Source organism: Leopardus geoffroyi, chromosome X (genome assembly GCF_018350155.1).
Source record: "Leopardus geoffroyi isolate Oge1 chromosome X, O.geoffroyi_Oge1_pat1.0, whole genome shotgun sequence".
NCBI classification, from domain to species: Eukaryota; Metazoa; Chordata; class Mammalia; order Carnivora; family Felidae; genus Leopardus; species Leopardus geoffroyi.
In genome coordinates this window covers 58,942,186-59,185,978 of record NC_059343.1, presented here as the reverse complement: position 1 = coordinate 59,185,978, position 243,793 = coordinate 58,942,186, and the positions used below count along the sequence as shown (strand labels likewise).

The following is a 243,793-nucleotide window of genomic DNA, read 5'->3' as shown; positions in this document are numbered from 1 at the left end:
TTCCAGATGGCCGGTCACTTATGCCTTCACCCCACTTTGGGCTTTTTTTCTTTCTCATTTGATTTCTTTTCCTTGCCTTGTTTTCTTCCCAGGCCCTCACTCTCACGCTCTCTTGCTCTTTCCCTCGCTCTCATTCATTCTTTCCTTCTCCCTCCATTGAATACATTTCTTTCTCCTCAGCCTCTCTTTTCCCCAGATTCTAACCAGGTAACTATACAGTGCTAGCTCGCACCTCTGTAACAGTGAGAGGTTCGGATGTGATTTCCACCAGCTCTGACATTCAGTTTTGAGGAAAGGCAAGAAACTGGGCAGGATGGGGGAGGGGGAGTGGTTGGCTAGCGAGCAAGAAAGGGAGATAGAAACAGGTAGTAATGGATTCCAATCCCAGCATCCTCACTTGCTAGGTTGCCTCTCTGAGCCTCCTTCCTACATCTGTTAAATGGAATTGATAATAGCAACAACCTCACATGAGGGGTAGAGAGGTTTGAGAATCAACCTTGCTCATGCATGGGGAAGGCTTGGATGAACTAGAAGGGGGAGGTCCCAATGGGTGTTACTTAGGAGGCAGTGAGGCCCAGTGGTCAACAGCAGACTGTCTGGGGCCAGTCTGCCTTGTTTGAATCCTCAGCCCAAAACATACAGAGTGTGGAATGTTAGCAAGCTATGGGATATATCAGTACCTCAATTTCCCTATCAGTAAAATAGGAATGAGGTAATAATAGTACTCACCTAACACCTCAGCTTGTTGTGTGGATTCGTTGAGAGAAGTGTGGACCACTAAGAACTGTGAGGGTCTGTCACCTAATAAGCATTCAGAAAATATTACCATCAATGTTTTTTTTTTCCTTAATGTTTTGGGGCACCTGGGTGACCCAGTCAGTTGGGCGTCTGGCTCAGGTCATGATCTCCCGGTCCGTGAGTTCAAGCCCCATGTGGGGCTTTGTGCTGACAGCCCAGAGCCTGCTTCAGATTCTGTGTCTCCCGCTCTCTCTGCCCCTTCCCCGCTCACACACACACTCTCTCTCTGTAAAAATAAATAAACAATTTTTAACACTGTTTATTTATTTATTTCAGGGGGAGGGGCAGAGAAAGAGGGAGACAGAGAATCCCAAGCAGGCTCTGGGCTGTCAGCAAAGAGCCAGACGCGGGGTTCAGACCCACAAACCGTGAGGGTCATAACCTGAGCCGAAATCAGGAGTCAGACGCTTAACCGACTGAGCCACCCAGGCGCTTACCCTTGATGTTTTTCGTCAGAGCTAATAGGACTAAAGCTAAACGTCCCCTGAGGCGGTGTTCTTAGGAGAACTGAGCTGCAGGAACCCAAACCCCCTGGTGATGTACACTCATCTCTTTGTAGGGCCTCCAAGTATTCTCGTGCTGGGTTGTACCCTGAACAGGGACACCTGAAATTCAGCTTGCTTGCATTCCTCTTGCAAAGCCATGTGCCCTGGGGTGAGGGTTGTGTGAAGCCCAGAGGGAGTAGCACCTGTTTCTAATTAGTCCAACCAGAGGCGGTGTCTTTCTGTGATCAGCACGAGGAGACTGTGTGTGTTAGTTGACGGGCCCTGTCAGTGTGTCAAGTCAGGAGACAGATCTTGGGTAACTGGGCCTGTGGGCCTCTCTTCATGGCTGGCAGCAGAATCTGCACCCCAAGCCCCTGAGGTACTCTGATCCGCCATCCATCTCCAGCTCTGATCGATGCCCCCCGAAGGACAAGTGGCTGTGGCTGTGGGGACCTGAGGAAATATTTTCAGGCCCCCAGGTTATACATGCAAAATGAATCCTAACCACATTCACACGGTCATATTTGTTTGAGCTAACCCCAGACCCAGAGTTAAGGGCCAAGAGAGACAATAGGGCTAGTTGTTCAAGCTGGGAGATTTCTCCATGGCAGTGGGGGCTCTGGTTGGAGCAAAACTGAGGTCCATGGATGGATGATGAGTGGAAGTTTGAAGTCTCTGATGCAATGGGATTGGGAGGTTGGGAGGGGAGGGCCCAGAGCCCAAGAGAGGGGACTACAGGAAATCCTCCAGGCATAAAGATGAGATTGGGGGGCCGAGGGTCCACTACATCACCTCAGGGCTCAGGTAAAGGAAGCACTTTCAGTCTGATGATGCAGGCAGCAGGGCCAGACTAAAATGGCCTCACCTTTTTAAGGATGAAGTAAGCCAAGAGACCCCACTAGCCTGAGTGGTGGGCAGCAGAAAAGGGAGAGCAAACAAGACCCCAAAGGCTTGTGTTCTACAAGCTGAAGTGAGACTAGGGAAGGCCTGGCATGCTTAAGGCCTAGGCAAAATGTATTTAGCAAAGTGACATGAGGCCCCTGTCACTCCCTGGTGTGGGGGAATTTATGGACTGAGATCCCCTCACACTGCCCTTTAGGGATTTGAAGCATGTATCCATGATTGTGCTGGGCTGGAGGGGCCATGGAGGGGACAGGAAGGGAGAGCTGTGGTGAAAAACCAGTGTCCCAGGCCCCTGAGGAGAGAGCCCCTCTCTGTGCCAGTGGAGGGAGGCAGGGGCAAGTTCCCCACGGTTTGGCTGAAAGTCATTCTGCCGATTGCTCTTTTTGACACAACCTCACACCCTTTCCAGTCCTATATTCCTGGCTGTGTGCAAACTATTTCCACTTGGATGTTCTGCCAACAAGCTTAAACTAAACATGCTTAAAGCAGGGTTTCTTTTTCCCCACAAAGCTTCACACCTTCCCAAGGCCTCTAGCTTCACTGGTGACACCCAAATAGCCCAGGGCCTGGCAGGCCTGACTGCTTCTCTCTCTCCCCTTCACCAGCGCCTCTCTCCCTCCCTGCCTTTGAACCCTGTGCTCTTCCACAGGTACTGTTTTTCACAGTTGTCTTTGCTGTTCCCAGGCTGCAGCCCTCTAGCACCCTGAACCTCATCCCTGGAGATTTCCTGCCACAGCACCTAAACTGGGCTCCCTGCTCTGGGTCTCTCCGTCAACCTGATCCATGCATACATCCTGGCTACCCACATTGATCATTTATTGCAATGGGGGTGGCAGAGGATCCATTCTAGAGGAAAGAAAAGCATAGACACAGATAACAGTGGAGCAGGTAGCCTAATGGGAAGACTTTGGTCTTAAGAGTGAGCTGGACCTGGCTGTGAATCCCAGCTCTGTGATCCTGGGCTTTTATTTCATTTCTCTGTGCCTCGATGCCATTCTCTATAAAGTGGGGATGTTAGTGTCGATTTCCTAGGGTTCTTGTGAAGTTCAATACTAGGAGAGGTATAGACTAGAATGACATCCCCAGGAGCGCCTGGGTGGCTTAGTCAATTTAGCGTACGACTTCAGCTCAGGTCATGATCTGGGTTCAAGTCCCATATCAGGCTCTGTGCTGACAGCTCGGAGCCTGGAGCCTGCTTTGGATTCTGTGTCTCCCTCTCTCTCTACCCCTGTCCTGTTTGTGCTCTGTCTCTCTCTCTCAAAAACAAATATGCATTTAAAAAAAAAAAATGACATCCTCAAAGGCCAGAGTGGGTGCAGAACTGTGAAGACAGTCCCCAAGGATATGACAGGCTGGGTGGCCACACTTGTTTGTATATTTGCGGTTTTCCCATTATGTATAAATAACAGGAAATCAAGTAGGGAATCAATTCATCTGGACCCAATTCTTGGCCCTTTTCAAAATTCCACACCCCCCCCCCCATATAAACAGCTAACGAAGGCTACAACCTACAAAGCTGATTGGAGTGCCCAAGGACGTCCTGTTATCTCTCTGCTGTTCTCAGTTTTAGGTTTCTCAAAGCCGTTTCCCCATTACTAATTTTGTTCCTCTTCTTCTTCATCTTCTCTACTCTTCAGTCCTCCTCCTCTTCCTTTCTTGTAACACAGGAGCAGAAGTTAGTGCCTGTCCAAGCCCGCTGGCCTGGGGCAGAGGAATGTGGCCACTCCCTCCAAGGGGCGGCCAGGCCCAGGCACTCACTCAGGCTGGCAGCGGCAGGCAGGCAGGCATGCAGGCAGGAAGGCGAGCAGAGCTGGGGAGGCTCCCAGCACCTTGCTCTGAGGGGCTGGAAAGCGCTACAGACGTTAGCTCATCACTCCCTGGCAGAGACCGACCAGTCTGCTATTCTCACTAGCATCTTCCAGATGGGGAAATGGAGGCACAATGGCATGCAGTGTGGTTGCAGACTATCAGGGTCCTGTAGGAGCTCCTGGATAGGGGTTCCAGATGGAGTAAGGGGAGAAGAGCCACCCAGACTTCTCCAACTGGACTTCTACTTCTTGAGATCATATGGGGGAAGAAGGACATAGGAAAGAACTGCACCCAGACTGCAGAATCTGAAGGGGGCAGGAGAGAAGAATAGGAGGGGAGTGGCAAGGACTCAGCATTTCCTGAGACCCCACACCTGAAGGGCCCAGATTCACTCACTAGCCCATTGGAGTGAATAACTCACCACTCTTACTGTGAAGATGTTGGCCCCACTCATCACCTCTGGAGTAAGGAGGCAACAGAGATAGAGTCTGCATGGCCAGACACCAAAGGGTTAACTATGATGTGGTTAGGTTATTATGTTTTCCTCCTAGTGTTTTTCTGTTATTTCCAAATTCTGTGCAGGGAACAATTATGACATTTAGAGAACCAGACAAGATGTTAATTATTTTTCATTATGAAAAAGAAGAAGCAACTGGGATGCAGCAACAAGACCTAGGCTCGGAATGAGGGGACCCAGGTCAAGCCCACTCTCACTTCCCAGTTGTGTGACCCAGGGCAAGTGATTGCACAGAGCTGGCATAAGGTTCAAAGAGCTAATGTATGTGAAAATGCTTTTGTAAAAAATACCGATGGAGGGGCACCTCTTGATTTCCAGCTCAGGTCGTAATCTCACGGTTCATGAATTCAAGCCCTGCACTGCACTCTTTGCAAACAGTGCAGAGTCTGCCTGGAATTCTTTCTCTCTCTCTCTCTCTCTCTATCTCTGTCTCCCACTCACAGTCTCTCTCTCAAAATAAATAAATACATGTTTAAAAATATATTGATGGAACTTTTCAAACATACGCAAGTAAACATTGCAGGGAAGGCCCATGCACCATCTTCAACGATTATCATCTTATTTTATTTAGATCCCCACCCACCTTACTCCCAGCCCCACTGGAATATTTTTAAATAAATCCCAGACACGCCCTTCATTTCCATAAAGGATTCAGTACTGAACTGCCTTTTATGTTTTTCATAATTAAAAGATAATACGTGATGACTGTAACAAAATTGGAAAATGAAGACGTAATATACAAAGGAGAAAACAAAAATCACCCATAACCACACCACCCAGAGATAACATTTTAAAGTAGTCTATTATTTATTCTAAGCACATATATCTTCTAAGCACATGTATTTTTAACAAATGTGGGATCCTACTGTCTATACCATTTGTTAGGTATCACTTTATTGAAAATATAAAAGTAATAAAATTGTACTACAGAAAAATCAAGAAAAGATGGAAATTACCCATAATCCTTTACCACTAATATAAAAACTGTTAATATTTTAATATATTTCCTTCCCATTTCTTTCAACTAACATACATACTGTTAACATAGTGGGATTGTACTGATTATGCAATTTTCAAATTATGAATCTGTTTTAATTGTAAGAAAATAACATAATCATCACTGCAGAAAAATTTTAAAAAGGAAAAGAAACCTATCACCCATATTCCATTACTCAGTCATAATCTCCATTAACATTTTGGTGTATCTACTTCCAATTTTTTTATGCACATAAAATTTTTTAATGCTTATTTATTTTTGAAAGAGAGAGAACAAGCAGCGGAGAAGCAGAGAGAGAGGGAGACAGAGGATCCAAAGTGGACTCTGCACTAACAGCACAGAGCTCGGGGCTCGAACTCAACAGACTGCGAGATCATGACCTGAGCCGAAGTTGGATGCTTGACCACTTAACTGACTGAGTCACCTAGGCGCCCCTATGCACATATACTTTTAACAAAAGTGGGAGCATACCATTTATGCAGTTCATTAACTATAAATTCATATTTAATATAAAAAATCATCATATTGCATAACATGGAAAAAAGAGAAAAGACCAGCCATAATCCTACCACCCTACTGACCCTGTTGTTGGTTTGGTGTTTTCCTGACCATTGCTTCATTACCCATATTCATACATGGTTGGAAACATAGTATTTAATTTTCTACTCTTTGTGTTCTTTGCAGCTTGGCATCATATTTATGCAACTTTGTACCCAGCATTTTTTTATTTAATATTTTGTTATGAACATTTTCCCATGAATAAAATAGTTTCAGAAATCAGGATTTTTAATTTTTAATTTTTTGGTGTCAGGGTATTGAGGTATGTCCTTACCATGGACATTTAGATTACTTTTTATTTTTTCACTATTGTAAACAATTCTCCTCCAAACATTCATGAACAAAGATGTGCTTTTAAAATTTTCTACACACATATGCATCATGTTTCTGGAGACCACTGTATGGCCTCCAGCAGTCCTCTAAAAAGTGGTCACCTTTTATTGGTCCCTAATTTACTCCTGTCATATAGCTCAGACAGCCTTTGGTTCTGGGGGATGGGATTTTGAGAACAAATCTGTGTTTTCTTCTCCCTCCCCTTCCTGAGTTTATAGACCTCCTTTATCCCCTCTCAGCCTTGTTTTTAAATTAATCAGTCAGTTTTATTGAACCTGAAGTGTATGAGCTGAGACAGGGCTAAGAGGCAAAAGGAAAAGAATCAGAAGGCACAATGACAACATTTGTTGACCACTTAACTACACACCAGGCACCAACCAGGCTAAGCTTTTCCTTGCAACAAACCCACAGAGTTGCTACCATTAAGATCCCCATTTAACAGCCAGGAAAACGGAGGCCCAAAGAATGAAACCACTTGGCCTAAGATCATACAGCTAGTAAATGGCAGTGTGGGAATTTAAACCCAAGTGGACTGACCCCTGAACATGTACTCTCCACCACCAGTCTAGAAGGCCACCTTATCCTCGCAGGCAGTGAGGTGTTAAGGATGAGGGTAAGGACTCTGCAGTCAGCCTGACCCAGATTCAAACACCCGGCCCCCTGGCTGTGTTAACTTGGTCATATCTCTGGGTCCCGGTTTCACCTTTGGTAAACCCTACCTCACACAGGGCTGTCGTGGGAATTAAATGAGATGATGGATGGGAACATGCTAGGCCAATGCTGGCACACAGAAAGTTTTTGCTGGGTAACCATCCTTGTCCTCTCCTTGCTTCCCAGAGCTCGGGATCTAGTTGCCAAGTTGGAGATAAGAGTTCGGTGGAGAGCTCTGAGCTGGGCTGGAGCCGACTGGGAAGTCTGTGATCGGGGCAAATTTGCAGATAGATGCAAATGTCTCCTTTGCTCTCTCCCTGCCTCTGCAACTAACCTCCTTTCCTATCTCCCCCAAAAGGAAAGGGGTGGCTTTTGTGCTCCATCACTGAGTGCTTGAAGCCCCTCTCTTTTCTGCTCCCCAGGAGGTGGACGGACAGCGAAGATGACAGGAAGCCACCAGCTGGGAGACACTCTCCAGCAAGTGGGCACAGAGAATTGTGGCGGAGGGCGCTCCTTTTTCTGCCCTTCAATGGTCCGGATGGGGGAGGGGGCTGGCTGTTGAGCAACTGCTCCGGAGACACTCCTGAAGCCGAGATGAACATATGCCTCTTTCTAACAATTGGCCTGGGAGCCATCCAATAGATGGAGGGCGGATCCGACACCTCCCGGATCCGGAGCCTGCAGCGGCGCTGCTGCCGCTGTTTCCAGACCCGCTGCCCAGAGGGAGCGGAGGGGGAGGGTAGGTCGGAGGTCCAATCAGCAAAACACAATTCCAAACCCTGGGGTCGCTCACCTCAGGCAAACACCAAGATGGCTTGCGGATGTATTTCACAGGCAAACTCTGTAGGGTTTCTGGGTTCCAACAGATCCCGCCTTTTAGAGGAAGCAAAGTGGACATGACCCAACGATCTTTGGGCAAAGTGAGAAATGGTGTGTGGGTGTAACGTTCCTGGGGTTTATGTTGAGGCAGGGAGAGGGAAGGAACAGAGCTGCGCAAGGCAGCTTTTGGGGCTGGGGAAGGGGGTTAGCTGGAGTCCAGTGCACGCCCTTCGCTTCCTCCAGGTGTTAAGGAAGGGCCTTGATCCGTCCCTCTGTTTGCTCCCCATCCTTAAGTCAGTAAGCCGGCTAGTCCGTCAACAAACAGAACTTTGTTCAAAGAGCAAATGCAGGGCACTTAGGGAAAAGTGTGTGGAAGGTAAGGGAAGGAAGGAAGAAAGAAAAAAATGAAAAGAAAAAAGAAAAAGACCTTTAGGTCTTCAAATCCAATTAAGAAGATGGAACACATACGTGGTGAAAATGACTTCATGACATTCCCTCACCTCTTTTCTCTTAACATCAGGACTTTTTAAGAAAAGAGCATGTTTTATAAACAGTGTAAAATGAACAGCTGCTGAAAGGGGCCAAAAAAGAGAGTTTAGTAGAGGGAAAATCCGTGGCCTTCCCGTAAGAGGTGAGATGGGAGCTTGCTGGCCACAAGGAACATGAACATGAAGGAAACATGAATGTTTCCCTTAAACATTTGTAAGATAGTATCCCAACCTGAGAAATATGTGCTCTAAATGCAAAATGTTATTCCTGCTAGATGGAAATGATTATATAATCGTAATAAAATAACCTGGCATCATGGGAAGGCAGAAGGGATCCCCTCAAGCTCCGGGGCAAGCTCTTCGGACACGGCTGCCAGTTCTTGGCTTTTCTGCGGCGGGCTTCCTGAGGTGCACCTGGCCCCACGGTCCGGATAGGCAAGCATATAGCCGCATCGCATCCCGCCAGCCTCCTTCCGCCGGGGGCTAACCACAAGAGAGAATCCCTAGAACCCAACTCCCGCTCAGGCCTTCGAGGGAAGCCGCCGCTGCCGGATAGGCCCTCCATGAGGCTCTGTCCGGAATCCGGGGACTTTAAGGGGAAAGCGACTCCCAGCCTCAGCCCTTCAACAAGATGGTGCGGCCCAGAGGGGGCAAAGAGGCTCGGAGAAAGCCCTGCAGAAAACTCAAAATACTGCCCGGCCAGCACGAGCCCTGTCCCCCTCTCCCCGGCCATTCCCTAGGCCATACCGCTCTACCTCTCTTCCTGCCCCCCCCCCCCCCCCCCCCCCCCCGCCAACGTCCTGAAGCCCGCTCTGGCCACCCGCTAGATTTAGGTCAAAAAACAGACACTAACAGCTCTCCCTAGCCTCAGCGAAATTGCTAAGTGGAATTTATTGGGCAAGTCCATGCAGGGCGGTGGGGAGAGACCATGTCCCGGGCACGGGCCACCCCCAGCTTTACAGGCGCAGGCGTCGGCCTGGGGCTCAAAGCTGAGGGTGCCCATGGCCTGGGCCCGCCGGCTGCACCCCGGGAACCGCGGGTGGTCCCCGGCGCTGTCCGACCCGCGGGGCCGCTAGGACTCCGTTCCCCAGCCGGCCCTTCGCTTTCACACGATCCGCGGTGACTGCACCAGCTTGAGCGCCTTTAAAGGGCCACACACGCCAGCAGCCGCTATAAAATGTTCCCAGCGGCACAGCTGCAGAAGGGGCACCGCTGAGCTGCCAAGAGGAGGCTCGCTCCGCCTGGCTGCCCGCCCGCAGCCTGCCTGCGAGGGGTCGTTCCCGGCGAGGAGGAAGAGGGCCGAGGAAGGCACAGCACCCGCTCTGGCCCTCAGTGAGTATCCAGTTCAGATTTTGCCACCAACTCGCCCACGAGCCAGGACATGTGCTAATAATGCCCTAAGCCGGTTATAAAGACGTGGAAATTGGGGGGGGGGGGGAGAGAAAAAAGGGGGGGGGAAGGGTCTGTCCTTCCTGGGATTCCTAGCCGAGTCCAGCCTGCTGCCGTTTGCGTGTGCGTCAGGGCTATCCGGGCGGCAATGGGGGCTTGAGACCCGGGTCCCCGGCGCCGGGAAGGGACGGCGGAGGCCGCCACCGCCACCGCCCCGGAGTCAGGCGCCGAAGCTGCGGGCGGGCGGGCGGGCACGGGTGCGGGCCGGGGCTCCTTGGCGCGGCACTGTGCGGTGCGGCGGCGGCGCGGAGGCGCGGGCTTTACCCAGGCGCCCCGGGGTCGGGTGGCACTGAGCGCGACCGGCTCGCGGCGGCGGTGGCGGCGTGCGTGCCAGGGGCTGGGGGCTCCGCCGCTTCGCCCGCGGCTCACCGGGCTCCGCGCTTCCCTCTCTCCAGGGCAGGCGGCGTCGCAGAGGTAAGCCGGGCCGCCGGGCAGGGCGCTGGGCTGGTCGGTGGGGCCAGGGACTCCAGCGGAGCGGGTGTGGGGAGCGGGCGGCGGCCGGGCGGGCCGGGGTCCTCTGGGGGACTTGTTTTCTGTTTGAAAGCTGTTCTGCTGGGGGCGGAGGGGCCGCCGCCTGCCCACCAGCGAGCTTGTTCGCTCGCCAGCGCGCCCGCCTTCCGCCAGCCGGGCCGGGCGCCCGCTTCTCTCGGGGAGACCGCAGCACCTTTTCTCCCCGCGTCCGCGCTTTCTCCAGCTTGGCTTCCACCGACTTTGCTAATCGCCCAGACCGCATCTGGACGCTCCGGCTGTGGGGCTGCACAAAGCTCAGGTTTCCTTCGGGGACTGGAGACGAGAGGGGCTTTTTGGGGGACGAGTTCAGCGGAATTGCGGGATGGAAGTTAGCGAATTTGGGCAACTTGCCTCTTCTGCCCAGCCGACCTTTACTCTCCCCCACACGCACGCCCACACACCCACGCACACCCACGCACACACCCCTCTCCCTATAAACGAGGGCGGCTGGGCCGGGCCGCGCACTGAGTCCCTGCCTCACCGAGCGTCGGACTTGGAGTCAGACCGCCCTGGCTGCGAATCCCGGTTCCGCCACTTTCTAGAGCTGTGACCTTGGGCAAGTTACCGAATCTCTCCGAGCCTCTCTCACTCTTCTGGCAGCCGGCTTATAGCACTGATTACAGGCGGCTTGGCTAGGGGGTAGGCTCAGCCTGCGGCCGCGTCGGGTACTCAGCGGGCGCTCAGTAAGTGTTGATGAGGCGCGGGAGTGGCTGCCGGCGCCGAGTGCGCCCCCGCGCGCGGAAACACCGCGGGGACCCAAACTCGCTGCGGAGCCCAAGACCCCGCGCTTCTCCCCGCCCGCCCATCCAGTCTCTACAATCGGTTCGTGATAGCGCACTTGCAGGAGCCGACGCTCGGGGCCCTGGTGGCCTGGGTGCTCGCGCCCACCGCGCAGGGATGCTCCCAGCCGCCCCCAACTCCCGCAGCTCTACCTGGGATGCGGCGGGGAGGGCAGCCGAGCTGTCCGCAAACAACGGGCCTTTAGTTTTCAGGTGGCGAAACTGACTGGTCTGGTTAGAGCACGTCCAAGCCAAGCCGCAGTACTGTTTGGATTTTTAAATTTCTCCTGAGTGAGAAAATAGCATTCGAGATGGAGCCATCCGGTTGGTGCCATTTTAACTTTTGGTCCCCCAACAGGTCAAAGACTCGGCCCCCTACCTGCCTCTCCCTTCTCTCTACTTCCTTTACCTTCCCCACCCCCATCGAGGCGGGAGGGGGCTGGCGGCCCAAGGGAAGATCCGTAGAGAAGGGAGGGAGGCGGGACTGGGAACCAGTGGCTGGGGCCCGCGACACCGGCGGGCGAAGAGGCACTTGTTGCTTCGGGTTATCCAGCCGCCTCTTGGCAGAGGTTTCGCAGTGGTCAGCCCGCAGCTTGGAGAGCAGCCTGGGACGTTTCCGCGCTAACAAGTTTTGCCTTCGAATGGACTGGGTGGCAGAGTGGGGACAGAAGCTGGGGGAAGCAGGGGCCCGCATTCCGATCGAAATGGTATTGCCTCTTCAGACGGATTTAATAACACTTACTGAGCGCCTACTGAGCCCAGACCCAGGGCGGGTGGAGAGGTGGCGGTGATGGGAGGCCACAGATCCGAATGGAAACAGGGTCCCGCCTAGGGGAGCTCCCAGCCTGAAGGGGGAGACATGGTAAAATGGTCTTCCCAAGAACTGATACCAAAACAGATACTTTTTTTTTCTCGTTCTTCCCCCACCCCCTACTTTTTTCTCTCTCCTGTTTCTTCTTGTTGTTGTTAATGTTGTGTTTTCTTTTGGTGCGTTCCGGTGCCTAGCAGCATAAGGGAGGGAGGCTGGATAGGAACGGGGAAAGATGGTCAAGCCCCCCCCCCCCCGACATTTTTTCTTTGGATATGAAATTGCTTGATACCAAAGGTACTGGGCTCTTGAAGATGACATGGATTAGATTCTTTGTCTTGTGATCGCTGGCTTGAAATATTCTCGTGTTGCCTCAGAGAAGAAACAGGGCTCCAATCAAGCAGCAGTGGCAAACCCAGAAGCTGATTTTCTCATGTTTTCTCCCCACCCCCTTCTTCCTTTCTCTATTTTTCTTGCCTCCTTCCCTGATAAGTAAGTGGTGATGATAAAGACAGGCAGTAAGTGGTCACTTTCTAGAAGTATCTGAACAGATTTCTAATGACCACTGGAGAGAGGGAGGTATGGAGAATTCAAACCTTGTTGGAAAGATTAGAGATACTTTTTAAGGTCCTGAAGAATCTTTGAGCTATGAGGTATTTGTAAATAGGAAATTCTACATCTCTAAGTCATCATGAAGGCTAGAATATATAGGGATTAAAAAAACAAGCTTCTAGGAAGAAAACTTGAGATTTTCCAGAGATTTTTTTTATTTTCTGGTTTGGGGGCATTCTTTTCCCCCTCATCCCCTTAATCCTTTGGCACTTGAGCTAGGAAATCATTTCTTCAGGAGCCATTTGAGTCATTTCAGGTATGATGACTTGGCCAGTGGTCAGGTGAGGCATGTGGGTAGAGGAGTATTAGATCCTGCTCCCAGAACCACAGCTACCTAATGGGAAAGCCATTGCATCTCAGTGCCTCAGTTTCTCTCCAGGAAGAGTCATTCCCACCAGTCCCTGCAGATGGGTGTGGCTGGGCTCAGAGCAGATATCCTGGGAAAGTCCAGTGCTGCCAGGGTTGTCTTGGAGACATGGAGAAAATCGAGACATTTCTAGCTGCTCTCTGGCTGCCTTAGCGTCCCCGGACCACCCTGATCAGCCCAGGTTCTCTCAGACCCGTGCCCAAGGCAGGGCTTTGGAACCCCATGATCTTAGCTTTGGGGACATATTCCTTCCCTGGGCCAAAGCAGCCAGCTTTCCAGGTCTTCCTTGCCCTGACTCTTTCCCCTCTTTCCCAATCCCGGTGGAGGTCTCAGGTCTCCAGCCTTGGACACCAGTGGCCCACTGAGAAAGTATGCTACTTGCTCAGGGACATTCCTGTCCTCAGAATCAGAAGCTGTGCACCTCACACACATACTTGGGGCCCTGAAGTCACTTGTGTGAGGAAACAATAACGTGTGCCCCCCCCCCCCCTTGGTGATGTGGGTAGCTTGCTGCCTGGGCAGCATATGGCTAAATCAAGCACCTTTCCTGTCTCGGGCCAATGTTCTAGTTTGATCTCCTCCCTGTGCTCAGGTGGTTTCTGGTCTTGGGTCTAACCCCGGTGCCATCCTTGCCTTGTAGCTGTGTGGAGTTGCCCTGCTTAGGACTTTGCTAGTGCTTTCTTGGTCAACGAAGACTTTGTCCTTATCCTCTCTTTTCCCTCACATACAGCACAAAAGTTCCAGCTGGCAGCATCATCTCCCACCAGTTTATCCAACTTCTGCCAAGGCTCTGAAATGCCAACCATGTCGAGGCCTGCACTTGATGTCAAGGGTGGCACCTCACCTGCAAAGGAGGTAACTGGTGCCATTTTGCAGATGGAGACCCTGAAGCATGGAAAGACAAACTGATCTGGGCCTGGTGATAGGCCCTCCTATGCATGGTGTCTAGTGTCCTGTAGCAAGGAGGAAAGAAACGGCAGCAATTTCTTTGGGGAGGCTGAGAATAGCTGCTGCCTAAATGTGGTCAAATTGAACCCACCGAGGTGTTGGAAGATGGCAGATAAAGGGAACAGAGAAATAGAGGGTCATAAGACCACTCCATTGCAAAGATTGCTGTGAGGCTGAGAAGAGAGCCAATGAGATGCCCTTTTCAGAATGGTGAAGTGAAAAGAAAAATGGTGAAGTGAAGGAAGGGTCAGGGAGAGAAATGAAAGCCATGAACCCACTTAGGATGGTGGGTGCCCAGCACGGAGGACTTGGGTCTGAGCTCCGTGCTCAGAACCATGGTAGTAAAAGGATATTCAAGCTGGAAGCCTAACCTTCCATGGGGCCTCCTTCTTCCCTCCCCACCACTAGCCCCAAAGGAAGTACACATAGGGGATTTCTGAGCCTGATGAATGGCACTGGCAGAACCATTAACAGGGCTACCATGCTGTGCCTTTCTTTCTCTTCTAGGATGCCAACCAAGAGATGAGCTCTCTGACCTACTCTAACCTGGGAGTGAAAGACCGCAAAGCAGTGGCCATTCTGCACTACCCTGGGGTAGCCTCGAATGGAACCAAGGCCAGTGGGGCTCCCACTAGTTCCTCAGGATCTCCATCTCCAATAGGCTCTCCTACCGCCACCCCTCCCACTAAACCCCCACCCTTCAACCTGCACCCTGCCCCTCATCTGCTGGCCAGTATGCAGCTGCAGAAACTCAATAGCCAGTATCATGGGATGGCTGCCGCTACTCCGGGCCAACCTGGGGAGGCAGGGCCCTTACAAAACTGGGGCTTTGCAGCTCAGGCGGGAGGGGCGGGGTCACTCTCTCCTTCTACTGGTGCCCAGAGCCCTGCTATCATCGACTCGGACCCAGTGGATGAGGAGGTGCTGATGTCGCTGGTGGTGGAACTGGGACTGGACCGGGCCAATGAGCTGCCAGAGCTGTGGCTGGGGCAGAATGAGTTTGACTTCACGGCGGACTTTCCATCTGGCTGCTGATGCCAACTGTCCCTAAAGATGGAGGAACGAAGCCACCGATTCTGTTGTAAATAAAAATAAAAGTTACTTACAAAGAGATGGGCTGGCTGACAGTTTTTCTCATTGAGGTCTAAAGGCCTGTAGTGTGATCAGATGTTCCTTTTAGCAATTCATGGTGGGGTGGTGGGTGAATAGCTGGGAGGAAGGGGGAGGCTCAGAGGGGGCTGCTCACCAAATGCCTCCAGCCACTGCCACTGCCCTTATCCCTCCAGGAGCCCAAGGACCTAGCCTCATTGTCCTAAGACCTCAGGAAGGCTGTCCTATTCAAGGTTGAATACAGGGGGTGTGCCTGGGTGACACAGTTGGTTAAGCATCCGACTCTTGATCTTGACCCAGGTCATGATCTCAGGGTTTATGAGTTCGGGCCCTACATCGGGCTGTACACTGATGGCATGGAGCCTGCTTGAGATTCTGTCTCTCCTTCTCTCTGCCTCTCCCCAGATTTTATGCTCTCTCCCTCTCTCAAAATAAACTTAAAAAAAAAAAAGGTTGAATACAGGGGCTGGCTGGGGACGTTCTTAGATGTTAGACTAATTCAGACCCATCCACAGCCTCCTTACCACTTGCACATCCAAGTCAGAAGTGTTGTTCTGGCCACATGGTACCCACCTTACAACTCTAAAAGCCACCCTACCCACTCTCTAGGCCCCAATCTTGACCCATTAAGGCCACCCCTTTGCCCTCTTGCCTATGGGCAATAGATAGAGCCTAAGAAGCATTTTATGGCCTGGGAGCTAAGATTTCCCTGGAAAATTGTGAAAGTAGCAGACTCCCATGATTACAATCTGGGATTCTAGGTGCCTTCAAGTCTCCCTCCAAGTGTGGGACACTCACTGGTGTGCATGTCCTCCTAACTCCAGGCCTCCTGGCCTGTTTCTTTAGGCTGACCCATTCACCTTAGAGATACAGATTAGGGCTGGGCCTGAGAAGTTCAACGTTTGGGGATATAGCCCTTGCTCTTATATTAATTGCTGAAGAGGAAGTGGCTTCAGAAGCATGCCACGTGACAAGACTAGAACTGAATTGGATCCTGGCCTTGGGGATGCCAGCCCCATCCTCATGTTGATCCAGTCCAAGAGCCCAGAGACTCCTACCCATATTTCAGACTCCCGGAGACGTTCTTCCTTGGATATTTTAACAATCTTTCTCAGGACTAAGGTCAGACCTATCCCATGCAAGTGCTTTCAAAGCACTTCCCACTGACTGAGGCAATGCATTGGGTTCAGCACTTCCTGAGCACCTGCTGTGGGCCACACACTCTGCTGGGCACTGGGAGCATGAATTAAAGTTACCTTCAAGGATGTTCACCACCCAGAAGGAGAAAGGCACCAACAAAGTACAACACAGTTATTTCCTAGAACACAAGGAAAATGCTATTTGATCCCAGAAAAGGAAACAGCTCCATCTGCCTGGGAAGTCTAGGGAAGGCTTCCTGGTATTGAACTGCCTCATTTGTTTCTTTGTATATCTCACAAGCAATAAATACATAGTATAATCTCCCTGTGAAAAGTAGAAGCTTTACTTACCCATAAGGCTAAAGTACCCTTTGACCAACTCTCCCCCTCAATCCCGATCGCCTCCTGCTCTCCTTAGAGGTAGCAGCTGTTTATCTATTCATGGTATAATCTCACTGGCCTTGTTCGGTGCCTTTACACAAAGACATATCTACCCTTAGAAACCGTTGGGTTTTAAAATAAGACTAAGGTTGGGGCACCTGAGTGGTTCAGTTCGTTGAGCATCAGGCATCAGCTCAGGTCATGATCTCAGTTTATGAGTCGGAGCCCCACACCGGGCTCTCTGCTGTCAGCACAGAGCCCACTTCGGATACTCTGTCTCCCTCTCTCTGCCCCTCCCCTGCTCACGCTCTTTCAAAAATAAAGACTAAGGTGAGCCAAGGGAAGAATGAATGGGGGAAAGCTGTTGTGCAGGTATAGGTTCCTGAAAGGGGCTGCGATGGCTAAGAAGTTCAGCATGTAGGGGTGCCTGGGTGGCTCAGTCAGTTAGGCAGTTAGGCGTCCAACTTTGGTTCAGGTCATGATTTCACAGTTCGTGGGTTGGAACCCCGCATTGGGCTCTCTACTGACAGCTTGGAGCCTGTAGCCTGCTTTAGATTCTGTGTGTCCCTCTGCCCCTCCCCCGCTCATGCTCTGTCTCTCTCTCTCTCCCAAAAATAAACATTAAAATTTTTTTTAATTAAAAAAAAAAAAGTTCAGCATGTAGAGTCACAGGGCTGGTATGAGTTTGGGAGGAGACAATGCAGAGGAGGTTTGCAACAGGCAGAGCACACGGGGCCTTCTGAAAGGTCAGGTGAGGAGTGTGTCTTTATTCTTAGTACCACTAGCCCTGTGGCTGGTGAAGAATCTCAAAGTTTGTAGGAAAGCAAAGAATTAGCCAACTTTGTTTTTTTTTAATTTTTTTTTAACGTTTATTTATTTTTGAGACAGAGAGACAGAGCATGAATGGGGAGAGAGAGGGAGACACAGAATCGGAAGCAGGCTGCAGGCTCCAGGCTCCGAGCTGTCAGCACAGAGCCTGACGCGGGGCTTGAACTCGTGAACCACGAGATCATGACCTGAGCCGAAGTCGGACACTTAACCGACTGAGCCACCCAGGCGCCCCCCAACTTTGCTTTTTAGGATGATCCCACTGAAGATGGATGGCTAGATTCATCTAAGGCTTCCAACAGAAAGACGTGGGGTTCTGGGGGAACTGGTGAGGCAGGGGAAGGAAAACAAAGAGAGAACAGAAGCCTGGGAGAGCAGGGTGGGATTGAGGGCTGGAGGTCCATGTGCAGAGAAGAACAGAACAAGATTGGAGGAAGCAGGAAGCGAAGGGGAAGGAGGGAAGTTGTGGTCAGCAGGTGTATTTCAGAATCTGGACAGCTCTAGGGCAGGGGTGGGCTCAGGAATGAGCTCTAAAGCAGAACAGCAGAATGTGGAGGGAATCTAGCTCCTAAAAGTCTGGAGGATTTGAGGTCCTTCCCCAGCCGGGGCCTTTAAAAACATGATTCTGACCAAACAAAATAGGTTAGCCATCTGGATCCAGCACATGGTCCCCAGCTTACTACTGACCTCTGTGAGCTCTTGAGCCTCCAGGATGCCAGCAGCCCTTGGGGTGGGGAGAAGCCCAAGCCAGAGCGCCAGTGCCTCTGTGAGAGGAAGGGGCTGCCTTGGATCCTGGAGGTAACAGTGGTGCAGTTGGGAAGCACGCAGTGGCAGGGAATGGCCAGGGAGTCCCTAGAGCAGGCATGGTGGAGGAGGGACAATAGGAACTTGAACATGACAATCCTGTTTCCCAGTGGCAGGAGGCCAGAAGTGTGGCCAACTAAACAGCCTCCTCTCCAAAGGGCTTGCAGGGAAGAAGAGGCAGGGAGCATCCTTTAGGGAGGGCCAGTGCCCTCCTCAGGTGAGGAGGGGAAGGATGCGGTAGGGGGAGGGGCAGTAATTGTTTATTGCTGGAGAAGGGGGACCAGTGAGGGAATGTCAAGGGCACAGTACTGAAAGGCAGGGAAGCCTCTCCCCCTGCTCCACCATTTCATATTCAGGCCTTTCACAACACAACAAGACACATTTATTAGGTTACCAGAAGATTCCTGAAGCCAGCTCTAAGTCTTGCCCTGGAAGGCTAGGAAGCAAGGTTCCCAGATGCCCACAAATAAGGAGCAGTGTCCAGTCACAAGGAGCGGAAAGAGATGTGTGACCATGAACACCTCCTGGGACCAGCAGCTGTGTTGCTCCCTAAGGACAAATTAGGGGAACTTTGTCTCTGCTGTCAAGGAACTCACAGTCTAGTGGTAGAGACAGCCATAGTCTTGAAGGATGAATTGGATTTCCATAAGGTAGTAATGCTGGCAGGGGACGGGGTGGGGGGGTGGGGGGAGGGGGCAGGGGCATGGCCTTCAGGCACAGGGAGCAATTGGAGCACAAATAAAAAGATAAAATCAAAACTTGGTGTAAACCAGAACCAAGCATTAAAAAGCCTAAGGCTCTTTCAGGAAGAGCAAGAAGTCCAATTTGACTTCCTTAAAGGTCAGAGGGATGAGAGAAGGTAAGTTAGTATCAGATCTTGCAATTGTTTCTACCTTATCCAGAGGCAAGGGGAAAGCTATCATTCCACAAACTGGGACTGACTCCCTACTGGGGACCAGGAGCACCCTGAGCCCTGGGAATACATGGCCAGCACATTGCCCTTGCTCTCATGAAGCTTGAAGTTTAGCAAGGAGATAGACAACAGTCAAATAATCACACAGATAATTAAAATTACAAACCATGAGACATTACAGGAAGAAAAGGTACCGGCACTATAAAAGAGTGTAATGGGGGCTTAATTTCAATTGCAGTATCGGGAAGGGCTTGTGGAGGTTTTGAATAAAGGAGTGTTGTGGTCAGAGCTGGCATGAGGAAAATGAATTAGGCTGTAGTGTGCATGACAGATTGGGATTATGGTGATGCTAGAAGGCTGTTACAGTGGTTGAGGCAAGAAGTGACAAAGACAGGAAATTAGTCTATGATAAAAAGGTAGCATTTCAATGGGGAGTTGTTCAATGAGTTTCATTTTTGCACGGTAAGAAAGTTCTAGAAATCTATTGCACAACAATGTGAATAATTTAACACTACTGAACTATACATTTAAAAAGGGTTAATATGGGGGCACCTGGGTGACTCAGTCAGTTGAGCATCCAACTTAGCTCAGGTCATGGTCTCATAGTTTGTGAGTTCAAGTCCCACATCACGCTCACTGCTTGCTTTCAGGTCAGAGCCTGGAGCCTGCTTCAGATTTTGTGTCCCCCTCTCTTTCTCTGCCCCTCCTCCACACGTGTTCTCTCTCTCTCTCTCTCTCAAAAATAAATAAATAAACATTAAAAAATAAAGTTTAAAAAGGTTAATATGATGAATTTTATGCCGTATGCTTTTTACCACAATTTTTTTGAAGACAGCATTTCAAAGTAGACAGGAAGTGGTGGACTATTCAATAAATGCCTTGGGACAACTAGATACACTACCTCACACTTTACACCAAAGTGAATTCCAAATAGAGCAAAGATTTAAAAATTTAAAAAATGAAACTATAAAAGTACTAGAAGAAAATGAGAGGATTTCAAAAGAAAATATTGACATCAGGAGACCTTCCCAAGAATGACACAAAACCCAGAAACTATGGAAGAGACTGATACATTCATTCAATTACATTTTTAAACGTTTTTTAAAAATGTTTATTATTTTTGAGAGAGAGAGAGACAGAGTGCAAGTGGGGGAGGGGCAGAGAGAGAAGGAGACACAGAATTTGAAGCAGGCTCTACCCAGACGCCCCTCATCTACATTTTTTTAAAACTGTATGGCAAAAAATATCATTAAAAAAGCAAAATCATAGGGCATCTGGGTGACTCAGCCAATTAAGAGTCCAACTCTTGATTTCGGCTCAGGTCATGATCTCACGGTTCTGGAGATCCAGCTATGAGCGCAGAGCCTGCTTGGGATTCTCTCTCTCCCTCTCTCTCTCTGCCCCTCCCCCACTTATGCTCGCTCTCTTCAAAATAAATAAAAATAAACTTAAAAACAAGGAAAAATCAGAGGATAAACAATAAGCTGGGGAACATATCTGCAACTCCTAGTGAATATTGAAAACAACTCTTACAAATCAATACCTCAAACACAGCAACTATATGAATGGAGGAAATAGTATCAACAAATAATATCAAAATGAAATACATAAAAAAATTAAAATGGCTTTAAAACTTAGAAGATATGGGGTGCCTGGATGGCTCAGTTGGTTAAACATCTGACTTCAGCTCAGGTCATGATCTTTCATGAGTTCTAGCCCCACGTCAGGCTCTATGTTGACAGCTCAGAGCCTACAGCCTGCTTCGGGTTCTGTGTCTCCCTCTGTCTGCCCCTCACTTGTTCATGCTTTCTCCCTTTCTCTCAAAAATTAATAAAGATTTTTAAAAATATTTTTTAAAGAAAAACTTATCAGAAGATACTCAGAATCACTCATACTAAAAGAAATGTATTTCAAAACTACATTAGGGGACTTCTGGTTCCAGAATGGGATGATATTGACTCACTTTCCCCTGTTCCTCTCCTTCCATTACAACTACCCTAGAAATGATTCAACAGACAATGATGAAAGTCTTCTGAAAACAGGAAAGAGGTGGACTAGCTAGGAACTTCAGGACTTGAGGAACAATAATGTGGTGACTTTCTTCAGTTTTCTTTCTCCTTCTCCTTCTCTACCTCCTGCTCCTTCTCCTCTTTCTTTTGCTGGTATGAAAGAATATATATATATATATATATACACATATATATACACATATACACATATACACATATATATATATTATTTTGTTTATTTATGTAAGTAATTTGTACACCCAATATGGGGCTCAAACTCATGACCTCAACATCAAGAGTCTCATGCTCCTCTGACTAAGCCAGACATGTGCCCCGAGAACGTATTTTTTATTGAAGTATGGTTGACATACAAAATAATATTAGTTTCAGGTGTATAACATAGTGATTTGACATCTTATATACATTACAAAATGGTCACCATGATAAGTCTAGTTATCATGCCTCTTCAGTTTTCCTTTTATCTTCTGTACATCCCTAGACTGGATGCCAAAGAAGCCTGCAGCCCAAAACCACCAAACCAATGGTCACACACACACACAAACACACACACATATTCACACACATGGACTGGAGACCTACTGGGAGGACGTAAGCCTGGCTCCACAGCCAAAGTCCCAAAAGGTGGTCCAGTCTGCTTATAGCCACAGAGCCCTGGGCGATCTCAATCCCCATTCCAGAACTGGCACACCCACAGGCAGCTTGTTTGCCTGCAGCAGTAGCAGGAACAAAGCCCTGTATCTCCCTACCCTCCACCCAGGGGGCATAAGGAAACCCAGGCCCAGGGGCTTCAACAACCTTCCCCCCCCCAGAAGATCACCGAGCAAAAAGCTAGCAACTCAGGGAAGCACCTTCTGCCCCTGCAGACAGCCCCCGCGGGGATTAAGCAGAAGCCCCAGGGACAACAGAAAAATGAAGCAGACCAAAATAGGTGTTGGAAAACTAAACTGTCACTGGAACCACAACCCACAGAGGTATACCCAAACAAAAGTACTAAACCTAAACAAGGTACTGCCTGCTAAAGTAGAAGATGGAAACGGGATTAAGAGTCTTCTGGGGCGCCTGGGTAGCTCAGTCGGTTAAGTGACCAACTCTTGATTTCAGCTCAGGTCATGATCTTATGGTTTGTGAGATCAGGTCATGATCTCATGGTTTGTGAGTTCAAGCCCTGCATCGGGCTCTGTGCTGACAGCGCAGAGCCTGCTTGGGATTCTCTGTCTCCCTCTCTCTCGGCCCCTACCCTGCTCATTCACTTGAGCTCATACTCTCTGTCTCTCTCTGTCTCTCTCTCTCTCTCTCAAAAATAAATAAATAAACATTAAAAAAAAAAAAAGAATCTCCTAACATGGGTGCCTGGGGGACTCGGCCAGTTGAGCATCCATCTCTTGATTTCGGCTCAGGTCATGATCCCAAGGTCATGGGATCGAGCACCACATTATACTCTGTGCTGAGTGTGGAACCTGCTTAAGATTCTCTCTGTCTCTCTGTCTCTGTCTCTCTCTCTCTCCCCCTCTGCCCCTCTCCCCTGCTCGTGCACTCTCTCTGTTTTTAAAAAAAATTAAAAAATTAAAAAAGAAAGTAAAAGAATGAAAGAAAGATGCATCATGTAAACATTAATTTTTCAAAAAACAGAAGTGATTATATTCGTATCAGACAAAGGAGACTTCAGAGCAAAGAAAATTACTAAGGACAAGGAGGGACATCACATAATGGTAAAAGGATCAATTCACCAAGAAACATAGCAATCCTAAATGTGAATGCACCAACAACAAAGCTTCAAAATACAGGAAGCAAACACAGAGTGCTTCAATATATATATATTGAACTGAGTGAAAATGAGAATATGGTATATTGAAATGTGCAGGATGCAGCAAAAGCAGACAAGGAAATGTATAGCACCAAATACTTACATTAGAAAGAGAGGAGGGGCGCCTGGGTGGCGCAGTCGGTTAAGCGTCCGACTTCAGCCAGGTCACGATCTCGTGGTCTGTGAGTTCGAGCCCCGCGTCGGGCTCTGGGCTGATGGCTCAGAGCCTGGAGCCTGTTTCCGATTCTGTGTCTCCCTCTCTCTCTGCCCCTCCCCCGTTCATGCTCTGTCTCTCTCTGTCCCAAAAATAAATAAACGTTGAAAAAAAAAATTAAAAAAAAAAAAAAGAGAGGAAAAATCTCAAACCAGTAGTCTACATACCTACCTCAAGAAGCAAGAAAAAGAAGAGCAAAATAAACCCAAACCAAGAGGACAGAAGGAAATAAAGATGGAAGGAGCAATCAGTGGAATTGAAAACAGAAAAACAATGGGGGGAAAAAATCAATGAAATAAAAGCTGGTTCTTCAGAAAAAAAGTCAATAAAATTGGCAAAACTCTAGCAAGACTGACACAAATAAAAAGAGAAAACACAAATTACCGAAATCAGGAATGAAACAGGGAATGGCACTACTGATTCTGCAGCTATTAAAGGGCTAAGAGAATACTGCAAATAACTACATGCTCATAAATTCAGTGTACAAGAAATGGACCAACTCCTCAAAGTCCACAAGCCTACAAAACTCTACCAAGATGAAATAGGTAATGTGAATAGTCCTACAACCATTAAAGAGATTGAATTTGTGTAATTAAAGAGCTCCCAGGAATCTTTAGGCCCAGATTTTTTTCACTGGAGAATTATATGAAATGTTCAAAGAAGAATTAACACCAATTTTACACAACGTCTTCCCAAAAATAACAGGAAGAACCACCTCTCAAGTATTGCTCTGATATCAAAACCAGACAAAGACAACACACAAAAGAGGAAAATTACAGACCAATATCTCTCCTGGGCTTAGATGCAAAAATTCTAAACAGAAATTTAACCTCAATCAACACAATTTACCATATCCACAGACTAAAGAAGAAAAAAATATATGATCATATCAGTTAATGCAGAAAAAGCACTTGACAAGAGACAATACCAAATCATTAGAACAACAACAACAACAAACTCTTGGTACATAGGAGTAAAGGGGAATTTCCTCAATCTCATAAAGAGTATCTCCAAAAAACCCTACAGCTACCATCATGCTTACTGGAGAAAAACTAAATGCTTTCTCTCTAGGACTGGCAGTAAGACAAAGAAATACATTCATCATTCTTATTTAATGTGGCACTGGAAGTCCTGCTCCCTACAGTAAGGCAGAAAAAAAAAAAATACAGATCAGGAAGAAAGAAAGAAAACTTTTCCTCTTTGCAGATGGTATGATCATCCACATAGCAAATCCCAAGAAATCTATAAACCACTCCTGGAACTAATAAATGAGTTCAAGAAGTCCAAAGGAAATAAGACCAACACACAAAAAGCCATCACATTTTGGTATACTAGTAACGAACATATGGAAACCAAAATTTAAGACGTGATGCCATTTATCATCACTAAATATATATTTTATTTTTTTAAGATTTTACTTTTTTGAGTAGCAGGAAAAAGTTTATTAGAGTATAAGATCAGAAAGGAAGAATGGTATGAAAGATCTCTTCACAGAGAGGGGGCGTTCGAAAGTGAATGCCCCAAAGATTTTATTATTAAATAATTTCTATACCCAACTTGGGGCTCAAACTCACAACCCCGAGGTCAAGAGTTGCATGCTCTACTGACTGAGCCAGCCAGATGCCTCACTAAATATATATTTACATATATATATTTATATATATAATTAGTATAAACCCTGGTTAGGATCTTCATCTAAAAATTACAAAATACTGATGAAAGAAATCATAGAACACCTAATTGAATCTACAAATTTACTGCAATTTCTATCAAAATCTCAGCAAGTTTGTCATAGACATACCAAAGTCTATATGGAAGGGCAAAGGAACTAGACTGGCTAAAACAATTTTGTTAAAGAAGAATAAAGTGGGAAGAATCACTCCAATCAATGTTAAAGCTTACTCTGTAGCTACAGCAGTGAAGATAATACTGGTGGAAAGAGGTCAGTGGAACAGAATAGAGAAGCCAGAAATGGACTCATACAAATCTGACCAAATTATTATTATTATTATTTAAATGTTTATTTTTGAGAGAGCACAAGCAGAGGAGGGGCACATAGAAGGGGGACAGAGGATCCAAAGTGGGCTCTGCGCTGACAGCAACAGGCCCGATGTGGGGCTCAAACTCAGGAACTTCAAGATCATGACCTGAGCCGAAGTCAGATGCTCAACCAGGTGAGTCACCCAGGCGCCCCCGACCAAATTGTTTTTGACAAAATTTCAAAAGTAGTTTAAAGGAGGAGAGACAGCCTTCTCAAAGAATGCTGCTGGAGCAAATGGACATCCATAAGCAAAAAAAAAAAAAAAAAAAAAAAAAAACCCTAAACCTCACATCATATACAAAAAGTAACTCAAAATCAAAACTGATTTAATAACAAAACAAACTACAAAACTTTTAGAAAAACATATGGAAGAAAATCCTCAAAACCTGGGGCTGGGTGAAGAATTCTTAGACTTGACACCAAAAGGCATTATCTATAAAAGGAAAAATTGATACATTCAACTTTGTGAAATTACAAAACTTTTGCTCTATGAAAGCCTATGTAAAAGAGTATGAAAACACAAGCTACAGACTGGAAGAAAATACTTCCAAACTACAAATTTGGTAAAGGAATAGTATCTAGAATATATTAAGTGCTCTCAAAACTAGCATATGTAAAGAATACTCCAAACTCAACCGTAAAATTACAAATAATCCAATTAGAAAATAGACAAAAGACATGCACACACATTTCACTGAAAAGGATATTCAGGTGGCTAATAAGCATTATGAAACAATGTTCAACATCACTTAGCTATTCGGGAAAGGTAAATTCAAAATACAATGAGATACACACTCATATCAGAATGGCTAAAATAAAAAACAGTGACAACACCAGATGCTGACAAGGATGCAGAGAAACTAGATCACTCACATACTAATGGTGAGAATGTAAAATGATACAAGCACTGTGGCATGGAATAGGGCAGTTTATTTTTTTTTTTTATTTTTTAGTGTTTATTTATTTTTGAGACAGAGAGAGACAGAGCGTGAACGGGGGAGGGGCAGAGAGAGAGGGAGACAGAATCGGAAGCAGGCTCCACGCTCTGAGCCATCAGCCCAGAGCCCGACGCGGGGCTCGAACTCACAGACCGCGAGATCGTGACCTGAGCTGAAGTCAGACGCTTAACCGACTGAGCCACCCAGGCGCCCCAGGGCAGTTTAAATCAAAGTAAACATGCACTTACCATACAACCCAGCAAGTGCAGTCTTGGGCATTTGCCTCAGAGAAATGAAAACTTATGTTCACATAAAAACCTGCACACAAATGTTCCTAACAGCTTTATTCCTAAAAGTTCCAAACTGGAAACCACTGAGCAGTGCCTGGGTGGCTCAGTCGGTTAAGTGCCTGACTCTTGATTTCCTCAGGTCATGATGCCATAGTTCATTGAGTTTGAGCACCGAGTTGGGCTCTGCGCTGACAATTAGGAGCCTGCTTGGAGATTCAGTCCCTCCTCTCTCTCCCTCCCAAAATAAATAAACATTAAAATAAAAGTGAAATTAAAGATACCCATGTCCTGTGACCCTGCAAACTGAACTCTGGATCCAAATGATCTGAATTCAAATCCTGACCCTCCCTGCTACTGACTAGATGTGTGATCTTTGAGAAGTTGTTCGACCTCTCTGTGCCTTGGTTTCCTCACTTGTAGAACAAGGATGAAAACATGGGGCTGTTGTGAGGTTTGAGTCTACATATGCAAAGCATTTAGCACATAATAAGAGTGCTTAGCACATAATAAGTGTTATATAGATATTTGTTGAATAAATTCCACTTCTCAGTATCTACCTAGGGAAACACATGTGCAGCAAAAGCGTATTTAGGGATATTCATCTACAGCATTGTTTAGAGAAGTAGAAAAATGATAGAAACCACCTAAATAGCCATCAATAAAACAAGGGTGAAACAAAGTTATAGTGGCACTAAGGGATACTGCTATGAAGCAGCTAAAGAAAATGAAGTAGATCTCTATGTGCTAGCATGAAAAGATCTGTGAGAGGGCTGGTTATGTAAGAAAAAGCTAGATTCAGAATGATACGTATAGGATGAGCCTATCTAAACAAAACAAAACATACAATATTGTGTGTGTGTGTGTGTGTGTGTGTGTGTGTGTGTGTGAGTGTATGTAGAAAAAGATCTAGAAAGATACACTTCAAATAGATGTTGTTAGAGTTATCGGTGGGGAGTGTTGGGGAAAGCATGATTGGATTAAAAGTGGTCAAAATGATTTTATATTTTACAAGGCGAATGTATTTATCTGTGACTTAAGTGATTAGAAAGAATGTGTTTTTTTAAGTGTATTTATTTATTTATTGAGACAGAGCACACACATGTGAGCGGGGGAGGGACAGAGAGGTAGAGAAAGAATTCTAAGCAGGTTCCACGCTCTGCACTGAGCCCTACACAGGGCTCTATCTCACAATAGTGATTTTTGACCTGAGCCAACAAGCCACCCTGGTGTCCCAAGAATTTTTTTTTTTTAAGTTTGGTGAGGAAGTAGCCAGAAGTGACCAAAGGGAATTATCTTTTCAACAAGTTCTGAAACAGTTGGATATCCATAAGCAATTAACAAAATGGATCATAAACTGAAATGTAAAACCTAAAAATATTAAATTTCTAGAAGAAATCATAGGAGAAAATCTGATTTTTGGTTAGACAAAGATTTCTTAGATACAATACCAAAAGCACAATCTGTGCAAGAAAAAACAATTGATAGGGTGCCTGGGTGGCTCAGTTGGTCAGCATCTGACTCTTAGTTTCAGCTCAGGTCAGGATTTCACAGTTGGTGGGATCAAGCCCCTCTTTGGGATTCTCTCTCTCTCTCTCTCTCTCTCTCTCAAAATAAATAAACTGAGAAAAAAGAAAAGAAAAAACCATTGTTAAACTGGACTTCATTGTAATTAAGTTCTTGTGTTTTTTTAAAGACACTGTTTAAAAAATGAAAAGAGGGGCGCCTGGGTGGCGCAGTCGGTTAAGCGTCCGACTTCAGCCAGGTCACGATCTCGCGGTCCGTGAGTTCGAGCCCCGCGTCGGGCTCTGGGCTGATGGCTCAGAGCCTGGAGCCTGTTTCCGATTCTGTGTCTCCCTCTCTCTCTGCCCCTCCCCCGTTCATGCTCTGTCTCTCTCTGTCCCCAAAAAAAATAAATAAACGTTGAAAAAAAAAAATTTAAAAAAAAAATAAAAAATGAAAAGACAAATCAACCACAGACTTGAAGAAAATATTTGCAAATCACATATCTGATAAAGAATTTTTCATCCAGAATATATAAAGAACACTTAAATACAATAAGAAAATAAACAACTCGTGTGAAAAATAGGCAAGACATTTGACCAGATATTTCAGCAAAAAAGATAAATGGATGGCAAGATATTGAGCATCATTAGCTATCAGAGAAATGCAAAATAAAGCCACAATGATATACCAGTATACATATGTTAGGATGGAAAAATTAATAAGACTGACCTTGACAGACAACAAAAGAAAAAACAGATAAATTGTACTTCATCAAAATTAAAAATATTTGTGTATCAAAGGACTCAGGACAATAAAAATACAACCCACAGAATGGGGGAATATATTTGCAAATCATAGGCCTATAAGTATTCAGAATACATAAAGAACTTTTACAACTCAACAACAACAAAGCAAACAACCCAATTCCAAAAATAGGCAAAGCACTTGCATGGATATTTCTCCAAAGAATGTATACAAATGGGCAATAAGCACATGAAAAGATGCTCAACACCACTAATCATTAAGGAAATGCAAATCAAAACCCCCATGAGATACCTCTTCTCATCCATTAGGATGGCTGGATTTTTTTTTAATGGAAAATAATAGGTGTTGGTGAGGACATCGGGAGATTTGGAAACCCTTGCACATTGATGCTGGGAGTGTAAAATGGTGCAGCCACTGTGGAAAACAATTTGGCAATTCCCCAAAAGTTAAGCGGAGAATTACCATATGGCCCAGCAATTCCACTTCTACGTATAGACCCAAAAGAAATGAAAGAAAGGATTTCAGCAGATACTTGCACACCAATGTTCAGTGCAGCAGTATTCACAATAGCCAAAAGATGGAAAAAACACTAGTGTCCATCAACAGATGAATAGATAAACTAACTGTGGTATATGCATGCAATGGAATATTGTTCAGAGTTCAAAAAGAATGAAAATATGAGACATACTACAACATGGATGAAACTTGAAAATACTATGCTAAATAAAATAAGCCAGATAGAAAAGGACAAATGTCCTATGATGCCACTTACATAAGATACCTAGAGTAGGCAAACTCACAGAGACAGAAAGTTGGATAGAGGTTACCAGGCACTGGGGGCAGAAGGGAAAGAGGAACAATTGTTTAATGTATGGAGTTTCTCTCAGAAAGATGAAAAAATTCTGAAAATGATTAGTGGTGATGTTTGCACAACACTGTGAATGTACTTAATGCCACTTCATTGTACACTTAAAAATGGCCAAAATGGGGACACCTATGTGGTTCAGTCAGTTAAGAGTCTGCCTCTAGATTTCTGCTCAGGTCATGATCTCACATTTTGTGAGATTTAACCCCAATCGGGATTTGTGATTCCCTCTCTCTCTCTCCCTCTGCCTTTGACCCTCCCCCACTCATGCACGTGCACTCTCTCTCTCTCTCAAAATAAGTAAACTTTTAAAAAGTGACCAAAATGGTAAATTTTATGTTGTATATATTTTCCACAATAGGGAAATTAAATTAAAAAAAAAAAAAAGAATGACCTTAATATGTGGAGCAACTAGAACTCTCAAACACTGCTAATGGGAATGTAAAATAATACAACCATCTGGCAATTTTTTTAAGTTTATTTATTTTGAGGGAGATGGGGGGAGGGACAGAGAGAGAGGGAGAGAGAGAATTCCAAGCAGGCCCCCCACTGTCGGCACAGAGCCCAATATGGGTCTCAAACCCACAAACTGTGAGATCATGAACCAAGCATAAACCAAGAGCCAGATACTGAATCCACTGAGCCACCCATGCACACCTGGCAATTTTTTTTCAGTTATATATACATCGGGGCTCCTGGGTGACTCAGTCAGTTGAGCATCTGACTTCGGTTCAGGTCATGGGCTTGCTGCTGTCAGTGTGGAACCTGCTTTGGATCCTCTATCCCCTGCTCTCTGCCCCTCCCCCACTTGTGCTATCTCTCTCAAAATAAACATTAAAATATTAAGTTAAATATACATCTATCATATGACTTAGCCATTCCACTCACAGGTATTTGCCAAAAGAAATGAAAATATTTGTCCATAAAGACTTGTACAGAAATGCTTACAGCAGCTTTATTTGTAATCACCCCAAACTGGAAACAACCCAAAGGTCTATCCATAGATGAATGGATGAGCTTATTGTGGTATATCACACAACAAAGTACTACTAAACAATAAAAAGAATAAACTATTAATACATGTAACAACATGGATGAATCTCAAAATAATTATGCTGAATGAAAGATGCTAGACAAAAAGAGTACATACTTTAAGATTTCTGCTTCTTGAAAATTCTATAAAATGCAAATTAATCAATAGTGACTGAAAGCAGATCAGTAACTGCCTGGGAATGCAGGGGGAGGGGTTGGAGTGAGGTATTACAAAGGTACATGAGGGGGTGATGAACATGTTCCTTTATCTTAGTTGTGGTGATGGTTTCATTGGGTATACACATTGGTCAAAATTTGTCAAACTGTATACTTTAGAGATGTGTCCTTCATCATACGTCAATTATTCCTCAACAAAGATGCTTAAAAAATAAATTTAAGAAGGGAGTAGCCAGAAGTGGTCAGGAGAGAATTGAAGTACTAATTCACTGATTGAGTCACTACTGTGTTCTATGCACTTGATACACCATCTCTGACCCTTACAACAAACTGAAGAGTAAAGATTGTTATCCCTGTTTTCTGATAAGGAACCTGTGATTCAGAGAAGTGAATCCACTTGCTCTAGGGCACACAGAGACAGATTCAAATTGTGCCCTTTTCACTCTGCCTCACTATGTCCCATCAATGTGAGAAATGGCGTAGGCTGTGCTGTTGGTTGATTGCTGCAATTAGTTGATCAGGGAATATGAAGCATGAGAGCTACTCTTTAAGACAGGGAGTGAGGGGTTTGGACTGCTCTACTCAGAATGACTTATGACCATGAACCACTCATATGCGTCCCTTCACTCTGGCAGTCTGGGACAGGATACTGGGAATGCCTGTCTCTGTGCTCACCATAGACTCCATCTCCCATGCTCATACTTATAGAAATAGAACCACATACTATATATGACTTCATTTAATGCTAACACTGTTCTTACCACACAATAGAAAAGAGAAAGATCATTCAATATATTGTAGCGAGAAAATTGGCTAGCCATTTGGGGAAAAATAGAATTTTTTATTTATTCTATTTATCTTTGTAAACCCCAAATCAATAATCAAATATATGCTATTAAATAGAATTGAGTATTTAGCAGCTCTTTGAACTGTTAACCTTCTAAGCTTTGAACTGACAAGAAATTGCAAGAGAAAAGTTCAATAGATTTAGTTACATAAAATTATGAAAATTTGTACATAGAAAAATATAACCAAAAAGAAAATAACCATCTGGTAAAAATATCTGCCTCAAATATGACAAAAGATAAACTTCTGTGTTTTATAAAACACTCATGCAAACCCATCAGGAAAACATGTCCCCCAAAGATAAATGGGCAGATACTTCACATAAGAGGAAATGGAATGAGTAAGTAAGCATATGGCAAAACGTTCAACCTCACAAGTGATTTTTTTAAGTGCAAATTAAAACAATCACATCAGTAAATGTTAAAAATAAGTGATTACCAGGCTGAGTATTGCACGAGTATAATTGCAAGGATCTTCTGAGAAATGTTTTTGGCAATACACATACACTACTGCAGTGTTCAGACTCTTAGCATAGTTGCTCCCCCCTCCAACACTTACTGCCAAACCATTCCCATGGACAGATGCACAGATTCTCTCAAATGTGAGTCTCCAGGCCAGGTCATACACCTGAGCTCAGACCTGTGTCTATAAGACATCTCCAATCTGATGTCCCCCCTCCTCACCGTGCATCTCACACCAAAATGCCTCCTCCTTTTTCCCAGCAAATGTACCACTGAGTCACCAAGCCAGAAACCTGGGAGTCATCCTAATTACCTCTTTGTCCCTCACTCCTGCACATTCATCTTTTTCATCAGATTCTGCCAATACTCCCATTTGCATGCAGTGTCTTTTGAATCTATCCCCTTTTCCTCCGCCCCTCCCCCCAGTCACAGACATGGGTCTCACTCTTCTGTTTCTTGCTTATATCATTGAAAATAGCCCTTAGGGGCGCCTGGGTGGCACAGTCGGTTAAGCGTCCGACTTCAGCCAGGTCACGATCTCGCGGTCCGTGAGTTCGAGCCCCGCGTCGGGCTCTGGGCTGATGGCTCAGAGCCTGGAGCCTGTTTCCGATTCTGTGTCTCCCTCTCTCTCTGCCCCTCCCCCGTTCATGCTCTGTCTCTCTCTGTCCCCAAAATAAATAAACGCTGAAAAAAAAATTTAAAAAAAAAAAAAAAAAAAAGAAAATAGCCCTAACCCATCTCCTCCAAGCCACTCACACTTCCTTCAAGCCATTCTGTAGGGAGCAGAGTTATCTTTCTGAAATACAAAGTTGACTCTGTCCTTCAAATCTTTCAACGGTCCCCCATTGTACACCTACAGGCTAAAGTCCAAAATTTAGCAGCCCTCTGTGTTCCAGACTGTCTCACTACGATCTTTTCTCTGATGAGCTTCTCCAGGTTTTCTGTCCCCTCCTCCCAGTTTGCCTCTTTCATTGTAGTGTGAATTCCTTGAGAGCTGGAACTAGATCTTAATCATCCCTGCATCCCAGGTTGGTAATACTGAGCTTGACACAGAGTAGGCACTCAGTACATGTTGGGTGAAGAAATGGATTTATTCTGAGGATATCATTCGACTGAAGGAAAAAGCTTATGAAGGAAACAGTTCACTATACAGTGGTATTCACAATAAAGAAAAAGTGCAAGAAACTTAATGTTCAGCCATAGAGAACTTTTATTAATTATGGGACATCCATTTATTGGAATATGATGCAGCTGTTAAAATAATAATTATGAAGATTATGTAGCAACTCAGAAGGTATTTATTATATAATAAAAGCAGAATGCAAAGTGGTCTGTATGCTAGGACTAAAATTATGTAAAAGTATGCATGCACACAAACAGATCAGAATGAGAACAGGAAAAGGAGCAAATGAATACAGATGATGTGTTTAGGGGGTTTGGGGAGGTGCTATTTGTGATTTTCTTAAGCTCTTTCCAAATTCCCTTCATTGTTGTTAGAGTGTCTTTGTGCATAAATACAAACTGACAGAGGGAAAAATAACCCGTATACTGAAAAAGGCACTTTGATTCCCTCAAGTCCTTTGACAAGCTGTGGTACAAAAGCAAACAAACCTGCTGACCTGGGATGCAAGAGACCAGCTCCCCACCCCCACCCCCCACCCCTAACTGGCTGTGTGATCTTGATTAAGTAAAATCTGCAGATCTAGGCCTCCCCTTACACCCACCCCCCCCCCATCCTCTCTGGCTGCAATTCCTATGGTTATTCCTCACTCCCAAATCAACTCCCATCATTTCTGTTGGCTGCACCCTATCCCCCCAGTATCCTCGGACAGAAAACCTTCCATTTACTGTCTCATCACCTTCCCTCTCTCTAATCCCTACCTCTAATCAACTGCCCCTTCTTTCCAATAATACTTCATAGCATACTTTACTATGGGCCTAGTTTTAGACAGAAGAGTCCCTGCCTTCCTAGTTCACACTGTCTGGTTGAGAAGAGGCAACATTTTTTTTTTTCCCCTCTCGCACCTCTGCAGACTGCTGAGGGGTAGAGTGGAGGGTAGAGCAGAGACATGTAAAATGGGACCTCCTGAGCAATGAGCTTGACACCATGGCAGGAAGAGAACAGGCACAGGCTGGAGACTCTCAGGGATAGTATAGTAAGACTTGGCAAGGGGTGCCTGGGTGGCTCAGTCAGTTAAGCGTCTGACTCTTGATTACAGCTTAGGACATGATCTCACAGTTCATGAGTTCGAGCCCCAAATTGGACTCCGCACTGACTGTGCAGATCCAGCTTGGGATTCTCTCTCCCTCTCTGCCCCTCCACTGCTCAAGCATTCTCTCTCTCTTTCTCTCTCTCTCTCAAAATAAATAAACTAAAAAAAAAAAAAAAGACTCAGTACAATGGGTGGTATGTTGACTCAATTTATTCATTCAACAAGTATTTACCAAGTGCTAGACACAGCGCCAAGCTCTCCCTCAAGTGGCAAAGGGATTGCCCAGATGGATTAGGGCCATCTTTGTTATGGAGATTATGGAGATGCTCAGTCTAATGGAGGACAGACAAGGACACCAGTCATTACAACCCAATGTGTTAAGTGCTGCCTTTGAGTTTGAACAAAGGGCTCTGGGGTGGAAGAATGTGGGATTGACCCTGCCTGAGGGGGCTCGCAGGCTCTTGCAGCCAGAGAGACTTGAGCTGTATATATCCCCAAGGTTGAGGAGTGGGATTAGATGCCTAGAAAGGGGATTGGGCTGTTCCATGGCAGCTCCAAGCTGAGGAATCATCAGGTCCACAGGCAAGAGGCTTGAAAGAGGGAGCTTTCTGAGAGGAGTATGTTGTTTGGAGTGGCTTAAGCTTTGAGGTTTAGGATGGGGGAAGGGAGCAATGGGTGTCCAGGCGCAGTAGGTGGCAGGTAACAGGCAGAGGGACTTGAGAGACCAGGCAGGAGGGCCAAGGGCAGTTTCAAAGTAGGAAAGTAGTACGATAAAATCTAAGTTTTAGTTAGATAACCAGATGGTCTCCGATGTCTCCTCTCTTCCCTGGAGACTTTGTAAGTGCCAAACGTGTGGTACAGGAAGTTAGGAGCAAGGCGCCAAGGTTCAAGCAAGGATCCTACCCTCCTGTCCCCTTCACTCCACCCCTTTGGCCATCTGTGAGAAGCAAGAGGAAATAAAAATGTTGGTTCTTCCCAACTTACAGTATGGGCAGTTTGGCTGGCTCAAAGGTACTCGGGAAAGAGGACAGACAAAATATGCTTAAGAATTAATATTAGGGACGCCTGGGTGGCTCAGTCGGTTGAGAGTTGAACTTCTGCTCGGGTCATGATCTCACGGTTACTAAGTTAACTTAGTATGGGATGGGGCTGCTACAAAGTTGACTTTGTAACAACAGCCCTGGTTGTTACAAAGTTAACTTAGTAACAGCCTTGCATGGGGCTCCCTGCTGTCAGCTCAGGGCCGGCTTTGGATCCTCTGTTCCCCCCCCCCCCCTCCCTCGTCCCTCTCCCTCTCTCTCTCTCAAAAATAAATAAACATTTTAAAAAAGAATATTAAATCTCTATCAAAATATATTCTACTGATTATACAATTGTGTGTATGTGGGACTTCAAGTAGCCGTCCTCGAAGTCAAGGGAACACGTCGAGCGCATCTTGGAATCAGGCGACAGAAGAGGCGCTCAGCAAATACTGGTTGGGACCGCGGCAGGAAAAGAGAAAACTGCCCCAGCTTCGAGCTTCGGCCCTATGACCTCCCACCAGCAGGTGGCAAGATAGACTCCCGGGGCGCCCGGAAAGGACGGAACTGGGCGGAGCGTTTTGAGGCTCCGGCGCGCGCAGCCTCCGACCCTCTTTTCTCGCGTACCGGAAAGAGGCGGTCCTCTTTTCGTGCCTAGCGCAGCCATGGTAAGGTGGCTTCCTCGCGAGCTCTTGGGCCCATCAGCTTCCATCCTCCCGGGGCCTGGGCTACGTGGGGCTCCAGGGTTACTGCAGAGGGTGGCCGGATGGAGGGGAAGGGGCTGCAGCCAGCGGGTTGGCCCAGGCGAGCTCGAGGGCGAGGGCGAAGGTCGGCCCCGGAGGAAGCGGGGGGGGGGGGCGGGGGAGTCGGTGCCACTGGCGGGAAGGCCTCGGTCTCTGGCACGGCCAACGCCCGATCACGGATCCTACGGCCTCGGCTTTCTCAGGCCGGAGCCGCGGGTGGACAAGACGGGCAGAGATGATGGGCCCGGGGCAGGGCGGGTGGGCGCCAGGAGGAGAAGCGTTTTCTTCGTCCTTGTTTTTTTTGGCATGGCTTGACTTGGCGTAGTGTGGCCGGGTAAGCATCTGTACACAGCGTTGAGAAGCTTCCTCATTCTAAAGTGAAAGCGGCTCTCTGCTTTTGGCCTTAGAGTACGAGGGAGCAGCTGTTGGCACGTGGTTCTGCAGAGGGCAGGTTAATCTCGCATCAGACACACACCAGGCGGTTATGATGGAAAAACTTTTCTATTTGATTAGCAAGTAGAAGCACAGATTGGGTTCTTGTCCATTTCTGTTGCTGGCTGGCTCTGTGCCACAAGGTCCAACCCCTGACCATTTCGCCAGAAAGGTTTCTTAGAAGAAACAGCCTCAAGCAGCAGACACTTCTAAGCAGTAATATGAAAATACATAGAACAGTTCTCAAAGATAGTAATTAGTGTTCTCTATACAGTGAGAGGGGTGGGTGCAGTTTATGGAGCCTATAGTATTTGCTAGATAACTATGCATTTACTTCTTTGCCTTCTGGCACAGCCCTACGCTTAACACTGTCCACATTTTTCTGAAGGGGGAAACTTAGACTCCATTCTTCCAAGAAGTTATAGCTGTTCTTGAAAAAACCTGTAACCATTTTAACAGCATTGAAATCTAAAACCCTGAAATTCTCCTTCAGGCTCGTGGTCCCAAGAAACATCTGAAGCGGGTAGCAGCTCCAAAGCATTGGATGCTGGATAAGCTGACCGGTGTGTTTGTAAGTATCTTAAGGGAGACTTTCTTTTGTCCAGTGTTATGGATATATAGTTGACATGTCCAGAGGACCTATTTTATACTCCTTTATGTACCAGGCATTCCTGATTACTATATCCAGGAATTATTTGGGGACAGGACTACGGGAAGAGTATTCTTGTCTCCCCGTTTTTGAAGACCTTGTGCTACCTTAATTGCATCCTGCCTGACTCCTTAATAACTCTGCCGCCTCTGTTCCACGTAATGACATAGTACACTCACATGGACTCCTAATTCAAATGTTCTTAATGGGCCTGGTCCTGTAAAGAGGAAACATGCAATAAAGGTTTAAGTTCTGGAATAGTTTTACAAGTTTGGGACACCTCTCGTTTGCCCACACTGGGTGGGGGGGGGGCGGTGATGGATAGTCTGGTGTCTAGTTGATGGTCTCGGGACATAGGAAGTGAGTTTGAGTGAATCCCAACAATAGTTGAAGATCATTTTTTTTTTTATCATTTTACAGGCCCCTCGTCCATCTACTGGTCCCCATAAGTTGAGAGAGTGTCTCCCTCTCATCATTTTCCTAAGGAACAGACTTAAGTATGCCCTAACAGGAGATGAAGTAAAGAAGATCTGTATGCAGCGTTTTATTAAGATTGATGGCAAGGTCCGAACCGATATAACCTACCCTGCTGGTTTTATGGGTAAGTGATTAAGTGGTGGGCACTTGGTGGTGGCTCCTTTTGCTTGATCTTCCTCTCCAAAGTGGCAGTTGTATTTAATATTGGTGGGCTTTTATCAGTCACAGAAATAAAGCATGCCCTTCCCCTTCAGTTTTTACTAACATAGTGTGGGGCTGCAAAGAATCAGGAATCCTTTCTCAAAACCAAATTTTAGTTAACCTTAAATTTTATATGTCCTAAAGACAGGGTTTTAAAAGATTAGCTAGCCATCATCATTAACCTTAGGAGTTCTTGTTAGTATTTGAAATGGGAAGCATATGGGGAGTTTTTTCTTAGAGTGTTGTCGTTGTTACTCAGCATGGGGTAGTAGGGCTGTATAGTAACCTTAAACTGTTCCAATATCAGATGTCATCAGCATTGACAAGACTGGGGAGAATTTCCGCCTGATCTATGACACCAAGGGTCGCTTTGCTGTTCATCGGATTACACCTGAGGAGGCCAAGGTGAGTGTTCTAAGCAGGCTGGGTCTTCAGTACGAAGTTAGAGCCTGAATTAAGTATATGGTCTGGTCCATTGCAGTGAGGTAGGTGGATTAAGATTGCTTGCGGTCATATACCTGAAAACAGCCAGTTGACAGGTTGGTGGGGTTCTATTGTATGTGCAATCTTATGTCATGTTAGTAAAAGTCTTACTAATAGCTGTATCACAGTTCATTGCTGGGTACCTACTGATCCCCGTTTGAAGTTAACATTTTTAACAGATTGTCTTTTTTGTGGCAGAAATAAATTCCAGTTTAACTTTGGCTTTAGAGGCAAGGAAAGGGATTTCTAGGAACATTTATTAGTGCTTGAAGTATGGGTCCTTTAAGTATAAGGGACCAGAAAACCAATACTAGTCCAACCTGATTGGCCCTCTGTCATGTCTCCATTTGGTGGGTCTGGCTTTACCCTGCAGAGAGGAAAGGTGTTAATGGAGGAGACTGATAATCCTTGGGGCATTTGTTTGAGATCCAAAAAAAGATTACAGACATTGATTATTTAATCCAGTTTGTTGTAGTGGTTTTATGCAAAGTTTTAAGGCTCCTTAAATTATTGGCTATAAATGAAGGTTAATTCAATTGGGTGATTCAGCCCCTAATTTGCTTAGCTGCCTTGTTATCAGCAGGCTGGAAGGCATGTCCAGTGGCATCAAGGTGATTTGATTTACTTTGAGGAGGCCCTGGAGTGAAAATTCAACGTTGAAACCCTTCATGTGAAATATTTGTTGATTAGGTGAACTGGTAATACAATTGCAGTTTGTGAGACAAAACAATTGTGTTTTGGAAGGAGGCATTAAGAGGCACTTGTTAGGGAGCTGATGAGGGTGAGTTGCAAGAATTCAGGGGGCCTGTGAGGCTTAAGCAGCCTGGGGAAAGGAGGGTGATCAGTCCACTCAGTAGGGAGTCACCCTTGTTGTGGGGCCTTCAGTGCCTTGGACTGTAACCTGGGGTGGTACAAGGAAAACATAACAGGAAAACTGCCCTAGAGAGGGACAGTAAGGAAAATTTATGGTGGGTACGAAGTCAAGATCACCATTCTGCAGTTTGGCAAATGGCCATTCCTATGTAAGTCTGTTGCCTTCAGCTGTCAATTGCCATTTGAAGTTACTGTTTCATGTGGTGCATGTGAACTAGGAAGTTAGAAGTTACTGTTTCATATGTTACTGTTTAATACATTCGCAGAACAAGGTTACTGTTTCATACCTTCTGGGCAAAATAGAGGTTACTGTTTCATGTTCTGGGTTGGGTTAGCAACTATGAGTTTACTGTTTCATAGGTTCTAGAGCTTGGCGCATGTGAACTAAACTAAATGTGGCTAACTCCTGTGTGTTTCCAGTATAAGTTGTGCAAAGTGAGAAAGATCTTTGTGGGAACAAAAGGAATCCCTCATCTGGTGACCCATGATGCTCGCACCATTCGCTATCCTGATCCCCTCATCAAGGTGAATGACACCATTCAGATTGATTTGGAGACTGGAAAGATTACTGATTTCATCAAGTTTGATACTGGTAAGCAGCTTCTGTTATCTGGGCATTCTCTTTAAGCCCAGGTATGAGCACTGTTCTTTGCTTTTCTCTCCCTATAATGGAAGCTTAATAAAGCATTATGACTTGCACCGGGCCTGGGTACAGGGTTTTGTTTTGAACCCTCTTAGGTGATTCTGATAAGCAACCAAGGAGAAAGGTCTTCTGATGTAGTAAGGGATTGGGAAGGGGGCAACTCAAAAGTTGTAAGAAATGTGCGGGGGATGTGTAGAAAACCTTAACTGGAGAACTTCTCCAACACCCAGGTATATAGTATGTTTACTTCCAGAGGCCCAAATGCTCAGAATATTCTGGATGGCTGAGAGAGAGTCTGTTGTAAGGCACATTCTCAGATCTGTAAAGGTCTCAAAAAAGCTCCCCTATCTATGGAAATGGCTTGAGGGCTAGGCAGGAAGATGACTGAATAGCAGCCAGCCTAATTATGATACAGCCCTTAGTAATGCTGTCATCATCCTCAAAGTCTGTAACTCGCAGAGCATTGGGCTTTGGAGGAACAGTAGCAAGACATGGTGAGGACCTGGCGAGGTGGTTTTGGTGGGGCAAATCTTGGGAGAGCCCTGATAGTCCCTGCTTGGGTAACCTATCCATAGAATAGAAGTAAATTCAAATGGGAAAAAGGACTGATTTTGTTTAGGCCTATCTCTTGTCATCCATCACATTAGGTTATGAGTTTGCATGGTGCCTGGCTCTAAGCAGATTGTTTCTTCCACCTAGGTAATCTGTGTATGGTGACCGGAGGTGCTAATCTGGGAAGAATTGGTGTGATCACCAACAGAGAGAGACACCCTGGTTCTTTTGATGTGGTTCATGTGAAAGATGCCAATGGCAACAGCTTTGCCACCCGGCTTTCCAACATTTTTGTTATTGGCAAGGTAAGTTTGGGTCTCCCTTCCCTAGTCCAGGAAAACTAGTAAATGCAGGTACTGCTGGGACTGTAGCACCTGGCTCCTGGCTGGCTCTACTAATCCTGGTGTAAATCCTCTTCTGGGATGGGGATTGCACCAAGCAGGGCTGGGGCAAGCCTATGCTTTTTCAGTGTCACAAAATCATCAGGGGACCTGATCACCTTGGTTGAAAACTGGCCAGTAAGGGAATGAATATGCCTTATACTTACGTTCTTCAGTTTGTGCCTGTGGAGTTTTTTGGGGGGAAACAAGCAGTCGGCCTTGGTCACTACTTCAGTACTTCTAAGTGCTTAATTACGAAGGATATTATAGTTTGCATCTACATGTATGAGCAGTGAGTTTAATAAAGTGGCCTCTGCAGCCCAAGCACTGGGTGTTTCTGATAAAGCAGCATCTAAAAAGTGTCTGACTGTTGTTAAATGCTCTCAGGTTTCTGTTTTCTTTAAATGAGATGACAAAGGTAGTGGATGCCAAGCTGCTGATGGAGTTAGTGTGCGGTGGTTTCTGATTCTCCTTGTTTTCCCCTCCAGGGCAATAAACCATGGATTTCTCTTCCCCGTGGAAAGGGCATCCGCCTCACCATTGCTGAAGAGAGAGACAAGAGACTGGCAGCTAAACAGAGCAGTGGGTAAAATGGTCCCTAGGTGATGTGATTGGAAGTCTTTACACATAATTAAAGATTGATACAACATGATAAATTGTCTCTTTGGTGTATGTTGTGGTTTGGTTGTGGAGTTTCGTTTTAATTTACAGCTTCCCTATTTTACTTATAAAAAGCAGATTGACTCAGTCAGCCTTAGGCATTCTGTGATGTAGATCTTCATGTGTCTTTCCTTAGGCTGGGCTAGGGTGGTGGGAGGGAGAATATACCAGACTTGACAAAGAAGGAACAGTAGCTAGCCCAGGAGTGGAGAGAGCCAGGGGGGACGACCCCCACACACTGAGTGTTGGCCAGGAACTCATCTGTCCTATTGACTCTCCCTTAAAAAGGAGGGGGTGGGCTAAATGGGTAAGGGGCTTAAGGAATCTGCTCCTGAAATCATTGTTGCACCATATGCTAACTTGGATGTAAATTATAAAAAATAAGTTACAGAAGAAAACAACATGAGGCAGATGAGTAGCGGTTAAGCGGCTGACTTCAGCTCGGGTCATGATCTCATGCTCTTTGAGTTTGAGCCCCACATCTGTGGGCTCTGTGTGGACAGCCTGGAGCCTGCTTTGGATTCTGTGTCTCCCTCTCTGCTCCCCCCCCCCCCCCCCCCCCGCTCACACTCTGTCTCTCTCAAAGATTTTTTTAAAAAATTAAAAAATCTCTACCTCCTATTGCTGGGCTTCTCAATTTTAATACTACTAAACCAGGTAACTTGTAGGTGGCTGTCCTGTGTATTGTGGGATGTTGAACAGCATCCCTGGTGTCTGACCACAGCATGTTGGAGCCTGCCTCCCCCTTCTACCCGGTTGCGATTACAAAATGACTCCAGATATAGACAGTCCCTCTTACAGAGCAAAATTGCCTTGTGTTAAGAACCACCAACTATCCTACAGACAACTGCTGAATCTATCACTTTTAACCTCATGTCACATCATTCAAGCTTACCAAATCCCACTGTGACAGGTTTGGGGGAAAAAACAATTTGGACATTATCTGAAACCTCATGAGCCTGTGTAACATCACTGCATGTTTTGCTGGGCATGTGTAATGGCCCTCCCTGGTGCCCAGGTCTGTGGTCTGACAGAGAAGGAGGCTCACTGAAGATCTGTGGCTTGCAGTGCCTCCACCCCTGGCTGGGTCCTGGGCTTGGAGTCAGGAGCTGCAGAAAACTGATCTTGTTGAACTAAGCAAGGTCTGAATCAGCTAAAGGAGGGATGCCCCAGGAATCTACCACGCCAATTTGGCCCCACAGAGCTTGTCTACCGTTCACGTTGCAGACACCAAAGCCACTGACTGGGGCTTGAGAGCAGTCCAACACGGGGCCTCAAGATACCTGCTTAAGCAGGAGAAGGAATTTCTGCAAGAATGGGGTCCAAGCAAATCAAGTCGTCCAGATAGGCAGTTCTGATGAGCCAGGTCAAGCCAGGCCAGAAGTAATCTTTTTTTTTTTTTAATGTCTATTTGAGAGAGGGAAAGAGAGAGACCAAGCGAGCATGCACAAGTAGGGGAGGTGTGGAGAGAGGGGGACAGAGGATCCAAAGCAGGCTCCATGCTGACAGCACAGAGCCCTATGTGGAGCTCGAACCCCACGAACCATGAGATCATGACCTGAGCCCAAGCCGATGCTTAACCGACAGCCACTCAGGTGCCCCAGGCCAGAAGTAATCTTAAGGTGCCCCTTGAGAAACAGGCTGGTGAGACAGTGAAAGGCCAGAGAGCAGGAGTCCCTGAATACTGGTGGATTTTCTTGCTGCCACCCTGCTTGCTGCACCCGTGGTTGTTCTTTGTAGTTTTGCTGTAAGCCTCAGCTCAGCAGATGATGGAAATTATTTGGATTTTAGCTAAGGAACCAAGGCAAATGTGGGGAATGAGAGGCCTCCCAGTTGGTTCTTTCCACACGTGCAGTGGTTTCCCAGATGCTAATTGGGCAGCCATCTTGCACACTGGGGAATTAGTGTATTTGGCTGCAGTCTCCTCACACCACCAGAATTTTTTTTAACACTGTTTTTTAATGCTCCTCCACATAAGTTTATTTAAGTTTTTAATTCCAGTTAGTTAACATACAGAGTTTATTAATTTCAGGTGTACAATATAATGATTCAGCAATGTCATACAGCACATGGTGCTCATGTCATACAGCACATAAGTGCAGTCCTTAACTCCCATCACCTATTGAACCCAGCCCCCCACCCACCTCCCCTCTGGTAACCCTCAGTTTGTTCTCTATAGTTAAGAGTCTGTTTCTTGGTTTGTCTCTCTTAGTTTTTCCCTTTGCTCATTTGTTTTGTTTCTTAAATTCCACATATAAGTGAAATCATGGTACTTGTCTTTCTCTTATTTTGCTTAGTATTATACTCTCTGGCTCCATCCGTGTCATTGCAAATGGCAAGATTTCAGTCTTTTTATGACCAGTTGATATTCCCTTTTATATATATGCCACATCTTTACCCATTCATCAATTGGTAGACACTTGGGCTGCTTCCATATCTTGGCCATTGTAAATAATCCTGCTGTAAACATTGGAATGCATGTATCCCTTTGAATCAGTGTTTTTGTATCCTTTGGGTAAATACTTAGTAGTGCAATTGCTGGATCATAGGGCAGTCCTATTTTATTTTATTTTAATTTTTCTTGTATGTTTATTTATTTTTGAAGGAGAGACAGAAACAGAACGTGAGCAGGGGAGGAGCAGAAAGGGAGACACAGAATCCAAAGTGGGCTCCAGGTTCCGAGCTGTCAGCACAGAGCCCGACACGGGGCTCAAACCCACAAACTGAGATCATGACCTGAGCCGAAGTCGGACGCTTAACCAACTGAGCCACCCAGCCACCCCGTTGGCAGTTCTATTTTTAACTTCTTGAGGAACCTCCACACTGTTTTCCACAGTGGCTGCACCAGTTTGCATTCCCACCAACAGCGCACGAGTGTTCCTTTTTCTCTATATCCTCGCCAACACCTGCTGTTTCTCGTGTTGTTGATTTTAGACTTTCTGACAGGTGTGAGGTGATAGCTCATTGCAGTTTTTGATTTACATTTCCCTGACAGTAAGCAAGGATGAGCATCTTTTCAGGTGTCTGTTGGCCATCTGGAAAGATATGTCACTTGTAAATATCTTCCATTCCATAGGTTGCCTTTTAGTTTTGCTGGTTGTTTCTTTCACTGTGCAGAAGTGAATATTTTAAATGTGTTTTCTTTTTTTATATGTTAAACTATCACAGGAATTTTTTTTATTAGCAACTAGCCCTAATGTGGGGAATATTTCCATCCTAACAACCAAGTCATATGAGTGTACTTAGCCAAAGCAGCCTGTAGCCTCAGAATGAGCTATAGTTTTCCAAATAAAATGGCTTGTGTCTTCTTAGGGTTTTTGAAGCTTTCCAGTTTGATTCATAAAGTCTTATAGCTGGAGGGAACCTCAGAGATCATCTCAGCCAGGGAGGCAGACAAATGGTATAGAGATGAAACTGACTGAAGCAAGCTGAACTTTATTAGGTTTGGTTTACTTCCCTGTGCCTTCAGTGGGCTGGGCCTCATGCTCCAGTCAGAGAGCAGCACAGCACAGTTTTGAGAACAAGAAGAGTACAAACAGCTAGGATTTATGTAGGAATTTATAGTTTACAAGAGCCCTCTTGATTTTTTAAATTTATTTACTTATTTTGAGAGAGAGAGAGAGCAGGCAAGGGACAGAGAGAGAGAGAGAATCCCAAGCAGGCTCCTTGATATCACTGCAGAGCCCGACACGGGGCTCAATCTCACAAACCATGAGATCGTGACGTGAGCCAAAATCAAGAGTCAGATGTTTAACCGACTGAGCTATCCAGGCATCCCTAGCCATCTTGATTTGTTAATATCCAAATCCTGTGTTCTTGCTGCTAAACCAGATGTTACAGAAAGAATGATATCCTCCATACTGCCCCCTGACCCACATCAATCAGTTCTATACACAGTCTTCCCTATCTCAGGTCATGGCAAACTGTCTTACCAATTACACAAGCCAGACACTTTGGACATGTCCTTAATTCATCTCCTTTTCTCACACTCCACATGTAATTTTATGAGAAAACCCAGTTGCTTCTACCTTCAAAATATATCCAGATTGCATATATGGTGATATTTAGAAAGTATTGTTAATTTCTTGTGAGATAATTATGAAGTTTTTCAGAGGTACACACTGAAGTGTTTGCAGAAGAAATGACAAGCAACCTGGAATTTGCTTTAAAATAATCTAGTGAACGAGGAAGATCAACAAAACAAGATTGACTATATGCTAATAATGTTGAAGCTGGGTGATGGTTACATGGAGTTCATTACACTAGTTGCTCTACTTATGTGTATGTTTCACATTTTTCATAATAAATGTATAAAGGAACAAATAAATAGTATGGTATCTGCCCTCTCCCCCCCACCTCAAATAATATTAGACCATTTCTTTCTTTCTGTTTTTTTTTTTTTTTGAGAGAGAAAGAGGGTGCAAGTGAGTGAGTGGTAGAGAGAGGGACAGAATCCAACGAGGGGCAGAGAGAGAGAGACAGCAATAGAGAGAAGTGGGACTCATCTGAAGCAGGGCTCATGCTCATGAACCTTAAGATCATGACCTGAGCTGAAGTCATATGCTTAACCAACTGAGCCACCCAGGCACCCCAATGCTGGACCATTTCTTATCACCTGCATTGCTACCACCCTGGTCTGAGGCACCAACAACTCTTCTGTACATTACAGATTATAGCATTAGCCCCTGACTGGTCTCTCACTTCCATCTATCCCCCCTACAGTCTCAACCCAGCAGCCAGAGGGATTCTGTTTAAAGTGTGTAAGTAGGAGGCACCTGGCTGTCTTACTGGAGCACTAGACTCTGGGTCTCGGGGTTGTGAGTTTGAGTCCCACATTGGGTGTGGAAATTACTTAAAAATAAAATCTTTAGGGGCACCTGGATAGCTCAGTCAGTTAAGCGTCTGACTCTTGGTTTTGGCTCTGGTCATGATCTCATGGTTCGTGAGTTTGAGCCCCGCATCAGGCTCTGCACTGACAGCATGGAGCCTGGAGCCTGCTTGGGATTCTCTGTCTCTCTTTCTCTCTGTCCCTCCCCAGCTCCTGCTCACTCTCTCTCTCAAAATAAAGAAACATTAAAAAATAAAATCTTTAAATAGTAATAACAATTGGGGTGCCTGGGTGGCTCAGTTGGTTAAGCGTCCAACTTCAGCTCAGGTTGTGATCTCATGGTTCATGAGTTCGAGCCCCATGTTGGGCTCTGTGCTGACAGCTCCAAGCCTGGGGCCTGCTTTGGATTCTGTGTCTCCCTTTTTCTCTGTTTCTTTCTCTCTCTCTCTCTCAAAAATAAATAAAGATTAAAAATAAATAAATAAATAAATAAATAAATAAATAAATTTAAATAGTAATAATAATTTAAAAAAATAATAAAGTGTGTGAGTCAAGTCAGGTCACTCCTCCAAATGGCTCCCATCTCACTCAGACTAAAAGCCACAGTTACGAGGCCCTATGAAGCACCCACAATCTGGCCTCTCACCTCACCTCCTACTACTCTCCTGCTGGCTCAATCTGTTCTACCCACACTGGCCCCTTGCTGTTTCTAGAACATGAAAGTTAATTCTCCTCTCTTAGCATCTCTCATTGACTTCATTTTTTTTTTTTTTTTTGGTTACTTATTTTTGAGAGAGACAGTGAGCACAAGCCAGGTAGGGGCAGAGAGAGAGAGACACAGAATCTGAAGCAGGCTCCAGACTCTGAGCTGTCAGCACAGAGCTTGACGCAGGGCTCAAACTCATGAATGGTGACATCATGACCTGAGCTGAAGTCAGACGCTTAACTGACTGAGCCACCTAGGTGTCCCTCACTGACTCCATTTTTATGTATGTGGTTTATATTATGAACATTTTCGAATATACAGAAAAGCCAAAAGAGTAGTACTATGATCATCCATATAGATACCAGCTAGATTGAATAATTAACATTTTGTCATATTTACTTTATTTCTGTATGTAGGCATACACACAGACACACACATTACTCTGAACCCTTTGAAGGTAAGTTGCAGACATCATGACCTCAGGTTCCTAGTGCCAAGAGATGGCAGGGGCTGGCTCTCAGGGGGCTCCACCAAAGCAGTTAATTTCCATGTTGCCTTGGGTATAAACTAGATACTAAAGAGAGATGCTGTCTTTTCGGATAGAACTTTCCCACGCCAAATCAAGAGAATCCACTTATCTGCCTAGATTGTTGGGCTCAGAAAAGTCCCCAAACCCAAAGATCTAAAGTTCAAAGAGAATGAAAATTAAAAGGTTTGATGTGCTCAGGCTGGAGTTTTTGGGTTGATTTTTCTCTACCATTTTGGCTTTTGAAAATGTCATACTCTTTAAACAATAAATAATAACAAAGAATGTTCCCAAGAGGCAACAGACATCATTTAGTAATAACAGTAATAATAACAACAGAAAGAAGAAATTTTCCAAGAGCTAACAGCTTTTCAGTTTATCCCTGGGGCTTTCCTAGGGATATACTCATGTATTTTTCTTAGCTTTTCTAGCAATGGTGAACACGTGTAATCAGTGGTGTGTTGGTAACTGTTTAATAACCAACTCTCTAAAAAAATGTGTACCTACAGGCACCTGGATGTCTCAGTTAAGCGTCTGACTCTTGATCTCGACTAGGGTCTTGATCTCAGGGTTGTGGGTTCAGGCCCTGTGTTGGGTTCCACGCTGGGTGTGGAGCCTACTTTAAAAAAAAGTGTACCTATACATGTACATAGGTTTATTATGTTTTACTGATATAAAGGATGTATAACACAATTTACAAATAATAATGAAATAGGAAATAATCTTTATCGTGATTTCCATATATTGCTATAGCCAGTTGGATCTCACGGGATGCTGTCATTGACTTTTGCCAAATTCTCATATCCATAGCAATCTGTGGTTATGGGGGTGCCTGGCTGGCTCAGTCATGACAAAGAGTGTGTGACTGTTGCTCTCAGGGTTGTGAGTTCAAGCCCCATTTTGGGTGTAGAGATTACTTAAATAAATAAAACTTTTAAAAAATCTATGGTTCTGGTTGCAGTCAACAAAGAAATGTAGTTCTGACCAAAGTGTTGTTATTTGTTTTTTTTTTTCCAACGTTTATTTATTTTTGGGACAGAGAGAGACAGAGCATGAACGGGGCAGGGGCAGAGAGAGAGGGAGACACAGAATGGGAAGCAGGCTCCAGGCTCTGAGCCATCAGCCCAGAGCCCGACGCGGGGCTCGAACCCACGGACCGCGAGATCGTGACCTGAGCTGAAGTCGGACGCTCAACCGACTGAGCCACCCAGGCGCCCCTATTTCTTTATTTTAAGAGAGAGAGAAAGAGAGAGAATGCAAGCGTGCAAGGGGCAGAGAAAGGGAGAAACAGAATCCCAAGCAGGCTCTGCACTCTCAGCACAGAGCCCGATGCGGGGCTCGAACCCACAAACCATGAAATCATGACCTGAGCCAAGATCAAGAGTCAGACGCTTAACTGGCTAAGACACCTAGGTACTCCCATTACCTTTGCATTTAATATAATTTACTTCATTGTAAATTTGTATATTAACATTTAAATATAATTTTAATACTTATATATTTTTGCATTTCTAATAATAATGGCTGTTTTTAACAAGTGGCTCAGAAAATTCCTAAAAATTTAACAATTGGCTCTTGTGAGCTGGTATGAGCCAGCTCCAGCACACTATGTGGGCTATGCTGTGAGACTCAGCTGGCTGCCCTGGTCCTGTGGAGTGTACCTCCTCACTGTCTTTACATGTGCCCTCCTTCTCCATCCTCTTGGTCACTTGTGCCATGGGTGACTTCCTCTGTTCCCACCCAAATCTCTCTACCATACACCCAATTCCTAGAGCCCAGTTTGAATTGTGTCCCTTTGTCTTCAAAACTTCTTGTTCAGGGGCACCTAGGTGAATCAGTGGGTTAAGTGTCTGACTGTGGCTCAGGTCATGGTCTCACAGTTCATGGGTTTAAGCCGTGCGTTGGGCTCTATGCTGTCAACACAGAGCCTGCTCTGGATCCTCTGTCCCACTCTCTCTCTCTCTCTCTGCCTTTTCCTCACTCTCTCTCTTTCTCAAAAATAAATAAACATTTAAAAAAAAAAAAAAAACACCTCTTAGGGCACCTGGGTGGCTCAGTCAGTTAAGCATCAGACTTTGGCTCAGGTCATGATCTCACAGTTCTTTGGTTCAAGCCCTGGGGTCCGGCTCTGTGCTGACAGCTCAGAGCCTGGAGCCTGCTTCGAATTCTGTGTCTCCCTCTCTCCCTGCCCCTCCCCCACTCATGCTCTATCTCTCTCTGTCTTTCAAAAATAAATAAACATTAAAAAAATAACTCTTGGTCAAACACACTGTTTGTAGAATCAGGTCCAAATTCCTTGGGCTTTTTGCAAGCCCTCCTCACTGCGGTCTTAAGCTATTTTCTCAATAGAAGGACAACACAGTAGTTCCCAACTCCCGGGTCTCTAGTCACCACAACTTCTTTCTTGGACATCAGACCCTCATAGTCACCTGCCACCCAGACATCTCTTAGGTGGTCCCCAAACATCTCAAAATCAGCATGTCCCAAATAGACTCCCACCCTCACAGTGTTTCTATTTCTGTAGTCCCTGCTTTTCTCTCTTAGACCTTCAAATTTACATTGTTCCCATCTCTCTTCCTATTATTTTGGTGCTTTTTTCTTCCAGGAACATTTTTCCCCATACTCAGCCATTCTTCAGGTCTCAGCTGAGATATTGCTTTCTCTGGGAAACTTCTGGGAAGGTTAGGAGCCCACAGCACACCGTTTCCCTGTTCTTCCCATTCTAGAATCTACCATGCTGTATTAAAATGGTCTATTTAGGGGTGCCTGGCTGGCTCAGCCACTGGAGCATGCAACTCTTGATCTTGGGGTTGTGAGTTCAAGCCCCACATTGGGTGCATAGTTTACTTTTTCTTTAATTTAATTTTTTTTTAATTTACATCCTAATTAGTTAGTACATAGTGCAACAATAATTTCAGGAGTAGATTCCTTAATGCCCTTTACCTATTTAGCCCATTCCCCCCCCAACACCCCCTAGTAACCCTCTGTTTGTTCTCCATATTTATGAGTCTCTTATGTTTTATCCCCCTACTTGTTTCTATATTATTTTTGCTTCCTTTCCCTTATGTTCATCTGTTTTGTCTCTTAAAGTCTTCATATGAGTGAAGTCACATATGTCTTTCTCTGACTAATTTCACTTAGCATAATACCCTCCAGTTCCATCTATGTAGTTGCAAATGGCAAGATTTCATTCTTTTTGATTGCTGAGTAATACTCCAGTGTGTATATATATATATACATACACACACACACACACACACACCACATATTCTTTATCCATTCATCCGTCGATGGACATTTGGGCTCTTTCCATACATTGGCTATTGTTGATAGTGCTGCTATAAACATTGAGGTAGCATGTGTCCCTTCGAAACAGCATACCTGTATCCCTTGGATAAATGCCTAGTAGTGCAACTGCTTGGCCATAGGGTAGTTCTATGTTTAGTTTTTTGAGGAACCTCCATACTGTTTTCCAGAGTGGCTGCACCAGCTTGCATTCCCAGGGTGTATAGTTTACTTTTAAAAAATTGTCTATTTAATTGTCTCTCTCCCTTGGGAGTCTGTGAGGTCCATAAGGTTAATCTTGTTCACCACCATAATCCCCACCATCTAGCCCATTCACCGGCATGCTGTGGGTGCTGGATGAATGAATGGATGAATGAATGAATGAATAAGAGGTATATCCTGCAAGACCCCTACAAACCTTTCCCTGTCTTGTTTCCTCACTGTTTCCCCAAGTACACCTTGTCCTTTTTCATTTCCAAAAAAAAAGGAAGCGAAAGTTTTTGCTTATGCTTAAGGGGACAAGGTCAGAAAATGTCACCTTCTGAAATTGGAACTAATAGAATCAACATTGAATAGATGAGAGCAGCCATCTGCAAAATAATCCACTTTAAGGGTTGGTTTGTAAATGTGGTACCAATGAGACTAGAGGGGTTCTCAGGTCTCTATGGTGACGAGCATGTTGCCACAGGCCGGAGATCTGCCAAATATAAAGAAAGCGATAATGTCAATCAGTCGTAACCTGATTGTTAAAGATAATGCTGTATAAGCAGGAGGGCCCTTGTCTACATGGGGTCTTGAAAAGACTTGAGCTAAAGAGCAACACATTTTCTGTGCTCAATCATCATTAAGTGCTACCTGTAGCCCTTTAGAGTTTACAAAGCACCTCCATGTGTTATCTCAGTGAATCTCCATGATGACCCCGTCAAGTGGACCTTATTCGTCATTTTATAGATGATAAAAATGAAATGCAGGGAGGTGAATCTACTTGCCCTAAATCCACCCCCCCGCCGCCACCACCACACACACTAACACATCTTCACTAGACCCACAGAGCATGAGATGGTTATAAACCTAAGGAGAGAAATACCTCTCAGGCAGAGATAGAAAGTTCTTGTAGTGACCAGGTATTCAACCCACTACCTTCGGTTCATTCTGATTCTGTGCTCAGGTTGCAGCTTTTAACTATGAAGAGGTTTGGCTCAGGGCCTTGGACACCCTGAAGGGAGTGTGGGGAGGTGCTGGGAGAGAATTTCTGTCAGGCTGGTTTCTTGTTCATTCAACAAACATTTATTGGACAATGACTGTGTGTCCAGAAGTGTTAATAACATGGGATATAGTGGTGAATAAGACACAGAGCTCCTCACCAAACTGATGGCCTAATTACAGGAGTCTGACAAGTGAATACAATAGTCCCACCTTATTTGTGGGAGATATGTTCCAAGACCCCCCCCCACCAGTGGATGTCTGAAACCGCAGATAGTACTGAACCTTATACATACTGTTTCTTCCTATATGTACCTACGATAAAGTTAAATTCATAAATAGACACAGCAAGAGATTAACGACAATAATTAGTAAATAGAGCAATCATAACAATATTCTGTAATAAATGTTATGCCAGTGTGTTCTCTGTCTCCCATAATATCTTATTGTACTGCACTCACTCTTGTGATTATGTGAGATGATAAAATGCTTACGTGATGGGATGAAGAGAGGTGAATGATGCAAGCATTGTTACAGGTTACTTCTGACCTGTTGCTATGTCAGAAGGAGGGCCATCTGCTTTGGACCATGGTTGACCTTGGGTAACTGAAACCACAAAAAGCAAAACTACACATATACTTAAAAATACAGTATGATAGAAAAAGGAGCATGGGGTGCTCTGGGGGCCCATCAAAGAGCCATTTACAGTGGTCTCAGGGAGGGTCTGGAAAGGCTTCCTAGAAGAATCAGTGCCTGAGCTGATACTGGAAGGGATTTAGCAAAACAAAAAGAGGTTGGAGGAATCAAGATGGGGAGAGAAAAATTTAACAGGGAGACAGGGTGAGAACACTAGGGGGTGGGAGTGTGTGACAACAAAAGGCTAAGGAAGAGCTGGGGGGGAGGTTGTGAGAAGTGCAGCTGGAGAGATAATCAAAAAGTCAAATTAATACAAGAATGACCTCATAATAATAATGTATAGTACAATTTCCCCAGATCTATGATGTTATTAATCATGATTATTAATCATTCATTGATGAAATCAATGAAAATTTATATGGCTGGTACCAATGACTTTGTAATTCTAAGATCTGACTTGAAGTGAGTGATTAGAGCACCTCAGTGTGAGGCACAGAACTCAGCACGCTACATGCACCCTCACAGCAATCCCGCTGTGTGGGATCTGTTATTGTCCTACCGTGCTAGTGAGAGAATTGTAGGTCAGAGAGGTTAAGAGTGCACCCAAAGTCACATTGGCTGTCAGGTGGCTGGTTTGGCATCAGTACTGAGGTTTAATATAGAGTCCAGAGCCCATCCTGGAAAATGGCTTGCTCAATAGCAATCAGACGTGGGGCACCTGGGTGGCTCAGTCAGTTAAGCATCAGACTCTTGATTTCAGCTCAGGTCCTGATCTCACCGTTCATGAGATCAAGCCCCCATGTTGGGCTCTGTGCTGACAGTGTGGAGCCTACTTGGGATTCTCTCTCTCTCTCTCTCTCTCTCTCTCTCTCTCTCTCTTTCCCTCTCTCTCTGCCCCTCCCATGCCCTCTCTGTCTCAAAATGAATAAAATAACTTAAAAAATTAGCAATCAGATGTGTATAGGAATCTCACCTTAACCCTAAGAAAAATAAAGTTATCAAAGGGCACCAAGAAGACACCCAGATTTTGTTTTAAAAAATTCACCCTAGTGGGGCACTTGGGTGGCTCAGTCGGTTAAGGGTCTGACTTCAGCTTAGGTCATGATCTCATGGTTCATGGGTTTGAGTCCCACATTGGGCTTTCTGCTGTCAGTGCAGAGCCTGCTTTGGATCCTCTGTCTCCCTCTCTCTCTGCCCCTCCCCTACTCATGCTCGCGTGTGCTCTCTCTCTCCCAAAAATAAACGTTAAAAAAAATCCTCATGCTGGCTGTGGGTTGAAGGATGGACTGGAAGGGGGAGAATAGAGGCATAAAGGGCAAGGGAAGCCTTTTGCCTTTTACTTCATCTCTCAGATGGTTGTGGCTTGGACTAGGGAGGTAGCAGTGGGGATGAAGAAAAGGGAGTAGATTCACGAGATATATAGGAGGTAACATTGACAGGCCTTTGTGCCTGATGGGATATGGTAAGTGAAGGCAAAGAAAACTTCAGGATGACTCCCAGGGTTCTGGCTTAAACAAATGGATAAATGGCAGAGCCATTCCTCAAGAAGAGGAACATGGAAGGAGGAGGAGAAGGTTCTGAGGAAGAAGACACCCACTGAATTCACACTGCAGGTGGAGTGCAAGGTCCATGAGAGACACAAAGCTGGAGAGATGGTTCTAGAGTTCAGAGAAGAGATCTGGACCAGTCATCAGAATAAAGAAGGTGATTCCAGTCATGGAGGGATGAGGTCTCCTGGGTGTGCAGAATGAGAAAGGCAAGGGGCAGATGCACACTACTGGTTGAGGGAGGATGAGTGCAAAGGCTCTGTGAGGCACTGCAAAGGGTCTGCTTGCTTTTTTTTAATGTTTATTTTATGTATTTATTTTATTTTATTTTATTTTTTATTTAAAAAAGTTTTTTTAATGTTTATTTATTTTTGGAGACACAGAGCATGAGCTGGGAAGAGGACAGAGAGAGAGGGGGAGTCACAGACTCTGAAGCAGGCTCCAGGCTCCAAGCTACCAGCACAGAGCCTGACTTGGGGCTCGAGCCCGTGAACCATGAGATCATGACCTGAGCCAAAGTCCTCTGCCTAACCGACTGAACCTCCCAGGCACCCCTGTATTTATTTATTTTTAATGTTTTATTTATTTTTGACAGAGAGAGTGCACACAGGGGAGGGGCAGAGAGAGAGGGAGACACAGAATCTGAAGCAGGCTTCAGCAGATGATGTCTGAAGCAGGCTCTGAGGTGTCAGCACAGAGCCCACACAGGGTTTGAACCCGTGAACTACGAGATCATGACCTGAGCCAAAATCAGACACTTAACCAACTGAGCCACCCAGGAGCCCATATTTCATTTATTTTTGAGAGAGACAGAGAGAGCGTGAGTGGGGCAGAGAGAGAGAGGGAGACAGAGGATCCGAAGCGGGCTCTGTGTTGACAGCAGTGAGCCCAATATGGAGCTTGAACTCATGAACCATGAGGTCATGACCTGAGCCAAAGTCAGAGGCTCAACTGACTGAGCCACTCAGGTGCCCAGATCTGCTTGCTCTTATGGGAGAAGAAAGCTGGCAGGCCTGAGACTGAGTTGAGACTTCAATTCTATGAGTAGAAAGGACCTTTGGACTTAAAGATGCCTCCCCAAAGAGGTGCACTGGGCAGCACGATTGTCAGTTTGAACACTCATGTAATTTTCAGTAAGGATGTGGGCTTGGGGCTGCCTCTCTACCCATGGAGAGGGCTGCTGAGAGCCAATCCCACTGTCTCAACCTATGCACATTCCCCTTGGGATACAAGGATCTCACAGGGTTTGATCCAACAGTTTGAAGAGACAGTATAACATAGTGACTAAGCATATGGCCTTGGCAACAAGACTGCCCACTTCCAAAGCCTCCACCGACATTTGGCAGCTGTTTGACATTGGGAAAGTCATTCATTCCCCTGATACTTACCTTTTCCATCTGTAAAAGGGGGGTAATAATTATACCAACCTCACAGAGCTTGTTTTGAGGATAAAATGAACTAGAACATTCCCTGGCAGGTAGTAAACTCTATTGAATGCTAGCTGATCCTGGCCAACAAGAATGTTTCTGACCTGTTACAGTTTCCAAATCCATATTATCCAGGGCCCATTTGCTCAATAAAAATGCTTAGAGCATTCAAAAAGCAGGAACAACAACAAAAGTATTTGGGAGAAGAATATGATAGTTGATATTTCAAAGGATTCCATCAAAGTAGTCATCACAGGAAAAATCAGAACTTGGTTGGACTTTCTTCCCCTTTTTACAGTTTGGTATAATTTTTACTCTGAATCATTTAATGATAGTGGTAGAATTGAATATGGAGCCGGAGGTGGGGGTCAGTCCATGTCTTTTCAGTACTTGAAGACTCTGAGTCATAGTCTCAAATAATTCCATTTGAGCCTTTCATCAAGCCTGCAAAGGAGATGTCATTTATATCCTCCTTGGTAGAGGTATAAAATAAGGCTCAGAGATATCAAGAACAGACGTGGGACTGGATCGGAACCCAGGCAGATGATGTCAGAGCCTCCATGAAGTGGGGGATTGATTGGTTCATGGTTCTGGAGTGAGGGGTTTGTTGGCATGGGTCTATTTACCCCATAAGAGGTAAGAGGAATTTGTGCTTTTGTGCAAGAAGTAAAGCAGTGAGGGGGCCCCACTGGCAGGCCCCAGGCTGGGGCGATTTGGGCCAGAAGGCAAAGATGGCTCTTGAGGACTTTTGGAAAGGCCCCTCCTTGGGGGCCATATGTTTGTAATCACTGTGTGTATGGCCAGAATTGGGGGACGGGCTGTCTTGGCCGGTGGCCAAGCCAGATGTTTATTGTGTGACTCCACATAGCACAGAGCTCAGTAACCCCTCACCATGCTGGGAATTTGTATGCCATAGTTATGACCAACCTCATCCCATAACTGAGAAGGTTTCAAAGGTCCTCTGGGTCAAAGGCAGAACCAAGGAGGTGGGAGGTTAGCCTCCCATCTCCTCACCCCTTCCCGTTGGGGCCCCTTTCTTTGCACATGATTTTATTTCCTCTACCCTCTCTCCATGCCCAAGTGCTCCCTGTCCTCCTGCAGCCTTCCCCACCCTAGAACATCCACTAAGGCCTGCCTGGCCATTGGCTTCATTTCCCCCTGCTGTTGTGAAGAATGAGCCCTTTTGTCCCCCTACCCATTTTTTCTAAAGTAACTCTACCCTTACGTGGGACTCAAACTCATGGGCCTGAGATCAAGAGTCTACTCTTGATCAAGAGCGTGCTCTACTGACTGAGCCAGCCAGATGCCCCAACCCTTTTCCACCTAACAAAACCCCAGTCATCTTTACAGTCCCTCATCTTGGCTCTGCTCTGAAGCTTCTCCAACTTCCTCAGAAATGGAAGGACAAGGAGGCAAGTGCTCAGGGAGCACCTACTCTGTGCCAGCTGTGGAACCAGGAGTTTTACATACCTCACCTCATTAAATCTTCACAACAGCCCTGTAAATTTCTACAGGTGAGGGAACCTGGGTCCAGAGATGGCAAACAACTTGTCTAGGGTCACACAGCTGATCAGGGCAGGAGTGTGGCTCAGTTTAACTCAAGTCCCTATGAACTTGAACTCTGTCCAGTTCACACCACAATGCTTGTCCCAAGACATGCCCCCTCTTGATCACCTTCAGCTCCTCTTTTTTCATCCCATCACATGTCCAATCCATCAGCAAATCCCACTGGCTCTACCTTCAAAGTATATCCAGAAGCCATCACTTCTCACCATCTCCACAGGTGCCACCCTGCTCTAAGTTCCCAGGTACTTATTGCAATCGTACCCTATCTGCTCCTTTGCCCCTAGCAGGGCACTTGCTTCACCCTTGCCCCTCACCACACTTCCCACACATGGTCTATTCATTACACAGAAGCCAGAGGGATCCTATTGAAACACATGTCAGGGGTGCCTGGGTGGCTCAGTTGGTTAAGCATTTGACTCTGGATTTCGGCTCAGGTTATGATCTCACAGTTTGTGAGTTCAAGCCCCATGTCCGGCTCCACCCAGACCCTGAACAGCCTGCTTGAGATTCTCTCCTTCTTTCTCTGCCCCCCTTCTGCTCTCTCTCTCTCTCTGTCTCTGTCTCTCTCAAAATAAATAAACTTAAAAAAAAAATAAAAACATGTGTCAAATCGTGCCATGTCTCCACCTCAAAATCCTGTAATGGCTCTCATTTAATTTGTAGTATCCATCCTTACTTTGGCCTACATGGCCTGTGTGCTCCGTCTGTGCCTCTTTTCTAGCCCTCTCTCCCTTCCTCACTCTGCTCCAGCTATACTGGACTCACTGCTGTTCCTTCAACACACCAAACATGCTCTTGCCTCAGTGCCTTTGTACCTCCTGTTTCTTTTGCCTGGAAAATTCTTGGAAATCCATATGGCTTGCTGCCTCACTTCTTTCAAGTCTTCGTGCAAATGATATCTTCTCAGAGAGACTTTCGCCATCACCCTGTTTAAATTTGCAACCCCTATCCCACCAACAAACACTTCATATTCCTATGCTCCTGTTTTATTTTTCTCCCTTGCTTGCACTTGTCAGCAACTATAGCCAGGCCTCTCACTTAGCTGTGATGGTCCATTTCATGTGTCAACCTGACCCGGCCACTGGGTGCCCAGGTATTTGGTTAAACATTATCTCCTGGTGTGTCTTCGAGGGTGTTTCTGGATGAGATTAACATTTGAATCTGTAGACGGAGAAAAGCAGATTGCCCTCCGCAGTGTGGGTGGGCTTCACCCAATGCACTGAAAGCCTGAATACAATAAAAGATTGAGTAAGAAAGAATTCTTTCTACCTGACTGTCTTGGAGCTGGACATTAGTCTCCTCCTGCCTTCAGACTCAGACTGGAACTATACATACCATTGTCTCCCTCTGCCTCACCCACTGCATATTGTAGACTTCTCAGCCTCCAAAATTTTTTTTTACAATTTTTTTCTTGTGATGACTAATTTTTTAATGTTTATTTTTGAGGGAGAGAGAGAGCACATGTGCAAGCGAGCAGGGGAGGGGCAGAGAGAGAGGGAGACTGAGGATCTGAAGCAGGCTCTGTCCTGACAGCAGAAAGCTGGATGTGGGGCTCGAACTCATGAACCATGAGATCATGAGCTGAAGCGAGCTGAAGTCGCACACTTAACTGACTGAATCACTCAGGTGACCCCAGCCTCCAAAATTCTATTAATTAATTCCTTACAGTAAATGTCATTATGTATGTATACACATCCTATTGGTTCTGTTTCTCTGGAGAACCCAGACAAATACACCAAGTAACAGTATACATTTATTACATTTTTAATTTTTTTTTTTTTTTTTTTTTTTAATTTTTTTTTTTCAACGTTTATTTATTTTGGGGACAGAGAGAGACAGAGCATGAACGGGGGAGGGTCAGAGAGAGGGAGACACAGAATCGGAAACAGGCCCCAGGCTCTGAGCCATCAGCCCAGAGCCTGACGCGGGGCTCGAACTCACGGACCGCGAGATCGTGACCTGGCTGAAGTCGGACGCTTAACCGACTGCGCCACCCAGGCGCCCCATTTATTACATTTTTAAAAGTTGTTGTCTCTCTCCACTCCAACTTAAACTTCAGGAGGGCAGGAGTTTTTGTCTGTTTTTTTTTTTTTTCTTTGCAAAGAAAGATTTATTTGTTTCTTCTTTTCTAGTAGTTTTATTTATTTTTTTTTCAATATATGAAATTTATTGTCAAATTGGTTTCCATACAACACCCAGTGCTCATCCCAAACGGTGCCCTCCTCAATACCCATCACCCACCTTCCCCTCCCTCCCACTCCCCAGTTTTTGTCTGTTTTGTTCACTGCTGTATCCTCTGCAAAATGCCTGGCATATAGTAGGTACTTAATAAACACATATTGAATGAATAATGGCCCTTATAATTGTATAATTGTACCTTGTTTGTGTGTCTTGCTTTTTTTCTTTTCCTTTTTCCTTTTTTTTTTTTTTTTTTTTTTTTTTTTTTTTTTTTTTTTTTTTTTTTTTGTCTCCCAGGAGTCTGTGAGTCACTCCACCACAGGAACTGGCATTTGCATCCCCAATGCCAGGCAAAATGCCCACCACCAAAGTACCCAGTACATACTGAATGAAATGCCTTGATATGATGCATCCAGAAGACCATTGAAGTTACCAGGACCAAACAAGACAGAGCCCTTGCCAGTGCCAAATTCGCGAAGACCACCTCTCTTTTCCCCCACCCTTCCCTCAAACCCCAACCTTGGCAAGGCGGCTTCCTTCTGCCTGGTGCACCCGCCCTTGTTCTTTCCTCCCTTCCCCCCACCAAACCCTCCTTGCCCGCCTGGGTACAGGCGATTATCTGGGAGTGGTAATTATTGCGAGTAAATTGGAACTTGTTTTGCACAGGGCTGTGTCTCACGCAGGTCGATTTGTATGCTTCCTGGGCACTTGTGACACTCCAGAGATGCCATAGCAACGGCCTCGGCGCCTCCGGGCTCACTAATGGCAAGAGATGAGGCGGGGGAGCGGTGCACGCCACGGGCACCGAGATGGCGGGCACGGCCAGGGACACAGCGCCACAGGGAGCCGTCACCTCTCTGAGCCTCGGTTTCCCCGTTGGTATCAGGGCAATAACCAGCACGGAGGCTGTCGTCGGGCAGAAAAGAGATAATGGCTTGACCAGTTTGTAAAACTGTAAACCGAGGAGTGGCTATCCGTACAATGACTATTCTTTTTCGTGGCATTGTCTTCTTTCCTACTTGTCCCCCGCCTTTCTGCAGCTCCCCCCTGCCCGCTTCGCCCCTCCCTGAGCCAGTGCCTGCCAGATTCCCCGCCGCAGGAGCGGGGTTCCTGCTGGCCCTCCTTTATTCGCTGCAAAAATCACTGCCCCTGGAACACCTTTTAGCGATGAGGCCCACAGAGACACCGCCAGCTCATCCTGCGGGGGCCGAGCCACTGATTAAATTGTATTCACTCTGCCTTTCGGTCATTCAGATTGGCTGGGTCGAGGCCAGCTGGAATTAGTGACACATTTGAAGCAGAGAATATTGACAAAAGAAGGCCGTTTTATTGCTTGCAATGACACGCGATAATTCAAAGAAGGATCCCCAGTGTTTCCAAGGAGAGCTTTATTTAGACTTTTTTTGCTAATTATTTGGATAGATGCAGACCACAAGTCCTTAAAATCCGTTTTGTTCCCTTCTAGGGGTTGAAAAACAACCCTTCTTTCTCCAATGGCCTCCTCTCTCTTTAAATCTGAGATCCTGACCAGGAGAAGGCTTTGAAAACAAGAAAGCACTACTGAACAATTCATTCCATACAAATATATATATATATACACACATATATATGGTTTATTTATTTATTTATTTATTTTAAGAGAGAGAGCACGAGCAGTGGAGGGGCAGAGAGAGAGGGGGAGAGAGAGAATCCCAAGCAGGTGGGGAGCCCAACTTGGGGGTGTAACTCACAAACCCTGAGATCATGACCTGAGCTGAAATCAAGAGTCAGAGGCTTAACTGACTGAGCCACCCAGTCACCCCCCCCCTTCCAAATATTTTTTAAGCACCTACTATGCATCAGAACTATTGTGGTTATTAAAGATACAGACATGGAGGGCGCCTTGGTGGCGCAGTCGGTTAAGCGTCCGACTTCAGCCAGGTCACGATCTCGCGGTCCGTGAGTTCGAGCCCGCGTCGGGCTCTGGGCTGATGGCTCAGAGCCTGGAGCCTGCTTCCGATTCTGTGTCTCCCTCTCTCTCTGCCCCTCCCCGTTCATGCTCTGTCTCTCTCTGTCCCAAAAATAAATAAAAACATTAAAAAAAATATATAAAGATACAGACATGGAACTAATGTTCCTAGAGGAGAAACAAATAATATGGAAGTATATAGAGAAAGGAGATACTTTTCAATAGTAGTAAGGGCTCTAGGGGCACCTGGGTGGCTCAGTCAGTTACGCTTCTGACTCTTGATTTCAGCTCAGGTCATGATCTCACAGTTCGTGAGATAGAGCCCCAAGTCAGGCTCCACGCTAATGGCATAGAACCTGCTTCAGATTCTCTCTCTCCCTATCTTCCCCTCCCCTGCTCATGCTCGTACCTTCTCTCTCTTTCTCTGTCTCTCTCAAAATATATAATAAACATTAAAAAATAGTAAGGGCACTAAAGGACATAAACAGGATGAGGGAGGTGAGGTAGTTACTTTAGAGAAGATGGGTCAGGAAATGTCTCACAAAAGAGATAGTGGAGATATCAATGATAAGAAGGAGCCAGCCATGCTAAGATTTTAGGGGAAAGTGTTCCTGGTAGAAGGAACAGAAAATGCAAAGACCCTGTGGTGGAAATGGGCTTGGTTGTTTGAAGAAGACAAAGAAAGCCAATGTGGTTGGGGTGAAATGAACACACAAAGTGAGATTTGGATGGGTCAGGTCACTAGGGACTTGAGGGCCATGATGAGGAGTTTGGATGGTATTTTCAGTGCATTGTGAACTAATGAAAGTTTCTAAGCAAAGGAGTGATGTGGTCTGGTTTCTATTTTTAAAAAAGATTATTGGTTGCTGTTTGAAGAATAAATTCGATTACCTTAATACGAAAAATGGATTGGGAGACAAGAGTGGGAGTAGGGAGGCCAATTAGGAAGCCACTGGTAAATGCCAGGTGGGTGCTTGCAATCTGGTGGGGTAAAGTGGAGAGATTCAGGATGTATTTTGGAGATAGAGCCTAGATAGGACTTGGTGATGGATTGGATTTGGGACAGAGAAGAGACAATGTTTCTAGTTTATAGGTTTGGGGCTTGAGCAACTGGATGGATGGTGGTGCCATTTATAGAGATGGAAAAGACTGGAGCAGATCAGGTTTGAGAGTGGGTTGGGAACCCATACTTTTGGATGCTTTCAGTATGAGATGTCAGGGAGCCCTTGATATAGGAGTCTGGGGCTGAAGTGAGAGGTTTGGACCTAAGAAAGACATTTGGGAGTCCTTAATATTCGGTAAAGAGTTCTCAGGATTCTTGGTGACTTGTTCAAAGCCAACCCTACACTAGAACAGATAACTGCCCAGGGGGGCAGGGGGATACCTGCCTCCCTCTCTACCTCCAAAAGGACACCTCTGTTCTCAACTTGACTTGTCTCAGTGAAGACCTATTCTTCAAGGAAATGCAAAATAAAACTTTTTAATAATCAGAAGGGTGAGGATCAAAAGGTTGGCAAACACTGTTACCAAAGGTGTGGGGAAACAGGTATCCTCATATGTTGTTGATAGGAATGTAAATTTGCTCATCCCTGATGAAAGGCAATTTAGCAGCTTCTATCAAAATGAGAGACACATATACTGAGACCCCAATAATTCCACCTTTAGGAAATTATCCAACAGATATACTCACACATTCACAAAAATGCATGTGCCAGGGTATTTACTGCCACAATGTTTGTAATAGCAAAAGACTGGAGGGGTGCCTGGGTGGCTCAGTCAGTTGAGCATCTGACACTTGATTTTTGGCTCAGGTCATGATCCCAGGGTTATGGGATCAGGCCCCAAGTCAGGCTCTGTGCAGAGCATGGAGTCTGCTTGAAATTCTCTCTCTCTCTCTGTTTCTGTCTCTGTCTCTGTCTCTCTCTTCCTCTCCCCCACTTATGCTTTGTCTAAAATAAAAATATAAAATAAAATAAAAGATTTGAAAAATATCCACCAGCAGGAGACAAGTCAAATAAATTAAGGTACACTCTTACAATAAAATATATGCAGCCATTAAAACTAAGGAAGATCTTAATTTTTTTTTATTTTTTAAATTGAGGTGAAATTCACATAACATTACATTCACTAGTTTAACCATTTTAAAGTGTAAAACTCAGTGTTTATATGTATTGATATGAAACATCCTCTGAGACCTATTGGTAAGTGCCTAACCCCACTCACCTGTCCCACCTGTCTACCTCTGCTGGTGATCCTAGGAGGGACTTTTTTCAATGGGCACCTTTGAAATGTCTCCATGACATAGAAGGCTGAGTCTGTTGCTAGGGAAAGGTGGTGGTAATATTAATCAATGGTTCTCAGAACAGCTGCACATTAGCGCCACCAGGGGAGATTTAAAAAATGTCCTTGCCCAGGCCCCACCTCTAGAGATTATGATTTAATTAGAGGTGAGGCCTGGACATGATTTTTTAAATGGAGGCATAATTTACACAAGGTACAATGGCATAGGTCTTAAGCATGTAGTTCAATGAATTCTGGTACTTGTGGGCAGTGTGTAACCACTGCACCAATAAAAACATAGACCATTTCCACTGTCCCAGTCAATGCCCACACCCTTGACAGAGGAAACCACCTTTCTTATTTCTATCATAGATCCATTTTTGATTGTTCTTGAATTGCGTATAAGTGGAATTGAGTAGAATGTAACATTTTGGGATTGGCTTCTTTCACTTAGCACAATGCCTTTGAGATTCATCCAAATTGTTGCACTGATGAGTAGTTCATCAGTAGTAGTCTCTTCCATTGCTGAATGGTATTCCTTTGTGTGGATACACCAAAGTTTGTTTAGTCATTCACACATCCAGGGACGTTTGGGTTGTCGCAATCTTTCTATAGGGACATGCATTCATTTCTCTTGGGCTGGAATTACTGGATTTATGTAGAACTTTTTTTGAAACCATCTCTTTTCTGAAGTTCTTATACCAATTTACACTCCTACCAACAAAATATGAGAGTTATAGCTGTTCCACATCTTTGACAACACTTTGGATTGTCTGTCTTTTTAATTATAGTGATTCTCACAGGTACATAGTATCTCATTGTGATTTTAAATTGCATTTCCCTAATGACTATGTTGGCCATCTTTTTATTTGCTCATTAATCATTCATATATCCTGTCCAATTCTGTGTCTGTTTGAGTGTTTTGCCCATATTCTAGGTCATTTTATTATTGATTTGTAGGGGCTGTCTATATATTCTGTATACTATATTTTTGCCAGATACATATATTGCAAATACAATTATTGTTTAAAACATCTCCAGTGATTCTAACATGAATCTAGGGTTGAGAGCCCTTGATACTCTAAACTTTTTTTTAATGTTTATTTATTTTTGACAGAGAGAGACAGAGCATGAGCAGGGGAGGGGCAGAGAGAGAGAATCCGAAGCAGGCTCCAGGTTCTGAGCTGTCAGCACAGAGCCCGACGTGGGGCTCGAACTCACAGGCCACGAGATCTGACCTGAGCTGAAGTCAGATGCTCAACCGACTGAGCCACCCAGGTGCCCCGAGAACCCCTGATACCATAATGATCAGCTCCAGAGGGTCCCTGCCTCTATGAGTTCCCAAATATGCCCCCTTGCAACTACGTCTGATGATTGGTTCTTCAATCCATGTGAACGTACGTGGCTGTGGGGATTTGGGGAGTTAGGGGTGGCTTGTCAGTCTTCCTCCTATGGATCTGTATGGCTTCTTGGATTGTTCATTCATCTGAATGGTTCTCTTACCCTCTGATGTGAGACTGTAAGTCCTTTATTGTCACCATCCTAAAATTTTCCATGTATGAAATGGCCTTATTGCCTGACCCATTCTGACTACCTGGATATTGTGTATATCAAAGGCCAAAGACATGTTTTCTTCTGGATGGAGCAAGCTATGTCCTTCCTAGGCATAGAAGGAGTGTGACTTTCTGAATCCCCTCACAGCCATTGTCCTCAGGCTGCCTACCTGCTCACTGAAAGGTTGAATCATTTTCTAGTAGCCTTGGGAACAATTCACCAAGGGTCTGGAAGTTGATGGCCTGGTCCTGGTCTCTTTGAATCTGCTGTGTACTTGCTGCATGATTTTGTGTAAAGCAGTTAACCAATCTGAGCCTTTGTTCCTGTGACTGGTAGAGCAATTTCTTGCTTGTTATGGGGAAAGTGCCTGGCATAAAGTAGGTATTCACTGGATGCCTGGGTGGCCCAGTCGGTTAGGTGTCCGACTTTGGCTCAGGTCATGATTTCACAGTTTGTGAATTCAAGCCCCACGTCAGGCTCTGTGCAGACGGCTCAGAGCCTGGAGCCTGCTTCAGATTCTGTGTCTCCCTCTCTTTCTGCCCCTCCCCTGCTCATTCTCTGCCTGTCTGTCTCTCTCTCTCTCAAAAATAAATAAATGTTAAAAAATTTTTTAAAAAGTAGGTGTTCACAAAGCCATCGGTTCCCTCAAAAGGGGAGCTGGGGAGCTTGGCTCTGGGAGCAGTGCAACTGGGCTGTGAGAGGAGCCCTCTGCTTGGGGACTTGCCATGCCCTCAGTGTGCCCTCGTGTCATGTATCTGCCCCTTCCCTCCACACATAGTCTAGGAGGCCTGGACTGGCCAAGTTCCCTCCTACTGTGTTGTCCTCACCCTGCCCTTCTTGGCTAATTTGAACAGAGCATCCAACGAGGGCCCCTAGGCTCTTTAAGCTCACAGCAGATGGCTGGGAAGCCAATTCTCTGGGACATACAGTTCCTGACTCAGATCTGGGCAGGGGGCCAAGGCCTTCGAAGGGCTGTAGAAAAATGTAACCCTTAGCCTCCCCTCAAGAGCTTGTAGTTTCTACTGTCTATCTCTTTTAGTGCCTAAAAGGAAGGGCAAAGGACCACAAAGGTTAAGATTAGGTGCCCACAGGAGTCCCTTCTTGGGCTGGCACCAGGGAGGAGCTTTGACTTTAGCTTTTAGGATAGGTGCTCATGCCATGTAGGAAGGTTTTCTCTGCTGCTGCAGGAAGTAGATTTGGAAGCTGAGGAGGAGGTCATGGGAGCTACCAGAAATGCTCTTGATTTGGGGAACACATATGTATAGGGCATCTGGAGAGTCCACCAACACTGGCAGGAACCCACTCATTTCACAGCAAAACAAGACTTGGAAGAGAATAGAAAGGGAGTATCCTATTCCTCGGTGTAACTCAGATTCTTTTGTGCTATTTCCAAGTCCATTCTGAGGCAAATTTAAGAGGGAGACAGGCACAGTGCTGGCAAGAAGTGTGGCTGGGATGGGTATGCTTGGACCTCCCCTTTTCCTTGGTTCCTGCTCCTCACTATTGTTTGGGATGTATCATTCTTACCCACAGCTTTACTTAGCTCTCCAACACGGTGTCTATTGCTCACCTTTGAGACTAGTAAATTGACAAATCCATCCATCCATCCAACAAATATTTGCTTATAAGCTACTATATGCAGGTACTGTGCTAAGCTCTGTGAAGCTGTAACTGTGAAAAAGCCAGATCTGTCCTTCACAGAGCCCACATGATCATGGGCTGGGTGAGCCAAAGGTAACTGGACAACCACATTCCATGGACTAAATCCAATGATAAAGGCAGGGCGTGTCACACTGTGTCACAGAGGATGAATGTTGGGAAGGATTATGGAAGGTCCCTGGAAGAAGGGAGACTTGAGCTGAGAGCCAAGGAGTGAGTAGGACATAGTGAGACAAAAAAGAAGGGAAGAAAGTCCATGCAGAGGAAATAGCATGTGAGACAAGATTTGAGTGAGTAGAAGTGTTTTAGCTTGAGAAGAGTGATGTGTGTATGTGTATGTATGTGCGTGAGAGTGTGTGCATGCTCATGTCATGGAGAAGTGAGTCATAAGGCAGGAGAAGCAGTCAGGGGCCAGATCAGGAAGGCCTTGAAAGCCATGCTGAGGAGGCAGACTTGATTTTGAGGGCAAGGGGGGGGGGCTTCAAAGGGTTTAGACAGGGCCATGACATGATCAGATTGGTGTTTTTGAAAGATCACTTTGGTTTCTGGGTGAAGAAACACTGGGGAGCAGGCACAAATAAAAGCAGGAAGAAAGCCAGGAAGCTATTGAAGTAAGGCAGGTGAGAGATGACAGTGTGACAGACCAGAATGGTGGCAGAGGAGATGAAGAGAAGTGTTTGGGTTGGAGATATATTTTGGAGGTAGATCCAACAAGATGTATTGGTGAATTGGAAAGATGCCTCCCAGTTTCTGACTTGAACAATTGGGGGGGTTGGAAATGCTGTTCATGGAAGTGAGGAATATTGAGGGAACAGGTCTAGGGGAGGGTGGGACATGAGTTCAGTGCCATGTTGAGGTTGAGCTTCCAGGAAGATATGTCCTGTAGCCAGTTGGCCATCTAGGACTGAAACTCAGGAGAAAGGATGAGGCTAGAGACAGAATTGTGAGGTTTGGGGAGTGGACGAAGCAGCCCAAAGGGAGTGAAGGAGGCCGTGTTTTTTGCAGCGGCACTGTCCTGTCAAATGATCCCTACCCTTTGGTGCCTGTCTGCTTCAGCTCAAACCCTAGGAGGCGGGTTTAAGAGGCACTTACCAATGACTGAAATTTAGTGCAAAGACCCTGTGAATAATCCTAAATCTTGGCTCCCTCTTTCCCCTCAGCTCCTGTCATTTCCACAGCATCTTGGACTGACTTGACTAGCTTCCAGTAAGAATTTATCCTGCGGGTGGGCCAGGCCAGCTGCCATTCTTAGGAAACAGTTTCTGGCTCCCCCTGCTGGCAGAACTGGAGATGACTCACAGCTGGGCCGCTGAGCTGGAAAGCACCCTCCTCACCTCAAAAGAGAGGCTGAAGACATCTGCCCCAGTATTCTTCTCCAACTCCCCCCTCCACCCCACCAAATCCCACCCACTTTAGAACTCTTGCTGGAAATAGCTGGATAAAAGCCTAATTAGGTGTCTGGGAATCACAGATTAAATTCTCCCTGTTTCCAAATTACTTCTCTTCTGCCCCAAACTCACTCTTGGCCTCCTTGTCCACAAGGATTCCATTTGGTTATTTCTACCTATCTCCAAAAACACTCTCTTCCATTCTGAGTCCGCATGAGCAGCATTTTGCTGACACCCATTTGACCTCCCTCCTCCTCATATGCAGGAAAGCCATGGTCTGTGCTGGAAAGAGTACTGGGCTGGGAGTCAGGGAACCTAGGTTGAGTCCTGTTTCTGCCACTGATTCAGGGTGTAGCCTTAGACCAGTCACTTCCTTCTTTCCCAGTGGCAGTTCTCTCACCTGCGACTTTGGACTGGACTCCAAAAAACCCTTCCAACTCTAGCGTCCTAGGCTTTGCTCCAACCACCTTACCCTTTTCAGTTCTTCATGTGCATCAATCTCTCTCCTGCTTCAGGAACTTTGATCGTGCTCTTCCCTCTGCCTGAAATGCTTTTCCCTTCCCTTTTAATTTCTCCTTACCCTTCAGCTCTCAGCTCAGATGTTACTTCCTCAGAAAAACCTCCCCAGCCCCTTCAGACTGGGTCAGGTACCCCATCATATGCTCTGAGATTCCCTGGAACTCTCTTTCTGTGCCCTCGTCATGGTTTGTGATTTTCCACATGCTTGCATGTTTATTATTTCAAGTCTTCCCCCAAATCCCCAAACTTCAAACTCTTTGATAGCAAGAACCGGTCTGTTTTGCTCACCACTGTATCCCAGCACCCAGATGTTTGCCTGGCCATCTTGTAAAGGCTCAACACATATCTATTTTTTTTTTTTTTTAAATTTTTTTTTTTCAACGTCTATTCATTTCTGGGACAGAGAGAGACAGAGCATGAACGGGGGAGGGGCAGAGAGAGAGGGAGACACAGAATGGGAAACGGGCTCCAGGCTCTGAGCCATCAGCCCAGAGCCTGACGCGGGGCTCGAACTCACGGACCGCGAGATCGTGACCTGGCTGAAGTCGGACGCTCAACCGACTGCGCCACCCAGGCGCCCCAACACATATCTATTAAATACATGAAGAAGTAAATGGATGAATGAACACTTATCTTCACCTATCATCTGCTTTCTATATCTAACTAGCATAATGTCTAAGAGCAAAAAGTCAAAAGCCAGAATGCCTGGGTTTGGAGCCCAGCTTTACCACTCACAAGCTGCGTAAGCTGGTAGAAGTTATTCTTTCTGTGCCTCCGATTCCTTATCTATAAAGGGTGGATAATAATAGCATACTCTACCTAACAAGGTTGTTGTGAGGATGAAAAGACTTAATATATGTAAACTGTGTGGAACAAGGCTTGGCACTCAAGTACTATATTAGCAATAGCTATTGTTCTTAGCCTGCCTCATCCATCTCTCCATTTACCCATTCTGAGCTCCCCCACAAGGACTCATTATCTTATTTCCGGTCTTTGAGTACTGGTGACTCAGTGTTATTTGCAGATTAGATAGCAAAGGTTTTTTTTTTTTAATTTTTATTATGGAAAATTTAGAACAGGCAGAGCAGAGAGAAGAACGATAATGAACCTCTGTAACAAGTTTCAACAATAATCAATATTTTGCCAGTCTATGTTCATCTTTCCCCCTCCTCATCTTTCTGCCTTCTGGAGTATTTTAATACAAACCCCAGATGTAATATAATTTTATCTGAAAACACTCCATTATGCATCTCTAGCAGATAAGGACTTTAAAAAATACAACAATACCATTAGCACACTTTAAAAATTAACAATAATTAGGGAAGGCTTTTGAAACTCCATTCCCCTGGGGGAAGCTGGGGGAATGGGAGCCCTCACTCTGGGGGTAGACATGAAATGAGGAACAGTCAAGAGAATTAATATAAAGTACCGTGAACAGGCTCTGATACATAAATGGGATATAGTAATAACTGTTATTTTGATTCGTTTCCATTTTCTCTACTTATCCACCCTAAATCCTCCCCAACCCCTCTCTTATTTCTGGTCTATGAGCCTGTGTTACCCTTTAGAAAGGAGGACTAGGAGTCCAGGGTGATGAGTTTCCTGGGTCACTTGCACCCCTCGGTGAGAGCTGGGACTCTGGAAGGCACTGAGAAGGGCCCGAAGGTAGTGACTGTGGGACTGAGGGGGAGGGAAAGAGAGCTAGAGGATTTAGTGGGTTTTAAATAAGGGGGAGTCCTGGGGCACCTGAGTGGCTCAGTCACTTAAGTGTGAGACTCTTAATTTCAGCTCAGGTCATGATGTCACAGTTTGTGAGTCCCAGCCCCACTTTGGGCTCTGTGCTGATGGTGCGGAACCTGCTTGGGATTCTCTCTCTCTCTCCCTCTGTCTTTGCCCTCTCTATCTCTCTTTCAAAATAAATAAATAAACTTTAACAAAAAAGAAGGGGGAGTCCTGTGGCTGTGTGAGAATGGTACTGAAAAAAATCCAATAACCTAAGGGCAAGCAAGCAGGAATCCTGGTCCTTTCTTCCCAATATTCAGAGCCTTTGGGGATCATTGAAAGCTAGGAAGCAGGGAGGCCAGAGTCTGGGTCCTGAGGGAGTTCCTTCTAGCTTTTCTCCACAGCCCACAGAAAGGCAGCTGCCTGAGATAGTAATCAGGGGTTTGCTTTGCTTCATTTTGAGTTCTCAACTGTTCCAAAGATATGTAAGAGATGATGGTAGATGCTGAGCCAAAGCACAACTGGAGATAGCCTGCCCTAGACTGGCGATGAAGATTTTTGTGCTCCCATCTCTTTTCTCCTTTCTATGAAATTCTCCCCAACCAGCCTTTCTCATCACACGCCTACTTTGGGTACCCAGAATGCCTGCGCACTCGACCCACCCCAATGCAAACTTGCCTCTAGGGAGAGAAGTGATTCAAACACTTCAACAGAGTAAGCAAGCTCTTTCAAAAACTGGCTTCCAACTACTTCATCTACCTCATTTCCCACTACTCTCCTTTCCGGCAATAGGCAGTGGACACAGTGAAGGAGCATGGATTTTCCATATAGACCTGGTATTAAATTCTGGCTCTGCTATTTCCCAGCTCTGGAACCTTAGGCAAAGTCACTTTATGTCCCCAGCCTCAGTTTTTGTATCTGAAAATGGGGATAGTATACTAAAAGCCCTCTTAACAGAAGGCTTAAAGCCATATGAAAATATGACCTAAAGTCATGTGAACTAGGAAAATATCCCATAGTTTCTTTTTAAAGATTCCCCTTTTGAACTAATGATCTGTGGTATTTACAAAAAGCCTAAAATCCTCTGGACTTATGGTGGGCGTGACTGGGTCAATAGGTGAGTTTTCAAACACTGAATGTTAATCAGTGCCTTGAAGAATCACAATGTCCATGTTTTCATCGCTGTATGAACAAGGACAATTTTTGTTGGTCCACAACCTCTAACTGAGGATCATCCAAGCAACTGACTTAAACTCACTGGTTTCCTGCCCCAAGCTCTGAGCTCTGCCTTTGAAAATGATGGCATCCTAGTTGGAGCTTCTAAAGAAATGGTAACCATACGTTACAGCACTACTTTTTTTTTTTTTTTTTTTTTTAGCACTACTTATTTCTTTTTTTTTTTTTTTAACGTTTTTTTTTTTTTTTTTATTTTTTTTTTTTATTTTTATTTTTGGTACAGAGAGAGACAGAGCATGAACGGGGGAGGGGCAGAGAGAGAGGGAGACACAGAATCGGAAACAGGCTCCAGGCTCTGAGCCATCAGCCCAGAGCCCGACGCGGGGCTCGAACTCACAGACCGCGAGATCGTGACCTGGCTGAAGTCGGACGCTTAACCGACTGCGCCACCCAGGCGCCCCAGCACTACTTATTTCTTAAATGAGAGCTTTGGCTTGGCTCTTGAAGACTCTTCCTCAATGTAAGTCTAAGTCACGGGGACCATGTCTCCCAGAGTGTTTGAATTCAAAGCATGCTCAATGCCAGGCAATGGCGAGCATGGAATGAAGGATATTTGGGGGGAACAGGCTATGGAGAAGGTCTCTAGCGGCCACTAAAGTGACCGAGATCATATCAGGCATTTTACTTCACTCACGAGGATAGCTAGCACACGCACACGCACTAAAGTGCTGAAGCACTGCTTGCACCGAACTGAAAATGGGAGAGATGAGAGGACACAACGCCCTCCCTCTCCGTTGGGCCTGGGACCGCCTCTTAGCTCCAGCGCGTATAGGCGCAGGCGCGCGGGCGGGCTCCGGCGGTGGCGCGGAAGGGGGCGCTGCCGATTGGCCAGCCGCGAGGCCGACTGTTGGCCTTGCCCCGCCTTCCGGCGCACCACGCATGCGCCGGGCGGGAGCGAGCGAAATTTGATCGCCCGCTGAGATACCTGGAGCCCGAGTTGGGGGTCATGGAGGCGTCCAGAGGGTCTGCGGAAGCCGCGGCCTTAAGCCCGGAGCAGGCTGCCCGTTACCTGAGGTATGTCTGGGCCGCTGGGGGGGTCTAGCTCGTAGGCTCTGGCCGGCAGTGGGGGTGGGAAGCCCTCGGACCCTCCCGGGGGGCCAGACTGCTGAGGCCCTTGTGAGACGCGCCCTTGCGTTCTCGGAGTAGGGCGTGGGAATCTGCTCAGATTTCTAAAACCTGGGGAACCTCCCGATGCCCCCTTCTTTGGTCAGATAGCTCTCCAGTGCGAACTCCTTAAAAGTCAGAACTTCCACTGATCAAGCCTTTCTTGAGTCTTGCCAGTCTACCAAACACCAGGCCTAGGGGATACAGAGAGGAGTGAAACACTAACCTTGCCCCCTCAATACTGCTTATATTTTGGTAGTGGAAAGGGGTAGGTAAACCAATAATCGCTATAATGTTTGATGAGTGCTGAAAGAGGTATAATGTGCAAGGCATAGTATGGGCATAGAGGATGAGATTGGTCAACTACAAGGGCCGGCCTCACAGAAGGAGATGCTTGTGTTCAATGAGTAAGCGTTCATCTTATGGCTAAGGGTGGGGGACATGGTGATGTGAGGATGAGATTTAAACTTTTTTAAAAGTTGTGATAAAATAGAAACAATGTAACTTAACCATTCTTAAGTATACAGTTCAGTGGTGTTAATAACATTACTACTGTTGTTAAAGCAGCACCACCTTCCACCTCCAGAACTCTTCAGCTTGCAAAGCCAAAATTTCCTATTAAAGAACTCCTTCCTCCCATCTCCCCCAGCCCCTGGCAGCCATCATTCTACTTTCTGCCCTGGTGCATTTAACTCCAGGAGCCTCATACAAGTGGCATCATACAGTATTTGTCTTTATGTGATGGGTTTATTTCACGGAGCATACTTTCATCAAAGTTCATCAGTATTGTGTCGTTACAGGATTTCCTTCCTTTTTAGGAGGGGATAATATTCCATCATGTGCACATACTACATTTTGTTTATCCATGTATCTGTTGATGGACACTCGGGTTGCTTTCATCTCTTGACTATTGTGAACAGAGCTGGCTTTGAACATGGGTGTGCAAATCTCTCTTTGAGATCCTGCTTTCAATTCTTTTGGATATCTAGCCAGAGGTGGGATTGCTGGATCACAGGGTAATTCTATTATTAATTTTTTGAGGAACTGCCATAGGGTCTTTTACTGAAGCTGCATCATTTTACCTTCCCTCCAGCGGTGTACAAGGGTTACATTGTCTCCATATTCTCACCACCACTTGTTATTTTCTGGTTTTGTTGTGATGGTTGTTACTAGCCATCCTAATGATAATGAAGTGGTTGGGATTTTGATTTGCATTTCTCTAATGATTGGTGATGTTGAGCATCTTTTCATAGGCTTATTGGCCATTTGTATATCTTCTTTGGAGGAATGTCCATTCAACTCCTTTGACGATTTTTTAGTCAGGTGGGTTGTTTTATCTTCACGTATTTTGGGTATTAACTCCTTATCAAATATGATTTGCAGATCTTTTCTTGCATTCTGTAGGTTGCCTTTTCACTCTGTTGGTAGTGTCCTTTGATGCACAGAAGTTTTAAATTTTGATGTTTTACAAACAAATAAATTGGGCCAGTGTAATAGTTCTGTCTTCCTTTCAAAAAAAAGTGTTTTAAGGCTGTTAAAAGCTAAAAGGTCTTGCTGAGGAGTAAAATCACATCTTTAGGCTAAGTTACATGACGTCTTTAAGGAAGAGTTGGGAAAACAGGGAGCAGTGTGGTGTGGTAGAGCACTAGCTTTGGAGTTGGGCCGTTTGGGGTTCAAAATATGGCTCTGCCGTCTGCTAGCTGGGAAACCTTAAGTGAGTCATTTGACTGTTCTGAGCCTCAATGTTTTCATCTGAAAAATGGGGATAGGAAGGCTTAAGCTATTTAACCCCTTCCCCTCCTTTCCTTGAGCAAGCAAAAATGCCTGGATTTCCCCAACACTGCCTCTTACACAGGCACCTGTCTCTTCCTTGCTCTCAGGTGCTCTTTCCTGAACATTCCCAAACTCCCCTGCTCCCTTCAACGCTCAGCCCTTCTTTCACAGTCAGCATCTTCTGCCCTCACAGTCCCCTGCCTCTCATGACCCCTCAACTCACAATCTTTTTTATTTCTCCTAATCTTTCTCTGTCTCTTCCGTCCTCTTCCAAATCCAACCTACACCGAAGCCCCCTTGCACAAAGCATCACCTTCTCTGCCTTCTTCAGTGCTGCTAGTCCTCCTTGGCACACTCTGCTCACACATATCTGCCTTTCTTCCTCCCTCTCTCTTCTCTCTCCTCTTGCTGTCCCACCTTCTTCATCTCTCTGCCCCTCCTGCCTAACAGCTGAAAGAAAACTTTGAAACTTGCTGTCATACACTCTCTGCACCCATGTTTTCTTTTTTCACACACATCTTCTGTCAGATGAAGTAACTCTGTCGCACGCTTTCGGTACCTGTCATGCTTACCCCCCAGCTCTTCTCTTGCCCACCATCCTCCTCTGCCCCTTTCTGTCCTGTCTCTTCCTGTTCCCCATTATCTCTTCCTCTGTCACCCACCTTTGTCACTCACTCTCCCTCTCTGGCACTCATATTTTCTTGCTCCTTCTCCCATTCTCTGTCACCCACCACATCCTTCTCTCTGTTGCCCCCATTCTCTCTCCTTCTGTCACCCATCCTGTCGACACTGTCCTCTTCCTGCTCACACTGTCATCTATTCTGTCTCATCCACTTCCTCTTCCGTTCCACCCTCTTTCTGTGTCTGTCATCCTCCCCACTGTCGCCCCTTCCCCCCTTTCTCTGTCACCCATAATCTCTGTCCCGCACTCTCTACCTCTGTTACTCATTCTCTGTTACCCACTTTGTCATGCACTTTCCTTCTCTGTCACCATTCTTTCATTCTGTCACCTACCCTCTTTTTCCTCTCTGTCACTGTATCTTGGGTCCAGTCAGGAGGTAGAAACCATATAGCATATTAAAACAAGAATTTCAATATAAAGAATTATTAAAATGATAAACGAGTGACTATAAGAAATACGAAAGGGGTGCCTGGGTGGCTCAGTCGGTTAAGCATCTGACTTGAGCTCAGGTCATGATCTCGTGATTCGTGGGTTCACGCCCTGCGTCAGGCTCTGTGCTGACAGCCCAGAGCCTGGAGCATGCTTTGGATTCTGTGTCTCCCTCTCTTTCTTCTCCCCTGCTCATGCTCTGTCTCTCTCTCAAAAATAAATAAACATTAAAAAAAAAAGACACGGAAACTCCATATGGTGTCCTTGGGCTAAGGGGGAGTATCCAAGGAAGGACAGACTTGGAAGGGGATCCTCTCCCCAAGGCTGAGATTCAGGCTTCATTGAAGAAGGTGTAGTTCAGCCCACTGTGTAGCAGAGAAATGCTCTGGCTGGTCTGCATCCCCTGGGCCAACAGGAGGCAAACTTCTGGAGTGCAGGTGGCAAGCAGTCTATCAGCAACTCTTGTCATGTGCACACAGAAGAGGTAGGGGCCCAGGGCACAGGCGAGCTGTTGGGAGAGCTGGTTTCTATGTGAGGGGATGCAAGAAGGTTATTGCCATGCCAGGTGGAGGCTTCAAGGTCATTGAGGGACGGCATGTTCTGGGTTTGTGGTTGTGGGCTATTCTGTTGTCCCCGTGTACTGCAGCAGCCGGCAACTTCAGAAGAGCCCCTTCCTCCTGAAGTGTCCCTCAGGCGCCCTCTACTGAGAAAGAGTAACATCGTGTTCGCTGTAAAGGAGAGATGCTTAAAGGAATTCTGTCCATTATCACAGAACAGGTATTGAGGGGTGAATTTGGAACTGAGAGGCAACAAACAATGACTGGTAGAGTCAGCCACCCTCTGCTTACCTCTGTCACTCACCCTTTCTCTCATGTTGCCTACCTTTTGTCTCTCACTCACTGTCTATATCACTTGCTCTCCCTGTGTCACCAGTTTGTATGTGTCTATGTTGTCCATACTGTCTTGCTATCACCTGTCTGCTGCTCTCCTTCTCTATTCTCTGTGTCACCCACTTTCTCCTGTCACTCAAACTGCTTTTGTCAAGGTCACTAATGATTTCATAAAACTAAAGGTCACTTTGTAATGCTCATCTTCCTTGACTTACCAGCAGTATTTGACAGTGTTGATCACTTCTCCATGAAACTCTGCATTCATTTGGCTTCCAGGACTCCTCACTGTCCTGATTTTCTTTTTCTTTTTTTTTTTAAGTTTATTTATTTATTTTGAGAGAGACCAAGAGAATGTGAATGGGGGATGGCAAAGAAAGAGGGACAATCTCAAGCAGGCTCTGTGCTGTCAGCACAGAGCCCATGTGGGGCTCGAATTCATGAAACCATGATATCATGACCTGAGCCGAAATCAATAGTCAGACGCCCAACCAATTGAGCCACACAGGCTCCCCTCTCCTGATTTTTTTTTCTAATATAATTTATTGTCAAATTATCTTCCATGCAACACCCAGTGCTCATCCCAACAAGTGCCCTCCTCAATGCCCATCACACAATTTCCCCTCTCCCCCACTCCCCATCAACCTTCAGTTCTCTATATTTAAGAGTCTTTTATGGTTTGCCTCCTTCCCTCTCTGTTTGTAACTTTTTTTTTCCCCTTCCCTTCCCCCATGGTCTTCTGTTAAGTTTCTCAAGATCCACATATGAGTGAAAACACATGGTATCTGTCTTTCTCTGCCTGGCTTATTTCACTTAGCATAATACCCTCCAGTTCCATCCATGTTGCTGCAAATGGCCAGATTTCATTCCTTCTTATTGCCAAGTCGTATTCCATTGTATATATAAACCACATCTTCTTTATCCATTCATCAGTTGATGGGCATTTAGGCTCTTTCAATAATTTGGCTATTGTTGAAAGTGCTGCTATAGGGGCACCTGGGTGGCTCAATTGGTTGAGTGTCCAACTTCGGCTCAGGTCATGATCTCATAGCTCGTGAGTTTGAGCCCCGCACCGGGCTCTGTGGTGACAGCTCAGAGCCTGGAGCCTGCTTCTGCATCTGTGTCTCCCTCTCTCTCTGCCCCTAACCCAGTTGCATTCTGTCTCTGTCTCTCTCAAAAAAAAAATAAATAAACATTAAAAAAAAAGTTAAAAAATAAGAAAATTAAAAAAAAAGTTCTTAACTGGATCTGTTAATCTCATTTAAAAAAAAAAAAAGAAAGTACTGCTATAAACATTGGGGTACAAGTGCCCCTATGCATCAGCACTCCTGTATCCCTTGGGTAAATTCCTAGCAGGCTATTGCTGGATCATAGGGTAGTTCTATTTTTAATTTTTTGAGGAACCTCTACACTGTTTTCCAGAGCGGCTGCACCAGTTTGCATTCCTACCAACAGTGCGAGAGGGTTCCCGTTTCTCCACATCCTCTCCAGCATCTATAGTCTCCTGATTTGTTCATTTTAGCCACTCTGACTGACGTGAGGTGGTATCTCGCTGTGGCTTTGATTTGTATTTCCCTGATGATGAGTGACGTTGAGCATCGTTTTTTGTGTCTGTTGGCCATCTGGATGTCTTCTTTGGAAAAGTGTCTATTCATGACTTCTGCCCATTTCTTCACTGGATTATTTGTTTTTCGGGTGTGGAGTTTGGTGAATTCTTTATAGATTTTGGATACCTGCCCTTTATCCGATATGTCATTTGCAAATATCTTTTCCCGTTCCATTGGTTGCCTTTTAGTTTTGTTGATTGTTTCCTTTGCAGTGCAGAAGCTTTTTATCTTGATAAGGTCCCAGTAGTTCATTTTTGCTTTTAATTCCCTTGTCTTTGGAGATGTGTCGAGTAAGAAATTGCTGTGGCTGACGTCAAAGAGGTTTCTTTTTACCTTGCTGATGCTGCTTCTCAGATTCTGCTGATACCTCCTCATATCCTTACTTTTTTTCTTTTTTTCATCTAATGTACTTTATTTATTTTTTTTTTAAACATTTTTTTTTAATGTTTTATTCATTTTTGAGACAGAGAGAGACAGAGCATGAACGGGGGAGGGGCAGAGAGAGAGGGAGACACAGAATTGGAAGCAGGCTCCAGGCTCTGAGCCATCAGCCCAGAGCCCGACGCGGGGCTCGAACTCACGGACCGCGAGATCGTGACCTGGCTGAAGTCGGACGCTTAACCGACTGCGCCACCCAGGCGCCCCACATCTAATGTACTTTAAATTCTCAGACATCATCTAATTTCATCCTTAAATACTTCAGTGCTGCATCTCTTTTTAAAAAGAACACATACTTACAAAACTATTATAATGTATCACCTAACAAAACAAGCTAATTCCTTGATATCAGCTAATACCCAGTCCACATTCACATTTTTCAAGTGGTCTTTAGTCTTTTTATAATTGCTTTGTTTGAATTAGGACCCAAAGAAGGTCCACACACTGCATTTGGTTATATTTCTTAAGTCTCTTAATCTAGGGGCACCTGGGTGGCTCAGTTAAACATCTAACTCTTGATTTTGGCTCAGGTTATGATCTCGGGGTTTGTGGGTTCCAGCCCCACATAAGGGCTCCGTGGGATTCCCTCTCTCCTTCTCTCTCTGCCCCTCCCTCTCTCCCTGTCTCTCTCTCCCTCTCTCTCTCTCTCTCTCTCTCAAAAAAGTCTCTTAATCTGAAGCAATCCCTCCCCACCCCTGACTTTTATTTCTATGCCAATGATTTGGATTAGTCTGATGGCTTCCTTGTAGTATTATTAGCTTGTTCTCCTATCTCCTATAATTTAAATTTAAAGGCTTAGATTCAGGGGAAGATGGCAGTGTAGGAGGACGTTGGGCTCACCTCATACTGCTGACCACTTAGATTCCACCCACATCTGCCTAAATAACCCAGAAAACCGCCAGAAGACTAGCAGAACGGACTCTCCGGATCTAAGCATAGACAAGAGGCCCACAGAAGAGGGTAGGAAGGGTGGAGAGGCGGTGTGCGCTACACGGACTGGCGGGAGGGAGCCGGGGCGGTGGAGGGGCAGCCAGCCCACCCGGCAAGGCAGAGCCCAGAGTCTGGCTTGCAAAAGCGGGGGGGCCAGAGGGAGTGTGTTCTGACAGCCAGTGGGACTTAACATCTAGAATGTTATAAGTCAGCAGCTCTGCTTGGAGAGCAGGAGGGCTAAAGGACAATGGGAAGGACAGTTGTTGAGCTCTGGAGGACAGAGCTCAGCTTGGCAGGGAAGAAAAGCACTGGGAAGTGCCATCTCCCTCACCCATCCCCCAGCCAAAATCCCAAAGGAACCAGTTCCCGTCATGAACTTGCTTGCACCATGCAAACACCCAATGCTGTGTTTCTGTGGATCCATCCCTTCGAAGGGTCTGCCTCCCTCCCGGTGCCTCAGGGCTCCTCCCAAAGCAGACCACTGAAGGCAAAGTGAGCTGAGCCTGCCCCTCCCGCCCCTGTGCACCTTGAGGATCCACCCCGGCTAATACGCCAGATCCCATTGAAGCAGTACCACAAGCCTGGCAGTGTGCAAGTAGCCCAGACAGAGGCCACACCACTCCACAGTGATTCCTGACCCTGGGAGAGGGGAAGATAAGGTACACACCAGTCTGACTATGGCCCCAGCAGTGGGCTGGGGGCAGACATCAGGTGTGACTGCGGCCCCGCCCACCAACGCAAGTTACTCCAGACAGCACAGGGTAAGAGTCCTGAAGTTCCCCGCCACTCCAGGGACTATCCAAAATGACGAAATGGAAGAATTTTCCTCAAAAGAAACTCCAGGAAGTAGTGACAGCTAACGAACTGATCAAAAACGATTTAAGCAATGTAACAAAATGAATTTAAAATAATAGTCATAAAATTAATCACTGGGCTTGAAAAAAGTATAGAGGACAGCATAGAATCTATTACTATAGAGATCAAGGGACTAAGAAACAGAAGGAGCTAAAAAATGCCATAAATGGGCTGCAAAATAAAATGGAGGCGACCAAAGCTCGGATTGAAGAGGCAGAGGAGAGAATAGGTGAATTAGAAGTTAAATTATGGAAAAAGAAGAAGCTGAGAAAAAGAGAGATAAAAAAAATCCAGGAGTATGAGGGGAGACTTAGAAGTGACATAATTAAATGAAATAATATATGTATAATTGGGATTCCAGAGGAGGAAGAGAGGGAGGGGAAGCTGAGAACTTCCCTGAACTGGGGAAGGAAAAAGGCACTGAAGTCCAAGAGACACAGAGAACTCCCTTCAGACGTAACTTGAATCGATCTTCTGCACGACATATCATAGTGAAACTGGCAAAATACAAGGATAAAGAGAGAATTCTGAAAGCAGCTAGGGATAAACATGCTCTAACATGTACAGGGAGACCCATAAGACTCATGATGGCTCTGTCTACTGAAACTTGGCAGGCTAGAAAGGAATGGCAGGAAATCTTCAATGTGCTGAACAGAAAAAAAAAATGCAGCCGAGAATCCTTTATCCAGCAAGTCTGTCATTTAGAAGGAGAGATAAAGGTCTTCCCAAACAAACAAAAACTGAAGGAATTCGTCACCACTAAACCAGCCCTACAAGAGATCCTAAGGGGGATCCTGTGAGACAAAGTACCAGAGACATCACTGCAAGCAGGAAACCTACAGACATCACAATGACTCTAAACCCATATCTTGCTATAATAACACTGAATGTAAATGGACTAAATGCTCCAACCAAAAGACATAGGGTATCAGAATGGATTAAAAAACAAGACCCATCTCTTTGCTGTCTACAAGAGACTCATTTTAGACCTGAGGACACCTTCAGATTGAAAGTGAGGGGATGGAGAACTATCTATCATGCTACTGGAAGTCAAAAGAAAGCTGGAGGAGCCACACTTATATCAGACAAACTAGACTTTAAATTAAAGGCTGTAACAAGAGATGAAGAAGGGCATTATATAATAATTACAGGGTCTATCCATCAGGAAGAGCTAACAATTATAAATGTCTATGCGCCAAATACGGGAGCCCCCAAATATATAAAACAATCACAAACATATACAACCTTATTGATAAGAATGTGGTAATTGCAGGGGACTTTAATACTCCACGTACAGCATTGGATAGATCATCTAGACACAGGATCAATAAAGAAACAAGGGCCCTGAATGATACACTGGATCAGATGGACTTGACAGATATATTTAGAACTCTGCATCCCAAAGCAACAGAATATACTTTCTTCTCGAGTGCACATGGAAACTTCTCCAAGATAGATCACATACTGGGTCACAAAACAGCCCTTCATAAGTATATAAGAATTGAGATCATACCATGCATACTTTCAGACCACAATGTGATGAAGCTTGAAATCAACCACAGGAAAAAGTCTGGAAAACCTCCAAAAGCATGGAGGTTAAAGAACACCCTACTAAAGAATGAATGGGTCAACCCAGCAATTAGAGAAGAAATTAAAAAATATATGGAAACAAACGAAAATGAAAATACAACAATCCAAATGCTTTGGGATGCAGTGAAGGCAGTCCTGAGAGGAAAATACATTGCAATCCAGGCCTATCTCAAGAAACAGGAAAAATCCCAAATACAAAATCTAACAGCACACCTAAAGGAACTAGAAGCAGAACAGCAAAGACACCCGAAACCCAGCAGAAGAAGAGAAATAATAAAGATCAGAGCAGAAATAAACAATATAGAATCTAAAAAAACTGTAGAGCAGATCAATGAAACCAAGAGTTGGTTTTTTTGAAAAAATAAACAAAATTGATAAACCTCTAGCCAGGCTTCTGAAAAAGAAAAGGGAAATGACCCAAATAGATAAAATCATGAATGAAAATGGAATGATTACAACCAATACCTCAGAAATACAAGCAATTATCAGGGAATACTAGAAAAAATTATATGCCAACAAACTGGACAACCTGGAAGAAATGGACAAATTTCTAAACACCCACACACTTCAAAACTCAAACAAGAAGAAATATAAAGCTTGAACAGACCCATAACCAGCGAAGAAATTGAATCAGTTATCCAAAACCTCCCAACAAATAAGAGTCCAGGACCATTTGGCTTCCCAGGGGAATTCTACCAGACATTTAAAGCAGAGATAATACATATCCTTCTCAAGCTATTCCAAAAAATAGAAAGGGAAGGAAAACTTCCAGACTCATTCTATGAAGTCAGTGTTACTTTGATTCCTAAAGCAGAAAGAGACCCGATAAAAAAAGAGAACTACAGGCCAATATCCCTGATGAACATGGATGCAAAATTTCTCAACAAGATACTAACAAATTGAATTCAACAGCATATAAAAAAAATTATTCACCATGATCAAGTGGGATTCATTCCTGGGATGCAGGGCTGGTTCCACATTCGCAAATCAATCAACGTGATACGTCACATTAATAAAAGAAAAGATAAGAACCATATGATCTTGTCAATGGATGCAGAAAAAGCATTTGACAAAATTCAGCATCCTTTCTTAATAAAAACCCTTGAGAAAGTCGGGATAGAAAGAACATACTTAAACATCATCAAAGCCATTTATGAAAAGTCCACATCTAATATCATCCTCAATGGGGAAATACTGAGAGCTTTCCCCCTGAGATCAGGAACAAAACAGAGATGTGTACTCTCACCGCTGTTGTTTAACATTAGTGTTGGAAGTTCTAGCATCAACAATCAAACAATAAAAGGAAATAAAAGACATCAAAATTGGCAAAGATGAAGTCAAGCTTTTGCTTTTTGCAGATGACATGATATTATATGTAGAAAACCCGATATACTGCACCAAAAGTCTGCTAGATCTGATAACATGAATTCAGCAAGTCGCGGGATACAAAATCAATGTACAGAAATCAGATGCATTCTTATACAGTAATAATGAAGCAACAGAAAGACAAATAAAGAAACTGATCCCATTCACAGTTGCACCAAAAAGCATTAAAATACCTAGGAATAAACCTAACCAAAGATGGAAAAGATCTGTATGCTGAAAACTATAGAAAGCTTATGAAGGAAATTGAAGACGATATAAAGAAATGGAAAAACATTCCGTGCTCATGGATTGGAAGAATAAATATTGTTAAAATGTCAATACTACCCAAAGCTATCTACACATTCAATGCAATCCCAATCAAAATTGCACCAGCATTCTTCTCAAAGCTAGAACAAGCAATCCTAAAATTTGTATGGAACCACAAAAGGCCCCGAATAGCCAAAGTAATTTTGAAGAAGAAGACCAAAGTAGGAGGCATCACAATCCCAGACTTTAGCCTCTACTACAACTGTAATCATCAAGACAGCATGGTATTGGCACAAAAACAGACACATAGACCAATGGAATAGAATAGAAACCTCAGAACTAGACCCACAAAAGTATGGCCAACTAATCTTTGACAAAGCAGGAAAGAATATCCAATGGAAAAAAGACCATCTCTTTAACAAATGGTGCTGCGAGAACTGGATAGCATCATGCAGAAGGATGAAACTAGATCTCTTTCTTACACCATTCACAAAAGCAAACTCAAAATGGGTAAATGACCTGAATGTGAGACAGGAAACCATCAAAACCCTAGAGGAGAAAGCAGGGAAAAACCTCTCTGACCTCAGCTGCAGCAGTTTCTTACTTGACACATCCCCAAAGGCAAGGGAATTAAAAGCAAAAATGAACTATTGGGACCTCATCAAGATAAAAACTTCTGCACAGCAAAAGAAACAATCAACAAAACTAAAAGGCTACCAATGGAATGGGAAAAGATATTTGCAAATGACATATTGGACAAAGGGCTAGTATCCAAAATCTATAAAGAACTCACCAAACTCCACACCCGAAAAACAAATAATCCAGTGAAGAAATGGGCAGCAAACATGAATAGACACTTCTCTAAAGAAGACATCCAGATGGCCAACAGGCACATGGAAAGATGTTCAACGTTGCTCCTCATCAGGGAAATACAAATCAAAACCACATTCAGATATCTCCTCACTCCAGTCAGAGTGGCTAAAATGAACAAAACAGGAGACTATAGATGCTGGAGAGGATGTGGAGAAATGGGAATCCTCTTGCACTGTTGGTGGGCATGCAAACTGGTGCAGCCGCTCTGGAAAACAGTGTGGAAGTTCCTCAAAAAATTAAAAATAGACCTACCCTATGACCCAGCAATAGCACTGCTAGGATTTTACCCAAGGGATACAGGAGTACTGATACATAGGGGCACTTGTACCCCAATGTTTATAGCAGCATTTTCAACAATAGCCAAATTATGGAAAGAGCCTAAATGTCCATCAACTGATGAATGGGTAAAGAAATTGTGGTTTATATACACAATGGAATACTACGTGGCAATGAGAAAGAATGAAATATGGCCTTTTGTAGCAACATGGATGGCACTGGAGAGTGTTATGCTAAGTGAAATAAGTCATACAGAGAAGGACAGATTCCATGTTTTCACTCATATGTGGATCCTGAGAAACTTAACAGAAGACCATGGGGGAGAGGAGGGAAAAAAAATGGTTAAGAGAGGGAGGGAGCCAAAACATAAGAGACTCCTAAAAACTGAGAACAAACTGAGGATTTGTGGGGGGTGGGAGGGAGGGATGGGTGGGTGATGGGTATTGAGGAGGGCACCTGTTGGGATGAGCACTGGGTGTTGTATGGAAACCAATTTGACAATAAATTTCATAATAAATAAATTTAAAGGCTTGATGGAATGGGTAAAGAAATGTGCTACATGTACACACAATAGAGTATTATTCAGCCATAAAAAAGAATAAAATTTTACCATTTGTGACCACACGGATGGACCTTGAGGGCATTATGCTAAGTGAAATAAGTCAGACAAAAAGACAAATATGCGGAATCTTAAAAAAACAAATAAACCCTAAAAAACAAGCTTATAGATACAGAACTGATTGGTGGTTGCCAGAGGTGGGAGGGTGGACAAAATGGGTGAGGAAAGTCAAAAGGTACAAAACTTCCAGTTATAAAATAAATAAGTAATGGGGATGTAATGTACAGCATGGTCATATAGTTAACTATATGACTATAGTTAATAATACTGTATTGCATATTTGAAAGTTGCTAAGAGTAAATTTGAAAAAAGTTCTCATCACAAGTAAAAAAACTAATTATCCATGGTGACAGATGTTAACTAGACCTACTGTGGTGATAACTTCATGATATATACAAATACTGAATCGTTATGTTGTACACCTGAAACTAATACAATGTTATATGTCAATTATACCTTAATAAAAAAATTAAACACTATTCTAGAGCAAAAAAAAAACAAACCCACAAAGATTAAGGGTCAATATTTGTGGCATGAATATTTTAAAGGTGAGGTTGTGTACTTCTTATTGCATCACATCAGGAAGCATATAATGTCTGATATTCCTACTTTTAGTAATGTTAGGATTGGTCAGTGTGCTCAGGTGGTCACAGGCTGGTCACTCCTTTGCAGAGTTGCATTTCCCCCCTTATGATGAATAAATAATACGTTGGGGATACTTTAGCATCCTGCGAGTACTCCATTCCCCAATGACCTTGCATCCATTTATAATTATTGCCCAACTTAGTTATTTCATCAGGGATTACAAAGTGTTGATTTTCTAACTTTACTACTGTTTTTGTATTCGTTAGCTGGAATTCTGTAAATGTTCTTAATGTTGCACTGTTGGTTTTTGTAACATGGTTTTTGTTTTGTTTTAGTGTTTATTTTGAGAGAGTGCACGTGTGCATGGGCAGGGGAGGAGCAGAGAGAGGGAGAGAAAGAATCCCAAGCAAGCTCCATGCTGTCAGCACAGAGCCTGAGATGTGGGGCTCGATCTCACGAACCATGATATCATGACCTGAGCGAAAATCAAGAGTCAGATGCTTAATTGGCTGAGCTACCCAGGTGCCTCATTGATTCTTTTTTTAAAATTATACTTCATCCTTTGACAATCTTTTCTAGGCTCTTGGCTTTATTTTTTTTTTTAATTTTTTTAACCTTTATTTATTTTTGAGAGAGAGAGACAGAGTGTGAGTGGGGGAGGGATAAAGAGATAGGGAGACACCGAATCTGAAGCAGGCTCCAGGCTGTGAGCTGTCAGCACAGAGCCCTGTGCAGGGCTTGAACTCATGAACCACGAGATCATGACCCGAGCTGAAGTCGGACACTTAACCGACTGAGCCACCCAGGCACCCATTGGCTTTATTTTTTTTTAAGTAGGCTCCATGCCCAGCGTGGAGCCCAACATAGGGCTTGAACTCATGACCATGAGATCAAGACCTGAGCTGATGAGATCGAGAGTCAGACACTTAACTGACTGAGCCACCCAGGTGCCCTTAGGTTCTTGGCTTTAAGTCACATTTTTATGCTGAAAATTTTCACATTTTTGTCTGTAGTCCTGACCTCTTCTGAACTCTAGGCTCATGTATCCAACTGCTTCCCTGACATCTCTACTTCAGAGTAGACCTATCAATCTTATCCAGAGCCAAAGGACAAAGCCTTCTCAATATGTGCAGAAAAAGCCTTTGAGAAATCTAGCACCCTTTAATTATACAAGCTCAACAAACTAGGAATCCAAGGTAACTTCCTCAGTCTAATCAAAGGTGTCTACAGAAACTCAAAGCTAACATTATACTTAATGGTGAAAGACTGAAAGCTTTCCATCATTTTATTAGGAACATGATAATGGTGTCTGCTGTCGCCACTTCTGTTCAATATTATAATTCAACATTATAATACAGGTTCTAGCCATGGCAAATAGGCAAGAAAAAGAACTAAAAGGCATGCAAATTGGAAAGAAGGAAATAAAACTATCTGTATTTGCAGATAAAATGGTGTTTTATGTAGAAAGTCCTAATGAATCCACAAAAAACTATAAGAGCTAATAAAAGAGTTCACCAAAGTTGCAAGATACAAAATCAGTATTCAAAATTGCATCGTAGGGGCAGCTGGGAGGTTCAGTCGGTTAAGCATCCGACTTTGGCTCAGGTCACGATCTTGAGGCTCACGAGTTCAAACCCCATGTTGGGCTCTGTGCTGACAGCTTGGAGGCTGGAACCTGCTTCGGATTCTGTGTCTCTCTCTCTCTTTCTTTGTCCCTCCCCCACTTAATAAACGTTAAAAGAATTTTTTAAATTCAAAATTGCATTGTATTTAGGCAAGTAACATTCTTTTACAACTTTTGTTCTGATATACATATATATCATATATATATGATATATATATATATCATATATCAATATCATATATGTATATATATGAAAATGTATATATATATGTACATATATATATACACATATATATATATGAAAATGTATAAAACAGGTATTCAGTTTAATGAATTATTATTGCAACCATCACCTAGGTAATGGTTTTTAGATTTTTTTAGAAAATTTTTTAAATGGTTTGTTTGTTTATTTATTTATTTATTTATTTAGAGACAGAACATGAGTGGGAGGGGGAAGAGAGAGATGGAGACACAGAATCCGAAGCAGGCTTCAGGCTCTGAGCTGTCAGCACAGAGCCCGACCCCGGGGCTTGAACCCATGGGCTGTGAGATCATGACCTGAGCGAAAGTCGGATGCTTAACCAACTGAGCCACCCAGGCGCCCCAATGGTTTTTAGATTTTTATTTTCATCTTAATGGAAGGTCTTGTCCACTTCCCCACTAAGGTGGTCTGAAGGTGAATTGAAGGCAATCTTGAGGGTTCAGAACTTCTTTCCAAACTACCCCAGGTTCGTCCCAATCCTGGAATAAGTACTTGCTTGAAGCCCCAGAGTTTTGCACTACAATGTAGTGGCTAACCAGATAACCTTGGGCTGGCAGATTAGGGGCTGGAAGTACTAAAGGTCTATACCTATTCTAAGAGAACTTAATATTATTCCTGGAGAATTTTTCATTTTTAGTTAGACTTCATTCCAAAGGGCTAGTCAGGATATTGGCCACCAAATACTCTCCCAAATGATGAAATTATTTCCTGCTGAGGCGCTTTGGCTGGTGTGACCCATCTGGGTGCCAACGCACATCTGCTATGCCAGAAAAAGGTAATTTTGGTTTTGACATAATTATTAATTAGCTGTCTTTTCCAGAGTAATTAGCCAGCAAGTTCAGCTGCTTTCTGAGGGCATGTTGTTAACATGTAAGAGGATGCTGTCTTCCTGTTTATTCTGGCAGAGGAACGTTTGCCCGGTTTAACCAAAATTTTCAGGTCGAAGTTACAAAGGAGGGGGACTAGATCCCTACCTGCCTTTACCCACTTTAAGCTAGGGCTTTGTCTTCCTGCCTGCTTGTAATCTCTTTGCGACAGGGTATAAAGGACCTGGAAGAGCACTAAGAACCTTGGATCTCTTTTGGGCCATATGGTTTGGTCCAGATAGTTCTTAGCTGTGGAGTCCAAAGCCAGTGACACAGATAATGAGTACTACTGAAAGCCTTACACTGTTGTAAGTGATTGGACTTACAGGTGAAACAGAGGACATAGAGGGACAGTGTTAAGCCCCAAACCAAACCTTGGCTAGGTTCCTGTCCAGAGAACTACAGGCCTACCATTTTTTTAGGAGCAAACATTTGGAGAGGGGATTCAGCCAACCCAGTGGTGCTTTTTCTAGCTCAGATAAACCAGAGGTCACAGATTGGCAGCCATGAGCCATGTTCACAGGTAAGTTTTGTTTGTTCTTACTAGTATTTTAAAAACTTGTGCATTGGGGTGCCTGGGTGGCTCAGTTGGTTAAGCGTTCGACTTCAGCTCAGGTCATGATCTTGCAGTCCGTGAGTTCGAGCCCTGTGTTGGCCTCTGGGCTGATGGCTCAGAGCCTGGAGCCTGCTTCCGATTCTGTGTCTCCCTCTCTCTCTGCCCCTCCCCGTTCATGCTCTGTCTGTCTCTGTCTCAAAAATAAATAAACGTTAAAAAAAAAAACCCAAAAAACTTCTGCATTAGTTACCATTTAAATGTTTGTTTATTTCGAGAGAGAGAGAGAACGAGTAGGGGAAGGACAAAGAGAGAGAATTCCCAGCAAGCTCCGCACTGCCAGCTCAGAGCCCAAAGCGGGGGCTTGATCCCAGGAACCGTGAGATCATGACCTGAGCTGAAACCAAGAGTTGGACGCTGAACTGACTGAGCCACCCAGATGCCCCATTAGTTACCATTTAAAAATCAGGAGAAATTCCCATAAAAATCAGAGTTTCCAACTGATCTTCAATAGTCAGAAGATCTTGGCAATCCTGGGCTTTTATTCCTGCAACTGTAACTACCATCTGGAGACCAATAGCAGCCTGCCCCCTTTAAATAGGGCACATGTGCCCCAGTGTTACTTTTTACACAGCATTTTCACTCATTGCAGTTACTTGCCTTGTGGTCTTTGCTTTGTGACCACTACACATTGGGTGTATTCAGCAAGGACCAAACCTCAAAAATTAAGATAGAATTCTGTGAGGTTTGAGACCCACTGCTGCTCATCCCCGGATTTCCCTGATGTATGCTTTAACAGCCTTCATGCCATTGTTACAGTTTGTAACTAGTTATTTATGTGATTCGTTGATAAATGTCAGTCCCTGTTACAGGCTGCACAAAGGCAGAGACCTGGCTTGCTCTCCACTGTATCTCCAGTGTTTAGCACAGTGCTTGACACATAGTGAGTGCTTAATTCCTATGTGATGCACAACTGAAGATCTCTTAGCTTATTTCGTTAGTCAGATGTCTCCAAACATAGTGGTTATAATTTCACCAATGGAGGACCTGGAAACATTGTATGATTATTACAGGAGAATGTTCAGAGTGAGAGCTTCCATGGGCATCATGAGGATTGGTGCCTCCATGCTACTTCTGATTGGAGCTAATTCAGGAGCAGTTATTCTTAGGATCTAAGATTTGGCTGGGTTTTATAGCCAAGCTCAAGTTCTTCCATTGAGGTCTCTAGTAGCCCAATGTTTTGGATTTGTTTTTAATTTTTTAATCTTTATTTTTGGGAGAGCGAGAGAGACAACATGGGCAAGGGGAAGAGAGAGAGGGAGACAGAGGATCTGAAGCAGGCTCTGCACTGTCAGTGCAGAGCCCAGTGCCAGGCTCGAACTCATGAACCGTGAGATCATAATCTGAGCTGAAGTCAGATGTTCAACCAACTGAGCCACCCAGGCACCCCTGGATTTGTTTTTAAACAGGGCTGCTTATAAAAGCATTTATTTTATTTATTTTAATTTTTTTAAATGTTCTATTTATTTTTGAGAGAGAGAGACAGAGTGCGAGAGGGGGAAGGGCAGAGAGAGAGGGAGACACAGACTCTGAAGCAGGCTCCAGGCTCTGAGCTGTCAGCACAGAGCCTGATGCGGGGCTTGAACCCACAAACAGTGAGATCATGATCTGAGCTGAAGTCAGAAGCTTAACCAATTGAGCCACCCAGGCACCCCTAAATTGTATTAATGTTGAAGTGACTTTCTCAGAATTCTGCTTAATGTGCTGTCTTAAAGGGATTGTTTTTCTTTTTTCCCCCTCAAGAAAGTTTATTTTAGTTGAAGGCATTGTTTTTCAAACCACACAGGCCAGGTCTTAAGTGACTGGGCAGGTTATGGTCTGCTAGTATGGTTAGTGGAAGAACTTTTAAGGTAGCTTTGATGGGGGATTGCAGACTCTGGAAAGACAAATGATCATATCTGAAAGATGCTTTCTCTAAGCTTTCTGAGTATTCTGATCTCGCCCTTCCATGCCTTCAGCAAACATTAACCAAGTATCTCCAGTGGATCAACCCACTCTGCTGGTTGCTGAGGATGCAGTGGTGAAAAAGACACACGTATTTATAATCGAGTGGGGAAGAAAGAAAAATGAAGATTTCCATAATAGAAATACAGAGGATATGTCCTTAATCCACAATTCTGGGATAGTGTGTGTGTGTGTGTGTGTGTGTGTGTGTGTGTGTGTGAGAGAGAGAGAGAGAGAGAGAGAGAGAGAGAGAGAGAGAAAGAGAGGGAGAGGGAGGTTGTCAGAGAGTTGGAGAGGGCTTACTGACTTTTAAAGGATGAGTGGGAATTAGCTCAGCAGTGGGAAAGAAGCTGATGCACATGGCATATTAGACAGTTTTGTGAGTAAAGGTTCAGAAGCAAGAGGAAGCATGGCTCCTTCAGAGAAGTGTAGGAGTTTAGTATTGCTGGAGCATGGTAGAAGTAGGAGGATTGAAAGCAGATCTCTGGATCTTGATAGTTGGCCTGGGAAATACATGGAGGCAAGGTGAAATGGTGGATAGAACGGTGGCTTTGGATTAAAAAAATTAATGTTTATTCATTTTTGAGAGAGAGAGAGACACACAGCGTGAGCGGGGGAGGGACAGAGAGAGAGGGAGACACAGAATCCAAAATGGGCTCTAGGTTCTGAGCTGTCAGCACAGAGCCCCATGTGGGGCTCGAACTAATGAGCCACAAGATCATGACCTGGGCCGAAGTCAGACGCTTAACTGACTGAGCCACTCAGGCACCCATTTCTTCTCTTAACCAAATTATTGTACTCTTCGAGATTGCTCTGCTTCCCACCTACCCACATCCATCCCCTCAGCCCCCTTAAACAAATGGCAGTTCCTCAGGGTTAAACATGGAATTACCATAGGACCCAGCCATTCCACTCCTAGGTGTATACTCCCAAAGAATTGAAAACAGGGACCCAGACAGATACTTGTACACCGTTGCTCACAGCAGCATTATTTATAAGAGCCAAAAAGTGGAAACAACCCTAGTGTCCACCAGTAAACACAGTGTGTTTTCATGCGGTGGAATATAATTCAGGCTTAGGAAAGAAATTGTGACACATGCTACAATATGGATGCACCTTGAAAACAGTATGCTAAGTGAGATAACCCAGACAGAAGGAAAAATATTGTATGGTTCCGCTTGTATAAGATACCTAGATTAGGCAAATTCTCATATAGACAGAAAGTAGAATAGAGGTTACCTGGGGCTTAGCAGATGGGAATGGGGAGCTATTGTTTGATGGGTTTGAGGTGATGAAAATGTTTTAGAAATTGAGAGTGGTGATGGTTGTATGACATTATGAATGAAGTCAATGCCAGTGAAGTCTAAAAATGACTAAAGTGGCAAATTTTCTCTTCTATGGATTTCACCACAGTCAAAAATCTCTCCCTTTTTGGAGGCCAGAAGTCTGAAATCAAGATGTTAGCTTCCTTAATTTCTTCTTGGGGGCTGTGACAGAGAATGTATTCCATGCCTCTCCTAGCTTCTGGTGGCATAGGCAATCCTTGGATTTCCTTGGCTTTGACCTACATTAACTATAGTCTCTGACTCTGTCTTCACATGGCCTTCTCCACTTTGTTTCTGTGTCTGTCTCTTTGTGTCCTAATGTACCCCTTAGAGGACATCAGCCACGTTGGATTAGGTCCCACCCGAATCCAGTACACCCTCACTTTAGCTTGATTATGTCTGCAACGACCCTCTTTCCAAATAAGGTCACATTTCCAGGTTCCAGGTCAACGTGAAATTTTGGAGGGTGCTGTTCAACCCAGTACAAAGCCACTGCCATGGAGAAAACCCTCTAGGGGAAAGTATGTAGAGTCAGAAGTGCAAGGACAACAGATCTTTGGAAATGCCAGCGTTTATATGGGAACAGGCAGAGGGACAGGAATTCAAGATACAGACTGAGAAGGAATGGTTAGAGAAGAAATCCAAAAGAATGTTGTATGCCACTGTACCCAAGGAGGGAAAACTTCATGTGGGAGAATAGTGGTCAGTAGGGTTTTTTTTTTAAGTTTATTTATTTTGAGAGTGAGACAGAGTGTGATCAGGGGAGGGGCAGAGAGAGAGAGATTATGAATCCCAAGCAAGCTCCACACGGGCAGTGCATAGCCTGACTCGGGGTTTGAACTCACGAACCACAAGATGATGACCTGAGCTGAAACCAAGAATCGGATGCTTAACAGACTGAACCACCCAGGCACCCCAGTGGTCAGTGGTTTTAAATGCAACAGAAAGGTCAAGAAAGATAAAGACCAAGAAGTGGCCACTCGATTTGGTAATATGGAGGTTATTGGTGCTGTTGGTGAAACCAGTTGCATTTGAGTGCTTGGTTAAGAAGCCTGACCGCAGTGTTTTATGACTCCGGGTTATGTGTGCCTTTGAACTGAGGTAATCTATGGGTAGTAATCTATGGGCAAAGCAGTTACTTCCTTTTTTTTTGATCCACCACCCAGATTCAATTATTAACATTTTACTACACTTACTCCATCACATACCTATTCTACCAATCCATCTTACGTTTTGGATGCATTTCAAAGTAGATTGCAGAGATCAGGATACTTCCTCCTACCGCAGCATACATACCATTAACTAGGTTTTAATATTTTCACTTTTTTTTTCTTTTGAAGTAAAATTTACATACAAAGAAATCACAAATCTTACATGTCCATTTGGTGAGTTTTCACAAATGCATCCATTTGTGTAACCCAAACCCCTGTCAAGGTGTAGAATATTATTGTCACCCCAGAAAGTTCCCTTAGGCCCCTTCCGAGGCTGTCCCCACTCTCACCTTCCACCTAAAGAGGCAACCACTGCTCTGATGTTTTCCACTACAGATTCGTTTTGCCTGTTCTAAAACTTCTTGTGAGCTGAATCTCACTGCTGCTTTTAGGCCTGGCTTCTGTAGCTCAGCATAATGTTGAGTTTCTTACATGTATGAATTCATACTATAGTAGTTCATTCTTTTCTGTTATTGAGTAGTATTCCATTGTATGAATATGCCACAGATTATTAACCCAAGTTGGACACTTGAGTTGTTTCCAGTTTCTGGCTGTTAAGAGTAAAGCGATGTAGGGTTGGTTGGGTTTTTTTTTTCCCCTTAGCTGTCCATCTCATTAATGGGGCTAATCAGGGAAAAGCTAATTATCAAATAATCAGTAATACTTGCTGTGTGACTGAAATGCAAACCACATTCTCCTCTAATTTATCCCAGAGGTTGCTGTTTAATAACATTAAGTTAATATTTATAAGTGATTGTGATACATTGTTTTCTACTTTGGTTAACATGATCATCCCTGGAAGTCAGGCCAATAGGTGGCCATCTTTTCAGTCTAGTTTTTCCGTGACTCAGGCTTTAATGGATTGGTTTCCAGTACTGGCATTAAGGCCACCTGTAGTTTTTTTTTTTTTTTTTTTAAATCAGAATCACATGTTTTATTGATGCTGGTTGACAATCGAAAAGATTTACCAGTTGTGCCTGATGTATCCACATGCACATTGACAAGGGGACTGGATATGTAGAGGTATGTCAGAGAGCTCCTTATCAGGGAGCTGGATCAGGATAGGGGAACTGAGATCTTTTGGGAAGGATAGTAGTAACTACTCACACGCAGTGAGGTTAGCAGGACCAGGCTCGTGCACCCCTCCCAGAAGCCCAGAGCCTGGTGACTAGGTTAGAAAACAAAGAGCAACTCTGGTTTCTTTGCTTGTGAAACAAAGTTTTATTGGGTCTGGGTCTTTGCATTTGGTTCCATATCCCATCACATTCCAGAAAAATATTATAGGGAATGTTCCAAAGGAACCCTCCAGAACCTAGTGTTTATCTCTGATTTTTCTATAAGTCCTTTAAAATGATTCTTAAAGTGGGGGGCACCTGGGTGGCTCGGTTGAGTGTCTCACTTCGGTTCAGGTCATGATCTCATGTTCCTTGAGTTCCAGAGCTAAACCCGCATCAGTCAGGGTCCCTGCTGTTAGCACAGAGCCTGCTTAGGATCCTCTGTCCCTCTCTCTCTGCCCCTTCCCCACCTGCACTCTCAAAAATAAAACATTTAAAAAATAAATAAAATGATCCTTATAGGGAATCATGTTCTACACATGAAATTTCAGGTACAATCATTAAAATACAAAAAATTTTGTTTTATAGTCCCTTGCTATGGAATTAAAATCTCTCTTCTGGGTTGACAGGTTTGCATCTGAATAGTTCTTTAACATCAGAGCCTCACACATAAATGCCTTTTAAATAGTTATTAAATTGGTAAATGAGGGGTGCCTGGGTGGCTCAGTACGTTAAGCCTCCAACTCTTGACGTTGGCTCAGGTCATGATCTCACAGTTCTTGAGCCCAAGGTTCTTGAGCTCAAGCCCTGCATCAGGCTCCACTATGGCAGTGCTGAGCCTGCCTGGGATTCTGTGTCTCCTCTCTCTGCCCCTCCCTCCCACCCTCCCTCTCTCTCAAAATAAATAAATACACTGAAAAAAAATAAATTGGTAAATGAAAATAAATCTGACCTTCTCCCATACTTAGCACTGTTTTCCTCCTTGTTCTGCTTGGGAGGAGGTTCTTTCTCCTGAACTGGTTACTCTTCCCTTATCTTCTTGGCTGCCAAGCAGGCCTGGCTTTTCCCCCAGCCATGCCCAAGAAGAATAGGGTAGCAATTTTGGAAAAAACATTTGGACCCATGAAGTGTTACATTCTCTAGATCATTAGGGATCCTATGTGTTTCAGATGGACACATGATTGCATTAGTAGTAAAAATGACATTTTTTTTTTCTTTTCCAGCCCTGGAAAATGGAAGTGATTAGAGGTTGAGTGGCTAAATCAAACTGTATTACAGAAAACATTGTGGTCTTGTAAGTAACCAGATATCCAGGATAGTGCTATAATAGGCAGATTTCATTTTTTTCTCTTAACTCCGTTATAAGGAAAGAAGGCCCAACTTCATTGGTGGAGCAGACTGGGTAGAGGGAAGGAGCTGAGATGCAGTATGAGACCTGCTGACTCAGGTGGAGTGGACTGCAAAGCAGCTTGCCTGATAGGGGTTCAACCCAATCAGAAAGTGGTGGTGAGCAAGGAATACTATAAATTCCAGTTGTGGTTCAGGCAGAAGGTTGACAAATGTGGGAGTTCCAGAGGATGGGTAGGACCCAGCAATATGAGTCTTAGACTGGTGGTAAGAAGTGTAAGCAGACAGGGGCACCTGGGTGGCTCAGTCGGTTGAGCGTCCGACTTCGGCTCAGGTCATGATCTCGCAGTTTGTGAGTTTGAGCCCCGCGTCGGGCTCTGTGCTGACAGTTCAGAGCCTGGGGCCTGCTTCAGATTCTGTGTCTCTCTCTCTGCCCCTCCCCCACTCACACTCTGTCTCTCTCTCACCTTCAAAAATAAGTAAACATTAAAAAAATTTTAAAAAGATTAAAAAAAAAAGTCTAAGCAGACAGTTGCCATTTAAAAGGTTGGTGTATTACAATGCCTGGGTGGCTTGGTTGAGCATCCACCTTCAGTTCAGGTTATAATCTCATGGTTTGTGAGTTTGAGCTCCACATCGAGCTCACTGCTGTCAGTGCAGAGCCTCCTTAGGATCCTCTGTCCCCTTCTCTCTCTGCCCCTTCCCTGCTTGCGCTCTCTCTCTCTCAAAAATAAACATTTTGTTAGGAAAAAAAGGTGTATGATTCTGGGGAGTGTAACCCAGAGCTAGGGTTCACAGGCAGCACTTTACTTCCTGGAGAGGAGGCCTGGCTGTAGTTAGAAGACCAGGCTTCACAGGGGTTTAGGATACTGGACAGGTTACCAGTTTAGGGATTTGGAAACGATCTAATAGTAATAAAAAATGACATATTTTCTCCTTCAAGCTCTGGGACATAGACCAAGCCAGAAGACCAGTTACCCAGGTGAAGGCACCCTGAGGGTGGGGAGGGTCGTGAGGAAAGAGAAAGTGGAGAATGAGTTCAGGGGCTGGCACTAAGGTGGAGGGATCCAGTAGTCATCACTATGCCCTCACGTTCAAGACCAGAGTAAGAGGGAATATAACTTAATTCTACAGCTCAGCAGAGTTTGGGGAAGTGGGCAGCCACAGTAGAACTAGCAGAGTTTTACAGCAAGCAAGCTCTTTTCTTCCTCCTTTCCTGCTCTTCATCTTTTTTTTTAAAGTTCATTTCTTTATTCTGAAAGAGACTGAGAGAGAACACAAGCAGAGGAGGGGCAGAGAGAGAGAAAGAATCCCAAGTAGGCTCCACACTGTCCATGCAGAGCCCGACATGGGGATCCATCTCACAAACCATGAGCTCATGACCTGAGCCAAAATCAAGAGTTGGATACCTAACTGACTGAGCCACTCAGGCACCCCTAGTTTTCCTTCGTTTTTACATAAGGTCCTTTTTCTGTTCTTGCATCCTGTCTAGGACATCACATTACATTTTGTCATCTGTCTCTTTAGGTTACTCTTGCCTGTGACATTTTCTTAGACTTTGTTTTTGATAACTTTGACAGTTTTGAGGAGTATTGCTTAGGTGTTTCGTAGAATGTTCTCTCAATTGGGATCTTTCATTGTTTCTGGTGTTTAGATTGGAGGTTTTGGTTTTGGGGGGAAGACTAGAGAGGTAAAGTGCCCTTATCATCAAATTGTATCAAGGGTACATATGTTAATGTGATATATCATTGTTAATGTTGACTGTAATCACCTGGCTGAGGTACTGTTTGCCAGGATTCTCCTCTTTAAAGTTACTTGCACTTCTCCCCTCCCCCATACCTTTCCACACTGTACTTTTTGGGAGGATGTTAGTATATGCACTCCATATTTAGGTAGAGGGAGTTATGCTCCATTTCCTTGAGGGCAGAGTATCTACATAAATTATTTGATTTTCTCCTGCATGGGAGATTTGTCTCCTCTCCTATATTTGTTCACTCATTTATATCAGTATGGACTCATAGGTATTTATTTTATACATTGGGTTCTAATCCAATTTTATTTTGTTGCTCAAATTGTTCCAGCTGTGACCATTGGGAGCTCTTTCATTTGGCTCCTGTGTCTTTTTGGCATACTCCCATCATTGTGGGGGGTTGTTTGAGCACTTCCTTATTTTCTGACACTACAGGTTCCTCCAGGCTCATCTTACACAGTTCCTGCCACAGTCCTAGAATCAGCCATTTTTCCAAGGAGCCCAGGTTCCTTTTATTGGAGAATCGTATTAGAAACCAAGATCTGGGGGCGCCTGGGTGGCGCAGTCGGTTAAGCGTCCGACTTCAGCCAGGTCACGATCTCGCGGTCCGTGAGTTCGAGCCCCGCGTCAGGCTCTGGGCTGATGGCTCAGAGCCTGGAACCTGCTTCCGATTCTGTGTGTCTCCCTCTCTCTCTGACCCTCCCCTGTTTATGTTCTGTCTCTCTCTGTCTCAAAAATAAATAAAAACGTTAAAAAAAAAAATTAAAAAAAAAAAAAAAAAAAAAAGAAACCAAGATCTGGGTGCTAGGTGAGCTTTTTGCTACTGGGATTTTCTTGCTTCTAGGCCCTCTCACCTGACCGAGCAAGGAAATATGGGTGTATAATACTCCATGTGTATACACACAACTGTAAATATTCTATGTATAACCACCTGTATCTATGTTAAAAATGGGTTTATATTGATGTCTCCAACTCTAATCTATTACCACATGCATTACCATTGTCTCCTCTTGCTTCGCCATTCAAACAGGTAAGAAACGTGGCTCCCACTATCCACCATTCATTTACTTAATTCTTCAAAAAAAATTTTTTAATGTTTATTTATTTTTGAGAGAGAGAGAGAGAGAGAGAAAGAATCTGAAGCAGGCTCCAGGCTCCAAGCTGTCAGCATAGATCCCGACACGGGGCTTGAACTCATGAACCATGAGATCATGACCTGAGCCAAAGTCAGATGCTTAACCGACTGAGCCACCCAGGCACCGCATTTACCTAACTCTTCAATTTTGTTATACATGCATTGTAGCGACAGAATTGTTAGCCCATATGCCAAAAACAACTTTATCCACTAGAGTACAATACTTATATTGTTTCTTTTGTTTTTAGTCGTACAGACTTCCCTCATTTCCTAGGTTATTAGGTCAGCACCTTTTCTCTCTACCCTTTCAGTGAGTTTGTTTCATACATTTGTAATACAGCTAGATTGTTTTGTAATGATTTTAATACAATGTGTTAAGTGCACCGATAAGAGATGAACACATGGGGGAGTCCTGAGGTGGAACAGTTGATCCAGCTCTGGGATAGGGTAGGGATAGAAGGCAGCCTAGGGGAACCGCAGGTGAGGCCTGGTATATACCTCAAAGCAGCTCCTAAAGTATGGTCTCTGGACCACAAGCATTAGTATCACCTGGGAACTTTATAGAAATACAAATTCTTGGGCCTGACTATAGAATCAGATAGTTTGGTGTTGGGGTCTAGCATTCTGTGTTTTAACAAGCCCTCCAGAAGATTATGCATAACATTGAGAGTTACTGTCTTAAAGAATGAGTTCTGTGAGTTTCGTTTGATGAAAGGAGAGTGCATTCCAGGAAGAGGAGGGTGGTGTAAGCTTAAATGACACCAAGTAGCATGATAATAAGGGGTTAAAATGAGATGTTTGAGGCAGGAAGTGGTAGGAGTTAAGGCGGAGAGGTTCAGCAGTTCCCGGCTATATCAGGAGGGCTTGGAATGCCAGGCTAAGGAACTTAAACTCTATTATATAGGCCACAGGAAGCCACTGAAGAATTTTCTGTTATTGTTAATAGCTTTATTGAGGTATAATTCACATACCATACATACATTTCAGCCATGTAAACTATACAGTTTAATAATTTTTAGTATATTCATAGAGTTGTACATTCATCACCCCCAAAAGAAATTCCTTGCCCTTTAGCTGTTACCACCACCAAGTCCCAGAATTCCCAAGCCCCCCCCCCCCCCCCCAGTCCCTGGCAACCACCAATCTACTTTTTCCTCTGTGAATTTGCCTATTCTGGACATTTCATATGAATGGAATAATAAAACGTGCTCTTTTGTGACTGGCTTACTCATGTAGCAAAACATTTTCAAGGTTCATTCATGTTGTAGCACGAATCAGTATTTTATTCCTTTTTATGGCTGCATAATATTCCATCATATGGCTATACCACATTAAAAAAATTTTTTTAATGTTTATTTTTTAGAGAATGAGAGAGAGAGGCAGAGTATGAGCAGGGGAGGGGCAGAGAGAGAGTGAGACACAGAACCTGAAGCAGGCTCCAGGCTCTGAGCTGTCAGCACGGAGCCTGATGCGGGGCTCGAACTCACAAACTGAGAGATCATGACCTGAGCCAAAGTTGGACCCTTAACTGACAGAGCCACCCAGGTGCCCCAATATACCGCATTTTTATCCATTCATCAGTTGGTGGATATCTGTGTTATTTCCCCTTTTGGCGTATGAATAATACTGCTATGCACATTCATGTACAAGATTTTCTCTGGACAGATGTTTTCATTTCTCTTGAGTCTGTACGTGATTGTAGAATTCTTGGATCACATAGTAATCCCATGTGTAACTTTTTTTTAATGTTTTTTTTTTTTTTTGAGGGGGTGGGGAGGGGCAGAGAGAGAGGGGACAGAGGATCCAAAGATGTGGGCTCTGCACTGACAGAAGCAGCCCAGTGTGGGGCTTGAACTCACAAATTGTGAGATCATGACCTGAGCTGAGGTGGGATGCTCAACCGGCTGAGCCACCCAGCCACCCCCATGTGTAACTTTTTTGAGGAACTGACAAATTATTTCCAAAGCGGCTGCACCATTTTACATTCCCACCAACAGTGTTATGAGAGTTCCAATTTTTCCACATTGTTGCCAACACTTGGTATTTTCTTGCTTTTTGATTCTAGTCATCCTAATGGGCATAAAGTGGTATCTCATTGTGGTTTTGGTTTGCATTTCCCTGATGACTAATGATGTTGAGCATTATTTCCTGTGCTTACTAGCTATCTATAGATCTTCTTTGGAGAAATCTCTATTCAGATCCTTTTTCCATTTTTAAATTGTGTTGTCTTTTAATTATTGAGTTACAAGATTTCTTTATATATTCTAAGTACAAATCCTTTATCAGATACATGATTTACAAATATTTTCTCCCATTGCTTGGGTTGTCTTTTCACTTTCTTGGTAGTATCCTTGGAAACACAAAAGTTTTTCATTTGGTGAAGCCCAATTTCTTTTTCCTTTGGTTGCTTGTGTGTTTGGCATCATATCTAAGAAACCACTGCCAAATCCAAGGTTACGAAGATTTACGCCTATATTTTCTTCTAAGAGTTTTTAGTTCTTATATTTATGTCTGTGACCCATTTTTAATTAATTTTTGTGTATGGTGTGAGGTAGGGGATCAATTTTATTCTTTTGCATATGATATTCAGTTGAAAAGACTATTCTTTCCTCAGTGAATTGTTTTGGCCTCCTTTCTAAATCAATTGACTGTAAACCACTGGAGAATTTTAAGCAGAGGAATGACCTGATTTCTTTTACATTTTTTTTCTTTTATGTTTTAGGCAGTATCACTGGCTGCTATGTAGAGAATGTATTGGAGGGGCCAAGAGTGGATGTAAGGAGACCAGTGAGTAGGAAGTTGCCATTACCTGGGCCAGAGGTGATGGTGACTTAATCCACAGTAGTGGTAGTGCAGATGGAGACACAGGTTATACTTGGGAAATAAAGTTAGTAGGGCTTGGGGATTGTCCAGCTAGGGGAGAGGGTGATTAAAAGAGGGTAGAGGTCAAGGATGACTCATGTGAATTGGAGTCAAGGATGATCTTCAGATTTCTAGCTTGTATGGCTAAGTTGATAGTAGTGTCATGTACTATCATATGAATGGAGAAACATGTTTTTAGAGGGGGAAATAACGAGTTTAATTTGGGATTAGTTGAATTTGAGGTGCCTGTGAGATTTTTTTTCAAGTGGAGATGTGCAGAAGGCATTTGGAATGTGAGTCTAGACTGGAGTTTGGGGGCAAGCCCTGGAATGGAGAGAGTGGTTTCATGAGCACATAGGTGGGGGTGGAAGCTCCGGGAAAGCCAGAGAAGAGAGTAAAAGGAATGAGAAGAGGGCCCAGGACTGAGCCCTATGGAAAGAAGAATAGGATCCCAAGAAAGACACAGAAGAAATGGCCAGTGATGGGAAGGAAACCAGGAAGAATCTATAGAAATCCAGTGGAAGAAAGAAATTTTGAGGGAGTGATCATTAGTGTCAAATGTATCAGAGGTCCAGAAAAATAAGGTCTGAGAAGTGCCCAGGTATCTTTCCTGTTTCCATGCTCCCACGATATAGGTTGGTTGGTTTGGTTGTTTTTTTTTTTTTAATTTTTTAATGTTTGTTTATTTTTGAGAGACACAGAGACAGTGAGAGTCGGGGAGGGGCAGCAGAGAGAGATGGAGACGCAGAATCTGAAGCAGACTCCAGGCTCTGAGCTGTCTGCACAGAGCCCAATGCGGGGTTCGAACACACAGGCGGTGAGATCACAACCTGAGTAGAAGTCGGATGCTCAACTGACTGAGCCACCCAGGCACCCCTGGTTGGTTGGTTTTACAAGAAAATATCACTCCATACTTCTTATGGGTGACATTTTAAAAAAATACCGTGGAACCAATAACCTTTGCACATTTCTCACAAATAATGTCTGAAGGTGTTGCTGGCAGTGTCTGGTGGGTATGTGTCTTAAGTAATGCCAGCTTTCATTGGCATCTTCTGTGCTAATCTTTCCCATCCTGAATTGAGGATATTAAAAACCCAACTGCAGTTTAGTTTCCAAAATGGACTCTAACATGTTCTCAGATTGAATGTTCAATCTGTTTCCTTCTTTTCTAATCTTCTCTCTCTCTGTCTATCTATCTATCTATCTATCTATATATATATATATATATTTTTTTTTTTTACAGATACGTGAAAGAGGCCAAAGAAGCAACTAAGAATGGAGATCTGGAAGAAGCATTTAAACTTTTTAATTTGGCAAAGGACATTTTTCCCAATGAAAAGGTGATGAGCAGAATCCAAAAAATACAGGAAGCCTTGGAGGAGTTGGCAGAACACGGAGATGATGAATTCACAGATGTGTGCAACTCTGGTCTGCTGCTCTATCAAGAGCTCCACAACCAACTATTTGAGCACCAGAAGGAAGGTGTAGCTTTCCTCTATAGCCTATATAGGGATGGAAGAAAAGGTGGCATCTTGGCAGACGATATGGGATTAGGGAAGACTGTGCAGATCATCGCTTTCCTTTCTGGTATGTTTGATGCCACACTCGTGAATCATGTGCTGCTGATCATGCCAACCAATCTCATTAGCACGTGGATAAAAGAATTTGTTAAGTGGACTCCAGGAATGAGAGTGAAAACCTTTCACGGTCCTAGTAAGAATGAACGTACCAGAAACCTCAATCGGATTCAGCAAAGGAATGGTGTCATTATCACTACGTACCAAATGTTAATCAATAATTGGCAACAGCTTTCAAGCTTGAACGGCCAAGAGTTTGTGTGGGACTATGTCATCCTTGATGAAGCACATAAAATAAAAAGCTCATCTACTAAGTCAGCAATATGTGCTCGGGCTATCCCTACCCGTAATCGCATCCTCCTCACAGGAACCCCAATCCAGAATAATTTACAAGAACTATGGTCCCTGTTTGATTTTGCTTGTCAAGGGTCCCTGCTAGGAACATTAAAAACTTTCAAAATGGAGTATGAAAATCCTATTACTAGAGCAAGAGAGAAGGATGCTACCCAAGGGGAAAAAGCCTTGGGATTTAAAATATCTGAAAACTTAATGACAATCATAAAACCCTATTTCCTCAGGAGGACGAAAGAGGAGGTACAAAAGAAAAAGTCAAGCAACCCAGAGGTTAGACTTCGCGAAAAGAATCTAGATGTTGATGCCATTTGTGAAATGCCTTCCCTTTCCAGGAAAAATGATTTTATTATTTGGATACGTCTTGTGCCTTTACAAGAAGAAATATACAGGAAATTTGTGTCTCTAGATCATATCAAGGAGTTGTTGATGGAGACACGCTCACCTTTGGCTGAGCTAGGTGTCTTAAAGAAGCTGTGTGATCATCCTAGGCTGCTATCTGCACGGGCTTGTCTTTTGTTGAATTTAGGGTCTGTGAAATTCTCTGTTCCAGGTGAAAATGAAGGGGAAGATTCCTCAGATGTGGACCAGATTGATCAAATAACTGATGATACACTGATGGCAGAATCTGGAAAAATGCTATTTCTAATAGAGCTGCTTGAGAGATTGCGAGATGAAGGGCATCAGACTCTGGTGTTTTCTCAGTCAAGACAAATTCTAAACATCATCGAATGCCTCTTAAAGAATCGGCACTTTAAGATTTTGCGAATCGATGGAACAATTACTCATCTTGTGGAACGAGAAAAAAGAATTAACTTATTCCAGCAAAATAAAGATTACTCTGTTTTTCTGCTTACCACTCAAATAGGTGGTGTTGGCTTAACATTAACTGCAGCAACTAGAGTGGTCATTTTTGACCCTAGCTGGAATCCTGCAACTGATGCCCAAGCTGTGGATAGAGTTTACCGAATTGGACAAAAAGAAAATGTTGTAGTTTATAGGCTGATCACTTGTGGGACTGTAGAGGAAAAAATCTACAGAAGACAAGTTTTCAAGGACTCCTTAATAAGACAAACTACTGGCGATAAGAACCCTTTCCGTTATTTTACTAAACAAGAATTAAGAGAGCTCTTTACAATTGAGGATTTTCAGAACTCTGCAACCCAGCTGCAGCTTCAGTCTTTGCACGCTGCTCAGAGGAGATCTGATAAGAAACTAGATGAACACATTGCCTACCTGCACTCTTTGGGGATAGCTGGAATCTCAGACCATGATTTGATGTACACACATGATCTGTCTGTTAAAGAAGAGCTTGATGTGATCGAAGAATCTCACTATATTCAACAAAGGGTTCAGAAAGCTCAATTCCTTGTTGAATTAGAATCTCAAAATACAGAGCTTTTAGTGGAAAGACAAAGGACTGGAAATGAGGGGATCTGGCAGCGAGAACCTCTATTTCCTTCTCAAACAAAGAAGAAATGCCCTGAATCAAGGAAACCGCAGCCTTGGCCTTCACCACTTTTAACCCAGGAAGAAGAAATCAGTTCCCAAATGGCAAGTATAATCATTGATGATCTGCCTGAAGAGCATGGGAATCAAGATCTCTCCAATGTAAAGATGAACGTTACCGTCTTACAAGATGGTAGTCACCCATGTGAAAGCACATTTGATGCTGACTCTGTGGCTACTTTGCCCAAGTGGTGTGGAAGTGTGGACGAAATTTGTACTGACCCCATGGGAATGGCTATACAGAAAGAGACATTGCAAGAGGGGCCTACACAGGAGGCACCACAAGAGGACCCTCTGGGAAATTTTAATTATTCACTTAGCAAATTGGTCAGAGCTGATCTTGGGCCACATCTAGATCAACTGAAGGACAATGAGATTTTACTTCACTGCAGTCCCTGGCCCATGAGTCTCATGACCAGTGCAAATCAAAATACAGAGTCAAGCACATCTGTAATTCAAATAGCTGATGATGACGTGTCAGCATCCCACGGTGCACTACAGGATGCTCAAGGCAGTGAGGCCAAGTTGGAAGAGGAACCTTCAGCATCCTCATCACAGTATGCATGTGATTTCAATCTTTTCTTGGAAGACTCTGCTGCAGACAATGGACAAGATCTTTCCAGGCAGTCTTTGCAGCATGTTGAGAATGAAAATAGCCTGTGCGGTGCTGCAGCTAATTCTGAAGCAGAGGTCGAGCATGGCAAAGCCCATCTCAGTATGGATCTTTCTGAGACAAACGATGAGCCAGAAGAAGTAATAGTTAATGTGAAAGTCAGAAGGAAAGCTAGAAGGATCGTTTCAGATGGTGAAGATGAAGATGATACTTTTAAAGATACTTCAAGCACAGATCCATTCAACACACCTCCCTTTCAGTTGTTATCTGTAAAACAGTTTGATGCTTCCACTCCCAAAAGTGACATCAGTCCGCCAGGAATGTTCTTTTCACTGAAAATGGCTGATAGTATAAATAAGTCTGTAACCTCTAGAAGATCCCTGGCTTCTAGGAGGTCTCTTGTTAATGTGGTTTTAGACCACGTGGAGGATATGGAGGAAAGACTTGACAACAGCAGTGAAGCAGAGGCTGCTGAAGATTACCTGGAGGAAGGAGCCGAGGAAAGCAGTGGTGAAGTCTCAGAGTGTACAGAAGACCCTCCTGGCAAAACGCTGCCTTCAGAAAATAAGTTAATGACACCTGAGCCTCATGCTTTGGCTCAAGAGACCTCTCCTGGCAACCCAGGACAGACCTCTTTGTCTGGCAGACAGTTGGTTGATTCTCCCCAGGATGAGGCAATGGAGGCTGTGAATGACTATGAGACCCTTGTAATTCGTGGAAAAGAACTGAAAGAGTGTGGGAAAATACAGGAGGCCTTAAACTGCTTCGTTAAAGCACTTGACATAAAAAGCGCCGATCCTGAAGTCATGCTCATGACTTTAAGTTTGTATAAGCAGCTTAATAAACCTTAAGACTATAACCTGTTTATTGTTAAAATGAGACACTGAGTATGAATTCGTTCCTGTAACTGGATTCTTTGGGAGCATGAAGCATTTAGGCTTAAGGTGAGAGATCTCAAAAAGCAAGGTTTTGGTTTTAACTATTTTGTAAATTCTGCATTTACTCCCTATTCCTTCCTGTCCCCCTCTCCTGTACATATATTCTGATATTCTGAACACTAGGTTAATATTTCTTTACTTGAATAGGCTTATATTTTTCTTTTAGGCATGCTCTATAAACTTTTTTTTTAGACAGCGAGTGAGGGCGTGAGTCCATGAGAGGGCAGAGGGAGAGAGAGAATCTTAAACAGGCTCCACGCTCAGTGTGGTGGCATGCTCTGTCAACTTAATAGAACTATGTGATTTCTAGAAATGTTTTTGTGAAATTATTCTTGCCAGTCTTCATTTCATTCTGGAAATGACCATTTCTGTATATCGCACTTCAGGTAAGAAAATAAAGTCACTTTTCTCAGTGTTTTCTTCTCCATTTGCTTTCTTTCACTGAGATGACACTGGCAAATGCATATGGAAGCACATTAGTTTAAGCAGGAGCTTATTGGAATTCTGAATCTGTGACCTGCTTATTAACATGCTATTTTGTGTCCTCAGCTCACTCCAGCAGAAGGCTGGGATAAGGTACCTGGTGCCAGGCTTCTTTATCACTGGCTCCTGACCCCGGAGTCACTTTGTCAACAACTTAGCCATTCTTCACTCACCTCCCACTGCATTCTGATACAGGTCAGCATAGCAGATCTTTGGGTGGTAGACTGAAAAGGAGTTCAGTTGCTTCTCAGAAACAAAGTACAATACAGAACTCTGCACTTGAGAAGTGGAACTAGCTTTTATGAAGTACCTGCTCTGTATTGGGTATTCTGCATAGGTTCCTTGTTTAATCCTTACCATAATCCTTTGAGGTTGAGGGTGGCATTTATTTTAGTTGAGGAAACTAAGGCTCAATGAGGCTGTGACCTGCCCAAGATCACACAGTAGGGAGTGAAATGGAGTTTTTTAAACCATGTGTTACTTGGTGAAAAGTTACCATAATAAACTGTCTTTGCTTCACTGAATATACTGAGATGTTTTTACTGACAACACTTCTGACCCCAAATGTGCGGAGGTTTTCCACACCAGTCCTCCAGTTTTTGGCAGATATCCATGGAGTGTCCTACAATTCAAGTCAGTTCTGACACTACCTGGAGTTCCAGTCAGACTCCACAGGTTCAAGTGCTCACTCCCATAAAACTGCCCTCACTTCGGTTGACAATTGCTAGTATTGGGCCCCCATGTTATCCACACTTCTGTCCAAATTGGCTACAAATTGAGGATTCCTATGACTGCACCTTCAGGTTCAGTAATTAGAACAGCACACAGAACTCAAGAAAATATGAAATATATATAATTTAAATCTACATATTGTATATAAAACAATTTAAAAAACTACAGGTAGGGGCGCCTAGGTGGCTCAGTTGGTTAAACGGTCCGGTCCGACTCTTGATCTTGGCTCGATTGTGATCTCACAGTTTGTGAGATTGAGCCCTGTGTCAGGCTCTGTGCTGACAGCATGGAGCCTGCTTGGGATTCTCTCTCAAAATAAATAAACTTAAAAAAAATAAAAGCAACTTAGAAGGGATCCATAGACTTGGGCAAACTGCCAAAGGACTCCATGGCACAGAACAGATTAAGACCCCCTGATCTAAGGGTATGAAATAAAGTCTCTTACCTGCCCTGCCCCCAGTTCTGGATTACCATTCCCAAGGACAGTATATATGTACAAGCACAAGTATATGTTTGTATATCTATGTTCTTACCCAAATGATAGTATGTTATATATGCTGTTCTGCACCAGTTTTTAATTTTAACACAGCTGTATGATATTTTATTGAATGGATACACCATCATTTATTGATGGATAGTCCATTTATTTCCAGCTGACACTGTGATGAATAATATCCTTGTACCTTTTACACATGTATTATATCTATGGGATAAATTCCTAGAAATGGAACTGCTGGGTGCAAGGGTATATTTGTAATTTTTCTTTTTTTTTTCTTTTGGGAGAGAATCTTAAGCAGCCTCTGCACGGTCAGTGTGGGGCCCAATGCGGCACTCAAACTCAAACTGTGAAATCATGACCTGAGCCGAAATCAAGAGTCAGATGCTCAACTGACAGCCACCCAGGCGCCCCCGTATCTATAATATTGATAGGTATTGCCAAATTTTCTCGATAGAGGTTATAATAATGTACATTTCTACCATTAATGGATACTTGTTTCTTCATACCCTTAACAATATGTTAAATGTTTTGAACTTTGCCAATCTGATAGGTAAAAAGCAAGATCTCATTTTGGTTTTAATTTGCAGTTATTTTACTCTGAATGAAGTTGGTTCATTAAGCATTGAACTTAGTGAAAAAGATGTAATTTCAAAGCAGAATTGAAGGCATGTGCTATAATATGTATAAGTCGGTATAAATCCTTAGTTTTCTCATTTATCAACTCCTTTAGAACCTTAGTTGCCAGTTCAAAGTTAACTTCCCAAAGGGTCGCTTGGTGTCAGAGACCCATTCTTGCTCTGCTTTCTCACAAGGTAGCTATCACTGCTTTCTCTTTCCATGCCACAAGTTAGTTTGCTTTTTATTTTTTTAATGTTTATTTTTGAGACGGCGTGAGCAGGGGAGGGGCAGAGAGAGAGGGAGACACAGAATGCATAGCAGGCTCCAGGCTCTGAGCTGCCAGCACAGAGTCTGACGTGGGGCTCGAACTTCTAGATTGTGAGATCATGACCTGATCCGAAGTTAGACGCCTAACCGACTGAGCTACCCAGGCATCTCTAAGTTTGCTTTTCCTACTCCACCTTTCCAGCACGTTTTACTTTGTGGGTGACACCCTGCAAAAGGCATTCAGTCAGTATCCTGGGTAAGCCAATGTCCTGAGCAAAGGATGCTAACTAGGTAGTGTCTCATGCATATAAAGCTTTTCAGAATTTTCTTCAAGATTTTCCAAATTTATAGCCCTTATTTAGACACATTGTTTTGAGTGGGGTTTTTAGAAGTTTCATCTTAGGCCTACTATTTCGAACATCTCTCAATACATACTGGTATATCTATGTATCTGAGGGAATGGGGCATCCGTTAGTCTGCTCAGTGGGGAAAATCTCCTGGAGGACTAACCTGCTTAGGATGCCCAGAAACTCCTCTAAAATAAGAAACTTCTATGTCAAATGCAGCTGAGCAAGAACACAGTGTGTTAAAAGAATCACTGTTAAGAATCATGTGGTTATGTTGGCAAAGTTTTATTTTTGAAGCAGTACAGTATTTATAATTCTTTATACATTTTTGTATGTTATAAATATGGGAATGTGAAATAAAAAATGCAGATACACAAAACATTGGCTGCTTAGTCTAGTACAAACAACTGGTAGAAGAACTGAGTGCCTTTTTGCCTGCAATAAATGTTTATTTAAAAAGAAGAGTTCACAATAAAAAGAGTTCATGTTGAATGGCCTTTATGTACAGCATATTATATTAAGACACTGGAGCTAATAACTGTCCTGGCAGATCAAAGTTGGCTAACTTACAAAACAAGTGTTGCCTATTGCTTATTTTAGGATTTTCATATGCTAATCCATCTATTTGATGTCCAACTCAATGTGTGGATAGTGTAAACTAGGTATTTGGCTCCCCTAGAGATGATTTTTAAATTAACTTACGGGGTATACTGAGAATCACAGACAGTAGTTCTGAGGGAAAAGAGACTTAAGGTTAAAAGGAGTCTGCTTGACTTCTCTTTTTTTTTTTTTTAATTACATAAACTTTACACCCAATGTGGGGCTCAAACTCACAATCCCAAGATCAAGAGTTGCATGCTTTACCGACTGAGCCAGCTGGGTGCCCTTGCTTGACTTCTCTTTGAGAACAGCTGACTGAATACCCACTATAGTGTGCACACTAACTTTTCCCCACCTCATTTTGTGCCTACAAACCCACAATGACAGAGTTCATAAAATACAAGGATTACTCAACACCTTTTAAAGAAATAAACAGGGGCACCTAGGTGGCTCAGTCGGTTGGGCGTCCGACTTCAGCTCAGGTCAAGATCTCACAGCTCATGAGTTCGAGCCCCACGTCAGGCTCTGTGCCAACAACTCAGAGTCTGGAGCCCGCTTCAGATTCTGTGTCTCCCTCTCTCTCTCTGCCCCTCCCCTGCTCATGCTCTGTCTCTCTCTGTCTCAGAAATAAATAAAAACATCAAAAATTTTTTTTTTAAAAAAAGAAACAGAATTGTATAAAACACTGTCAGTTTTACATACAATTTTATTTTCTCCCTTCAACCATAATAATATGATATCCAAATTTTGTCTTAACCGGAGGGTCTGTAAACACAGGCTTATCCAGCCCACTTATGGGCAAGGCAAATGCTGCTTCTTGAAATGGTCCCACCATGGTACCTCTGGTCATCCAACCCAAGTCACCCTGAAAAACCCAAAAGATATGTGACGTCAGGTGGCCCTCCAGAGGAAACAGTTCTACAGTAGCTTGAGAATTTCCCAACACAAATGCTAAGGTTCCTAGTTTTATTTGCCTGGGCTGTAAAGAAGTGGGCTTGACAAGGACAAATGGGTGAAAGAGATCCAACCCTGGACTGAACACATAAGCACTCACAATGCTGCCAGGTGTCTCAGCTGTGCGAGTTTGGCCGTGCCTAGTCTTAGACAACAGGTGTCCTGTACGCAACTGTACATTTCTGCTTTAAGATCTTTAAACCAAGATATGGCTAAAATTAAAGGCAGAACATAGAAATAACCCCTACCACTGTGTGTCCTCCATGGGGGATAAATGAAAACAACACCATACCCCTTGCCTGGCTTTATCTTCACTATACTGTATGGCCACTTCATTGAATCTCATTCCAGACTTCAACTTTTCCATGGCTTCCATGATTTTCCCATGTTTTTCACACAGAATGTGTCTGACCTACAAGGAAAAAGTATGGTCATATAATTTGAGAGACACAAACAATTCCTTTTCTCACAGTACAGCAGTCATGCTGTATTACCCCCAGTAGTGAAAAAATAGATCAGGTTATGGCAACAAAACCCTGAAGTCTGCTCAGTTGGGCAATGGCCACAAGCTTGTTTCCCATGTCAAGACACTATCTCAGAACTCTGATTTTTTTTAAATTAACTTAAAAATTTTTTTTACTAAAAAAATTTTTCAGTGTTTATATTTGAGAGAGAGAGCGAGTGAGCGCATGTAGGGGAGGGGCAGAGAGAGGGAGACACAGAATCTGAAGCAGGCTCCAGGCTCCGAGCTGTCAGCACAGAGCCTGACATGGGGCTTGAACTCACAAACTGTGAGATCATGACCTGAGTAGAAATTGGACGCTTAACTGACTGAGCTCAGGCACCCCTCAGAAATCTGATTTAGATGGAAAATGGGCACCTGGCTGTGGGAAGCTACCATCTTAACCATGTACTTCAATGGTAACAGGAAGAGAAAACAGAATGGTTGGAAGCTTAGGCCCTTGAGTCAAATCCCACCTCTGCTGTACAATTGCAGGCATTTTCTTTTTCTTTTTAAAAAATTTTTTAACATTTATTTATTTTTGAGAGACAGAGCACAAGTGGGAGAGGGGCAGAAAGAGAGGGAGACACAGAATCCAAAGCAGGTTCTAGGTTCTAGGCCATCAGCACAGAGCCTAATGTGGGGCTTGAACCCACAAACTGTGAGATCATGACCTGAGCGGAAGTTAGACACTTAACTGACTGAACCACCCAGGTGCCCCAATTGTAGGCATTTTCTTAAACCTCTAAGTGTTTCCCCCTTTGTGCACTGAGATAATAATAGTACTTATGTGTTCTCATAGGGTTGTGAAGACTGAGGTGATGCAGTCAGTATTCAATAAAGGTTAGCTGTTATTTCATCAGAGTGGGGATGATATTTAAAAACCCACTAGGAAATATTTTTTATGAGAAAAGGCCCAAGGCATAAAGCCTCCTCACAATTCAACACTTTGAAAAAGTATCATATGTTGATTAAGAATACTCAATCCTATAGAAGTATTCAAGTTTGACCTATGTTTACATAAAGCCATGTGTTTTTATTAAAATCACTCTATCTTGAAAACTGGTTTTGTCAGGGTAGCCATTTTGCAGGATTTCCAATTTCTCAAACACAATCCATTGTTTCATATTGTAAGTGATACACTGGGATGGGGGCTAAAGGTGTCTCCCTTATAAATGGAGACAAGCAAATCAAGGTTGTCTTCAGGGTTCAACTATTGCAATTGGGGGCAAAGAGATTCTAGGCCCACAGGAATAACTTCCCGATGGAAGAGCTACACAGGAGATAGGAACATAGATAGCAAAGGAAAGAATGTGTCAAAAAGCAGGGCTCAGAGAGGCAAACTTATATAGAATGTACAGGATGTACAGAATGTACTGTCCCGGGCAGACAGGAACAATCTGGACACTAGAGATACATGTTGGGAAACAAGGACAGTTCATCAAGACCTCAAGTTGGCCTGGCCAAAATAGCTCCTAGAATGCCCCCCTCTTTATGCTTCTACACTCACAAAGCAACCTTCTGGTACAATTACTGGGAACTGAATTACAGCATTCATGATCACAGAAAGGGGAGACCACCCAGCACTTTATACATGAATAAACAAGTATTTTGGTCTGGACAGTCTGACAGGTTACACATAATGAGTCTGTAGTACCTGTGGGGTTTGCAATGTGACCAACTGGCAACTGTGTAAGACTGGCATCTTAGAAGACAGCCAATCCTGGGGCGCCTGGGTAGCCTAGTTGGTTGAGTGTCCGACTCCTGGTTTTGGCTCAGGTCATGATATCGCTGTTTGTGGGTTTGAGCCCCGCGTCAGGCTCTGCACTGACAGTGCAGAGCCTGCTTGGGATTTTTTCTCTGCCTTTCCTGTGCATTCTCACTCTCTTTCTAAATAAATGAATAAACTTAAAAAACAAGAGAGCCAACCCACAGAGAATTTGGGAGTGATTAGCACAGAGGTAGCAGCTGACACTATGGGAGGTGATGAGATTGCCCAGGGAGGTTACGTAGAATGAGAATAGGAGAAATGTAGGTTAAAGACATCCTTGGAGAACACTGATGTTTAAGCAATAAGCAAGGAAAAAGCTCAATAACCATAATACAAAAAGAAAGGCCAGAAAGGTAGGAAAGGTGTGTTAATAGAAACCAAGCCAAAAGAAAGTTTCAAGGAGGAAATGATCAACAGGCTTAAATGCGGCAGTGATCAGGTAAAAAGTACAACCAATTTAGTAATGAGTGATTGATGACCTTAGCAAAAGCAGTTTCAGAAGAGTAGAAACTGCAGAAGCCAGATAGTGGAGGGCAGACAGAGGGAGAGACAGGAGGCAGGAAGGAAATCCGTGTGGGGTACTCCCCCAGCTGAGGTAGAAAAAGAGAAAGGGCTCTTATCAGAAGAAAATGGTCACAGACATGTATGTATGTTATTTTTATTTTTTATTGTTTTTTATATTTTATTTGCTTTTTTAAAATTTTTTTAAATGTTTAGTTTTGAGAGAGAGAGAGGGAGAGAGACAGAGCACAACTGGGGGAGGGGCAAAGAGAGAGAGAGACACAGAACCCAAAGCAGGCTCCAGCACAGAGCCCGACGCAGGGCTCAAACTCAAGGACTGACTGTGAGATCATGACCTGAGCCGAAGTCAGACGCTTAACCGACTGAGCCACCCAGGCAGCCCAACATGTACGTATTTTAAAGGTCCCTGGGCAGAGGTCTCAGAATGAAGGGAAAGATGCAGTAGAGGGAAAGGTTGAAGACACAGCAAAGAAACAGGGTGGACATGATGCAGGATAAGGCCTGGTACTCAGAGCCCTGCTTGAAAAACTTATTAGTCTTAAAGAAAGAAAGATGAGAAGACAGAGAAAGGAGATGTGGGTGAAGAGAACTTTGTTGGAGAGGGGGCCAGAAAGCCAACGAGTTCCTCACAATAGATCAGGTTTCCATTTTCTTCTGAAAATTTAACAATATTTAAAAGTTATTATTTGCTAGGCATGTGCTAAGCACTTCTCTCATGAAATCCTCACACCAATCCTGTGACACTGGGTCAGTGTTTGTCAACCCTGGCAGTATTTCAGAATCGTCCTAGTGCTTTTGAGGGGCACCTGGGTGGCTCAGTAGGTTGAGCGTCCGACTTCGGCTCAGGTCATGATCTCACGGCTTTTGAGTTCCAGCCCTGATCAGGCTCTATGCCGACAGCTCAGAGCCTGAAGCCTGCTTCAGATTCTGTGTCTCCCTCTCTCTATGCCCCTCCCTCACTCATGCTCTCTCTCTCTCACTCTCTCTCAAAAATAAATAAACATTAAAAAAATTTTTTAAAAGATAAACAAAAAATCCACCAAGGTCCAGGACATTGGTAGTTTGAGAAGCTATCTAGGCGAATCTGATGTACAGCAGGATTGAGAAACAATGGACGAAGTTATCTACTGACGGACTGGAGCAGGGTGGTGGATGGCTTGAAGTGAGTGGCAGAGGACTGCTGAGTAGTACTGAGAGCCTAGCTAAGGTTAGAGACCAGGAATTAGTGGTCCCAATTCCCAAGGCTGTGTGACTCTCCAGCAGGGCCCAGCAGTTCTAGGTTTAAATGTAAAGGAAGTAGGAGCGCCTGGGTGGCTTATTCAGTTAAGCTTCTGGCTTCGGCTCAGGTCATGATTTCACAGTTCGTGAGTTCAAGCCCCTCATTGGGCATGCTGCTGTCAGCACAGAGCCTGCTTTGGATCCTCTGTCCGCACCCCCTCCATCCCTCTCCTTGTCTCTCTCTCTCAAAAATAAACAAACATTAAAAAAAATTTTAATGTAAAGGAAGTAGACTACTGGATGATCTGGAGTTGGTAGTCTGGCAGGTGGATGCAACAGCTGACCAAAAGGAAGAGTCGGGGCTCCGACATCCAGTGGTCAAGCTCTCTGATCTAATTTCCAGCCTACAGAACATACAGGGCTTGGAAACAGACATGAAGCCGGGAGACGGTGGGAAGAACAGGCAGGCTCGAGGGCTAGAGGTCCATGTGCACAGAAGAACAGAACAAGACTGGGGGAGGCAGGAAGCAAAGGGGAAGGAGGGAAGCTGTGGTTGGCAGGTGGATTTCAGAATCCGGACAGCTCTAGAGACACAAGGCAGGGTGTGTGCTCAGGAGTGGGGTTGAAAGCAGGATGGCAGGATGTGGAAGGAGCCTAGCCCCTAAAAGGCTGGAGGGTTCCAGGGTTCCCTTCCTACTGGGACCTTTCCAAACACCAGAAATAACTCAGATGTCCTCTAGTAGGTGAACAGTTAAACATACTACGGCACACCCATTCCATGGCACACTACTTAGCAATACAAAGGAATAGACTATTGATAAGTGAAATCTCTGGAGAATTATGCCAGTGAAAAAGCCAAAAGGTTACATATTGTGTCATTCCATTCGTGTAACATTCTTGAAATTATAAAATTATAGAAATAGAGAACAGATCAGTTGCTGCCGGGGGTTAAGGACAGAGGGAAGGTGGGGGAGAAAAGTGGGTGTGGCTATAAAACGGCAACAAGAGGGATTCTGGGGGTGATGGAAATGTTCTGTATGTTTACTGGATCAACGTCAACCTCCTGGTTGTGCTGTTGTACTAGAGTTTGATGTAACATGTTATCAGTGGGGGAAACGGGAAACAGCACATGTACCATTTCTTACAAGTGGAATGTGAGTCTCAAATTATCTCAAAAGATGGGGTGCCTGGGTTGATCAGTTGGTTAGGTGTCCAACTCTGGATTTTGGCTCAGGTCATGATCTCACGGTTTGTGGGATTGAGGTACATATCAGCCTCTGTGCTGACAGCTTAGAGCCTGCTTGGGATTCTCTGTCTCCCTCTCTCTCTGCCCCTCCCCTGCTCATGTGCTTGCTCTCTCTCCCAAAATAAAATAAAAATAAAATAAAATAATCTCAAAAGAAAAAGCTTAGCAAGAGAATTTAGTTCTAATCAAATTTCCTATGTGCCACTTCTTTCCACATACCTCATGCACAGCCACACTGAACTCATTTTTTTTCCAGAAAGAGCAAGAATCCTCTTTGAAGCCATGTGCAGTGGAGCAGTCTCTTGTGTTGGGTGCTTGTAAAAGTCAGCATATAAGGTGAAAATTGCATATGGCCAAAATTCCCTACAATATCCCTTATGAAGATGCCATACTGGAGACCAACATGTCAGCCCTCATCAAACCCAACACAGCCTATCTCCCCAGACTGCGGCAACAATGACAACTTCTTCAGCTGAACATCAGATGAAGTACTTGGTTTATATTTAGGGACCACGTTTTATGAGAACTTCTCTTTGGATACCAGAATCCCACTTCACATAACTGGATGCTCATACGAGAACAGAGGTCTACTATGGAGAAGCTGATTAATGTCTCCTACCTCACTTTCTCTGGGGCATAGGGTCATTGAGTAGAAAAGTGGGTAGAGGGGTGCCTGGGTGGCGCAGTCGGTTAAGCGTCCGACTTCAGCCAGGTCACGATCTCGCGGTCCGTGAGTTCGAGCCCCGCGTTGGGCTCTGGGCTGATGGCTCAGAGCCTGGAGCCTGTTTCCGATTCTGTGTCTCCCTCTCTCTCTGGCCCTCCCCCGTTCATGCTCTGTCTCTCTCTGTCCCAAAAATAAATAAACGTTGAAAAAAAAAAAAAAGAAAAGAAAAGTGGGTAGAAAAGCCCACACTATTTCTATGCTCCCTCTCTCTTTTTTTTGGCTGCGTGTGCATGGCTGGGTTTATACGATGCAATCCACTACTCCACTTATTATACAGCAGTGAAATTTATCTTTACCTAACTGCTCCAAGTATACTGTGATAATAGAAACCATCTCTTACCTGCTGGATTTTTTAAAGATTTTTTTAATGTTTATTTATTTATTTATTTTTTATTTTTTATTAAAAAAAATTTTTTTTAACGTTTTATTTATTTTTGAGACAGGGAGAGACAGAGCATGAACAGGGGAGGGTCAGAGAGAGGGAGACACAGAATCTGAAACATGCTCCAGGCTCTGAGCTGTCAGCACAGAGCCCGACGTGGGGCTCGAACTCACGGACCGCGAGGTCATGACCTGAGCTGAAGTCAGCCGCTTAACCGACTGAGCCACCCGGGCGCCCCTAATGTTTATTTATTTTTGAGAGACAGATAGACAGAGTGTGAGCAGGGGAGGGACAGAGAGACAGAGACGGAGACAGAGAATCTGAAGCAGGTTTCAGGCTCTGAGCTGTCAGCACAGAGCTCAACGCAGGGCTCAAACTCATGAACCATGAGATTGTGACCTGAGCTGAAATTGAAAGCTCAATTGAATGAGCCACCCTGGTGCCAGTTTTTGTTTTTGTTTTTAAATACAGAAACCATCTCAGTACACTGCTTGGCACAGGGCAGATGTCACTAAATCCTTATTGAATGAATGAATCCAAGTATCGGATCCCATACTCTGAAACAATGAAACTGCCTTGTTACGTAGCACTAAGTAGTAAGGTTCTGTTTTCCCAGGGCAGATAACACTCCTCTGTACTAGGTCAAGTACTTCAAATAGTTATTTGTGATTGCCTCCCATCCCAATGTTCATGGTCAGGTCCCTGGATTGTAGCTTACCAATTGGGGGAGCAACATAAAATATTAAATATTATTTCCTTCTGACAAACAGTTCATTCATTTACTGGGAAGATCTAACTTAATACATGTTAAGAAACAATACAAAGTATGAAGAAATTCTGGATGTTTGAGGGAACAGTTGAGAAAATAAATAAAATGGAATTACTTTGTGAGACTGGTCCCTATTTTCCAATTTTATGTTATCTTGATTTCCTATCAGTAGTAGGCTAGCCTCTTTTTTTAAGTTTATTTTGGCGGGGGGGGAAGAGGAAGAGAGAGAAAAAGAAAGAGAATCCCAAGCAGGCTCCACACCGTTTCAGTGCAGAGTCCAATGAGGGGCTCGATCACGACTGGTCATCATGACCGTGAGATCGTGACCGGAGCTGAAATGAAGAGTGAGATGCTTAACTGACTGAGCCACCCAGGTGCCCCAGTAGTAAGTAGGCTAGCCTCTTAGAATGTGTTAAGCATACTGTCTTTTCCTTTTCTGGGTACCAAAATAACACATGTATATGTATGTTATTTATATTTAACATGAAAGAAAAGGAACTAGTAACTCACCTTTACTGCATTGCCACCACCTTTGGGACCCTGAGCCTTCTTGTCAGAACTGTCACTCCCAGAGGCTGCTCCCCCTTTAGAGAAGAGATCATAGGTACTCATTTAAAATGCATCTTGACATTTACAGAAAGGTCCAATACAAGAGGAGTGGATACTTCTGTCATAGCACCATGCTTCAAAGGGGCACTCTGCCACTTTACTACATGAAGCTACAATTAATCTGTGACTCACCTCTCTTAAAACAAGAAATTCATGCCCACATAAGCCCTTCATAGAAAACAGATATACAAGTGAGTGTGCTAATGGATGAATGAGAGTGCCAAAAGTCTGGTCCAGATTCTCTGGACCCAATTTGAAATCCTGCTTCTAAGGGCAAATCCCCGAGCTCCTGTAAGATTTTTTTTTTTAACATTTATTTATTATTGAGAGACAGAGAGATACAGAGCATGAGCATGGGAGGCGCAGAGAGAGGGGGAGACACAGACTCTGAATCAGGCTCCAGGCTCTGAGCTGTTAGCACAGAACCCAACACAGGGCTCCAACTCACAAACCGTAAGATCCTCACCTGAGCCGAAGTCGGACGTTAACAGACTGAGCGACCCAGGCGCCCTACTCCTGTAAGATTTCTAATAAGCACTGCAACTATGTATTTGAGTACTCACAATTCCAATAAGTAAAATCTCTAAGAATCTATTTTAAATAAAGATCAAATTTCCCACCACCCATATTTGGCTAAAGAATGTATTCATTGTCCAAATTCCTGGAGTCTCCTGCATTGCCTATTGATACCTTACTAAGAAAAGTTGTCGGTATTCAGATTAACCACCACAGGGAGCATCTTACATTTTACTATTATGTCATCTCACCACTACACCAACTTTGGTGTTTGTGGCAGCATACTTACTGTTAGAGGCTGATGTTCCTAAGAACTACTGCTTGATTAAATGTTCAGTTCAATAAACATTTCCTAAATAACTATTAGACACTGGGCATACAAAGATGAACAAGCCATGGTATCTTCCTTCAGGAAATTCATATTCTACTGGGGAAGACAGATAGGTAAACAGATCATTTCAGGAGAATGACCTGTGATCTATGGACAGAGGCTGTGGAAGCACAGAGAGCCATTTTAGCCAGTCAGGAAAGGTTTCCTGGATGAACGGAAGCTAAGTGAAGAAAGGACAAGGATGAGGAGACACCCCAGGGTGGTCAAACATCGTGGTGTGTATGAAACTATGGATGAATCCAAGTCTGAGGTGTGAGTGCTGTGAGATAAGTAAGCCCTGGGGAAATGGCTGAAGGTTAGGGCATGAGGGCCTATGAGCCCCACTAAGGAACCTACAATAGGGAACCACTGAAAAGTTTTAATCAGGAGATTCCATCTTACTTGTCTTAGTATCTCCAATGCCTAGCACAGTACCTGGTACACAACAGTTGTTCAATAAATGTCCAACTAAACTGAAAACCCAAAATGCTGATCACCAAATGCCTAGGAAAATGTTACTGCCAAAGGAGTTTTATTACACCAAACTCTTAAGTGGGTTTGCTGTACATTCACTCTTGAACGATGATGCATTCCTGTTATCCCAGCCTCTCCCCTGCTGGATGCTGCCATCTTCTGACTGCCACCACTTCACTCCCTTTGATTGACTGAGGACTCTGGCAGCAGTTTCAGGCTGCCTTTCCATCCTCACTCTTGCCATCATCTTGGATGACCTCACCACCTAGGCTGAGGAATCACCCAACAACCTAACTTCACACTTCTGGACCTCCCTCCTCCTCAATGTCCATGCCTTCTACTCCAGGCCACCTACTCCCAAGGGCACAACACGATGGAACTGTGCCACCGAGAACTAACAGTTCAGTCTCTGGCTACAACTTCATGTTCTTCCAGCCTTCTCATGCCTCACTCCCACAACACAGGCTCTCTGACTTCACAGAAATCACTCCCAACTTTGGTACCTTTATCCTGATGTGTTTCCCTGGGCTACCCATTTCTCCTTCCCCTGCCAGTCTGGACCCCATGCTCCATCATCTGTGTTCCCACTGTCACCCTTAATTCACTTGTTCTGCTATTCTATTCTCATTGTCCAACAAACCCTCAACCTTGGCTCAAGGCTACACCTAGCTCTTTTCAATCTTATATTGTGTCAGTTGCAAGTTACCAGGTAAATCATGACTGTGCAGATTGTGTCCTCTACAAATTCATGGCCTTCAACCTTAGGCTCTCAGCCTTGAGGGCTGATCCTTTTATTAGTGTTTCCTTCCCTTTCCCATCACCCCCAATGACGACTCCAAACCTTTACCACTCTTAAGAACCTCCCTCAGTCCTTGCCCCTCGGTCTTAAAAATTACCCTTGCCTTCCACTTTAACAAGAAATTGAAGCCATGAATCATGATATCCTATAAACAACTCCCCATTGTGGCCCCAATTTTTACAACCACACCCATCCTCGTCTCTTTCCCTATGGCCTCGAGCATAAAGTGTTCTTTCTCCTATTCAAAGGTCAACTTCTCCACCTCTGTCCTAGACCCCATTTTCTCCAACTTCACTCCTTCTGGCCCCTTACCTCTCTAACTCTACCGGATCCTTTACGTCAGCCTCACTCTCAAGTTTTCCCCATTTTGAAGAAACCATCAAAACTTCCTCTTAGTCCTTTGCCTTCCTCTATCTACCATCTAATTCCCCTACGTTTTCAATAAAGGCTTTCCAGAGAAGTCCGCACTGTCTCCAACTTCTCACTTCCGGGTCAATCCTTTAGTCACTGGCCACCCACTGCCCCGTCCCGGGCCCTGGGGGTCGCCGGTCGGCTTCCTCCCCTCGCTCCTCATCCGATCCCATTGTCTCTGGCTGCTTTGGCCGCTCTACCTTTCCCCCCTTTCCCGGAACGGCTTTTTCCCTTGGGCGGCATCTTCGAATCTTGGGGCTGTACTGTCAAAGGCCTCGGTTGCCTGACAAAGCCCCTTCAGGCCCCACGGGCATGTCCGAAACAAATGCCTGAAAACAGCATCGAACTTGACAGTTTTTGCTGTGGCCCTGGAAGCAGGCATAATTTGGGGCAGACCCAGTCCTTGGGCCCGCGGACCAATGGAGCTGAAGATGTCTGACCAATAAGAAGTTCGGTTCTGTTAGAGGGGCGGAGCCAATGGTGAAGCAGGGGCGGGAAACCCCGCCTTTGCGTTTTTTTTTGTTGTTGCTGTTCCTTCTATCGCACGCCATTATTTGCGCTAGCTCCCATGCTCCTTCACTGCCCTGCCCATCTCCTCCACGCATGCGTAATGGAAGGTGCGGGCCTCTGCAGTCCCTTGGCGCCGGCTCTAGCCAATCCCGCGGGGCCGCCAGACAAAGGGAAAGGAGGAAGAGTCGCGGTGGTTGCCCCCTCCTCCTGCTCTCTCCTACGCATAGGCCTTGCTCTCTCTTGAGGTTTTTCATTTTTAAATTTTATTCTGCAGTTGTAGCTGATTGGATTTAGAAGATAGTTTAAAAAAAAAAAAGCTATCACCCCTCTGCCTCTTGCAGAACTCTGTCATGGAGAAAAATTGGAAGCGGTCTAAATGTTCCTCAGTGGGGTATTGCTTAGATAAATAATGTTTTCAATCACACAAAAGGATATGCGCCATTTAAAATAATGAGTGTAAAGCTGTCTGAAAAGCTGACACAGGAAATGGACTTAAGGAAGGTTACAGACCAAGCTATAGAATATGATTCATTTTTTAGAAAAAGTATATAGTGTGCTCTATTATATATGCATAAAAGACAGGAAGGCTACCACCTAGCAAAATGTGACCAGTGGTGCTAGTACAGGTTGTTGTATATGTTTCTGTGTATTTTCCAAATTTTCTGTAATGGTGCAGTATAAAACACTTAAAAGCATGGATTCTGGAGCCAGACTGTCTGGCTGCCAGACTGCTCCACCATCTGGCTACGAGCTCTGTGACCTTGAGGAAATTACCTCATCCTTCTTTGGCTCAGTTTCACTCTCTGTAAAATGGAGGTGATGATAATAGTACCTACTCACAGGGTGTTAAGAGAATTAAACAAGTTTATATTTGTAAAGCACAGAAACCAACGACTAACTCATAGAATGTTAGAGTAAGATGAATGAGTTTTGAATTTGTGTCCCCACACTTTCTTCCCTTATCTGTAACCCCTCTTCTCCTGATTTGTATATAAGGTCAAGCCTTTTTCTTAGGCTCCATAAGATAGCTGTCCCAGCTTGCCACTACCAGCCAGAACTCCAGTTCAGAGTTTAGTGTTTGGATACAGCCTTGCTGGACTTCGGTGCTTCATGCCCAGACCAAAGGATCAAGCACTTTTGATACTGTGCCCACCCCCAACTCATACATAACAAGCAGCCCCCTCTTGTTGTACTGCTGTGACTTCTGGACATACCACATCTTGGGCACTCTTTGTTTCGGATTGGGAGTGATAAACTGTAGGAAACACATCCAATGCTGAGGGGATCATTGGTTTTCTGCTTGTGAGGTGGATCCTGCCCATGTACTGACTTTCCAAGTCTGGCTGGGGGGATGGAATTTGACAATGTCAGTATGGCCTCATGTTCATCAGCTCATCCACAGCCAGGAGCCCAGGAGGCACTTTACTTCTGGTTTTTCATAGGGAACAGCCCTTCCTGTGACCACCGACCGTGGAATGAAGAGTGGGAATGAAGCAGAGTTCAGATCCCAGTGAAGAGCCAGTATTAAATGGCAGATGCACCTGACAAATGCTTAGTGCCTGAAATATTGTGAGAGCTCTGTGTGTTCCAGCAGATAACAGCAACAACTATAATAAACAAGTTTGTGTAAGTGGCTGAACTTACCTGAAGCAGTATCTAGGGGCCAATAGCTCAAAGGAGAAGACATTGGTCTGCTGGGGGGTTTCAAGGTCAAAAGCACTGTAAGGCAGTCAGATTCAGAATCATATACAATCTCAACTATGCAGTATGCATCACAAAAAGGCAGGGAAGGAAATATAAAATCTTAAGTGTTCAGGGTGCCTGGCTGGCTCAGTCGGTGGAACGTGTGACTCTTGATCTCGGGGTTGTGGGTTCAAGGCCTAAGTTGGGTGAAGAGATCACTTAAAAAAAATCAAGTCTTAAAAAAAAAATCTGAAGTGTTCATTCTGGAATGTGAGTTTGTGACTACCTTTTATTTATTTGTTTGTATTATACTGTGTTTATATCAATTGGCATGTATTTTTCTTTTATTCAAGAAAAAGGAGCAATAAACATTATTTGTAAAACAAACACCATAAAAGCCAGCTTCTCTACAGGGTTAAGTCGGCACCAGTCTATGGAGACCGACTGTGGAGGAGTCTGTGGAGCAGAGTGACAAATGAACGTAAGAGCAGGCAGGGGGGCAGAGAGGAGAAAACTTCAGCCTTGAAACCATGGTAACGACTGCGGGAGTGTGCACAGTGAGTCAGAGCCAGGAATGGATGCCAGTTGTATTTTCTATTAATTACCTCCTCAGACTGATTCTTTCATGTATTTCTTAAACAAGGAATACTTAGGAAGGGAAGCTGGCAGTCTTTTTCCCAGAAGTTCACAAACCTTGACCGAGACTCACTGTCCTGCCCTACCTGCTGTACAAACAAAAGGCTGCAATTTCTTTCCCATTTGAGACCCTAGCAGAGCTTATTCCGAAAGGGGAGCTTGAAGCAACAGAGCATAGAGATCTAATTGATCCCATTCAGAGGTGGTCAATCCATGGGGAGCTCTGGGCCCCAGCCTCTGCAGATAAGGGTAGGAAAAGGTCACCTTTGGAAATGGAAAGAAAGAAAAATCAGTACACGGTGGATGAGATCAGCCACCTGCAAAAGTAGCCACCCATTATGGCAAATGGATGCAGGTATATTGCCAATGGGATGGATGGGTCTCCTGAGCACAGTGGCCAAAGAACTTTCTAATCCTCTTCATGCCCTTGTAACATGTCTGGCATGAGAGAATGAAGCTTTGAACAACTGTAATTCTTTTTAAAGTGCTTCAGAGAAGAAGATTCCATCTATGTTTGTCTAGCATTGTCTAAGCAAGCAGTTTCTGGAGAACATTAATATTCCAGTATCTAGTGAGGTAGATTTTTTTCAGAGGCGGTGTTCATTTGAGACAGTGGAAAACAACCAACACAAGTGGCATATGTAGCATGAGTCAGATGCTGTCCCTTCAGTACCTCTTTGAGTTTTCACAACAGTTTTTTTAAATGATATTTATTTATTTATTTATTTATTTATTTATTTATTTATTTATACTAAATTTTTTTTGAGAGAGAGTGCACACATGGACACACACATGCATGTGTGAGGAGGTGAGGGGCAGAAGGAGAGGGACAGAGAGAGAGTCTCAAGCAGGCTCTATGCCCAACATGGAGCCCAATGTGGGGCTCTACCCCACAAACTGTGAGATCACAACCTGAACTGAAATCAAGAGTCAGATGCTTAACAGACTGAGCCACCCAGACACCCATAAGATTTTATTTTATTTATTTTTATTTTTTATTTTTTTAAGTTTATTTATCTTGGGAGGGAGGGGCAGGGAGATCAGGAGAGAGAGAATACCAAGCAGACTCCACAATGACACTGTGGAGCCCAATGGGGGGTTCAAGCTCATGAACTGTGACATCATGACCTGGCTGGAAATCAAGAGTTGGACGCGTAACTGACTGAACCACCCAGGCATCACCCTAAGATTTTACACCCAATGTGGGGCTCGAACTCACAACCCCAAGACCAAGGGCCACATTGCTCTACTGACTGAGCCAGTCAGGCACCCCTATTTTCACAACAGTCTTTGTTTTGCAGAATATCACCATTGCCATTTTAGACCTGAAGAAACAGGCTCAGAGGAATTAAGAAGCATGTTCAAGTTTGCACATCTAGGGACTGTGGCAGGGTTGGCCTCTGAACTCAAATCTGACTTCCAAGCTGGTACGTTCTGCATGATGACACTGCCCTACGCTTTGCCATCCCCTATGTGAAATCCAAGAACACCCAGTTCCCTTTGTTTTGAGTGTATATTCAAGTCAGCTTCCCAGGCATCTGAGCCCTTACAAGGGGGCACTCTGCCCAAGAGGTGCCAGGGCCAAGTTATGCCCCCACCTTACAGAAATCAATTCGCCTCTGGTTTATGCATTAATGTGTTCATTCTGAGTAATCTGGAAGATGATCACCTCTGCCTACTGGACCTCCCAAGCCCAGAAGCACAGAGGCAAGAAGGAACATGGTGTAGGGGGAGGGCAGTGGACAGAGTATTGTGGACAAGGCAGAGGGGGGACAGTGGGGAAGAGATCTTCTTTGTCCTCATCCTCAGGAAGTGGTCTCCATTTCTAATGAATTCTGCCTTCTAAACAGCTCATCTCCTCTGCTCCTCATCATTGTACAGTGAACAATGAGCACTTTGCTGAGATTCACCAAGCATCTCTTGCCCTTGTCCCGTGCCCTCTTTGCCCCTGCCACAGGATTTTGAACATTCTCTGGACCATTGGAAACGCCTCCACATGTGGTCTCTTAGCTGTCAGTCTCACCCTTCTCCAAGCTACCCTCCCCAGCGTCTCACAGAGAGCCCTCAGAAACCCAGATATGACACTCATTCCTTCAGTGACTCCCTGCAGTCTGAGAGGGTCCTTAGCCTGGAGACCCAAGGGCCTTTCTGCTGACATCTGCAACCTCATCTCTTGCTAGTCCTCACAGGGCTTTAATCACATCGAGTTACCATTTGCATGCCCTCAAATGTATGGTGCTCTCTTAAGACTCCATGCCTTTGAACATGCTGTTCTGTCTACCTGGAGTGCTCTTCTCCCATTTTTTATCTAGTTAACTTATATTTACCTTTCAAGACCAAGCTCCAGTGCTACTTCCTCCTGGAAGTCTTCCCTTACCCTCTTCTCTACTTCTTCCAGGGTGAGCAAGGCACTCCTCTGCACTCCCAAAGCTTTCTCTGCTTATCTCTAATATTTGTATGATTTTCAGTAATAATCATAGATGCACCAGTTTGTTTACCCATTCACTCATTGAAAAACATTTGGGTTGTTTCCATTTGGGGGGTATTACCAATACAGTGGCTTCATAAACGTTTGTGTACAGGTTTCTATGTGAATACAGGTTTTCATTTCTCTAGGATAATTTGCAAGAGTGTTATTGCTGAGATGTATGGTAAGCGTGTTTAGTTTTGCAAGAGACTGCCATACCCTTTTTCAGAGTGGCTGCACCATTGCACATTCCTACCAGCAATCTTTGGGCAATCCCATTTCTTTGCCTACTCACCAGCATTTTGTGTTATCACATCTTTTTTTTTTAATTTTAGCCATTTGGATAGGTGTGTACTGATACATCACTGTGGTTTAATATACATTACCTAATGGCTAATGATGTTAAGCATCTTTTCATGTGTTAATTTTCTGTCTGTATATTCTCTTCAGTTTCTCATTGGGTTTTTTTAATGTTGAGTTTCAGGAGCTCTTTATGTATTCTAAATATGAGTCCTTTGTAAGATATGTGGTTTGCAAATATTTTCTCCCTGTCTCTGAGCTTGTCTTTTCCTCTTCTTAAGAGGTTTTTTTTCTAGAGCAAAAGTCCTTAATATATTTTCTTTTATGGATTTATGTTATGACTAAGAACTGTTGGGGCGCCTGGGTGGCGCAGTCGGTTAAGCGTCCGACTTCAGCCAGGTCACGATCTCGCGGTCCGTGAGTTCGAGCCCCGCGTCAGGCTCTGGGCTGATGGCTCAGAGCCTGGAGCCTGTTTCCGATTCTGTGTTTCCCTCTCTCTCTGCCCCTCCCCCGTTCATGCTCTGTCTCTCTCTGTCCCGAAAATAAATAAACGTTGAAAAAAAAAATTTTTAAAGAACTGTTTATCAAGCCCTAGGTCCCAAAGATTTTCTCCTATTTCATTTCTAAAAGTTTTATGGTTTTATGTTTACACTTAAATCTATGATCCATTTGAGTTAATTTTTGTGCAAAGTGTGAGCTTTAGATCAAAGTCCTTTTTTGGGGCCTATAGATGCCCAATTGCTCCAGCATCATTCATTGAGAAAGCTATCTTTCATTATTGCTTTTGCACTTCTGTTAAGATTCAGTTGTCTGTACTTGTATGAATTTGTTTTGGATTCTCTATTCTGTTCCATCAATCTATGTGTCTATCCCTCCCCAATATCACACAATATCATGCAGTCTTTTTTAAAGATTTTATTTGAGAGAGAAAGTGCATGAGCGGGGGAGAGGGATGGGGAGGAGAGGGGCAGAGACAGAGACAGAGAGAAAATCCTAAGCAGGCTCCATGCCCAGCTCAATCTGATGTGGGGCTTGATCCCACCATCCTGGGATTGTGACCTGAGCTGAAATCAAGAGTCAGACGTTCAACCATCTGAGCCACCCAGGCACCCCTATCATGCAGTCTCAATTTGTGTAGCTACATACTATGTCTTAAAATTGTGTAGAGTAATTCCTCCCACTTTATTCTTTTTCAAAATTGTTTTAGCCTCTCTAGTTCTTTGTAGCTTCCATATACATTTTAGAATAATCTTGTCTGTATCAAGAAAAAAATGTTGCTAAGATTTTGATAAGAATGGTGTAAAACCTGCAAAACGTTTTGGGGAGAACCGACACCCTTACTGTGTTGAGTCTTGCAATTCAGGAGCACAGTACATCTCTCCCTGTAGTTAAATCTTTGATTTCTTTCATCAGCATTTAGTAGTTCAGCCTACCATTCTTATATATATTTTCTTAGATTGTTATCTATGTATTTTCTTTGAGTGATTGTGGATGATATTATAATTTTAATTTTGGTTTTCACATGTACATTTCTAGTATTTAGAAATGCAATTGGATTTTGTATGTTGATCTGGTATCCTACAGCCTTGCTGAACTCATTTATTAGTTCTAGGAGGTTGGGGTTTTTTTGTTTGTTTTGTTGTTATTGTTTGTCTTATAGATTTCTTGTGATTTTCTATATAGACCATCATACTGGGGTGCCTGGGTGGCTCAGTTGGTTGAGTGTCTGACTCTTGGTTTCGGCTCAGGTCATGATCCCAGGGTCATGGGATTGAGCCCTGCATTAGGCTCCATGCTGAGCATGGAGGCTGCTTGCGATTCTCTCTCTTTCTCCCTCTGCCCCTCCACTGCTCGCACTCTCTCTCTCTCTAAAAAAAAATAAAATAAAATTTTTAAAAAGGCCGTCATGCCATCTCTCAATAGAGATCGTTTTATTTATTCCTTTCCAATCTATGTGCCTTTTATTTCATTTTCTTGTTTTATCACACTGGCTAGGACTTCCAGTACTATGTTGACTAAGAGTGGTGACTGGACATGCTTGCCTTGTTCCTGATCTTATGGAGGAACACATCCAGTCTTTCACCATTTAGTATGTTAGTGTTAGGGTTTTTTACAGATGTTCTTTACTAACTGGAGGAAGTTCTCTTTCCCTTTCTTTCTTTCTTTCCTTTTATTTTCTTTTATTTTGAGGAAGTTATCCTCTATTCCTAGTTTTCTGAGGGTTTTAAAAAAATGAATAAGTTTCCACACAAAACATTTGAAGGACCCAAATTTGTAGCAAATTCCATGGCAGTTTTAAAGTTGAGCTGCTATAGTAAATACACTGGGGATTCTTGATACTTGAATATGGAATATGTGCACAGGGAAAGGAAATACAACATTGCACTGTATAAGCACTGTATTTTTAACTAGAAAATGCAATGTCTTAAATAAAATAGTACTTAAAAATGGTACCAAAAAACCCCCCAAAAACAAAAAAAAATGAGTAAGTATTGAATTTTGTCAGATGCTTTTTTTGCATGCCTTGATATAATTGAGTGATTTTTATTCTTTTAGTCTGTTAACATGACGGATTACATTGGATGATTTTCAAACTGAACCAGATTTGAACTCTTGGAATAAAACCTGCTTGGTCATGGTGTGTAATTCTTTTTATATATTACTGAATTTTATTTGTTGATATTTTGCTGTGGATTTTACATTTATATTCATGGGGGATATTGATCTGTAGTTTTCTTTTTGTACTGTCTTTGTCTGGTTCTGGTATCAAGCCCACATAAAATGAGTTAGGAAGTTTTCCCTCTTCTGTTTTCTGGAAGAGATTGTATAGAATTGGTATTCATTCTTCTTTGGACATTTGATGGAACTCTCCAAGGAAACCACCAGATCTGAATATTTCTTTTGGAGGAATTTTAAATTACAAATTCAGCTTTCTTCAGAGGAATTGGTTCATTTCATCTAAGTGTCAAATTTATGTGTGTAGAGATGTCCACAAGGTCTGTCTCTGTTTCTTTCCTGATACTGGTTAGTTTTGTCTTCTCTTTTTTTTCTAGTCTTGCTAGAAGTTTGTTAATTTTATTCATCTTTTCAAGCAACAATATTTTTGTTTCATTGATTATTGTTTTTTTTGTTTTCAAATTTTTTGTCTTCAAATTTGTTTTCAATTTTATTTCATTAATTTCTTATCTTTTATTATTTCTTTTTTTTCTGTTTGCTTTGGGTCTGTTTTGCTGGTGTGTTTTTGTTTTTGTTTTATTTTTATTTTGTTTTTTAGTTCTTGAGGGGAGAGTTTAGATTATGGAATGGATTTGAGACCTTGCCTCTTTTCTAATGAAAGCATTTAGTTACATAAATTTCCCTCTCAGAACTGCTATAGCTGTGACCTACATGTTTTGATTTTGTATATATTTTTTTCAATCAGTTCAATGTTCATTTTCTACTTCCCTTGAGACTTCCTTTTTGAACCATGGATTATTTAGAGGTATGTTGCTTAGTATCCAAATGTTTGGCAATTTTCTTGCCATTTTTCTGTTATTGACTTCTAACTTGATATCATTGTGGTAAGAGAAGGCCTGCTATATTATTTTAGCTCTTTTAAACTTGTTGATTTTTTTTTAGTGGCCCAGGGTTATATGGCCTCTCTTGGTGAATGTTCTGTGGATAGTTGAGAAGAATATGATATATTCTGCCATTGTTAGGTGGAGTGATCTAGAAATGTAGATTAGGTCCTGTTGGTCATTGGTGTTGTTAATTACTTCTATACTCTTCCTGATTTTTCATCTATTTCTTCTATCAATTGTTGAGTGAAGGTTGTTGAAATCCTCAATATAATTGTGGCTTTGTCTATTACTCCCTCCAATTCTATCAATTCTTGCTTCATATATACTGCAGCTCTATTGTTTGGCATATACACACTTAGAAGTGCTATGTATTCTTGGTAATTTGATCCTTTTATTTTGTAGTATACTGTTTTGATTTCATTTCCTTTTGTTTACACATTTAGATATTTTCTTAGTGGTTACTGTAGTGATTATAATTAACATGCTAAGTTTATAATGATCTAGTATGAATTGATACCAATTTAGCTTTAATAGCATACAAAAAATCTCTTATACAGCTCAGCCCCTCCTTTTATGTTGTTGTTGTAACAAATTATGTTTTTTTTTACATTGTGTGACCAATAACATAGATTTATAATTATTTTTTGTGCATTTGTATTTTAAATTATGTAGGAAATAAAAAAAAATTGGAGTTACCAGAAATACAACAATACTCGTTTCTATATTTACCTAGGTAGTTATCTTCATTGGGGACCTTTATTTCTTCATATAGCTTTATATTTGTGTTTAATGTCCTTTCATTTCGACAGATAATGAATTCTCCCAGATTTTGTTTATTTGGGAATGTTGTAATTTGTCCTTCATTTTGGAAGGACAGTTTTGTTAAATATAGAATTCTTGGTTGACAGTTAATTTCTTTCAGAACTTTAAATATGTCATCCCACTGTCTCTTGGCCTTCATGATTTCTGGTGAGAAATCAGCTGTAAGTCTTATTGAGGATCCCCTTGTACATGCTGAGTCATTTCTTTTTTGTTGCTTTCAAGATTCTTTATTTGTCAGGGTGCCTGAGTAGCTCAGTCGGTTAAGTGTCTGACTTTGGCTCAGGTCATGATCTCATGGTTTGTGGGTTCAAGCCCCACTTGGGCTCTGTGCTGACAGCTCAAAGCCTGGAGCCTGCTTCAGATTCTGTGTCTCCCTCTCTCTCTGCCCCTCCCCCACCTGTGCTCTGTCTCTGTCTCTCAAAAATAAATAAATGTTTAAAAAACTTAAAAAAAAAGATGCTTTCTTTGTCTTTTGATAGTTTGTTTATAATGTGTTTTGGTGTGAATCTTCTAAAATGTATCCTATTTTTGTTGAACTTCTTGTAGATTCATGTCTTTCATCAAATTTGGGTAGTCTGGGGCCATTATGTCTTCATATATTCTTTCTGCACCTTTCTCTCTCTTTTCTCCTTCTGCAGCTACAGAAGGAGCTCCATTATAGGTGTATGTTGGCCTGCTTCCTTTATGCTCTGTTCACATTTCTTCATTCTTTTTTTTTCTGGCTCCCCAAATTGAGTAATTTTAATTGCCTTATCTTAAATTTGCTGATTCTTTTTTCTGCCTACTCAGATCTGCTGTTAATCCCCTTTAGTAAATTTTTCATTTCGGTTCCTGTACTTTTCAGCTCTAGAATTCTATTTGTTCCTTTTTATAATTTTTTGATTTCTGTATTGATATTCATATGTTGCTCATACGAAATTTTCCTGGCTTCCTTTAGTTCTTTGTTCATGGTTTCCTTAAGCTCTTTTTTTTTTAAATTTTAATTTAATTTATTTTTTTAATTTACATCTAAATTAGTTAGCATATAATGCAACAATGATTTCAGGAGTAGATTCCTTAATTTCCCTTACCCATTTAGCCCATCCCCCCTCCCACAACCCCTACAGTAACCCTCTGTTTGTTCTCCATATTTAAGAGTCTCTTATATTTTGTCCCCTTCCCTGTTTTTATATTATTTTTGCTTCCCTTCCCTTATGTTCATCTGTTCTGTGTCTTAAAATCCTCATATGAGTGAAGTCATATGATATTTATCTTTCTCTGACTAATTTCGCTTAGCATAATACCCTCTAGTTCCAACCATGTAGTTGCAAATGGCAAGATTTCATTCTTTTTGATTGCAGAGTAATATTCCATTGTATATATATACCACATCTTCTTTATCCATTCATCCATCGATGGACATTTGGGCTCTTTCCGTACTTTGGCTATTGTTGATAGTGCTCCTTAAGCTCTTAAAATTTTTTTTAAACATCTTTTCATTTTTGAGAGACAGAGCATGAGTTGGGGGGTGCAGAGAGAGAGGGAGACACAGAATCCAAAGTAGGCTCTAGGCTCTAAGCTGTCAGCACAGAGCCCGATGTGGGGCTTGAACTCACAGAGAGTGAGATCATGACTTGAGCTAAAGTTGGACACTTAACCGACTGAGCCACCCAGGTGCCCTGCTGTCCTTAAGCTCTTTGAACATGTTTAAGAGAGTTGTTTCAAAGTCTTTGTCTATTAAGTCCCATGCTTGGATATCCTCAGGCACAATCTTTGCCAATTTATTCTTTTCATGTGAGTGGGCCATACTTTCCTATTTCTTTCTATGCCTGTGTTTTTTGGATTGAAATTGGACGTTCAAATATTATAGTGTGGCAACTCTGGAAATCAGATTCTTGTCCTTCCTCATGGTTTGCTGTTCTTGACTGTTGAAGGCTGCAGTCATACATTCATTTAGCCACTTTTCCAAACTGTTTTTGTAAAGACTGTATTCCTTCTAGTGGGGCCCTGAATTCTCTGTTCTTTCAGCTTGTGTACAGCTAGTATTTTAACATAAGTTTCCTTGACCATCAAGAATGAAAACATGCAATTAACAAACCACTCCTTTCCCAGTATTTGTGGATTGGCTCTGTGTGGGGTCACTCTTTCAATATTTAGCCAGACCATTTACAGCTCTGCTTTAGCCTTCACTTGCTGCTTGCACTGAGTTTTGAGATCACCCAGAGATGAAACATTAGAGTCTTTTCAGATCTTTTCTGAGCATGCATTCTGTTCTGGGCATGCATGTGGCTTTCTAAGTTCTCCAGTACATATAAGTGCTTTTGAATGTCCTAACGTCCCAAAGAAACTCACCCAGGCTTTAGGTGATCTGTTGTATGTCTCAACTATAATCTTTTGCCCCAGAAGGCTTCAGGCTTTTCTTTTACCTTACAAATGTTCAGGCAATGCTTGCCACCCTTCTTCCCTGAGCAAGTTTTGAGGTAAGTAAAATAGAAACAAGCATTTTCAATCAGTCCTTTAGGTAGTCCCCAGAGAGCTTAGAACAAAATGATTTTCAAATGAAATCTTCTCTGCTCCCTCTGAAACCAGGGACCAGGGACACACAGGTTAGGTAGTCATCTTCAGCACCAACACCCAGCCAGGGAAGGAGTGGGGCAAGTACAAAGCCACAAAGTTTCCCTATTTCAAGTTTCCTCTTTCTTGATTCAGCATTTGCTTAGTTACTGTAAAACTTTGACCATTTTCCAGAGTTCTGACAAAGTTGGTTCTAACAGTTTATTCTTGCTTTTTGAGGTTTCTGTGGAAAGATGCGCATTTGGAATTGCCTAGGTGGCCAATTTGCTGACATCATTTCTGTAACCCTTTTATCGTTATGTAATTTCCCTCTTTGTACTTGCTAATATTGTTTTTGCTCTGAAGTTTACTTTATCTGCTTTCAAGTTCAGCAATCTTGCCTTCTGCAGTATCACATCCTCTGTTAGTTTTACCTAGAATATTTTTCATCTCAGTTATTTATAGGACATTTAATCTGGGTATTTAAAAATATTATTCATTTCTCTTCTTATTATGCTATTCTTTCCTCTATCTTCTTGAATATATGAAAGATATTTTAATATCAGTTTTAACATCCCTGTCTACTAAATATATCATCTGATTCTGTTTGCATTGATTGATTTTTCTTCTTTTAGGGGTTGTATTGTTTTACATCTTTACATGACTTTATTAGTTTTTTTTAAACTACAAATTACTACAAACTTAGCACTTTCAAACAACAACACTTATTTATAATGTCACAGTTGTATAGGTCAGAAGTGTGGGTAGGCTTGGCTGGATTCTCCTCTTAGGGTCTCACAAGAATGAAAAACAGGAGTCAGCTGGCCTAGACTCTTATCTGGAGCCTTTGGAAAAGAGTCTGCTTCCAAACTCATTCAGGTGATTTCCTTGTACCTGTAGGATTGAGGTCCCTGTTTTCTTGTTGGCTGACAGCCTCAGGCCACTCTCAGTTTTTCAGGGCCACTTTTATCCCTTTACCCTTGGCTCTCTCCATTTTCAAGTTAGTAATGGTGTTGTTGAATCCTTCTCACATTTGGAATCTTTCTAACTTTATCCTCCACTACCATCCAGAGAAAACACTCCCCTTTTAAGATTTCAGTGATTAGATTAGACCCACCAGCATCTCTTTGATTAATTCAAAGTCAACTGATTAGTATTCTTTTTTTATTATTTATTTTTACTTTTTAAAAAAAATTTTAATGTTTTTTTTTTTTTGAGAAGGAGAGACACATAGCATGAATGGGGGAGGGGAAGAGCGAGAGGGAGACACAGAATCTGAAGCAGGCTCCAGGCTCTGAGCTGTCAGCACAGAGACCAACGCAGGACTCAAACCCACAAACCACAGATCATGACCTAAGCCAAAGTCGGACGCTTAACCAACTGAGCCACCCAGGCGCCTCAACTGATTAGTATTCTTAATTACATCCCCCAAATAGCTTTTGTCATCAAACTTAACATAATCATGGGTATACTATTAGACCATATTTCACAGTTCTTGGGATTAGGTCAGGAGGTCTTGGGGAGCCATTTTGTAATTCTGCCTTACACAATGTTTATTATTTGATTGGATAATAGACATTGTGAATTTATGTTTGTGTGTGCTAGATTTTTATATTCCTTTAAGGTTTCTTGAGGTTTTTTTCTGGGATGCAATTAAGTTACTTGGAAACAATTCCTTTGAGGCTCATTTTAAAAGCTTTGTTAAGCAAGGCTCAGAATAGCCTTCAGTCTAGATCTAATTTGGCCCCACTACTGAGGCAATAGCCTTCTGAAGATGCTAATCAATTCCCCATGAGTTAGGAGTTTTTCAGCTCTTATTTGGTAGGAACATGAGCTACTTATGGTCCTATGTAGCTCCAGCAATTGCCCCTGTTCCTTTCAGGCAGTTTCCTTCAAACTCATCAGTACTCATCTGAATACTTGAGGAATACTCTCTGCAGATCTCTGAGGGTCTCTCTTTCTGTGAAGTGCCCTCCTCTCTGGAATACTGTCCTGCTAAGCTAACTCCAGCTGCTTTGGTCTTCCTGGACTCTCAGCCCCATTTACTCAATTCAGAAAGTCCACTGGGCTCAAACTCGGTTCCCCCTCCCTGAACCATCACCTGGAGACTCTCATACAGTAGTAAGCCAGAACAATTGTAGGGCTCACCTAGTTTGTTTCTGGTCTCTCAGGGATCACTGAAATTTGCTTTTTTCATTTACTGATGTCCAGTGTGTTGAAAATCATAATCCAAAGTTTCATATATTCTATTTTGTTGTTGTTGTTGTTGTTTCAGACAGGAAAATAAATCTGGTCCTTCTTACTTCATCTTGGCCAGAAAGGAAAGTTCTGAACTTCATATACATGGAGGCATATAGTAGACATTCCTCTGTATTTGACTTCTTTTGTGAGTAGCAGCAGTTTATTTTTAAGTTGCTGGTAGTATTACACTGTATGAATATTTTCTCTTATTTAATGGCTTCATCAAATTTCATTAGATGGAAGTACCATGATTTATCCAACTGGTTTCCAATTGATTTACACTTAGAGATTATTTCTGGTCTCTTGTTGTGACAAACAGTGCTTCAGTACACATCTTAAAGGTATATTTTACACAGATGTGAGATATATGTAGGATAGATTCCCACATATGAAACAGCTGGGACAAAGAATTTTGAATTTTGCATAGTAATTGTCAAACTTTTTTCCAAAGAGAGATCAGCCAATGTTCCCACTGACCATGATTAAGGGTGCCTATTTCTCCACCAACTTGTTATTCTTAAAAGAGCTACTCTGATCATTCAGTTAGCTAACAGTATAGCAAGATCTTCCTATAAAACTTTTTCTCTGTATCCAGGCCATAAGACTGCCTCAGGAAGTGATGTTGCCATCTAGCAAGGGTATCTCATTACTTCAGAAATAAACCTCCTTTGGATTGCATCCAAGGCCTCTGGCCTAATACTAAATTGGCTCTATAGGGAACAGTGCCATGGCAAGGTTCCAATGTGGTAGTCTTTGCTCCACTGAAACGACATTTCTTAAGCAAAGTAAATTAATTACAGGCCTTTGGGGGGCTTATTTCCTTTGAGATTAGTATTACACCTAAAACGTTTCAAGATAGTAGCTGTTTTTAGCAATGTTAGACCTGTTACTCCTCTGTAACCTCAACAAAATGCTTTTTCTAGAAAGAATATTAAGTTCACATGGTCTAGTGGGTCATTTTAGTGTCTCAAAGTGTTTGCCTTTCTAACTTAATGATGTGAAAGTATGCTAGGTTTGCTTTAAGAGGTTAGTGTGAACCAGGTAGTAATCAATGTTAATTGACTTAAAACAACACAAAAAGTGATGTGTGATGTATCTGTATATGTAAGTTTGTAGCAAGTATAGTAAGGGTAGCTCTGGAGCCCAACTGTCTGGGTATGAATCCCAGTTTTATCACCTACCAGCTGTAATATCACAGGTAAGTTACTTAACATTTCTTGATCTCCTGTGTAGAACAGAGTGTTGGGAAGATTAACCAATTAATTTGAATAAAGCATTTAGAACAATGCTTGACACATAGTACCCTCTCAACAAACATAAGCAATTATGTTTGCATGAGCCAGTATTTTTTCTTTTTTTGCAAAATGTATCAATTAACATAATCAAAGCTCTATGAGATGACATCCTGGTGGACGGTGGGGTGTTTTACAGTGTAAGGTGCCTTCTCCTAGCAAAATCTATGAAAATCCTTAGGAGCTATTCCAAAAACAAAGAGAAGCAACAGTCATACACACAGAGACTTGTTTAACAACAATGAACAGCGGTGCCTGGGTGGTTCAGTCAGTTAAGCATCTGAGTCTTGATATTAGCTCAGGTCATAATCTCATGGTATGTGGGATTGAGCCCTCTGTTGAGCTCTGTGCTTGGGATTCTCTCTCTCCTCTCTCTGCCTCTACCCATGCTGGTGCTCTCTTTCTCTCTCTCAAAATAAATAAACATTTTAAACAAACAAACAAACAAACAAAAACCAATAATGAACAAATGTCTGTAAAGACAGCTTATTCAGGAACTCAAAGAAATCACGTATGTGGTGGAAACTCCCCTGTAATCTTTTATTCCAAATATTTGCCATTGGGGCTTATTTATGTTAATTAGGTATGTTAATGGGCTAGGTGTAGGGGCAAGGGTAGGGCCACAGCTGGAAGCTAGATGGAACTGATTTGGAAGCATGAAAGCATAAACAAAGTTCACAGATAGACTGAAGAAGACTAGAGGGGACTAGAGGAGAAGTGGATTTTGAGTAAGGTTTACAAATCCATCTCCCTTTAGATTGTGAGCAATGTGAAAGCAGGGCCTTATGTATATCACCTCTGTAGGCTGAAGATGATTCTGTAAATATTTGTTGATACAACTGAATGGAATTAAAATTAAACAGTCCAGGAAAGGTGTCAGGGATTTCAAAACGAGCAAGAGCAAACAGGCAGAGTGGATTTCTACAGGGTGTCTGGGAATAGTATCCCTGAATGTAGCAGAGACAGATGGATGCACAGAATTGGCAAAACACCATTAGGAAAAAAATAGTCAACAAAACACTGCCGAAAAATTGGAAAAACTGTCTCCAGTCATATTTCAGTACTAACAACTACTCAACTACTGTCATTTTTGTTTACTCCCTGGTAGTGCTTGTGTTGTGGTTTTTGTCCATATGTGTATTACTCGTCATTCATTAATTTATTCAACATGTGCCAGGCATGTTCTGTACATGGCTGTGCACAGTTGCAATAATTGGTATACCATTTTCTATGCCCTTCCACTTGCTATAGCATAAGCCAGCATTTCCCTCAGTGTTTTGCTGAGCACAAGCTGCCCCATGACAAACAGGTTCCATGATCAAGAAAAGAAGGCTTGGGAATACCGCACTTGAGAACCCTTATCTTGGCAGTTTACAACTCAATTTTCTATCTTGGTTGTTCCTTCTCTACTGGATGCCTAAATATTGGACAGCCCCAGGGCTCGTCCTAGGTCCTCTTCTCTTCTCTATTTACTTTTTCCCCTTAGGGAAACTCATCCAGTTTCAAGGCTTTAAACCATTAATGTTCCAAGGACTCCCAAATTTCTCTCCAGCCCTGACTACTGCCCTGGACTGCCAATCCACCTGGCATCACCACTTGTATGCCCAATAGGCAGCTCAAATTTAAAATATTTCAAGCATAACCACTCATTCATTTGGCCCTCCTAACCCCTCTCTTTCTCAAATTTTCACCATTCTAATAAATGACACCACCATCCACGCAACTGCTGAAGCCCAAAACCTAGGGATCATTCTGGATTCCTCCTTTCACTTGTCACCCAATTCCAATTCACCAGCCAGTCCAGTTGGCTCAATATTCATGATATAAACCCAAATCCTTCTGCTTCTCTCCATATCTGTGGTCACCACCCTAGCCCAAGCCACTGTCCTCTCTGCCTAGCTTGCTGCAATAGTCTCCTCGTTGGTCTCCTACCTTCATTCTTACTTTAACCTATTTGCCACAGAACAGCAAGAATTTTTTTATTTTAATTTTTAAGTTTATTTATTTATTGAGAGGGAGGGAGGGAGGAGAGAGAGAGAGAGAGAGAGAGAACAAGGAAGAGACAGAAAGAGAGGGAGAGAGAGAATTCCAAGCAGGCTCTGTGCTGTCAGCACAAAGCCAGATGTGGGGCTTCATCTTATGAACCATGAGATTATGTCCTGAACTGAAATCAAGAGTTGGATGTGTAACTGACTGAACCACTCAGGTGCCCTCCAGAATGATTTTTAAAAAATCAAAGCATGTCACTGATCCTCCAGAAACCCTCCAATGGCTTTCCTTTGCTCTTACAATAGAATCCAAACTCCTTACCATGGTCACTATGCTTCACTCACTATCTCCCAGCCATGCTGTGGTTCTTTCTGTTTCTTGAAAACAGCAAACTCTCTCCCTCCTTGGGGTCTTTGAATTTGCTGTCCCCCTGGCCAGAAGACTCTCCCTTCAGGCCCATTGAGGTCTCAGTTCAAAAGTCATCTCAGAGGAACCTTCTGTAATCAACCCATCTAGGCTAGCCGCCCCCCCCCCAACATCCCAGTTCCCATCTATCATGTTGCCCTGTTAATTCTGCTGCAGTCTGAGGCGATTTGGGGTATTTATTTGCATTTTGCCTCTGCTGACTGGAATATAAGGTTCATGAGGGCAGGGTTCTTGTCTTTCTGGTTCATCGCTGCATCCCCAACACCTAAGTGTCTGACATACCCGGTAAATACTTGTTGAATAGATGAAAGTGTAATTAAATGCCTGAGAAGTCTAGGGGTAAAGAAACCTTTTAGGGTCGTCTGGGTGGCTCATTCGGTTGAGTGTCCAACTCTTGGTTTCGGCTCAGGTCATGATCTCACAGTTCGTGAGTTCAAGACCCATGTCCGGCTCTGCACTGACAGCAAGGAGCCTGCTTAGGATCTGTCTGTCTGTCTCTCTCCTCCGTCCCCCCACCTCAAAATAAATAAACTGAAAAAAATAAACTTTTAAATATGATATTAAAAAACCCCCTATTAGCCATAACCTGTGTGTTTGGGGGAAAATACTTCAGGAAATGCCAGGAGAAGTTTGTTTTTTTTTTTTTCATATTGTAGTGTAATGGAGTAAAAATAACAGAGGTTTATTATTCAGATGGATGTTTACTCAAATCTTTGTTCTGCCACTCACAACTGTGTTAGCTTTGATGAGTTAACTTGCTTCTCTGAGCTTCTCTGAGCTACAGTTTCTCCGTATGTAAATGGAAGTAACAATAAAAGACTTTGGAGGTGGTTGCATCAAACTAGATAAAGTAATACACTTATTATAATACAGGTCAAAAAAGTGTCACTCAATAAATGCTAGTTTCCTTCCTTCCCCATTATCATAATTATGATTTTTACTTAGTGGCACTTAAGGTTGCTATTCAATGGTTTACTTGTTGAGGGATACTTGAGTCACTTCCAGACTCATTCATATATCCTTTTCCTTCCTTTGCATAATTTTCCTAGCATAGATTCCCAGAAGCAAGAGTACTGAGTAAAATGGCATGATCGTGTAAAATTTCCTGATGCATATTGCCAGATTTTATTTTAAAGGAATGGTATTTATTCATAGTGTTAGCAGCCAGTAATCATGCATCAATTTGGTACTCTTTCAGCCTGACATATTGTAATTTCTTCCGCCTCCCCTCAATTTTAGCTACTATAATAGGCAAAAAATGGCCATTCAGTTTTTAAAATTTTGTATGTCTTCACTCATTAAGGAAGAGTAGACATTTCCCCATATGTTTGCCTTCTAATAGTATTTATTCTCATCTGTTTATGCCTTCACTCATTTTTCTCTTATGTGATCATATTCCTGTTAGGGATGTGAGGACACAGGCTGGTGGCTCTGAGCCCCACTCTGATGTGTTCTGCAGAGCAGGGGTGGATAAGACTTGGTGCTTGTTGTTCACTCCGTTTTGGAAATCTGGGAGCTGTTTCTCTCCTCCTGGTTTGCTGCCTGCTGTCTTTTTCCTAGACTCCTTTTCTTTCAGCCCTTCCTGTAAATTTGGCATAACTCACAATTGTATCCTGGGTCTTAAAAAATGTTCTTACTGTAAAATACAACATACATACATTAAGAAAAGTATTTAAAACAAATATACACTTTGTACACTTGTAAAAATGTTTACAAGTGCACACCAGTATGACCATGCCCAGTTCCAGAAATAGAACTTTTCTCATACCCCAGAATCCTTCCCTGTGTCTTCATCAATTACAATGGACCCTTCTACTTTTTTTTTTCAATTTGAGGGGAACAAGCAGGGGAGGGGCAGAGGGAGAGAGAAAGAATCTTAAGCAGGGCTCCACGATCAGCACAGAGCCAGCCGGTTGTATGGCTCCATCCCACGACTCTGGGATCATGACCTGAGTTGAAATCTAGAGTCAGATGCTCAACTGACTGAGCCACCCAGGCACCCCTGACCCATTCAATTCTAAGGAGCCACTCTCCTAACATTTATGATAACAATTTCCTTGTTTTCTTTATAGTTTTATCATCTACCTATGCATCACTAAGTAAGAGTTTAGTTTTGCTTGTTTTGCACTTTATATAAATGGAACCATCCTGTATGTGTTCCTATGCATCTTGCTTCTTTTGCTCAACTTCTTATTTCTGTGCTCCATAATGTTGTTACATGTGCTGTAGTTTAATTGCCTTTGCTGTATAGAATCCTGCAGTCTGCTTGTTCTCCTCTTGATGGACCGTTCGGTTGTTTTCAGTTTGGGCTGCTATGTGCAATGTACTATGAATCTTCTGTATTTCTTTTGGGAAAGATCTACACATTTCTCTGGGTTGTATTGCTAGGAGTGGAATTGCTGGGTCCTGGGGGATGTGTATCTTCAACTTTAATAGGGAAAGACAAACTGTTTTCCAAAGTGGTTGAACCAACCAACCAAAGTGATGCCCACCACAGTGTGTCAGAGTTTCTGTTCCTTCATGTCTTCCTCAACACTAGTTACTGCCACACTTAAAAATATTTTGCAAGTCTGGTGGATGTGAAATGGTATATCATTGTGTGTGTGCATGTGTGTGTGTGTGTTACAGCTTTATTGAGGTATAATTGATGTACAACAGACTCCACATACTCAGAGTGACAATTTGATGAGTTAACATCTGTGAAACCAGAACCATTGAGATAATGAACATGGCCATCATGCCCACAAGTTTCTCCCTACCCCGTTGTAATTCATCCTCCCTCATTTCTCATTTCTCTGCTGATAGATTAGACTAAGCACTTTGCTGTGCTTATTGGATATTTGGATTTCTTCTATTATCATGAGTCCACATAAGTCTTTTCCCCATTTTTTATTGAATTCTCTGTTTTTTATTACTACATTGTAGGAGTTCTTTGTGTATTCTGAATACTAGTTCTTTTGTTGGTTATATGTGTTGCAAGTATCTTTTCCTTTTTTGTGGCTTGCATTTTCACTCACTAAATGGTTTCCTAGATTTAAAGCAGTTGAATTTTATCACTTGTCCTTTATGGTTAGTGGTTTTGTGTTTTGTTTAAGAAATCCTTCTTGGGGTGCCTGGGTGGCTCAGTTGGTTAAGCATCCGGACTCTTGGTCTCTGCTCAGGTCATGATCTCACAGTTTGTGGGATCGAGCCCTGCATTGGGCGCTGCACTGACAGTGTGGAGCCTGTTTGGGATTCTCTCTCTGTCCCTCCTTCATTTGCTCTCTCTCTCTCTCTCTCTCTCTCTCAAAAATAAATAAATAAATAAATAAACATTAAAAAAAAGAAATCCTTCTGTACTGTGAGTTCATGAGGATATTCTCCTATATTATCTTCCAAAAGCTTCATATTTTTGCTGTTCATATTTAGGTTTTTATCCAACTGGAACTTCTTTCTTAGTGTGGTATGAGGCTCCCTTTTTATGTGAAATAGTGAAATAGGATGATAGGCTTCCTACAGCCTATTGGGCCCCTACAGCAACAAATCAAACAAGGAATAAAGTGATACAAGAGAAACCTATTTCCTTCTCTTCTCTCCTACAGATGTTGCTCCCTAGGGCATTCCCTAATAAACATCTTGCTCACCAAACTCCACCCCAGAGTGCTTCCTGGGGGAACTCAACCCACAACTTCACCTTGATGCAGGGTTCACAGGCTCAAATGCCTTCAGGGGCATAGCAGGTAATATACATGAACGAAGCTGTTTGGGTTTAATATAACAGGGACAGATGAGGAACTAGTTAACTGCAGAGATTGTGCCCACCTAAATTTTTAAAAATTGAAAAACAACTCCAGACAGTGTTTGTACTCCACACAGTGTGTATGAGCTCAATTCAGCCTGCAGGCATCCTGTTTATGACCTATGCTTTGGTTTTTTGTATTTTTTCAAGATTGTATTTGATTTTTTAAGTAATCTCTACACTCAACCTGGGGCTTGAACTCAACAATCCCGAGATCAAGAGTTGCATGCTCCAGTGACTGAGCCAGCTGAGTGCCCCTATGACCTGTGTTTTAAAGGCATATTCTCTCTTTGGTTAATTAATATACCAGACCCTGCCTTTGACATGTCTTTTGTGGGTCTCATCAGTGTGGGTCAGTCCCTAAAAGCTTCTCCAACTTGTGGTATGGTAGAACAAGGAGGCTGTGACCCTGCCAGAGTGACCATTAAACTCTGCACCACAAGGTCCCACTGAGGTACTGCTTGCCATGAGGTCCACCTTGAGCCAGCCTTTATCTGACCTTTATCTTAAATCTTAACACCTGCTATTGTATGAGAGTCGCCTTGGTCCCTCTCCCTCCCCTTGTGAGTTTTCTAGGTTGTTTCCATTTCTGTTGTGTCTTTTTGGAAGAACAACCTGGTATTATCAGAGGACATGAGCTAATGTAGGGCCTGGGAAGACAAGGATGCTGGCTGCAAGGGCCTCAGCCTTACATGCTTGGGCCAGTTGGGAATAGAGAACGAAACTCCTTTTGGATGAGAGTTGACCCTTAAATATAGTTATCACTACCTGCATGGTGGGATCAGACCCTTTTTGAGGGATGGAAGTGATATGGGCCACATCTGGTCTGTTTTTTTGCGCCCAGCCCAGACTCACTCTGGTCTGCCCTGCTGGATGGCTTCATTGAGCCAGAGAACAAAGAGGGAGTGCATGCCCTGAGCACAGTTGCTACAGCAACCTCCTCCTCTCAGGAGCCTGGCAACTGCTGCCCACTTCACCAGAGCCCCGCCTCCTCTGCGGCCCCTTGTTGCTTCCAATAAGCAGTCATACTCAAATCCCTGAGACAAAGTCCTTGAACACGAATTACCTGACCATGTCCCTTAGGTTCACCATTCTGTGGGCCAGGTTTCTGCAAGACACTGTGTCCTGCATATAGGCTTTGGGCTCTCAGGGGTTTGTGAGAATCAAACCCCATGTGTGTGTGCTAGTAACACATGCTCATGAACTGGGCTTAGTGTCTGAATAAAGGCATCACTGCTACAATGAAAACCAAAGGGTGAAACAGAAAATGATTTTAACAGAAACAGTTTATTTCGAGAAGACACAAACAGCTCTAGCTATATAAAGAATACAGTTCAATTGCTGGTAGCAAGCCAGTATGGAATGCTTGAATAAAAAAAGAAGAAAGGAAATAAAGAAAAGAAAAACCCTTTGTAATATCACCCCACAGAGGGCTTCCTTCCATTTTGTGTTGGAATTCTAAAAAGCCTGGGATTATGGTCTCTCCTAATTTCTGCTGCTTCTTGAAATTTTTATACAGGGACACTTTCTTATCACTGGGGGAATTGCCTTATCTCTGCCTTCTAGTTTAGGATATTGGTCTGTAAATTCCTGTCTCCTTTATTTTTTCTTAAGTGCATTGTTGGCACTCAGTAAGCACCGATTGGTAAGTGCTAATGAAACAAAAAAGTCTGTCTCCTGACTATGCATAGTAGGACTAGCCAGTCCTCCTTCCTCATTTTGCTTTTTGCAAGTGTAGGTCTTTTGTTGCCTTAGAGTCCAAGGCATAAACCTGGTTCCCTTCCTAAGTCTGGAAATTTTAAAGCAAAGGCAGAAAGAAACTGTTTCATAGATATTTTCAAATAGGAAAATCCTGAAAGTTACTCATGCTTCTGACTTTTTAAGATTTAGTTTTCAATACGTGGGTAGATCCCTGGGCTCAAATGACAGAAAGGAAGCTTAAAGGTCCTAAGAAGCAATTTGCTTAGATAGAAAAAACTGCAGCCTGGGAGGTATGTCTGAGTGACTGAGTTCATATCAAATTAAAGTCCTTGCTCTTTATATGTCAGCTTGTTCACAATTGTCACAGAGAGTTTCTTCAAATGGCTTCCTGAGGGAAGCCAGCACAAACCAGTAGAAAGAAAGTTTCAAAAGACAAGAAAAGGGAAATTCCTCAGGATGATGCCTCATTCCCTTCTTGACCAGCCCCATCAGACCTACATCTGGACCAGAGAACTGATGAAACACTATATGGAGTGTGTGTGTGTGTGTGCGCACATGTGTGTGTGCATATGTGTGTGTGAGAGAGAGAGGAGGGGAGAGAGAGGGAGAGAGAGAGAGAGAGAAGGAGAGAGGGAGAGAGGGAGAGAGAGAAAAGAGAGACAGATACAGTAGTCAATGGGGCCTTTACAGTTCCATTGGAGAAACCAGGCTCACACACACAGGCACACACCTTCTTCACTCATATCTCTCAATGCTTACATGAGAAAAATGTGAAATGTGAATCTGAGCTTTAGACTTCCAGGTAGCATGAGAGGTAGAGATGGCAGCAAGATGTAGGGTTTGAGGAATATTTAAGGAATTCTTTTTCTTTTTTCTTTTTTCTTTTTTTTTTTAGGTGAGGTTTAGCCCAACATGGTGCTTGAACTCAAACCTTGAGATCAAGAGTTGTATGCTCTACTGACTGAGCCAGCCAGGTACCCCTAGGGATCCTTTTAAAGGTTCAGAAAACAGGAGGTGGTGGTATGCTGAATGCTTTCTGGTTGTGGTGCTGCACAGGGCATCTCAGGGAGTCCATCCTGGGGCCTGGGGGGCCAAGGAGGCAGGGGGTTTAGACAGGAAAACACTGTGGACACAGAATACCTTCTATACCTCATTGGTTTTCTTGCTGGGGTAAGTCTAGAACAGATCCAAATTACATTATAGAAAATGGACACATGGGCATTCTGGGTTTCAAAACCAACTATGAGAATCAAGAGTGCTGGTGATTTCCCTAGGAAATTTCAGACCAAACTGGCATCTCATGGCCTGGGCCAACAGACTTTCCAGAGACAGCCCTAAACTTGTGACGGCAATATAGGGCAGGTCAGGCCAGATGGCCCAGGGCCAGGGTCCCCAGCCAAAGTTCGGGAGACCAATATAGGGACAAAAGAAATAAGAAAACTCAGAAATCCATTCTTCCCGCTCAGTTTACCTCAAACTCAAGGAATAAGAGGCACATTGGATAACCAGGACAGGAGGTCTGGAGAAAAGAATAAGGATTTCTACACCAAGGTAGTGAGTGAGTCAATGATGAGTACCCTATCAAAGAATAATGGGTTGGCATATGCAGCCCCTCTGCACCCACTTCTGTGCAGACTGGTCTGACAGTGAAGTAGATAGGAGGGCAGTGAGCCATATCACCTAGTATACAACCCAGTTATCACATCGGGCCCGTCACAGAAATGCCTGTTACAGAACATTGTCTGGACCAGGGGTCAGTAAACTATGACAAGCAGGTCAAATCCAGCCTGGGGCTTTATATGGCCCAAGAGCTAGGAATGGTATCTACATTCTTAAAGTATTGTAAGACAAAGAAACAACAGCGAATAAGAATATGCTACAGAGACCACATGTGCACCCCCCCAACCTAAAATAGTTACTATCTGGCCCTTTACAAAAAAAGTTTGTCAACCCCTGGTCTAGATCCCATCAATCTATGAGCATTCCTGAACATAGAAACCAGAGGAGGTCCAGTGGAAACAAGGGAACAATGGAAACAACTGGAACTACCACTCCATGTAACTAGCATAACCCTAAAGGGACACTGCCTTCAATTCCACAGAATAATAAGGTATGCACGGACCATGGAAGGAAGCCCAAGAATAGCTAAAGAGAAGAGTCACACTAGGCAAAGAATGTTCCAGAAAAGAGAATGCATGCAGAGCACAGTAGTGATTAGGGAATTTTGTTATTTTTTGATAAGATGGAGATAAAGTTTGAGCCCAGGGATTGACATAACATCAAGCTAGGTGAAGTTTCTAGAATACAACTAAATATCTCATGAGCATGTAACAGTCTGATATCTCATAAAGTTTAAGAAGGGAAGGATAAAGTAGATTCTAGGAAAGCCTATATTGGTTTGTCCTACTTTATTTTTTAATTTTTTTTCAACGTTTATTTATTTTTGGGACAGAGAGAGACAGAGCATGAACGGGGGAGGGGCAGAGAGAGAGGGAGACACAGAATTGGAAACAGGCTCCAGGCTCTGAGCCATCAGCCCAGAGCCCAACGCGGGGCTCGAACTCACGGACCGCGAGATCGTGACCTGGCTGAAGTTGGACGCTTAACCGACTGCGCCACCCAGGCGCCCCTGGTTTGTCCTACTTTAAATAAACACCAATTACAAAAGTTGAGACTAAAAAATAAAGTAGACATTGGGGGACACTGAGAAGAGGAGTCTTTGTTTTTCAAAAGAAGTCACCAGATGATTCCCTTAGAAAAGAAGCTTCCCTACTAAAAGGTGGAATTTGACCTATAAAAATTCATTTTTCAAACTTCTTTTAGGGAAAATATATACAAAGTAGGGAACATATACTGAATTTTGAGGGGAAATGAATGTTTCTAAATTGAAAATCAGATTTGTCCTTGGATTCAACTTAAAGAAATCTTGAGCAGTTTCCCTTAAAGCAAATATATTAGTTTCTTGAAATACCTGGGAAATCCATGTGTCATAAATGTAGAAGCCAGCTGTGGGTCTTCTATAAATGCAGCCCTTTAAATGAAAAAAACACTGGCCCCAGAGGCAGGAGATCTGGAACTGAGGCCAGGCCCTGCTACTGTGTGTGTGACCTTGTGTAAGTTATTTGACCTTTCTGGGCCTCATGTGTAAAATGAGAGGTTGGTCCCTTTCACTTCTAACATTCCATGGCTACAGATAAATATAGAAATAAGATAAATACAACAACCTAGAAATAAGAAATATTCCCCAAAGTAAGTTTTGGAGTCAGTAGAAAAGAGTAGCAATGAAATATCATAAAAAGAATAAAATTGTAACTACTAGCCAGAGTAAATATATCTCATTTAAAAATTAATGAAAAGATTTGTAATTTACAGATTTGATCAGGAGAGGTAAGAACATACATATTGATATTTCTTTACCACCACACATATGGAGGAGAAAATGAGTTTGGGGTGACTTATACAGTGAGCACAATGTTGCATTTGCATGCATAACATTTGGTAAAATTGGACATTAAAAAAAAGTGGAACACCACATAAGGAATAAGTTTCTATAAAGCTTGGCATTGAAAAGAAGCTGAGGGGGGTTAATTGGTTGTTCCAGTTCAGATTTTGTTGGTGTATTTGTTGATCTCAAATTCTACTATGTAGGCAAAATCTTAAAATCAGAGCCCTCCTAGAGAACAGCCACCTTGGTGAAGATAGGTATTTAAGGGTTGGCAATATCAAACATAACACTTTTTTCCTTTTTTCCTATTTGTGAATTCAAAAAAATTAAATCCAAAACGGGCCAGACATGCTGGCTAAGTCAAATCAAGAGTTTTGCAGGTTAAGCGAGTTGATTCAATCTGGTAATTTCTTAACACCAAACAAATGTATACCTGACCAACATGACAATATACATCACTTGGCCAGAGACCAATCACTGTGATGACAGCAGAAATGGTGGGAAAGTTTGAAATCATTTGAACAGTTGTGGCTATAGTGATTCAGGAGCTTGGAGAAGTAACATCACTGGAACACACACACACACACACACACACACACACACACTCCAGGGCTGCTGCTGCTGCTGTTTCTGGGATGACACTTTGAGAACCACTGGCTTTGATTTTGGGCTTTTACTGAACAAATGTATATTCCTATTTCACACAATCCATTACTTATGCAAATTAATTTTTGCTAAACTTATGAAAAGCACCTCAAATATTTGGCTATAACTGTTTACTGCCATATTCCTATATAAATCTGTGTCAGAATATTCTAAAACTTTATTCCATGTCATTGTTTAAATTTTCATTTTTGCTGCTCTTTGACTAAGGCAGCTCTTCCCACTCTTGTCGTTTTAAATCCCTAATACCTTGGTGACTTATAGCTAAAATACGAGCAAAGACTTTGGAGGGACTGGATGCTCTGGTGTAGATCTGGTCTCTCTCACACCAAGCTGAAGTGATAGCACAAAACATAAATAAGGGCAGGGGAAGCAGAGGCTTGTGTTTAGTAAAGTTGTACCTCTAGCAAGTTTAATAATTACCACCACCACCAAGAGACCAATATGGATCAGACATTGATCAGACAGTTTCACCTTTCACAAACAGGACACATTTTCACAAACTCTAAGTCCTTGTGTTCTTTTACTAAAATGACTAGTATTAATTCCATTTGTGTAAAAATGTTAATGTACAATATGATCTTGGCCTTCTCAGTGGCTTTCAGTAGCCATTTCTGAGAGTCTCTTGGTAGATGTGATCCCTTGGTCCCTTGTCCAATAGAACAGCATGGGGTATCAGGACTATTTAATCAACCACCAGCAATTTAATACAATAATTCCAGGAGATTAAGGTATTTTCTATGTTCTGGAGTTAGCTTTCAGGGAATTTGGCCTTTCTGTGGTGAAAAATACACTTTGCAGCTAATCGAGGCCTAGAATTCTACAGGCAGAACTTCAATTCCTTTCGCTTAAGGCTTTTCCCCTGTTATAATGCAAGCGACCCTCAAAAAAGGTAGCATTAAGCCTTATGATGTTAAAGTAAAGGACTCTATCCCTTTCCTGAGAGCATGTTTTTCTTAGTAAAGAGAACAAACTAGGAGGCACTCAGGAGAGTTGGGGCTGGGAAGCAAGGTCTGGGGAAAATGGAGCAGAAAGAGGAGAATGAAGATCCATCCCAATGGCAGACCTCCAGCCCATTCACTATTGTGCTGAAGGGCTGTCTCCGTCTGCATCCCTACTGAAAATGGGTGCTAACTTGCCACTTGGAGCAGGTTGCTTAGAAATCAACCATGTTTTCTGATAATATTGTCTATTCTTAGATGTATAGGCATACAAAGGCTTATAGCAATGGAAAAAGATGGCAATAAAACATTTGGTGCAACAACAGGGATTTATCAGAGGAACCACACTTATTCACAGGAAGAAGATAAACTGATATTCATAGAGTGCAAAGTGCAGGGCTGAGACGAGGGTAAGGCACTTGTGCGGCCCTGAGAGTGGGCGCTTCGTTCACCTCACTCTAGTCCTGGCCCTGGAAAATCAGATTAAAGTGAAAGCCTACTATTGTGTTACAGACTTGGTGATGATGGAAGGCTGCACTGGTGAGGAACAAGAGCACTGGCCACAAACTCAATTTTTTAAGGAATAGTTTGTTTATCAGGAAGAGGGCAGGTGCACGGACACATCTGCTCAGACAGATAGGTACTGCAGGATCACAATCTGATCCGTGTTGTCTAGAGATTTAAAATGGATGTCCAGTGAAATGCTTGTTGTAAGCCTTTATAGAATCTTCTCTAGTCTTTGCACATTCAAGGTGATGCCTTCAGACCAATTGGTTTTTGTGGTCATTAGGCTAACACGAACTATTTCGCTGTTTGTGGTCTTGCCTCCTTAAAGGGTAAGCTGTAGGTTAGGGATGCAGTTCACAGGAGTCAGGGCTAAGGGACAAGTTGGGACCAGGTGGGAGGCTTAGGTAAGAGATGAGGCAGACAAAGGAGAGGCGATACCAGCGAGGCTTCCTGCTCTACCAAGAATGGCTTGCTCTCTACTCTTGACATTTGAACCACAAATACGTAATGAATACCCACCAAGAGTAAATCACTCTTTGCTACCATTGACCTCTCCTGGGGATGACTCCCTCTACTCATGACTACACTGAGGTTAGTCCAGCAGAGCTACCTGTGGCTATTGGTTGGAATCAGAGCAAACAAAAGGATAGAAACAACTTGAATTGGAAGCTGACCTCCTGTGGCAAACTTCATTTTACTTGAACCCCTTCTGTATTCCATGCTCAAAAATTGTGATCATTATTATTTGCACTAGTAACCGTGGCGGTACTAGGTCTCTGAAAGCCTACATGGAGGGGCTGTCAGCCTCTCTTCTCTGGTCTTAACAGAGTCGGTACAGAGGGCAGCAAACATTGTGCTGTGTGCCTCGGTGGGAGTTGGTGTTATAATCATGGGGACGAGAGAGGTTGAGGGTTAGGAGTAGGAAAGATGTTTGGTGTTATAGTCATCAGTGACTAACAAATTCTACAGTTTGGTTGTTTGCCTGGGATTAGGTCCACCTGTTGCAAAATATTAAAGGAATATTTCTTGCCCTCAATGTTACCTCTGACCATAAAATCTCTGCCCCAAATCCTCTTGTGCTAATGGAAACACCACTGGGTATTTGAAGGCCATAGTAATGATGCAGAAGATGTTACAAAAATTCCAGGTATACAGACCATTGTAGAGGAAAGCAAGACTCAAGGTAACGGCAAAACATAAAAGTGTCTGGGCATTCAGCTTTAGAATCTTTTGGGAAAACCACCCAGGGACAGAAAGGTGAAACCCACTAGAAGTAGCAAACAAGAAGCTTCCAGAAAAACCAGTAGAAGTAACACATCCTGTACTATATGAGTCTCTTATTTGGCTTCAGAGCTCAGCTGTTCAAAGTGGTTCCCAATGAGAAGGCCCTGGCAGCCTTTCACTTTTGTTAGGCCAAAGCATGAACACCCCTTCATTTCCCTGCAGAGGAAAAATGTTTCTGTCTTTTGGAATTCTGAGTCTGGGGCAGACAAGTGTGGCATTCAGATATAAATTCAGGCCAGGAATGAATCTATTTTATTTCAGGCAAAACCCCTGAAATTTGATCTGGACCTTCAAACCAAATAGTTTGAATGCTTTCGAAAGCAACTGGGTTCTCACTGTTTATTATTTTAAGTGGCCTCTAAGTTAGGGGGCAGTGCTGATTGCAAAGAAGTTGATGAGCCTGGCCTGCACTTAGAAGTCTAGAATTCAGACCTGTACCAACCAAGGGCCTAGGCTTAAGACCTCTGAATGAGAGGCCCAAGTCTTCTCAGCTCTCAGTGTAGTTTTTCAGCTGCTCTGTCTGCAGGAGTGCGGGTAGTGGAGCTAAGAGCTTGCTTCTCATTGGTGAGCGATGTGACCTATCAAAATCAAGATCTGCTTGTCTCTGGGGCAGTTTCTGCATCATCCAGGATGTTGGCCAATGAATCTGTTGGGTTGGGGGGGGGGTGGCAGTGAAGGAGGAAGGGGTCCAGGAATCAGGCAACAATTTCATTTGACTTTTCTTTTCCCTTCTCGGGAATGTGGACCATTAACCCTCCATTATTGGTCAGCCAGTTTTTGTTCAATGCATTGACTGTTTTTCTCCCCCAACCTCCCCAAAACCAGACACATGAAAACCAAATGAATTACTTTTCTTGCTCTGCTTAGAAAATTGAACTGACAAGAATAGTTAGTGCCTATAAGCTTGTGTGGGGGGCAGTCACAATGATTGCTCTGGGGGCTCCGTCAGCATCTCATTTCCCCTGAGTTCCTACACTCTCCCCCAACATAGTTAATGTAAAGTCAGTCACACAGTGGAACATAAATGGCAAAAAGTAGCCCTTTTTGTGTGTGTGTTATGGGCCACAGCCACTTGCAAGGCTGCCTTTTAGGTTTTGGATATATTCTTTTTAGTCCATACATTCTTGGTTTGGGAACAGAGTAAGACTTCCTTTAAACAAAAACAAAAGGAACCACAAACCACAATCTAAACTGAATGGAGGTGGACAAGTTACACTTACTTTCTCTCCTCCTTGAGCCTTTGATGATGCTGTTCCTTCAGCTAATTACTTCCTGTAATGAAGGTTATATGCAAATGAAACGAGAGTTCTTAGAATGCAGCATGAGCTGGGCACTGATTCTAGCTATCATTGTTGACAGACACTTGAAGAATTTCAAGGCGCAATGTACAAGTTACCTTGGATAGATCTGAGTGAACAAATGGCTGCCTCATTTGTTGGCTGAACTTGATTCATCCAAAGCAACCCAGTCCTGACTTTTCCTAGTTGGTGGGGGCGGGGGGGGGGGTCGTCTACATGATTATTGAATGTCATCACCCTGATCTCCGCATAGACAATCAAACTGAAAAAGGCATGAATTTCAAGACAGACTCACATTCATATTTTGAATGACAAAAGCCATCCAATCAACCCCATGCTGAAATAAGTGCACAGCCACAAACCTCTCTGGTGGGGGGAATTTAAGTGTGGATGGAGAGGCACCAGAGTCTTTTTGTTTCTCCACACAGGGCCATCAAGGCCTTGCCAGGAAAGTGAATAATAAGCAATGGCACCCTATGATCCCCAGTTTTGGCAGTCCCCAATCCACTCTCACACTGTGCCCCTCAGTGACAGGAGTCAGGGATGGAGCAGCCTGGCCATTGATTGAAAAGATGGTACATGTGCCCTTGCATCTGAGAATTTCTTCTCAGGGCACAACACTGGGGGAAGATGAGAAAATCGGTAGTTGGGTAATGGCAAGATTGTAAGTATGAAAATGTAAAAGGTCTGAAGATGATTAAAGTGCCTGATGATTTAGTTCTAGATAAAGTGACCTGTCTCCTGCTGTCCAGAGTGTGAGTTAATGTAAAAGAAATGTAGGCTCTTCTGTTATGTCCATGATTACTTTTTAAAACCCTTTCTCTTCCCCTTTGTCTACTCAAGTTTAGTAACTAAACCCTGTTAACTGAACTCGGGACTTAGGTACTGGGGTCATCGGTAGTTTCACAGTCTTTTGAAAATTGTGCAATAATTCTCCGAGCCAGTGGGTTAGTGGTCTTCAGCAGTTCGGCTGCTGAGGGGCGGGACCTTGGAGTTGTCTTGCTTCCCTTCTTCTGTAGCAAGGCCTTGAAATCATCGTTTCTGCCAGCATCTAGGTTGGCACTGCCACTTGACCCCGCAGAAGCAGCTGACTCACTGATTGGAGAATCAGCTGTGTTCTTTATTGGTGAATGGGAGCTTGGTCTGCTGCCGCCAGCAAAGGCCTCACCAGGCTCTTTCCAGCCAAGCAGCTTTCTTTTGGACCTAAATAAGAAAAAGTTTGTTTTAAGTGAATTCACGTGGCAGATATTTCTTAAATGCTTCGTATAATTTCATGAATGCCAGTGGCATGATGTGGGGGCTACCATGCAGCAGCCTTGCAAGCAGTTGTACTTACCAGCTTTCTCTCTCTCTCTGCTAAGTCCTCAGAGTCCCTTGTCTGGCTTCCTCTCTCTATACCCCTTTCAATGCCTCCAGCTGGAGTCGCTTGGCCTGTGCCTGCAGGCTCAGTTCTGCCTAGGTTCTGGGACCAAGGAAGCATTTAAGGAGTCTAGGCCAGTAGCTCAGTGACTCTGAATCAAGACAGTCTGAGAGCTGATCCTGTTCTGAACTGGTGCTCCAGCTCTAATGACTGGGCTCTTTCTATTTTTTTCTCATCACCAAGTCCTTGCTTTGAAACCCTGTCCAATAACTGGTGCCCGGTCCGGTCCCACTTTGCCTAAGTTCCTGCTTTGATGCTTGGCTTGTTGCCCCATTTCACTTCTTGATAAGATGTTTTTGGTACAAGGAATTCTGTGAAGGGTTAAATGTCTCCGTCTGTAGACAGAGCTGTGAGAGAGCAGATGGAGCCACAATAGGCCTGCGGTTGCTAGGAGACGAGGGGCCTCTCACTCGGCACCTGGTCTTCCCTTCCCTGCCCCTCCTCCACTTCACCCAAAGATGTCAGTGAATTGCATATGCAAGGCTGAGGGCTGCGTTCACATATGTGGGTATCTGAACTTAGGCTCCAGTTGCAATTCTAATGGCTGCTTAGAGGTAGCAGATTTTCTTTTGGTATAAGAAGGGTAGACAATTACAATAGGAATTAAGAAAATTGGTCTACACCTGTGTATCACAGTAAACAAATCTTCAGTTGTGCGTGAAGCCACAAACACGTCATCGTCCTCTTCAGCAATCCATTCGGCTGTTTTATCACTGATTACACTTTTTTCTTCAGTGCTTGCTTCTGTAGAACTCCCTAGGCATAAGAACCAGAAGGAATTAAATACTTCGACGACAATAGTTAGGACAAAGCACATTCTCCTGTGGTATTTCATTTGATGTTCAAAGCAACTCTGGGAGGGCCGCAGGGCAGAGACTCTTAATGTCTCTGTTTTGCAGAGGAACACAATGTTCAGAAGGTTAGTGTTTTGGCCAAGGTGGAGTGAGTGGTGAAGATCAGCATGGGTCCCTGTGTTCTCACACCTTTTCCATTACACAACAGGTTGCCTGAGCATTCTCTTGTTTTGAATGCAGTATTTTTAAAAATCAAAAAGCAGAGACTCATCTAAAGCAATGACTCAACCAGTAGGTGGGAGTGGGACCTATCTGAATCTCAGAGGGAGCCTGTGGAGTTTGATGATGCATCTTCTAAAAATTACCTGTGGCTGTGATTTGTTTGCTTGTTTTAGCCACTATGATTTAACTTATGTTGGAAGTCCAAATTTGGCCTAAGGAAGGTCGTAAGATTTTGATGTTTGGTGTTAAAGGTACAAAAAAAAAGGATGAAAAACATGGATGGATCTGGAGGACAATAGGTTAAGTGAAATAAGATAGTCACCAAAAGACCAATGCTGTATGATTCCACTTACATGAGGTCCCTGGAAGAGTCAAATTCATAGAGACAGAAAATGGAAGAGTGGTTGCCAGCATATGGGGGTGAGGGGACAATGGTGAGTTCTTGTTCAATGGATACAGACTTCAGTTTTGCAAGATGAAGAGAGCTCTGGAGGTGGATGGTGGGAGTTCATAGTTGTACTGCCTTGTGAATGTATTGAGCACTGCTGAACTGTACATTAAAAATGATTAGGATGATAAATTTTATGTTATGTGTATTTTTGCCACAATTAAAACAAAAAAAAGAGACATGCAAAAAAGACCCGAAAAATTATGAGGAACATTATCTAGTTTAGTCTTATTGTTCCAGGAAGAGCTAGCCTCAAAGCATCCAAGAAAGTGAGTTCCCTTTCTTCCAGAAAGCACTAAGAAAGGCTGCAGCTAGAAACATATTCCATTGTTTCAGAAGCTTGCAAGCCTTCCATAGCATTTGAACTCATCCTGGGAGGGTACTGAGTCCCATGCATGAAACTAAAATCCATGTGGCTAGCGAAAAGTGCTATACCGGGAGGCAGAGAGATAGTTCCTAGGGCAGGGGATGTGTGCCTGACTAGGTAGATGGGCTACTAAGGTCCTAGGGTGCTAAGAACTAGTTTGATTTTAGTATGTCAGTATCAGGGGTTCCAGGTGAGATTGGCCCAAGCTGGATCTTGGAGATCCACCCCTGGGTCATTCCTAATCCCAAGGGGCAGTGAGGCCTGTTTAGAATAACCCAAACCCTCAAGAGATGCCTCCTACTGACCTGGTTATCCTGGATTCAGGATCATTATTTGGGGGCATTTGCTTCTGTCTCTGGCATTCCATCCTTACCCTCATCTTTCCTGGGATTCAAAAGAAAAGGCAGCAGAGAGTTTACTAACCTAGAGGACTTGCCTCCCTTTCACCTTCAGCCTCCGGTGTTGAAGTCATCCTTGTACCAGGTGACTGCAGTTGGTCACTGGTGGGGGGACAGCTGGCTTCTTCCTGAAGGGTGATGATGGGGCTGAGAGACAGCCTTGGTTCGGTTCCATACACCTCCATTTGAGCTGTGGGTGATGTGAGAGGCAGGTACAGCACACTGGGCTTTTTTGGGACAGGGGGTGGTATCTTGCCTTTCTTTTTCTCTGCTTCTTCCTGGCTCTGGAGGCTAATTCTTTCAGGCAGGGCTCTCACTTTGGGGCCTCCATCCTCCATACTTCCCTGGGGAGGTTGCTGTGTTCCTGAGAAGAAAGCACCAGAGGAACTAGCAAAAGGTGTGAAAACAAGAGTTGAGGCTGCTGTTGACTCCCCTGGGCTTCTGCCCTCAGGGCTGGAGGACTTTGGTTTCCGCACCACTGTGTAGACGTCTGGAGGGAGTGGCCTCGTGTGTTGAATGGAGCTCTTGGGGGTCATAGCCAAGGTAAGCGAAGTTAGCGGGTACTCCTCAGGGACAGATGGTGGCTTGTGGACCAAGCTTGGAGGCCTTCGGGCCACGGGGGGCTTCTCAGCTATGGGAGGTTTTATCTTTCTCTCTGGCAAGGTGAAGACTTCTGCTCCTGCTTCCTCAGTATAGTCAGGGCTCTCGATGTCATCTTCTGGCTCAGACTTGCTGACTGACCTCAGGCGAATGGAACGTAGGTCAGACTGAGTAACCATGGGCATAACTGGCTGGTTGGGGCTCGTTTTCTGGGCCAGCTTGGCCCCAAAATTTGTATCTGAGTGATGCCGGCTCACCTTGGTTTTGCTTCGGATGGAGATACTCATCCCAGACAGATCCAGGTTGGTTGACGAGGTCAGTGGTAGGTCAAACGACAGCCGTGACTTGGACATTTTCTCCATTGGTGATGTCGGGAGTAGTGATGACTTCCTCTCAGGTACCACTGGACGCACCCGGACACTGCCACTTGGAGGGGGCAAGTGGCCCAGGGTCAAGGACATGGAGACGGTGGGTGTTGGTGTCTCTGACTGGCTGGAGTATCCACTGGAGGGTGACATCAGCCCAGCAGGCCTTCCTGGGGAGGATACTTCCCTGGCCTCCACCTCAATGGAGAGCTGGGAAGGTGTCGTGGCTCTGGACGTGGAAGGGGAGGCAAGAGACTCTGAGCTGCCCTGAACTTGGGTGCACTCAATGACTGTGGTGCCCGTGGCAGTGCTGGAGCTGGACAAGGATTGGTAGGTGTCACCAGACTTCCAGTCAGTAAGATACCAGTGGTGGGAGAATTGTGTGCCTTCCGGATCTTTGAAGGTCGGCACAGCTGGGTGATCCTGAGCATCCTGCTGGGATGAGTGATGTCCTTGGTGTTCCAAGGAGAGGCAAAGGCTCCTGGGCCTCTGGTCCTTGGGTAGGGCTGACCCACCTTCTGGCAAGAGGACTGGCTCATCTTTGACCAGTGAGACACTGCGCATTGGTGGGGAAGGCTTCTTTTTGGCCTTCCTGAGCGAGATACTCTTGGATCTCTGTCTTCTGTGCTGGGTCTCCTGTTGGGCACGAAGGGAGGCAATGTTGTCAGCACTGTTACTGCCCTCAGAACTTGTACTGGCATGAGGCAGGGCACAGGCTTCACCAGCCTTCTGTTCCTCATCATAGTCCACCTCTGCGGTGCCTGAGTCTGTGGGCACAGACAGTGACCGCTCCCGGAACCTGCTGGACCCACCTGGGCCTGTCTCCATCCTTGAGGTAACACTAGTGAGAAGGCCAATCTTGGAGGGTCGTTCCACTGCCTGCCTTCGTTGAGCAGGGTGCTCAGAGTAGCCAACTGACCCACTGCATCCTGCTGGGTTATCACAGGTAACAAAGAGGGTAGCAGCCTCCTTAGGAACTAGAGGTGGCAGTGTGTGCAGAGACACCCAAACATTCCCAGAGGAAGGATTTTTTCCATTTTCACTGACTTGAGTACTCTGACTGGTGGCACTTGGAGCCATGTAGGTAAAAGTATCTCCCTTCCAGGAAGCAGAGAACGTCGATTCGGTTGGTCCATTGCAAGAACTGGGGATGCTATACACCATTCCTATGCCCTCCATGCTAGGAGGGTGTGCGCCACCACGCACCTGGAGAGTTTCTTCTGGATCACTCAAAGGACTCCTCAGTACCGGTGAGGGGAGATTTGGGAAATGAACTTCCTGACCAACTGCAACTCTTCCATGGACACCTTCTGGGACCGAATGACTGAGCCTGATGTCTGAGGTGGTGGAGCAGGCCACACTGCCTGCTGGGCTATTGCTGTGACCTGGAGAAGGTAAACACAGAAAGTTAGCGATGCAGCCAGGGATCCCCCAGCAGCTGTCTTGAGACAGGAGCACCAAGTTTTTTGCCAAGAAGCATTTGCCAACAGCTTGGTCAGGATGCCTTGGTTCTTCCTTTCCATAAATGAGGATGCTGGGGATGTTGGGTCCTTGCCCATCACCACACGGTGAGTCACAGGGTGCCTGCCCTTGAATTGTCCAGGAGGCTGCCAAAGACTTGCCAGCTTTGATTATTCCTTTTAGAGCTGAAGCGGCAGGTGGGACTACCTTGGGTTTTTCCCGAGCTTTCACCCCAGGCTCATGAACCATCACAGACCTCAGTGCTCACCTCTCCTGAGATTAGAGCACAGGCTTTTGAACTGATAAAGGACAGCACTGTGTGACTTCCAGCCCCAGCAATGAATCTGGAGTATGCCACAGCTGGAAAGTTCAGAGTCTGGTTACATTTTTGGCACCTGTCACTTTTTAGCTTTGCAACATGAGAGACTTCAGATGACCTACGCATGTGAGGAAACTATTCACATGTCCAAAATCCCCAAAGATTTTTCTCATATAGAACAATTATTACTACTACTAGTAGTATAATAATTTATAACAGCAGCCACCATTTGTTCAACACCTACTATGTACCAGGCACATGGTAGGTGAATATATGTAATAACTCTAATATGCATGACAATTCTCACGGGTTGGCATTATTAGCCCCAACTTCCAGATAAAGGTGCTGAGGCTCAGAGAGGTTATGTAAGTTGGGCAAGGCCTCATGGTTAATAAGTGGAGAGGCCAGGACTCACATCCATCTCTCTGGTCTGTGCTTTTTGGATGGCTTCTGTTTAGCAGCAGTAGTGGCTCTGTTAGGATGGTGCTTTTAGTGATGATTCCCTCTTTTATCTATTTGCCTAAATCTGACACATTTGGCTATATTCCATTTAGAATGGGAAACAATAACATAGTGAACGTATTAGCCTGGGAGACCTGCGCTCCATATTCAGTTGATGACCTTGACAAAAGGCCCTTGGTTGTCCTTAATTACCACATTGGCTTCTTTTAAGTCATCCAACCGTCCTCCCTCCCCTCCCCCACCACCCCACACTCTGAATTATCCCTGGGTGGCAGGACTGGTGGCAATGAACAAGGGGAAGGTTCTGGGGCATCAGCTGTGGTGGGGTCACCTTGGTCTCGCTGGGAAAAGTTAGAGAATCCAATAATGGTCCGCCTCCGCCTCAGGGTGGATTTGGGGTTCACGGCTGTCTCTGTGTTAAACAACGAGTGTCGCAAACTTGCATGTTTATCAAACTGCTGCCCTGTAGGCAAAATAAAGACACTTGGGTGCATCCTGGTTTCTGTTTACAGTACAGTGGTCTGAGGTGGAGAGAAGGGATGATGGCAGGAGCAATGAGCATGAATAGAGTCCAGGCAGGTGGTCCTTCATCCTCCTCCCTCCCAATCTGGCTCTGGATACCCACAGGCCCAAGGCGTACATGTTGGCTTTCGTAGGGTCGTACTCAAGGTCACTGGTGAGTCTTAGGTGGCTGAGGGCCATGGTTTTCAGCTGTGACTATGTGTGAAAATCAACTGAGCAGCTTTTGAAACTCTAATACCTGAACCCCATCAAGAACACTTAAATCTCTGGCTGTAGGGCCCAAGTAGAAGCATTTTCTTGAACCCCCCAGGTGATTGATTATTCAGAGGTACAGCCTGGGGTGAGAATCACTGGTGTAGAGAGACAGGTTGAGACTAGATGTTGCTTGATTGTAATCTTTTCTCAAAGAAAGTCTTTGTATGGGCCAGTAAGGACAGTGCCTCCAAGAGGCTACCCTGCTGCCCCCCAGCATCCAGGAAGCAGCCTGATAGCCTGTCCTCCAGTCATCTGATCACATTTTATCAACATTCATCTCTGGGTAGTGATTGATATCTATTTCTCTTAAAACACTGGGACAGTCTTTGCACCAGGGGAATTGCTAGGGCAGGGGTGGGGTGACACCCGCTGCTCCCCCCACTGTCCCTCCTTCAGCAGCTGGCTAACCAAACCCTCCCCTCTCAGCCCCATGGCTACATGTGTCCCCACTCCCCACTGCCCCCACCAAGTTGCTCTGCAAGCAAAATCAGGGCTGGCCTCATTGAGAGTAAGGTGGAAGTTTAAAAACAAAGTGCCCACCTTTACTCTGTGAGTTTCTCTTCTCAGCCCGCACTCCTCTTGGTACATTTCCCTAGGCTCTAACCTCTATTTCCTGCCTCTAATTTCCTGAGAGGATGCCAGGGACTCTGAATGGCCCCATATCTAGGGAACGTTGCCACATGTGGCCAGACCTGTCCTCATTGTCTTTATCAGATTTTTCCCAGCATACCACTGGCTAGTGCTGGCTCACAGGGTGCCTCTGGTCCCTTTAAGTCAGGAGGTCTTCATTTCATCCAGTCACTGGCCCTACCTTCTTCTGAAATGACTGACCCTCCTCCTCTTCCACTTACAGCTGGTGGAGTGTGGAGCATGAATTAATGATTGGCATGGTATAGGGTGCCACATGTCCCCAAAGTCACAGCCAGCTGAGCCTCATTTGCCTTGGTCTCTTTCTATTACTTCCATTTTCAAACACTTGCCACGTGGGTTGAAGAGGCCCACCTCACTAGAAGACCGGATGTCTACTGAAAGTATCACAAGGCCCTTGCTCTGTGTTCCAGGTATGATCCTCCCTTTTACCACCAGCACTACTGACCTTGCACTTCCACTCTGGCTCCTATCTGTGCACTACAAATCTGGCTTCTGGCACAAGAAGTTTTCTTTCCCCAAACCAAACTGAACTCACAAACTTGAAATTTCCATAGATGTAACCAAAGACCACCCAAGTTCACAATGTTTTAGGGTTTTCTGTTAAGACAGATTCGTTTGCTACCAGATGGGGTCAGTTAGTATGGCAGTGCCAGTAGAGAGTGAAGAAAGAGCAGCCAGAGCCCCCTCTTCTGCATGCCTCTGTTCCTCGGCGAGAGCCATGACCTTGACAGTGCAGGGTGAGCCAGTAGCAAAGAAAGTCTCACTCCCTCCCCTGGCACCCAGTGCATTTGGAGAGGATGGTCTGTAGTTGGCATGGAGGGAAGCAAATGGAAGCGATACTAAGCAACTCTACCAGAGATATTGATGGGCACAATGTCAGAGTGCGTGGAGCAAGGTTGAGGCCACCGTTTCTCCTCTAGGATGGGCAGAGGGAAGGGGCTATTCCAGGCAGCTTGCTTGTCGGTTGTGGTAGACAGGCTCAGGGAGGCCTCAGGGGCCCTCACACCCTGGGTGGTAGTCTCATCCTCTCTCAGCTGCCGTTTTGTAGGCTGTTGGGAAAGAAGGTGATGGGAAGGGTGTGCTCCCGACGAGATGAGCCATGCCATGGGATGGCTGTCTAGGTAGGGTGGTCGGAGGCTTCATCTAGGAGGCAGGAAAGTGTGGACAGGCTACCAGGCCAGACACCTGCTGTGTACAGCCCATCTCAGCAGGGCCTCCGGATAGCTCTGCTGGTGGGCAGAGGTGAGTGGCAGCTCCTGATGGGTAACGTAAACTGCTTGAGGACCCCTGTCAATGAGTGCAGAGAGAGCTCTGTATGCTGGCTCTCACAGGTGGGGGAAGAGGCAACTCACCATCAATACAAACTCCAGACGCCTGCCAGCCTGGGGCCTTGGGCTAAGGGTGGGCTCAGGGGCCTCATCAGCAGAGCGGAAGGTCTGCCCCAGGAGTCTGGCCTCCGAGTACTGTTCCTCATATTCTTCTGAAAAATAGCACAGTGGATACACACTCTAGGGGGCCATGGCCAAGCACTGGGCTGGGAAGGGACCATGAGAGCTGGGGCTCCTGCTCTAGCTGCCAGGCCTGACTTGCATTGTTTCTCTAGGATATTTTTCCGGCTTCTGAGCCTCTGGATTCAGAAATGGAAAAAGTCCTACCTCCCAGGACTGTGAGCGCCAAGGAGAAAAGAGAGTCAATGAAATGGAGTTGTGCCAGTTCTGAAACCAAGCCTGTGTCTTGGCCCCCACCTTAGGTGCTCAACCTAGAGGAGAGGTCCGGAAAGCAGACACCTTTTGCCATTTTAGGCTGCAGGGTCCCCTCTCTGAAACCCTGCACCTCTTCAGGTTTTCTGCAGCCCTACCAGGGAAAGGACCTGCATGAATCACGAAGACATCTGCATTGGAAAGTCCAATGTGGAGTGCTCCCTTGGATGTCAAGAACTCTTATTTGAGCCTCCAAGGGCCTGGTTCCCTGCACCTTGGTCCCACTGTGGGTGGTGTCAGGTCAAGAGGGGCTTAGTTGAAGCAGAGGGAAAGCAGAGGTAGTGACATAGAAGGCGGGAGAAGTCGAGGGGCGTTGTCAGCGAGTAAGAAGGATGCAGAGGATTTGGATGGGCTTCATTTAAGTGATGAATTCGATGAGTAAAGGAGGAACGTGAGAGCAAAGAACCAACAGGTGGGGCTCTATGCACATTTGAACAGACTTTAAGACTCCCAGAAACTTGGACTCAGGAGGGGCCTCAAAAGTTCTCTGGTCCAACACCCCACTGTGGGCTCAGAGTTCTTCCTAAGCAGCCCTTCCAGTTGCTTCTTCAGCCTCCACATGCTCCTGCAGAGAAGGGAGGGCAGCCTTCCTCCCAAGGCAGCTCATTCCATCCAAGAACAGTTGGGGCTGTCAGGTGTGTCAGGAAAGCTCTTCCTTATCTTGAGGTGGAATATACCTCCCTCTATATTTCTACCCACCCATCCTAAATCTGCCCATGGTGGCAACATAAAGCACATGGACTCTTTTTCTGCATGATAGCTCCTCTCTTATCTGAACACAAGGCTCATGGTGTCCCTCAGAACCTTGCTTCTCTAAGGTCACTGCTGCCCTGGCAGGGAGGTGGGGGTTTGGGCTGTAGTCCAGTTGGGTGGCCCAGCTGCTGTTTTCTAGTCCCCTTACAAGTTAACCTTTGTTGGTGTGGATAAATGAGAGCTGATAAGGCTTCTTTACACATGTAACATTCACTCAACAAATGTCTACTGAGCCCCTCCTGGAGATCCAGCTCTGTGCCAGGTGCTTCTAGAAAGGCAAGGGTATGAAGAGATAACATTCTTTATGTTGAGACAGTCAGTCTGGTTATGTGGACAAACTCTACACCCAGGACTAGTAGATGAATGAGTAAATGAAGGGACAAATGAGAGAAAAAGCAGCTCAGAACTATACAAGACCTCTTGAGCTGGATGGCGTAAGGCAGCTGGCACGAGTGCTCATGCAGGGAAGGATGCAAAGTGCAGAGCGTTAAAGGGGTTTTTGGGTGAGGCAAGAAGAGAGCTTTGAATAAAGTGTGAGGATTGGGGGTTGGGAGAGCGAGGAAGGGCTTCTAGGTTTGGAAAAAAGCCCAAGTGGGACAGTGAGTTCCTGGCATAGGCATGGAGCTTGCGAGTACAACTGAGGTTTTATTTGTATTATTTCATGGAGATAGAACTTACCTACAGTAAGGAACGCAAATCTTAAGTGCGCAGCTCAGTGAATTTTGACATACGCATGTCCCTTGTAACCTCCATTCAGAGACTGTAATGCCCCAGTAGCCTCTCGCATAGCACTGAGGTTTAATCCTTTTGCCACTCACATTAGCTAAATCCCTCTGATAAACGAGTATGGTTTTCATATTGCAAAGTCTTATCACGGACTGTACAGTCTTTTCTTTTATGGTAACTTTAGTATCGTTCCCAGCCATGCCCTGCGTTCCACAGGACACGTACTGGGAGTTGACAATGCATCTTATCAGGGTCTCTTCAGCTGCAAGATACTCTTGCCAAGCAGGTTACATACCATTTTTACTTCTCACAAAACTTTGTCATGTGGGTAATTGGAATCTGATTTGAAAGACGACGGATTGATCTGAAACTCAGGGAGGTTGGGTAATCTGCATAGTGTCTCACAGCTGGTTAGGCATGGGATTCAAATGTGATTCTAGGTCTGTCTGATTTCAAAGTCTGTGTTTTCTCACTCTACCTGGTGCATGCAATCTGACTGCTCTGGTACTACAACTGGGCTGTTTTTCTGGGTCATGTGGACCCAGCTTGGTGTACAGGGTACTCATCTGTATACTCCAAAGATGCCAGGCTGGGATTTGGGGACGAGGAGAGATCTGGGTGCTGTGTACTGGGCTTCCTTTGATGAGGCAGTAGCCAGCTACCCAGGAACCACACGGACAAGGTTAAGACAAGAGCAGAGTGAGCGAAGTCCTGAGAGGGAGACCCTGCAGATGCCTCCATTGTCTTTGGGTGCGAGAATTCCAAAGACATGGGTGATGTGGCAAGAGAGGGTCTAGAAGGTTTGTAAGGCCACGCAGGGGAAGTCTCTCACCCAGCTCTCTTGGTAAATGGCTTGACCATTGCCCTGCTTCTGCCTCTGTCTCCCCCCCCCGCCCCCCCATGTACTCCTGAACTGCAAAATAAAGGGGCGGGGGGTGGGTGCGAGTAAACAGCCGTAGAAATCATTAGTCTGGAAGGTAAAGAGATGGGAAATTTATGTTTTGTTTTTCAGTGGGTTTTAAACTGTTCTGTCCTTTTCTCTAGCTGGTCCCTGTCCTCTTTCTTCTTCGCCTCCCTCCAGCCGCTGCGCATCTCGCCTGTGGGCTCCGGCCGCAGCCCCCCTCCCTCTCAGTACCTTGCAACAGGCTCTGGAGATTGAGCTGCGCCTCTCGAAGCAGCTCCTCTACACTCGGGGGCCTGCCCGAGGAGAGGAACACGTTCACTGGCTGTCGCCATGACGACCTCGAGTGGGCAGTCGCTGTCGCATTTTCCCGACCCGAGTTAGCTGCAGCTAGGGAAGGAGAGAGTCAGTGAGAGGCGCAGCTGAGGGCGGGGGGGGGGGGGGGCGGCGCGCGGTGGCCAGTGGGCGCCCGCGGTTCCCCAAGACCCGCCCTGTCGGGGGGGGGGGGCGGAGCGAGGCTGCGCTTAAAATGCGGGGACTCGCCAGCCGCAAGATTTTTCCTCGACAGATCCTGCCGCAGGCAGCTCCCTCCCGCTCCACCGGCCTCTGCCCGTGCCGCCGCCGCCTGCCGCCCGCGTCTTCCCGGCTACCGCCGCCGCCCGCCCTCTCCGATCCCTGGGACGAGGTAAAGCGCCCCGGGCCGAGCCACTGGGCACTCCGCCCGGAGCGCCCGTCCTCCGTGCTCGCCCCAGTGGGTGTGGCTCGGCCTCTCCCGCGCCCCGCCGCGGCACTTCGGTCCCCTCCCCCCGCACCCCACCGCCGCATTTCAGCCTCCCCTCGCGGCCTCCAGCTCCCCACCCCCACCCTCGCCCCCGCCCTCAGACTCAGGGCCCCGGAGCTAATCCTAATGTCCGAGGCCGCAGGAAATCTAAACAGCCTGCGCATGGCGAACGTGGCCCTGCGAGAAGAATTAAATGCCCTCCGCGGGGAGAATGCCAATTTAGGCCTTCAGCTCGGAAGAGCCCTAGCCGAGGTTAATTCCTTGCGGGGCAACGTCTCGAGCTACATCCGCTGGCCAGTGCCGGTGGTGCCCGTCCTGGCCGAGGAGAACTTTGAGTTCCCGCTCAGCGAGATCGACGCAGTTCCCGAGGGAGAGCTGCCTTTCTTGTGCTGGCCTCCCCCTCGCGCGGAGCCCGAGTATGCCTCGGACGAACTGCTGATTAGCGTGATCCAGGATTGCGGTACCTCCGACGCGCCCGTCGACCCTCCCCCGCTGCCCATCCCGCCCCCGCCGGCGCTGCCCCCGCCCCCATCGAAGGAGCAGCCGGCACAGCCTCCTCTGCCGCCGCTGGAGCGGCCTGAGTTAGAGCCCTTCTCGGGCGACCCGGTCTATCTGGCCGAATTCCTGATGCGGCTAGAGACCTTCATAGCTGACCATGAGGATCATTTCCCCGGGGGCGCCGAGCGGGTGGCCTTTCTGATCTCCTTTTTCACTGGTGAAGCCAAGGACTGGGCCATCTCAGTCACCCGGGAAGGAAGCCCCCTGCGTGCCAACTTCCCACGCTTCCTGGATGAGATCCGTAAGGAATTCTGCGGGCCCATCCCCCCAAGTGTGGCTAAAAAGGCCATCCGCAAGCTCAAGCAGGGGGATTGTACTCTAGGCAGCTATGCGGATGCTTTTCAGTTCCTGGCCCAATTCTTGTCTTGGGATGACTGCCGCCTTCAAAACCAATTCCTTAAAGGCCTGTCAGAATTCTTCCGCAAGGAGCTCTTATGGTCAACCGAAATGGCTGACCTGGATGAGCTGATTCTCGAATGTGTGGAGATAGAAAGAAAAGTGCGTGTCCCCAAGCCAATCCCTCTCCCTGGGGTTCGCAACATCTTCTTCCCTTTTGCTAAGGACCCTAATATCGACGACAGTGATGAAGAAGAGTACTACAGTGACGAAGATGAAGAGGCACGCAGGCGCAAGCTTTACGACAGGGACCAGCGAAGGCACGTGAGAGGTATTCAGCAGGAGGCGAAGGAGGAGGAGGAGAAGAGGAAGAAGGAGGAAGAGATGAGGAAGAAGCAGCTGGAGGAGATGAAGCAGAAACAGGAAGTGGAGGAAGAGGACGATGAGGATGAGGAGGTGGATGTGGGTGTGGAGGTGAACATATTCAAGAGGAGCGAGGATGAAGATGAGAATAAGGGTGGGGAGGCAGGTGCAGATGGGGGCCAGGAGCCAGAGCAGGAGCCAGAGCCAGAAGAGGAGCAAGAGTCAGAGGATGAGACCCAAGATGATGACCTCGACGAGCTGATGGAGATGGAGCCGACCGTTGCCCACGCTTCATCCCAGACTACTGGCTACTATCATGAAAATTTCCTGGATGCATCGCCTCCCATCATACAGCCCAGCAGGCGGAGGAACCAAAACCGAGTCCCACTTCTGGAGGGCCTGCCGGGTACTAATTCACCATTCTACAGTTCGCCGCCACTGATTCGCCGCGCAGGTCGCTTGGGGCAACGCCAGATTCGAAGACGTCCCCCGGTGCTATTCCGCCTCACTCCGAGACAGGGGGGCCACCGGGCGGCACGTGGCCGAATTCGCGTGTGAGTGCTGGGGCCAGCTGGCCAAGCAGAACACACCCTTCTACTGCGTCCCCTGCCCCTGCTATCGCTGCCACACCTGCCCCTTTTGCTGACCAGTACTTGAGGGAGTTCCAGACCTGCAGAGCCTGAAGAAGACTTCTAGAACGCCAGATCATCTTGCAGCCCTGACCAGCAAGTGCTGCGCATCCAACCAAGGCCACTTGGGAAAGAAGGGATCAGCGATAGCTGTCCTCTTGGTGTGCGCTCTGCTCAGGCTTGCCACAAGTTAGAGAGCAGGTTTCTGGGCCTGTTCCCATAAAAGAACTAACTGGTCACCCTCTTGTATTTCCCCTCTAGTTGTTCCTAACCCTCACCTCTCCTGCGTTTATTCACCTTGCGTTCTATGGTTTTATCCTCTGACTGGATCACCAGGACTTCACCCAATGCCTCACTGATCTGCCCCCACACCAATGAGCAAAAGGACAGGCTACACTGAACTCCTAAAGCCACCGAGGCCACTTACTAGATATAATCAACGGAGAGCAGGATGGTATCAAGAGATGTACCTAGAAACCGACACTTGCTTCAAGCCACACCTCCAGCAGAAGGGCCCCGAAGAGAACTCTACATCTAGCCCAGTGTGCGCACACAAAGCCACACATCAGATGGACAACTTGGCTGAGATTTGTTCTTGACTGACTGAGCAAGCTCGTTCCTCCTCCACATAGACTACTGTGGCAGGGCCCTTGGACCAGCTCGCCAAATCTGGGACCCTCTCCTCTTACCACACTGCTTTCCCGGGCATCCCCAGCCATTAGAGTCCGATGTTACAGGCTCTAACCCTTTTCTTGACATTGCCTAAAAGGTGGAGGATGGGGAGGAGGAGAAGGAGGGGGAGGAGGAGAAGAAGGAAGCAGCAGCAAGTCAGTTTGACATTGTAAGGAATGACTCTTTCCTTAGGGACAGTGGTCTCTTTCCCTGACCAGGCCTTGGACTGCAGTCCCCAGCCAAAGGTCTTTGCAGGAAACTTGCCTTCCTTGAGATTCCAGAGGAGGCCTAATTGGCCTTTCTTTTCTGGACTGCTAAAAGAGAGAGGGCCCAAGGCCTGCTCTTTAATTTTGACCTAAAGGATTCCTTAGTTCTGAGAGGAGAGAGGAAGGTTCTGTTTACAGAGACTGCACACACTGCAGCCTTAAGCTGGGATGTCCTCATGTTTCTTATATGGGTGGGGGCAGCCATGGCCTGGTGCTGGACCTCCATTAGACAATGAGGCTTAAGAGTGTGACTGCCTCCTAGTAATCCCTGGGACTTCTGGGTACCAACCTAGGTGCCCTCATAAAGGGTCTTGCTGCTTGTCTTGGGTCTAGAAGACACTGCTTCTGCAGTGAAAAAGTACATACTATGTCACTCTGGCCACAGAATGCCAGCCAGACCTGCTGCTGGCCTGAACTGCCCCCAACACTGAGCCTCCTGCCTAGTGTCTGGCAGCTGGGCACATGTAGCCACAGTGTCTGTGGCCAGAGGGAAGAAAACATAGTGAACTCTGCCTCTGTTCCTCACCGGAGTCTGACAGATAACCTCAGCCCAGCCTTAGGATTTTGAGCCTGGAGGCAAGAGGAAGGAGCTGGAGGAAGAGGAGTCACAGAGAAACCCAGTCCTCTGGCTGGTTTCTGGTGAGGTCTCTATTCATCACTGGGAGGTAAGAAGCCCTTTTGTTTATAACCCACTTCTTAGCCTGGGAATCAGTGGAGCCGGGTTCCTATAACCTGTTGCTACCTCTTAAAAAGGCTCCCTCCTTCTCCAAGGAGAAAAATAATAGATAATCATTATAGAAAAATATGGAAAATAGAGAAAACTATAAGGACAAACACCCCCAAACATTCAGGACCCGACCACACAGATGCAAGTACTATTAACACTTTGTTGCCTTTCTTTCTAGCGTGTTCTCACTCTGTCTCTTCAAAGCTGAGATCATCCTGTAAGCTCTTGATCAGCAGGATTTAAAATGGCTGCCACCGATGCAGTCATGCATACTGAATAATTTATTTAAGCATTCTCCTGATTCGTTGGACATTTCAGTTGCCTGGTTTTCTCCATTCCCACCAGTATGGGAGTCAACAACCTTGTAAAGAAAATTTTGTCTGTTTTTCAGCTATTTCCTCAGGAGAGAGTTCCAGAAGGGGAACTGCTATTCTTCTAGGCTGTGGACCCTGTTTGCTGACAGTCGACACGCTGGCCCTGCTGCCCATGTCCCTGAGTGAGAAGTGCAAAGGACAGGTGCCTTGCACCCCAACCTCCAGGGACCCCTCAGCACAGGCCCTGCCTGTTCCCATGGTGCTTCTCACCCTGAGCCTTGTAGTCTCCACCGGGAAAACAGCGGATGAGCAGTGAGCTGGTTTCTGGCCCTCTGGTGGCAGGGGGCTTGGGCTTCCCCGTGACCCTCTTTCCCTCCCCCTTTTCCCAGATCTTCAATATTTGTTGTGATGTAACAGTCACAAGAGCTGTAAGAGGAACTATGGGCTTTGGGTGCTTTCTTGGGTTGAAAGAGGGGTGGGGGTGGGGGTGGGGAAATGCATGCAAGGGGGGGGTATGAAGGCAGCCCAAGGATTCCCAGAGACTCGGGAGGAAACCCATTTGAGACAAATGTGTTATTGTTATTGTGTTATTGTTGCATTACTGTGTTGTGAAGATAAGAAATCATTCTGTATGCTAAAGCTTTCTCCTCAATAAAAATATAAAGGGTGTGTAAAGATTGTGTCTCTCTGCATTATTGAGCAAACATAGATGAGTACTCAATAGGCATCATTTACCAGGCACCTTGCCTGAATCAACCCTAGCCTGAAGCCCTGTGACCCTTAGATGAGGAAACTAAGGCCCAGTGAGGCTCAAGGGACCTACCTAGAGTCCTACGCATTTGTGGATGGCAGTTGTTGGGAGGGAGATAAAAGGATTAGCCATCTTGAAAAATAGCATTAGTTCTCCACTTACTGGGATATAAAGCTATGAGTGGCCCAGTCCTATCATCCTATAACGGCACCCCTCCCGGCCCCCAATACACACACACACACACACACACACACACACACAACTGACCGGGGGGGGGGAGGGGGGAGGCCCAGGGGCTGGGTGGCGCTGGTGAGTTGGGAGGACCCTTCCATTTTGTGGCACTAGGTGGTGCTATGGGACACCAGTGAGCTGGTGGCTGAATATTTTTAAATACACATGCCCAGAGCGGTTCACACACAACCGCTTCCAGCAAGATTTCACTGCTCCTCACAGACTGTAGGGTCAAAAGAAACTGAATCCTATTCTTGGATTTGGTAATGTTTCCCAGCTATGAATTGGAATTTCTCCCCCTGGGACAGTGGGTGGGAATGTTTACTGAGCCCCCTACTAGGTACAAGTACTTTGCTGGGCACTTCACGTCTTTATCTCATTTCATCTTATCCTCATCTTACAGATGATTGAACAAAGGCTTAGAGAGGAGAAGTCACTGGTCCAAGGTTTACAGCTGGCAAGTAGCTTTTCCACAGTTCCACGACTGCCCAAGAGTTAGCTCCCGGGACCCTTTGCCCCTTTCTGCCTCCACTCACTGCCCTTACTATCTCCTAGGCCTGCGCACCCACCCTGTCCTGCCCACGCTCCCCCAAGCTTACAGGAGCACAATGAGAAACAAAGCACATTTGCTTTGCCCCTTTAAGAGGTTGGGGGGAAGGAAGGAAGGAAGGAAGGAAGGAAGGAAGGAAGAGGGAAGTGGGGAGGGAGGGAGGAAAGGAGGAGAGAGGAAACCAGCATGTTTCTGACCAACTTTCACCAACACCTCATTTCATTCCCACAACAACTCCGCGCAGCAGGTAATGTGTTTCCTTTTAGAGATGAAGGACCTGAATTTCAGAGACACTAGGTTCCATGGGGGACTTGGGTATTTGTGACTCCCAAACTCATACTCTCTCAACTCTAATACCCCATGCTGATCCCAAGAAAGTCCCTCAATGAGCTCAAGTCTCAACCTGACTGAATTCTGGGTCCTTGCCAAAGCAAGCAGATATGTGCATCAGGTGCACTGTCTCTGGAGGCTCTGGGAGAACCAGCCAGGTGGCCGCTCTGCCCTGCAGGGAAGGACCTGCAGAGTAAGGTGCTGAGTTTAAGGTGATAAGTAGGTGTGTGTGGCTGACTGCCCCTTCTGGGGGAGGGACAGAGCTGTGGTGCTGTGGGCCGCATCAGTGGGCACTGGGGCTTCCGTTTCTGCTTCAGGGGGTCAAACAAGGTCTCTAGCACCCCTAGAGTTTCTCATGCCATCACAGGTAGGGATAGGTGAGCCCAGGTTGTGTCATGCCCCATCAGAGCAGGTGGAGGAAAATAAGAGGAAGGTGAGCCTTGCCCCAACCCTGCAGCCAAAGGCCTTGTGAGTATAGGGGAAAGAGCCCTGGATTCCAGTCCAGCCCTGACACTGACTTGATTTGGGACTGTACCTGAGTCCCATTCCTATTCAGACCACAGCTTCCACATCTGTCTAGTCACTGTTGGGTTCCTGGTACCCAGCACAAGGCTGGGTACACAGTAGGATCTCAAACCTAGTTTGGTACATGAATGAAGAAATGAGTGGAATAAATGGGCTGCTGGATGGAAATGTCAAGGCGGCCTGCCAAGGGCATCTGCAGATGGCATGAAGTTTGGAGGACTAGAGGATCCCTTTCATAATGGAATCAGGAGCTCCCCCTCCAAATTTCCCTAACCTGGAAGGGTGTGCTGAAATGGCCTTTATAAGGTGCACATGTGAGACCTTGTAGTCAGGTTCAGAAAAACAACCACAGAAGCCTGAGTGGGAGAGATGTGGCTTAGGAGAAATTTGTGGGAAAAAATCAGAGAACTTGAGTTGATGGGGGCTCAGGATGACTCAGCAGATTTATGAGGATGCCAGAAATGAGAATGCCTTCCTGGGCTGCTACAACAGAGTATGGGATCCAGGAGATGGGCAGACCCCCACCTGGGGTCCTGGCTGCCCAATGGAAGGTAGCCGGGTTGCACCTCACAGAAGCCCTTTTGCATACCAAGAGTAAGGAAATATTGGCATAAAAGAAAGGAAAAAGGAAGCAAAAAGTGGGGGCAATAGAAGGGCAGCAAAGATTGTAAGAGTCATAAAAACCCTGTCCCCAAGATATGGAGGAAGGCAGAGAGCATCTTGCTGCCTGTGAAGTGGGCCCCGCAGTTCCCATTATTCATTCTGTAGGGACCTAGCAGCTCAAGGTCACTTGCTTGAGTTCAACTATGAAATCCAGCAGTTGGCCATCTTAACCTCCACCCTCTACTTGCCCATACTGGTAGAATCAGAATCTCCGGGAATTTCTATTTTTGAAAAGCTCCCTAGGCAATTCTAATGCCTAGCCTAATGCAGAATACAGCCTTGGGGACTAACTATCCTGGGTGACATTTAATGGCCAGTTAGGTTTTGAGCCTTCCCGTAGAGCTCCCCTGGAGCAAAAACAAGCCTGGAGATCCTGTATTAGCACATAGTAAGTGATGAAGGAATATTTGTGCAACTGTCCCCCAGCATGTGCCAGGGTTGGTTGTGAGCTCACCCCTCCTGGATACCTGCTCAGATTGCACCCTCCTGAAAGAGATGTGCCAAAGGATGTATGCAGAAGTCTGGACCTGAGAAACCAGGTTCATTGGAGCCTAAGCCAGAACTGATTCAAATGGAACCTTGGCCTCTCCCTGGGGGTTAAGGACAGGCATTAACAAGGCAAGAGATTACCCACTAAATGGTGTTGGGAGGCTCCACCTCTGGCTAGCACTTCCTGCATCCTGACCAGCCTAGGGAAAGCTCTGAAGGCCCCTTCTCCCCAGGGACTCAACAGACACAGAAACACAAAGCCAGGGTTCTCAGTTGCTGTGGTAACAGTGGGACCTACTTGGAAGAAAACAGTCTCTTGAAATGCTTAGGAGGATGGATATTTCCTTTGACAGGGCAGGCTCTGGCCTGCTCCTTATGTCCCCTCTTCTCTTCCTGCCTGCCTCACATAGGAGTGTAGCTGGGGCCCCTCCCCCCAGCAACTCCCCTGGGAGAGGGGTGCCAGAAAGTAGGACCCTGGCTTTTGATTTTGCTCTTGCTGTGGGCTGTTAATAAATGGAAAGGGTTAGAATGTGAATTCATGGCAATTATGCTCTGGCCTGAGGAAGCCCTGCTTCATGAGACCCATGTACAAACATGAGGAGGGCAAGTGCCCCCAGCAATTGCGGTCCTACCTCTTCCCCACCACTTACATGGAGACAAAAAACAGAGAGAACTCCAGAAGCTCCAGACTTCTCCCCCACAGTCCAGCTTCTCCTCATCTCTCACCTGGACTACCAAATAGCCTTGCTGCTGGTCTAACCAGTTTCTTGTCTCTATCCCTTCTAATCAATCCACCTTCCTGAGAGCTTGGGGGTGGGTGTGGTCCTTTGAACACACAAATCTGGTCCCATTGCCCCTATTCAAAAACCTTCCAAGAGTTCTCCTTCCTCTATTGGAAGACCTGCAGATCTGATTCTGGCATTCTTCACTATCTGGTCATAAACTACCTGTGCCATCTCGTCTACCCATGCCATCATTCTTCCCTCTTCCATTCAGTCCAAACCCCAGACATCCCAAGTTACTCCCTTCTTTCCTTATCTACCAGGCCCTTTCATGCCTCTGGGCCTTTGCATACCCTCTACCCTCTGCCTTAAGAAGTCATAAGTCACTTCTGGCCCAACTGGCAATCTTATCAGCTCAAAGATCACTTCCTCCACGAAATTGCCTTCACCCCACAGACAAACTCTTGCCTTTCTGAGCCCTCATTTCCTTCCCTGCTTCCGACCCCACTGCTCTGTGAAGCTCAAGTTCCACCTGGGAGCAGAGGCTGGTTCATGACTCCAAACGAGTTTGTTGCTGCAAGGCTGCTTGCTGTTCAGTGTGAGAACATGCACTTGTCCCCTTTGCATGTGGCCTTTGGAAGGAGTACTAGCCTCCTAAGATCTGGCAGAGGGTTCACTGTATGCAAGCACTGCGCCCCCACACTTCCCAGTCAAGTTGGGGGTGTGGGCAGTAGGAAAAAGTTGGGCAAGAGAAAGCAAGAGTGTGCAGAGCTGGTTGTTCATTCCCAACTGAGCACCCTGTTGATGGCCTCCATCTCTTTGGGGAGCCATCGCTCCCTCTCAGTTGTGGGGCACAAGGTAACATCCAGTGGGCTTGAGAATCACACAGACCTGGCTTTGAACCCTGGCTCTGCCACTTCCTTGTTGGATACTCTTGGGTTGGTTATTTCACCTCTCTAAGCCCCATTTCCTTCTTCTAAAATTGGAGATAATAATAGTGTATATTAGCAAAATAATTGATATGAACCAACAACAATAAAAATATCTACTAGTTATTAGCACTTACTATTTGTTGGGCACTAAGTGCTTTACATTTATTAACTCATTGAATGATTACAACAACCATATGAGGTAGGTAGTGTTATTAGTCCCCATGTTGCAGGTTAAGAAATGGCATGGAAACTTTAACTTGCTCAGTGTCACAGCACTAGCATGCAAGTGCTTTCGAGCCCTCCAAGTAATATAAAGCAAGGTCTGTAGGTCAGAAGTGAGGCCAGTGGAGCAGGAGAGCACCAAGATCCAGGTCAGGGTCTTAATCTCTCTTAGGTCATAGATCCCTCTAGCAGTTTGGTGAAGCCACTGGACCCCCTCTCAGAATAATGTTTTCAGGTGCATAAAATAAAATCCATAGATTTACAGAGGAAAACAATCATATTGAAATAGTTTTAAAATATTTCAAAGAAATTATGATCTAGTTATATTACTACTTTAATAATGCATTAAATCACAAGATATAGTGGTAAATCTGTAGGTAGAAGTTTTGAGGTGATGATGAGCATAAGTAACTTTTTTGAAATATAACTGTGATGTGATATGAAAATATTTGTGATTTCTATTAGGGATAAAGTAACAGATACTACTAATACTATTTTGGCTTGTTGCCTACATTATGAACTTGAGGAAATGCTAAATTTCTGTTAGAGATTAGTGGAAAAAAGATCAAATAATCTTCGCATTCCAAGTTCATAGATCCCCTAAATTCTCTCCACATACACCTTCAGAGGTTCATGGAACTCAAGTTAAGGAGCCCTGCCCTTGGGTGTCAGAGAAAAGACAATGGCTGCACTGTCAGATGTGAGGAGAAGCTGGGGGCTGGCAGAAGGACAAGTGTGTGGTTTCTCTTTCAAGAACTGTTTACAGAAATCATGAAGTCCGGCAGCTCCCTCTTCCTCTTGGTCCTGAGTCAGCAGTCCAGGGTGGGGCTGAGGCTGTCACACTTGGTTTGAGTTTTAAACTCACCACACACCCATCCTTAAGAGTTGATTTCTTGCTACTTCCTTAACCAGTGAAATCTTGGTGGGTTTTACTCCATTTTAAAATTTGGACCTGCTTGCACACACAGATTTCTCATTAGTCTGGAAATAATCTTTAAGTGGATATTTTATTGGCTCTAAGACATTTTCTGAGCTAATGGATTCTTCTACCCTAGCACCCCAGCCAGGCTTTAGGGCTCACAGAGGGAAGGGGAAATATTACTAACTGTGCCATGAATCCCAGAACAATAGTCAGAATTGACACTTTCCCAAAATACCAAATGCTTTTTTCCTGACTTCCTGAATTTGCCACCTGTCAACTGATTCCCTGCCAACCAGGGCAGCACAGTCCTGGGCGCCATGGCCAAGGAGACAAATGGTCAAAACGGCAGTAGGCCTCTGCTTTTCTAACTTGCCTCTATTCCCATTCAAGACTCAAAGAGAGCACTGTTCACAAAATCCAGACCCCAAGCCTACTCACAATGCCTTGCTTGGAGGTCCCAGCTGGCCAGGGTCTGCTGCCTTCTGCTCTTCCCTGGGCCCTGATATTTACCCAGAAATGAGCAACACTTGGCTGATGTCCATGTGCTAAAAAGGCTGCATCTCATTTTCCAAAGTGAGAGGGTACAATTGCGATAGCTTTATGAACTATAGCTATTGGCTAATAAAGAAGCTATTTCAGAATGAATCTACCTCAGTTGGTCAAGGGAACAGAACAGTATGATTTGGGGGCAGGAGGCAGGGCGAGAGCTCCATATGCTGGAATGTGAAGAAGACTTAATTTTATTTACTATAAAAGAAATATATGTATGTTCTTAGATTGGCCAAGTCTCCCAAACATAGGCAGAAGGAGACTGAGGACCAAATGAAAATACAAAAGAACTTTGGTTAGCTAGATTGACCAAGAATAAAGAAGAGAAGATCCCAGTTACTAAAATGAGAAATGAGAGAGGGGACATTATAATCAAACTGGAAACAAAGGATTATAAAGAATAACTATGAACAATTGTACAAACACATTATGAACTTAGATGAAATGCATAAATTTCTAGAAAGACACCAACTATTAAAAACGACTGAAGAAGAAATAGAAACTCCAAATAAACCTATAATAAGTAAAGAGACTGAGTTAGTAATCAAAACTACCCAGAAAGAAAAGCCCAGACATATATGGCTTCTTTGGTGAATTATACCAAACATTTAAATTTTTTTAATTGTTAAAATCATTTTTAAAATAATTATTTAAAAACTTAAAAAATTTTTAAATAAGTATTTAAAAATTAATTAATTTTTAAATTAATTCTTAAGTTAATTTAAGAATTAATGTCAATTCTTCACAAACTCTTTCACAGTATAACACTTCTCAACTCATTCTATCAGGTGAGTACTACCCTGATACCAAAAACTAGACAAAAACACAGGAAATGAAAACTATAGACCCATATCTCTTATAAATACAGACACAAAATTCTTCAACAAAATACTAGCAAACCAAATCCAGCAATATATAAAGAGGATCATACACCACAGTCAAGTAGGATTCATCCCAGGAATGCAAACTTGTAACATGTGAAAATCAGTTGATGAAATACACATATCAATACAATAAAAAACAGAGACATAATTACCCTGATAGAGAAAAGGTATTTGACAAAATCCAACACCTCTTCATGATAAAAAACAAACAAACAACAACAAACCCCCAAACGCTCAACAAACTAGTAATAGAAAGGAACTTCCTCAAACTGACAAAAGGCATCTATGAAAAACCCACAGTAACATCTAAATGGTGAAACACTAGAAGCTTTTCCCAAGATCAGGAACAAGACAAGAGTATCCACCCTCACCACTTCTACTCAACATTGTACTGGAGGTTATAGCCAGAGCAATTTGATAAGAAAAAGTAAAAGGCATTGGAAAGATTAGAAAGGAAGAAGTTAACTATATGTGACGATGACATGATCTTGTATATAGAAATCCTAAAGAATCTGCTGAAAGACTATTAGAATTAATAACTAAGTTCAAGTGTTCAGGATATGAAGTCAATATAAAAATTTTTATTGCTATACACTTGCAATGAACAATCTGAAATAAATTAAAACAATTCAATTTATAGTATAATCAAAAGAATGAAACACAAATAAATTAAACAAAAGTGGTACAAGACTTGTACACTGAAAACTTACAAAACATGTTGAAAAAAATTAAAGAAGATTGAAACAAATGGAAAGACATCCTATGTTCATGGATCAAAATACTTAATACTGTTAAGATGGCAATACTCCTCCAAATGATCTACAGATTCAACGCAATCCCTATCAGAAGCCCAGCTCAATTCTTTGTAGAAATGGACAAGCTGATTCTAAAATTTATATGGAAATTCAAGGGGCCCAGAATGGCCAAAACAATCTTGAAAAAGAACCTGGAGAAACCTCACACTTCCTGATTTCAAAACTTTATACAAAGCTACAGTAATCAAAATAGTGTGCTGCTAGCATAAGGATGGACATATAGATCAGTGAAATACAATTGAGAGTTCAGAAATAAACTCACACATCTGTGGCCAATTGGCTTTTGACAAAGCTTTCAAGTTCATTCAATGAAGAAAGAACAGTCTTTTCAAAAAGTGGTGCTGGGACAACTGGATTTCCACATGCAAAAGAATGAAGTTGAAATTTATTCTCACATTCATACAAAATTAAACTCAAAATGGATCAAAGACTTATATGTGATAGCTAAAACTATAAAACTTTTTTTTAACGTTTATTTATTTTTGAGACAGAGAGAGACAGAGCATGAACGGGGGAGGGTCAGAGAGAGGGAGACACAGAATCCGAAACAGGCTCCAGGCTCCGAGCTGTCAGCACAGAGCCCGACGTGGGGCTCAAACTCACAGACCGCGAGATCATGACCTGAGCCGAAGTCGGACGCTTAACCAACTGAGCCACCCAGGCACCCCTAAAACTATAAAACTTAAAAGGAAATATAGGTGTAAATCTCTGAAACCCCAAAGTAGGCAATGATTTATTTTTTTTCATGCTCTTCCTTTTTTAAAAATGAAATTTATTGTCAAATTGGTTTCCATGCAACACCCAGTGCTCATCCCAACAGGTGCCCTCCTCATTGCCCATCACCCACTTTCCCCTCCCTCCCACCCCCCATCAACCCTCAGTGTTCTAAAATTGTGGTAATGGCTACACAATTCCTTACATATACCAAAACCCATGGAATTGTACATTTTAAGTGGATGGGTTGTATGGTATGTGCACGAATTATGTCTCAATAAAGCTCATTACAGAAAAGAAGCTTGGTAAGTGAGAAATGTACCACAATATCATACTTAAACCTCAAAACAAAGTCTACAATATGAGATCAGGGTAGCTGTGTGATATACTGCATAAATTCTAGTGCATCTTAGAATATTCCATAGTGAACATGTATCAACAGGGAATGCATTCATTGAAAAGTAAACTATTTCCTGGGGTGCATAGAAACACTCTGTAGAGAAAGGCACCATACTAGATCTCAGCAAACCCTCACTGACGTGTCTTTGTTCTAGGTGCCATAGTTTAAAAGAGGAAATTGGTCCTGAGAGCAGCACAAATGGATGGAGCTTCAAGCTTACCACACACCCACCCCAATAATCTGACCTGGATCTTGATCTTGAAGTCAGCTATCCTGGACCTATGCCAGGATTTTATAGCCCAATCAGAAGTCTTCTGGTACAGAGAGATATATAGGTGGCAAGATGGAGATACAGACCCTGCTGGCTAGCTGTATTTCACTCCTTTACAGATGGAGATCTAGTTGAAGCTCCCAACAAATGTGGAGACTTGTCCACAGCAGTCAGCAAGGTCTCCCAGCTTCCAAGACCCTGCTGGTTCTCAGCTGGACACTTTCTCCTTTCCTGAGGATGAGTCCATTGCCCAGCCCTCATGCCCAATTCCCAGTGTCCTCTCTGGGGCCAACCATCCTTGGTTGAGATTCCTCAGTTGGACCAGACTCTGGCTCGCATCTCATCCCTTCTAACCCGGAGGCACTTTGTGCTTTGCTCTGATGTAACCTGATGAGCTCACAAGTGCCCTCCTATCCCTGAGTGGAGATGGAGACCTGGTATGGCAGTCCTGTATCTTGAGTCCTCTAGAGTAGTGTTTACTTCAATTCTGCCCATGGTTATCTCTGATCCAGTACATTTCTTTTGTGCAATTGAATATATTTAACATTTTGATTCCAAAAATGTATCCTATTTAGCCACATTTCACAAGTTTGTGATTAGAGAAAGAAATCCATCCATAATTTTACCTTGTCCAGCTACATACATATTTTTGTATACGAACAATCACAGGAAAGATACAATTTTGCACCATGTTTTTTTTTTTTTACTTATAACATCATAGGAACTTTATGATCCAGTATTTTACTTAGAATCACTGTCATTCTAAGGGAGAAGACAGAAGTCCTTGGCTCCATTATTTCCTATAATATATATGGCCCTTACCATGTCCTGGACATTGCTCTAAGCACGTTGCAAATTTAATCCTCACAGCAACCCTAAAAGGCCAGTGCTATTATTTCCCTCATCTAACATACCCAAAACTGACACACTGAGAGGTTAGGTGGTTTGTCCAAAGTCATACAGCTAGTAACCCAGGTGGCCTGGTACTGGAGTTTGTGCCTGTAACTCCTCCAGTGGGTCTCAAACTTTAGTGAAGCATCAGAATTCCCCAGAGGCCTTGTTACAACACAGAGCACTGGGCCCTGCTCCCAGAGTTTCTTTCTAATCAAGTAGATACGGGATAGAGTCCAAGATTCCGCATTTCTCACAAATTCCCAAGTGATGCTGCCACCGCTGCTGGTGTGAGGATCACATCTGGGAACTGCTGCCCCTATACTGCACTGCCTCCCAACAGCACACACAGGTTAGAAATACCTGGACCCCCAAACCAGTCCTTAAAGTGACCAGGAAGGGGGCATCCACTTGCCATCTGCCTCCTCTTCTCCTTCCCTCACCCTTCCCGCTGCACTGGCAGGGCAGCCATGAAGAGGCAGCACATTACAGGAAGGGTGCCTGAGAAAGGTCTCATTCCTGCCAGTCTCAGACTCAATTAGCTAAATGCAATCCCATTCATTAAAAGGACTGATAAATCAGTACCTAGCTGTCAGGCTGCCTCGGCCACCGCTGAATTAATGCCTGTGTTGTCACTTGCCTGGTGCCTGCAGCCAACTGATCTTACAGGTTAATAAGAGTAACTCAGCCAAATGGCCTACAGCCTCACAGGTACCCCAAATGGGGGAGGCTCAGGCCTGTCCTTGGTGCAAGAACATTCTGCATTCTACAAAGAGAGCAGCTTTCCAGGAGAGTCAGGGCCATTTAGTGTGGTATCAACTAAATCAAATTTCACTTCGTGATTTGCAGGATTGAGACTGGTTCATTTGAAAATTGATTGGTGGGAGTGGGGAACAAACTGGTCTAGCATTAATGAGGAGGAAGATATTTGTCCACTTGACCATGAAACAAACCACTTGAAAGTTTGGGCAGCTGTGGCACCAGGACAAAGCGACCTGGAGTTCAACAGAGCTTGCTCTGAGACTGCCTCATCTCAACCGAGCTATATCTCCTCTCTGAACCCAGGTTTCCTTACTAAAAAATTTTTTAAAGTTTATTTATTTTGAGAGAGAGAGAGAGAGAGAGAGAGAGAGAGAGAGAGAGAATGAGCGGGGAGAGGCAGAGAGAAAGAGAGAAAATCCCAAGCAGACTCCGATGCAGAGCCTGACACAGAGCTCAATCTCATGAACCCTGAGCCCGTGACCTGAGCTGAAATCAGGAGTCAGATGCTTAACTGACTGAGCCACCCGGACGCCCCCACCCCAGGTTTCCTTATTGATAAAATGGGACAGATAATATTTCCACCCTCTCTGCATTCCAGAACAATAAAAGGATCCTAAGAGACAAAGCCTGGAGCAATGTTTTGGATCCTAGGAAACATCTAAACTAGAGGCTGGCCCATCTATGGCCCACAAAGGTCACTGCCTAAGGAGTCAACTCAGGAATGGAGATCAGAGCTCAGAATGATGGAGGGAGCCAGGCCTCTGAGTTCAGAAATGAGGTTTTCCTCTTGCAAAATCCCCCTAATATCTGCCTATAACCTTGTCCTTCATGGAAGTCACCCTTCCAGGCAGTTCCCTTATAGTGGATGCTGTGAGTGGCCACCCAGATCACACCTCATACCTCTGACAACTTACTCTCCTAAGTGTTGGCACAGCTGCCTTAAGACAGCGTTGTGCTGTTAGCCCTCTTTGGTGATTGCCTTGTCCAATGTCACACCTCCTTCCTGGGGTGCCTCCTTCATCCCAACTTAGGACAACTCTGAGGGAATGTCTCAGCACCAGAGCCTCTTGCTTAGACTGACTGAAGCCTTGGTCAGGACTGCGGTACAATTTACAGTATCCCCTCTGTACGATCTTGCTTCCTTACCCACTTTCCACAGTTGTTGATCACAAGAGCCTCCCTAATAACCTTCCTGCATACTAATGTCCGTCTCAGAGTCCACTTTCTGGGACACCCAACTTCCCTTGGCAGAGAGGGCGCTCTGCAGTTTAGAAGGTGCATTGCTTCACATTCCCATCATCTCTGGCACAGATGTGGTGGGCTTCTATCTTTCCCATTCCTTTTTCTTGCTGATGACTTCCAGGCAACCTCTCTCTTTAAGAAAACAAAAGTCATCTTGGGGTGCATGGGTGACTCAGTCGGTTAGGTGTCCGGCTCTTGGTTTCACCTTGGGTCATGATCTCATGGTTTGTGGGTTCCAACCCTGTGTCGGGCTCTGCACTGACACCATGAAGCCCACCTGGGATCCTCTCCTGCTCCCTCTGTCCCTGCCCCACTTGTGCTGTTTCTGTCTCTCTCAAAATAAATAAATAAACTTTACACAGTCAACTTTAATTTCTTTCTCTTATGCTTTCTGTTTCTTATTACAAAAGCAAAATATGTGTATCACAGTGAAAAACCAGAACATACAGACAAACTGAAAGAAGAAAATAACACACAATCCTACACATCAGAGACAAGCAGTGCTGCTACCTTGGATGTATCTTTCCAAAAACTCTCCTATGCCAAACAAATGTGGGATCATATTGTAATATTGCTTTGTGGTTTGCTTAAACTCTTTCTCAGTCCCACAATAAATATTTTCTGCCAGGCACATTAAGTTACTCTCTGAGAATGGGGAAGTGAACACTCAGAAACCTGTAGGCAACCAAGGACACTAATCCAGCCCCCTCAAATAATATAGCTGTGGAAACTGAGGCCTAGAAAGAGAAAGAGCTTTTTCTCAGGTCCCACACTGAATAAGTGTGATAGAGACTCCTCCCCAGCCACCCAAGACCATCCAGATCACCTCCTGACCTGGCCCTGAGCCTGTCTTTCCAGGTATCTGAGTTGCCTCACCAAGTTCAAACCAGGAGAAAAGCAGGAAGTGGGATTTTCATAAAAGAAAAGCAAGAACACAAGGATAGCATGTCAGTGTTTGTGCCTGTGTCTGGGCTACTTTGCAGTTCAGAGGCCAGCCCTCAATCAGGAGGCTGAAGTTCTGCATTTGGTACTTGGTGGACTCAGCAAGCTGTGCACACAGCACCCATTACTGCCACTGTCATTGCTTCCTCTGGCTCAGTACTTCGCAGCCCTGCCTCCCATCCATTCCCAGAACATTGGCCAGAGGAATCATTCTCAAAAGTCAAGGATGAGGCAACAGATTCTCAGATATGACACCAGAGGCACGAGCAACAGATGAAATAGATAAACTGGGCTTCATTTAATTAAAAACTTTTTTTTAAGTTTATTTATTTTGAGAGAGAGAGAGAGAGAGAGAGAGAGCTTAAGCAGGGGAGGGGCAGAGAGAGAAGGAGAGAGAGAATCCTAAGCAGGCTCTACACCATCAGCACAGAGCCTGATGCAGGGCTCAAACTCATGAACAGTAAGACCATGACCTGAGCTGAAACCAAGAGTCAGTTGCTTAACTGACTGAACCACCTAGGTGCCCCTAAATTGAAAACTTTTGTGCTCCAAATGACACCAAAAAAAAAGTGAAAAGAAAACCCACAGAATTGGAGAAAATATTTGCCCATCATACACCTGATAAGGAACTTGTATCTAGAATATGTAAAGAGGTTTTACAGCTCAATAATAAAAAGAAAACCCAATTTAAAAAATGGGTGAAAGATCTGAATAGACATTTCTTCAACGAACATATGCAAATAGCCAATGAACACATGAGAAGATGCTTGACATCTTTTTTTAATGTTTATTTATTTTGAGAAAGAAAGAGTAGGAGGGGAGGGGCAGAGAGAGAGAAACAGAGAATCTCAAGCAGGCTCTGCACTGTCAGTGTACAGCTCAAGGTGACAAGGTCCTCAATCTCATGAACCCATGAGACCTCCACCCGAACCGAAATCAAGAGTCGGATGCTTAACCAACTGAGCCACCCAGGCACCCCAAATGCTTAACATCTTTAGTCACCTGGGAAATGCAAGCCAAAACCACAATGAGATCTCACATTGCACCCAACTAGGATGGCTAGAATCAGATGTGGAGTAATTGCAACCCTCATACTCTGCTGGAGGGAATGCCAAATGATGTAGCCACTGTGAAAGATAGGCTGCATCTCCTCCACTAATGAAACATAGAGTTACTACATGACCCAAGAAAACTGAAAACCGAAAACCTTTGTCCACACAAAAACTCGTACATGAATGCTTACAGCAATATATTAGGCATAATAGCCAAAATATGGAAACAACCCAAGTGTCCATCAATGGATGAATGGATAAACAAAATGTGGTATATGTGCACAATGGAACATCATTTAGCAGCAAAAAAGAATGAAGCTCTGCTACATCTTGCAACATGGATGAACCTTGAAAACATTATACTCAGTGAAAAGAACCCAGACACAAAATATATAGTATCACACATTGTATGATTCTATTGATATGACATGTCCAGAATAAGCAAATCCATAGAGACAGAGAGTAGATTAGTGGTTACCAGTGGTTGTGGGTTGGGAAGGATAATGCAAATGTTCTGAAATTAGATAGTGGTGATGGTTGCACATATCTGGGAATATACTAAGAACCATTGAACTGTATGCTTTAAATAGGTGAATTGTACAGCAATTATATCTCAATAAAGCTGCTGTTAAAGAAAAAAGCATATCATATCCCATTGCTCTCCAGCATATCCCCCCATTGCTTCTCATCACACTACACTAAAATGCAAAGTCTTTACCATGATCTAGCCTCTGGCCCTCTCTTTAAAACCCTTTACTGAATCCATACTATATAGTCATGCATTAGGTAAGCCCTGTACATACATTATCTCTAACTCCTAAAACAAACGTTCATCTTAAAAATGAGATTGAGTGCCCTGGAAACTGTCCAGGCCACACAGCTAATAAGCAATAGCCTTACTCTTAAATTCTGTTCTCTCTGTCAGTTAATTTCTCAGCCCAGCCTGAAGAAACAGATATGACTTTTGTCACTTCTTTTTTTAATTTTATTTTTTTAATTTACACCAAGTTAGTTAGCATATAGTGCAACAATGATTTCAGGAATAGATTCCTTAATGCCCCTTACCCATTTAGCCCACTCCCCCTCCCACAACCCCTCCAGTAGCCCTCTGTTTGTTCCAGATATGATTTTTAAATCACATAACCTCAGTGATTCCAGTGGGCAGTGGGATTGCTAACACTGGGCTCAATATAAATAGTGCTTGGACTGCCAAGGCAGTCGACAGAGTCATATGGTGGTTTTCTGGGTGCTACTTCTGGCCCAGAAAGCAGTGAGGGTTGAGAAAGTCTGTGGTTCTTTTCTTTTCTTTTTTCTTTTCTTTTCTTAAGTTTATTTATTTATTTTGAGAGGAGAGAGAGAGAGAGAGAGAGAGAGAAAGCACGAGTTGCGTAGGGGCAGAGAGGGAGAAGAGAGAGAATCCCAAGCAAGCTCTGCACTGCCAGGGCAGAGCCGATGTAGCGTTCGAATTCACAAACCATGAAATCATGATCTGAGCCGAAATCAGAGTTACATGATTGACTGACCTCTGTGGCCATGGATGGGCATGTCACTAACCCGCTGAGAGCCTCTGTTTGTTTTTTGTTTTTTTTTTTTAATCTTCCAGAGAGTGGAAAAAATAGCATCTACCTTACACTGTTGATTAAATGGGAATGGAGATGTTCAAGTGACAGCAAATTTTACTCCCTTACTCAAAACTGCACAAGACCTGATTTGTGTATGAAGCATGGAGAGTCCTCACTGGGTCTCCTGAGTGCAGATGGACTGGATACCATTTGTGCTCCTTGGTGAGTGTGCTGGGATGAGGGTGCACCCTGCTGGGTCCTGGGTTGGTGATCTTTCAGGTGGGTGAGTTCTCTTTATTAGGCCCTTCTTATTCAGCTAGGCCTCAGCCATGCTGACAGCTGCCTAACACAAGCAAACTGGCATAAAACAGGGTGGCAATAATCTCACAACAGTAGCCTTTTCGGGTCTAGATTAAAAAGAGGGCAAAGGGCTTCAGCGCTATTTATTTTTTTATTTTTTTTTTTAATATATGAAATTTATTGTCAACTTGGTTTCCATACAACACCCAGTGCTCATCCCAAAAGATGCCCTCTTCAATACCCATCACCCACCCCCCATCAGCCTTCAGTTTGTTCTCATTTTTTAAGAGTCTCTTATGCTTTGGCTCTCTCCCACTCTAACCTCTCTCTCTTTTTTTTCCTTCCCCTCCCCCATGGGTTCCTGTTAAGTTTCTCAGGATCCACATAAGAGTGAAAACATATGGTATCTATCTTTCTCTGTATGGCTTATTTCACTTAGCATAACACTCTCCAGTTCCGTCCACGTCAGTGCTATTTATTTAATACTAACCAGCAATTTCAAAAGAAGCAACAGATTTTGCTATGTATTAAGAAAAACCTAGGGGCCCCTGGGTAGCTCAGTTGGTTAAGCGTCCAACTTCGGCTCGGGTCATGACCTCACAGTTCGTGAGTTCCAGCCCCACATTGGGCTCACTGCTGTCAGCCTGTCAGTGCAGAGCCCCCTTCAGATCCTCTGTCCCCCTCTCTCTGCCCCTCCCCACTCATGCTCTCCCAATAAATAAATAAAAATTATAAAAAGAAAAGAAAAGAAAAAAAGAAAAGAAAAGCCAAGAGCTTGGGGAACAATGGTCCAGCATCATGGGACATAGCCTGCTTTTTCCAGTAGGCCCAAGACACCTCACAGCAGCCTCCTAAACTCTGCAACTTCCAAGGTTCACGATGCATTTCCCAGATTTGTAGGGTAGGAAGCAGAAAACCTGACTGAGGCTGGTTTCTCTTCCTACTCTCCCTTCCTTACTCTTAGAGTATCCACTGCTTTTGCCCCTTTTCTCTGTTGTTTTAAGCCCCTCAACCTCTCTGTTTCCCACTCCAAAGGCCAGCATTTCCTGAGTTTGAGTAGCCTTTCAGAATATCTGAAAGGAAGAGAGAAACTGGAAGGGAGAGCAGAGTCCCTCTGAGGAGTGGCGGATTTGTTGCTCATTCTATCTGGGGCACTTGGGCTCCCCCGCTGCCGGGAATCTTGCCTGGGTTGGTGTGCACCTTATTGCAAGGCTTCTCTTCCACTCCTGCTTGGACTCCTTGAAGGCAAAAAGCAAGTATGGAAGATCCTCAAAAAATTAAAAATAGAACTACCACATGATTCAGCAATTCCACTTCTGGGAATATATCCAAGGGAAACAAAAACATTAAGCAAAGAGATATCTGCACCCCCCTCCCCCGTTCATAGCAGCATTATTTACAGCAGCTGAGACATGGAAACAACCTAAGTGTCCATCAGTGGATGCATGGGTAAGGAAGTTATGAGATACATACATGATGGAATATTATTCAGCCGTAGGAAAAAAACCCCAATGAAATCCTACCATTTGTTACAAAACAGATGGACTTTGAGTGTATTATGCTAAGTGAAATATGTGAGACAGAGAAAGACCACTTATAGGTAGAATCTAATAACAAAAACAAAAATAAACTCATAGAAACAGAGATGAGAGTTGTTACCAGAGGTGGGGATAGAGGGTGGAAATTGGAGGAAGGTGCTCAAAAGGCACAAACTTATTTACACAAGTTAGTACTAGGGATGGAATGTACAACATGGTGACTATGGCTACCGCTGCTCTGTGATCTAGAGGACAGCTGTAAAGAGTAAATCCTAAGAGTTCACATCACAAGGAAGATATTTTTCCCCTTTCTTCTTTTCTTCTTTCTTTTCTTTTTATTGTATGTATATGAGAAGATGGATGTTAGCTCAACATACTGTGGTAATCATTTCACAATATATGTAACTCAAACCATCATGTTGTATGCCTTAAACTTATACAGTGAAGGGGGGGGGGTTGGGGTGGCTCAGTCGGTTGAGCATTTGACTCTTGATTTTGGCTCAGGTCATGATCCCAGGGTTGTGGGATCAAGCCCATATAGGGCTCCCTGCCATGTGGAGCCTGCTTGGGATTCTCTCTCTCTCTCTCTCTCTCTCTCTCTCTCTCTCTCTCTCTTTCTCTCTCTCTCCCTCTGTCCCTCTCCCCTACTCGTGCTCTCTCTCTCTCTAAAATAAAAACAAAACACCCACAAAACAAACAACTTAGTGTGGTATGTCAATTATTCCTCAATAAAACTAGAAAAAATGTTTCAGAAATGAATGATTTATACCGTCGCTGGATAATCTGAATAGGGCAAGGTCCTTGCACTCATAAAAAAAGAGGGGGATAAAAAGCAAAAAGCAAGTGTAATATGGCCATGCTTTCCTCAGGGCCTGGCACAGAGTAGGAACTCAGTAAAGGAATTTTAATTAAGTGAGTAAATAAGTGCATGAGTGAGGGCCTGGCTTTGTGTTGCAGCTTAATGGTTCCTTGACTTTGCAGCAGAGACCACAAGTAGAGCATAAGATTCCAATCCCAAGTCCGTACTTACAGTGTGACCTTGGACAAGTCACCCCACTGACCTAAGACTCAGTCTCCCTACTTATAAAATTGAGATAATAACATCTGGCAGGGTTGCTTTGAGGATTGAACGTGAGTGTGTCAAGAACTTTGCACAGAGCCTGGCACACAGTGCCAGTCAAGAGCAGCTATTGTTATTTTTCTTCAATTCTCCCACCTTCTCCTACTGCCAAGAAGTCGGGGCACTATCTTGTGGCTGAGTGGGAGGCTCACTTGCATACTCAGTGCTAGATCTCTGGTCAGGACGTCCTCTTCCTGGTTAACTTCCTTTCCCACATATCAATCATGACCTTGATCTGCATCACCACAGGCAGCTCCCCTGATGGCCACCCCCAGCCACTCTGCACAGGCCCACCCAGGTGGGATGGGCTGATCCTTAGCTGGCCCTCATCCCCCCTCTCCTTCTCCTTGGCAGAGCCAAGGGTGAGGAGTGAGCTCACAAATTGTTTTCCACTATTCTGAAAGCTCTCAGTCCCCAAACATTGCACATAACCTCCTCGGCCAAGTTACTTTCCTAATCCTGGTTGCCATAACAACATGACTTAATGAAGGAGCAATTTTTTTTCTTAAAATAATTCGACCCGTTTCCATATCAACATGGGTTTATTTTGGTTCCACACTCAGCAAGGGCTTGGTAGCCAGCACCTGGCAGCCCCTTCTGTACCTCGGAAGGGACTTAGGTTTCCAGGGTGCCATTTGAGAAGTGGCACAGGGATTGTGGTGGCCACACGTGCTGAAGAGTCCATGCCCTCAGTGAGGTGAACAACAAACAGAGCATGGGTATCTCAGAAGTTCCTCCTTGGGGGTGAGAGGATTGAGGGAACAAGGAAGGGATACGACTGTTCAACATCCTGTCCAAAGTCTAAGGCCTATATAAAGTCTCTGTTCCTGGGCCTCCCTCATGGGAGCACAGGCCAGGAGGGAGTCCCAGGGCTGGACCTCTGCGTTGGGCAGCTTGCAGGAGTGGGTGACAGGAGGGGGCAGAGCTGTGCAACCTGCCTCATAAATGATTCTATCTGCACCTAAGCCAGCTGGATGTGACTAGATTCCTTAACAGATCTACTCATTCAACAGACATTACTGAGTACCCACTGGAAGTGCCTCAGGGAGTCTGGTGAGGAGCCGGAGCAGTCTCAGAGGCTGCCCTCCAAGCCAGTGCTTCTCAATCTTTTTGTGCCAACGAATCCCCTGGGGATCTTGTTAAAATGCAGGTTCGAATCAGTGGGTGAGGAGAGGGGCGTGTGCTGTGATATAGCTTCCAGGTGCTGCTGTTACTGCTGGTTCTCAGACCACACTCTCAATAGCGAGAAGCTGGCGGAGAAATACACTGGGGCCAGAGGGAGGCATTTTGCCTCTCTGTTCCCAGCATCCTCTAGGGGACACTCAATCCTGTGGGTTTCAGTTAAATGTCCCACTGGGGTGGAATGACTTTTTCACTGAGGTAAACTCTGCTTTGCTTTCTGAGGTACTTCTCTAAATCTGTGGGGGTTTAATTAATTAATTAATTTAATTTTTTTAATGTTTATTTTTGAGAGGGGGACAGAGAGAGAGGCAGACAGATTCTGAAGCAGGCTCCAGGCTCTGAGTCAGCACAGAGCCTGATACGGGGTCCGAACTCACAAGCCATGAGATCATGACCTGAGCCAAAGTCAGACGCCTAACCCACTGAACCACACAGGTACCCCTCTGTGGGGTTTTTAACAAATAAGAATGAAGAAGTGGGGCGACCTGGGTAGTTAACCCTAACAGAGAGTCCACCTGAATGGCTTCAGTTCTTCCTGGGGAAGCCCAAGTCAGCCATCTGAAAGAGTACATGGAAGGATAGAGCCCTAGACATTCTCAATTAAGATCCTGTTTGGATGCACACTGTGGAGCAATGTATTGTAGGGGAGCCAGCATAAATCAGAAGTCAAATCCCGGTGTGACCCTGGGAAAGTCATGTTGCCTTGATGAGCCTCAGTGTCCTCATTTATAAAAAGGTGTAAGAGTGGTGTCTATTTCCCAAGACAATTTGACAATCCAGTGAGTGACTTTGTGGGAAAAGCCCTCTGCCTGGCACATAGTGAGTACTGCCTGAAGCCTTGCTGTACTTATAGCTAAATTTGGGATGGTTGTACTGTGCCAGGGTGTCAGGAGGGAAGCTAGGGAGCTTCTCAAGAAGCCAATTGCCTTAACCTACAGAATGGGAGAAGATAATTTGCAAATGACATATTGGATAAAGGGCTAGTATCCAAAATCTATAAAGAACTTATCAAACTCAACACCCCCAAAACAAACAATCCAGTTAAGAAATGGGCAGAAGACATGAACAGACATTTCTCCAAAGAAGACATCCAGATGGCCAACAGACACATGAACAAATGCTCAACATCACTCATCATCAGGGAAATACAAATCAAAACCACAATGAGATACCACCTCACATCTATCAAGAATAGCTAAAAATAACAACTCAGGAAAAAAACAGATGTTGGCAAGGATGTGGAGAAAGGGGAACCCTCTTGCACTGTTGGTGGAGCAGCCACTCAGGAAAACAGTATGGAGGTTCCTCAAAAAGTTAAAAATAGAACTACCCTACAACCCAGCAATTGCACTACTAGGTATTTACCCAAAGGATATAAAAATACTGATTTGAAAGGGCACATGCACCCCAATGTTGATAGCAGCATTATCAACAATAGCTAAAATATGGAAAGAGCCAAGATGTCCATTGATTGATGAATGGAGAAAGAAGATGTGGTATATATATACAATGGAGTATTATTCACCCATCATAAAGAATCTTGCCATTTGCAATGATGTGGATGGAACTAGGGTGTATTATGCTGAGTGAAGTAAGTCAGAGAACAACAAATAAATGATTTCACTTATATGTGGAATTTAAGAAGCAAAACAGATGAACATAGGGGAAGGGAAGAAAAAATAAGACAAGATTAAACAGAAAAGGAGGCAAACCATAAGAGAATCTTAACTATACAAAACAAACTGAGGGTTGCTGGAGGGGAGGTGGGTGGGGGGATGGGTTAAATGGGTGATGGATATTAAGGAGGGCACTTGTGATGAGCACTGGGGGTTGTATGTAAGTGATGAATCACTAAATTCTCCTGAAAACAATACTACACTATATGTTAACTTGAATTTAAATAAAATATTGGAATGGGGCTCTTGGGCGGCTCAGTTGGTTAAGTGTCTGACTCTTGATTTCAACTCAGGTCATGATCTCACAGTTCATGAGTTTGAGTTCGTGAGTTTGAGCCCCACGTAAGGCTCAGCACTGACAGCACAGAGCCTTCTTGGGATTCTCTCTCTCCCTCCCTCTCTCTCTCTCCCTCCTTCAAAATAAATACACTTTAAAAACAAATAAATTAATTAATTAAATTTTGGGAGAAAAAAATAATTATGAGAGCTCCCCCAACCCCCCAAAGTAGCCAGTTGCCTTGTGGACAGACAGTAGGTTGGCTGTCTTTGGGAGATTAGAGTGTGCTAATGGATGGGCAAGTGCAAATGTCACAGAACCCTGAACAAAGGGCAGCTACTTCTGTGACCAGGATCACAGAGCTCACCAGTGTGTCATGGTGTGCAGCTGTTCCCACCCATTGTGAAGAATCACAGGACCTGTCAATATGACCTCCTGCATACCTCTTGAATCCATCCCTTCCTCCACTCACTGGCACCTCCCAAAATCAAAGCCCCATTATTTCTCACCTAAACAGTTTTGAGAACCTCCTGCCTGCCTTTTCTGCCTCAGATCTTGCTCTCCACAGGGCCACCAGAGTCATCATGTAGTCATACAAGTCAAATCAGCTCATGCCTCTGCCTCAAAACCTCTAGGATAAAATGCTACTTCCTCAGCTTGGCTGAAAAGTCCTCTTCAATCTGGCCTCCACCCCTCTCTGCTTCACATATGTCACTCATTTCCTTTAGAAGCACCATTCTTTGGCCCCTATTATTCCTTTGCCCCTGCCTTCCTCCACCCCTTGTCTCTTCCTCCACCCCTGCCTTCTTCCACCCAACAGAAGTCTCGCTGCCCTCCTAGAATCTCTGTACTTTTCCCAACTTCTCTTGACCATATTTGTCGATCCTTCTCCCAAGGCCTCACAGCTCTGTCTTTTTTGTCTGTTGGTACACATGGGTCTGCAATGTCTTGCTTGGGGGGGTCCAAGTCCCATACTTGATGGTGAGTAGTGAAACGCAGAGGAGGCAGCCCTGTAAGTAGAGCCATAACATCGTCCATCAACTCAGCCCCAGCATGCAGCTTCGCTGAGTCTTGCACTCATGAACCCTGACATGACAAGGCCCAGGCTAAGGAGAGAGGCAGGCTGAATGAAGCCTGAGGTGAACTGGGGAGCCCCATGCCCACCCACAAGGGGGCAGCACTCCTCAATATTAGCTGCCATGTCCATTGTGGTCAGACCTTCAGATTTTTTTTAAAAGTGAATTGGCAACTAACTTAAATTATTTTTAAAAACTATTTAGAACAATAACAACAACTGGCCTTCAGGCCACACTTGATCTTTTTGGCCTATCATTTTTGCAAACCCAGAGCTTGTTATTTTTTTGTGGAATAAACGAAGGAAGGAAGGAATTTTTCAAGGTTCAAGTTTCCTACAGCTTCACTCAATTTCACAGTTTGGGGAGGGTTTATGCCTGATCAGTTCAGTAGCTTTATTTTGTTTGCTTTTTTGGTATAAGGACATGAAAGTCAAAATAAAAAGTCAAGTTTTTACATTTCTCTCTCAGAATGAAGCCCAACCCCCTTTTACTTGGCAGCTCTATCAGTATCACTTCCTGGGGAGCCTGCAGGCCCTGTGAGCAGTGCTCCAAACTCGATTGTGGTGACATCCTTTCTTTGAGATGTGGGTCGCCCCCGAAGGAAGGAAGGGATGGAGAGGCCACAGAACCTATTTCTGTAGTGTTTGGTTTGCTTAGTTTGCTAACCTCTTAAAAACAAACTGCAGAGGATGGCAATGGCTCAGCTCCCTCCAACCCCCCACCCCCACCCTATCCCACCCAGCTTAGTCCCCAATGGAAAATCGTGGAGGAGATACTGAGAACTCTGAATTTCAGGCATCAAGGACTCAAATTCCTTTTAGGCCCTGACTCCCTGTCCCTGGGACTCCAAAACAGGCTGTGGGTTTTCTCAGAGGCCTGCAACAGGGGGCAGCCAGTTGTACTTTCTGCAGGGCTTGAACAACAGACCTTGAGCTGCCTGACACCCCTATTCAGGACCAAGGCACTCATTCCCCCAGCTGCCAGAGGTGTTGGCTAATGGCTCACAGTTGGGTCCCCTCCAAGGTAATACCCCTTCTCTGGAGGGCAGCTTGCATCCAAAGACTAGTCAATAGATGGGGAGGGTGGAGAATGTTGGGAGGAGAAAGGCCCAGCTGCCTAGACTCAGATGGAGCCATCTGAAAGACCATCCCAACTCAGAGCTCCCCGTGGCATCTGTTGAAGTCTTCACTGCAAGTGTATTTCAGTTCAACTCTTGACTTTGACCAACCCTGCTTCCATTACTCCCTCATAGGTGCTGTTCTAGAAGGCAGTCCCCAACAAACCTGCATGCAAATCTCTGTCTCAGATCCTGTTTCCTGGAGAAGTCAGCCTATGGCAGCCCCTTGCCTTGGCCTCTCTTCTCTCACTGCCCTTTCTCCCTTGGTGACTGCAATCACTCCAAATGCTTCCATGATCATCTTGAAAGATAACCCCCACGTTTTTCCTGTTGCCATGGCCACTTTCCCAGTCTGCCCTCTTGCATTTCCAAGAGGCGGGTGGACAACTTCACCTGGATGTCCATCTTTTTTTAGTCTTAATTTTAATGTTTATTATTTTTTTAAAGTTTATTTATTTTGAGAGAGAAATGGAGTGTGCAAGTGGGAGAGGGGCAGAGAGAGAGAGACACAGAATCCCAAGCAGGCTGCCAGGGCAGAGCCCAATACGGGTATTGAACCCATGAACGGTGAGATCATGACCTGAGCAGAAATCAAGAGTCAGATGCTCAACCAACTGAGCCACCCAGATGCCCCCTAATTTTAATATGTTTAAAGCAGAACCCTCTCCCACTACCCTAATCAGCCTTTCCTCCTGATTTCTCTATTTCTATTAATGCCACTTCCATCTCTAGAATCCCTGGCTGGAAACCTCAGCATCACTTGGGCAGCCTCCTGCTTAGAAACCTTTCGCATCCCCTTCATGCCTATGAGCACAAGTCCATGCTGCCTCTTTTTGCATTCCAGGCCTTCCCTGTTGACCCCAATCAGAGTGATTTCGTGCCAACTCTAATCCAGGAGTTGTTAACATATTTATAGCTTGGAATCCTTTGGGAGTCTGAGGAGACCTATGGACCCCTTCTTGGAAAGTTTTTGTAAGCATAAAATAAGACACATATGGTTACAAAGGAAGTCAATTATACTTAAAGACAGTTATTAATATATGTTTTAAAATTGATAATACTGTAATATATGTTTCATTATTAGCACATAAGTAACATGATCTAGTGGTGGGTCCAGTAACTACCATACTTTTGAAGTAGTCATGAGTGTAATGACACTTCAAGATATCTGCAGCAATGGTAATTAAATACAAAACTTTCTGTGATTCCAATTGGAAACAAAGTCACAGGTACTGGTAATACTACTGTGGTGTGCTGCCTGCATTCATAATGGAAGGAAAGGTGAAATTAACGAAGATATAGTTGTCATTTTTTCCCTATCCAAGTACACAGATTCCTAGTCAAGCATCTTTGTGCTATGGGGAGCCTACACTATAGCTCAATTTGGAGATTTGCCTTTCCCTGAACAACTTTCAGGCATCCTGGTTGACACTGGGAAACTGACACTTGGGCACTGGGCTGAGTTGGCCCCACTCTCCATGTGGACTCTCTGGTCCAGGCTGGCCAGGGCTTGGGGCCCTGAACAGAGTGGCTCACTGCCCACCAGGGGCAGAAACCCCATTTGGTCAGCTCCTGAGGGATGTCTTCCCTGGCTTTTCTTTTCTCAGGTCCCAGACCCTGTCCACGTAACTATACATGAGTCTACTGGCCCATCCAGGATTACCCAGGCACCAGGCTCATGGGGTAGCTCATGGCTGTCAAGCCAACACATAGTTATGGAGCCTTAACAGCCAGGACTCATTCAGCTCTCAAGCTGACAGGATGCACCCTACCCTTACCTTGCTGCTAAACATCCTGCAATGTGTGGGACAGACTTGTACAATGAAGAATTGTCCCGCACAAAATGGCAATCATGCCCTCAGTAGGAAACACCGAGTAGGCACTCTATAAATGTTTACTTAGTGTTTCACCATTCTTTGTTGGCCTGGGATGCCACTATCCAAGGCATGGCCCATCAATGGCCATTTCTCTTGACTCCTCCCATCCCCCTCTGGCCTGCAGTCCCAGTGACCTGTGCAACTAGGGCTGGGATTGAGTAGCAAATATATAGGATGGTGAGAGGGGTCCCTCCTCCTCTGGGCCACTGTGGCTATCAGTTCCAAATTGGAGCTTTGTCAGATCTGAATCTTTTCTGGGTCAAGAGGAGTTGGGCTTAACAGCTGCCACTAGGAAGAAAAAAGGTGATAGGCAGCTGTTTTCGGTTTCCTCCAAGTGCCTGGTGGCTCTATGGGAAGGAAGACTTACTCCAGGCCATCTCTGCCTTAGAACTTGAGCTGGAGAGTGGGCACTCCCATGCAGGTCAGGAGAAGGTGCCAACTCCTACTGTGCTCTTGTGGGTAAATCATTTCCAGGTAGGAGCTGCCACAAGTCATCCTGCTCCTCACCTCCTTTGCTTTCCACGAACCAGTCTAGTCTCTTAAAAATACCTGGTCCCCATTCCCCAGGCCAAACTGCTCCAGGAAATGCCTGCAGCTGTGACTGGTGGAGAACCAGCTGCTTCTGTTAGTTTGACCTATATTCTGATGAAAGGGATTAGTCACTTATTGCTAAAATAATATTCTGACTTTCAAATTATATCTCTTAAACATAATGAATACTTATATAGGACTACTTACTACAGTGCTTCATACTTTATAAAGCACTTTATGTATTAGGTTGAACCATATAAAATTGCTGATATTCAGTTGTTTCAGGGCAATTTCATAGTGTTTAACCTAATACATTTTTTTTTTTTGCATTTATTCCTTACCACAATCCCAGATGACATTTTTAGCTGCAGTTTACAGAACAGAGTACTAAATCTTGGACAGGTGAAATGACATAGATAGGAAATAGCAGGACTCTGAGACTTGAACCCAACTGCCATGCTCTTGATCCATGGATTCAGCCCAGAAGACCCTAAAAGCCATAATGTGAGGAGAGGCAAGGCTGTGAGACCACTCTCCCAGCCTATGCTCAGGAATCCCCCAGCTGGTTATACTCATCACCTTTTCTTAGTTAGTGGAGATTAGTGGGAGTCTAGGAGCCTGGAATAAGAAGGCACTGAAGTTATGATATAACAAATTTGAGTTTTGGAGCACTGGGAGTACATGGTACAGCAAAGACAATATATAGAAGATGCCAATCCATTCATCCACCCATCCTCTCATCTGCCTGCCCATCCATCCATCCATCCATCCATCCAAGAGAACTCTTTTGGGTAGACCCCACATATGTGTCAGGCTCTGCACTGAGTGCTGAGCTAACAACATTCAAGGAACAGTCCTAATCAGAGTACTTTCACCTTTTGGCCAGCTGGGGGAAAGGGGTAGAGCAGTAGAAGCTGGGGTGAGGCCACCATATGCATATGGGATGTTGATTTGCTGTAAAGCTGCTCTGTCTTTCTAGTCCTTTGCCTCTGGCCCAGGCTCCACTCACTGGGAGGCTCCAGCTTACACAACCAGGCAGAAAGCAGCTGGGTTTTGCCTGGTGTTTCAGGAGTCTGATAACTGCTAAGGGTTTCCAGGCCACAGGCCTGGAGGAGGCAGTGGTAAGAATGAAAGAGAAATGTTGGTGCTCCACCCCTACACAACCAAAGGGAAACTGGGGGTGGGTTGGTAAAGAGGAGCTCCTTCCCATTGGACCTGAGTCCACTCTGAGACTTTGGTCCAGCCCACTGCCATGGGTTTGGTTCTTGGGTTCATGGGTGGGAGAATGGTAGGCTGGGGTAGGGCTAGTTTGGAAATCAGTCAGGTGGTGGGCATGGGGCCACCACCTTTGCCCAGGGACAGCATGCTGCCCTTCAGGGGATAATCACATTTCTCAGCTTCCTGCCAACCTATGGTGAGCCCTCAAGCCTGCTGTGGAGTCCAAATGCTTCCCAAACCTGCCTGGCTCAGGCCAGGCCAGAGATGGCTTCCCTGTTCCTAGTGCTCTCCAGGCACCTGCCTCCTCCCACACTGCCAGCACCCATTCAGGTGCTAACCCCCAACCTCACTCAAACCCCGATGTGAACCCCCTCGTAGTATGCAAGTAGTGTGCCCATGCTCAGCATTCCATGTTCTAGGCTGCACTGCCATGCTGCCACCACTGCCACCAGAGACCATGGCAGCTCTGGGGCCACTGGTTAAGATCTCACAGTTGAGTAAGCCACGATGTGGGTTTCTCCCACCACACCCTCCCCAACCCCAGCACCAGGGCTTTCCTCAGAGTGTCATTGCCACACCACTGTGCTTTTGAAAAAAGGAAATGTGGCATTGGGTCTTGAGCACACTAAGAAGCTGTGAACAGAGGCACCACTGGAGGCAGAGAAAGGGGAACCTGCAACAGGCTCCAGATAATCACCTCCTAAGCACTCAGGGCCCTTTCCTTATCTCTGTGGCCAGCAGAGCTGAAGCCTATGAAGCCTATGATGGGTAGAGCAGTAGGGCCTTTTGTACTTGTGTCGGCTATTCTGCCATGTACCAGGCCAGTGTGAAGTGAATTTACAGGGGTCCACACACCAAGGCCCTAAGAGGCCCTAGGAGTTGCCCTGAGTAATGAAGTTGAGGTTTTTGTCCCCAGCTTTTGTCCATCCCCAGCCACCACAGAGGTGGTGACACTTTTGGACTTCTGCCTGCTACACCTCCACTGTCCAGTACAGTAGCCACCAGTCACATGGAAATTGGCTAGTCTGAATTGAAATGTGCTCTAAGCATAAAGCATATACTAGCAGCACCTGAGTGGTTCAGTCGGTTAATAGTCTGACTTCAGCTTAAGGTTAATGAGTTCAAGCCCCTGCATTGGGCTCTGTGCTGTCAGCGTGGAGCCTGCTTCAGATCATCTGTCTCCCTCTCTTTCTGGACCTCCCCTGCTCTCTCTCTCGCAACAAGAAAGAAACATTTAAAAAAAATGTGCGCCAGATTTTCAATACTTAATATGAAACAAAGAAATGTAACATGCCTCATTGATAATTTTTAATATTGACTTCATGTCGAAACAGAATTTTTGGTATATTGGATTAAATGCAATATGTTATTAAAATTAATTTCATCTCTTTCTTTTGACTTTATACATGTGACTACTGGCAGTGGAGGATAGTGGTGTCAAAATTGGCAAATTGAGGAAAGAAATAAAATACTCCCAAATTCATGTATATATGGCCATTTCTAAATGTATAATGTAGGTGTCCTATACATGTGTAATGTATAATAAAGGTGGCATTTCAAAACCATATGGGCGAATGTGGCTACTGCTAGAAAATTCAATATCTCATTGGTGGCTCACATTTGTGGTTCACATTCTATTTCTATTTCTATTGGATAGTGTTGTGCTGGACTTTCTATTTCACTTAAAAGTCCACCAACAGGGGACGGGTTTCATACACTACAGGGCACCCATACAATGGGATGCCATGTAGCCATTACAAAGAATGAAGTAGATCTCTATGAGCAGAAGTGGGAAACTTCAGAGTGTTATTGTTAAGTTTAAGGAAAAAAAGGAACAAGGAATGGCCAGCATGTACAGTATGATCTCATTTGTGCATACAGAAAGCACACATGGGGTGCCTGGCTGGCTCAGTTAGTAGAGCATGTGACTCTTGATCTCAGGGTCGTGAGATCAAGCCCCACATTGGGTGTGGAGCCTACTTAAAATAAAATAAATAAATAAAATTTAAAAAGAAAGCACACGTCTTTATATATGCACAGAGCAAGTCTGCAGACATACAAGTAACTATTACCATTGATGGCCTCTTAGGAGGAGGGCTTTGACAGGGAAAGGAAAGGACTCTGGCCTGTACTTTCCACTTTAAATCCTTCAGTACTATTTGAAGTTTTAACAACAAATGTGTTATTTTTACAAAAATAAAACTTTATTGTATTTATTTTAGTTTAATATTTTACTTTTTAATGTTTTTTAAAGTTTATTTATTTATTTTGAGAGAGACAGAGGCAGCACAACTGGGGAAGGGGCAGAGAGAGAGAGGGAGACAGAAAATCTCAAGCAGCCTCCGTGCTGATAGCACATGGGGCCCAAACTCACAAACTGTGAGATCATGACCTGAGATGAAACCAAGAGCTGGATGCTTAACCGACTAAGCCACCCAGGTGCCCCTAAAGATTTTACTTTTTTTTTTTTTCAACGTTTTATTTATTTTTGGGACAGAGAGAGACAGAGCATGAATGGGGGAGGGGCAGAGAGAGAGGGAGACAGAATTGGAAACAGGCTCCAGGCTCTGAGCCATCAGCCCAGAGCCTGACGCGGGGCTCGAACTCACGGACCGCGAGATCGTGACCTGGCTGAAGTCGGACGCTTAACCAACTGCGCCACCCAGGCGCCCCAAGATTTTACTTTTAAGTAATCTCTCTGCCCAGTGTGGGATTCGAAACCACAACCCTGAGATCAAGAGTTGCATGCTCCACCGACTGAGCCAGCCAGGCACTGTTTTACTTATATTTTATATATTAGAATATAGTTTATTATAATGGTTTATATAATAGTATAAAAGTATGAATAGTTTTCTATTCTTTTTTAAAGTTTATTTATTTATTTTGAGACATAAAAAATGAGCAGAGGAAGGGCAGAGAGCAGGAAGGAAAGAGGAGGACAGAGGAGACAGAGGGGGCAGAGGATCTAAAGCAGGCTCCGTGCCGACAGCAGAGAGCCCAATGAGGGGCTCAAACTCTCCAACTGTAAGATCATGACCTGAGCTGAAGTCAGACACTTAACTGACTAAGCCACCCAGGCACCCCTAAAAGTATGAATAGTTTTCCATAAAATATCAGAGCTTCTATTATTCTTCTTATATTTTTACTTCTACTTGCAAACACCCCTCTCACCTTCTTCTTTCTCAGTCCCATCCTCACTTTCTGTCTTCTGTCATCTGCAAAGGCCACAAAAATCTGTGAATGGAGAGCCATTCTACTTCTGTACTTCTGTACTGCTGAGGCTTTGGCATCTCCTGCTACTTCTGTCTTCCCACAGAGGAAGAATGTGCCATGCTAGATGATACCCAACCACAGACACCATTATCCACTGCAGAGAGAAAAACCTACCAGGTGGAAATATGCCCTACCATTTCTCCCTAGCAATTCTGCTGCATTCGTGTTAAGGTAAGACTGCTGAGAAAGAGAAAAGTAATCATTTAGGAAAATGTGCATGTGATTTTTTTCTTTCCTCGTTCAGGGATGGATGGAGGCAGGGTCATACAGTGGGTTTTGGAGAGAAGGTAAGATCCAAGTTTGAGAAACCAATTTGCCATCTGCAGTTAAAAATCACTAAGAGGGTCAAGTGTTTGAAAAGAGAACTATAGAGGTTGGAGAGAGGAGAAAAGCTCTCCAGCTTCTGGGAAACAGATATAACAAAAGATTTGTTTGCTCCAAGGCAGATGGGAACCTCAGTCCTTAGAGTTTAATTGAGAGAGGAAAAAAGACAAGCGATCTCACTTGATTGTCAATACCTTCTGAAGGGTGGGCCTATTAGGTTGGAGAAATGAAAGCCCTGTTGATTTGTGTAGGGGACAAGTAGTGTGGGAAAGTACCAAATTTTCTTTTAACCATCATTCTCAATGAAAATGGAATAAATCACTTCAATAAAGAAGGGCCTGGAATGTCTATCAGAACTTCTTTTCCATGGAGACACTCACTCCTACCCGCCTCAAAATGTGAAGGATCTGGCAATGCAGTAAGTAGCCGAAACACTGGAATGGGAGTCAGGACATGGCTCTGGTCCTGAATTTGCAAAATATGACAACAAATTCTTGGTGTGTAATTCCTTTGAAAACTATAAAGTGTGGTCAAAGATTGTTACAAAATTCAGCCTTGTCTTTGTCCCTTCCTGTCTCCCCATCTGCTTTCTGTCTCTTTTCTAGCCTCTCAGAACAAGAAATACTGAGTCAAAGGTTTGAAGTGAATACAGCTTAAAGAACATATACTGAGGAGATCACCTAGATTGAAGAATTTCAATGTTTGTGATTCTCAGTTGCACTGCTCAGTAAGGGCAGAGCCTCCACACAGCATCCTTCAGCAGACTTGGAACTGTCTTTATGGCTCCAGGGGCCTAAACCCTGGGCACACAATTAGCTAAGATACTTGCTTCCTCCTTGCTCCCAAACATCAGTCTGTCATCAAGTTCCATTGCTTCTGCCTCCAAAATAGATCCAGAATCTGACCATTTATCACCAGCACTGCCATCACTCTAGGCCAGGTTACCATCTCAGGCAGAAGCCCCTTAAAGGGCCTCCAGCTCCATCTGCCAGTCTCTCACTCTATACAACAGCCAGACTCAACTTTATAAAAAGAGCAACTCTACCTCTTCTCTCCTCTGTGTGAATCTTGGATTGGTGATTCTTTGGCTAATGTTTGCTCAGCCCCCTGGGCTGAAAGCTACATGCTAGCAGGAACCTTGACTGTTTTGCTTACCTCTGAATCCCCAGGCCTGGCCTAATGCCTGGCATGTAGTGGACACCTATTTGTTGAATGAAGGGATGAATTTTATTTTATTTTATTTTATTTATTTTTTAAAATGTGTATTTACTTATTTTGAGAGAGAGGGAGAGAGAGAATCCAAACAGGCTCCACATTCAGCATAGAGCTCAAGGTGAGGCTCTATTCCATGACCTTGAGACCATGACCTGAGCCAATACCAAGAGTTGGACACTCAACCAACTGATCCACCCAGGTGCCCCAAAAGAATGAATTTTAACAACTAATATTTGTAGGAGCTTTAAAGATAAATACTTCATTGGATGCTTGGAATAACCCTGTGTCATGAGTATTATTGTTCTCAATTTACACATGAGGAAATTGAGGCTCAGAGCATTGCCCAAGTTGACAGAGTTAATGCACAGCATGTTGAAACTCTGGTCAGTGAGGGTCAAAACCTATGGATATTTTGATACACCATCCCTGGAGAGCTACAGGGGTGTTGAGGGGCACAGAATCCAGAGGCACTTGGATGTTTCTTGGCTGTTTAATTAAGGGGCCAGTTTGCTTAAGCCTTTGGGACCTGGGGGGCAGGCCCTGTGGGGGTTTCCTGCCAACTAGCGAGGGCAGAGTGAATTCTAAGGCACCTTTTCCTGGATGACTTCTAGAGCTACCTACTATAACCACAGTGACCTTATTTTCTGAATCTCAAAGCAGGAATCTTAGTCTAACAAACACAGTCAAATACTTGAAACTAGGACTTTTCTGGAAAATCCAAGACAGAGTTACTGTACTTGTAACATATGGCAGCTACACAATGGGTACTTCTTAGCTAATTCTGACCCAGCCACCTCAGTCTATGACATCTCAAGAAGATTCTTAAAAAAAAAACAAAACAAACCTGTTTTCTGGGCCTCCTGTTTGGTGGAAAAGGCACCAAATCCTTTCCACCCACACTTTTTGTTTCTTTAATGACTTCCCTAGTCTCTCTTATCTTTTCTGTTAACCACTTTCTTCCTGGTCTGCCTCAAAGAGTTCCTCCATCCTGCTTGCTAACGGCTGCCATAAATGATTGAAAGAAATAATAATAAGCAAAAGTGCTTGGGGACCATGGCAACAGGGGCCATGGCAACAGGCCCAAGCACTGAGAACAGCCCTTCCTACCCCTCCTAGTTTCTGTTTTAGACCAAGAGCTGCTGATAAGGCCTGATGGTCCCATTGTGTCACTTAATCAAGGCAATGCTGGCCAGAGACGTCGTGGTTCCAGAAAAAGCTTTGCAATGCTGCTGCTTTGTGTTGCAATGGTGGGTTCATGATAAAGGCTGTTGCCAAATCAGAACTAGATCTGACATTTGCCCCATGCACTCATCAAACTTGGTTCAAGTACACCCAGAATCCCCAGACAGCCAGGCAGGCACTAGCATTAGGGTGACAGTAGCAAAAGTTAAGTGGTCATCTTCTTGGGCCTGGAAGCCAAGAATCATAAATCCAAGGATTTGTACCAGAATCTGGGAAAGAAGGGGATTCTCAGTGAATCGGGATGCAAGGTCTCTTCCCACACAGGTGATAGGTCTCTCCGATGTACTGGGTGCCCCTGGACAAAAGGGTGGGCTCCAAGAGGTGCTGGGCTGCAAACCCATCTGAGCCTCAGTTTCCTCATCTGCAAAAAAAGAGCAGCAGGAACCTCTGCACTGCTTTTCTTTTCTTCTTCTTTTTTTTTTGATGGAGGACTATTTCAAGCATACAGAAAAGTATTAGGCATGAAAACATTTCCCTACACTTGCCCCAGAATGTTTTTCTTAAAGAAATAAAATATTAAAGGTTCAGTTGAGGCCCCTTGTATACTCCTCAGCCACATTCTCTTTCCCCAAAGAGATAGCCATCCTCCTGCATGGATAGACATCCTCATGCATGTTTTTTAAAATTTTTTAATGTTTATTTATTTTTGAGAGACAGAGAGATAGAGCATGAGCTAGAGAGGGGCAAAGAGAGAGGGAGACACAGAATCCGAAGCAGGCTCCAGGCTCTGAGCTGTCAGCATAGAGCCCGACGCAGGGCTCGAACTCACAAACTGAGAGATCATGACCTGAGCCAAAGTCAGATGCTCAACTGACTGAGCTATCCAGGTAACCCTCCTATGCATGTTTTAAATGCACTATGTATATGCTCATAAAAATATACAATATATAGAACTATTTTGCATATTCTTAAACTTTGTATAAATTCTATAGAACTGTACATATCCTTCTGTGGTGTGCTTTCTTTGCTCACCATTGGGTTTCTGAGAAATATTCACATAGATACAGGTAGCTCTGGTTCAGGCATTTTCATGCTGCGTAGTATTCCATTGTTAGGATGTACAATAATTTTGTTTATTTACTCTCCTACTGTTTCTCACCTTTAGTGCTCTGAACATTCATGATATACGTGCCATTGTTCACCTGTATGAGAGTTTCTCTAGGATATGTACCTAGGAATATAGTCGTCGAGATAAAAGGTGGAAGTGTAAATTTTTAAGCCTTTTCAAGGGCCGTATTCTGGTATTTATCCAAAGTAACTGTTCATACACCATTTGTCAGTGACTGCACTTTCATAAAGCTTTACTAGGGGAATAGTTATACACATACACACAGACATATGAAACAAGAATACTCATTGCTACACTGTTAGTAATAGGGTAAAGCTGGAAACCTTGTCTTTTTTGCTCACCTCTGTATCCCTAGGCCTGGCCTCAGGCCTGGCTGGTAGTGGACACTTATTTGTTGAGTGAAGGAACGAATTTTGACAACTAAATCTCAACACCTATCAACAGAGAGATGAATAACCTGTGGAACACCCACCCTAGAGAATACCATAGACTCTGGAAGGAAGCAGTGTTAAGCAGACCCTTCCCTGGGAGGTGACTTGTAACCTGTGTGTTAGACAGAGATACCCTTACTACTGCCACGTGGGGTCCTGGCCAGCGTCCCACATCTGCAGGGAAGGTGCTTTTTCTAGCAATTGATTCCAATAAAAATAGGGAAATAGTCCAGGGAAGAAATTAGAACTCAGGTTGGGTAACTATCAGAGAGAGACAGAATTTGTAAGTATTTGAAAGGAATGTTGGCAAACCGATGAGATGGCTTGCCTTGTCTCAAAGCTAAATGACCAGCAGAAAGAAAAGAAAGAAAAGGCTTTTTCCCCTTTGGTAATGAACATCAATAGCAGGAAGTGTTTGAGGTGACTGGTGGCATTTGACTTGAGAAATTCAGATTCATCTCTAGAAATGCAAGCATGCTCTCATTTACTGGGAGCTTAGTGGATAAAGCCAGAAGGTTTAACTTAAAGAAAAAATGACTTTAATAATCACAAGAGTTACTACCTCTCAAACACCTTTATGTAACTAGGCACTGTAGTGGGCACTTTCCATTCTCTGTCTACACTAGTTTTCCCAACAATACCACAAGGTAGATATTAAAAAACCTGTTTTACTGGTAAGGACATAGAGAGGGCAAGAAACCTGTCCAAAGCTGCATAGTTAGTGACCATCAGCATTTGAACTTAGGTCTGTCTGTTGACAAGCCTGCACTCTTCTCCATATAACATGTTGCCCCTCTACATTTAGAGACAGAAGTATATCATAAACCCAGGGAATTAATTTGCTAAAATTGGTTTTAGCCTAATATATTAGAAAGGACTCCTACAGGGCTCTGTGTGTCTGCCTTACCCACAGCCCCCTTGCGAGCAAAGTGAACAGAAGTGACTCCTTGATTCTGGATTACTACTTACTCATTCAATAAATCTTATGTTGAGTGACTATTCTGTGCCAGGCACTGTGCTTTTGATCACAACTGAATGGACTAGGGGGCCTGTGCCTGAATCAATGGTAACCATCTTCGGCTGGGTCTGAGAATGCCTAGTGGCCTATGAATATTCTGTAGTGAGGGCCCAGAATTACAGGGATGTTCCAGACTTCAGAGTAACCAACTGACCCAATGAGAGTCCTTTCCTGGGGAACGTGATGTGACATATTACATATGGAGGAGCACATGCAGTGTTGTGGCCCAGAAGCCAGGAGATATGTAGGGAGATAGCAGTAGGCAGAAGCCGTGGCGAGTGGGCAAAGGAAGGCCATAGGGAGCATCAGGGGAGGTTGTGACAGAGAGAAGTTGAGTGGTAGAAGTGGCAGACTTGGGGCGCCTGGGTGGTTCAGTCGGTTAAGCATCTGACCTTGGCTCAGGTCATGATCTCACAGCTTGTGAGTTCAACCCCCACATCGGGCTCTCTGCTGTCAGCACAGAGCCCGCTTTGGATGGCTTTGGATCCTCTGTTTCCCTTTCTCTGCCCCTCCCCTGCTACCACGCATGCATGCACTCCCTCCCTCCCTCTTTCTCTATCAAAAATAAATAAACCTTAAAAAAAAGAATTGGCAGACACTTTGCTTGTCTTGTCCAGCACTCCTGAGGCATCAGTTGTGAAAGTTAGTGGCTTCCAGAGATGATTTCCTGTCTTTCACTTACTTATGAATCCTTACTCTCATGCCCTGCCACCCAAGGAAACTTAAGCACCTCCTTGTTCTTGCAACTGGAAAAAGGCCAACTAACCTACAGTTTCTGGGAACCCAGACCACACAGGAGCTGCTCATCACAAGGCCTGGGCTTGCACTTCTGACCCTGGGTCCTTATTTCTATATTCGATCCTCTTGGTGTGTGCATGTGAATGTGGGGACAATGAGTGAAAATACATTTCATTGGAGGCCCAGTCTCCAGCAAAATACCATCCAGGCTTCCCAGTCCTGGCTGGTGATGCACATAAGGAGGTCCAGAAGAGGTTCTGTGTGAAGCTGGAAGAGGATGGCAAGAAACAAAAGAAACTCCTTGGCAGTTGAGGACCTGCACTCCGTGGGTTTGTGGATCATGAGTAATTCCTGGGTGCCACTAGATACCTAAGGTCTTGGGGACACAATGTTTGTGAAGTTACATCCACTATCGGGCTGTTATGAGAGTCTCAACCATACTTGTGGGGAACAACTGGGCAATCTCTGCCTTCCTTAACTACATTCCCACACAACCACCTCAAGTTTCCATCTTGTTCCCCAGTCGGATGAAAGGCTTTATTACATGCCATGATAGGGAGAGAGCATATGGAGCAGCAGGCACTCTCATACATGGTTAGTAGGAGGGTCAAGTGGAACAACGTCCTTGGAGGGCAATTTGGCTTTATCTGTCAAAAGTTTAAATGCACATTCCTTTTTACCCATCAGTGCCACTTCTAAGAATTCACACTAGAGATAGAGTGCACAAGAAGATAACATGAACAAAGATATGCACTGTAGTACTACCTGTAATGACTACCTACAGGAAATAACCCCTTTCAATAGAAGGTAGGTTAGATATATTGCATCTTGGCCACACACAATACTCTGCAGCCATTAAGAAGAATCATGTAGAGGGGCACCTGGGTGTCTCAGTCAAGTGTCGACTCGATTTTGGCTCAGATCATGATCTCACAGTTAGTGGGATTGAGTCCCGCATCAGGCTCTGTGCTGATGGCATGGAGCCTGCTTGGGAGTCTCTCTCTCTCTCCCTCTGTCTCTGGCCCTCCCCCACTTGTCCTCCCTCTCTCTCTCAAAAATAAATGAATAAACATAAAAAGGAAGAATCATGTAGATACAATATGTGCTTATATGAAATCTTCTCTCTTTCTCTGCCTCTCCCTCCATCTCCACACACATGCACATACTTTCACACACACACACACACACACACACACACACACACTTGCATACGTATAGATGATTTATGGAAAGACACACAGGAAACTGGTAACTGTGGATGCCTCTTGAGGGGGGGGAGCTGTTAAAGTGGGGTGGGGAGTTAGCGACAGGCAGGAGAATTACTTTTTTCACTAAACACTCTCTTATACTGTTTCATGTCCCTTGCTACATGCATTTATTACTTTAAAGACATAAAAGTAAACAAGAAAAAGCAAAATTAATTGCAGAAGTCCTCATCAATAGGGGATTGATTAACTAAATCATGGTATATTCTTACTAAGGAATGCTATATAGCCTTTCAAAAGGAGATATCCTGCCATAGAAAGATGTCCATGGACAGATTAAGTTAAAAAGAAGGACCATCAAAGCTCTGTACAAAATGTATAATAGAATCTCATTTATGTAAAAAGATATGTATATACACACACACAGACACACACACACAAAGTAGGCGTATTAATAGAAAAAGATCTGGAATGAGTCACAACATGCTGATAACAGGTGAAGTCCTTGAAGGACACCGGAATTGGCTGGGGATGGGGAGGGGCGAGTTAGAGGTGGACTTTCATTTTTGACTCTAAATACTCGTTGGCTTACTTTTGATTTTTTTTGGGTATAATGAGTCTGTATTTTATTTTGCAAGACAAACATATAAATGATAAATAAATTATGAGGAAGACAAGAAGTGCGATCTTAGAAGAATCTGCCCTCTAAAGCTTGGTTTCCTCACATGCTCTTCCATTCAAGAGCCAGTGACTTCTCTCAGCCAGCCTGAGCCAAGCATTGGCGGCCTCCACCTTCTGGGTGTGCCTTGCATTTCCCCACTGCCATTTCACACTTCCCTCTGTGTAGCTCAGTTAGCTTCCTCACCAGCTCCAAGCAGGTACCCATCTTTCTTCCCTTATTCAGTTGGCTTCCCTCATGCTCCACATCTAGATAGGCCACCCCTCCTCACTCCCAGCCTTTACAGAACTTCCACTTATGCTTCATGACCCATCTCAAGCAAGCTTTCTGGAATCCTGCCACCCGTTAGTGAGTGCCACAGGGACTAATTTGGAGCTTGGGAAACTGCCTTGTGACATTCTTTATTTGGCCATCTTGTATTATTTAATATTCGTGGAATCATTTGGCTAAAATGTGGATATCATTTTCTTATTTAGAAAACACACAACTATCGTTTCTTTTTTTTTAATTTTTTTTAACGTTTATTTATTTTTGAGACAGAGAGAGACAGAGCATGAATGGGGGAAGGTCAGAGATAGGAAGACACAGAATCTGAAACAGGCTCCAGGCTCTGAGCTGTCAGCACAGAGCCCGACGTGAAGCTTGAACTCACTGACCGCGAGATCATGACCTGAGCCGAAGTCGGCCGCTTAACCAACTGAGCCACCCAGGCGCCCCCACAACTATCGTTTCAATGGAGCCTCCTCTCTGTTTTATGAGGGACGCAAAGCAGGTACTATCATTATTATTGTCATTTCATTGGTGAGGAAACTAAGGGGTAGGGAGGCTTCTTGTTCAAGGTAACATACGTAGAAAGTGGCCTAAAGGGAGTTAGGTTTGCCTGCCTCACCAAGAATACCTGCTTTTGTTCCCCCAACCAGGGTATAAGTCCCTGGAGGACTGGGAGTACATTTTCAATGTTTCTGTGCACACTAAAGGGACAAAAGGAAAGCCATCAGTGTTTTGATGAGAAGCTTACCAAAGAAGATGGGACACTGAATCAAGCAAAGGGTACGTGGTGGGGACATGTCAACTGCTTAGGTCAGTGGTGCATGCCAGAGATGCCAAAGCCATGGTACCTGTCTTCAAGGAGCTTACAGTCTTCAAGTAAGGCCAAACATACCAAACAATTAGGACACAATCAAGCAGGAAATAATTGTGATTTCAGGTGATACACAGATAAACTTTTTTTCTTTAATTTTTTTTAAAAGTAGGCTTCATGCCCAGCACAGAGAACAACATGGGGCCTGAACTCATGACCTGGAGACTGAGACCTGAGCTGAGATAAAAAGTCAGATGCTTAGGGATGCCTGGCTCAGTTGATTGAGCGTCCAACTTTGGTTTTAGCTTAGGTCATGGTCTCACGTTTTGTGAGGTCAAGCCCCATGTCAGGCTGTGAAGCCTGCTTGGGATTCTCTTTGCCCCCCTCTCTCTCTGCCCCTCCCCTGCTCAAGATCTCTCTCTCTCAAAATAAATAAATGAACTTGAAAACAAAGAGTCAGATGCTTAACCAACTGAGCCACTTAGGAGACCAATAAAAGTTTTTCTTTAAATAGCACATCAGGGGCACCTGGGTGGCTAAGTCGGTTGGATGTCTGACTTTGGCTCAGGTTATGATCTCGCGGTCTGGTCCATGAGTTCGAGCCCTGTGTCAGGCTCTGTGCTGACAACTCGGAACCTGGAGCCTGCTTTGGATTCTGTGTCTCCCTCTATCTCTGCATCAACTCCACTCATGCTCTGTCTCTCTCTGTCTCTCAAAAATGAATAAACATTAAAAAAAATTAAAAAAGGAGGCACCTGGGTGGCTCAGTCGGTTGAGTGTCCGACTTCAGCTCAGGTCATGATCTCACAGTCTGTGAGTTCAAGCCCCACGTCGGGCTCTGTGCTGACAGCTCAGAGCCTGGAGCCTGCTTCAGATTCTGTGTCTCCCTCTCTCTATGCCCCTCCCCTGCTCATGCTCTGTCTCTCTGTGTCTCAAAAATAAATAAAAACATTTAAAAAATTAAAAAAAATAAATAGCACATCAAACCTGCAGCTTTGGGCAAGTAAAACCTTTTTTGAAAGAGTAGAGTTTTTTTAAATTAGTAAATAGTACAGACAGTAAACAGCATTTGTGACAGTGGTACATCGATGATTGAAATTTGGGAAACTGCCAATAGGCCCAATAGAATAAGAGATGGGCCAGGTACAAAAAGATGGAGTATCTGCTTAAACAAAGGTCTGAGTCACAGCAAGGAGTTGGGAGAGAACAACCTGGTGGGGCTGAGTGTGATGAGAAGTCTCCTTTGCAAATCTCTATCCAGGCTAGATTCCAGAGGCTTCTGTGAGCCAGTCTGAGAAGTGTGGGCTAGATCAGGAGTCATTTCAATTCTGTGTGTGGGAGGAACACAGTGAAAGTAGTGCTTTGAAGGATTGGTCTGGCAGTGATGTGCAATTACAGACTAATGTGGGACTGACAAGTGACCCAGGACTACACTTGCTTGCTGCCACACAGAAGATGCCACCAAGATGTAAATGCCACATGAGAGTCAGGCTTTGAAGTTAAAGTTAAGGTTCTTTCATGGAGACTCACATGGGAGTGTGGTTTGTCATGTATTATTTGAGGTGTTAAAAAATGATCTAAAACTTGACAGCAAGGCAAAATAGATTGCTGAGCACTCTTTCAAGAACATATGAGAGTATCGTCAGTGAGGTTGCTTGACTATTCACTATTTTTTAAAAAGTTTATTTATTTATTTATTTATTTATTTATTTATTGACAGAGAGAGAGACAGACAGACAGACAGAGACAGAGATGGAGACAGAGGGAGAGAGAACATAAGCAGGGCGGGGGGACAGAGAGAGAGGGAGAGAGAATTTCAAGCAGGCTCCAAACTGTCAGCACAGAGCCCAATGCAGGGCTCAATCAAGAGTTGGATGCTCAACTGACTGAGCCACCCAGATGCCCCGACTATTCATTATTGATTAAGGTTCACTCTGTAAAATTAAAAGTTAACTTGTAGAACATTGGCAAGTTGTGAATGATTCTTGTCTGGTAGAAATGAAAGTTATTTCTGTCCAGTAGGAAAGATAGCACTAAAGGTTACAGTTGTATTATCCTCTAGACATACCCAGTTTTGTATCTAACTTTTTGATCTTATTCCATCATTCTTTCAAAGTCTCTCACCTCTTTTGGTCTCTCATGTCTTTTTTCAAACTATTTTTTATTGTGGTAAGATAGACATAACATAAAACTCACCATTTTAGCCATTTTAAGTGTACAATTCAGTGGTATTAACTATATCCACACTGTATCCATTTCCAAAATTTGTCATTACCCCAAATAGAAACATGAAGCACTAATTTTCCCTTCCTCCTGTCCTCCTAGTCCTTGGTAACTTCCAGTCTACTTTCTGTAGAATGTGCCTATTCTAGATATTTCACAGTAGTGGAATCATGCAGTATTTGTTCTTTTGTGTCTGGTTTATTTCACTTAGCATAATGTCTTCAAGGTTTATCCATAGTGTTGCATGGATTAGAACTTCACTCCCTTTCATGGCTGAATAATATTCTATTATATGGATATACCACATTTTGTTTATTCATTCATCCATGGATGGACATTTGGGTTGTTTTGGTCTTTTGGCTATCGTGAACAATGCTGCTATGAACATTCATGTACAATTATCTGTTTGGGTCCTTGTTTTCAATTCTTTTGGATCTACACCTAGAAGTGGAATTGCTGGGTCATGTGACAATTCTATGTTTAACTTCTTGAGAAACTGCCAAACTCTTGTTATCTTTTTAAAAATCTGCTTTACCACAATGCTGGCTCCCTCAGCAGTGAGTTAAATGAATCTTTGATATGTGATCACTCTATATGTCAATTACAGTCATGGTTTTAACTCTTTGAACACTATACCTTAATAAAGGCAACTTATTTACCTTGCTAATCTTTAAAGCATAAAGCTGACCCCTGCACCCCACTTTGGCCCCCATTGCTTATTGCAAGCTCTCTACAGGGGAGTCAAGGAAATGAGTAGAAATGAGGATTCCCTTGTTTAATCCATGAGGGCAGCATGGTATTTTGGTAGTTATAAAGAGAGAGGAAATTTGAATTATAGTCCTGTGTTAGTGTTGGCAAATGAAGTCATGCTAAGCATGGACGAGGGTGTGTACATCTTTATTCTAGCAGGGAACATATGGAGACTTTTCTCCTCTGGAACACAGAGCAATTGTTGGTTTTCTACAGTGTGATAGTTTCTGCCAGGGAAACTCTAGAGAAAAGCTTTGCTCTGGGTGACCTCTGGGACCAGACAGACCGCAATGGAACTCATTGGCAGATTTGCTAGAATTCTTTTTGTACAGCCTCAAAACATGCCAACACTGACATTTGATGGGAAATCTTTTAGGTGGGAATAAAGAGAAGGAAAAGACTGGGACTGGAGTTTGAGGAGGAAGGTGGGCACAAAAGTGGGGAGAGGGTACAGGGTGGGGCAAGGAGCAGCTGCCCCACTCAAGACCCAGCTCCTCAAAGGAGATTTTTAGTTGCCTCTAAGTGGCCTGTTATTCAGCCTGTATAACCCCGCCTCCCCAATCTCTCCTGGATTTATTAATCACACATAAAATCAGAGATATTCTTGGCTTCATACATTTTAATGTTTCAAATCAATAAAGTTTTGCCTTTTTGAGTGAGTTTGAAATGAAAAGAGGAAAAAAAAAAACATTTCCCCTCTCACAGCTCAGAAGGAACTGGATTTTGATCACAATTTTCTCACTTTTGAGGCAAGATATGGAAGAACAGATGAGTGTAATGAGAGATTTTCACAGGTGGTTGAGAATGTGTAGGAAAAAAGAAAGCCAGGATAAAAAAGAATGTCACTGTTATAAATATGATCAGAATATATCTATTTCTGAAAGCATACCAGGTGGGTTAAGAAAATAAAGGTAAAAAGCTATTTTCTTCTGACACCCTAATTGTACTCCCTCACAGGGCTATGACAAGATGAAATAGATGTGGTAAGCACTTTGCAAAGTGCAAAGGGCTGCACATGGCTTTGAGAAGGGCTGGGCAGTGTAGGGGAGAGGGCATGAGCTATGAAGCCTGACTGTTCAGGGCACCAGCCTGGTTTGGGGGCTCGGACCGGCAATGACTTCTAAAAAAAAAATCCCTGGATCTCAGTTTTCACATGTGCAGAGTGAGGACAGTAATTCTGGCCTTAGAGGGTTGCGAGAAGATTCCCTATGGTAAGGCCTCCAAGAGAAGGAAGAACAAAGTGGTTTAGTACACATTGTAGCACTTACCGCCTTGTTTTGGAATAGTGCCTCTACGTATCTGTTATGCCAATTATACCAGAAGTTCCCTGTGACTTGTTCATCTCTGTGTCCTCCTCACCTCTAAACACAGTGCCTAGAACATCCTACTCAGCCATTTATTCTTTTCACAAATGTTTACTAGGCTCTTCCAGTCACTAACTCTTGACAGCCACACTCTGCCCTCCAAGTCACTGTTCTCTTCTCCATGCCTCCCCAGCACTGAAGCCTCAGGGCAGGGGTGCTGACGATGTTCCTGTGGTAGACACGGTGATGCCCCTTCAGGTACCCCCAGGACCAAGTGCTGCTGGCTGACAGTCCTTTTTGGGCCTTGCCCAGCCACCTCCCGAGAGGAAGGGGTTGCTTTGCTCAAGGCCACGCTCCCTCCCTGGAGGCAGCCTGTGTCTAATGGCTGGTCCATGTGCCATGGTATTTATACCTGGTCCCCTCACTCTGACTCAGAACAACTCTGAAGGGCCAACCTAGTTCCAGAATTTCTTGTAAGGTCAGCTGAGGTTTTCATTAAGACAGTGTCACAGCCAACTTCCCCCTTGAATCAGTACTACCTCCTTCCTTTAGATCCTAGGTGTTGATCCCAAAGGCACCCCAATACATGTGACCTGCAACAGCCCCCCAGCAGCAGTCCCCAGATAGGCTTTGTGGCCTGTGTAAGCTCTTATCTGGCATCTGGAAAACCTCAATTCCAAGTGATTCCAGGAGCTGTGACAGTCCCCAGGGCCCAATCACTGTGCATGGGCCTCACTCAGAGTTACATTTTTATTCCCTCTCCTACCCTTTCTCTTTCTCTCTCTGTAAGTTTTTCTTATAAAATGCATTTGGAATCAATATGGTAGAAGATATTGGCCTATAAGCAAATAATTATAGCCATGGGAGAGACATTATAATAGAGAAATAAATGAACCTAGTGCTTAGCTGAAGGACAGCTTCCTAAAGGAGGTACCATTTATTTTTTTTAAGTGTATTTATTTTTGAGAGAGAGAGTGTGCACATGAAAGTGGGGGTTTTGGGGGTGGGTAGAGACAGGGAGAGAGAATCCCAAGCTGGCTGTGCACTGTCAGCCCAGAGCCTGATGCGGGGCTTAATCTCATGACCTGTGAGATCATGACCTGATCTGAAATCAAGAGTCAGATGGTCAACCAACTAAGCCACCCAGGTGCCCTGAGGAGGTACCATTTAAACTGAGTCTTGAAGAATAAATTTGTGTGGGATGGGTAGACAAGACATGTGCGAGAGACATTGCAGAGGGCACAGCATGCTCAAAGGCTAGCAGGCATGGAAGAGTATAGTGTGGGGGAGGGAGGAGAGTAAAGGACAATGAAGTCTAGGGCACTAGTAGGAGTAGACCATGCAGGGCCTTATAGGCCATGCCGAGGAACTTGGTCCTGATCAAATGCCATGGCATTCCTGTGTCAACTCAATGCTGACAATTCCAATGTTGCCCAGGCTTCAGCCATTTAGGTACCACTTGGGTGAGCTTTGCCATATCTGGGCACCACTGGTTCTATTTCCTATTCATTTAATCTTTCTTCTCAAAATAACGTTTTTTTCCTTAGATAAATTTATATTAAAAGAAATTTTATTTGGCAACCGAAAACCAAAACAAAACGAGTTTCACTTGCCACAAAGAGAAAGTAGCTGTAAAAATAAACACAATGGAAACAGAGTAATTAAATCTTATGTAGATATCATTGTTTCTCAGTGTCTTTGAGCCTGAGGCCCACTCTAGCTCTGTTCCAAAAGAAGATTAGCAAGCATTACAGAGGCTGAAGAATAGCACCACACTGAGACCTTCTCTTTGATGTAATCAGAAAGCCATAAAGAGAAGGGAGAAAGAATCATTTTCTCCCCATGTAATTCAATGTTCCATAAAGCTGTACTGTGTTCCATTAAGATCACCTTGGAGTTCCCTTCCCTACTACTCTGCTGACTGTGGAACCAGTTGGTAAGCAATAAAGTGCCCTACAAATGTGGTTGTTATTACCACTCTATTGCTTTGTCCATTAGCTCTGGGGCAGTCATTTTGCTGTAGCTGCCCCTTTGTTGGCCCAGTGAAGGTTTCCAAACCAGTGCCGGTGGTGACTCTCATTCCCCACACCGTGGAGGACAAAGCGGTGAGGGTGGGGCTGAGACAGCGGCAGGAGCCTGGGTGTCCAGGTGAAGACACAGTGAAAAGGATAGTATGGCTCATTGTTTAAGGTGACTGTGTCCAGTAGCTGCTATCTGCAAGGCAGAAGAGAACAGTGTATGGAAGCAGAGGTGGGAAGAAGTCGGCCCATCAGGACAGAGCTCAGGGGAACCATCGAAAAACATCATCCGTGGGGCTGGGCTCCACAGCTAAGGGAAGAGCTTGAGGTGGGCCTGGGGTCCTGGGTGGTGGGCAATATGGAAAGAGCCTGCAGGAGTCTCAAGCATTTGTAAAAGACAGTCAAGGAAGTCATGGAGATTAGTACATTAGAATTGCTCCAAAAGGCAGGGCCAACTCAGCCAGGGAGATCTTGGGACTGTGTAAAGCAACTGGGCTTTGAAGTTTGACAGGCCTGGACTCAATCTTGGTTCTGTCACTTTCTTTCTTTCTTTTTTTTAAGTTTATTTATTTACTTTGAGAGAGCGAGAGCGCGAGCAAGTATGAGTGGGGTGGGGCAGAGAGCGAGGGAGAGAGGGACTCCGAAGCAGGCTTTGCACTGTCAGTACAGAGTCCAATATGGGGCTCAAACCCACGAACTGTGAGATCATGACCCGAGCCCAAGTTGGACGCTTAACCGACTGAGCCACACAGGCGCCCCCCCCCCCCCCCCCCCCCGCCCCGGTGCTCCAGTTCTGTTGCTTTCAAGTTGTGTATGATGTTGGGTGAGTCACTGAACTGATCTGACCCTCAGTCTCCTCAGTGAAGTACGATGTGGGCAATAATAGTACCTACCTCCTAGGTTTGGTGTGAGGATCACATGAAGCAAGACTTGCAAAGCTTTGCTTACAGGAACTGACACATTACTTAGCATACCTTCCTCTCCCTCTCCTACAACCACAACTAGAGCCCTGAAAGTACATTTGCTTCTCTCCTGGCTCTCTCCCCTAGCCCTGCTCACACCTCTTGGCCTTGTCCTCTGTCATATTCTTGTGCTCACCGGTTGTTCCACTTCTCCAGCTATGGGGTTCATAAGGAGTCTTTCAAATATTTGCAGATACGAAAGCTGAGGGGGCACCCTCCAGGGGTTGGGATGGGAACCTCTTTCACCTGGAGAGGGGGAGTGGTGGGTGTTCTGGGGCGGGTGGCTGGCCAAGCAGCCTGCATCACCCAGCTGAAGGCAGAGGCTGTCTTTGGCCTGCAGAGAACAAAGAAAAGTTCTGGTCTCCTGTGGTGTTAGAAGGCAGTGCCTGAAGCAAGTCCCTCCATTAAAAGCTACAAGGCAGAAGGTTAAATATAGCCTTTTCCAGTTGTCTAGGGTATAAATTTATGAGATGTCAGATCTGTGTTGGGGAGTGAGAAACGATCTTATCTCTGCTCTGTTTTTAGAGAGTAGCAAGGAAGCAAAAAAGAAGAGAAATAAATCTATCTTGACTTTCACCAATGGACAGTGGGCAGCCATGGGAGGATTTTGAGCAGCCGGGTCTGTTCTGTAAAGTTGTGCTCTGATTGCAGAGTGGACAATGGCTGGAGGGGGGCAAGAGTGGAAGCAGGGAGCCCAGTGGGAGGGAGAGAGTCAGGGTGCCAGGGAGGTAGCTGTAGAGGTGGGGGGAGGGGAGTCCACTGCAGGGTGGGGCCTGGCCTGCATCCTGGGGGAGGGCGGAGCTTCCCCCCTCCTACCCCCTCCCCCCCCTCCCCACCCTCACCCCGCCCCTCTGCTGCAGAAGAGGAAAGCCAGTTCTCACTTGCCCTTGTCTTCCCAAGGGCTGGCCTGATGACTGTGAGAAAGGCAACCTTGCCTGGGTAGCTCAGTCGGTTAAGCATCCGACTCTTGATTTCAACTCAGGTTCTTGAGTTTGAGACCCCCACATTGGGCTTATGCTGATGGCTTGGGGACTGCTTGGGATTCTCTCTCTCCCTCTTTCTGCCCCTCCATCCCCCCAAATAAATAAACATTAAAAATAGAAAGGCAACCTGTCCAAAGACACCCAGACCCCTCACTCCTTTTCAAGACAGCCCATGGAGAATCTGTTTGAAAATCCTTCTTTATCCCCAGGCTTCAGCTGTGCCACCTGAGCCCCCTTTGACCCATCTACTGTCTTCACCCTGTGACATCCCTTCAAAGGCCTGAAGACCAAAGACCACTGTCTTGTGATTCTTCTCCATGCCAAACAGCGTGTGGTTCTCACAGTATTTTGTTCTCAGTCCTATTGTTGTGCCTGTCAAACTACCTTAGCTCACAAACTCCTCTTGAGTATATTCCTGCCACAAAGGACCAACTAGAACCCCAGAGACACAACAGGGACTCACAGTGTGTCCTGCCAGCTACCTCTGCAGCCGTCTATAGCCTCCAGTACAATTTTCAAGGGCAGACAACTGCAGTGTCACCTCCCTTGTCCTGGCTCATTCTCTTCACCCAAGCCAGAGAGGAGAACTGGTGCGCCTCAGGACTCTGAACTGTATTCCACCCTACCTCCAGGAGATCTGGCTGGAACTGAAATTAGAAGGCACTCGGTCCTTTGCTAGTAGCATGTGTGAACAGATGACGAGTGAGAGGCATCCCTTTCCTGCTCCTCCCTGCCCCCATGCTTTGGTATTGAAAAAAAAAAAAAAATCAGCATTTCAGCAGGAGTCCAGGAGGTGGGTAAAGCCCCAAGATTGACTGAGATGGCATTTGCCACCATCCAAATGAGCAGAAAGTATGTTAGTCGATTTATAGAAAACAAGGGATACAGTATTTCTTATATACACACTAATGACTTGTCGGTCACTTTTATTATTCCTTTATCAGGGTTGGGATGTGATCACATCCACCCTCTCCTCCTCCAGAGCCACCCAAATTTGAATTCATCCTGCCCCTCCTTGCATACTGGTAGTACTAAGGGAACCCACATTACTCCAAGATGGCCCAGCCTGCCTCAGGATAGCTCTGAGTGCACGAAGCCCCTCCTCCTCAACAATGGGCCCCAATTCCTTCCCTTCTCCCCTCCGCTGAGCATGCGACCCTCCTCCCCCAGAAGACTCACCTCCCCGGCTCCAGAAGAGGGTGACAGACTCGGCTCTCTCCATCCTAGTGGTATGGATGACCAAGACTCCACATCCAGCAAATTCTCATGCGAGGGAGAAGTGTGTTGTGGGTCCACGCTGGGGGCAGGGAGCCAAAAGGCTCCACGCTGTTCAGAGCCGTGTCCCCAGGCTCCTCAGTGGGTACCCAGGGACTCTTTCTGAACTCCGTTTCCCTGCACCCTAGCTGGATCAGTTTGGCCCCATCAGTTACATGGTCTGTTGCCTGCGAAGTTGTTCCTGGGCTACACAGCCCAGGGAAAGAAATGCTGGATTCAACAAGCAAGGTTCCTTTCTCCACTTTCCCACTTCCTTCTGCCCCCAGTGCCTACCCACAGCCACACTGGTCCAGAGGGCCCCACCACAGCAGACAGGTGAGGGGAGCTGTCTGTGAGTTGGTTTTGTCTTTCTCTAGGGAAGGTTCCCAGCCAAAGGCCCGAGTCAGAGCCCCACAGAAGGCTGACCTCCTGTTCGGCCCAGCCGCTGTCCTGCAGTGAGGGGAAATGAGCAGGAACTGGCTGTCTGAGTCAGCGCCCCTGGTCTATTGTCACTGTGTGGGCCCCTTCCTTCCCAGAGGAGAGACTTGCACAGAGATAGGCCTTGTTTTTTGCAGGTCTCTCTTGCACACACACACTTTCTCCCTGGCCCAGAACAAGCTTGTGCACCACGGTTGAATGCAATTCAATTCAGTTTCCCCAACTTTTAGCGAGTGCCTACTCTGGCAGAGGATCATGCCTACAGCACGTAGAGGTCATCTCCCAACATCCTCACTACTGGCACAGGAGCTAATGATGACGAATCCCAATAAGAGGGGAGAAAGCTAAGGCTCAGAGAGGGAAAGAGGCTTTGCCAAGGTCCAACAACCAGAGAATAGTGAGATTCAGAGTCCAACCTTGCTCTCTGTGGCATCACGTGGAGAACCCTGCTGGCCTTCTTCACTGCTTCTCCTACCTCCACACTGTTAGCATATTGCAGATTCTAGCAAAGTCTATTTCCCAGGACAGAAAGCATGAGAGAATCATTGGTTTTAAACATTTAAAACATATCTTGTTCAAAGTTGTTTCTGTGTGTTCAGAAGGACAAGAATCCAGGAAAAACTCACCTGTGCCAGAAGCCCATTACAAAGGGATTCCATGACCATACTGCCAAAATGAGCACAGGCAGACAAACCACACCTTGTCTCATAATCAACTGTCTTGGAAGGGAACCCATCCTGGGTTCTTGCTCACAGGGTAGAAAGAGAATTAGCAGGAGCTTTGTTCTCTTTCTCATTTTTGCCAGAGATGCAGAGAGACAGGGAAGTAGCTTGAGGAAAGGAGTTAGGGCTTCTCTTGGGGGAACCACCTTGTTACCTTAAGGGTACTGAGTACCTCTGGTACTGACTAGACTCTCAACTCCCTAAAAGAAGGGACAGGGCTGAGGGTCTCTAGAGGCCCCATCTTCAGAATTTAAATGTGTATGGCTTGGTACAAAAAGCCATCTAAAAAGATTGGTGAGGGGTGCCTGGGTGGCTCAGTCAGTTAAGTGTCCAACTTCGGCTCAGGTCATGATCTCACAGTTCATGGGTTCAAGCCCTGCATTGGGCTCTGTGCTGACAGCTTGGAGCCTGGAGCCTGCTTCAGATTCTGTGTCTCCGTCTCTCTCTGCCCTTCCCTCACCCTCTCTCTCTCAAAAATAAATATAAAATTTTTAAAAAAAATAAAATGATGGGTGAAACTCCCAGACAAGGAGAATGCATTGTGCCCCCAGAGTTGGGAGAAGGTTAGTTTCTAGAAGCAAGGACCGTTGATGTCATCAACTACATTCAAGGATTTAAGTAGGCTGAGGCCCAACCAGTGAATGTTCACTGTGTCAACACTAAAAGGGTAACCTTGCAAGGCTGGCTTCCTGGAAGCCTACCCACAGCAGGTTAAGAAGGGAAATGGGAGGGGAGTGGAGACACCTCTCAGGAAGTCTGGTTGTAGTTAGGAAAGAGATAGGGCCATAGCTAGAGGGGGAGGAAGAGCTGGGAGGTAAATGTTTGTCAGGATGGGAGAGATGCTGTGTGTTTTCAAGTCAAGGAGCTTCCCCCCAAACTGCTGCTCACCCTGACCTCCACATTCCCCACAGGCTGGACTTCATCTCAGACCAACTGAACCAGAATTTCTGTCATGGATCCCAGGCATTGATAGTGTTTACAGTCTCTCCAGGTTGCTAACCATCACACTAATTCTTAGCAGAAACTGAAGTCCAGTCTTAGCCCGGTGGAGGGCAAAGGTAGCCTGAATGTCTTAGCTCCCTCATGTTGACAGATTAGCATAGTGGCTAAGAAGACAGATCTGGAAGCCCTACTGCCTGGACTCAAATCCCAGTCTCACCTGTGTGCCCTTGGACAAGTTACTTAACTCCTCTGAGCCTCAATGTCTAATTAATATGTTTGTTATATAATTTGCCATTTCTAATCTATATATCTCCTTTATGAGGCTTAATAAAATTACCTATACTCTAAGGTTGTTGTGTGGATCAAATGTGTTAATATCTGCAAAGCACTTAGAATACTGCTTGGCTCGGAAGAAGATATGCTGGGGCTGGCCTGTGTCTTCTATATCCCTCCCAGACCTGCTGGACCTCTACCTGAGCCTCAGGAGGGCATCCCTTCAGAAATGTTATTGGTTTTATCCTCAGCTTGATCTCCCATCAGTTACCATCCCTGGCTCACCTCACATAGGGCTGAATGTGTCATCAACCTCAGCAGTCACTTCTCATCTGGGCCTCTCTGGTCAGGAGTTGCCTGCTGTTGCTGTGGTAGGAAGCCACCATCATGCAAGACCAGAGCCATGGTGTTTGGGATGGGAAGAATCTACAAATTAGTCTTGTCTCCTTGGCTGATATTTGCCTTTTGTTCCCTCAACTCAGGTTTTTCAGTTCTTTGGGTGTGAGTCAGGGCAAACTATTGTCCCTGGGTGGGGAAATGGTTGGTGTGTGTCAGTTTCCATAACACAGATCTCACGTTTGGGTGGTTGGAGGCCTGGCGATGGTAGGGATGGAGGCTGTCTTCATCCTAAAAACCAGCGGTGTTGGTTGGGCTCTGTGGCCACCAAAAGAGAACTCAAGTTTTCCACTTTTGCTCTTTACTCTGAGAAGACAGCTCCTGTACCCCAAGCCAGGCCCTGCAGCAACCAGAGAGTAGGAGGGAGCTGGTGACAGAACCAAAGGCTGGGGCACATGTCCAGCAAGATAGTCATGGTGCAGGGATGAAGGTAGTCAAGAGTATGGAAAGGCTGAGGGTGGAGGCATCAGTGTTCAGCAATGAAAGCCAGGGCAGAAGTGTGAGGAGCTAAGTCACAGAAGCCAGAAATTCCAGAAGTCAGGTCCCGGAAGCAGGAGCAAGACCCCAGGATGCTGGATGGGTCAGAATATTTCAAAGGAGCAGTATGCTAGAGATGGTATGTGTCTTTTATCTCCTATGTGGCACAGGAGAGGGGCACATCTTCTCTGAGGCAAGCCTAAGGGGCCTACACAGCACCTGCCCGACCCCCAGGTCTACAAACTTCACAAGAGGAATTCATAGAGGTGTCTCTGTGCCACCATTCCCAACGCCAGAAAGCAGACTCAAAGAACACACTCCACCCACATGACAAGGAGAAATTGAGAGCTTTATCCAGCTCCCAGGTCCCCACACCCCTCCATCTGTGCTCCTGGAAAATTTGACAGGAGATTGACTTTTTAAATAGAAAATCTGCTATTGAGAGAGATGAAGGTTTCATCAAAGACCATTTACTCCACAGGGATGCAGAGGGCACTTAGGAGGCCGCATTAGCTCAGATTGTTTGGAAATACTGCCTGGAGGTAATGTGGAGCTGACCTGTCAGTGTACAGGACCTCCTACCAGGGACATCTTTCCTTGTTATCTCAAACATCGTTTTTGCCTATTCTCAATGTCAGAGCTTTGTCTGGTTTCTCCCAGCTTGATAATGGTCATATGGATATGGCCATGTGGCACAGGGCATCTCCATGGTGATGAGGAAATCCCAGAGGGCATAGGGACAGTGTGGTGACTAGAGAGTGGTGGGCAGCGGTGACTGCAGTGCGGTAGGGGGAGAGCAGATGGACTGTGGCCAATGTTAATCTCTGTAGCTGGGTAACCTTGGGCACATCACCTTACTTCTGTGGGTCTATACAATGAAAGTTTTGTGGGAGACGGGTGGTTTCCAAACATGTATCTCACTTTTATTAAAATACCTGGGTTGTATTTTCTTACACCATTCACAAAAATAAACTCAAAATGGATAAGTGACCTGAATGTGAGACAGGAAACCATCAAAACCCTAGAGGAGACAGCAGGAAAAAACCTCTCTGACCTCAGCCACAGCAATTTCTTACTTGACACATCTCCAAAGGTAAGGGAATTAAAAGCAAAGGTGAACTATTGGTACCTCATCAAGATAAGAAGCTTCTGCACTGCAAAGGAAACAATCAACAAAACTAAAAGGCAACAAATGGAATGGGGAAAGATATTTGCAAATGACATATCGGACAAAGGGCTAGTATCCAAAATCTATAAAGAACTCACCAAACTCCACACCTGAAAAACAAATAATCCAGTGGAGAAATGGGCAGAAAACATGAATAGACACTTCTCTAAAGAAGACATCCAGATGGCCAACAGGCACATGAAAAGATGCTGAACGTCGCTCCTCATCAGGGAAATACAAATCAAAACCACACTGAGATACCACCTCACGCCGGTCAGAGTGGCTAAAATGAACAAATCAAGAAGACTATAGATGCTGGAGAGGATGTGGAGAAATGGGAATCCTCTTGCACTGTTGGTGGGAATGCAAACTGGTGCAGCCGCTCTGGAAAACAGTGTGGAAGTTCCTCAAAAAATTAAAAATAGACCTACCCTATGACCCAGCAATAGCACTGTTAGGAATTTACCCAAGGGATACAGGAGTGCTGATGCATAGGGACACTTGTACCCCAATGTTTATAGCAGCACTTTCAACAATAGCCAAATTATGGAAAGAGCCTAAATGTCCATCAACTGATGAATGGATAAAGAAATTGTGGTTTATATACACAATGGAGTACTACGTGGCAATGAGAAAGAATGAAATATGGCCCTTTGTAGCAACATGGATGGAACTGGAGAGTGTTATGTTAAGTGAAATAAGTCATACAGAGAGAAATACAGATACCATATGTTTTCACATCTGTACCATATGGTACAGATACCATATGTTTTCCATATGTGGATCCTGAGAAACTTAACAGAAGACCATGGGGGAGGGGAAGGGGAAAAAAAGTTAGAGAGGGAGTGAAGCAAACCATAAGAGACTCTTAAAAACTGAAAATAAACTGAGGGTTGATGGGTGATGGGTGATGGGAGGGAGGGGAGGGTGGGTGATGGGTATTGAGGAGGGCACCTGTTGGGATGAGCACTGGGTGTTGTATGGAAGCCAATTTGACAATAAATTTCATATTAAAAAAAAAAGCACCTGGGTTGCACCATGCTAGACAAAAAGTCGGTTTTTCCCACAGATTATTTTTAAGTAGGCTCTGTGCCCAGCATGGAGCCCAATGTGAGGCTTGAACTCATAACCCTGAGATCAAGACCTAAGCTGAGATCAAGAGTCGGATGCTTAACGGGCTGAGAGCCATCCAGGCGCCCTGTCTCACAGATTTTTCAATGCTGACATACAAAAATAATAATATATACACACTGTGCCCCCCAAGACTCCCTCCACACCCCTCTTGGCACTCGTTGAGAAGCCCTGGATTAGGTGATGCCTAGGGATCCTTCCTATTCTGACAGTTCTAAGCAGTAATAAAGGCAGCGCACCCATGCTCCTTACTGCATGCCGGCACCTCATTTCATCCTCACCGCCACACTAAGGTAGGCACAACAAAGTCCTCCAGACCAAGGAAGTACTGGACACTCTGAGAGCTTAGGTCACTTGTCTGAAGGCGTACGGCTAGGACATGGCCAAGTGTGGCTGAGAATCCGAGCAGCTGAAGGGGTCTTGACCATGTTCTTTATCAATTATTCTAATCTTCTCTCCATGAAGTTTAAGCATTTTAGAGGAGGACACAAGCCCACGATATTTCCCAATTATTCCCCAACCATGGCTAAAACTGGAAAGCTTTACTTGCTTAATCAAATGTCAGCGGCACCCAGCACTCAGAGAAGACAAAGTGGATGCCACCTGAGAAGCCACCTAGCAGCACAGGCCAACCTAGCTTTGTTGCCAACAGAGGTGGGACAGTGGCAAACAGTATCTAGTGTTTTGTCTCAAAATATTTGTATATATACCATGATAAGGCTTTACACTGCAGCATTTCCCACCTCACAAAGCCCTGTGAGACATCCTATATCATTTGTTCTGTACTACAGCTTTGTGAGGTGGTGGCAGCTGTTATTAGTATCCTCACATTCCAGATGAAGAAACCACAGATACATTAAGGGGTGAAATAACTTCCCCCGAAGACTCAAAGTAAGGCTCAGGGCTTGGATTCAAATCTGGGGCTTTTCACACTAAATCACACATTTCCCTATTCTCCGTGGCTACTTCCCATAAAAAGAGGCATTTCCTCTTGCACTGATGTCTTTCAAGTGTGTTTGCTGGCTCAGAGAAATGATATGCTTTGGTTTCTCAGCTTGACAGAATGATTTGCCAGTGCAATTGTTCTATATGTTAATGGTTTTTATTTTTTCTTTGCATAAATGACATTATAACAACATTAATGGAAATCTAAGGGAAAGAATAATTCACCAACGAGCCTGCCACTCACAATAAATCAAGTTTTGCTTTTTCCACAATTCCCCTCTAGTCCTTGCTCCTGTGCAGACATACTTTTTACAGGGTATGTAAAGCTCAGCATAGATACAATTTTGTATTGTGCCTTTTATATGGCATACTCATTATCAATATTGACAAAGTTTCCAAGCCGACCCAGTAATTAGCTCTTTACGGCTCTATCATACTTCAGTGAGATGGTATGCATTGGATTTACTTAGCCATTTCCCTGTTATTTGACATTAGGTGGGCCATTGTAACTTTTTTATACCCACTTTTTGCTTCCTTCCATTTCTAGGCCAGGAAATGTGTGACTATCATGATTGACCTCCAGCTCCAGGGCTCGTGCCTCTACCTCCAACATTCCTATCAGTTGTGGGAGGTGAGGAAAACCAGGAAATACTTTGGTGGCCTAGAGTTTCAACTTCTTCCATACCACCTTCCAATGGGCTCATTAAGTCAGGTTAGGAAATATGTCTTTGGGAAGAAGGTCCCCAAGGGGGATAGAGGCCACCTGAATCCCTCATAAGCCTCTCCCACTTTAGCATCCACCATGCTGAAATCAAAGATTGTGGGAATTTAAAAAAAATTTTTTTTACATTTATTTATTTTTGAGAAACAGAGTCAGACAAAGTGTGAGCAGGGGAGGGGCAGAGAGAGAAGGAGACAGAATCTGAAGCAGGCTCCAGGCTCTGAGCAAGCAGTCAGCACAGAGCCTGATGCGGGGCTTGAACCCACAAACTATGAGATCATGACCTGAGCCGAAGTCGGACGCTCAACCAACTGAGCCACCCAGGTGCCCCAATTGTGGGAATTTTTTAAAAGTTATTTATTTTTGAGAGAGAGAGAGAGAGAGAGAGAGAGAGCAAGTGGAGGAGGGGCAGAGAGAGAGGAGACACAGAATCCGAAGCAAATGCCAGGCTCTGAGCTATCAGCACAGAGCCTAACATAGGGCTTGAACCTATGAACTGTAAGATCATGACCTGAGCCAAAGTTGGATGCTTAACTGACTGAGCCACCTAGGCTCTCCAAAGATTGTGGGAATTCAATAAGCTTATGAATATGAAAGGGCCAGGTCAACTACAAAAACGCCTCACAAATGCAATGAGATTATTTCCTCATTTTGTTCAGGTACAGAGAACAGTGGACTCATTTTCATCTTTAAGCACAGGTCACCTTGCTCACAGCACAGGGATGGCTGCTTGGGTTGGGGGTGGTCAGAAAGCAGCACAGTACCAGTTCTTTCTGCATCTAAAGCCCCTCTCAACACCTGGTTTAGGCTTAAATTGAAGTATGCCCCCACTTTCTTGCTAGCTCAGGAATCCTCAGCTCCAGTTTCTGGACACAACACAGAGCCTCCAATGAGTTCAATTATTCCAACAACACAAACGTGCCATCACACAGACATATGGTGGGGCTTCTACTGGGCTGGGAATTGCAGTCCTTGTTACTATAGAGATTTGCTAGCCCTACCAGAACAAAGCCACAGAACCCCTCCTTTCACTGCACCCAGTTTCCGAGGTTAGTAACTCCTGCCATGGTTGCAAAGATGCTGAGAAGCACATCACATGGTGCGATAGGAACAAGCCTGACAGTCAGACAGACTTGGACTCCAATCCTGGCTCTGCAACTTCCTTGTCATCAGACCCTTGGACAGCGCTCTTCCTGAGACTCAGTTTTCTCATCTGTCAAATGGCATCAACAATTCCTGCCTGGAGGCTGTTCTGAGGGTTAAGTAAAGTTGTGGATGAAAAGTGCTAGCATACATTTTCCCTTCTATGTTCAAACAGGTCGTTCATGTATGCACAACTATGCACATGCTGTGTACTTCAGGTGGCACTAGCACACATTGCCACCCACCCCATCCAGATTCATAGGGCAACAGGGCTACAATTTACTCAAGAGGTGGAAGGGGGTATGAAAGGTAGTGGCAAATTAATTCCAACTCATGAGCCTGGCAGGCAAGGTTTCCCAGTGTCAAAGCAGCCTATGGCTTCTACATGCTGTGAACATCCATCCTAGTGCTACCCCCACCTGCACTCTTACCTGCTTTGCAGCTGCATTGGTTGCTGGAAGTGGCTCAGCCTGGCTGCTCCCCATGGTCCCCTGAACATACCAGACTCACTACTGGTTCCATTCTTAGGGCAAGACTCACGGTGTTCCCCCATCTGCAATCATAATCACTCTTATTTCATTTGAAAAGCAAGTTCAACTTTCTAAAAGCTTTCCTAGCTATCTCATACCACATCTTCCCAACCACCCTTGGGGGGGGGTGGTGTGTGTGTGTGTGTGTGCGCTAAGGATGTCTTTTAAGAATTCATGGCTTTTTATAGCTGAAGGATGAAGGTAGCAGAGGCGAATGAGTTGCCTAAGATCATCCTGCTGGTTCACAGGCAAGAGATATCAGAATTCAAGCCTTCTGATACAGGAGTGCTGATGCATAGGGGCACTTGTACCCCAATGTTTAGAGCAGCACTCTCAACAATAGCCAAATTATGGAAAGAGCCTAAATGTCCATCAACTGATGAATGGATAAAGTAATTGTGGTTTATATACACAATGGAGTACTACGTGGCAATGAGAAAGAATGAAGTATGGCCCTTTGTAGCAACATGGATAGAACTGGAGAGTGTTATGGTAAGTGAAATAAGCCATACAGAGAAAGACAGATACCGTATGTTTTCACTCTTATGTGGATCCTGAGAAACTTAACAGAAACCCATGGGGGAGGGGAAGGAAAAAAAAAAAGAGGTTAGAGTGGGAGAGAGCCAAAGCACAAGAGACTCTTAAAAACTGAGAACAAATTGAGGGTTGATGGGGGTGGGAGGGAGGGGAGGATAGGTGATGGGCATTGAAGAGGGCATCTTTTGGGATGAGCACTGGGTGTTGTATGGAAACTAATTTGACAATAAATTTCATATAATAAAAAATAAAAAATAAAAAATAAAAAAGAATTCAAGCCTTCCAAGGTCTGCTCAATGGCTCTTTCCCACCTTTTGGTAAACAAGTGTTAGCCTTTTTCATCGAAAAGCTCACATTTTACTAGAGGAGATAAGCATGTAACAACAACCTTGAGGCAATGCTTGAGGGGTGCCTGGGTGTCTCAGGTTAAGTGGTTAAGTGTCTGATTCTTGATTTTGGCTCAGGTCATGAGCTCATGGTTGTGAGATTGAGCCCCACATTGGGCTCCGCACTGGGCATGGAACCTGCTTGAGATTCTCTCTCTTCCCCTGCCCCTCCCCCCTCAAAATGGCAATGCTTGAAAGAAGCCAATCTGAAAAGGCTGCATACTGTATGATTCCAACTCTATATGACATTGTGGAAAAAGCAAAACCATGGAAGACAGTAAAAAGAGCAGTGGCTGCTGGGGTTTGGGGATGGGTAAAGGAGGGAGGAGTACGTGGAACACAGAAGATGTTTAGAGAAGTAAAAATACTCTGTACGATACTATAATGATGGGTACATGCCATCATACATTTGTCCAAACCCATAGAATATGCAACACCAAGAATGAACTGTAATGTAAACTATGAACTTTGGGTGATAACGATGTGTCAGTATAGGTTTTATCAATTGCAACAAATGTCCCACTTTGGTGGGGGATGTTGATCATGGGGGAGGTTGTGCATGTGTGGGGCTGGGGGGTATATAGGAAATCTCTATACCTTATCCTCAATTTTGCAAACCTAAAATCGCTCTTAAAACAATAATATCTTGGGGCACCTGGGTGGCTCAATCGGTTAAGTGTCTGACTCGATCTCGGCTCAGGTCATGATCTCATGGTTCATGGGTTCAAGCACCATATTGGGCTATGCACTGATAGCACGAGGCCTGCTTGGGATTCTGTCTCTCCTTCTCTCTGCCCCCTCCCCTGCTTGTGTTCTCTCTCTCTCTCAAAGTAAATAAACTTAAAAATAAATAAAATCTTAATTAAAAAAAGATAGATGAAAAGTATACTGAAAAGACCACGCCAGCATATGTACACAGTACCAAATTAGTACAGAGGAGGGAAGGATGAATTCTGTTAATTAATTTTGTATGGAGGAAGGAGATCTGTCGGGGAAGCCTTCAGAGAAGAGGAGACAGCCAGTCAGGCTTTTGAAGGATGAATAGGAAATTGCCAACAGAAGATGGGAGGGGATGGTTAGAGGCAGCAGTGGAAGTGTTCCAGGCAAAAGAAAGTGCATTTGTGAGAGCATGGAAGTGTTGAATGGGCATGGTGTATTTGGAAAACCACAAATCATTCAAGATGGCTAGATCATCAAATTCGAAAGGAAGTGACAGGAGGTAAGGCTGGAGAGGTAGGTGGGTCTAATCATGGAAAGTGTCCACGAAATGCTACGGAACATATACTTTACCCTTAGAAACTGGTGCTTCCCAAACCTCAGGCAATTGTGTCTCACATTTTCAACTTTTTTTCCATTTCCATGCACCACCTGTACTACTATTTACTTAGTTATTTTATTTAATAAGACTCCTCCCTTTAAAACACTTAATCTTGCCCTAATAAAAAAAATATGAGAAACCATGGTTTAGATTTGCTAGTTATATTTTTTCTGATACACATTAAAATATATACAGAACTCTGAAAGGTAAAAACAAAAAAAAAAAAGTTTTGTCTATATCACATGCAAGTGATCCCCTGGGCCTCCTGGGACAACCAGGGCACACACTGGGGGCAAACCTGATCTCTCTGCCCCAAATGAGCAAGCCTTGGGTTCATAGCAAGAGAGTGCAGGGGCAGATCACTCTGGTGGCTGGCTGTGCTAGGCATGGCCAAGAGAAGGGCAAAGGTGGAGGCAGGGAGCCCAGTTCTGGAACAGATCAGAGGTAACAAAGGTCTGGACTCACAGTGACAGTGGGCTAAGAGGAGGGACTACCAGGTCTCAGAGGAAGACTCAACAATAAATACTTTTGGAATGAATGGATGGATGGACGGATGAAAAATTTAAGTGTGAGGGAGAGAAAAAAAAGAGCAAAGGGTGACTACTTTCTAGTTTGGGTTACTGGAGAGATGGTGGTATCACCAAGAGAAAATGGATGAGAGAAAGGGGAGCCTCTTTGCACTGGTGGAGGGTAGTGCAAGATGTGCTTAGCTGACTGTGAGGTCCTTGTGGGACATTTGGGTGGAGATGGAGCAGTTGACTGTTAGTTTGAGCTGGGAATAGAGATGTGGAGTCTAAGCCCATGGAAGTGGTCTCCAAGTGTGGCCTTGACTTCCACGGGAGAGGGTGTAGAGTAAGAGCAGTTGCAGGCCCGAGTCAGAGCTCTGAAGAAAGGACATTTGCATGTAAGGGTGGGCAATGGAAGAGGTGCTTTCTTCCTCTATGAGCTTTTCCTGGTGACCTTAGGACAGACCTACCTCCTGTGATCAGGCCTCACCTCCTCCCTGAGACCACTAGCTGACTGTTTCCTGTGCTTATCTCTTCTCCTTGACCAGTCAGCGGGCAGCCTGGGGCTGAGAGGCTAACCAGTTCCTTCTCTAGTTAGCTCAGTGGGACTGAGTGTTCAACCAAGGCTTCTGAGACTGCCTAGGGATGGTGAGTGAGCTGGTGCAGTGCTGGGGAATGGCAAGGGCCAGGAGGTAAAATGAGAGAGGGAGGGAGAAGTGCTCACGAGGCTACCTCCTCATGCTGCCAGAAGCTGGTGCAGCAGCTACTGCTTCCAGGATGACCCTAGATTGGAGCTGGCACTGAAGACACAGAGCAATTTCTAAGAAATGAAATAGCAGCCAGTAACTGTTCCAAGCTGTAGCACCAGCAGTTATGTGGAAAGTTATCCTCAAGCTCCTGTACTGGGCTGCACAGTATCTCCATTTAACACCAGTGGGCCGTGAGCCTCCAGTTCTGTGGCAGAGAAGCAGGATGCTATGAAGTGGTGGCTGGGCCATTCACTTAATAGTGGCCTTAGAAGAGTATGTCCCCAGAAGATTCCAAAGAAAACTCAATGCCCAGAACCTTTGCTGCTGGCTCAGTGCCCCACAGGTGCTCAAATTAAGCCCCCTTAGGAGGTCAAATCAGGCCCAGCTCTGACAGGTGGACCCCAGTGGCAGTTACCCTGCCTGTCAGCACATCCCAAGTTGCTTTTCTGTAGTTTCCCTTGCCCCTACACCCTGTGAGACCCCCATTCTAGAGCCACCTCTAGGACTGGCTGGCCCTGAATGACTCCCCTTAACCACTCGGCCAGCTGAGTTCCCAGGAAAAGGCAGAGGCAACTCTCTGGTCCTGAACAAGGTAGGCTTTCGGCAAGACACCAATCTGTGTGCTGCTTTCTTACTGTAAACTTGAGTTACACTTGTTAAAAACTTTCCTTTCCTTCCCACTGGCCCGAACAGTGGATGTGGGCCTCTTGAATGGGTCCAGAGAAAACCATGGACTTCTTCTGTGAGGAGGAGCACTGAGAAGGGAGAGAGGGGGCACCGTCAAGATGGAAGGAGGAGGGCAGGGAAGGTACCCCTGGTCCTACCGCATGTGGCCTGATCTGAGATAGCAGTGGAAGGTGCTTCCCAAGTGGCCAAGGATTAGGCAGGAGGGAAAACAGTTGGTGGGGGGAGGGGGGTGAATGGGCAAGAGAAGTTTCATCCACATTACTCTTGCACTGCTTGGGAAGGCGAGCTAGGAAAAGTTGTCTCCAGATTCTGTCTCCCTGATTTCCATACTGTTGGCACCCAGGAAGAGGCCGTTGGGAGGAAGTATGCCAGCACCCTCAAGTCTATGTCTGGAGAGTGCCCAGGGATGAAGCGGGGCATGCCCAGGGTGGGAAGGCCACAAGCTCAAGACTGACACATGCTCCTCTCACCCATGCAATGAGGAAAGCTCTCCTCCTCCGGGGCTGGGGCAGGAGGTGGGGGCAGGGCATTACACAGCAAGAAACAGATTCATCTGGATCATTCCGTGCATGCAGCATATGAGGTAAAGCCAGGAGAGGTGTAGGTGTACAGTGCTAGGTGGGGGTGGGGGGGGGTGGGGGGAGATGAAGGTTTGAATAACAAAGGAGTCTCATAAAGGATAAGCCATGCATGGTTGCAGGTCTTTGCCTATTGGATCCAGACAGAAAGCACAATCCTAGCAATAAACTTCAGTCCAAGGCACGTTGCTCACTTCCCTGACGCTCCAGCCACCCTCCAGAGGCTACATGGGGTTGTTGGCAAAGAGGCTGGCCCTTGTCAGCTCAGGGAGCTCTGACTTATGCAATTCGGGCTGGCGCGGGAGCAGCGGAGCTGGGAGTACACCCACATCTCCCTCGGGCTCTCTCCCCGCCCCCTGCCAGCCCCTGCAAGTCACGCCAAGGGTCAGGGGCCCCGCTTGGCTGCAGCTGGGGAGGCCCTTGCTGTAGAAGCCCCAGAAAAAGGAGGGAAGGGAAGAGAGTACCTGTTGCTGAATGCATCCTGCTTTGGCTCTTACTCCTCGGTTGCTTGTGTTGAGAGTTGCCCATCATTCTGTTCTGGACTGGCAGCCGCCCCGTGGCTGCCGCCGCCGCCGCCGCCTCCTCCTCCTCCTCCTCCTCCTCCTCCTCCTCCCCCTCCTCCTCCTCTTCCTCCTCTGCCTGTGCTCCTCCCCAGGTGCTTACATCACCTCAGCTTTGCTTCTCACACACATGGCTCATCCAAATCCCACTTGTGCTCCTGGCACACAATTGTCCAGACCTGACCCTCTCACTTGGACTAGAGCCTGCTAGGAGCTTCTCTCAGCCTCTCTCTCGCCCTCCCTCCTCCCCCACTTCCTCTGTCTCTGTCTCTGTCTCTGTCTCTCTCCCTCCCCCTCCCCCTTGCTTAGTACTCTACTCAGCTTGAGCAGCCCAGGTTCCAGGAGAACCCTAGCGAGCCCTGAGCGCAGTCCCCGCCTCATCTGCCTCTGCAGACGGGACCAGCACAGGCACCCTCGAGTACCTGACTCGCCCGCCCTCACTGTCCCTGGCTGCCTCTGCTCTCAGCGCTGTCATTTCTGCTGCCGATCCTCGCTCAGTCTGCAGAAGCTTGCAGGAGCGAGGGGCCAATAACAATCCGGGAGTGTGACAGGGACCAGTGGAGGAATGTGCTACCCAGGAATTCTAAGTGATAAAGCTCCCTGCTCCACTGGGGGATGGATCCAGTTCTGTAAGTGACAACTGCCAGTGGACCCTGGGCTCCAGTCCTGACGGAGACCTTGGAGAAATTTTGGCAGAGCACAAGGCTGCCAGGCTGCAGGCTTGGAGCTAGCAGAGCGAGATGCCTCTCATATACCCAATGTGGCCAACAGGCGTACCTGCCTCCTTGCAGACACACCTGAAGCCTCGCTCCACCCTCCCCTCCCTTGCCTGCTTTGCCTTCCCAGGGGGAGGGCTGAGCTGGCAGCCCAGAGATTCACCACCTGGAACTGGGACCCTCAGCAGCCAATAAGAGGGCTCCTTCCATGAATCCCACTGTAAATCCCGCACACTCTCGCTCTCCCTTCTCCCTCCCACCCCCTCCTCACAAGCAGGCAGCTGCTCACTGCAAGTGCTGCAGCCCTGTGGGATAAGTGACACGGGGCAGGTTGTGCTGGCTCAGCAGCTCATTCCAGCCTTAACAGCCTGGCAGTGAGGAAGGGCCATGGCTCCTGGAATCAACTGTGTCACAGCTAGACAGCCTTGACTGACTTTACTTAGTGGAGTTGTGGTCCTGTCCAACCTGATGTCATCAGACTCAGGCTCACAGACCGGGGGACCCATCTGTCATAGTCATGGCTACAAAGCACAGTGGGTGCAGGCCTGGCTAGAGCCTCAGTCTGGCAGACTTGGAGCACTGTCCCATCCAGAAAGCAGAGCTTCCTGACTTTGGGACAAGAGGTCTAAAATGGGATCCATCCATCCATTCATCCACCCACTCACCTACCCAATCACCTTGTACTAGGTGCTGGGGACACGGATGTAGTAAGTCACCATCTAGGAGGGGTGACCGACACATCCACAGACCATAACAGTACAAGGGGATCACTGCTACACCAGGGAAAGGGTCCACATGTTGTGGGAGCACCAAAGAGAAACTTCTTGAGTGGAAAAGTTGGAGATAACCTCCCAGAGGAGGGGACACTTGGACTGGGTCATGGAAAATGAAGACGAGTTGGCCAGACCCACAAAGAGAAAGGGCATACTGTTAAATATTTGGAATACTACCCCTGCTAGGATAGGAGCCTCTCCTACCAGGCCCCCAACCATCAAGGGTCTCCTCAGTTTTCTTCAACAATTCCACATACATCACCTAAGGCTCACCTCTGCACCAGACTGAGGCTACAGAAGGAGGCAGACACTGACTTAGAGGCTCCCCCAGCTTATTTGGGAGACAGATAATTACACACAAAAGTCACAGGATGGTATGATCCTTGCTTGTGCTTTGCAGCTCACTGAAGAATGTGGCAGGAGGCCTCCAAGGAGACCACCCAGAGACCAGAAAAGAGGATTGGGGAAACAGAGGTCTCAGAGCAAGTGTAAAAGACTGAGAGGGAAGCATCTTGGGAAAATGGATGTAAGAATATGGTAAAAATCTTGAAGATTTATGAACATGGAAAAACCCCTGAAGGTGAGGTTTGGGGAACATTTGGTCCCTGCCCTCTTACCTATCTGTGGTGGGTCCTAGATATGAGTCTTGGTAGGTTCAAGGTTGAAAAAATGGACAGAAGAGAGGCTGGAAGAGACAGAACCATGAGATCCTGAGATGGTTCTAAAATGCATGGGACACACTGGAAGTCAAGCCAGAATTAAACTCGATTGGGTTATGCACTTGGGACCCCAGATTATATTCCCAGGGACCAGCAGAGGAAGCTCAAATAGGAAAAGGCGTGTTTGGGAGTGTTTAGAGAGTAAGGGGATGGAGGGTGGGGCTGAGGAATGAGTGAATCATCATAAATGGAAAACACCCATGTACCTGCTCCCCAGGCCGAGATGTTGAGCCTGAGCAGGACTACAGAAGCTCTCCTTGAAGCAATTTTTAGCCATCATTGCAGATCTTCTCACACAACCCTGTCAGGTAGATAATCTTAGTTCTATCCACTTTATAGGTACCTAAATGGAGGCTATGACAGGGGAAGCAGTGTGGCCAAGGTCCCCACTGGCTCCTTCCACTGGGCCTAGACGTGTCCTAAAGTTGCTCCCAGAGAAAATCCAACAGAAGAGAACAGTGGACAGAGAACACCTTCTTTCTCTCCGCATCCCCTCTGCCCCATCATTTCTCTCTCCTCTTCTCATCTGAACTTCTCATAAAGAGACTCTACACCCCGAATCCCAGGTTCTCACCTCCTCTTCTCTGTTAGCCCCAGTGAAGACCCCGCCCCTTCTCATTCCCCACCCCCCAGAGCTTCCCTCACCTAGTCGCCAGTGTCCCTGGGGCCACAACCAGTAAGAGATGATTTCACATCTTTTCTCACTGGGCCTTTCTGCTCTTTTTGCCGCTGGGGGTCACACACTCCTTCCTGGCTAAATGAACCCAACTAGTACATAAGGTAGACAGGATTTGGGACCCTGTCTATCTATCTCCAAATTCGGTACTTTCTCCACCTTATCCCTCTTTATCATCTCAAGCGGATGGGAAATATTTTTAGTCATCTTTAACACTTTCATCTTCCTTCCCATCCATTTACTGAGTCCTGTAAGTTGTTCCTCAGAACTGTTTCATATACAAGCACTTTTTAAAAAATTTATTTGAGAGAGAGAGAGACGGCAAGTGCAAGCAGGGGACGGGCAGAGAGAGAGGGAGAGAGAGAGTCCCAAGCAGGCTCCACACTGTCAGCACAGAGCCTGATGCAGGGCTCGATCCCATGAACCATGAGATCATGACCTGAGCTGAAATCAAGAGTTGAACACTTAACTGACTGAGCCACTCAGCGGCCCCTTCATATCCAAGCACTTTTCAGTGTCACCTCTACTTCCCTCAGCTTGGTCCCAGCCACCATTATCTCTCCCCCTGGAGCACTGCAGTGAACATCCTCTTCACTGGGCTCCCTGTTTGCATCCCTATGTCCTATAATTTATTCTTCACACAGCAGCCAGAGTGAGCCTTTATAAATGTAAACCAAATCCTATCATTCCATTGTTTGGAACTTCTCAATGATCTGCTGTCTCAAGTGTCAAAGTCATGCTCTCTAGCCTATACCCAGAACTGGCCCCATGTGACCTCTTCACCTTTTCTCTTTATGTCCTGAAATAAACCCACCCCTCTGCTCATTCGATCTATGGGATTGCTCATTCTATTCTTTACCTTGTCCTTGTGATTTATCACTTAATGGCAAAGCAGCCCAAGAAAGGCTTTGGAGTCAGAGAAATCTGAATTTAAATCCTCACTCTGCCATTTCTACCTCTGTGTGGTCTTGCAAAGTCTCTTAACCTCCCCTGCTTCGGTTTTCCTCATCTGTATAACAGGGGATGGAAACATCTAACTAGAGACTTCTGTTAGCTGAGGGGCACCAGGCATATAGTAGGCGCTTGCTGAAAAGTGTTTCTCATCCCTTTCTCACTGTCTCTCCTCTGTGCTGCTCCCAAACCATACAGCTCTTCAAGCTTCAGCTCAAACTCCACCACCTCATTAAAGCCTTCTCCCCATCCACTTCCAGTCTGCAGGGCTCACTCTTTCCTCTGAGTACCTTTAGTCTTGGCTGTCTGAGCCACTCAATTTGTCCCTAAACATAGCTGCCCTGGGATTGTTAGAAATCTTCCATGGGCTCATGAACCTTCTCTGCTCTTGGCAGCTTGTGAGTTCCTTGAGGGATGTGTCAGATTTTGGACCCCTGAGTCTGCCCTGTGCAGAGCCTGGCACAGAGGATGCCTCAGTGTTTGCTGACAAATCAGTATGGGCTAAGCTACCCTGTCCACACAGACCTTCCCTCCTCTCCTTCCTCCTACCTCTCCTTTGCTCCCTGACAACTACTCTAAAACTTGGTCCTCCTGCTCCCAGCAACTCGAGAGACTTTTCAAAATATTCTCATCCCTTCTTACTTACCAGGGTGGACAACCAGGTTGTGTGTGGTGCGGGTGGCACCTGTTCTAATGGGTATATTGATGCAAGATCACTGCCCATGGAAAGGTGCTAGGAACTCAGCTCCTTTGTGCTGAGCACTGTGCAGGTTGCAGGGCAGGTGGGGGGTGGTTGCAGTGGCTTTAGGAGGGGCTAGACTCCCTGTGGTGTCTTCATGTGGACTTTAGGGGGTGGGGAAAGGGCTTCTTTCTGGCACATGTGCAGGCTGAGCCAGGCCAGAAGCAGCCATGTTTATCAAGGAGAGAGGACCAGGCTCCTCACCTGACTTGGTGTCTTTTAGACACACCAGAGGAGGGGACAGAGAAGTCTGAGGCCAGAAATCAGCAACTATGGGCTCCATTTCCCCAAAGTGAAAGAGATTAAGGCTCATTGTTGTCACCTCATCAGCCACGTCCAGCTGTACTCAGGGCTGGAGGAGGGGGTGGAAAGGGAACGAGGCAGGTGGTACCATCTCCAGACTTTCCCCCGGATGGAGCCCAAGAACTGGGAAGAGAGCCAGTTGGTCACTTTAGTCATGCTTTCTCTTCTCACAACCACCTGTGAGGGGAAGGTTATTGGTCCTCATTCCCTAGATGAGAAAATTGAGATTAGGGAAGAAGGTGGTGTTGGTGAGTGACATGGTCAGGACTATAGCCCAAGTTAGGCTGACTCCAAGTCTGGCTCTTCTTCACTCTGCTGGCCCTGTCTTCCATGATCTGCACACACTCTATCCTGGTATGGGGAAGCTCCAGGTACAAGTTCCATAAGGAGAAGTGAATTCGAATACACAGCCCTGACTCTGACTCCAGAGGGCCCTAGCCTACCAGAAGCCAGTCCTTGGCAGTTCACTCAGTGCCCTGTCCTGGGGACACTTTCCACCTTCGCATCAGTCACAGCTCCCTCAGGCTTGGAACATCAACTTCTCTTCCAAGTCCTCCAAAGTGCTGTCTTCTATTCCATCTGCTTGGAATTTTCTTTTTATAAAAATTTTTAATGTTTTTGTTTATTTTTGAGAGAGAGAGAGACGGAGCATGAGCAGGGCAGGGGCAGAGACAGAAGGAGACACAGAATCCAAAGCAGGCTCCAGGCTCTGAGCTGTCAGCACAGAGCCTGACGCGGGGCCTGAACCCACGAACTGTGAGATCATGACCTGAGCCAAATAATAATAATTATTATTAGTCAGACACTCAACTGACTGAGCCACCCAGGTGACCCTGCTTGGAATACTTTTCTTCCCACCTCCATCTCTGCTTGTTAAAAGTCATACTCATCTCTCAAGACCCAGCCTCCTTCTCCATGAAGCTTTCTCTTAGCTTTGCAGCCAGGGGCACACTTACATCCCCATGGCCACATCCTTTTCATGACTTCCAGGACCATTGCCTATTCCTCCTGTCCTGTTTCAAGCATTTTATGGTCTTCCCAAATGTCAACCAACTTCTCCTTGTGTTTATTCCCACAGTACAATACAACGTTCCCCAAAGTATGGTACACATTTTGCTAATGGTACATGAAGTAGTGGTAAGACAGGGAATTTCAGATATACACAGATGATCTTTTTAAGTTTAAAAGTCATATATTTATTCTAATTAATACTAGACTCTCCTTATAATAACTAGTGTACTTCCTTATGTGTTCAAAGCTGAATTAAATGAATTTAAGAAAAATAATTTGCTATCTGTAAAGTGGATTGAATTACTTATCCTTTCCTCATAGGCTATCATGAGGAGATCTGCAACAATGACAAAAAATTGCCTTGAGGAAGGAGGACTTTGGTAGTTCTGGCTGGGCTCAACTTCTTGACATGGGTAATGGGTACATGGGTGTGTTCACTTTGTGATCATTCACTAATGTGTGCACTTTTTGATTTGTGCTTTTTTGGGGGGGGGTGTTAATTTCCCATAAAAAGTTTATTTAAAAAATAAAGCCTGAGGGGCGCCTGGGTGGCGCAGTCGGTTAAGCGTCCGACTTCAGCCAGGTCACGATCTCGCGGTCCGTGAGTTCGAGCCCCGCGTCGGGCTCTGGGCTGATGGCTCAGAGCCTGGAGCCTGTTTCCGATTCTGTGTCTCCCTCTCTCTCTGCCCCTCCCCCGTTCATGCTCTGTCTCTCTCTGTCCCAAAAATAAATAAACGTTGAAAAAAAAAAAAAATTTAAAAAAAAAATAAAGCCTGAGCTTCACTCAAGGTGAGTTGCACATTTTGTACTTTGGTCCCAAGGACCCATGAGAAGGGTGGTGATGCCACTGACATCCAAGGGAAGGGGGTGCAGGTGTACAGAAAGTAGGTTTAGGGAAGGCAGTAGGTTACAGAATTGTGATTTGAGGCATGTTTTCTTCTTTGGCCCCTGTCCCAGTAAGATAGCCAGAGCGCCTTCTGAGAGCCTGTGCTGATGAGTAGCAGGCCAAGGCCAAGAGGGTAGAACCAGCGAAGACTTGGATCATAAACAAGCATACATCCCAGAAGATAACCAGAGAGGCCAGCACAGGGGACAGAGTGCTGGCTGGATGCTTCATGACCTTGGGCAGGCTCTGGGCCTTTCTGAACCCCATTTAGATTCCACCCGGGCAGTAAAATATACGGACCTAATTGCTCCTTGAGGGTCCTCTCAGCTCAGACACTCAAAGAGTTGTTCTATGCACTATTAGTCAACAAAGCTATTCTCAAGTAATTTGAACACCCATTCTGTTCTAGGTGTTGTTCTGGTCACAGAGGACACAAGAATGAGAGACCCCAGCTGCTGCCTTCAGGGGGCTCCCAGGCCTCGGTTTTTCTTATATAGTTGCCCCTGGGGATAGACTAACACCAAATTTCAAAGTGGAAGTGTCTCTAAGAGACTTTCAAAGGAAACCCTAGCCAGGGTTGGAAATGAACATGCCTCCAAAGGTAGGGAAGGGTGGGGAACTTTGGGAAGTAGGCTGGGTGGAGGAAAGCCATAGGGAGTGTCAGAGAACTGGAGTATGTGTGCTACATCCCCCCAGGCCCCCAAGGCATTCATCCTTCAATCTGGGAAACTTCTATACTGGTCCAGCCTAACCCATCTGTAGTCCATAGACTGCCAAGAGCTTGCCACCGTGCTTACTGTTGGTTGTGGTCTCCAAGTATTTCTTAAATAAAGTTTATTTATTTATTTATTTTGAGGGGAAGTGGAGGGACAGAGAGAGAGGGAGAGAGAAAATCCCAAGCAGGCTCCATGCTGAGAACGTGGAGCCTGATGTGGGGCTTGATCCCATGAACGATGAGATCATGACCTGAGACGTAATGAAGAGTCAGACACTTAATCAACTGAACCACCCAGGTGTCCCTCCAAGTACTTTTGACCCTATACTTCAATATGTGCATATTTATGTATAAACAAACGATATGCATGTAATACTGTGCTAATTGATTTTATAAATTATAAAACATAAACAAATATGTAATAAAATAAATGTTATTAGGAATTCTAACACTATCACCCTGTACCCCAATAGATTAGGCACTCATTTTGGAGGCCATAGATCTTACAGCTAGCTGATGGAATAAGGACAAAAGAAGGGGATAAACATGTGTTGTGCTCTACTGCCTCTCAGGCCTGGCTCCCAGGGCTCTGTATGCCTTAGTCATTTACTCACTCAATAGATTTCACTGAATCTGTTGTATCTAGGCCTTATGCTGGGCACCGGGAGATAGAGAGATGGACAAGACAGACACAAGTAGTTTACAAGCCAGTCAGAGGAGATACACAATAACTAAAGACATAAAAATAACCAATGTAGGGCTAGCTTGGTAGCAGTGCTATGAAGGAAATCAACATGGTGCTATGACAGTGAGTGACGGGGATGAGTGTGGGGAGCAGGTTTGGATAAGTGGTCAGAGAAGGTCACTTTGAGCTACGAACTGAAGATGACAAGGAGCCAGCAGAGGAAACAGGAAGTGTCAAGTCCACGAGATGAGAAGAGATGATTTTGAGAAATGGAAAGGTCAGTATGTCTACGGTGGAGGAGGTAAGGGGGAAAGTGGTAAATTTTATTTGAAGTGCAATGGAAAACCACTAGAGAGTTTAAAAAAAAATTTAGTTTAGAAAAAGAGAGAGAGAGAAAGAGCGAGCAGGAGAGAGGGGCAGAGGGATATATATAGAGAGAATCCCAAGCAGGCTCCACACAGCACAGAGCCCGATGCAGGGCTTAATCCCACGACACTGGGACCATGACCTGAGCCGAAATCAAGAGTCGGATGCTCAACCGACTGAGCCACTCAGGTGCCCAAACCACTAAAGAGTTTTAAGCAA

At 44.7% G+C, this 243,793-nt stretch overlaps 6 protein-coding genes across 18 annotated transcripts; 4 read left to right on the top strand and 2 right to left on the bottom strand.

The window, feature by feature from the left end:
• Positions 1-9,447: 9,447 nt before the first annotated feature.
• CITED1 (Cbp/p300 interacting transactivator with Glu/Asp rich carboxy-terminal domain 1) lies at positions 9,448-14,944 on the top strand. Of its 8 annotated transcripts, none has more exons than XM_045471509.1 (4): positions 9,818-9,870; positions 10,203-10,221; positions 13,614-13,738; positions 14,339-14,944. In XM_045471509.1, the coding sequence occupies exons 3-4, from the start codon at positions 13,679-13,681 to the stop codon at positions 14,864-14,866; spliced, it is 588 nt and encodes a 195-aa protein (XP_045327465.1). In that variant the 5' UTR covers positions 9,818-9,870; positions 10,203-10,221; positions 13,614-13,678; the 3' UTR covers positions 14,867-14,944. The 8 variants fall into 8 exon arrangements, with proteins under 8 accessions (XP_045327462.1, XP_045327465.1, XP_045327460.1 ...); XM_045471504.1 differs by lacking the exon at positions 9,818-9,870 and adding an exon at positions 11,303-11,420 and having other exon boundaries at positions 10,008-10,221; XM_045471506.1 differs by lacking the exons at positions 9,818-9,870; positions 10,203-10,221 and adding an exon at positions 9,448-9,690.
• A 20,869-nt stretch (positions 14,945-35,813) lies between these two features.
• Positions 35,814-41,289, top strand: RPS4X (ribosomal protein S4 X-linked). The gene is made up of 7 exons (XM_045471242.1): positions 35,814-35,872; positions 36,873-36,950; positions 37,449-37,629; positions 38,014-38,111; positions 39,483-39,654; positions 40,405-40,562; positions 41,126-41,289. Exons 1-7 carry the CDS (start codon positions 35,870-35,872, stop codon positions 41,225-41,227), a joined length of 792 nt encoding a protein of 263 aa, XP_045327198.1. The 5' UTR covers positions 35,814-35,869; the 3' UTR covers positions 41,228-41,289.
• A 9,960-nt stretch (positions 41,290-51,249) lies between these two features.
• On the bottom strand, positions 51,250-121,902 carry PIN4 (peptidylprolyl cis/trans isomerase, NIMA-interacting 4). Of its 3 annotated transcripts, XM_045470712.1 has the most exons (5): positions 121,482-121,752; positions 119,477-119,526; positions 118,912-118,985; positions 111,560-111,679; positions 111,002-111,178 (listed from the first exon to the last, which is right to left on the bottom strand). In XM_045470712.1, the coding sequence occupies exons 1-5, from the start codon at positions 121,547-121,549 to the stop codon at positions 111,020-111,022; spliced, it is 471 nt and encodes a 156-aa protein (XP_045326668.1). In that variant the 5' UTR covers positions 121,550-121,752; the 3' UTR covers positions 111,002-111,019. The 3 variants fall into 3 exon arrangements, with proteins under 3 accessions (XP_045326670.1, XP_045326668.1, XP_045326669.1); XM_045470714.1 differs by lacking the exons at positions 111,002-111,178; positions 119,477-119,526; positions 121,482-121,752 and adding exons at positions 51,250-51,339; positions 121,781-121,848; XM_045470713.1 differs by lacking the exons at positions 119,477-119,526; positions 121,482-121,752 and adding an exon at positions 121,781-121,902.
• ERCC6L (ERCC excision repair 6 like, spindle assembly checkpoint helicase) lies at positions 72,379-107,774 on the top strand. The gene is made up of 2 exons (XM_045470711.1): positions 72,379-72,519; positions 103,023-107,774. Exons 1-2 carry the CDS (start codon positions 72,452-72,454, stop codon positions 106,678-106,680), a joined length of 3,726 nt encoding a protein of 1,241 aa, XP_045326667.1. The 5' UTR covers positions 72,379-72,451; the 3' UTR covers positions 106,681-107,774.
• Positions 121,903-148,837: 26,935 nt separating the features above from the next.
• Positions 148,838-235,038, bottom strand: NHSL2 (NHS like 2). Of its 4 annotated transcripts, XM_045471982.1 has the most exons (8): positions 220,753-221,678; positions 166,314-166,469; positions 163,292-163,419; positions 162,793-162,988; positions 160,843-160,974; positions 157,330-159,654; positions 155,699-155,831; positions 148,838-154,858 (listed from the first exon to the last, which is right to left on the bottom strand). In XM_045471982.1, the coding sequence occupies exons 1-8, from the start codon at positions 220,793-220,795 to the stop codon at positions 154,534-154,536; spliced, it is 3,438 nt and encodes a 1,145-aa protein (XP_045327938.1). In that variant the 5' UTR covers positions 220,796-221,678; the 3' UTR covers positions 148,838-154,533. The 4 variants fall into 4 exon arrangements, with proteins under 4 accessions (XP_045327938.1, XP_045327939.1, XP_045327940.1 ...); XM_045471983.1 differs by lacking the exons at positions 162,793-162,988; positions 163,292-163,419 and having other exon boundaries at positions 220,753-221,670; XM_045471984.1 differs by lacking the exons at positions 160,843-160,974; positions 162,793-162,988; positions 163,292-163,419 and having other exon boundaries at positions 220,753-221,668.
• RTL5 (retrotransposon Gag like 5) lies at positions 166,573-171,400 on the top strand. Its single transcript, XM_045471987.1, has 2 exons — positions 166,573-170,349; positions 170,803-171,400. Exon 1 carries the CDS (start codon positions 166,609-166,611, stop codon positions 168,673-168,675), a length of 2,067 nt encoding a protein of 688 aa, XP_045327943.1. The 5' UTR covers positions 166,573-166,608; the 3' UTR covers positions 168,676-170,349; positions 170,803-171,400.
• Positions 235,039-243,793: the final 8,755 nt, after the last annotated feature.

Bases quoted from the DNA above. Each gene is read 5' to 3' on its own strand.
- NHSL2 (XM_045471982.1), bottom strand. From the start codon at position 220,795: ATGGAGAGAGCCGAGTCTGTCACCCTCTTCTGGAGCCGGGGAG. The intron at 160,975-162,792 runs GTAGAGTTGCTT...TTTTGCCTACAG, and splicing joins TGTGCCCATCAATATCTCTG to GGCAGCAGTTTGATAAACAT. The intron at 155,832-157,329 runs GTTAGTAAACTC...TCTTATGCCTAG, and splicing joins AAGGGAGGCAAGTCCTCTAG to GGAGTTCTACAGAAGCAAGC.
- ERCC6L (XM_045470711.1), top strand. From the start codon at position 72,452: ATGGAGGCGTCCAGAGGGTCTGCGGAAGCCGCGGCCTTAAGCCCGGAG. The intron at 72,520-103,022 runs GTATGTCTGGGC...TTTTTTTTACAG, and splicing joins CAGGCTGCCCGTTACCTGAG to ATACGTGAAAGAGGCCAAAG.
- RTL5 (XM_045471987.1), top strand. From the start codon at position 166,609: ATGCGGGGACTCGCCAGCCGCAAGATTTTTCCTCGACAGATCCTGCCG.
- CITED1 (XM_045471504.1), top strand. The intron at 13,739-14,338 runs GTAACTGGTGCC...TTTCTCTTCTAG, and splicing joins GCACCTCACCTGCAAAGGAG to GATGCCAACCAAGAGATGAG.
- PIN4 (XM_045470712.1), bottom strand. From the start codon at position 121,549: ATGGTTTCTTCAAAATGGGGAAAACTTGAGAGTGAGGCTGACGTAAAG. The intron at 119,527-121,481 runs GTAAGGGGCCAG...GAAATCTTACAG, and splicing joins GATCCGGTAGAGTTAGAGAG to GAGTAGGGCGCCTGGGTCGC. The intron at 111,179-111,559 runs GTATGGTGTTGT...TGGGTTTTTCAG, and splicing joins AAGATAAAGCCAGGCAAGGG to GGTGACTTGGGTTGGATGAC.
- RPS4X (XM_045471242.1), top strand. The intron at 38,112-39,482 runs GTGAGTGTTCTA...GTGTGTTTCCAG, and splicing joins TTACACCTGAGGAGGCCAAG to TATAAGTTGTGCAAAGTGAG. The intron at 40,563-41,125 runs GTAAGTTTGGGT...TTTCCCCTCCAG, and splicing joins ACATTTTTGTTATTGGCAAG to GGCAATAAACCATGGATTTC.